General features: G+C 41.0%; 4 protein-coding genes across 7 annotated transcripts; all 4 read left to right on the forward strand.

Annotated features, from left to right (window-relative positions):
• The first annotated feature begins 35,559 nt into the window (after positions 1-35,559).
• smg1 (SMG1 nonsense mediated mRNA decay associated PI3K related kinase) lies at positions 35,560-100,661 on the forward strand. Of its 2 annotated transcripts, none has more exons than XM_041956291.1 (64): positions 35,560-35,786; positions 37,738-37,886; positions 39,812-39,964; positions 42,771-42,907; positions 49,891-49,949; positions 50,992-51,205; positions 51,667-51,792; positions 53,400-53,472; positions 53,987-54,084; positions 54,349-54,522; positions 55,540-55,761; positions 57,237-57,338; positions 58,141-58,431; positions 59,838-59,968; positions 61,538-61,699; positions 62,103-62,221; positions 63,260-63,347; positions 63,577-63,678; positions 63,919-64,059; positions 64,769-64,995; positions 65,304-65,503; positions 65,705-65,866; positions 66,111-66,265; positions 66,384-66,517; positions 68,628-68,939; positions 69,345-69,486; positions 71,358-71,508; positions 72,284-72,404; positions 74,039-74,284; positions 75,109-75,260; positions 75,506-75,641; positions 75,880-76,024; positions 76,221-76,359; positions 76,717-76,935; positions 77,411-77,591; positions 78,293-78,454; positions 78,756-78,973; positions 79,823-79,977; positions 81,514-81,736; positions 81,876-82,122; positions 83,292-83,521; positions 83,684-83,929; positions 84,124-84,262; positions 84,437-84,546; positions 84,628-84,846; positions 86,158-86,351; positions 86,679-86,851; positions 87,177-87,456; positions 87,802-88,074; positions 89,151-89,385; positions 89,590-89,801; positions 89,925-90,081; positions 90,625-90,814; positions 91,192-91,472; positions 92,359-92,568; positions 93,578-93,715; positions 93,995-94,147; positions 95,659-95,838; positions 95,991-96,218; positions 96,521-96,732; positions 96,820-96,920; positions 97,231-97,407; positions 97,794-97,900; positions 99,360-100,661. In XM_041956291.1, the coding sequence occupies exons 1-64, from the start codon at positions 35,710-35,712 to the stop codon at positions 99,435-99,437; spliced, it is 10,968 nt and encodes a 3,655-aa protein (XP_041812225.1). In that variant the 5' UTR covers positions 35,560-35,709; the 3' UTR covers positions 99,438-100,661. The 2 variants fall into 2 exon arrangements, with proteins under 2 accessions (XP_041812225.1, XP_041812226.1); XM_041956292.1 differs by having other exon boundaries at positions 50,995-51,205.
• On the forward strand, positions 96,350-111,707 carry hao1 (hydroxyacid oxidase (glycolate oxidase) 1). The gene is made up of 9 exons (XM_041956293.1): positions 96,350-96,371; positions 104,834-104,972; positions 106,292-106,443; positions 108,006-108,276; positions 108,442-108,614; positions 108,811-108,902; positions 110,839-110,997; positions 111,420-111,489; positions 111,640-111,707. Exons 2-9 carry the CDS (start codon positions 104,836-104,838, stop codon positions 111,705-111,707), a joined length of 1,122 nt encoding a protein of 373 aa, XP_041812227.1. The 5' UTR covers positions 96,350-96,371; positions 104,834-104,835.
• Positions 111,708-116,007: 4,300 nt separating this feature from the next.
• Positions 116,008-147,309, forward strand: mettl22 (methyltransferase like 22). Of its 3 annotated transcripts, none has more exons than XM_041957159.1 (12): positions 116,008-116,041; positions 116,572-116,738; positions 117,740-117,953; positions 121,492-121,634; positions 123,745-123,785; positions 125,654-125,798; positions 127,817-127,888; positions 131,750-131,803; positions 136,239-136,319; positions 137,930-138,032; positions 143,127-143,295; positions 145,612-147,309. In XM_041957159.1, the coding sequence occupies exons 2-12, from the start codon at positions 116,633-116,635 to the stop codon at positions 145,660-145,662; spliced, it is 1,179 nt and encodes a 392-aa protein (XP_041813093.1). In that variant the 5' UTR covers positions 116,008-116,041; positions 116,572-116,632; the 3' UTR covers positions 145,663-147,309. The 3 variants fall into 3 exon arrangements, with proteins under 3 accessions (XP_041813093.1, XP_041813096.1, XP_041813094.1); XM_041957160.1 differs by lacking the exon at positions 116,008-116,041 and adding an exon at positions 116,183-116,203; XM_041957162.1 differs by lacking the exons at positions 143,127-143,295; positions 145,612-147,309 and adding an exon at positions 140,836-143,093.
• A 4,948-nt stretch (positions 147,310-152,257) lies between these two features.
• On the forward strand, positions 152,258-206,677 carry abat (4-aminobutyrate aminotransferase). The gene is made up of 17 exons (XM_041956334.1): positions 152,258-152,354; positions 153,193-153,261; positions 170,386-170,531; positions 175,463-175,560; positions 175,667-175,696; positions 176,532-176,649; positions 186,301-186,350; positions 186,601-186,681; positions 186,810-186,902; positions 193,089-193,151; positions 193,273-193,336; positions 193,748-193,896; positions 194,271-194,408; positions 198,216-198,383; positions 198,718-198,864; positions 200,323-200,434; positions 203,545-206,677. Exons 3-17 carry the CDS (start codon positions 170,462-170,464, stop codon positions 203,664-203,666), a joined length of 1,503 nt encoding a protein of 500 aa, XP_041812268.1. The 5' UTR covers positions 152,258-152,354; positions 153,193-153,261; positions 170,386-170,461; the 3' UTR covers positions 203,667-206,677.
• Positions 206,678-242,258: the final 35,581 nt, after the last annotated feature.

The following is a 242,258-nucleotide window of genomic DNA, read 5'->3' on the forward strand; positions in this document are numbered from 1 at the left end:
TGAACTTGGGAGTACCTGCCAAAAAGGTTCAAAGTTTGTGCAAGTATTTCAACAAATGGGAGGTGGCTTACCCGTACTTAATGAGGAGCAATGTCATTCAAAGTCATGCTTTTTGTAAAATATGCCACATGGATTTCTGTGCATCCCACAGAGGGAAAAGGGTCAAATCTGTGAAGCATAGGCCCACCCAATAGGTGAAAAAACATACTCCACCAATTCCACCATCTCTGCCATCCATTTTCACAGTCTCTCTCTCCTATCAACTGTCTCTCTTGGCAGTAGCCTCTCTCAAAATCACAACCGAAGCATAATGTCTAAGTGATGTGTGCAGGTCCTTCAAGTAATACATCAATAAACCAAGTGCTGAAGTTATGTTACATGTTTTCATGTATATAATGCAGGGATGTTCACAGCATTCACTTTCAACCGAGTATCTGATTCTGACCACCTGACTGTAGTCACTTAATGTGAGAAGTAGTTCATTCGATCTTTGTTTCTCTGATATTATAAAGAAAGTGGTTGCATAATGGTGATTTTAGGATTCCCTGTGTGTTCCCTGTCTAAATGGGGAATTTGGACAGTGGTAAAGGTGGTGAAACGGCCCAGGAGGGGGTGCCAGAAAATGTCCCTTATTTTCAAGTCCCAATGTTGACGGGTTTGTAATTAGAGACAACGGCTCTGAAAACTCTGAGCTAAAATTCTTATTTGACATGGAAGGTGCATGAATAGCAACACAAATCAAGTGAATATTTCCTCTAACAAAACTCAGCAGCTAAAAAGATATGTAATCACTAAAACAGACAGGAGGCGTGGTTTCGATCAGGGGAATGAAGTGACCTTCACTAAAAGCAATGTTTCAGTTAACAGTAAGAAGGCAATATTATTTGAACTAATGATGTCCCGACAAATAAAAGATGTGTTAGAGGGGACGCTAAAGAAGACCAAAGTTAGTCTCACTATCACAGTCCCCACCATGTGCATCAGAGTGATTCAAAAGTCACTTTCTGAATGCTCTGTTTAGACAGTGTGGACGCAAGCTGTTTTCACATTTTAAAAATTACAGTGTAATTGTAATAGATATAGTTTTAGGTGGCCCAGTGCAATAATGAGCTGTGATCAGATCCTTCACCCTTGGCTAGTGCACAATTGTGCTGCATAATTTGATTTAATGTAAATTTGGATCAGAGTGTGCACCATTTAAACATAATAGTAACTGTAATATTACAGGTATTAAAACTAGATTTTGATACAGTGCCTCTCTTCAAGACATGGTCTTAGAATTATGTAATGATGCAGGAGCCACCTTGAGACCCTTTATTTTAAGTCTGTGCTTTGGTGGTGCATATGACCAAACAAATGTGCAATCCATCAAATTACGGACAAGCAGTTTAGCTCCATTCTGCCTCCCTCCAGCAACATTCTGTCTTCCCACAGGCTAATGATGCGGTCAAGCGATCAAGATCTGTGCCTTCAGTTATACATAAAACAGAACTACATGCATAGGATGGGGACTTGATATTACTGGTTCATGTAAAAAAAAAAAAACCTCAATAATGAGACCATATAGGTACATGTTTGTAAAATGTAAATTTAAAATGTGAAAAATGTAGTAATGAATGGAGATGAGGAATAACATGCGCTAAACTGATAAACCATATACAAAGTCACCATGGTCACAGACACCTGAGTCAAACAGCAGCCATCATGTGTCATTGTGCATTCACATGAGAAAATAAAACAAAATGTGTATGTGGAAAATGCAACATACACATTAATGTAGCAGTAATAATTATTCAAAAAGCTAATATAATACTAAAATGCTGACAGTATTTTTACAGCATGGTATTAGTACTTTTACTTTAATAAAGGATCTGAATACTTTTTCAAGCCCTGTTGGCAATGAACATACTATTCTTTGTAATATCCTTTTGATATTGATCAAATGTTTTGGACCCCAGTGTCAAAATTCTTTACCTCACCATTATCAAGTATCATCTGGAAAGTGCTTCCTAGCCCCACCTGTTTTAATCCCTTAATTTCATCACACTCTTTGTCATTGTGAAATGTCTACATTCTGATCAAGTACAAATATATTTGCATACTGTCAGATTTATTGCCTTGCTTTCTCAGGCCCAGTCTGTCTGTAAGCACACCGCTAAGGACAGAGAAATAGAGAGGGGGTGTTTAAAAAAAAAAAGACAAAAAAGAATCTCAAACCTTTATAATTCAAATCAAAATCATAAGCTTTAGTGTTACATGACTAGGCTTTTGATGATGTTTGTCACTACACATACATGTGTCTGTCTACAACACCTATTCCAGAAAGTACCGAGGGACGTTGTGTAAATATAGCAGAGTGTGATAATTTGTTCATCTTTTTTCACACATACTCAATTGAACAGTACAAAGACAATATATTTATTGTTTGACCTCATCAGCTTCAAGGATTTTTGTAAATATCTGCTTATTCTGAATTTGATGTGAGCAACACATTTCAGACAAGTTGGGACAGGAGCAACAAAGGAATGCTGGAGTGCTCCACTAACACCTGTTTGGGACATTTCCACAGGTGAACAGGTTGATTTGTAACAGGTGATGGTTAGTGACTGGGTATGAAAGGAGTATCCTCGAAAGGCTCAGTCATTTCACTCTGTGAAACACGTGACTGTAGAAAGTAGAGTGTCATAGCAAAAGCAATGCCTGCAATGCAATGCTTCTGTCTGAGACAGGGTGATAGTGAAGGCATGGCAACAGCATGGCATCTGTCTGATGCAACAATTGATCATTCAACAGACTGAGATACTGTCTGTGTCAGCAAAGCAATCACATGTCATGATAGCCTGAAATGATACTAGTAAGGATTAAGCAGTAAAATCCAGTAGCCATTTCTGCTCTGTTCACTGCAGCTGACCTTGCTTTGTCAGCAGGTTACACTGCTTCTAACATGTTAACCCATAAACAATCAACGTACACAATATAAAGGCCTGGTGATGACATGACGCTGCTGGTAACTGATTCCACATATATCTCTCTACTCAGTAATTACTGTTGTTATTTCCATCCATGTTATGTCCATCATGTCATGATGAAACTCTTCCCACACAGTATTATCTTAACAAGCCAGTTTGTCTCTGCTTTCACATGACCAAATAATCTGTGTGTTTTGACTCACATCATAATGTGGTTACACATATTGATCTGATTTAGCTATTGGTTCTGTTATTCTGAAAAAAAAAAAAAAAAAAAAAAAATTTCTACCAACTAAAAGAAAACATTTGTCAAGTGAATTTATGCACCAGAATCAATCAATCATGGATTATGACAAATTGGTTGTTTATTGACCAGAGGTCAGAAAGGATGACAGATGGAAGGAGAAGCCTTGTAGACCTCTGCCGCTGCTCCTTTCTCATTCTCAGTATCATTTCCTGTTACTCTGGATAATCCAACAATATTGCCAAGAAAAGAAGATTGATGGTTGCGAAATTCTGTAAAACCCCAAACCAAAAAAACACCCAACACACCCATCCACCACCCAGACCTCCACAACCTAATTTGTGGTTTGCCAAAGGGCACTGAAAGTTACTGAACTGGAGTTACATCATGCACTGCAGATTCATTCAATATGAATGTCATTCTTAGAGATATTAGGCTAGAGTTAAAAAGAACATGCTGGGTACAGAGAAGGAACCCTTTAAGATCAGAACCATATTGTCTCATGGAACCCAGGGGCCCTTGAATCTCCAGATTGTCCTTACCAAAGAAGCATGCCACTCCTTTCTCTTCTGTCCCAATAACAAATGAATTCCCTTGACCTCAGAAACCCAGCCACTGATGTTTCTGGCCTTATCCAGGATGATAGGTCACATGTTTGGTGGCATTTCCTCATCCTTAACAACAGTGTTCACTGCCAAGTCCCTTTTGACCTCTGGGTCATCTGCAGGAACCATATCAAGATTCAGATCCAATATTGCCCATTCCTCCTTCAATTTATAGAGAAACTCCATTTATCCATCTTCTGCATTTCAACAAATGTTCAGCCCTCATTCCTCTTTGTGCTTCATCTGAAGAATTCTCCTTAGAATCTGCATATCTCCACGGATCAGCATCTGTTGCTTCTCTGATGACAGATGTTCTGCTTGCAACAAAGGCATTGAACCACCTGGTTTTATTACAGATGTATTTTAAGACCGTTGTGCGGTCAGTCAAGAAAACTGAGATCTCCATCTTAACTTGCTCCTCCTTCGGAAGCATTTTATCAACTCAAACACAGAGTGCTGCAGCTGTGAGCTCCAGTGTGGGAATTGTAGTCTACTTAAATGCAGCAACTCTGGCCTTTTTCACGAGAAATCCAACATGTACTTCATCTTCTTTTTCTAGTCTCAACTAAACCATAAGTTCTATATCCAACTAAACTGCCATTGGAAAAGTGGAGAATGTGTGTTGTGACAAGGTAAAAGTTTCAGGGTTTAATACAGCAATCCACTTTGTACTCAGCCACCTTTTGGAGGTCCCCCAGCCAAACAAACCGCTGCTTAGAGAAGGAATGGGAAATAGCTCCATCCAACCCGAAGTTTCTCCTACAAATCTAATTTGTAAGACTGAATCCTCTTTTATGAAAAAATGTAGTCTTTTGTCATTTGATTTCAGACAGCCATCCAAATAAAATATTGATAACTTCAAGACAGAAATGTTAGGGATCATCAGTTGGAGTCTCAAGACATAATTTTCACAATTTGGTGACAATACAACTCCAAACAGATTTGCTTTCATGCGATAATCCAGTGGAGATTTTACAGCGTCACCATCACGTGACCAGTAGAAGTGGAGAAAGCTGATGTGCTTATCTGAGGCATGGACTTCATGAAATCTATATTGCATGCTGGATATTACTGCTACATCCTCTTGCTTAAATCAAATGAGGACTCCGGTAAGAGAGTTGGTAAGATCAGGGTCCTGCAAGACTTGGCAATTCAGTGATGTCCCTTTATACATTGCTACAAAGTCAAAAACAACACTCATTAACCCCTTTCTGAGATTATAAACCCTATGATGAGGGATGTACCACACTTTTCCATCAAATGTTTTGGTTGGTCAGGAGGAACCAACTCAACATATCTTTGAGTTATCATTTATAAATGTGATGTATTCCTCCTTGTCAAGTTTTCTTTCAGGCTCTGGAGGCGCTGTTCTTCAATACAGTGATTGTTTGACAAGGCAGAATTTTCCTGTCTTAAAAAAAAAGTCAACACAGCAATGATCTCCAGGGGTGTATTCAGCCCAAACTTCCATGACCAGACATCATATTAGATGGAGAGAAACAGTGACTGCTTTAACCCCTTGAAGCCTGAATTTATTTACAATTATATTAAAAAAATAATTCTTTATGTTTTTGCTTTCAAATTGATCCTAAATTAAGAGGAGTTTGTTATTTTTTGTAGCGCATACAATAGATGCAATGTGGATTAAAGCGGTATGATGCGAATTCGCGACAATTGGCTTTAATGCACATATTGAAAGGATGTCAAATGGGGTGGCTCTGGAGGTGGAGCGGTTGTCCGCTTATTGGAATGTCAGTGGTTCAATCCCTGGCCTCAGCAGTCTACATGTCCAAATATCCTTGGGCAAGATACTGAACCAAGTTGCTCCCAATGCTGTGCATTGTGTGCGAGTGTGTTTGTGATCACAATGAGCAGGCCTAGCTACAATATGTGAATGGGTGAATGCAGACTCGTGTTGTAAAGCCCTTTGCGTGGTTTGGTCAGCAGACTAGAAAAGCGCTATATAAAATACAGTCCATTTACCAAATGTAAAAGTTTGTTGCATCAAGCCATTTTTGACACGTCTGTCTCTAACACTGAACATTTTTACATCTTAGAAATGATTAAGTGTGTTGATTCTATGAAATGCTTGTAGGGGGACTTTCCACACCTGCTAACAGCACTAATGGAAGAGGGCCTGTTTCTAAAGATAACAATTCGTGGGTGCAGGATGGTAAGAGAGTTTGTCACATAGCTCACATGCATTATCGCCTATGTGCTATAAATTTGATATATTTATCATGTAACCAATGAAAGTGTTTTGAATTTGAAATGTATAACTTGTCGATCACTGATAGGATGACATCCATGAGCCCTCCCTCTACCTTATTAAGAGAGATGTAACACAGAGGGAAGGAAGAGTTTGCCTGGGACTTCTTCTGGGACTTTCTGAGAGGCTCAGCAGAGACCTGTCACCTGTCATTTATTTATTCCCCTTCCCCTACTGTATGGGATCCCTTCTCTTCTTACTTCCACATTTACCTTCATATTTTAGAGTGGATTCAGGAAAATATAGTAATGTAGTATATTACATTAATACAGAATATCATTTTATCTGATATTTCTGGATTTGGAATAGCTTGCTATGCTGAGTAAAACTGAGTCATTCCTTTTTATCTATTGAAAGACAGGTCTCTTTTCTCTTTTTGGTCCTGTCTAGTCACTCATCCTAGGCTTTTCATTAAATTTCAGGTAAGGCCCCTTTTATTACTAACAGCTTTCTTTAATATTAGATATGCTAATCTAGAGAGAGGGTGTTGTGTTGGTATAGTTAGGAAAGGGATCACTGTGACCTACTTTCTCTCAAGGGAGGGATATGCTTGCTTTGGTGCAGTGATCCTCTGTCTGATACAAGCAAAACAGAAGGAGATAAAACCTCTACAAAACACATACTGATCTCTTCACTAATAATAAGATACCATGTTCTTGTTATTGCTCGCTCCAGTGATTAGAGACATGTGGCAAAGCTATATAAGATATAATAACTAAATACATTAAATTAGTTGATCGACTGACAGGTCAAAAGTCAAAAAACGTTACCAAAAGGTATAAAATATAATTTAAAGGGGATAGGTATGTTGTAGTAACCAATAGACAGACAGGTGAAAAGTTGTTCGAATAAAGTTACCAAATGGAACTCTGAATAAATCCAAAATTATTGTATCCAGCAGATACAGCCCAAACTCTGGAGGGATGGCATTTCATTATACCCTAAAGATTCAGAAAGTAGTGAGATGGAGAGATAACCTTCACTAAGACGACGACAGAGACAGCATAAGTACAAATGTAGACAGAAATGTAGACATTAATTACTCTGGGGAAATAGTTAGTACCTGAAAGTGACCTCAGAACTAGACCACATAGTCCCAATTTAGGGGGACAGATGCCTCATCCAAACATTCCAACAGCATCCCTGCAAAGTGTTGAACAACCAGAGTTTCCACTGGATAGTGTAAACCAAGTAGGTAATTGGGTAATGTATGTCACAGAAGTGAACATAACAAATTTTACACGTTATTATTATTATTATTATTATTGTTATTATTATTATTATTATCACTATAAACTCTGACTATAAATTGCCTTGCACTACCAGTCTGAGAGAAGGATATTAAAATTTCTAACATTTCCCCCTTTCGGGCAGGGACCCCTTGGACAATATAATAAAATTAAATGTGGCAAACTTGTACAATAAACCCTGTATGGAGAAATTAATAAGGAAAAATAATGAAACAGTGAGCACTCCTGAAATACCCCATACCCCACCTACATCCTTTGATGCATACAGCCATACAATGCCAGAAGGAGAAGTTTTCTCCAGCTCCCCCTCGTGGAGCCATGCAGAGAATCTCTCTCCCACAAGACACCTACAAGTTATCTTCCCAAACTATGAAGCAGTCAACTGCTTCTATGGGATCCACTTCCAAACCCACATGGTCATCTCCTTGAACTCCTGACAAGAGATTCACTTTTAGAATAAGACCCCTCACCTCCCCTGCCCCTCCAAGATCACAGACCTCTGCCCCAACCACTTACTCCGCTAATGCCTCTGCTACTGTATTGGAGACAGACAGATGCAAAAACTACCTGAGCCAGGTGCTCAAGATCAGAGGGACAACCAACCCAAAAGAAGCATGGTGAATGGCCCTTTGAGGTTGAGGCACCACTGACAGCCCCCACTGTTGTATTCCCCTAGCAAGTCTCATTAGGAGTTCCTCCAATCATGGAGAATTACTAAATTCCCAGATTTAAAGATCTTCACTTCAGAGAAGCCAGAGTAACAGCCAACCTTCATATGGGGAAACAATCAGTCCATAGCAGAATCAGTGCCAACATAAATGTTGTAGGAGAAGTCATGTATTTACAAAAAGAAGGAAAAGGAAAAATCACTTTCAATCAAGAGGCCTCAATGGTCAGTACCCCAGGTGAGGATACAATTAGAACCGTGGACAAAAGAGCTAAGAGAAATCTGAGAGCAGGATTGACCACGCTGGCCTTGACATGACAAGAAGTCCAAGTTATAATACATATTGCTGGCTAGATAGTAAATTTCTCCAGTGTGAGATGAATAAAGTCTATCTAATCCAATGACCAGAAAAGAATATGTCTAGCCCTTTTAGATGGAAGGAATTTAGTTGCTTAACCTCTCTCCTTTACTAAGGAAAAAATAGAGAAGATGATACTGTTTTATGATGCCCTAACAAACTTCCTCGAAGAGACAAAATGAGCCTAAAGGCAACCCTGAAAAGGTCACAGCTTCACAAAACTTAAGGCCACAAGGACCACCCCAGCAAGATGTTCAGGTGACCTGTGCTCATTAACAGTCTAGCCCACCTCGACTTATTGGATGAAAAATATCCATAGCCAGGTCTGGGTAGCCAGCAGAAAGACTCAAGTCAGGAGTCAAATCTAAAGTAGCAAGAACTGACATTGTAGATGAAGTCCAAGACAACAACCTAGTCAAACTTAAAACAATTACGGGTCTCCTTCAATAAGCACAAGGGGCCCAAAGTTCCCACTGTTTGAGTAGAGCCATGGAAAATCTCACCCAAGCAGTGGGGGGACAGGACAGGACTAATCAGATGGGAACCTTACACTCCAGGACACTGTGTTTCTTGCAGTCACAGCTATTGTCCACTGGAGAGGCAGAGAAAACTCAGTAGAATTCTGCTGTGCTGAGACTGCTTTGTAAGCAGGGGACCAAGACTTATGCCAGGTCTCACCATGCCACATAAACCCAAAACCAAGTGCGTGTGTAATTGGGAAATTACTGCCCTCCTGACATCATCAAACTGATCAAATCCTTTTTGAACTGAGGCACAGGTCTTCTGACAAATGGCCATGGCCTAATGGAACACACCCAACCACAGTAAGGCACATCCAAGGCAACCTGGACAAACCTGGATGCTGGACTTACTGCTGTTACCCCTGCTGAGGGATGTACTGTTTCTTTCCCCAAGTACAAGGAAACCCAAATGGTCTGGCTGTCACCAGTCAGAGCCTGATCAGAGCTCTGTACAGCTCCACTGTATCGGACCATAAGTGGGTGCAGTCTGACCTGACTCCTCCCACTCTATAAAGGAAAGACTGGCTCCCAGAAACATTAGGAGTAGGCAATAAAACCTCCATTCACATTAAAAAAAGTCACTCTGACCAAACACTCACCACTGTGACCACTACATTTGGTAACTTTTACCCTGAGGACCCTATAGGGCCTGTCGACTTTGATGTGGCTCCTAATCCCATGCCTGTTGCTAGGAGGGGCTGGTTCATTCAACACTCAAAACCTGCGCCCACCAAAACCCCAGAAACGAGAGTCAAAGACACAAAACCAAGACCTGGCTGGCTTAGCAAAGTTAGAAAACCACGAGACATCAAAAGCTTAAACCTTATGATCTTCTCTGCAGGGTAAAAGAAGGGTAAATTAAACCTCTCTCAAATGTAACCACGGAGGTGCCAATGCACACAGAGAAGCATGCTGCAATAGTATTGAAAAGATCATTTGCTATATTCTCCTATTTTTAGCTTCATATTGTGGAGTAGTTCTTATTGTCACCACGTGAAATATAACCCAAAAATGGGAAACAGCAAATTGGCAAGTAGACATAAAAATGTGGATGGATAGCTGACTTTTGTCAGACTGTAATATTATTCTGTATGTTTTGGAAAGGACTTTTTTTGCTGAAGGGTTGTTTATTAACTCTGGGCTCGAGAGACGTGGCTTGAGTGTGGGCTGCAACATCTCAGATGTTGCTGTGTATTGGAAGGATAGAAGATTTAATCCAGTTAATGGAGTAGTCACAAATATCGGAGTATGTTTCAATAGGCTTAACTCCTTCTTGTCAAGATTAGTGAGGGTTTTGTAGGAACAATAATATATCATCTGCATAGAGACTTATGTTATGCATTCAGTGGATTTGGATTTCTTTTGTGTAGGTTTTCTGATGAATGGCTGCAGCTAACTGTTGAAAAGGGATGTGTACATCCCTTTTACTTTTGTTTACTTGACATGATGTAAAAAGTGAAATACTCTCAAGATTTTTTTCCTTTTTTTATTTTGATTTCAGGGCAAAAAACAATGTTGTATTTTGAATAACTACAACTTATTTATAGTATAGAGGAGGTCTTACAAGAGGAAACAGTCTCCAGAGACATGCAATATCTGAATGTGATAGAGTTTTGTCCAGGACAATGTTTCAAAGCACAGGCTAACAAACAGCAGAGATGGACATCCCAGATGCACAAAATAAACTTTGCAGTTGGAGATAAAGTGTAGCACTAAAACATATGGAGCCAACAGCGCAAAGTTGGAAAGCTGGAAGCCAGCTTTCTTGGCCCCTTTACTGTAACATCACTGATAGCCAAAAGTGCTGATCTCAGTCAACATTAGCCATCTCAGACAGAAGCCAAGGATCCTCACAGGTTTGCCTCTCCACAAGTAGCCACAGTGCTAGCTGTCACTGTCCTATCCACCGCTGCATCTGTAGCTACAGCCCAGCAGCCCACAGTCACACACCTGTGTCCAAGGAGGTCATGGCATCAAAAGTCAGGACACAAGCAAGCACAGGACCTATAGCCATACAACCTGCAGCTTTAGAACCTGGAGCTGCAGGCCTGGTCACCACAGTACTTGTATCCTTGGCAGTGTCGAGTGATGTTCCATTTTTAAATCCATAATTAGTGTATGAATCTTAATCAATAAGGTTGAGCTTTGACGTTCTCTTTATAATTGCCAATAGGTAGGCTTGAGCAGAATCTATTGTATATTGACGTAATATCAAATTCATAGTTTTTGTGTATAACTGTGCATAATTTTACACAAATTTCTGAAATCAGCATGCCTATCTTTGTGTCTTTGGAGACCTTATCTGCATCATCATCTGTAAATCAATGAAATCTGAAGTTTTGACAGATGCTGGTACACATGAAGAGTGTTTGTATGGAAAGGTTAACTGGTAGGCCCAGCAGTGCTGAAGAAGTTACAGTAAATAGACTGTAGTACAGCACATTAATGCTCTGTAACGGTTGCAAATGTGAAAAACATGCTGTTGGACCACATCAGGAAATAATTGGGTTACTTTAATCTTTGACTGGCAATCAGTGCTTACCTACAGTAAAAATGTGGGTCAACCTGCTATTGATCTCTACGACATGGCAAAGAAAGCCTCCAACTCACGGTTTGTAGAGAAATGTTTAAAATTTACAGTTGTGATGTCATTGTCATTTAAATAAAAATAGAGGAACAGCAGTAACATAGACATTGCTATTTGCTTGAACCCTATTGTCAAATGCCGCTGGTTTTCTTTGATGTTGCTTTTCAAATGTACTATATGATCTCAACATTTGGCATGCCCGTATATAAGGGACCTGAGCAGTAGTACTTTCCAGTTAACCACGCAGATTAATCATGACTACAGGTTGGGCAACTTTTAAAAAGTGAATTTTCCACGAGCCTCCTGTTTTGGGTTGGAATGTTTAAGTGTTCCGCTTCAAAAGAGCCTGAAACTTTTTTTTATGAAGGTCATTTGTCCTCATTGAAAGAAGTGTCTTTTCCTGAATCACCTGGAAGTGTCACAGGTAACATAAAAGGGTACCTTGAAATAACAATTTGACATACAAGGAAAGAAAACAAAGTTGAAAGTTGTGAAATAGAAGAAGTTAATGGTATTCAAACCTATATAAATCTTAAATAGATTGTTCCTTCAGGACATTCGTGTGGAAGACAGGATGCAATGTGTCAAGAAGGGCATGTAGCAGTCTCCTGCATGGACTTCAGCCAGATGGCACATCATGCACTGTCCTTGGCTTGAAAGTGAGTGTAATTGGCTGTTGTTACAGCCAGTTTTTTAATCCTGAATTAATTAAGAAAGTCTACAGGAACTTCATACATTACAACTAGTTTCAAAATACATCTCCTGTGATGACTCTTTCATTTTGTGTGTTATTTAATGGGTCCACTTGTTGTTTGTTATGGATTTCTTTTGTGAGTAATCAAACTCATCATAAAATATGCTTATCTATTTTTTGATTGATCTATTTTCAACAGTTTGCTGAGTGTGTATTAGAGGGAAAGGCCTGTACCTTTGTGCCGAAAACAACAGCTTTGACCAAAATGAGAGTGGGTACAGCCACCACTCTCCTGCGTGAATCTAGTGTGTTTCCCTTTTGGTTTACATCATGTTTGAGTGTTTTAATATGGTGTTGTTCTTTGAACAACAGCAACAAAAATACTTATACTGTAAAGATTTAGGATTAGCACTCAGCAGTGTCACCTTCTTTATACGACACACCTTTGTTGTACACTGTAAGTATGAATATCAAAGAGCATTTTTTATAGTATGTGTTTTTACACTGTCCAGCACTTCTGCCACCACCATGGATCTAAGGATAGTGAATTTGGATACACCATAAATTTGAGAGATACTTTACAACTTACAAAAGAGATTTAATTGTCAGTGAGATATTAATCACATGGGTATCTATCTCATGGTTAAGTCAGACATTACTTGTACCAGGTTTGCAACATAGCATTCTAGTACTATGATAATAGGAATGCCAACAGCGTAACAAAAGCCATTTCAGAATAATAAAAAAATACACGAAATGTTTCACCTTCGTGTGCAGTTTTCAGATGTGAAGCCTGTGGTAGGTGGTGCCACCATGGCTGCACGACGACTCCAGCACTGGATGAGGAGTAACTCTGTCCCCGATGCACCTACATACAGTCATATGTGATGGTTGTATCACATTTAATCATTTATTTCCACTGTCTTTTATTTATTATTATCTTGTTGATTTCACTTTTTGTTAAATCAACAATTTTCATGTGCATTTTTGTTTATTGCCCTAGTGTGCCCATCCATCAAAGTTCATGTCAAGTTTTTTAGTCCTGATGGGTCTTTATGCTATTTTAATTCTTAATAAATATGACATTTTTCATATCCTAAATACACTTTGAGTGACTTTTGTTTTAAACACTTCGATGAGGTTATTTATATTTTTGATTGGATTAAGTATTATCATCCAGCAAGTGAACATTTGGTGTGTCTCTTACCAAGGCCTGGGCAGACAAAAAAACTCTCAAGCTGTGAATACTACATCCTCTCCATAACTTTGTTTCTAGATTCCTAGAGTTGGTTTAAACAGCTCCTATTCTGGGCTATTTGAATTGACAGAATTTCACACATCTAACACTTACCTGGTCTGAGAAAGGAGGGGATGCAATTCTTGGTAGGTAATAAAATACACATCCATTGAATAATGCATCCACACTACATATTTATGTGCAATTTTGACTCGACAGTGTGAATGTTAGGTCAATAATGACGTGAGCTGAAATAGCAAGGGATGCATTACTTGGCAGCCACAATCAGTTCTGCCAAATAATGCATTCAGCCCTTAACACTTAAGAGCATAAGGATACTTCAAATGAAACTGTGATAGGAATAAGAGTTTGTTATCTGCACATGCTGTGTCTGATATTCGACAGTCATTTTTCCACATTTAAAAATGGTAAGTTCATCCTCAGAAATAAAACCAGTTTGCCCTCAGAATTATTGACTGATAAATTTCAGACCTGTCATATCAAGAAAATGCTACTCCTACTGAGTCTAATAAAACATTGATGACTATAAACATTCAAAACCTATAGATGTCAGATCATTTCTCATTATTGATGAATCCCTGCAAAGAAAATTAGATTGTTTCTAACACCATGTTTGGTTGTTTAGTTTAGCCATGTGCACTCCTGCAAGGTGCATGGAGTACTCGGCGGCCAGGCAGAACACGTGAAATATACAGCATGGTGGTTTCAGAGATATGGGCGGTGTTGTCCCTGAGGTGGAGAGGGAACCTGGATGAAATCTCGCGCTGTTTGGAGTGAAGTTGGCTTTGCCTGTTTTTGTGTTGTCTGTATGGTCCTTGTTCAGTCTTGAACATTTTCAGAACTATATAACAGTGGAGCACGTCTAAAATCCACAGTGTCCTACACGTTCACTCACATGATCTGCTCCTTAAGCCATCCACACACAAGTTCCTTTGTTGTGCAGATACACTATTAACGTTTCCAGGACACAAAGACACAGGAAGAGGCCTCGACTCCCTGCGTCCTCTACAATGATGACATGACATGGTTAGATCATGTAGACACCTATTCATGCACTCATAAGAGCAGGACAACAGCAGCAGGATCATCAACAAATATTTTAAATGGATTTCTTGTTCTTTTTAACTTAAAAATACTTTATGTCTAAGTTTGCTAGATAATTTGTATTAGCAAAAAGGTCATTCAGTAGCAGTGTGGTACGCTGTCTGAATTTGAATTTCCATAATAAAAAAGAAATAATTACATGTTCTAAAACAACAAGATATGTAGATTCACACACTTTAGACAATTCTGACCAGACACTCATGGTGAATGAAAGGAGTGGAAGAGAGAGGGACACAATCAGAGAGAAATGTGTCTTTTCCAGTTGGTGTTGTCTGTATTTGAAGAGGAAAACAAGGCTGTTTGTTCAAAACTTGTTCCTGTATGGCTGTTGGGAAGAGGCTGGGTTTTTAAATCAGATCCATGTCTTTCGTGAAATCCTTCTTGTCTTTAGGTCAAAGGCCACCGAGTCTGTGTGTGTGTGTGTGTGTGTCTGTGTGCGTGTGTGCACCTACACAGATAGACTGTTAGATCAAAACATTATAATGTTTCTGAAAGAGTTTAGTCACTTATTTTATTCCTGGGTTTATTCTCCTACAGAGTAATAAAAGCCTCAATATCGTGCACAAACAGTGTTATCTGTCTTTCATTTTTAAGTCTCCTTTCGGCATCTTGCTAGTTGGCGAGCTAAGCTGAGCTGAATGCACACGTTCGCCTGGTAGCTATTACAGAAACTTAACTTTCCAACAAAGCTGTGTTGGTTTGCTGTTTCATTTACTCATAATTGGTTCAATCACCACTTTCCAACTCAGTACAACTTACAGTCTCGGAGCTCACTAACTACGACACTGGCAGTGGTGGTTAGAATACTGAAAACCTTTACTCAAGTCAAAGTACAATTACTGTCATAAAAAAACTAATCAAGCAAAATTTGGCAAGCCTTCTCAAGTAAAAGTATGGATGTGATTTCTTTACAAGAAAAAAACAATTCTTTAGTGTTTTGTATTTCTTTACAAGAAAGAAATCATATTCACCAAGTGAGACAGAATGGACATCAAGACAGAGAAAAAAGAATGTAAAATAATGGAGGATAAAATCCACTTGATGATAATAAAGAGGGAAGAAAAAAGAGAAATATGAGGATGAAAATAAACCTTTAAAAAGTGTGAGTAAGAGTAACTGGTCAATAAACTACAAAAAGTACAAGTTAGTTTGTGTTTTAATCCTGTTTAGTGTATGAGGGCCAGACATCTTCACAAGTACTTTCAAAGGTCTTTCAAAACAGAGTTAATTTAAACACAAGATACTTGTGCTCAAAAAGAGGATTCATTCTCAGTGAAGAACCTTGGAGCTCTAATCTGCCTCTATACATGCCAAAGAGCTGAGACAAACACGGGAGCAGCCCATTGCTGAATGACATATGGATGCCTATATATTGAGGGAGACCTGTGTGTCACACATAAAGCCCAACAGAACTGTTTTATCAACTCTACTTGCTCTCTCCCAATGCTACTCAAAAATAATTGTTTCCTGAATAAACAACTTCTAGCCAACTGAGTGACAGCAAAGATCAGTTTCACCGGTTCCATTCTATTTCATGAATCCCCCATCATGCATTGCTATAAAACAAACAGCTACCACTGCAAATTAAGGAAAATAAATAGGCTAATTTCTAATGTTGTGTCGTTCAAATATCAAATCGTTCAAAATAATGAATCAGCTGAATCACTTCATGAATCCTTCCATTCATTTCTCATTGCAGTTGTTTCAAAATTCAAGCCCCTCATTCACACTACACTGGCTGAGTGAGTGATTCAAGTCATTTGTTAGTAGTAGTTGTATATGTAAAAAGAAACTGTCCTGCCAGCAGAATGAGCCACTTGTTACGAGTAATCCATTCACAGGATTGGTAATCCATCAAGGAAACATTATTATTTTTGGACACTTTGGAAAAAAAATATAAGCAATAATACTCTACAAACAATTCTTGACTGTTTTGGTGAATGAGATGGCTGGCAGACAACATAACTCTCCCCCCTTCAGTCCCAAGGTAAATTGTGTTATTAGGTGGTAAACTGTGCACAAAGCACTGAAGGTGTCATGAAAACACACGTGCTGTACATAATAGGACAGTACTTCATCTTTCCTTTTGAAGGAATCTTTTTAATGAATGTATTTTAGCGATTCAGTACACTGAACTGCTTTACTGGTCAAAACTTATCTCGATCAAAAGAAAGCCATGCTCTGCACAATGAGATGATTAGTTAATCTATCAGAATCAATCCAGTGATCAGATGACTTAGATGTTCATACAGTGTGTAGCCTACTACTGTTCTGCATAGACTAAATACATTTTTAATATGCCCTTAGTAGTAAATGAAAGTATTTCTGCCCACTAGCGAAAGGGCCAACATGGCCACCAGTGGCATAGTGTGCAGTTACTGGATTTGAGTTACATTTGTAGAACAACCAAACCTTAAAATGAAAAGGTATTTGTCTGATTTTTACATTTATGGCATTTGCCCAGCTCATTAATATCTGGCACATGTGTCTTTGTACTGTAAGGGAGACCAGTTAAAGCTACCTGTGTAGCACAGTTTGGATGAGAGCTCATTTCAGTTAATGTAGCAAAATGCATAGTCTATAAAAGATCAGTTATAACAAAGGTATCAATGGCAAATATGGCAAAGTTAAACATAGATTACTGCCCCACACACATACACACACACAAATCTCATAAAAAGTAGTTTTTAAAAGGAACGTAAAATGTTTTATGTCTTACAGAAACTTTTACTAATTTGCTTTACTTGTCATGAGTTACTACCCACCCTTGCACACCAGTCGCCATTTTAAATCGACCACCCTCCTGAAGGAGCTTTGTCAAGTTTGAGAAAAGAATCCTGATCTTAAAATGACTTAGAGGGGTGGAGTTTAAAGACGTGGGCATTTGCAGCGTGATCTCACAATGGACAGCACTGGCTTACATTATGGGAAGTGTAGCCTTCACAAGGCCCACCAACACCACCACCATCAGTGGACCAGTCATTACAGCTGCATGCTTTGCAGACAAATCGCTGCAAATCCACAATCAATTCTATTCTAGAGGAAATACAAAAGTTATCAAACACACTAAGATAGCTTTACTAACCTCAAAGCCACTTAAAGGAAGGGAGGGGGTGACTGTTAAGGGGTTAAGTGATCATTAAGTCCTTCATGTTTAACATTAGAAAGTAAAGAGATGCCATGGAGCCCACAGAGACTGAAAAGGAGCTAACAGAGCATCGGGGTGGAATCACGACAATTACACACCTGGTTCAAAAAAAAGAGGACGAAAAAGAAGAAATCACGTTGCTGGACAAATGAGAACGAAAGAGATTGCGTCACTGACAGACGCTGACGTCATTGTGTTTGTTAATAATACGCAGCTCGATGCGGCTGATCAGCTCCGTCTCCCAAAAGGCCCCACCAAGCACACAAAGAGCTGGAAAACCCAGCGCCATTCACCCACATCACCCCTGATCTCTCTGCAGTCTCCTCCGCCTCATCTGACCGGAGGAGCCGCAGTGTGGGCACCGCTGCCATAACCCACCGCCTCATCATCCATCACAAGTATCGACATTCTGCACGCACATTCTGCGCCCGTGGACACATCTTCCTTGTTCGCCTTTTTTCGCAGCGTTCCTTACCTCTCTGATGAAAATTCACTGGGGCATTAATCCATAATCTGCACGCTGATATCGTTGCCTCTCGATCACGTTTTCCCAACGTTGCGGTGCAGAGAAGGGGAAATAAATAATTATTAGGAGGGAGCCCTGCCCGTAATGTCCTATCGGGAGGTGAGAGATGCGCCGAGCGAGCCCATAGATACAAGAAGAACACCCAGGTCCAAAATCCGAAACATTTAAACGGTGGAGAGAACCACTACACAGCCCTCTCTGCAAAACCGCGCAAATCTATACAAAATTATTTCTCTATTTGGTTTTCGATCGCCTAGTCCTCCTCCACAACAGAGTGGCCCTCTCTGTCTCGTAATTTCTCCTCCACTCACGCACACACGCACGCACGCACAGCAGAGCCGCGCTGTCTTATTTAAAGAGATAGGATAGGGCAGCTGGAGCCGCGCTGTGCACAGAGCCACACTGTCTGCTTCTTATGTAACAGCAGTAGCTTCTGATTGTTCAGCAGCCCAGACACACTCATACCGTAAACGAAGCACAGGTACAGGAACTGCTTTACCACCATGTATGTGTGTGTAGGATATGTCCGTGTCTGTGACACCAGTGGCGTGCACAGATTATTTTAAATACAGGCCTTAAATGCACAAAGGGCCCCTCTTTTGAATGCTGATGTGGCTGAGAGCAGACGCTGGGGGGAATCAGGTACCCACCCCCCAGTATACAATACATACGAAAATGCCCCCCCATATTTGTAGCTGACATGGCAGGAGATTCACCCAAGAAACTGAAAGAAAGGCCACTTGTAAATTAGTTAAGTGGACTCGAAAACACACTGTATGTGCATCATTCACAGAAAACCTCCTGCATCTCATGTGAGTTAGTGTCAGCAGCAACAGCAAAGACAGCAGCTGTGAGCATGGTGCCAAAGTCTTCCCATTAGTCCTGCGGGCTGCCGCTGTTCAGCCCTGAATGTTTTGAGCCCAGCCCCACATCTTTCCGGTCATCAGAACTGGTATTTTGACGTAACAGAGCAGAATTTAACATGGAGCTTCAGAGAAAGGGGAAGAATTTAATGCTGTACATCACAAAAAAACACGACAGGGCATGGATGTAGCTATTATAAGTCCAGTAATTTATTTTTGCAGTGAGAGGAGTTGTCTCCATGGTTTTTTTTCCACCTTTCAGCACAGAGATTGCTCCATAGCAAAAACTGTAGAGAGCACAAAAGCCTCAGTTTGCATGGCTTTAGCCAGCAGAGGTGTGCACTGTTGAAGAGGGGCAAAAGGATGGGAATATGAACTTTTAGCTATCAGCTCTCCAATCATCTCAGCTAATCTTCGAAGTTGCTTTTTGACAATTGATTTGTTGATTGCTTGATTCAGTTCAAAGTCATATTTTACTTTTTACTTCAAATATTTAACATAACATTTAAGCGAAGCGCCGCCCTGCTGGCTGCAGTGTGGTTCTCCTGTCCCTGTTGGGACGGGTTGTAACCAAACATGCATTGCACATGTGTAATGACAATAAATGATTCCTGATTCCTGATATTTTACATTATATTTTTCCCTCTTATCTTATATATTCATGTTATAATTTCTTATTCTTACATAGTCAAATCATGATTTTGTTAGGATTATGACAGTCTCATGTACTCAAGTTAAGTCTTGTTTTATTATCATGTTTTATCATTTAAGACAGTTTTGATCTTTATGGTAATCCCTAAATTTACTGGTCGAATTTTTATTGCATGATGTTTTACTTTGATTTCCACATACTCCTTTAGTTTATCTTGATTTTATTTATTATGTATTTTACATGTATTTGATGTACTCTGATAACCATAAATACTGATATTTACATTACATTACAACATTCTTTACTTGGGGTTTTCAAGCAACTCTGTTTTTAACTTATTTTTGGGCTTTGTCCCTAAGATGTAACTTGGCTTCTTTTGATTTGTATTTAAATCTTTGACTTATTTTTAGACTCTTACTCCTATTAACATTTTGTTAAATTAAAAAGATCCGGCGTAACTGAAAGAAGTTTTTTTTTGTGCTTTTTAATCACTCACCAACCAGGCTTGATCCTCCTCACCGCTTTAAGGTATGGCCCCCTCCCTGTGGCAGCTTCCCCATTTAGCCCTAGATTTGGAATACTTGAAGCTTTGGGTTCCGTTAGGAACAAGACAGAATGTTATTTCAGGGTGTCTAACCATAGACCCGGTCCCTGACATTGGGGCCGGTCTGTGGCGTATTTATAAGGCAGAAAAGTATAGGTACAAGAGGGAAGTCTCAAACTTTCAGTTATATGCACGGTTTAGCTAGGGGAGGTAAGGCAATGCCATTCTAAGCTCAGCTCCAGCGCTGCTTACACTTAGAAGGGATCGTAACATCTGTGTTGTTAGGCCAGTCCAGTTTTTGGTTGAGGTGAACACCCCGGTATTGGTCTCCCCCACCAAACCTTGAATGTTCACCTGCGTAGTGATATTGATTGTAGTGGGAATCTTATTGTACTTAGTAAGGAGATGCGTTATCAAGTGTTGCACCAGACCTGTTAGGGTAATATCTCACTGTTCATGCCACAGTGAAGACTGGAGGTAACAGAAATTATGTTGTATTATGTTGGATATTAAACCCCAATTAAAAGTTCAAAACTACAGCAAAGGTTTTCCTGATAACTGATAACAACAATGTTGCATGTGTCCGCTGACTTTGAAACAAACAAAACTGGGTGCTCTTCCACCTGTAGGAATTAGTGTAATAATTGATTGATTGATTGATTGATTGATTCCTTTATTTCGAACATGTAAAAAAACAAAGAAAGACAGAGCAAACAGACAAAAGTGATAATAATAAAGAAGAAAAGAAAGAAAGATAATTAATTAATTAATTAACAACCAGCAACTTTATATCACTTACAGCAGCACTGTTGGGCTGTTATCACCTGTGGCAACATCTTACCAGCAAATTGGCACCGTCTATGTTAGCCTATGACGTGAATAGAACAGAGGGGATGGGAAGTATGTCTACATGGAAATTAGTTCAGCTAAAAGACTGGGAGATAGTCAAAGAGGGGGGCAACTAACCATTGATAGAAGGCTTTGTATCATTAGGCTAATCAAGTAAATTTATAAGTAACCCAATTAGTCTAAATACACTTTGAATGAACTGTCCAAAAACCATACACACACACACACACACACACACACACACACACACACACATATATATATATATAACACCAAAATATTTTATTTTTTAGAATTTTCTCTATTTTTGGCCTTATATTTACAAAATATATATGGGAATTTCACCTGTGTGGAAAAGTCACTCCTTGCTTGAACTGCTCACAACTCATGCCCACTCTAAGGCCATAACCTGTGATGTGAAGTCAAAAGTAGACATCACTTATTTTAAGCGTCTCCGTTTCAAAACACTGCAATAGACCTCCCTCTGGGGGTTTGTCCCGTTATGGGCATCACGTCAATCAGGAAGTGACGCCATGGCTCACTGCCTCTCCTCCTGTTTGTTCTGTATCTTCTAGGACAGCATAGCGCATCTGCCTCTGACTCTCTCCATGTCTTTCTCTTTGTATGTGTCTCTCTCTCTCCAAAGAGGCCGGGAGCTGGAGAGCTTTCTATTTATAGAATCTTACCAGCCTGTTCAGCCTCCCACCCCCTTCGGCACAAAGAGTTACACCCACAGACACACGCGAAGCATCCATGGACAACACTCATGCAAGCACAACACATGGGGTGTTGCGTGATAATGTACAAGGTGCACACACACACACACACACGTATGCTGTATATAATGAAACAGAAAGTGTATTCATGCATTTGCACTGTAAACACAGAAACACAGTATGCACACATTAAGAAATGCAGGCACGAAAATGTCAATTGCAAAGCCAGGACTAATCAAAACCCAGAGACACACAATATAGTGAGCATACTATAGCATTAATAATGCAAGGATTCCCTATTTGTGTTTGTTTGTGGTTGCTGAGGAATCAACCTGACGGTAGCAGAGTGTGTGTGTTTGTTTGTGTGTGTGTGTGTGTGTGTGTGTGTGTGTGTGTGTGTGTGTGTGGTAATAATAATAAACTGTCTCATCCATTTAGCCTATCACTGTCACACACATCTACCACACACATTCTGAAAATACTGCCTTGTTGCAGCTACAACAGTCTGCAGTCTAACCTGAAATTGTTTTTCATGTCAGCATGTGAAGCACAGTTGGATTCATGCTTGTAGGTCATTGTGTAGATTTCCATTAAACTAGTGTTCTACATATAAAGGTGTGGTTTAACTGAGCATAGCAGGCTTATGTATGTTTTAGCCCACCGTAGGTACCCTAAAAGTTGTTGCTACAATTGTTTCCTGTAAACAATCACAGCTGTGTTTACGTTCAGTGTTTCTCACCAAAGCCTCAGGCCTGCAGTTTCATGGTAGTGTGGTGTGGTGGTATGTGCAAAGCCACCAGTAACAAGACTGAAAAGGTGGAGCTACCTAAAAATAAAAGCTGTGTGGGTTGTCCCTCTACCACCAGTCTCAGCTACTGATATCATGAACCTTATCAGTTTATCTATCAAATTTCAGTTCACCACTGAGATCCATCAGCCTCTATACAAACTAACATTTAGGAGAAGAGTGACACGTGTGGTATTGGAGTGTTTGATTAAGTGGATTACTGAACTAAGTCAATAAAAAAATATGCGCACTTAGTTTATAGTTTCAAGCAATGAATATTATTTCTAAAATATTCTTATAAGGATATAAACATAACTGGTAAATGCTTTGGTTTTAGCATACAAAAACATGCAATGATCAGTGTTTCTGGCTTCTCACTGACATATCATCACATTTTAAGTTGATGCAGTGCACTTGTTCATAAACTGTTGCTTATTTATGCATCTAGCAGTTACAAAGCAACATTATCATTCATTTGGAGTCATGTGTGTGTACACCTGGTGAAGGTAAGTCCAGTATTCACTCTCTTTTAGTTGCGGGCCAGAGAGCTAAAGAATGAGCTGAAGCTCACTATGCAGCTCTGTAAAACTGAGGGGCGCTGCAGATTCAGGTCATAATCCTCTGTAGGTTTATCACTACCCGAGACCCCTTGCACATTTTCACACTGTTTTCACCTTGCCATTTCATACATTGTTATTATATAATCTCAACTATATATGCTTTAACGTTCTTGTAGATTCTAACATCAAAATAACATTTTTGGCCGCAACTAACGTAACTCATAATATGACATGTTTTTCCAGAGCTGCTGACAATCTATAACTGATTTTTCTTTATTTTTTGGTTAGTGTATTTGTTTGGTTTTTAGTTGTTCTTTGCCTTTTCATTGGAAAATAATGCAACGTGAGGAGGACTACAACTTTTCCTAAAAACAGATTACTTTGGGGTGAGTATCTCTTTAAGACAAAGGTACCAGACCTCCAGTGGTAGAGCAGTTATGGACAAGACACTCAAGCAAAATACAACGCTAGATTCACGGAAAATGATAGACTGCTTCACTGCTTTTACACCAAAGGAAGTTTGACACAGCAGTCATCAGCCTCACTCTATCAGACCTGACATCGCTGTGGTATCACCTGAGACTAATGTTCCATCAGAGATTTTAGTTATTATTTGGGTTATTCATATTAAAAACTATGTGATGAATAAATGAACGCTACTCCACAAATAGACAAACACATTGTGCGCTTGTAAGAGCATGCACTGCAGTGAAGATGACTCAGCCACTAGCGCTGATGCCATGGAAACACTGCCTCTTTGCAATCAGTCTCTTAGTAACTGTGCGGTTGCTGAGGAAGGAACCTGGGTGTAGGGGTATGTGTGTGTGTGTGTGTGTGTGTGTGTGTGTGTGTGTGTGTAATATGACACTGGCTTGTTCATTGAGTGGATACTAAAATTAGATCAATTAAGAACAATTAAGGTTTGAAATGCAGTAAGTTTGAGGGTTTTTTAAAGATGATTTGCATTCATTTATTAGAAAATACCATAAGAAGATAACAAATCTGGAGAGAGAATAAACGGAAACCTCTGAGACACAATTCCATGTTAAACTTGCCAGAGCCACTTCTTTTGATTCACCAGTTGTTTTTTGATAGATAGACGCAGTGCAATTGAACACAACACAACATATTTTCAGTGCCAGGGGCTGAATTAGTCCTATGAAGCATCCCTAACAGGAATCATACACTGTATTATCATGTCATGTTATCATTACTTTCATGTTACAGCAGGGTCAGCCACACTAAAGTTATTCACCAAATTGCTTATTGCTTACCTTACATTAATCTGCTTTATTGTTATTGTGTAAAACTCTGCAAATCATACTCTATCATGACTCTACCAGTAAGTAGCATACTGGTGTGATCCTTGCAGATAGAGGAAACTTGAACATTGCGTCTGAGGGCTCTCCGGTACAATGAAATTAAACACTCTGAATGAGCCATGAACATCCATTCTTACAGGATGACATTAGTCCAGTGGTTACCAACCACAGGGCCATGGGAAAGTACAAGGGCATGAAACATTTTCGCAAAGCAACAATTTGATTTGGAAGAAAAAAATGGGTTAATATTCTAGATTCAATACTTTATTGCCATTTTAACATTGCTGATAGGAATTTGGTTTGTTCAGCCTGCGTAAAAAGGAAAAAAAAACATCATCAAGAATAAGAACACTGGGACAGCAAGGGGTAAGAAAATATAAAACGACCATAGTCAACAATAAAACATTTATGTTTCAGAAACAAGAGTTCTGATTTGATGGTTTTGGGAACATTCAACTCCAAGCGTCTGCTATTCACCTGTCCACCAAGGATTAAACCTCATTTCAGAAACCTGCTTTATTATGAAACATTAAAACAGACATATCAAAATAAAAACCGCTGGAATGCAATAAGAAATATTTAAAGAAAGAGGGTGAAAAAGCATTTCATAACAATGTACTGACTTTTAAAAACAGATTAGATTATTCATGGATATGGCTATTTCTTATAGTTCTTTGTGGCAATATATATTTTTTACATATTTTTTCTTTTATATAGTCCTTTGGATAAAATGTACATACAGTATATGTGGTCAGCTTTTATTTTGCATTTTGTATTTCTCTATTCTGCTGCTATTTTTTTTTTCCTACTGCTATTACCTGCTGCCTATTACATGTTAGTTGATCCACCTAGCCGTTTTTTGCATTTCTTGAATGTTGCAAAAAAAAAAAAAAAAAAAAAACATATTTAAAAGTACCACTATCATTTCCATCATCCCTGTCTAAAGATGGCACAGGATGATTTGTGTTTTGCCTCTGGGATATCCAAATTAATGCTGAGACAATATCCATAAACATAAACAACACTATCTTGCTTATTATCATGACAAAGACCATGACAGCCTGGGCAGGAGTCATGATACCATTACTATTAAAAGAAAAGTCAACAAAGAACATGGGCAAAATTCACAACCAAATTCTCCAATTCCAGCCCTTTCTAGGAGACATGGTTGGTATTTTGATGTCATTAACCTTGCAGAAAATTCACAATAAGCACAGGACTTTGTGCTCAAGAGGTATTAATTAAAACTTTTCTAGTTAAGTTAGGTAAATTTTTTAACCTTTGTCCTCCTGCCTTTTTGCTGGGTCCCTGACAAGAGCTTAGCAAAACGTTTGGGGGGGGGGGCTGTGGAGCAATGGCGATTGGCCAGGTTTTGGATTTTGCGCAACGCCTTCAGCAGAGCAGCACGTGCCTGTCGCCAGGTCCGGGCGCAGCGACCACGGAGGGGACCGCAATCTCCTCTTCTAGCTCAGGGAAGAGCGGGGGCTGGTAACCGTGAGAACACTGAAACAGTGATAGGCCGGAGGAGGCGTTGGGGAGCGTGTTGTGTGCGTATTCCACCTACGGAAGTTGAGTACTCCAGGACGAGGGGTTGTCCGATGTAATACAACGCAGGGCGTTCTCCATCTCCTGGTTCAGCCGCTCAGTCTGGCCGTTACTCTGGGGATGGTATTCGGAGGAAAGGCTGGCCGTGGCTCCCATCGCTGTGCAGAAAGCCCTCCACACTTGTGAGGTGAATTGTGGCCCACGGTCCGACACGATGTCCACTGGTAGCCCATGGGGGCGGAACACGTGGGCCACCAGCAAATCTGCAGTCTCCCTTTGGCAGAGCCAGGAAGGGGGCTATCTTGGAGAAATGATCCACGACAGTCAGGATGACAGTGTTACCATTGGAAGATGGGAGACCGGAAACAAAATCCAGGGCAATGTGAGACCACGGCTGTCTGGGAATCGGCAGGGGGTGGAGTAGTCCTGAGCTGGGCTGGTGGACAGGTTTACTGCGGGCACAGACAGAGCAGGCTGCAACAAACTTCCGTGTATCCTGGGCCACGGAGGGCCACCAGAATCTGCGACGGAGTCCGGAGTTAGGTGGCTGGACTGGGACCACTGCAGGACAGCCGAGCGGATGGAACAAATAGTGTCCCTGGTGGTCAGGTTGCTGCTCCCGAGCCAGGCGGACCTGGGACTCAATCTCCCAGGTTAGGCCAGCCAGAAACCGGGTGGCAGGCAGGATGGGCTCAGGCTGCTGGACAACATCCTCCCTTGTGTAAAGACGTGACAAAGCATCGGGTTTCACGTTCTGGGAGCCGGGGCGATAGGACAACGTGAAGTTAAACCGGCCGAAGAAGAGAGCCCACCTGGCCTGTCTGGAATTTAACTGTTTTGCTGTCTCGATGTAAGACAGATTTTTGTGGTCAGTCCAGACCACAAATGGCTGTTTGGCCCCCTCCAGCCAGTGTCGCCACTCCTCCAGCGCCAGTTTAACAGCCAGCAGTTCATGGTTTCCGATGTCATAGTTCCTCTCGGCGGGTGACAGTTTCTTGGAGAAGAATGCACATGGGTGTAGCTTGTTGTCAGAGGAGGAGAGCTGGGAAAGAAATGCTCCAGCGCCCATATCTGACAAACCACCACAAACTGCCGACTGGGATCTGGCTGAATCAGGATGGGCGCAGACACGAAGCAGACCTTGAGCTCCTGGAAGGCTGCCGCAGCCTCAGGATTCCAGGCAAACCTTGTCGCTGTGGAGGTGAGTGCCGTAAGGGGGGGCGTGATGTTGCTGTAGCCCTTTATGAAAGGCCGAAGGGCATTACGAGGTACTCCTTGGCGGAGGGTGGTAAGCCACCGGCTGGCATCCTGGCCCCGGACAGGATGATCAAAAACGTCCTTGTTGAGCCTAGTATAATCTTGAGAGCCTTTTTGATTTCCTAGTTATTGAGAATATTCTAACCTTAACGTCTTTTGTTTGTGTTTTGAGCCTTGCGCCTTTTGTTCTTTTTTTTTCTGGAAAATCATTTTTGTTATTATTAAACCAGCCTTGATCCTCTGCCTGTTTTGAGTCGTGCATTTGAGTCCAGTACCTCGTGCCTGAGCGCTGGCGTCATCTTGGGGGCAATTTTTGCACTCAATTATGGTTTTTAGGGGCATTTTGAGATTTCTGTTGTATCAGTACATCATATGAACAGAATAGTCAAAAATTGATTTGCCATATACATGGTGTCAAATTGGTTACCTGTGTGGTATTGTAAAACAATGTTTTAAACTTGTGAATTCTAATACACACTCTTGTTTCAGAGATCCACTCCTTTTACTGAAATGCACTTATGTGCTAAATTTAACCAGACTGCTATTATATCATGTAAAACCAGTGACCTGAAAATAAATTAATCATAGAGCATGAACAAATATTCTATGGGTGTCACATGGGTAACTGTACAGCTTTTCTTTGATGCATCTAGATATAAATATATCTGATGATTAATACATAATGAAGACCTACATCTGACAGACAGGGTCATCTACTGAAACTGAATCTTAAATTAAATTAATTAATTCTGAGTATTGTGATACAGCAGCAGTTGTATATCAGAAGAACAGACAGATTTGTGCAGTATGGAAACAGCAATGACAATCTATAACAACCCTCCCTCTCCCACATGCTCCTCCTTCTTTGTCCCTACTGCTCCCCCTCCCTCCCTCCTTTCTTCCCAGTATGCTCCATTCATGCATTTTTTTTTTTGTTGTTGTGTTTTGTTTCTATGCCATTCACTGTGCTATGCAACCAAGCAAAGCTACAGGCGGAGATTCAGCAGGTAACAGACCCAGATAACCCACCCACAGCAGGCTTCTCCTCCACACAGAGCTCTGTGTGTTTGGATACATTGACGTCATGGCTGACGCACGGCAGCCTGGAGTAGCGGACTCTATCAAGGGCCTGTATGCTCAGGAACAGCAGTATTATTAGCCAGCAGAGCTGGCTACATGGAGAAAATGGAAGGAGAGGAGACGGAGGGAGGGATGAGAATGGAGGGGTTGTGTGTGGGGGTTGTGTGTGCGTGTGTGTGTGTGTGTGTGTGTGTGTTCAGGGGGTGTTGAATGAACAGCAGAATAACATGCAGTCACAGTTTACTCTCCGAGGCTCACAGGATGAAAAGCATAAAAGTGATAGAGGACTCCAGTGCAGAGGATGCAGGTGGTTTATTAATATGGTAGTTTGGTTTTTCATTAGCAGCAATGCAGGTGAAAATTTTACATAGACAAAGCTGCAACAGATTATAAACAGTGTCACACTGGAGCTCATTTACAGCCTCATCACAGCCCCAACCTTTTAATTAGGCTTTTGAAATCAGGATAAAACAAACACTTCTGATCTTGACATTGATAGCACTCAAAACTCTTCCCTCAAAGTCTGTTAGTAGCTGCTCTGGAGCATGATCTTCCCCAGCAGATGGGGTTGCTCAGTCGGTATGGAATTGAAGCTGTTCACATTTCTCTTTGTTCTGAGCACTTAGACACTTATTGTCTCGTCATTCTTGACCTTGGAAATGGCATTTGGCAACATCAAGATTCATCATTATTCAATTTATTCATATTCATTTACACAGCTGTCATTCTAATCTCATATCAAGGTTTAGTTCATTTACTTTATCAAGGTAGGATTATATCAAAATCAGATATTAGATTATAAAATAGATTATAGGATTTGATCACTTTCAGACATTAGAGGAGATTAGATTCTTTTTCTCAGATACTACAACCAAGGTTAATGTGCAACAACAAACAAACAAATAATAATAATAATAATAATAGGAGAAGCTCCCATAGTTTATTTATTTTATGTGCACAAGATATACTGCTGCGCAAAAACAAGTATTCCCAAGTATGAAAACATATTCATATGCATATAAAAAGTTCATACAGATCATAATCATGGAGTATGAGATTACATTACAACATGAGAGCTGTAGTCATCTTGGACTATACAACAGATTATATATATAAATATACTGTAACAGCTTCACAGTAAAAACTATTAAGTGTCCACTCAAAGTGATCCCATTCACGACATTGTACATGCTGTTACCCAGACCCAGTTGTCTGAGTTGTCTGATCTTAGTCCTTTCTGACTTCCCCAGTACTTCAACAGCACAACTGATAGCTATGGCCATAAATGCCAAAAATCATTTCTTGTCCATGCAGATATTTTTATCAGCTCAGTTCCTTTTCCTTCTCTGGTTCCTTTTGCACTGCCACCAGCTTGTAATTTCTCTCCGTTATCTTACATGCTTCCGCATGTGATAAACCCTTTTCTGCTCTGATCTTACTCACTTTTCTTCCTTACGTCTTTTTGGACACTTTGCTGCTGCTGCATGATGATTTCCTTCACTGTGCAGGTATTTTAGTTGCTCTTCATCTTCTTTGCATTCCCCGTAGCAAATGTCCTTTCCACATCCCCCACATCTTCTGACTCCTCTACAAACTGCTGCAACATGTCCATATTCCTGGCAAGAGAAACATCTGAGAGGACCTCACTCACATGGCCTCAACCTGTAGCACTCATAGTCAAGACACACTCTCTCTGGCAATTCCTCTTCATAAGTCAGCCATGCTGATGTACTGTCCTCCTTCTCTCCCTCTTGAAATCTTCACAAACACCTGCAAAATCCCTAGATGACTCGGCTTCACTGACCTTCTCATCCTTCCTTCTTATTTCTGCTCCGAGGAGCGAGGGGGGGATCTCAGAGGAGCCATGAGCAAGGATACATGAGTGCATCCTTCCCAGAAGTCTTTTAACTGAGCAGTACAAAGACTCCGCCTCCACATCTGGCACATTTGAAAGAAATGGTGGAGAAACTGTTTAAGTGTAAGTGTCCTGCAATGAATGGCTGTTGTTCAGACGTGCCTGACTTAACGATACTTTCTCCAAAGAGCAAAAATACAAGAATATGGGGATCTGTCATGTTTTTGTTGAATTTATTTAATCCACAACCTGTTTAGTTATGTTATAAATCTCACTAACAGCAGCCTCCGAGCATGTGTGGAACATATTTGATCATATAGACGACAGCACTCTGTTATTTATTAAACTTCACATGTCTGAAACTTTGACTTTATGATTACAAGCCTTCATGTGGCCACGTTATGTTTCCAGAACTGTCGCTGATTTACAAACCAAACACATCGGCCTCTTGTCACTTATTCTACGTGTTATCTGAGTGAAATAATGTGTTTTATGTGTCAAATAATGTCTTGTGAATTTCAACAAGGTTGTGTTCACCATAAACCTTTAGGGGGTTCGAAAACACTGAACAGTATGACAGCATGTAACATCACAGTCTTTCACTCACTGTCAGTCACTTATGTGTGCTAATGTCTCAGCAGAACTGTATTTTGTAGTAACATAAAAGTGCCACAGCAGCTACATTTGAAATACAGTAATGGAGCAGGGTAAGTCACTGGATAGTACACGTCTTCCTGCAAATATTTCACAATAAAAGCCTGGTTTGTCAGCATAATGCAGTAACAAGAATTTAGAGGAGCAAATAGGAGCAGATCAGAAAACAGGGAGCCTTTGTACTAAAATATGACCAACTGTGCTTATGAAACAGATGGAATTAGAAATAAAGCATAGCAGTCACTTTACATCTTTGTCATTTCCTCTTTGCAGGTGAACCAGACTTCTGCAGTGCTGCCATTTGTTGAAATTTTAAGTGCTTAGTTCATGCTATGATTACTGAGTGTCTGTATTTAATACTAATGTCTTATAATAAGTATCCTGGACCTGACAGAGAGCCATCAGATTATCCGTCAAGTAATTTTGGCCTCTTCTCTCACCCTTGTTCCACAGAATGGCAATTAAAATCCTCTGAAATCTCACCATACCCTTCCATATGAATACTGCCATAGAACACTAAAGCAAAGTAACAACCCTAATCGATCATCCTATATCATTAATAAACTCCAACAGCCTTACTTAATATGTTAATATAATAAGTAAGGCGCTAAGACTGGAATCTGTATCACTTCTTTATTCTGATCGAAAAGGCTTCATAAAAGGGAGACATTCCTCAGAGAACATGCAAAGACTATTCAACCTGACAAACCCCTGAGAGAGCACCACTGATCCATAGCAACCTGCTCTTAAACTGTCAGTGGATGCTGAGAAGGCTTTTGATGGGGTCAGATGGTCCTTTTTTCTTTCTTTTTTTATTACCACCAAATTTTGGATTTGGTGCCTATTTCACTAATTGCCCATTAAATATTGAAACTTACTGTAACTTCACTCCACTGTCAGGCTATTAAAGAGGACTTGGAACAATGGAATAAACTACCATTCTTGCTACAATACCATATGTGCACAAAATGAACATGTTTCAAGAATAAACTACCTCTTTGACATGACTCCTGTTAACCTGCCCCAGAGTTGGCTCTCCTCTCTGAACTCAGAAAGGCGAAAGGCCTCGATAAATCTACCCTCCAAAAACCGTAAAATTTTGGCTAACTCAGAGCACCAAATTGCTACCATTTGTTCTTTTACCATTAGAAGTGATTTTTGTTGCATTGAACATATCTCACAAAGTCATCCTGGCCAAAAATAGAACAGACAATAACAAAAAAACCCTGCTTTCCATTTGTTGAAAATTCCATTAAAAAGTTACAACTGATTCAAATGCTCGTCCATCAAAACCACCCTGAAATCTATCACAGCCTTTTGCCTTAAGCCCTCACCCAAATCTGACTGAAATCCATGTTGCAAAATACTGTAAATAAGAAGCCCTTTGTCTTTCCAGCATGGAAGAAGAAGGGAGTTGCAAGCCTGGAAGACCTACTCAAAGGTGACCTGTTCATAACCTTTGACCTTGCATAACAAAAGTACAATATATACTGATTAGTAAATAGCTGAAAGAAGCAATCAAAGATAAATTAAATATCAGCAACTTCCACAATGACACATCATCTCTATAACATTTTATCAGTACAATAGATACCAGATCTTAATGCACAAGGATCCAGTATAAATACATGCAGCAACACATTTTCCAAAACCTACAATTCAACAACCCAATTAATTAAATACAATGTTCTTATAGACCTCTTATAGTATAAAGTCTACCATATGGGATACGCTGATTAAATGCCAGATGCAATAGATTTTTTTCTCTCTTCAACTTACTGTACATTGGATACCTTAGTTTTTTGTTTTTTTTTATTTTTGAATTCTTTTTGTGGGTTGCACAGTTGTAATTTATTGTTCTTATTTGCACCGCCATTTGCTTTTTGCACCCCACCCTGTTGCGTGTTCTGAAGAGCTTCTGTAAGAGTACATTACTCCATTGTGAGATTGATAAAGTCTTATCTAATGATCCTTTCCAGGCCTTCTGGCTGTGATTTGACCTGTTGTCAGCATTTGTCACCTGTCCTCCTTGTGCTCACAGATGACGATGACGTGACACAGAACAGAAAGTGAGTGAAGCAGAAATGGTCCTGCTCTGATTCAGCGATTTGTTTCGTAGATGGCTGTGGATGTGCTCTCCACAGCTGTGGCCTGCAGTGAACATTATCTGCTGAAGTTGGATTCCCTCTGGTGGTGGCAGGCTGACACACAGCCCAAATCCTTTCACCTTTGCTGACAGTGCAGTCATGCAATAGCCACTTCATTGGCTTTACATGACATTTATTCAGCTGGTGCTTTTATCCAACACCACACACAATGAGTGTTGGTGGTTTTGGGTTTTAGAATAGTTATTTCCAGTTTTATTTTGTACAGTGTTGCCTCATATGTCAGCCCTTTGCTGTACTTCCTATCTTTGTGTTTTCCTGCCTTTGTGATGGTTGATAAATTTTCACTTGTCTCGAGTTAGCCTTCCCTCCCTAGTGTATTTAAGTCTGTGCTTTCCCTTAATCACTGCCAGTTTGCTTTTGTGCCTTGTGTGTCTGGTGCTCTAGTGGTCCTAGCAGTTCTTGTTTCCTGGTATGCATAAGTGTGACAGTGCAAACAGGCCAGAAAAAGACACAGCAGACATTATTTCTCACTCAGAGGAGGTTAAGGAGATGGGATCTGCTTTGGATTACGCTTCCTTTTGTTTGAGGTGTGCAAAGGACATTAAGGATAAAATGAGGGCCATAACCTCCTTTGAACAAGATATCTACTCAAAGCCATGGTAGCTCCAGGTACAGCTGAGTTGTTAAATGGGATTGAAATTTTTAAAAAGACCATGATAGCTAATCTTGATTCCTCCAGTTGCTCCCTTGCTAGATTTAGCATGGAGCCTGTTAGCTCCTGTCAGCCCCAGGATCAGAAGATCGTAAAGGTAATATTTCAGATGTTAACCTCTCTGGATGTTAAAGTCACCAAGAAGTACAAGTGGCGGGCCATCTTCAGCAATGTTTGATAGGAGGGTGTCCAATTTGTCTAAGAATTTTCTGAGAGGAACAGAGATGTTTAATTTAATCAGACATGTAGAAGCATGAAGATTGAAAGAAGGATTGAATACCTACCAATCTGAACAAAGGTTAAACAATTTTACAAATGAATGCATCCCAACATGAATGAATATCTGTATGTTACTCATTTCCAACTTCAGGTTCATAGATCTAATAATACTTGCACATGCAGTATGTCTAAAAACATTTGTCCAGGTTATTTCCCCATTTATTCACATATTGTTAAATGTACTGTATGTCCATGGATTGCATTAAACACACACACATTTTTTCCTGGGGTTTTGATATTGCTGACTTCTGGTGGTGCAACTTCTGAGCTTGCTGCAGTGGTTTACAGGTGCACTCCGTGACACATCACAGTAAAGTGTTGGTTATTACTTGTGCAACAAAGCATGCTTCTGACTACACACAGAGATGAAACAGGCTTGAAACTTTGAGTCGGAGAGACTTTCAACCAACTTTCAACTCCTGTAATCTCCTGCATGCAGATGGTGTGCTATTTCTGCCCATTTAGAATCATAAGAACAGCACCTCATTCATTTATTTTCAAAACTTTCTATTCTAGTCTATTCCATTGACTGTGCCTCTGCCAGTCTGCCATTAGATACAACCGAGTGGATTGGGCAGTCACAACACCTTCTTCTCCTTATTGGTGTAAGGCCTCAGTTAACAACAAGATTTGAACCCAGATGCACAACTCAAAGACAAGCAGTGTAGGTAAAAGCTCACATTTACATGTGGTCAAAAATAGGCAAAGGTCAAAACCAGGTAGACAGAACAAAACAAGCAAGCTTATCCAAAGAGAGGCAGAAGCCCAAGGGTCAGGCAGGGGCGAAGTAAGAGTTATGCATGTTAGATTGAAGAAAGCCGACCAAACACAACCATACCAAGCATGGTAATAAAAACAGTGAATTGATTAGTGAATACTACAGTTATAAGGACAATTTACTAAATTTTACAGATCGATCAAATCCACAAACAGCAGGGCCTGCAGTTGTGATTCCGAGCTGTCAGTTGAAAATTAGCAGAACCCCATTCTTTGAATGCATATATGTGTTGAACTGTGAAAAACTGCACAAAAAAGAGTCAAAAATTAAACTTTCAAAATTAGAGGAGAAAGCCATACTGTGAAGGAAAATAAATGCACAATGGCAACTGTGGTAGAGCAACAAAAGGATGACATCTACACTAAATGAAGCAGAGGTATAAACAGAAAAGAACAAGTTTCATGTGTTGTTATTATTGTTGTTGTTGTTGTTTTCAGAGCAACATGACTGATTACAGGACTTTTTTATAAAATGGAAATTAAAGAAGACTAAACCCACTCAGTCTCTGTTCTTCCCAGTCTTTAACATCCAGGAATCACAAGGACTTCCTGTTTGAAATAATGCCAACATATCAAAGAGTAATAGGACACTGAAGAAAAAAAAAGTGGAGTCTTTTTTTCAATCAATTTATTTCAAATCATTTTTTTGTGAACAAACCGCTTCCAAACCAACGAAGAAGACGACGGCCGGAAACAGGAGTTTGCTATCGCCAGAAGATGGCAGTACTGCAACGTCAAGGATGCCAACTGCCGTAAAAACTCAAAGAAAAAGAAGAAGAAGACGACAACGACAGCGACGAAGAAGAAGAAGAAACCCTACCGTAAGCTAGCTATAACGACGAGTTGCTAACCGATTCATGAGACTTGACAAAATATAGCAGTAAAAAGTAACCCTTGAGGAGAGATACGGTTACCGCTGCTAGCGGGTCATGCAGCTCTCTAAAAGGTAATGAGCCGTAAAGCCTCGGGGTCTCGGCTCAGCGGCGCCCACAAACTGCAGCCACACTGGAATGACTGGCAGCCCAGGTTGGTGTTCTGCTCCGGAGGAGGCTGGTTGCATTAAATCGGTGACTCTTTGGGCCTATGCTGTGCTGCTCTAAGTTGCAGACACATAGGGGGGGGGGGGGTACTTTGTGTGTCTTTACCCTAACAGTACGTGTTCATAAGCGTCCAAATGTATTGTCGTCCAAACCGTAATCTTATCATAGCTGGTCACACAGTAAACACAAAGACAAATCGTTTTACCCACTCTTCATAGTCCCGCCTCGCAGATTGGTGAGCCCAGTGAAAATGTTAGCTTAGCGTTAGTAGTAACGTTGTCTAGCCTTTTGCTAACTCAGTTAGCACCAATGACTAATTGACAGCGAACGACACAAGACACGTTAGAAGAAACTATAAAGACGTCAATTGAGCCACAATGATAAATCGGTGATTTTGGTGTTAACCACAATTTGATGCAAATTATCAAACAGTTAGCTGGTTAGCATTACCACGATACTACTCGCGGTGGCTAACGATAGCTAGCTAGCAGGGGGAGACGCCACCCTACTGTAACGGTATCAACTTCCCAAATAACTTCCGCATATATTTTTAAAAAATGTGTAACGTTACATAAAAGTGTGTGACAGTGCTGATCTTGCATTTATTTGAGCTGAGTAAATAACTGCCAAAGCACTTACTGAAGCATTAAACTCCCGAGCTCTCATGCATTAATGTGTCTCAGTTCACGACTTGTAACATCTGGTGTGGCGGGGCACCTGCCGGGCATGGTTCGTGTTAGGATTCATTCAACAGTTGCGATTGTCATCTTTAAAGCGATTTTCATATTCCAAATATATACTCTAGTAGTATGTTTTCTTCTGGTAAAGTGCTAAATCCAACCGGTGTACAGCGCACACACACAAGCCATCGAGTTTGTCTTCAGTTTGTCTTTACACCTTCATGTTTTTCCCTGGTGCATGCTGCTACTTATGCTGCTCTTGATGAATGTACCAGCATTATTTTGCTTTGGTTTCTAATTAAAATTCACATAAAATGGTTAATTCGTACAATACATTTTTTTAAGTATTTCATAGCTTGGTATGTACCAGCTATGTTCTGTCTTATGGTTGATGAGGCTGTGTCTATCAGATGCAACTTGCATTAAAAAACACGAACAGGAGAGTAGAGCAAGTAGTGCCCAAACCGCTTTAAAACCAGTGAGAAGAAAGTTTTGGGTGCATTTAAAATTTTAGAATCTCTGGGGAAGACCATACAATATGCAGGCTATGATTGAGGTGGGTTTTTTTTGTGTGAATGCTTCAAACACATCATTTAGGGACTAATTTTTGTGGAGTGGCACACCAAATTGCAACACTAATAAAGAAGCTGGCCAACCAAGGCATTCTGCACTATTTTACCAAACTACCAGCCAACTTTGATTGGCTGAAGAAAATCACTGTTTCATTGATAAAGCCATGCACCACACAGTGTTTTGGTTAACAGTAGTGTTTTTGTTGTGCTAGTGTTACAGGGTATTTCCCACTGCTGGGAACAGAATGTTAGTTAAAGCAGGCCATGATTCCTTGACAAAAGTACCTTTCCGGTGGTGGTGGTCAGTAAAGTATGCTCTCAGTCGATAATGCAGGCAGAAGATTGTAACATGCTTGCAAATTATTGCAGTTACATTTTTCAAATTAGAAAGCTGCACACTGCACCACACCTTTCTCTGCTTTATTTACTTGCTCAGACATCCAGACCATTTAGCTTAACTGCCTCATATATTTTATATTTAGTGGGCTATTGTATCATTCTTGAATTGAGAATTGATTCTGAATTAAGTCATGAATAATCAAGAGTCAACATTAACTTGTGGGATTATCAGACATTCCCACCTCTTTTAGTTGTGCGGTAAAAGATGCCAAAAGCAATGTGAAACCATGCAGTTACTTCAGTTATAGGATTTGTCTTTGTCTTGTGTGTGTGTCCATATATTCAGAGTTGACAGTGTGTCATTCAGCCAGGACGGAGTGAAGTCCACAGAGCTTCGTTCAGCAGCGTTGTATGACCTGTTGCCCCCCAGCTGCCCTGACCAGCCAGTGGTGTCCAGCGATGCCTACACTGCTGCAGATACACGCCAGGAAGAGGGTGAGGCCTTTGCTAGCACTGTTTGGTCATCTTTCTGCAGGTCTTGAAAAGTATTAAACCTAGACGTACGTAGACACCAAGTTAGTTTTTTACTTTGTACACATATCATATATTTTTGTATGCAGTGTTAATATAAGTGATTTTTTTCCCCCAACAAAACATATTATGAGCATGAACAGCCTTTTCCGATCAAAATTAGACTGTATCTGTCTGCTTGGATTTGAAAGTTTGGCTCAGACTCAGCTCAAAATTCTGGCAACAATACAGTGTTTTGAAAAGAAATTAGGGATATAATTTTTGGGTAATTTTGCTTTCAGTAACCTGACACCTATTCATCTAGAACTAACTGGTTAATTTTGAGCACAGGAGCACATTGAACCAGTCTCCCAGTCAGGGTTTCAGTAAGAAAAAGTTATTACTGTTCCATGTTTCTTGGAAGATTTCTATGTCTTGGACAAATGGGAGAAGTTCGGTTCAAATACTATGTCTTTATAGACCTTATTTTGATATGTTTTTGTGTCTAAGTGACTAGTGGTGGATGAAAGTGTTTGAAATTAGACTGACATGAGTGACTGGTCAAATATATTATTGGTATTTAATCGACAAACAGTTAACCATTGATTTCCCTACTCTGCATATGAGCCCAAAAATACCATACTTTCAGTGAAGTTCGGATGTGAAAACTTCATGGTATGGGGCTGTTTCTGTTCTCGTGGTACTGGCAGAATCCAATTTATTGAAGGGAAGATGAATGTAAGGCAGTGAAGAAGACATCCATTACTGTAATCACCCTCTCCTACTAGCTGTCTCACAGAGACACAGATTTGTCTCACATTTCACTTTCAACCAGGTATCTGATTCTGACCAACTAATTATAGTAATTCATTTAATATAAGAACTAATTAACCCAATCCTCGTTGGTCTGATATTTTAAAGCAAGTGGTTGGCTAGTAGTGAATTTAGGATTCACTGCGCTTACCTTTGTCAAATGTAAGGGGTATATTAAAATAGTCCCATATCCATAGCATGAACACGCTACAACTTACATTTCATTGTGTAACTCTTGTTGGAAAATGACAAATTAATAAACCTCAATACCTATAACTGCTACTACTGAAACCCCCACAGGAGTGGTTGTTCACTTCTTTTTTGTACAGTTTAAGTCAGCAAAGTGTAAGCAAACTGTGTTACTCCTGCTAACTCCAGTAGTTGTACAGTAATACCCCCTGGGTGCTCATTAGCAAATAATGAGAAAGTGTCAGTTTTAGCAAAAACTTGGAGGAACTAATATCTTTATTTAAAAGTATTGTGAATGAAAAACGGCAATGTACCTTGCTTGCTTATGCCTTGCCTTTATTATCCCCAATTCTCAAAGTGAATCTACTATTAATTTCTCATCAGTTTCATTATTTATTTGATTAGCTAACAGACTCATACAGCTCATAAGTTGTGTCTACCTTGCTGGTTAATCATTCATAATATTAAAAATATGGATAGGTTGTCAGAATACTGTTAGGGTTGCACAAGGGGTTTATTTGACCTCTTTTGCCTTGAACCTCAAGGCAAAACAAAACATCCAACCTAGTACAATAGCCATCGTGACTTGCATCCTTAAAAGTGACTTGGGTGTTTTTTTCTTTCCAGACTTAAAAACAGGCATGTCAAACTGCCATCATATTTAAGTACTGTTAAAGCAATATAACAGGGTAAATAAAATAAGTTGAATCAGTAGATGCAGAGGTTGAACAGTCATTGTCACCTGTGGAAAACTGTTATTGGTCAGGCAGTTTTTGTACTTGAAGTTAAAATTTCAAACATGACTCAAAATTTGCTCCTGTTTGCTTTGGGGGATCAGATATTCTTGTTTCTGTCTATTCTTTCTATGTAATAAGTTGGTTTAATCCAACATTGTGTGTGTCCCATAGGTGAATATGAAGCTGGTCAAGGTGTCTGTGATAATACGTTTGGTTGGAAGTCGATGGGGCAAGAGTTGAGGCCCAATGACGTGACAACAGATTTGACTCCTTTTCAGCATGGACACCGTGCTTTAGCATCAAAGGACATGAAGAAATCGCAGGGTAAGCTGTGACAAAGCAATGGCTGCATTATTCAGATGGCATTAGATATTTTCATAGGATTTAGTCAGATAAGATGAATCTAGCCCAACTTATATTATTACTAACAGAGTGTACATATTTGTTTCTCACTTTAAAAGACTGGTTTGGGATTTTTAAAGTGGGGTTTTATGAAATACTTGTTAATAGTCAGTATACTAACAGTAGATGGCGGTCAGCACGCCCCCATTTTGGAGAAGCAGCAAGAGTATTGGTGTATGTACTGAATGGGGGTCAGAAGCAAACCTTACTTTGGTCACCTAAGAAAGGCCACCTAAAAGAAAAATGTCAGTGTCATTGTGCTTTTACAATATTTTCACTCCTTTACATTGCCGTCAGACAGCCCATTCTGTTGCCACGATGTTTCTCTCAAGTGTAGAACTTCTGTTTTCCTACACATGCTACACAGTGTATTATGCCACAAATCAGGTGTTTGGATCAGTGTTTCAGAGGTTTATGGAAGTGACAACAAAGAAAATAAAGATGTGTGACAGTGGCAGCAATGATGAAATGCTGTTTACTGCTGAGACGAGAGGATATCTTTATGAACCAGAGTGTAGTGTCTTTATGGTTCCAGAGAGAAGAGCTTTTGCAGATGGAGACAGAAACCGAAAGTGATGATTTGCAAATCAGTAACACCCCATATTTGATTGAAAATAGCACGAAGACAACATATCAAATGTTGAAACTGACAGCAATACGTTTCAAAAAAGCTGGGACAGGGTCAAGTTTACCACACTCTGGTGCATCTTCTCTTTTTTTAACAACACTCTGTAGGCTTTTTTAAACTGAGGAGACCAACTGCTGTTATTTTGAATGTTAAGGTTTTCTCATTGTTGCTTGATGTACAATTTCACAATGCATCAGACATTTTCAATGAGTGACAAGTTGGGGCTGCAGACAGGCAGCCAGGCCATGTTGCCTCAGTCCATCTTAAGTGAGCTCTGGACCAGAGAAGGCGGCTGTGTTTCTGGATCTGAAATATACACAGAATAGAATTTCAGGTTGCTTTTGTGTTTGCAGTGATAAACTGTGTTCACAGATAATGTTCTTTGGAAGTGTGCCTGAGCTCATGCAGTGATGTCCACTACAGAATATAAATACTCTTACTAGTAATGTTTGGCATGTAGTAGCTTGAGTCGTCCTAGTTTCAGTGTAGGGTAGGTGGACATGCTACACCTGTATATGTAGTGGTAGACGTTACCATGTAGTGTTTTGTGTTGCTTCATGTGTTATTTTCAGAATGAAAGAATTGGGGGAAAGCAATGTGTTTTTTCTGTGTGCTGTGCCTCAACATTAACTACCATCTCTGAAAATGCAGTGTAAGACTGCAATAATAATAGATGATTAATTCACTACTTAAGGTGATTTTCCAACATATTTTGTTGTCTTGTTTGGTCTAGTAAAAGCTTGAGGCTAGTGGTAGACTGACTTTTGAGATGATTGTCATTGGCCGATTCCTGACAAAGTTGATTAAATTAAAATCTCTGCAGACATGTCAGAGGCAGTCCACATTTCAAGTGAGTAGTACATTAGTGTTAAATAAATGGTCATTGGGACCAAAAACAAAGGAATGCTGCTGGGTGCTACTGTGTGCATTAACATCCTTTATTTATCGTTTATTCATTTTTACTTTACAAGTAGAACTGGAACAAGGAGATGGCACTATCTGGTGATAAATGTCATTTTTTACTAAACCACTATATCGCTCTCACCAAAGCAATGGGACTACATTTACAGAAACAGTAATTCTATCATCATAAAATGTGTGCTGGAAGATTTTAGTGTCCCAGACAAATGGAAGAAATTCCAGTCAAATGTTACCTGGGTTTATGGACCCTATTTTCACATGATTCTATGTCTGAGTGACCAATGGGGACAACAGTTTTTGGAATTGGTCCATTATTCAACGAGAGTGCTGCAGCTGGCAGCCGCTAAACGAGCTGCAGTGTAATCCCGCTGGGAGTTTGTGAACCCATCATCAACTAAAAGTGCTTGTTTTTGCCACTGGCAGGCTCAGATTGGTTTTCTAAGTATCAGAAAACATCATGGTAAGGATCCCTGTCTTTTGAACCAGAAACAGTTGCTATATCGCTCTCGCCAAAGTCACCAGACTCCACTTACAGTAAACCAAAACCTTCATGGTCATCTTTTGTTTGAAATAAACTCTTCATTTCCAAAATTAGGGGAGGAGTGAGGGAGAGTACGGCAACCAGAGAAGCAAAAAAAAAAAACTCATCTGTTGACCACTGCTTTAGAGAGGAGGTGATCTTTTGTGCCATTAATGTTTGCCTATCTGCTGGTGCAATGTGTAGGTAAATCCTAAAGAGTGCTGTTCATGGTTGAGAAAATGTCATGCCAAAGGGAAGGCTGTCTGATGGCAAGGTACAGTGGTGAAAATATTCTAAATACAGTGTGCACTCAAACTGATTTTTTTTATTTATTTAAGTACATTGCTTAACTCGCTACACCAGTACTCCTGCTGCTTCCACAAACTGGGAGCATGCTGACCGCCAGTTGCCATAGGTAGTACATTGACTAAGGATAAGTACCTCATACAACCCCACTTCAGAAATCCCAAACTACCCCCTTAATCAGCCACATCTCTCAATCAAGGTAACAAAAAATTGTGTGACATAGTAGAAGTTTAAATACAAGCTGACAACTGGGAAATAACCACTGCAAATATCAACAAGCAATATGTTAATATCAACTGTGGTTCATGGAGTAAGAGTATTGGTGTGTTACTAATGTTGTGGTGGTTTTGCAGACAGAGGGATGGCTCACTCAGAGGAGTCTCGGCTGGCCAACCTCCTGCGCCGAGTCTCCAGGGAAGATGACCGCGACCGCAGGCTGGCCACCCTCAAACAGCTGAAGGAATTCATCAGCCACGGCGAGAGCAAAGTGGTTAGTCAGATTCGTCAACATTATCCTAAAGTTTGCTTCTTGCAAACCGTCTTCCTTATGTCTCTGCATCTCAGGATTTAGTGGCATCAAGCGGTGAGGTAGCATATTGTAACCAACTGAATACCCCTCATCTTCCCCTTCCAAGTGTGTAGGAGAACGTACGGTGACTGCAAAACTCCCTCTAAAGCCACTGTTTGGTTTGTAGGCTCTAGGCTACTGAGCGACATGGCGGACTCTGTGGAAGAGGATCCGCTCCCTCTGTAGATAGAAAGGGCTCATTCGAGATAATGAAAGCAATAGGATTTTGATTTTGTGATGATTATACACAAATGAAAACATAATTATGATTGTATTCCATTTCTGTCAATAGATCCCCCTAAACCATACACACTGGACCTTGTAAAAGACACATGCCAGTGATTCTGAAACAGTGCAATTCAGCTACAGTATTGGAATTATGAGATGGGTATTTCTTTTTTGTAAGTCTCAGTAGTTCTGAATTAAAACTGAAATTAAAGTAACATTCACTCTCACAACCATGGCTTTATCCTGGGTCACTATTTCAAGGACGCATTCTGCTACTGTTACCTTAATTATTGCCTTTGGTTGTGTGTTCCTCATCGAAAGATTCTCAGTTGTACGCGATAATTACATGGTTAGTATTATAATAGAATTCCTCTAGTTCAGGCATGTCCAAACTATTCCATAAAGGGCCGTGTGGCTGCAGGTTTTCGTTCCAACCAAGGAGGAGCACACCAGCTTAATTAGCTGAGCTCAGTCTTCAGCTGATAACTCAGTGATCCCTTGATGTTGATTGGCTGGCCTGGTGTGCTCCTCCTTGGTTGGAACGAAAACCTGCAGCCACACGGCCCTTTATGGAATAGTTTGGACATGCCTGCTCTAGTTTCATTTCACTCCGAGACTACCGCAGAGGTTTTGTTTTGTCTTGTTGTCTTGACTGTGTGCTTGGGCACGCTGGATTTAAAATTTAACAGTTGTTAGGTATGAATGGTTAAATAAACATGGTGACTATGCTGCATGCAGATGTGGCAGCCGACAGCTCCCAGAAACTTTGCTACCATTTTGTTTTTGAATTTGTTGTCTTTTCACCTTTATTACTTCAGTATGTGTTACCTATGACACAAATACTCATCAATATGCCAACAACATCTTCTGACCACCGAAGCAGATCAATAGCTGCCTCTAAAGGCAGCGCACAGAGTGCTGTGATAAGAGCTAAATAACCCATTTTGAACCCAAGGCTATTCACAGCCCATTCCTGGCTAATGTCTGGTTGCAGGAAAATAAAATGGGTGAAATAAGACAAAAAAATCACACAGCAGTAATGAATACAGCAACAATCATTCTGCAGTGTTTGGCTTGTATGTCAGAGTACACGCCCATTTCCGACCACACAGCATTGTTTTGAGCTCCTGGTAGAGAAAGCCGATGTGAACGTGGATGTCCTCTGGAAAAGAGAAAAAATGACGAGAACCAAAGGGCACAAAAGCGACTTTGGCCTCTCTGCCTCTTCTCTCTCTGTCACTGTCTGTCTGCATGAGGGCGGAGCTTAGCTCCTCACACAGTGGACAGCAGAGGTGCTTCAGAACAGAGTCCACACCAGAGGGAGTAAAACAGACCTATGTGTTACTGCTTTTTACTGGTTCAGTTTTAATCCTTACCTGGCTTGTTATACACAGCCGTACTCTTTGCTAAGTGCCCAAAGTGAACTGGCATATTCCTACACACTATTTCAAAAGTGACGTTCAAAGCACTAAGACGGTCAGCAAAATATGCTGTCGGTTCATGCCAAGCAAGACAGACAATACAACAAATCCCAGTGACCAAATCATTATTTTATTAAGTTACAAGACAAGCTAACTTTTATTGATTGTATTGATTTGTTAAGGCAGATAAAGCATGTTTACAAAGTTAAGTGTTGTTAAATGTTATTCAGTCAATTCTTTTAATCACAAAATATTTTCTAAACTGAGGAATGTTTGCATTGTTAAATGTTGACTTTTTTTTATGTTAAACTATATTCTAAAGCAGGGGTCACCAACCTTTTTGAAACTAAGAGCTACTTCAAGGGCACTGAGTAATGCAAAGGGCTACCACTTTGATAATAATGTACTGAAGTGTCTCTCCACGTTGTGCCGCTTAGCCGTCGCCACAGTCGCACCGCAAATGAGACACTCACAGTTTTCTTTCACGTTAGTAAAAAAGAACTCTTCCTCCCATTCACTGTGAAAATGATAAGTTTTCTTCCTTTTTCCTGCCTTGTTTTTGTGGGTAGAAAACGCGTTCGTCTCCTCATCTTTGCAGCACTCACGAGCTCATCTCAGCAAAGCTGGTTTGTCATGCGCACTAGACTGACCTCTGACCCAGACTACGTCAGAGTTCGTATATCAAACTTTTTTTATGATATACATTTTTTTTACGTTTTTATGTATTCGTTTTTAAATTTACATCACTGTAAATGTAATTCAAAAAGAATAGCAACACAATTAAATAAAATTTTAGACAGAGCTAATTCGTGATTAGTGCTATTTTTAGAACTGGCTTACGGGCGACTGATGACCCCTGTTCTAAAGTTTAGGCTTCAGTGATTGTCAGGATACTCTTCAAACTCAAAATTAAATTGTGATAAATGTCAATTGGATATTTATGATCAATATGGAAAAACAGGTGGTTATCATAATTTTTGCCATATCTCCCACCTCTGCTTGGTGGAAGGGTGTAGTATGGGCCAAAGGAGAACCCATGCAGTTCAAATCAAGTTTCAGTCTTATTAACATGTCCATATTATGTTTTTTTTCTTTATGCTACGAGAACTGTCTTGATTGAAATAAGTAGTTGACTGCATGGCCAAGTATCTGCCAGTATACCAGTGACCATCTCAAAAACACAGAATCAGACAGCCAGGCTTTCATAAAATAAGATAAAACTTAAATTGTCCCCAGCTAGGGAAATTTTGGCATTACAGCAGCATGTAATAGCAGTTGGAAAGAAAAATAGCAACAGAGATAAAGAAATTCAAAAAACAAAATAGAAAATAAAAAGTTGACTACATGTACAAATTATACAAGCGACAAAGAAAAAGAAAAAATCTGCATTGCTGCAATAACTGTTAAAAAATGTATGCTGCCTTCAGATTAATAATGATAGTAGATAGTGTTAATACTATTGCACAGAAAAAGAAAATATACACAACAGTAAAAAAAATATGTAATATTGCACTAAATGTAAGGATATGAGTGTATGTTGGCATAAATGACAAAAAAACAACAGATTATTTGGCAACAACATAAACACAGGTTTATGTTAAATGATGCTGGAGTTAAATAATCTGACAGCTGTTGGAATGAAGGACCTGCGGTAGCGTTCCTTCTTACACACTGTTGCAGCAGTCTGTTACTATAGGAGCTGCTGAGGGCCCCCACTGTGTCATGCAGGGGGTGGGAATGGTTGTTAATCATGGATGTCAGCTTGGCTAACATCCTCCTCTCACCTACATCCTCAGTGTTGTCCAGAGGGCAGTCCAGGACAGAGCCAGCTCTCCTGACCAGTTTCTTAAGTCTCTCTCTGTCCCTCTCAGAGCTTCCCCAGCAGACCACTGCGTAAAAGACTGCAGATGCAACCACAGAGTCATAGAAAGTCCTCAGTAATGTTCTACATACTCTGAAGGTCCTCAGTCTTCTCAGCAGATGGAGACGACTTACGTCCTTCCTGTACAGGGCATCAGTGTTAGTGGACCAGCCCAGTTCATTGTTGAGGTGTACACCCAGGTATTTGTACTCCTCCACGATCAATGTCCAAACCCTGGATGCACACCGGTGTAGTCTGTGGTGCTTTCCTGCAGAACTCTTATCACCTCCTTGGTCTTGCTGGTGTTGATGTGCAGGTGGTTTAGTCCACAGCAGTCGACAAAATTAGTGACTTCCCTGTGTTCCAATCGTTCCCCTGTGATACACATCCAACGATGGCTGTATCATCAGAGAACTTCTGGAGGTGGCAGCTGGTTGTGTTGTGTCTTTGTGTCTGGTGTTTAGAGGGTGAAGAGGAAAGGAGGAAGTACAGTACCCTGCAGAGCCCTGTCCAGAGATAGGTGTGCCAAGCTTGTGGCATCATATTCAAAAAGACTTGAGGCTGCAATTGCTTCCAAAGGTGCATCAACAAAGTATTGAGCAAAGGCTGTGAATACTTATGTACATGTGATTTCTTGTTTGTTTTGTTGTGTGTAAAATTTTGATTGAAAAAAAAAGAATTTATTCTATTTTGGAATCAGGCTGTACCATAAAAAATGCAGAAAAAGTGCTGGGAATGCTTTTCAGATGTGACTCTGTATATAACGTAAATAAGAACAGAATGCAATCCGTTGCAGTGTCAACAGTTTTACTAAGTGTTCCCAAATCGATGTAGTTATATCCTTTATACCAGGGCTTCTCAAACTTATAATTCAACTGTTCATATTTGATTTTCTTCAAGGTCTAGAAAAATTGGCGATGACATTATGTTTAATTAGTTAATTAATGTCTATCTTTTGTGATTGGGCCAGTAAGAAACTGAGGCAGACAGTTAGTCCATATTTATTTCTGATGCAGACGTATTCTTACAATTTAGATTCCCCGACCTAACGTTCATGTGTGAACAGAGCAGCAACAACACAGTCAACGTGACCCTGTCAATGATATCAACCACATGGTTATTTCCATTCAAACCACATTCATCTGGGGGGAGGATGGCTGTGAATGATCTCCAGTATACTGTATATTCAAGTCAATGTATTAATCAATGGAAAATGTATTTGACAATCAAACAGTCCACGTGATAACGTATTGTAGGCTATTCATAACCCGAGGTGTGGCAGGGGTCCTCCGCTACTTTTGTTCATGGGTAAGAATATTTCCAAGCGGACACTGTTGGGGCCAGACTTTCAAATAAAAACATATATTATTTAGTCCTCATCAGCCATTTTGATATTTTCACTTTCTTACTGAATGAATATTGTTTTTATGAGTCCATGTGTGTGAACAGACAGACAGAAGAAACATGGAATATTGTGTGCAGTGTGTGCAGTGTTCTAGTCTAAACCATGGCCACCCTGAGGCACTCACCTTCATTCTGAAGAAGTACTTAGAGAAACTGGTTCTCAGCACATTAGAAACAACATCGCAACCAGTCTGGACCCTCACCAGTTTGAATTCAGAATCAACAGATGACGGGCAAACTTTGCAATCTCCAATATCTTTGTAAATGGATATTGGATTTCCTCATTAACAGACCCCAGACAATTCAGATTGGCAGTCACACCTCCTCGACTCCTTGAACATTGTAGTCCCCCGGGGCTGTGTGCTCATCCCCTTCCTGTTCACGCTGTACACCTATGACTGCAACTCCTGTCATCGAGAGAACTGTGTTGTGAAGTTGCTTTTTCTGTTCATTCTGGGCCCAAAACACAAGTTTAATTTAGGCCAGGTGACTGGTTTGCCGTTTAGGACCATAATTTGCTGCTCTTCTCCATAATGTTAGTGGCCCACAGGGCAGTGAGGCCGAGGCTAATTACTGATCATATTCATGCTCGAGCAAGGGAAGTGCAGCTTTCAGCTTTTCATGCCAAAATGCTGCATCTTCTGTAAACGTCAATAGTTCTATACTAGTTTTGACCCTATGTAATTCATTTCTGAGTATATTCTGTTTTCTTGTTCCATGTAAACTGGCTGCATGACATAAATCTGTTTATAATTTGAGAATAAATGAAGACTTAATTCAATAACAAAGACAAACACTGAAGTTAAAAGATTAAGTACCTTTCTGGCAGGCTTACCAATTTTTTAATTACATTTAAAGTGAAATATTCACATTTTTATATTCACCTTTTTTTATGCACATTATGTACAAAGACTATGTATCCACTGTATCAACAGAGTTGTGCAGAGCTGCAGTGTAATAGTTGCGTATTCTGGTAGTAAATGTTTAGCTACGTACCTGTCTAATTCTGACCTCAGGTCAGTTTAGCTTGTTTTGTGATATGTGAATTGCTGCCCATGATTTCCTTTACGGAATCAATTAGGTACTCTAAACAAGTCGTATAGTTTTGTACAAGTGACAATATGTAAATAACTTTGGGTAACATGTCTGTACAAGAGAGATGAAAGACAAATTTAGCTCTGTTTTTTTATGGAAGTGTAAAAAGATGATATCATTTTCAGCATCACAGTCATATATGACTTTAATAAACATGTTCATCTTCTTGTTCTTTACTTGATATGAGTCAGCTTACCTTTGTATCAGGACAGTCAGATTACTTTCTATTAGCTTAAAATAAGGATCACTTATTGTGATGAGAGACGAATGAAACACTGCCAAGGGAAAGTACCGGGGAAACGAATGAAAATTCATCGCTACATAGCATTTGACTAGGACCAGCAGCTCAGTTCTGTTGTTGGTACCCAGAGGCTCCAGAAAAGATTCAAGGAAATTGCTTTAAAATAATAAGTGTGTTTATGAAGTAATGTCTGTCCACAGACTCTAGCTGTGGCCAGTGACTTAAATGTGTTGAGTTCTGTTGAAGAACAAAGAAACCTTTTGGATTTGAGTTCTTACTGGCAAACTGCTTGCCCTGTTTGTTTGTGTTAAATAACAAAACAGTTTACAGATTTACACTGTATGATCAGTATGAATGTAATATAAGTATTATTGTGTGGATGATATGAAATTTGTATTGCTCATTTGATGTCTAATACACGGATGTTTTGAGCCTGATGTGTGAATGTCCCTGCAATTTACCATTTTTAGCAAATAAATGTTAAGGTTAGGATTGTGCCATGTATGCAACATTAATGTTCTTTGCCAAACAAATGTCTGTTTAAGTGATGAACACCTTTAAATCTCTCTGATTTCATTTCTAATGAAATGCATTGAAATAGAAAGTTCTGACAAGCACGTCCCTGTCCTAATACTTTGCATTGTCTCTCACGCAGACCCTGGTCAAACAGTTGGACACCATCCTCAGCACCTTGAATGACATTCTGAATGAGAGGTAAGAGGAAGCTGTGTGCTCAAAGTTAACTGCATTCAGGACTTGCTCCATACCAAATTGTGGACATGCTGGAAGAAGGTGTTGTCAGTATAGGTGGAAAACATTTCAGGTAGTCCAGGAGTCAACAGTCTAGGACTGTGAGAATGGAAATAATAAAACAACAAAAAATACCGTATTTTCCGCACTGTAAGGCGCACCGGATTATAACGCGCACCTTCAATGAATGGCCTATTTTAAAACGTGCGCTCACAGATGACAGTTTATCCTGCGTAAAGATGCAGGTGACGGCGCACAGTGCTGATGTGCAGACACTGTGCACTGAGGTTCAGGAGCAGAAATCACATTAACCACGTTTGATTAATATTTTAATTGGCTATTATTTAGCATATATTCATGTTTTTTTTATTGTTCAGTGAAACAGTCATTTTATTATTCAGGCTGACAGCTGACCGCACGCGCCAGTAAAAGGATGACTGCACGCAGAGAGTGGATATATATATATATATGCATTATATTGATCCATATAAAAAGCGCATCGGATTATAAGGTGCACTGTCAGTTTTTGAGAAAATTAAAGGATTTTAGGTGCACCTTATAGTCCGGAAAATACGGTGTGTGTATGTGTGTGTTTATTTATATATATATATATATATATATATATATTCAAAATATTCCAACGAATGAAAATAGGCAAATGCTCTCAAGAAATAATAGAGATGCATCTTTCCAAGACATGAGAAAATGGTCTTGAGACCAGTCTCAAGTTGTGCAGTCTTGACTGTATGTGTCAGATCCATATGACTCCCACCTATAATGCACATGCTGTGATTGTAAAAATGAGCCTCTGCTTGTTCCAAATGCCAGAGCTTTCCATAAGCACTGCTGCCACCCAAACAGCTGGCAACTCATTTCAGTCCTGCTGGCTTTGTTGTTATATTAATTTTTGATTGTAATAAAATACTTTGATTAACAAATTCACTATGTATGTACGTTTTACACATGCTATGCGTTCTCTAACATGTGGTCTCTTTGCCGTGTGCAGCAGCAAGCTGCTGTGGGAGTTGCGTCAGGATGCAGCAGCCTGCCTGGGTCTCCTCTGCTCAGTGCTCAGCTACGAGGCTGAGCGCATCTTCAAGTGGCTCTTTCTGAAGTTAACTTCGAGTGGCCGTGACGAGGTGAAGCTGTTGTACCTAGTGGCTGCACAGCGTGCTTTGGAGGCTGCTGGAGAGAGGAAGGCCTTCTCTCATGTCATGCAGGTAACCACACATAGAGGCTTCAGTTGATTTGTGTACAGATCAGGACTGTGCTTTGTTCCCAAAACATTCAGTCTTCACCCTGGAATTATAAGGTTCTGTCTGCGTTTGAGCAGTTTTTGATACTGAGCTTTTTTGTGTTTTTGCATTCTAAATCACAAGAATGATATGTGGAACAAGTCTCTTTCATATCTAAAAATGACAGACACCCTAAATGTATACTAGATGTACAATATCAGAATCCTATCAAATTTGTAAAAGGGGTTTCTTGGAACAGGTCAAATACAGATATAAACTTCTGATCCTAAGAACACACTTTCTTTGGATCAAGGTGAAAGCAGTACCTCCATTGTAAAAACACACATATCATACCAGTATAGATGTGGAAAGTGCATACTGGCTGGTGCCATGTAACAGCCTGGAAGGAAGATGGTTTTGTGGACTGAGTGTTGTGTGTGTTTCAGCTGGTGATGAGCAACCTGCAGTCCATCCTGGAGAATGTGGACACACCAGAGCTGCTTTGTCAAAGTGTGAAGTGTATCCTTCAGGTGGCACACTGCTACCCTCATGTCTTCAGCACCAACTTCAGGGTGAGTGATTGGTCCAAGTGGTGTCATTTCTGCTGCATGGAACAGCTTGACTCGACTGCAATGTGCTTTTAATACCAGGTGCTTTTCTCTCGGTTTTCCACTGCTTATGGTACTAGATAAATATCAAGATTCACAGGACTCTTAACTGATTGTCAGTGTGACGCTGCACTACTTTCTTCTTCTTCTTCTGAGAAGCTGCAGGCTTTATCCACTGACAAACTGTACTGCCTAAACTATACATTTACTGCTAAACTTACAATGCATTGTTAACCTTTTCCTATGTTCCCCTCACATTCACCATCACTCTCTGCAACTCTCCTTACACTTGCTCAGCCACACACACACACACACACACACACTGAGCCGTACCATGCAGTGGAAATGCGGCTTTAGTTAAACCCACTGATCCCACCTGTGAGGAAATTTCTGAATACAGAAAAGCAACTCAGCAATACAAAAAAAATCTCTAGACAGCAATTACTCCTTTTTAGTGGTAAAGAAAACAATAGACTGCAGACTAACACGTCCTTCCAGGTGGTCCCTGAACATAGCACGCACATAGCAGCTGATATCACAGCAATACACCATGGCGACTGTCAAGTGAACAAAAGTAGGTACAGAGTGTGAGGAGGAATGAACAAACAATTATTTTTTTGTTGGAGTAGAAGGCAAGCCAGTGCACCTAAATAAGTTTGTGGGGACGTGCTCACAGATGGGTGGGAGGTGATGGAAAAGGCCAATCTTGAGTGTCATTACAGCATGAAACATGCTAAACTGGATGAGCCGCAAGGACAAATGCACATTGATAAAGCTGACGCTCTTGAGTCCAGCTGGGTGTCCAATAAGCAGTTTCCACATGCCACACTCTGACATAGACAGTGTTATGCAGACAAGTTTTGTGGTGATTGAGCCAGTAGCCAAAAAAACGAAACCTCATTCGGAAAAAGAATTTGTGAACTAGTGCCTTGTTGCTGCTGCAGAGTTGCAATCACCAGACAAAGTAAACTCGTTCCAAAATGATTTGTGTAGAAAAGTTCATAGAGATTAAGGGTAAACATCTGAATATGCTGGTGAGTATGCAAACTCCTTCAGGCATTTGGTGAAAGGTAGAGGAACTCAACATATTTGACGCCTTTTAATATGGAACCGGCTGATGTTTGTAACAACTTACAACATGTAATCATTAAACTACTAAGTAACAACGTACCAGCAGTTGTTTCCAAAATTGGCTCTTGAAAAGACTTGGTTCTGCTCAGACTGACAAACCTGGAAAACCAGCTGCGAGTAGCAGACACATGACTACTCACCAAAGTTAGTTTAAGAAAAAAATAGAAAGTGTCTTTTGCTCAGCAATAGTGGATTTGGAGTAGTAGTGGATTTGGATGTTTGTAATCACAGAGGAACAGAGGTTATTGCACATAATAACTGCACATTGGAGTTGTACAGTCAGGCAGCGGTGGGATGAATGACCTGTGGTAGCGCTCCTTCCTGAACTGATTTCAGACCCACTGACTGGCCTCTGCACCACTGTGCCGTAATTGGTATCTTTGTAGATATATTGACTAATGCCAGCTCCATGACCTTTGATGTTTGCTGTTTTTCCACAGGACACAGTGGACATCTTGGTAGGCTGGCACATTGACCACACGCAGAAGCAGTCAGTCACTCAGCAAGTTTCAGGTCAGCTGGATTTCTCATGAGTCCCCAAAGATTTTCAAAGTTGTATCTGATGTTCAGATTGCAAGCACTTTCCGATGTTAATAAACTTGGATTAACGTTTTATGTTTACTACATACTGTATATAATATATATAAAAATCAGCAAACCTGTTCTATATTTCTGTTGACCTGTCCCTTGATTATTGTATTAAATTAATTGACAGTCTAATGGTTCACATGCACGTCTATATTAATCAATAGAGCTCTCTGCACGGGCTGCGTAGTTACTTGTCACGTGTAACTGTGACCCCCAAGTGTGTTTTCAGGCTTCAAATGTATCTTTTTCTGTTTGATGCACATAACTAGTGATCATGTTGGGCTGTGTAACTGCTGCCAGCACTATGCCTAAACAGATCAGGCTGCTGCTCTGCAGACATGCTGCTTTCACTACACTGCCTGTGTAGACAAGCCCTGAAAGCCTTATGGCAACCCATTGCTTTTTCACCTGCCACTCTGCTCTCCCTGTCTGTGTTTAGGCTGGTTGCAGAGTCTGGAGCAGTTCTGGGTTGCAGACCTGACCTTCTCCACCACCCTGCTGGGACAGTTCTTGGAGGATATGGAGGCATATGCAGAGGTAAAGTTTATCTGTTGTCATAAAGCATGCGGCCAAGGCCACTCTGAGCCTCTCTACAGGCATGCCTTCATGCCATGTTATGCCAATGTTAGACTCATCAAGTGCCATGTTGCAGCGTATAGTAAATATGCAGTTTCCGTTATTGCCAGAGCAGGACAAGTACTTATTTGTGATTAAGACTGTAAATACTAGAAGATCTTAATTATATTCCCTTTCCAAAATGATGAGAGTTCTTTTGTCTCTGTCTCTTTTTGCTCTGTTTAGGATCTGAACCATGTGGTGTCGGGTGAAGTGCTGGATGAAGACATCCCCCCTCCCTCAGTGTCACTGCCCAAGCTTGCAGCTCTGCTGAGGGTTTTCAGTACAGTGGTCCGCAGCATCGGAGAGCGATTCAACCCTTTCAGAGGACCACCCATTACCGAGGTCTACGTCACTGATGTAAGAGCCACACCTAGGAGACCCTGACTGAGGGCTGAGTAGCGTTAATATTGTCAAAGATACAATTATTACTAGGTCCAGTCAACTCATTGAGGAAAATGAGCATGAGAATATGTCATTGTAGAGATGTGGTGGGAAGACGTGGTTGCTAAGCTTATACTAGGCTTCGGCAGTGTGAGCTAAACAAATAAAGAAGGGATCTTACAAAGTTACAGTCTTGTTAGTTCCAGATTATTTCTTTCTTTGTGTTGCAGTACCTTCACTGCAGTTCAGCAAGGAAATAATCCCAGGAAATACAAAGTGGGAATTTTGTACTCAAAAGGCTGTGGGAGATGACCACAGGCCATGCATTAAGACTGACTTCAGAAAATATGTACCTGTGTTTCAAAGTAGGAAATGTATAGACATGTCTTTTGACATGATACTTTAAGATCACTGTATCAATCATCAAAAAATATGACGGTCTCTCAGAGGAGAGAAGGAGCCCTGAGTCGAGTATGAATTCAGAAATATACCCCCAAGTAGGGAGCCAAGATCGCTGGCTTTTTTTTTTGTCTATTCTGAATAGTGAGTCAGGCAGTGAGAGTGACAGCTGGTGGCGATAATGCACCTGTGTTGTTTCGCTGTTCTCATTTGAAACCTTCCAATTTCATTTGACTGGAGTCTTTTTTGTTGTCTTATGTGAGACAGTTATTTTTGTTTGTATGGCGGATCCAAATAAAAGAACAAACTGTGATGAAGTATGGTATGCTTATTTTAAACCATTTCTTAGTTGAATTTATATAACAATCGTGATATATGCTGTTACCATACCACAAGTTTTTTTTTTCCCTGAATACATTTTATTTCTCACATTTGCTGCAGCAAAATGAAAAATGGGAAAACAATGGTTACACGAGAGGCACAATCATGAGCCAGAGCCAGTTAAACTTTATAAGACTTTATAAGGACATGTTTCACATTCAGTTGATTGTAAATCGGGTGCAAGAGGAATAATTTTTTTTCTGTTTTCCTCAGGTTCTGAATCGAGTTCTGGCCTGTGTGACCACGGCAAAGCAGGTTCAGTTCTCTGAGGCAGTTCTCACAGCAGGGAATGAGTGTGTGGGTGTGTTGCTGGCCAGTGTGGAGCCTTGTGGTCAGCTAATGGAGGCTGTCCTAACCTATGGCCTGGACCAGCTGGACTGCTGCCGGACATGCAGCTCGGACTATAATCTGGCAGTGCTCAGCCTTCTCACTCTGGTACTCTCACTTTTATCACACTGTAGTTTGTTTAACTTTAACTAAAGCACAGTGTTCATCTTTGTCATTTACTTGTGTTGTTTTGAATGTTATTATTCCATATACCAAACAGTTCTTTTGGATGAGGCCTAATTTTTAACTTCAGACATGTGAATGAGGTGACTGTACCTTACTCATGTGTATCTAATGCTGGGATCAGACTAGCTCCTCGGTGGCAAGGCACCAGGGATGGATGAGATCTGTCCTGAGTACTTCAAGTCTCTGGATGTTGTAGGGCTGTCTTGGCTGACACGCCTCTGCAACATCATGTGGGAGTTGGGGACAGTGCCCCTGGACTGGCAGACCGGGGTGGTGGTCCCTCTATTTAAGAAAGGGGAGCGGAGGGTGTGCTCCAACTACAGGGGGATCACACTCCTCAGCCTCCCTGGTAAAGTATACTCCAGGGTACTGGAGAGGAGAATTTGGCCGATAGTCGAACCTCGGATTCAGGAGGAACAATGTGGTTTTCGTCCTGGTCGTGGAACACTGGACCAGCTCTAGGACCTCCGCAGGGTGCTCGAGGGTTTGTGGGAGTTTGCCCAACCAGTCCACATGTGTTTTGTGGACTTGGAGAAGGCATTGGACCGTGTCCCTCATGGCATTCTGTGGGAGGTGCTTCGGGAGTATGGAGTCCGGGGCCCTCTATTACAGGCAGAGCAGGAGCTTAGTCCGCATTGCTGGCAGTAAGTCAGACCTGTTCCCAGTGCATGTTGGACTCCGGCAGTACTGCCCTTTGTCACTGGTTCTGTTCATTAATTTTATGGACAGAATTTCTAGGCGCAGCAAATGGCCGGAGGGAGTCTGGTTTGGGGACCACAAATTACCACGACCTGTCGTGCAGCATCTGGGAAGCCCCATGACACCCCAACGAAAAGTCTACCAAGTATAACAACCTTGCTGTCCACTACAGCAAGTTGTTTCAGAATTTTGAAACGCCTTGTGTGAGGTCTCACACGATGTGTTTCATAGCTTTCACCAGTCAGATGAGGAGGAGGGATGCTTAGGTTGCGCAACGAAACAGAAGAAAAGTTCATTGCTAATACTCTCTTCTCTGTGCCCCCCAGGAGCGATACCAGCATCACACATGTACACATTTCTGTTACCGTCCTCCCCGATGATATCCGAACTGGTGCACAATCATGAAATAAGACGTGCCGTGATTGGTCTGGGTCATACGTGTTGTCTTGCCAGTCACCTGACCAAGACACAGCAAGACTTATGGCACTATGACCATCCCTGAAGACAAAAATATTATGTAGTCTGATCCCAGCATAAGAGGGTCATTGTCAAGTAGGACTGTCCTTCCTGAGAATTCTAGCAAAACCATAGAATTTAAGAGGGCTTTCAGAAATATACCAGTAGAGCTTCGCTGCTCTGGTAGACTTTTTCTCTCTGACACTTTTTGAAGTCATTGTTGACACTGCATTTGCTTTCAGATAGTGGACCAGATCAACACAAAGCTGCCTGCATCCTTTGTTGAGAAGTTGTTGGCACCTGACTCCCAGCTGCTGAAGCTGCGCTTCCATCGTGAGAAAGAGGTTTGTGAGTGTGTGTTGCTTTATTGTTGACTTTTATTTTGTATCTTATTTTATTTGTCTATTTTGTTTTACTTGATTGTTCTCGTTTTTACTGTGCTTCTGTAACGATTGAATTTGACCTGCATGGGATAAATAAGACTTATCTTTATGAAGTATAAGAAGGTGACATATAGGTTCAAGGCTTGGTTCATATTTTATGTATAGCAAATACATTATGTGGCCAAAAGTATGTCGGCACCCAAACATTCAAACTATATGTCATAATTGAAGGTGTATTTCTAAAACCATGAGCATTATTCTACTGCAATAATAACCTCTACCGTTCAGTGGTGGTCAGCCACTGAGGTTGGAAGATAAAACCTAGCTTGCGGTCATTGTTCTTGTTTATCCCAAAAGTGTTGGATGGCTTTGACATCAGGACTGTGTGCAGGCCAGCCAAGTTTCACACCAAACTGAGAAAACCATTTCTTTATGGAACTGTCTTTGTACACAGGGGTATTGTCATGTTGAAACAGTAAAGAGCCAAACATTACTACCCAAAGCTGCAACCTCATGGTTGGGTCACATATTATTGTATACAGTAGCATTGAGATTTCCCTTCATTGGGGGAAAAATGATCCCAGACCAAAAGTACATTGAAGTACAACGAGAAAGATAGTAACTTAAACTGGTGTTTGGTCAGGGTGGGGGCTGCTACTGGTTACAGTTGAGATTACGTTAGTTGAATTGAAAATAAAACATAATGTCCTCAAAATTTGAGGACTAAATAAGAGTGTTTATATTTGTCTGTGTTTGTCCACAGGTGATGGCAGCTGTTCATGGTGTGTACCAGGCACTGCTAGGCCTGAAAAACATTCCAACACTGGAGGCAGCTTATAAAATGGTATTGGGTGAGATGGCATGTGCCCTGTCCAGCCTGACAGTAACCCTGGAACCCAGTGGTACGGCCCCGGCACCCAGCAGCCCCTGCCCCACCATCCAGCACCCTGCTTTTGCCTCCCTGACCCTACCTGTGGAGAAGGCGCAGTTCATCCTCATCTTCAACCTCAGCACCCTCACCACCATTGGCAACACCAAGAACTCTCTCATTGGGGTGAGTGCCACAGTGCATGTCTGTACTCCTGATCATGAAATAGCACTAATACTCAATATTACTCATCAAGGCATACTTAGCATTGGTAAAATGATTTGTTTTTGGTCTTAGCGATTAAGTTACCAATGGCTGTACCAGCAGCTAACCACTCACAACATATCTAAATTGCTTGGATGCCTCTTAGGAAGGGAGTGTAGGCCTGACCTGCTGCTGGTGAGCTCCGCTGGCTTTCTGCTATTGTTTCACTCATTCCCTGCTGTTGTCAGCTCAATTGTGTGGATAGCACTGCACAGCCTAGCACTCACAATATGACCAGAATTAAACTTGTCTTCCTTCACCACTTTAGGTGCCACTTTTCGACTACAATCTAATCACCTTCATACATATTTATTGCACTGACAAAGCACGGTAACATAAACACCAGGCGTCCTGGATCAAATGTACTGTATGCTGCACTGTGTTCTTATTGCGCATCACTTTAATATGAGTGAGTGTAAAGAGAAGGATATGCCCACATTGTCGGCAGAATCACATCGTTGATTTGAGTGTGCCGAACTTTACAACAGTGCTCTGAACCGCAGATGGTAAGGAGACAAATACTTCTGCACGGAACTACACCGACTTAAGGTTCTCCTACTGGTCTGTGTTCAGCCTTATCTTGAACAACCTCCGTGCCAGCTACATAATTTCCCATAACTAGGTCTATGCTGCAGAAAGAGAGGTCTTTCGCCTCTGCTGTATCAACATCACCTGAAACTAGTTGTGATGTTTAGTTGATTTTGTAGATTGGTGTGGCTCCATAATCTCCACCTTTTTCCCTGCACAGTAAAAAACTGTAAGTGGGCAGGTCCACCAGACCACTCTGGATCAAGGTCTACCTGTCCTCTCATATGGTAACTGGAACATGCACGCCATCTTACACTGGAACAGTAGTGCCGTGTGAAAGGAAACATTAATAACCTTGATGATCATCATTAATGTTTTAATCCACAGCGGCTGTTATTTACATCAACATTGCATTATTGAAACCTAGTGAGAGTCCATCATTTCCCCCATCATCTTTCCAACTTGCTGTGTCTGCTGCCTGTTTTACAGCTGGAGGAAATGGGTTTTAAAACAGGCCCAAGTTACCAGGACATGAAGGGGAAAAAAAAACAAGCAGACAAACATCTCAACAAAAAATGTCACCTTCTTGATATAGAATTGTTTTGATAAACAGAGGAGATGGTGGGTCAGCGGCCCATCGTCATCGACTTAAAGCTACCAGAAGCTCCTACTGCTTTACAGTGGTTGACTGGTGAAAAGCTTTTATTCTGAAGCAGCATCAGGATGTTTAAATGTTTGCACTGACAGAAGATGAGCTGCTGTTGTAGTTGTTCATGTTGAAATGTGTTTTCTGTGTTTAGATGTGGGCATTGTCTCCTACGGTCTTTGCTCTGCTCAGTCACAATCTGATGCTGGTCCACTCTGAGTTAGCAGTCTACTACCCTGCCATCCAGTATGCTGTACTGTACACCCTGTACTCCCACTGCACGAGGTAATACACACCCTGTATTGTGAATAACAACCTTGCTGTCCACTACAGCATTCAGAATTTTACACACCTACAGTTGTGCTCATAAATGTATGTATTCCTGGCAAATTTGTGTAATATTGGTAATTTAAAAAAAATCGGATTATGCAGAAGATGTTTCTTTTATTTAGGGATAGTGGTCACATGAAGGCGTTTGTCATCACACAATTGTGTGTAACAAGTGACAGGGTCAGGTAGACCAACAAAGATTTCAGCCTCAGCTGCCAGGAAGATTGGTTTGGATGCAGAGAAAAGCCTGTAAGCAACTTCAGCTGAAATATAGACTTCTCTGCAAAAGATTGGTCTGGCTGTTTAAGATGCACAATCAGCAGGTACTTGAACAAAAGTGGGCTTCACGGTTAAGTTGCCAGAAAAAAAAAAAAAAGATGTACTAATGATGTACTATTCTGTGATGCCTTATAATTGAATTTGAATTTATGAGCACAACTGTAAGTGGCCTCAATCTGTTTTTATCCATTTACACTTACTTTCATGTCAAGTTCAACATTCACTCATTCGAAATTGCTAACCAAAAGAAATGCTAGCTGAATAACACGGACCTTGTTTAAAGTGTTAAATATATTAAATAAATTACATCGCTGACTTCATCTATCTGTTAAAGTGATGACTCATAATGTCATTCAAACATATCTTTGTTATATTTTGCAGCTTTATTCAAACGTCACAAGGCATTTATGGAGTGAACTGCATGTGTGTGCAATATTTGGCAGATAGAAGGCGAGGAAGCGAGGTGGAGAGGGAGAGATAGATGTCTCTGTCATAGCATGTCTTGTACTGCTCCAAAGTTCACATTTACTCACTAAGAAAATAAAAATCAGTTTGACACACCATGACCCCAGACAGGTCCAATCTGGTAAGCTTACCATCCTGACTTTGACATAAAAGTGACCAGGGTGCTTCCTCTGACATCACATCAACATGTGAAATTGCCATCAGATTAACTTAACTAACTGAACATTATTTCACTTCCATGACATTGGGGCACTTGTGAGAAAAATATACGTGACTGAGAAAATATGTAGTTTATGTGTTTCCTGAGGAATTCGTCAAGAAAGACATTTTATCCCATATAACATGTCCATTTTTCCATCGTTTTAATGGTTCACATTCAAGGTCAAGATTTTAAGTCCACTGTGTAAGACTAAGTGGGATCTAGCAGAACTGAATACCCCTTGCCTCACTCTCCTCTACATTGGCCACTGAAAACACGAAAAATATGAAGGGCCCTCTAGAGAGCCAGTGTTTTATGTCTGTTCTGGGCTACCAGAACTCTGGTGGGACAGGACCTGCTCCGTCTTTGGATGTAAAGGGCTACTTCTAAGATTTCCCAACACAATGATTCTCATTTTCAGGTGATAATACATTAATGAAAACTTAATTATGAATATTAGGTCAAGAGATCCCCCTAAGTCTGGTCCTGAAAAGGAATGCACAACAGTGATAAAGCTGTTTTTACTGGTTTGTGGTTACTCTTCTTAAATGGCCTTGCATCTCTTCTGTGTGTTTATCCAGACATGATCATTTCATCTCATCCAGCCTGTCATCATCTTCTCCCTCCTTGTTTGATGGCGCTGTCATCAGCACTGTGACCACAGCAACAAAGAAACATTTCAGCACACTTTTAAACCTTCTGGGAGGTCTGCTGGTGAAGGAGCAACTCTACCCTGAGGCCAGGTTCCGTCTCTCTCTGTCTTTGACAAACAGACACACACACATGCACACACCTGTTCTACACATGTAGGCCTTCACAAAAAGCTTTTTGTATTTTCTCTAGTTGGTGAATTGTCTATGACTTGCAAAAAGTATTCGAGTAGTCAAGGTAACGTTGGCATTGTTAAACATAGACTTACAGAAATGAGACATGGCAAATGAATGTATGACAAAGTGTCTGACATTAGCACCTTTTAAGATGTATTAATTTGAGTCAGCCAGCCAACCAGCTTACAAGATGCAGCTAATGTTTGTACTAGTGGAATAGTAAATTGTAATAGTACAATGGGAAGAGTGAAAACTGCATTTGACCAGGCCACAGATGTTACTGACATAATTTTTATGACACTTTGTGTTGGTGTTTTAGGAGGCTGCTGCTGACCTGGGCTCAGGAAATCTCTGTGTTGCTGAAGAAGTCAGACACCTACAGCCCTCTCTTCTCCCTGCCCTCCTTCAACAAGTTCTGCAGGGGCCTGCTTGCTAATGGTGAGCCCAACATTGCCAACAAGAATTTTAACCTTGTGTTTTCTGCATTCTTGTTCTTTTGAATCCAAAATCAACATTCAAATGATTGTTTTCCTTATGTATTAGGGCTGTCAATAAATATTCTAAATTCGAAAATATACTCTAATTGTAAAAAAATACAGGACACATGGGCTGGCACCAATAGGAAATTCTGCACAGAACGTCACTTTAATCGATTGAAAATGAGATTCAAATCAAACTGATCCAAGGGAATAATTCACCAACACGGGATAGGACATTATTTGTTTATTTTGTAATGTTTACTTAAGTAAATCTTTTAAAAGACATTTATGTTGAAATAATGTACAAGTAGTATGCCTCATATAGGTTTTGCTCTTATGGGCTTAATGCCTAAAAATTAACATTCAAAATATAAAGAAAATATAAGAATAATAATTGAACATCATTTTCATCAAGTGTTGACAGCCCTAACATGTATTCATTCTGTTTAAATCTCTTATCTCTGCGCAGTTGAAGATAAAGATTAGGCTTTACTAGTATTATACTATTTGCAGAATTAGATCCTTTCAGGTTCTGACTGGTCTGATTCAATTTTTTCCTGTAACTCCAGAGCATTGGAGTTACTGCTCTCTTGCACACTCACACAATGGGATGTACGGACCTGTATTAACAGGGTGATCTAGCAGCAATAAGCCTGTTATTAGCCAATTATTATTTCATTATTTTATGCCTTTATTGGACTAGCCTGCTATCTACATGAATTTATGCTGACGAAGCAGACAAGTTATATTTTTCTAAAGTTAATTTACTGAAAAAAAAAGACTAACTCATTTTAATTGCGTGAATCACGTTTATTCAAATGGAGATTTTTGTTAGAGAATTTATATAATTTTAGGATGATGGCATTGCATAATGACCACAGATATTCAAGCGCTGATTTGAAAACCTCAGTAGCTCAGAATGTCAAAAAATTAGATTAAGTACAGCCCTACATAGTGAGGTTATTGAATATTTTTCCTCCTTCTTTCCTCTGTATAGGTCTGAATGAAGATCAGAGTATCTGCCTTCAGACCTGCCACAGCTTACAGGTCCTCTCTTCATCACTGTCCACTGAGCTGTTGCAGAGGTGAACATCACACTTGCACACACAAACTTTGTTCTGTAAAGTATTCCTATTTCCTGCTGTTTACTTTGCTGTAGACATCGGGGAAAAAACTAGGATGACGGCTGCCTGCCCTGTTAAGTTTAGGTGTGTGTGTGTCTGTGTGTGTCTGTGTGTGTCTGTGTGTGTGTGTGTGTGTGTGTGTGTGTGTGTGTGTGTGTGTGTGTGTGTGTGTGTGTGTACATGCGTATAGGTGTGTGGATGTGTGCAGAGTGCAGTTGGTCCACTCAGCTGTGAGAGTGAGGCAGGCCTATGGCAAGCTGCTCAGGACCATTCCCCTTGACGTGGCTTTGAGGTAAGACATATTGTACTACTGGACATACTCTAGTAAAATGGGCCCGTTCTCCACAAACCAAATCTGTTTGATATCTTGTGTATATGTGTAATATTCATATTGGAAATCTCATGATCGAATACTAATGAAATCTTTAAAATTCTGTCAAACTGAGGGAAATACTCATCTTCTGAGTAATTTCATTCACACAGTTGGGTTTATATTCTATTAATGATACGTGTATGAATTGTTTATCCACAGTAACCACAGCCACCCTGAGATGAGGGAGATCTCACTGGCCGTCCGCCACCACATGAGCCGAGCACCAAGCAGCACCTTCCACCCCCAGGACTTCAGCGACCTCATCAGCTTCATCTTATATGGAGTCTTACACCGTGGAGGGTACCTATTACAGAGCAATCAACTGCACAGATTTTAGACACACTGTCAGTGCGCCCTTGCTCTCACAGTCCCAGGGATAGAGATAGATACAGCAAGGGTCAGACCATGTTTCTATCATAGAGTTTACCCAATTAAAAGGCTGTAATAAATCTTATTTTAAAGGTCCAGTGTGTAGATTTTAAGGGGATCTGTTAGCAGAAATGTATTCATAGTTATGTTTTCATTAGTGATTAGATAGTTGTATTTTCATTTCTTTAGAATCAGTTCTTCATATCTACACAGAGAGCCACAGAGTCTGCCATGCTGCACCACCATGTTTCTACCGTAGCCCAGAATGGACAAACCAAACACTGGCTCTAGAGAGGGCCTTTCACATGTTTCTCAGCCACCGTTGGGAAGGGTGAGGCTGGGGGTTCAGTTGGTTGCAGTCAGCAATCTCATCAACCCCATAGCTGAAAAAGGTCTACTGATCTTGGTTAATGCTGATTCTTTGCTTCTGAGTAAAGGCTCATTCTCAGTCAGGGTCATGGATTCCCTCTTTGTCCTTCTTAGATAGATGACCTGCTCCATGGCGCTGGTTTGTGTGTTTGTCTACTGTATCAATGTTAGTCATGCTGTCAATTTGTCCCACTATGTTTACCTCATGATAACTACATGACAGGTGTCACTGTAAGAAAATTTTCTGAGCCTTTGAGTTCTGTGCCCACAGCAAGGATCCCTGGCTGGAGCGTCTGTACTACAGTTGCCAGCGGCTGGAGAAAAGGGATGGTCGGGGAGGTGCAGATGGCAGCAGGTCACGTGTAGTGCCACGGGCTCTGTTGAAAACTGAGGCGGTGCTGTGGCAGTGGGCAGTGTGGGAGGCCGCACAGTTTACTGTGCTGTCCAAACTCCGAACACCGCTGGGTCGAGCTCAGGACACCTTCCAAACTATTGAAGGTAAAGAGACTAGATCGTTTTGTGTTCACAGTTTTTTTGTAAATTGTAAATTATGGACATTTAATGGAGACTTAAACTTCCAAAAAACTAAATTATTATCATTATTTTAAATATTTTTTGATATTGATTTGATGGGCAGTAGAGAGATGACAAGAAACAACGAAAGTGAGAGATGGCATGGTATTCAACAAAGGTCCCCAGTTAGACATGAACCAGGGACATGGCGGTTCAAGGCCAACGCCTTAGCCTCTATGCTACCACTGCACTCAAGCCTGCCATTATTTTTCTTCTGTATCCCTGTGTTACAGGTATGATCCGGAGCCTGGCTGCCCACAGTCTGAACCCAGAGCAGGATGTTGGGGCATGGGCCGGTGCTGGAGGTGATGGAGATGGTCATCACTCAAATCAGCTCCGCCTTGCTCTGCTGCTGCAGTACCTGGAAAACCTGGAGAAGCTCATGTACAATGCCTATGAAGGCTGTGCCAATGCTCTCACGGCCCCCCCAAAGGTGTGCAAAGAAAAACTCCACCACTGATGAATGATTTCAATGTCTATAATTGTGATAATCCAGAAGGAGTGTTGAGACCAGGGAGCACAATCTGAATATCTGTCACCAAGATGTCTTCAGAATGGCAACAACAACCCTTACCTAATAGTCATTGACCTGTGTATATATAATATGATGAATCCCTCTGTCTTTGTGTCTCAGGGCATCAGGACATTCTTCTACACCAACCGTCAGACATGCCAAGACTGGCTGACGAGGATCCGCCTGGCATTGATGAGGGTCGGTCTTCTTTCTGGCCAACCAGCAGTAACCATTCGCCACGGCTTTGACCTGCTTACAGAGATTAAGAACAGCGGAACCCAGGTCAGTGCAAATATACATATGTTTTGTGAATCTTTCAGGTGAATAGCCTACATTGACAATGTGAGATGACATTTTGGTGAGCTGCAGCTGTATTTGTGGAGGTAGGACTAGACACATGCTTGGAACATCTGTTGCTTCCATGAGTGCACGTCCTTGGTGGTGTGTAAAGGCAGCAATATACAAGTATGTGATCATTTGATAATAGTGTCACCTGGTGAGAGGAATGTTTTGGTGTGCTAATCAGGGTCCAGAGCTGGAGGTCCCACTGACATTGCTGGTGGAGGCTCTGTGTGAGCTACGTTGTCCCGAGGCCATCCAGGGCCTGGCAGCCTGGAGCCTCATCACCACTGGCAGGAGTCTTGGCTGGCTGTCGTCAGTCGCCCTGCAGGCTGAGGGACGGTAAGAAATGCTACCATAAACAAACATCCTCACAACTCAGCCAAATACTCAATGAAATCCCTCCAAGTTACTTTATTTTGGTTGTCCTCAACTAAATGGTGTGTGGGTGTGTCTGTAGGTTTGAGAAGGCAGCTCTGGAGTATCAAGATCAGATGTCTGCAGTTACAGGGATGGACTGCAGCATCAAAGGCTCTGAATGCTGTCTGCTGAAAATCTCCAGCAACACAAGCAGCCCCAAACACACCAGCAACGGTAACCAGCAAACATGCACGTTTAATGTAGTCTAGCTACCATAAAATAAAATTTCCCTTTATGTTTGCACTTCAGTTGTTACTTCTAAATTGATCTGCTAAGGTCAGCGAATTTATTAGAAAGCTGAGGCCCCTCCAGCCTTGGGTTGGCGGCACCGCTGGACATCACAAGGATTAAACCTAAATCAGATTTTAGCCCATGAAGCTGCATATCAAAACACATAATGACAAAGTGAAGGCATGTTTATCCATCTAAATAACCTAATTATATAATAAAGAGTCATGTGAAAAAAGGACACTCCAATACATATTCAGTTATTCATTAAGAAATGTTCACATATCGAAGTCTAATCTTGTTTTATTAATCTCTGGAAAAGAAAGTGATCTAATTACAGGTAAACAACAGAAAATAACCCTGTTTCTCTCATTAAGCAAAAGACATCACCATAATCACCATAAATGCATATTTTCACTGAGGAAAACGTTAGGACACCCTATCTCCTAGTACCTAGTGCTACCCCCTTTGACTGAAATAACTTCAGTGAGACGCTTCTCTCTCCCTCTACCAGTCTCTGAAATCTGTCTGAGGAAAATTTTCCCCACTCCTCAATGCAGAATGCTTTAACATGTGTGATGTTTAAGATAAGATAAAACTTTATTAATCCCCAGCTGGGGAAATGTGGGTATTATAGCAGCATGTAATAGCAGTTGGAAAGAAAAATAGCAGAGAAATTTAAACGACAAAATACAAAATAAAAGTTGACTGTATATATGTACATATTATACAAGCGACTATACAAAAGAAAAAATATGCAGAAAAAATATATAAAAGATATGTATTGCCGCAGCAACTGTGGAGGGGGTTGAGGGGTTTCTTGAATGCACAGCCCGTTTCAGGTCATCCCACAGCATCTCAATGGGATTAAGATCTGGGCTTTGACTGGGCCATTCCAGGACTCTCCAATTCTTAGTTTCCAGCCAGTACTTGGTGAATTTACTATGTTTAGGGTCATTGTCATGTTGCAGGGTCCAGTTCCGCTTCAGTTTCAGTTCTCTTACTGATGGTCTCACATGTTCTTCATGCACCCTCTGATACACTGTAGAGTTCATGGATTCTAGCCCTCTTTCTGTTTGCAGAGGTTTGCCCTTTCACATCAACAGCTGCCAGTGCCTGCTGTAGGTCCTGTGATGAGATTTTAGGGTTTTTGGAGACTTCTTTAAGCATCCTGCGGTCTGCTCTATGGGTAAACTTGCTTGGATGGCCAGACCTGGTTATTGAATGTCCTCCACTTGTACACTATTTTCCAGACAGTGGAATGGCTGATTTCAAGATCTTTTGACATCTTTTTCAATCCCATACCAGACTCATACGCTGCAACAATCTTCTTTCTGAAGGCCTCAGACAGGTGTTTTGATCTCACCATGGTGTTCACTCTCACGTCAACAGTCAGGAGTACAAATAAAAACTGAATGACTGAGGGTTAAATAGGGCAAGTCTCTTTCAAAATGCTGAGTGACAATGTCCCTAACCTGACCCTAACCTGAGTGTCCTCAGGTTAAGCAGTGTCCTAATTTATTCCTCAACAGAAATTGCATTTTTATTTTACATTTACATTTACATTTTACAGAAGGTTTTAAAAATATTTTCTTCAGTTTTACTTGTATAGTTATATTACTTGAATCTCTCAGTATTTTTAAAGTAGGTAAGAAATATCCATATGTTTAAATTTGTAAAAAAAAAAAAAAAAAACACGTTTTCATAGGATGTCCTCATTTTTCACATGACTGTAGCATTTGGTTGAAAGTCACTAATAGACATTTAACAATACATCTTCAGTCACTGCAACAGTGCTACTGCTCTTGCAGTAGTTAATGTGGAGTCCTTAATGCAGTTTAAATGGCTTTAAAACAATGCTCATTTTCAGTAATCATAATACTGACTGAACTTTTTAGCTTTAGATATCTTTGAGTTGATGTGACAAAGTAATGTTCCTAATGATTATATGTTTTACAATTTGCTTTGGTGTCTTGTCTCTGATAAATAGTACTGTGAAGACTGTAACATCTACAACATGAGTTGATTGTGTGTGTGTGTGGGTTACTCTGAAAAGGTGACAGCAAGAAGACAGTGCTGTTAAAGTCTACTGAGTGCCCTCCTGAGGTGATCAACTTCCTGGCCAACAAGGCCTGTCAGTGTTATGTGGCACTCTGTGATTGGGCTTCTGTAAAGGAGTGGCAGGCCACCATCCATGCCCTTAAACAGAACTCCACCAATCCAGTCAGCATCAACCTGAGGACTGATTTCAACTACATTCAGGCTCTGAGCCGCTTTGAAGAGGGAGATCTGGCTGAGTGTGGAGCTCAGCTGGAGCTCTTGCCCGGAGAGGACTATAGCTCGTTCTCCAGCAGTAAGGATAAGCTGGGTAAGTGCATTACAGATTTGAAAATGATAATAAATTTCCCAATACTGAGATTTTTTTAAAATGAAGAGTAAATCCTCTAAGTGCTTTGTGTTTTGATTGCAATAACAACTTTATTATATTGTGTTGAAGGATACCACCAAGGCAGTATGGTAATCACCATATTTTTAGTGCAATGTAATAGAAACCATCACCAGCTTCAGCAACAGCTGGTCATCATGGTGACCAAATCTCGTTCTTGATGAAGCAAAGCATCATGTCTGTAGTTCTCGTTAGGGTCAGGGGAAAAGTGTGAATTGAGGTTAGCTTAAGGTTAGCGTTTGGTTTAGGCTGTCAGCCATGAATGGAAGTCAATGCAATGTTCTAACAAGGAAAGGTGTGCAAACTTTGTGTGTATGTGTGTTTCAGATCTGAAGCGGCTCCTGCCCTCCATGAGTCCAGATCCAGCTGAGCTGCAGAGAGCCATCGAGGTGCAGCTCCTTCGCAGCGCTGTTAGTGCCATGACCAAGGCCATCCAACAACAGGAGCAGAGGACCACAGCCAATCCAGAGTGAGTGTTCACACTAATGTGTGCTTTAGTTCCTGTGTGTTTCACTTCTAGAGGTGTACTGGAAACAGAGACCAGTATCAGGTTCTGAAGGGTTCAGAGTTCCCCTAACATAACCCCTATGAGTCAGTTTATGTTATAACAAAACTAGTTCGTAAGACGTGCTTGCCTCTCACAATATTGTGTAAATATTTGGGCATACATGTCAAACTCTTTCTCTCCTGGACGGTCGTGTTGTGCTTGATTGTAAATATTAGAAGTGCCACAAAAAGTTCTATAACAAATGGAAAAAGAGAACCAGTGAGAAGTTCACATCCTAGCTCCTTCTTTATCTTTGCACAGCTGGCAGACTACTGCATGAAGTGAGTGTGAATGTCAGTTTCGTTAAGTCGCAGAAATGGTTGGACCAGTCTGACATGGGAAATTTGTCAGGGAGGAGGTTTCTGAAAGTTTTTGGCGGCTTGACAGACAGTTCTGACACAGCAGATAAAGTGGTCTAAAAACACTTTTTACTGCTTTGGCTTACTGGTCCTTACTCACTCATGTTGCCTTTTTAGGTCTCCGTGCTGGCCATGGCCAGAGGCATTATGTTTTTGCCATGTCCATCTGTCCATACATACGTCTGTCTCTATTTCCGTCTGTTAAGCAATGACATTTTACATCCGAAAAGTCAAAGGTCAGCTTGACTGTGACATCATCATGTTCTGCAGAAACATTTTCAACACTATAACTCGGGATCAGAAGGGGAAGTTGTGACCATAATTCAAATTTGGCCAGATACTGAATTGGTGACCGTAATCTTGGTTGTCCACCTTGAAACTCTGGTGATTGTACAGATCTTATGTGCTGCCAGATTGAAGATGTGTGCGTAGCATCCTCATATTAGACTTTGTAGCTTCTTTGCAGCAACATCCATAGCAGCAAACACTTCAGGTGATTATTGTTGCACCATGTGATGAAGTCACCATAGTGAAGACAGCATGTTTCTCACTGGAAATATGTCAGTGTAGTGATAACTTCCATTTCTTCAGAAAATACACTTAATATATTTTGTTATGTTCCTTCAAAGTCTTCACTACATATATGAGTCTGGATAGACATGGAACTGCAGCTTTGCTGTTCCAAGACTGTGGTTCTAGTTTTTAATGAAAAAACTGTCAATGTTCAGAAGCATTCCTCAATAAAACCAAGACATTTTCTCATTGTTGGACTTGATTTACAAATTTTGATGTGAACATTCTTTGCTTTTGTTTTTAGTGTAGTTCAGGCGGCAGCGTCCCGGGCTGAAAAATTAAGCAAACACGTAACTGCCAAAAACTGCAGTTCTTTGAAAGGTCACTTAGGCTGGCTTCAGAAGCTCCACAAGCCTCCATAGATCCCTATATTAAAACTCCCAAATTACGTTAATAGCAATAAAAAATGTTTATAGCATAGTACAAAACCGGTTTCATCTCTATAGCTAATTTCTCCATTCATGACAGCTGTACAGAGGGTGAATTTTTATAGAACTTTTAAATGTTATTATTTCTTAAAGTTATGCATAATTATGGGCATGTCAACTTTGAGTGACAGCCAGCCACTAGGTTTCATAAACCAGACCTCATTCAGCCCACCTCAGCTCCACCCACGCTCCTCCTCTTTGCCCCTCTTTTGAATGAGCTGGGAATCAGGCTGAGTCAGGCGGAGTCAGGCGGAGTCAGGCACTGCCACAGTGCGACAGTCATAGCTGCTGTCACTGAGCTTTACAATGACTCTTCAGAAACCTGTGGGTGAAACAGAAACCACATCCATGTTTTATACAGTCTATGGTACATTTCCAATCACATGGCAGAGTTATGCAGTCTTTTCGTAAATCATGTGATGTGATGTTGCAGTACATTGGTGCGCTGCCTGAAACAGACTGGACGGATCTGCTTGGGTCCTCTTCGCCTGTCCACCCTCACTCTGTCTGATGCCCTGCCCACCCTGCCCACCCTGCAGCTCCACTGCACTGCCACACTGGAGAACACACTGACTGGACACGAAGTATGTACACCCACACTTTCTATTTGAATGTAATATAAATGGAATATATTTATGTTAGGAATCTTTATTGTTTATTTATGTCTGAAGTGTTTACTGTTTTGGACACCAAGTAATGTAAATGTAAATTATGTAAACAGCAAATATGAAGACTTTCATTCTTTAAAAACACCAAAATACTAATACCGTTGAATGATGGAGCAGCTGAGAAATCGGTGTAGTATGTTGCTTCCTAAGGCCAGGATCATACTACATAATATTTTGGCTTTAACGATGATCACCGTGTCAGATCTAACAATCACAGTGCCATAGACTCTTGCTGTGTCTTGGTCGAGTGACTGGCAAGACTATGCGTTTGACCCCAACCAATCACAGCAGGTCTTATTCCATGATCACGCACAAGTTCAGATGTCATCGGGGAAGCGGGTGAAGCAACTGTCAATCAAACTGACAGAAGTCTGACATGCTCGACTTTTTGTTGAGATGTTGTGGGATATTGTGGGGTGTCCCAAATCAGGTCATTCAGCATGTCCTGCTGCACAGGTATAGACACCTGATTGTCATTCACGATTGGCCATGGCGCTGGTAATTGGTCAGCCATTACAGATTCGTCTTAAAACCAGGCTAGATTCATGTAGTCTGATCCTGACATAAGCCCTGTTTGGGCTGCTCAGAGGCAATGTTAACTGAAGTAAACAGATACGTAAAAACACTACAAAGTAAACTTCACTGTTGTTCTGACTGAAGATAGCGAGCTGTTTGTTTGTATTCTTTGCAGGACTGTGTGATTCCTATATACAGTGAGGCTCTGAGCTCTTGTAAGCAACAGGATGTGCAGCCTTTCCTTCAAGCTCTCAGATACACCATGTTCCAGAGACAGCTCCTCCACAAAGTTAAAGGTAATTATTGATTACTAGAAAAGATGCATTAGCAGTATTAATGGCCTCAACTCAGGACAGTGTTCTGTTGATCAGATTACAGTTGTGCTCCTTCCTAATTGCAGTTATTGGCATTATCTTTTCAAGATTGCACACTGAAAAGTTTCTTTTGCACAAGTTTTGTCATCCACATTTTTTTTTACATTTTCATATTGCCACAGTGGAAATCAGAAGCAGAGAACATCACAGAACATGGCACAAAAGTATAGTTCGGGTTTCTTGAAGTGGGGTTACATGACAGTAATGGTAGTTGCATTGCTGTTTCCTGAATCATATAAATTATAGAACTTTTCAGTAGCTTAGCTCTTTAATTGATCAAGTAACATTCACAAAAACTTTGTTTTCCTCTGCTTTTTTGAGTCAGTGCAGCAGTCTGTAATAAAGCTGCTAAGGATCAGTAAGTTACACTACCACCATACTTGAAAGTACCTCTGTCTAACGATGACATCAGATACAACTTCTTGGTCTGATGCCTAGCCTATGACGTCTCTGCTGCAGGGGAATAGAGAGACAAGCAAGCCTGAGTTTCCTTGATGGAAATGGGGATGAGGATGAGCACGGAGAGAAGAGATTTTTAGTTGAGTTATTGAATATTGACAAAACTTAGTTTCTCCTACAAATGTGCAGTCTGAATTATAAAGTCAAATCAAGCATACCTATGAAGCACAGCTATGCCCGCACACACAAACACACACACACATTTCCAAACATAGATGAACATACACACACTCGTGACATCTGCTTTGCATTATTATATGGAGCAAATGTTTTTGTTGTCAGACCACACAGTTTATTGTTTAATTATCAATTGAACTTAATATTTTTATCCTGTGTATCTGTTTGACTGGCAGTTTTATTGATCACTGAGATAGTATTGACTTGGAAAAAAATTGGTTCTTGTTTTTCCATGTTGCTGTAGCTGAGTTTGCTACATTACACTGTGGGGCTAGCTTTGGTGTAGTGAAGCGTCATTTAATGGAAAGTAGCTGGTAGTTTAGCTGCAGTGTGCTGTGGATAGGGTCAGCAGCAAAATGTATTTTATCCACCCAACTAAAAAAAAATTAATATCACTTTAAGTGCACTCTCTTTTATGATATTTTCAGTGCTGTACTTTACAGTCAGAGGGCCCCTTGCTTTGGCACTATATTTTCTCAGCTGTAGAACTTCAGTACGCCTATGCATGCTGTGGACTGTGTTATTCCATAAAATGTTTGGGTCAGAGTTTCAGTGGTTTATGGAAGACATGACAAATACAAGAAAATAAAAAATGAATCATTATGACAGCAACGATTAAAACCTGGTCTCTTTGGAGACTAAAGGATGCTTTCTATGAACCCAGGTATACAGAAGAACTTTTGCAGAGGGGGACTGAACGTGTCTAAAGAGAGAGAGGGAAAACTGCATTTCTTTCAATGTGAAGCAGCAACAGGAATTGTTGGGTTTGCTTCAGCAGTAATTTACCATAGCTCTGATATGCTCATTGCTAAACAGTAAAATAAGGCTGATATAGAATGTGTACTGACCTCGGCCCCTGGAAATACTCTGTACTTGTCCACATGAAGGTGTGAGATTTCACCATCTCCATTCTTGTCCAGGTTACTCCTCCTCCATAGATGGTCACTTGATGGAGCTATGTCTGACTGCTGTCAAATTTGCCCGGAAAAAAGGCAACATTGCCCTGGCGTCCCACCTGTTGAGCCAATGCAGCGATGGGACACAAGAGGAGGAGCAGCAGGACGAGCTGAGCCAGGCCTTCAGGCGTCTCACCCTGGAGGGCACTCTTGGGGAGAAATGGGGACCAGAGCTGCAGATAGAAAAAGCTAAAGTCCTGAGAACTGCAGGTGAGAAACAGGAGACATTCAAAACCTGTGCACTACTACTGCTGGAATAGAATGGGGATTTAGGCAGCTACAAAGCTGGGGATTTCTATCACATCTGGCCAGAGCAGCTGTAAAGGGAACAATGTGTAAGAGATCTATTGGCAGAATATAGCAGAAATGGAATATAATATTCATAAGTATGTTTATTAGTGTATAAGCACTTGAAGATAAGAATAGCTGTTTTCGTCATCTTAGAATGAGCTCTTTATATCTAAGGAGAGAAGACGTCCACCGTGTTCTACCATCATGTTTCTACAATAGAACAAACATACACTGGCTCTTGAAAGTGCCTTTCACCTTTGTTGTGAGTTTCACCATCACTGTAGGTTCTCCTGCATGCTTGAAAACGTAGGGGTGAGGCCAGGGATATTGATGTGGTTGCAAGCTGCAGCCTCACCACTAGATGCCACTAAATCCTACACACTTTGTGCTTTAACATACAGCCACAAGAACAGTACACTCTACAATGTTTAGAAAGACTATTTTCTAACATTTCATGGTTAATATGTCACAAAGGAGCTCACAGAGAATGGCCCTTTATGCTTTAGCACACACAAAACATAATGATGCAGAACAGTGACAAAAAACATATTTGAACTTTGGAAGAGGCACATGGGACACAAATGTTAGCTGACAAAAACTTTAAGGCTCATCCTAGCTGACACATTTGTTGCCAGGTGTTCTCTGTTTCTCAGCTGTTCAAACTACTGTATTTCTGCAGTGTGTTTATGATGTAGCTCAGCACACAGTCTTCAGTTTCCTCTAAGTAGTGTCTCTGTCCCAAGGCCAGTCCATGACAGCCATGGAGATGCTGAGCAGGGCTGCTCTGTCCTACTGCCATGTGGGGAAGAATGAAGGAGCTGCCTGCCGCTCACTGCTGACACTCTGCAAATGGCTGTTGGCTGACTGGAAGGACATGACACCCCAGCTTAAACAGGCATGCTCGCCTATCAATACAGCTCTACCTTTTAATTTAGTTTAAATGTTATTGTTTTGGAATGTAAGCCTGACATTTACATGGTGTTACTGAATTGTTTTGGTACAATATGCTTAGAAGCATGTGTTTGCTGTGATTGACTTATTTTCTTTTCTTTACACAACACTATTCACTCATTTACACCAAGTATGCTCTGAGGGGCATTATTGAGAAAATATTTAAGGGTTGTTGGTGTTTTGGTCTAGGTGGTAAAGAGGTCTGCAGCAGGAAACTTATCCAGTGCTGTTGGCAGCATGACACCTCTAAGCCGGAATATCTCTGCTTTGCTGGATCTTCCCCTTGAGGACCAGGGCATTCCCCACATTATTGCTGAGACCTCGGGTAATATTTGCAGTCCAAGCTCACCTGCATTAATCAGACAAACTTATGGTAAAGTATCTGCACTCAATGCAAATGTAGACGTCTCCAATTATGCCGATATGCATTCATAAACATCTAAGCTACCAGTGTCTTGTACCATTGTTAAAACATTTGTTTTTTTCCTACTTAATAAAAAGATATAGTACAGTTGTCAATTTAATTCTAGCTACTTTTTAAGCTTGGTGGTCTCCCTGTACAGTGAGTGTCGGTGTTGGGGAGCCAGACTTTGTGTTGGGCCAACTCTACCAGCTCTCCACCAGCCTGGCTCCAGAGATGGCAAAGTCTTGGGCAGCCCTGGCCAGCTGGGCTTACCGCTGGGGTAGGAAGGTGGTGGATAACGCCAGGTTAGTGGACCCAGTGGAATAGATTTACCTGTTAGAGGTTCGACTTTGATTTAATGCAATTAATGTGATAATGTTCTGTTGTTGTTGTTGTCAGAGGGGTGTTTAACTCAATGCTAATGTATTTCCAGGCCCGTTAACCCTATAAACAGTGTTCAGTAGGAATATGTCTGCTGATTTTTTTTTTTTTCCTGTCCAGCCAAGGGGAAGGTTTGCCTCTTCTTCCTGGAGAGAAGAGGGAGATAGAGGAGCTGCTGCCAGCAACCACCAGCGAAGAAGACAAGGACACCATCTTCAGCATTCTCGGACAGGCCATGTGTCGACCTACCGGCATACAGGTAGAGTCTACCTTTTGTAGTTGAGACTGTTTCTTTTTGGACAGTTTTTCTAGTTTTACCTTACAGCAGACAGACACAGAAGACATTGAACATCTCAATAGCACTAACCACAGATCCCACCAGCTTTCATCCTCCCACCCATTTTTATGCTGTGATATTAATGATTCCATGAAATTTGATTAAAAAAGGGAAAGACACAAATCACACCTGCCTGCTAGTGATTTTTGCTGCACGTTTCAGCGCACACATGTGCATGTGCCTTAAGTGGGCCTTTGTTATATCTGAGAATATTTGATGTAAAAGGTCATTGCCAAGCACGACAGACTGTTTTGATCCAACTATTCTGTTATGTGTCAGGATGAGGACATGGCTCTACAGCAGGAAGACGATGAGGACGACATGGTAGACGTGATCTGGCGGCAGCTCACTGTCTCGTGTCCCTGGCTGGGGGATGCAGACCAGTCTGTCACAGATGGTCTGATCCGAGTTTGGAGACGGGTAGTGGACCGCATCTTTGGCCTCTACAGGGTCTCGTGCCAGGCCTATTTTACCTTCCTCAAGCTCAATGCTGGACAGGTGAGACCTAATGACTGTGAAGCAGTGTGTTGCTTTTGAGGGCAACCTTCTGTTTCCGTCTGTGGAAGCGCTAAAAATTGCAGTTCATTGGATGGCCACATGTGGCTGGCTCCAAAAGCGACTCAATTTCCAAAGACCCATGTGAAAATGACCAACCTCAAAACTAAATGTTTACAGCCTGGTACACAAATGGTTATGGTCTCTATAGTTAATTTCTCCATTTGTACTTTACAAGGGGGGATTTTTTTTATGTAATTCACTCATTTAGATTAAAGCTTAAATCTATATATTGTTATGGGTATGGCTGCTTTGTTTGATGGCTGTTTGCTAGGCTTCATTCAACCTGCCTCAGCTCCACCCACGCTCCACCTCTTTGCCTATTTGGATTAGGCAGGAGTTTGGCACTCAGTCAGTCACTGCCAAGATGGCGAGTGTGTGGTTCAGTCCTTCAGGCTGTGTCTGTTGTGTGTTTTAGGTCCCTATTGATGAGGATGACCCTAAACTCCTGCTGTCCTGTCACAACAGCAAACAGAGCAATGATGATGTGATCGTCATGGCAACACTGCGTCTCCTCCGTCTACTGGTGAAGCACGCTGGTGAACTGAGAGAGGGGCTTGAGCTGGGCTTAGCTTCCACCCCTACGGCACCCTGGAGGGGTATGTCATACTGCAAAATAAGCATCCACACACAATATGAATTCTTTACATGGCTGTTGTGCCAGAAAGTTTGGTTGTGGTACTTTCCCAGAGGTATTCTTCTGGTCACGTGTGACCTGTATGTGTCCTGTGTGCAAAGGAATAAGTTCAGATTCAGCAAATTTTACCAGCTTTTCCATTTGATAACTTCTCATGAAAAACCTGCAAGCATACTTCATCAGGAGTGCTTGTTAAATGATCAGCTTCGGAATGCCTGTCCCCCCACACCTTTCCAATGTTGGAACTGTGGAGGCTGTGTCATCAATTTCTAAATTTTCCCAAAATAGACAATCAAACAGTTACACCAACTTCATGCAGTGTGGCCAGGTGTGTGGAAGTGAGAAAGTACGCAGGGTTTAAGATTCTCTCACTCTGAAGGGAATCACTTTTTTGCATTTCTGACACAATTAGTTCTGTTAATAATGGAGTGGAACAGCATAAATGTGTGCTGCTATTCCTGTGTGTAAACGATTATCACAAGCTGCCCCTTTCTATGATGACCAGCTTTTCACCCTGCCTTCAGTTGTAAAGGAAGGATGCAACTGTTTCAAACACCTTTGCCTTCTGTTGTAGTCAGACAGCATGTCATACGAACTCATTCTTTCTAGGATAACCCAGCCCTTGCTGCTGCCGTTTACATTGTCAAATGATTTCCTCCTCAGGTATCATCCCCCAGCTTTTTTCCCGTCTCAACCATCCAGAGGCATACATCCGCCAGAGCATATGCAGCTTGCTGTGTCGAGTGGCCCAGGACTCCCCACATCTCATCCTCTACCCCGCCATTGTGGGCTCCCTCTCCCTGGGAGGAGAGGCTCAGAATCCAGGTATGCTTTAATGCTGTTGACCTTGCTGTGTTCAGCTTTCTAAAGAATTCTTCTTTAATATGTCTCATTCATTTGATTTGAAGTTATTTATTATTATCTTCACTGCAACTGGACACTCAAAAACTGATGTTAAGTTTTGATACCAGCAGAACAGTTTTGACCACTGGTCTAAACTAAATATGAAGTGGTAATGTTTGTAAGTGAGAATATCAATTAAGTGGCCTCAACAATAAAAATAGTCAATCATACCAGTGAAAAATCTAAATACTGTAAATGTTAATTAATGATGATGTGTTGACAGGGAGTAAACTGCCATCAGCTCTGCCCACCTTCTTGGGCGGCATGCAGGGAGAGGGCCTGGTGGAGGAAGAGGAGGAGCAGCCAGACAGCAGTGGACAAGACGGGGCTCCAGAAGAGCTGGCAGCCTTCTGCTCCAGTCAAGATCAGGCCATGATGCAGGACTGTTACAGCAAGATTGTGGAGAAACTGTCCTGTGCAAACCCTACCATGGTTCTACAGGTTTGCACCAGTCTCATGCTCGCAACATTCTTGTTCTTAAAGATTTTAGCAAGCACCATGTTAGAGACTTAAGCTGTAAAAAAATCATATGGAGTATCAGACACTGCAAAATAATAGCATTGCACTATGTGCTTATGTTACTTGTTATACAAGCTTTAGCCAAAAAGACAAGCCATTTTACAAGATAGATATATCTAAAAAAAAAACACCCTTTAACTGCCCCAAAGGGATGGAATATCAAGGTCATGGTTAAAATAAGTCAACCTAAGAACCAGCTGGCTACATATAGGCATACTGTAAGATGCCCTGCCATAACATGCTAAAGCTAACAGAGTGAGGGAGCTGTCACCCAGGCACCATGTGTAGACACCCACAGAGTCCTGAGAAGAGGTCTCAGAGAATCTATCTTCATTATATCACATTTAAATAGCCTAAACTACGAAGTTACGCTGCTGAACCTTGTGTGTAAATGTGCACAGAGTCTCTCTTAATTAGAATTCTTTTTAATCACAATGTTTATCTTTGTGACCCAGTCGTCTGATCCGTGGATCCATGCATCACTTCCCTGAATGCATTTCAGGTGTCGGGCGGGGGTGACCAACCCAGAGCCCTTTGATGCATGTCATCTCCACTCTCTTCCCCATTCTTGTTTCTCTCCATCTGCACTATCAGATAAAGAGGGCAAAAAATCCTTTCCCTTCATGCCTCCCTCCAAAGCCACTCCCCAAAACAGAGTAGTTGATTTATTGAGTGATGTTGGGATCGAAAGAGAATTCCAACCACAGCAAAAACAAACACATTCATGCTGTAGTCTTGAAAAGCTACTAACCAGTTCTGTGTGCTGACCAGGTCCAGCAGCTGGTGGGTGAGCTGCGCAGAGTGACCTTATTGTGGGATGAACTGTGGCTGGGTGTGTTACAACAGCAACACATGCATGTCCTGCGTAGGATCCAACAGCTGGAAGATGAGGTCAAGAGGGTGCAGAACAACAACACACTGCGCAGGTGAGGGTTACCTACGTCCTATATACTCTAGAGGCTAAGCTCCTTCCATGACATCTAGTCCGTTCTGCACTAACAGCTGCATTTAACCTGTGAGTCTATGATCTTGTTAGAGCTGAATGAAAGTGAAGAGATAAGATCATGAACAGTTTTGATTCCTGTCAGCCTCTTTGTGCCCTCACATTTTTTTGCCCTTTTTTTTAACTATACTGTATGTGATATTTTGTGGTCATGGACTTATTTAGGCATCGATAGGAAAAGCACAATGTCCTTTTTCTTTTTTCTTTTTTTTACACCATAGGAAAATAGATACAGCTCTTCGCAGGAGAAAAATGTTTTCAAAATGCTCTCTGTGTACTTTTTTCCCTTTTATCTGTGGGGGGTATTCAAACCTCTACTGGGCATTATTGTAAATATACATTCTTTATATAAATTTTTTTTACATTTTTAATTTCTGATATAATGATGTGCTTTTCTGTTGCAATCATATAACATTGTTCAGTCATTCAATAGTTTTTAATTTCCACACTCACTCAACATTTTGTGCTTCTTTCAGTTCAGAAGCTGTAGTGGCACAATGGTAGCCTCTTCTTTCTGACTGTAAACTCTGTTTTTATGCCTCTGCACCAGTGAGGTCAAGGTCACTGTGACCACATGTTCATGAATATGAATTTGAACAGTCACTGTAACCTCACAAAGCACATTTTTGGCCCTAACTTAAAAATTAATTTGCTAATATGACACAAAATTTCACACAAATGTTTAAGTGCGATATGGTTTTGTTTTGTCCTCCTCAAGGCTCCCCACGTCCACGTGGGGTATGATGCCTGCCTGATTTTGTTGACTTACTCAGATTTTGCTGATTTGGTCATTATTCCTTGTTGTTTGTGCTTCTAGCAGTAGTAGGCTGAGTACGCTACCAAGTGAAGTGATATTCTCTGCAGAGCAGGGCCTGAAAGGCCGCCATGCAAAGAAGCCACTGTTTCAAAGCTGCCATATAAAAGCCAGTCTACAGTTTGCATTTGCCCATGGAGAGGGAGAGCTCACTTTTTGGAGAAGTGAAAACAAAAGTTGAACTGCTTTAAAGACCATTGTTATATTTGGAAAAGGGGGGAGGCTCGTGAGCCAAAGAGCCCTGTCCCAGCCACATAGCACAAGGGTGGCAGCATCATGTTGCGGGGTACTTTGCTGCAGGCGGGTCTGGTGCACTTACAAAATAGATGTCATGAGGAACAAGAAAAGTTGTAACAAAATGGCTCAAGGTGTTGAAAGCCCTTAATGTAAAGTGGTGATCCAAAGTGAAGAAGTTTAAATACTTTTGCCTCAAGTGTACATAAACTTCCGACTTCAACAGAGACTTTTTGTGGCTGATGTACAGCATAGAAACCTTTGAATAACCACCCGTGAAAGCCATATTTAGTGATGCTCTTGACTTCACAATTGCCTTGGATCAGTGAGCCTCTAAGTACAAATTGTTCTAGGTGCTTGGACGTGTCATCCTTGCTTGCAAGTCTAGTAACACTCTTTGTTGTGCTGCAGGGATGAAAAGATCGCCATTATGCGTGAGAAGCACTCTGCTCTGATGCGACCCGTGGTTTTCGCCCTGGACCACGTGTGCAGCATCACAGCCGCTCCAGCAGAGACGCCACATGAAACCTGGTTCCAGCAGACGTACGGTAATGCCGTCATCTCTGCCCTGGAGCGACTGAGGAACCCTGCCAACCCCGCCAACCCCGCCAGCAGCTGGCTCCCCTTCAGACAGGTGTGTGTGTGGGTGCATGGATGTAGGCTTGTTGATAGTTAGATACATGTATATGTTCTATACATCATTACAATCATTATTAATTACACGAAACAAAATCTTTTTGCAAACTTGACCAAGTGGTGTGTGTGTTTGTTAGATCATGATGAGCCTGCAGCAGCGTGCTCAGAAGCGAGCTAGCTATCTGCTTCATCTGGATGAAATCAGTCCTCGCCTGGTGTCTATGACCACAACAGAGATGGCCCTGCCAGGTGAGGTGTCAGCATCAGATGCTGTCACCATACAGAGTGTTGGCAACACCATCACCATCCTGCCCACCAAGACCAAGCCAAAGAAGCTTTTCTTCCTGGGTTCAGATGGACGCAACTACCCTTACCTTTTTAAAGGTAGGAGACCAGCTCCCAGCAGTGAATATCGGTGGGAAACAAAGAATGAAAATACTGTGTTCTTAAAGAAGTTTCAGCAAGAAACAGTTGGTTAAAGAATAGCATTCAACCCTGAGTATTGACAGTTAATACTGTGTACAGTTTAAAGGAGACTGTTTAATTACTTTAAGCTGTATTTATACTTGGTTGTTAGGGGGTTACATTGTACCTATGGCAGCTATGTGCGCAGGCTCCGAAGCTACTTTTCGACATTCACATACACTCTACTGAAACTGATGTGTGCCTCCCCAAAAATATAGTTTCACAGTTTCAGTAGCCATGGAGATACTACGTGGAGGCCGCAAGCACTATGATTAGTCTGCCTTGGTTCCATGTATTTTTTTTTTCAAGTTGCTGATGCAAGTAGAGACTGTTCATTGTGAGGAAAGCGTGAATGTGAAAAAAGTGGCACACCTCTTGCCAAGCCATTTTTACTGCATTTCATCTACTTGCTGTGATCAGTCCTCTCTATTCTAGTGAATGATGCGCATGTAAGTTCGGACAGTCCCATGCATAGTTCCATGTGCAGTAATGAAACGTTGAACTTCCCGCCGTAGCTTGTATCACAGAGTAAATGAAGAGTGTGAACACATTTACTGTGGAGAAGTAAATAAAGCCAATCACACATGATACGCCCGTTTAGTGTTGCCGCAATGATATTTAACAGATCCAATCTGATATTAATCTATAAATCTTCAGTGTATTTATGGCTCAGATATTATAATCCCTTTCAAATCAGACAGTACAGCTGTACTTTAATAATAGAATGTATAATAAAAATTTATTGTTATAATATAGCACTTACCTGATCATTTCTGTGCACTCTTTTATGAATTAGATACACTGAATCAAAGGAAAGAATAATGCAAAAAACACTCAGGTTATAATAGAATTTGTTTTCCTTATAAGAAAAATCTCCAGTAGTGTCTGAATTTGCAGACAGGTTTGGATTTACTTGTTCGGGTTTTGAGACCTCTTTCCAAAACATAGGTGCTATGGGTACTCCATGGACCTCACTGTCAACAGTTTTTGTCAACAGTCGAAAGTAGTAAAAACTGTTCAGTGACATCTGTCAAGAAGAGTCAAGAATGTCAGTAGTTATGTGGTGAATAAAATCTTGTCTCTCTCAGGTCTGGAGGATTTGCACTTGGATGAGCGCATCATGCAGTTTTTGTCAATTGTCAACACCATGTTCACCAAGATCAACCAGCAGGAGCAGCCGCACTTCCACGCCCGCCACTACTCTGTCACGCCCCTCGGAACCCGATCGGGACTCATCCAGTGGGTGGACGGAGCCACGCCACTGTTTGGCCTCTACAAGCGTTGGCAGCAGAGGGAGGCTGTGCTGCAGACTCAAAAGGTAACTCCTCAGTGCTATGCTGCACTGAAAAGAAGTCAGTAGACATACATTTGATCACATGAACAGCAAGAATTTGTTTACCAAAACTGCACTAGGCCATTTTCTGACTACCTTTCTGATTGAATCCCCATTGTCTGGGCCATGTTCTTTTGTCCTGACCAGACCCAAGACTCATACCAGCAGCAGCCAGTACCTCCAGTACCCCGCCCGAGTGAGCTCTACTACAGCCGCATCGGGCCAGCTCTGAAGGCAGTGGGGCTCAGTCTAGATGTGACACGACGAGACTGGCCGCTCAGCGTCATGAAGGAGGTGCTGAAAGAGTTAATGGAGGCTACGCCTTCCAATCTGCTGGCCAAGGAGCTATGGTGTTCCTGCACCACACCAAATGAGTGGTGGAGGGTCACTCAGGTAACCACAGCTGTTCGCAATTTAAAAACGATGAATGGATAGATGATGTGTGTGATATGGCTAAAACATTTTCCTTAACTGTTGTTTTTTAAACATGACAGTATCTTTTCATTTAATTCATCACTTTAAAAAGAGGAGTGGTATAGGATGTTCAAAAAAGTCCAGTTTGTTATTCTTTGTCTTTTCTTCTGCAGTCGTATGCCAGATCCACTGCTGTCATGTCGATGGTGGGATACATCATCGGCCTTGGCGACCGTCACCTTGATAATGTGTTGATTGACATGACCACTGGAGAAGTGGTGCACATTGACTACAATGTATGCTTTGAAAAAGGTCAGTTTCAGGTTTTTTTACTTAACTGTGTGTTGAGTCATTTAAATCAGAATGACATTAAGAACCTCTTCATGCCCAGCATCTGTGATTATATGTCTAACATTAAAATGATTTGTGCAGCACGTCATAACAAGGCACTCAGTTATGAATAACTGTGTGTGTGTTTGTGTCTAGGGAAGAGCCTGCGGGTGCCAGAGAAAGTCCCATTCAGGATGACCCACAACATTGAGACTGCTCTCGGAGTCACTGGGGTTGAGGGCATCTTCAGGCTTTCCTGTGAACAGGTTCCTGTCATATCATATGTTTGCTGTGTCTTGCAGATAGTTGCTGTTGAATAAGGGTTGTAATCAGATGTGTCATTTCAGGTGGTTCAGATGATGCGCCGGGGCCGAGAGACCCTACTGACCCTGCTGGAGGCCTTTGTCTATGATCCCCTGGTTGACTGGACTGCTGGGGGGGAGGTGGGCTTTGCTGGAGCAGTATATGGAGGAGGAGGCCAACAGGCTGACAACAAGCAGAGCAAGAGGGAGATGGAAAGAGACATCACACGCTCTCTCTTCTCCTCCAGGGTGGCTGAGATTAAGGTGAGGTCATAACAGGAATAGACTGCTACATAGGCTCAATGTTCCCATCTCAGTTCGTTATTAAATATGTAAGGGCTCATGTATAGTGAGCAGGTTCCTATGGAGAAACAAACCCCAACAGGATGACATAGAAGCCTGACGCAAAACGGCGAACGCGGCTTACTACTAAAGTACTCAATAGTGACACAAAATAGTGATTAAAACATATTTTATTGATTTAAAATGAGCCTATTCTCGTCTGTCACTGCTCTCACTGCGCAGCGGCTCTGAAAGTAAACACGAATGTTGCGTGCCGGCAGGCAGGATAATGTTTTTTTTTACGGTTATTTAGCGTAATGTTAGTCAAATTTGGAGAAGTGATGGGATATTCCAGACCTGAGAGAGACGTAGCTGGCGACAGTTTGGTTTACCGCAATTATTTTACACTGATGGATAAAAGTCCTGCAGCCGCTGATTTAGGCGTTTAGTGTCATACATCTGTTTCCAGTTTTGTCTCCACTAACTAGTCTTTTAACATGTTGATTGCCCATGCTGTGTTTTTGTAGGTGTTTTTTTTTTTTTTTTTTTCATGTCTGTTCACTTCAACCTGGTCAATCTCTTGTCCTCAAGTCGCTTGTGCCTTAATATTACTTCCTTCTACTTGTCTTCTCTAAACAAATTAAAAGTAATGTTTGGGCAATGCTCCATATTTTGGCACTTAAATCAGCTGGCCATTTGTTATTGAGCTTGGTACATTAACAGATTGCCCCTTTAGCCAATGACTGTTAGAAATACCTGAGCAGGCAGTCGTCTATCAAGAAACAAACACAGCTGAATTTTGGTGTGTGTTATGCAAGTCTGTTGTGAAAGACATTCTTTCCTGAGCTTCTTAAACATGTAATCTTTTTCATATTTTCTGAATTTCTAAATCACAGCTGCCCAAAGTGGGGCATGTGGGCATTACATCATGGATTTGCTTTTGGCCTCGGGTTCACCATTAAGTTTGAGTTTTGGACCTTTAATGGAAAAAGTTAGAGGATCCTTGGTGTAAATGATGATGCAGAGGTTTCATCAGTCTCACTAAAATAAAATTGCAGAGGAGACGATGAATGTTTACTTTTTTGATAAAGAGCACTAGTGGAGGCAAGAAGGCCGCAAGGTGTAGACTGCTAGGTCAAGGTTAGGGTAAGGTTCAACTCTGGGAAATGAAACTTCCAGTTACTAAATCTCAGGGAGCCCAAGATTGATTAAAGTACCGCACAAGAATGATCCAGAAGCAAAGCATTTTGAGGATTGCGAGTGATTGGTGTACGGCATGTGGACTTTGTGCAGGTGAACTGGTTTAAGAATCGTGACGAGATGCTAGCAGTCCTGCCACAAGTGGAAGAGTCCGTGGAGGAGTACTTGGTCCTGCAGGAGCTGCTCTGCCAGGGGGAGAAACTACAAGCCAAACTTGAGGAGGAGATGGCCTTCCTGGAGGGAGCAGAGAACCATCCGGACCATCTCATCCTCACCCTGGAGCAAAGGTCTGTGATAGTGAAGTACTCGTTTGCTCCAAATCCATGTTATAATGAATATTTGGTACTGACAAGTAATTTTACACCAAGGATAATTTATCTGCCATAACAAATCAATTAGAGTCATCATGAAATGCTCAGTTAAACTTTAAAATACTCAAGAATTTAGATGTTGCTGAGAATCTGAACAGTTATGTCACTGCTGAAGTTAAAATATATTTAAAGATACATGTACACACACATATACATATATAGGCATTTGTATGTGTGTGTATATTTAGTCGCACAGATTTTCTCTCTCATTTTGAAAGCTTACTCTAGCCCTCCTCATCACAGGTACTCTGAACACACCCAGCTGCAGTCGCGGCAGCGGACGGTGCAGGAGGCCATTCAGAGCAAACTGGCTGACCTGGACCAGTGGATCTCTCAGTACCAGGCAGCATTCTCCAACCTAGAGGCCACCCAACTGGCAAGCCTCCTGCAGGACATCAGCAGCCCAATAGATCTTGGTTAGTCCCACTGGAAATCATGCAAGCAGGATGAATTGAGTTCATTATTGTAGCATTTCTTAGGTTTTAAGTAAAATACTGTTCCCCATTTCAGAGGGTCAACTGGCCTTTTTCTTTGACCAAAAAGTAGTCCTGCTTTATGCCAGAAAACAATCAAGCAAATTCCCTCAAGATCAACCTGCCAGCATGCACTTTAGAATGCGATCTCAAGGCTGCTAGGTTTTCAGGCGTAATACCTATGAGTGAGTGTGTACTTGGAGCCCTTTATTCCGGTTTCCTTGAGCTGTGTTACATGTTTGTCTTGGTTTTTCTTTAATTCTTCCAGGTCCTCCCAGCTATGTACCAGCTACAGCCTTCTTGCAGAATGCAGGCCAGGCCCACCTGATAGGCCAGTGTGAGAGCCTGGAGGCAGAGATGAACTCCTTGCTGCAGCAGCGCCGTGGGGCCCTTCGTGGCTGCCTGGAGCAGCTGCACAGCTATGCTACAGTGGCTTTGTTGTACCCACGGGCTACACTGCTGCTCCATCGTGCCCACCAGTGGAAGGCCTGGTTTGAGGAACTGCTGAGAGACATGACAGTGGATCATTGCCAACACATCTGCAGACAGTAAGGGATTACAGCAGGCTTTCCTTTATGGCACCACACAAACAATTAAGAGCCTGTAAGCCCAGAGCACCACCCTTGCTCTAACTTAGTTTTCCATATCCTCTCATGGCTGAAACATTGTTGTCTTTAACTTTTACAAAGATTTTCCTCCTTGTTGAAGTTGTTGCAAGGTTGCCACCCCCTAGTCACAAAAAGACATGTCTGTCCAGAAATACTGGTTACCCAGGATTATTCACAGACTGGACAATGAATATATTTGATTCAGCATTTTTATCAGTAAGATTTTGTCATTTTTATTATGTTATCATGCCAACAGTTGAGCTTTGTTTCCCCTTCCCTTTACAGATATGAGCTGCTCTTTGCTCCCCAACCTCCTGCAGCCTCCTGCCAGTTCCTGTCCAGTGTGGAGTTAACTTTGCAGCACCAAGTGGCTGACGCTAATGATCGTGTGATGCACCAAGCAGAGCGACTGAAAGCTGAGGGCACAACTGCAGCAGCCTGCGAGGAGCAGCTACAGGAGATTGACCACTGCATTACAGTCTTCCTTCAGGAGAATGGAGAGCCAGGCTCCCTTAGCCTGGCTGGAATCATTACCACTGCCCTCTGCACACTCTGCAGGTTTGACACATATCTTTCATTCCATGTTTCATCGGGCTGTTTTTCCACTCAGACTAGTGGAAAGTAGTTAGTGGTACAAGATCATCAGTGGCCACATTGCTTAAATAAGCTATTTTTAAAACAGATGTATTTCTGAAACCTTCAGATATCACAAGCACATCAAACATATTTTGGTTGGACTGCAGCAAAGCAGGGCCTAGCCCTATAAATGTTACAGTCTGTTCCAGAGTGACTGAGTGATCAAGTTAACCCAGTGATCAGCTGAGTTTTGGAGTTTCCTCATTGGGCATTCCTCTTTCAAGATGAGAAGGCACAAACGTTAATTAGTCCAGACTCTGAAAACTCCAGGTGAAGCAGGATGTGGTCCATGCCCCACTGGGCACAGCGCAGTGGCCCTTCACAGTATATCATAAGCACACAGATGGCAGAGAAACACCACAGTATGTGATATTCACCAAGAAAGACTGACACTGGAAGACAAAATACAACCTACTGCTGTAAGAAGTGGAGGTGATGGTTATGCATTGTAACAGAGAGCAGAGTTGGAAAGAAAACAGCTCGTCATGCACGAGAGGCTCAAAGGAGTTAAAATACCCCAAACAGCAATCACTGACAAAGCAATCAATACAAAGTGAGAAATAGAATAACGAGAGGCATCAGTGGACCAAAATGAATGCAAGAGCTGTGTGAGTTAGTAGATCATCAGTTAGAATCACTTTCTAATTGAAACATTAAGATGTAAGTGGAAAAACATCTTAAGATATCAGTGGAATGTATTGTTCTTCAAACTGCATTTGTACCATTTTTTGAATCCAATGTTTCTGAACCATGTCATGTAATATGCTCCTCTACACTTTAAGAACAAAAAATACTGGGACCACTACAGAAAATTGCAGATGAACATCTAATATTCAGGAATTAACATTACAGACACTACCACTAACTAATTGTGTAACTATTTGGCCACAATATAGCCCATTGACTATACACACTCCAGCCATATGTTAGGTTTCAACCTGGTCTTGTTTAGAAATTCAGTGCTTCTGGAAAGTGAAACTGTGTTTTTTGTTCTCCAGACGGAACCTGGTGATGGAGGGTGCAGCCGCCAGTGCTGGAGAGCAGCTGGTAGACCTGACATCTCGGGATGGGGCATGGTTCTTGGAGGAGCTCTGCAGTATGATTGGAAATGTCACTGCCCTGGCAACACTGCTACAACGCTGCCCACTCCTGCCCCATGATCTGGAGCTGCCTGCACCCTCAGCTACAACCCAGGCTGTGTACCTGGCCAATGCTGTGTACACCTGCTTGCAGGTAGGTGCATCCCCAAAACATGGTGAAATCAACCAGATACAACTGGCAGTAGTTTGTTCTCTGGATGGAAATGAGAGGATTCTTACAATTTTGTGTAATGTTTTTGTTTTGAAGTGCTTGTTAATGTGGTGTTAATGTGGTACAATCCAGTGGAAAAAAGATACAGTCATTTCTGAGACTGGTGTGTCTCCTTGTTCACTCAAGGAACTGAACACCAACTTCCGTCAGATCATCTTTCCAGAGGCTCTACGCTGTATGGTAAAGGGAGAGCCCACCCTGGAGTCCATGTTGGCAGAGTTAGAGCAGCTGGTGGAGCAGAGTTCTGATGGTCTTGGCCTGCAGGGTCTGGTCGACAATCTGCAGGCCACCACAGGCCTTGACCACGATGGGCACAACCACTGCCTCCACATCACCAGGTGACAGCTGATGTAGAATTGTAGTCATGAATTTCACCAGACGTAGCATTGGCTTAACTGATAGCAAACTTACAAATGCTTAAAATCCAATGTCTGATGAATGACAACATTTTTTTTGCTCAGGATGCTGCATGCTCAGTACTCTGAGCTGATCCAGCCTCGCAGCATGGATGGACCGGGCCAGGACACACCAAAGATGTCTGCAGGTCAAATGTTGTTGGTGGCCTTTGATGGCATGTTCACACAGCTCGAGACTGCCTTTGGGCAGCTCACAGAGAAGGTAGAATCCTTGTTTTCTTTTAGATGTAATAAGTGTAATAATGGACTGACATGCAGTATGTTCTCTCCTGCATAAGGTGTTTCATTTAATATTTTTTGCAACTCTTGTGCCTTTTTATAGTGAGATTTTAGATCCTCTTGAATCTATTCAAAATTTTTATTTAAGCCTTTATCTTATGTAAAAAGCACAAAGTAGAGGTCTGCGTGAAGTCGGACTACAGGTGCCATGAGATCGTCAGCACATGACGCAGATTCATTAAACTGCTGTTTGACGGCTTTTAGTAACTTAAAGCCAATGTCTTTGTCGCACTCAAAAGCCTTTATCATCTTTGTACTGTAGAGTTTTTAAAAAATGTTGGACTCATTTTGTGAAATGAGATTTTCAGATTGTGGGCCTTCACTTTGTACAGTGGACTGTGGGAGTGGGTGGGTACGGTATTAAACAGGCCAATGGTAAACATTGAATGATCACCAGTCATAATTTTCATCGGCATAATTTCCTCTCCCTCTCACCCCATTTTCCTCTGCACCTCATCACCCACAGCTGAGTTCTCTGGAGATACCATCAGCCTGGAGGAAAGTGGATGTTCTGAAGGAGGCTCGGGCCACACAACTCCACTTCTTTGACAGCCTGAACCAGCGGCAGCTGATGGAAGAGGTATTCTTCCTGAAGAGACTGCAAACCATCAGGGATTTTTTCAGGCTGTGTGCCTCCTTTGCACAGACTCTGTCTGGTAAGAGCTCCTCACTGCAACATAAGGACTTGGGATGAGTTTTTTCAGATCATCCAATTATAAACAATCTACCCATATTGATGGGCTGATCACCAGTCACCTGTTACATGAGACCTTTCAGTTGAACTTTACACAAACCCTGTGGAGGACATGTCTAAAACAATGTTGATCCATCTCATGGTGTAAAATGTTTATTACTATATTTCTGCTCTTTTTAGACTAAATCAAACTGTACAAGAGTGTTTCCCAGGCAGAGAAAATTATTTTTGGGCGATTATGTCAATCATATTTATAGTCCATAACCATCAATGTAACAAGTGCATTGGTCAGTTTTTCAGCCTGCTGTCTGACAAATGTGTCAAATCTTGTGTGTTCAGGTACCTGTCCCCCAGCTGAGGACCTGTTACCTACAAATGGACCAGTTGGTTTGGGGAAGGCGCTGTACCGGCGGCCCAGTGCAACAGGGTCAGGCGTGATAGTAGTGAGCGAGGACAAGATGACCCGCCCTATCAAGGCCTTCACAGCTGAGTTTGTTCGACAGATGCTTATGGGTTTGCCCAGCCAAGCCCTCGGTCTGGCCCTCTGCAGCAGCATGTCTGCCCTCGGCCTGGACATTGTCGCCCAGGTTGAGGCGAAAGACTTTGGCGCAGAGAGCAAGGTACTGTACGCTGTTTGTGTGTGAGAGTGAGTTAGATTTTTGGTAAGCAGTTAGTGATGCAGAAGGATGTGGCCATAAGGTATCACTGCATTAATCTTTCATACATAACAATAGAAGATATCAAATGTTCATTAAATATGTAATTTAACATTAAAAAAACAGGACACTGCTGACTGTGGCATATGTTAATTTCTCAAAAGCTACAGTTGTACTCGCTCCAAGTAGTGAAGTCTTAGCCAGTTCTCCAATTTAGTTTTAGATGGTTCATAGTAATTTGCTATTCGTCTAACAATCACACTATGTCTGAAACATAGTGCTGTTGAATGGGAGACCGTGGGCAAAGCTGCTGAAAGTCACTTTTCTGCAAGTTTGTTTTTTTTAATGAATGACTCTTATTGGTCTTTTAATTATGAAGGTTTAATTTTGCAGGAATGAGCATAGTGTTAACTCGAGTAATATCTTTGCCTTCAGCTGTGTTCATTCTTGACACAGCCACCCCTCTGCTCTGCTGTGTGCGTGTGGGTGGGTGTGCCTGCAGAGGGGTTCACTGCCCTTATACAACACAGAGAGCAGAAGAGAGAAAGACAGAATAAAATGCTCCAGGTTCATACAAATTTAGACCCAGTTCCAATTTAGAACCTTTTGGGGGCACCCCAAGAACCTCAGTCATTCACATCTGTGTGGCCAATTCATTTTTCACATTTGCTCGCACTGTAGACCTCTGTGCCTCAGTCACTGCATTTATCACTACTATACTGAAAATATGATAAATTAACTAATATAAGGACATCTTATTTTGGGTAGTACACATATATCCTTTCACTGTTTCAGTGTTCAAATAGTGTGCAAAAGCTCACTGCATGCACTGTCTGCTTTGGCTCTGAAGGTGTCTCTGGATGAGCTTTGTAAGAAGGCAGTGGAGCAGAGCCTGGCATCAGGCCGAGTCTCCCAGCTGCTGCTGAACAGAGCCACCGTGCTGGCCTCCTCCTACGACACAGCCTGGAAGAAGGTAGACCTGCTGAGGAGGTTGGACGCCAACCTGGAGGCCGTCAAGGCCAGCTTGCAGAGGAGCCAGCTGCACATTGCTGTGTTTCAGGTACAGACTGAAGTGTGTGTGCACGTTTCTGATAGGCTGCACTCATATCCTATTCAAAGACTGCGATGGTATTCAAGTGATTGAAATGTTGCTTGCTTGTAACATGCAGAGTTGGTACTGACTGGATTAGTGTTTAAGGTTAAGGTTAGTGTTTGATGCATTATGTTTTCTTGTTGTCTGTTCCTTTTCGTGAAGTCCCAGTATCTCAGGAAGACCTTGAGGGAAACACGTTGCACAGGACACCGTAACACGGGAGATCGTTGCCAAAAATCACATTTGGTCAGATACTGAATTGGTGACACAAGTCTTAAGTGTCCAGCTTGGAACTGATTGTGGAGATCTTCTGTGTTGCCAGGTTGAGGATATGCAGCAACACCCATATTTGAATTGTAGTTGACCACAAGCTCATTGGTTTGCTGATTGAGTTTCAGGTGGTTGTTGTTGCATCATGTGATGAAGCTCTCTATCAGTCCTCTGTTCTCCTCTGTTAAAGTAGTCTCTTAAGTGAAAGCAGTTTAATTTGTTTCGTGCATGTGTCTCACTGGAAATGATTTGATGGAGTCATACATGTCATAATGGTGATAGCTTCCATTTCTTCAAAAAATGCACAAATATATTTTGTTAGATTCCTTCAAAGTCTTCACTACATATGAGTGCATGGGTTTACATGGATGTCAACTGCTACTTGACTGGCTGGTGCAGGCATACAGCCATGAGGCGCTGACTGTAGTTGTATCTATTGGATGACAAACCTTGGTCGAATTTCTGTTTTCCGCTGGTCACACCTACAAAATCTGTGAGTCAGATGGTTCTGTAGATAACCTGCTTCCACAAAAAAGTCCCACCTTTTAAACATGTACCCCTTAAATGCTAAGGATTTTCTTTTTTTTTTTCATACTGACACTACAACATGACATAGCTGTACTATTCACAATAAAGCCAACAAATGTTTTCAGTGCTTGCTCTTTCAGATATAACACTCCGTGTTTTTGAATCTGTTCACTTACAGTGGCAGCATGAGGATGTTCTGGGCCCCAGTAACCAACCTCTAAGTGTCAGCATTCCTCCTCGCTCTGTCATCCTCAGCAACATGAAGAAGAAGTTGTACAAGCTGAGCCAGGATGAGGGAGCCATAGTCGCCATTCAGGTTAATATCACACCACAGACGCATGCTGTTAATTGTTTTGATTTTTCATATGTTATGTCATTAACTGTATATACATTTTGGTCATTTTATTTCACAATGTGAAGGTGTGCACACTGTTTGAAGCCTTCACCTCTCTGCCACCAAACTTTTGCTGTGGGGAAAATGGAATCTTTTTGTTTGTTTTGTTGGCTTGAAAGTAGTTACAATTTGACTAAAAAATACAATATTCATAGAACAGAAGTCCATATCCTTGTGTTGTTTGACTGCTGGTGTCCTCAGGAGAAGCTGGCATCACTAGAGGCTAGCATCGAGCAGCGCCTCAAGTGGGCTGGTGGAGCCAATCCGGCACTGGCCCCTGTCCTGCAGGACTTTGAGATGACCATCAGGGAGCGACGAGCCATGGTGGCGAGAGAGAACCAGCGCACCAGCCAGGTAACACCACCGCCTTGTAAAACTAAAGTGACTGGGCTCTTCTGTTTCTTACCAGCCACAGCAGTTTCAGACTGAGATTTTTTTTTCCAGATCAAGGTATGAGTACTCAGTGTGTGCACAGACCATTTGAAGTGCCGTGCCGTGAAACAAATCACAAGTTCACTTTTTACTCACCGAGTACAGAAAAAAAACCTGACAAAAAAAGAACAAATGGCACAGACCCTGATGTAAGAAGTGTAGACAAGAATGATGAAGGAAAATATTTTTCCAATGTGGCTGGTAAACAAATAAAATAGTAAAATAGAAGACGCACTAAAGTCCAATTTAAAACAAAAAAAACCATATGCCCTGTTTGTTCGGTATAGTAGTACAATTCAGTACTGATTTCAAGTCACAGGGTCACAATACATTGATACTATTAAAAAAAACAGTTATGCATTTTCCACAATACAGAATAGAGGAAGCAATAAAATCAAATAACAGCAGATGTGTCCTATTTGTCCTGTGTGGTAAAACAGTTCAGTGTTGATTGAGTCACTGGGTCATAGGACATGCAATTATTTTTACCAACCATGATTCCAAAAAAGTTGATGTTGTGTAAAACATCAATAAAAACAGAACACAATCATTTGGGAACAGTTTTATGATGTGTTCCTGAGCCACTGTAGTAATATCCTTTCTACAATTATGTTTCACAAAGTGTTGAACCTCGCCAAATCCTTGTGAATGACTGAGCCCCATGAGGTTGACACCCAGTCAGTATACTATCACCTGTTACCATTTAAAGCAGGTGTTTTTGAGCATTCCACAGCTTTATCAGTCTTCCCTGTCTCAACTTGTTTGATATGTGTTGCTGGCCAAAACTCAGAATAAGCATATATTTACAAAAATGATGATGTTGACGAGGTAAAACATTAAATGCATTGTCTTTGTATTGTTTTCGATTGAGAATTGAGAAACTTGGACATTTAGTTTTATTTCTGTTTTACACAGCAACCCAACCTTTTTTTGGAATAGTGGTTATATTCAGATATTTCTGTAGAATAAATTCATAACACCTTAGCAATCAACATAGGTGTGCCACATGAGTTTTGTATAATTTCTCTATCCTAATTTTCATTAATACAGGCAAGTTAGCATAAAGGTTTTCAAAACATCATTGTTTTTGTGTCATTCAAACAGTAGTTTATTGATGGTCCCTCAGTGAAACCCCTGTGGTTAAGAGCAGGGGCCCAGAGGTGCGCTAACCATCCTCTTACTGCCAGCACTTGTTCAAACTGAGTAAGAAGATGCCACTAGATGCTGAGCTAAATGTTTGTCAAATATCTACTGAAAACTAAACTGTTGGAAATTCATGCTCTAAATGATCTGTTAAGTACTGGTGCTCAAAACTACAAAGGCAGCGGCCAATAAAACAAAGGAGGCCCACCTTTTAGTTAGATAGGCAGTGAAAACCCTGTCTTCATAGATGACCAGTGTTAAAAAAGTGATCCCTGTCATCTTTCTTACAGGTCACCTTCCTGTGCTCCACCATCCTAAACTTTGAAGGCCTTCGAACCCGATCCCCCGAGGCCCTCAACATGGACGCAGCACTCTTTGAGCTGCTGAAGCGCAGCCAGCAAACCTGTTCCTATGCTGCACAGTTCAGCAGCACTGTGTCTCCATTGGAGCTCCAACTGTTGCACAGACTGGTGGGTTTGATCTCTGATCTCTGCAGTCTATATTCCTGTCAGAAATATGAGATGTTACTTTTGCATTAGAAGTTTTGGAACATGTCTATAGGTTAAAGGTATACTATGCAGGATTTGAAAACAAACCATTCAAAGTCGGCACCTCCTGACAGAGTCCAGTGCTGGACCTGCCCATCGGCACTCCTGATTGGCTGAGCTGTGCCCAGAGGCAGCTGGAGGAGGAGCTGAGTGTTGAGCGGAGGACTCAGGAGGAGCGGGAACAGCAGCTGGAGTCCTGTGGAGAAACACTGCAACTCCTAGTTGACTCCATTAAGACCATTCTGTCCAGCCACAACCGCCAACTGGCTGATGTCAAGCACCTGCTGAGAGCCATGGCTAAGGTACAGTCAAGACTCAAGCTACTTCACAGATGCACATGATTTTTAATACATTTGCAGAAAAAATTGTTACTATTTTTTTTATTATTTGTTTGAATAGGTGTGTGTGTGTGTGTGTGTGTGTGTGTGTGTGTGTGTGTGTGTGTGTGTGTGTGTGTGGAAAAAGTGCTAACAAAATTATTATATTTTTGAATTGTCAGCACAGTGAAGTGTGCAAAAAGTGGAAAAACAGTATGTATTAGTATTTTACAGTCTGTTTCAGCTGTGACCGAGTTGTCATCCTCTGGGTTAAATCTGTCATACAGGATGAGGAGGCAGCGTTGGCAGATGGTGAAGAGGTGGCATATGAGGGCAGTGTGCGTCACTTCCTGTTGGAGTACAAAGCGTGGCAGGACAACATCCAGCTGGTCCTATTCACTGTGGTCCAAGCCAGTGGGCAGCCTCGCAACCAGGAGCAGCTTGAACTGCTGGAGGAGATTCCTGCTACCCTGAAGGAACTGCATTCCCAGAGTCAGAGGTGCTCACATAAGTGTATACTCTCATACACACATTTGATTTCCATGTGTAAATCCGGTGTTAATATACTGTGTTTGCATCACTATAGTGTGTATAATGGCCTGGTTGGCTTTGCCTCCCCGCTGGTGACAGACAGAGACAGTGAATGTGCCAGTCCTGTTTCTGCAACCCAGACCAGCTTTGCAGCAGGTACATAGCTACAGGAGTAAACACATTCTTGAGAGGTGGCTGTAAAAACACTGCAGCTTCCTTCTCAGCATAGAACAGCAACTGTCATCTGCCACAAATTATTAAAAAAATGGCTCAACTGACTGAGTTCAAGCTTATCACAACAGCTGCTCTCTGCCGTTGACTAAACTACAAACTTTACAGCCACGCTTCAAGGGTATAGGACAATGATGAACTGCAGGACATTATCAGTATTTCATTTATGTTATACTAATCCAGGTGTGGTGCTAACTGATTTTTCTCACACCATGTCATGGTGGTTTGACTTCAGCCGTTAGATGCAGCGGAGTGAAGACCCAGCCAGACTCCATGTCTCAGAATGCACGCAAGGCTCTGCCACGTAACCTGGGAACTCCCACTGATACCCCACCCAGCACTCTGCTGATGAACAGCAAAGGCCTTAACCCCAGCCCCAAGAGGGCTGTACGAGACCCTAAAACAGGACGAGGTAATGTTCTTCACTCTCCTCACAATCTCAGGATATACCAGAGTGTGACTTTAAACATCACATGACCTGAAAATGATATTTAAAATATGTATTAAAAGAACTGTTGAGAAAAATGTTGAAGAAGTGGATTTTCAGACGTTTTCAGACACATCATGAGTAAAAAGATCCCCAAACAGATGAATAACTTCTCAGTGACTTAGCCCAGACTCCTAAGCAGCAAGGTTAGGTGTGGCTGGGGTGGAGCAAAGGTTTGGTGGACTTGTGCCTTTGCCTGTTACACTTATTTGAACCTTCTGAAGATTTCAGACTTGTGAGTGAATAAAGAGCAGGGTGAATGAACACGTAATATTGACACCGCTCTGAACTTCCTGCTTGCTATATTGCAGCCGTCCAGGAGAGGAACTCGTATGCGGTCAGTGTGTGGAAACGAGTGAAAGCCAAGCTGGAGGGCAGAGACATTGATCCCAACAGGAGGATGAGCGTCACAGAGCAGGTAACACTTCAGGCACACTGGCTCTCAGGGGAGATTCAAGTATGATCAGTTTTCATGTTTGAAAACAACCACCCCATCAGTCTAAAATAGAATAAATGGACTAGCAGTGTCCATTGTGTCTACTGACAATCTGCACTTAACATCTTAATACTCTCTGTATGGAAACACCTTCTCATTCAATGTTTTTTCTGTATTTGCATTATTTTCTACATTATATTTAATACTGAACACATCACAACTATGAAATAGCACATGGAATTATGGGGTTAACAAAACATAACACAAATTTTAGATTCTTTGTAGCACATTTTGCTTTGGTGGCAGCTTTGCCCATTATTGGCACTCTGTCAACCAGCTTCAGGAGGAAGTCACCTGGAATGGTTTTCATTTAACAGGCGAGCTTTGTAAAGAGTTTATTAGTGGAATTTATTGTCTTGAGTGCATTGAGACCGTCACATGTGTTGTGCAGAGGTAGTGTTGCCCCAGAAAAAGAAGACCAAGACTTATCTCTGCTGCAGACGATAAATCAATTACATTTGCCAGCCTCAGACATCACCAATTTACAGCACCTCAGATTAGAGCCCATATAAATGATTCACATAGCGAACACATCTCAACATCAACTGTTTGGAGTAGACTTGGTATGGGTGGTGAAGAAAAGAAGAACAAAGAGAGCAACATGATCATTTCATACCTGTCTGTTGTATCAGAGAAATTGAGGATTTTCAACAAACACTGCGTCCCTGTCCCTTTTCAGACCCAACAGCTCATTAAGACAGAAACTGTTCCACCCAAACACAAGAAAAGCAGTCTTCTGTATGTGACCCAAAGCAGTGAGCGATGCACAGTGTAGCAGGCAGTAATCCACCATTGGCTCACTTATCAAAGTTGCCCTCATGTGACAACCTTAACAGCTGTCAGCCAGCCACACTCAAGTGTTTAAAACAACCATACCAACAGTCCCACAGAGGTTAAACAGCTGGGACACCCCACCAGCAAGTTGAAACTGAAGAAGCCCCTTTGGGTGAGAGGCAAAACATTGTCAAGTTTCTACAAGCAAGTCCAGTAGCCCTTACTTCACCGTGCTAACAGTCCCACGGTCCAGTGGCCCTTATTTCAACCATGCTTGGATAAGTGGTGAAAATGAAAAATGAGAAGCTGCTATCTGAAACATTTGCTCACACTTTTTCCTCGTGCTATTTTTATATCGTATGTGTCTGAACCCAGCGTGCAAATGTGAAAAATTCTTTGGGTGAGGTGATGAGTGTTGAGTTTTTTTCATTATCAATATATTCCCAACTACGAGCGTGGGTCACATTGAATTTTACTTTTTTTCTTATTTCTACTGTATTACCAGTGACAGTGAAACAGGGGTGGACGCTCCATTCACAGAACAGTGGCTTTGTATTTGTGACTGTTGGGTTTTTCCCTAAACTGATGTCCTGCTGCTTTGTTGCAGGTGGACTTTGTCATCAAGGAGGCCACCAACATGGACAACCTGGCCCAGCTGTATGAGGGCTGGACTGCCTGGGTGTGAACACTATGCTGCTTCATGTCTTTGGTCCAGCGAAGGCTGGGAGATCCACCAGAGTCCAGCGGGTCTGGGGTGTCGGAACAGCAGCACCAGGCCACACTGGGGGGAGGAAATGGGAAGTGGATGCTTAGTCCATCCTCCCAAACTCCTGGGCACTCAAAATGGGGCAGTGACCTCGTAGCGCCGCTGCAACCACACTCCCCCAACCATCGGCGATTGGGCTAACACACCGCTTAGTGGGCCTGCGGTCCCACCTTCCTTTCTGGGGTTTGACCGGGCAGAGCAGCGCCGAATGGGGGAGGGGGGAAGGAGGGCAAAGGCCTCCTCACCCTCAACCTGGAAATACCTTCCCCCCTCACCTGCATAGCTCACTATCAAGTTGTACCCATAAACACCACTTCATCCTATTGAGCCAATCAAACGCCACCCGAGGGCAGGATGAAGCAGAAAGAGAGCCGTTTCCCCCTGAAGCACACAGATAACACGCTGTGGGTGGCACTTCACTGGGGCTAAGGCTCAGATGGATGGGGCATTTACATGGCCATGCTTGTTTTTCTCTAATCTTTTCCTCAGTGGTGTTGTGATTCTGATTGGCTAGTTGGGTACACGGTTGGGCAGGAATTGAGACAAAGGTTCACCAGGATTCTTCCGGCTACATGGAAACCCACCTGAAACCTGAATTGAAAAGAAATGAAAGTGGAAAACAATCAAACTGTACTTGGATCAACAGTAAAGACTTTGACACGTCTCTGAAGTGTTGTCACATTTCCTAGAATATAAGATTAAGTGGAGTTGTTTTCTCAGGAAGGTTCTGTGTGCTTTTGTTGATAAAACGAAAATGTCCTTTCATGTGAAATAGTTTTGGATGGCTTATTTGTGAGCTTAGATCAGACATGTAAAGGTGGAGTCAGTTAGACGAGAGAGAACCTCTGATTCTTTTTCTTCGGTGTGCATCTTAAGTCTGTGTTGTGCTTTGTAACTATCTTCAGTCCTTCTTTAGATAGAACTGTAAAAGTTAGATTTCAGCCTTTTTTGACTTGCCTGTCAGAAGCAGGTGCTTGCCTCATGCATATTCATTCCCCATCCCAAATGCTTGCATTTTAGAAATCTTGACCTTCTAGTTTTACATTTTTAGTGGGAGAAATTATGTTTTTGGTGATGGTGCAAAATGTTAATTCTTAAAGCTTTTAATCGATTTTGTTGAATGCCAAATAAACATGGAACTGAGAAGTGGTGAGTGTTTTATTTAACAGTTAAAATCTTAGGATTGACTTACGGATATAAAGTCAGTGCATACCAGAAAACCCATAAACATGCAGTAACTGCATATACAAGCAGCCTGTCCATATTGTTTCAGTTATTTTTTGCCAGTTATCCGGTATTATTACCAGATTACTCAACTGGTTTACATGTCAGGGGGAGGTTGCAATGGGCACAGGGCCTTAAACCTTTTCAGCTGTTAAAGGGGGCTGCTCTGGTTTAAAATGAAATGTCTTGTAATAGTTAGGAACTGTCAGAGTAGATCACAGATTAAGGCCTTAGTGGACATATTTTCCTTCCTGTTTCAGTTGTAGGATTTTTATCAAGCCCAAAGAGGTAAAGGCATCCAGTATTTCAACAGAAAAAGGTAAAATTCTGAAAAAAAAAACACCCTGTGGACCTGACCCCTCCAGGTTGGAAATCACTGCTCTTGACTGTTGGACTGACATTGTCAGGCAACATTTAGGGTATACATAAGATAGAATCTGACAAATGTACATATATGCACAGTTAGGGTAGTATATAGCTACATTTATGATTCTTTGCAAAAGATACAAATGAATGTTGTCAAAGTTGCAATGGGAGCAGCTGCACTGTGACACCTAAAGCATGTAGACCCTTTATAAGACAAGAACTACAAGCTGGAGCTATGACATTAACAAAAAGATGATTGCGTGTATGAAATATTGGAGAATTAATGTCTCAGTACTGACAGATTACAATCAGAGAAGAAATAAGGTTGGCTATATTTGAATATTTTGCTTTGAATGATAATGGAACGGTCTCGCACTCCATCTTGTGGGACGTAGGAAAAGCCACAATCAGGGGAAAAATAATATCTGTAGGATCAAGGTTGAAAAAAAGACAGACTTGGAATGGAATTAGAAACTGAGATTAAGAAATTAGAAAGGGAACATAAACAACACAGGAAATAAGAAGTGCTTGATAAACTTGACAATAGAACCAAATTAGATGAGATATGAACATATAAGGCAGAGGGAGCCCTCAGGTTTATTGATAGAAAATACTATGAACTGGGTGAGCAGGTTATTATCATTTCAATTACAGAAGGCACAAGCGAGTCGTATAGTTCCTAAAATTAAACAACTTCATTCTAATGATATTGAAACAATCCCAAAAACGATATCAGATGTTTATGCTAAATACTATGAACAATTATATAAGGGTCAATTACAAGAATCAAAAGAAGAAAAAATGAAAGATTTCTTTAAAAATCTCAAGCTGGCCAGACTGACTGTTGATGAAGCCTCTGCATTAGTAGAACCAATCAGAGAAGAAGAGATTAAACAGTAGTTAAATTAAAAAATAATAAGTCACCTGGGATAGATGGCTTTTCTGGAGAATACTACAAAGAATTTGTTAATGTTCTCACTCCTGTATTATGCAAGTTACATAACTATGAACTATAACCATAGACCCTCCAGAATCACGGTCAGAGGCTATCATTACAGTCTTGCATAAAGAGGGGAAAGATCCATCACAATGCTCTAGCTATCGCCCTATAAGTCTTTTGTGTGTGGTCTACAAAATATTAACATTTATTTTGGCAACTACAACACAAAAATACATTAAGAAATTCATAAATCCGGATCAGACAGCATTAATTTCAGGTCGCCATGGGATAAATAATATAAGGAGAGTACTGAATCTGCAGTCACTTAAGGCAAAGGATACACAAACGTCAGTGCTTCTCAGCTTAGACGCTGAGAAAGCATTTGACCGGGTAGATTGGCAATTCCTAGAAGGGGGGGTTTATAAAATTTCCCTCTTTGCAGACAATATCTTGCTTTTTATAAAACATCCCATTATTACAATACCTCGACTCATGCAGTGTCTGAGAGATTATGGAAATATGGATATAAAATTAATCCAAATAAATCAGAGGCAATGATGATATCAGGGATGTGGCCAAATCACCTTAACGAGACAGTATCATTTCACTGGTCTAAACTAGGGTTTAGATATCTAGGAATCATTATAACATCTCAAACTACAAAACTTTTTGAAGCAAACTATAATAAGCCAATAATGCCTCCCTGTCTCCTGTTTTTATTTCAGTCGCTGCCCATAAGAGTTCCAATTTCCATTTTTAATATGTTAAATAAATGAATCTCTCTATTTATATGGCAACACAAGAGACTCAGAATTAGACTTAAAATACTTAATTTGGCTAAAAACAGAGGAGGTCTGGCATTGCCGAATTTGAAATTTTACTACTGGGCAGCTCAGCTAGCAGCGATTGTGGGTTGGATCAGCAGAGAAGAGGAGGCAAAGTGGACTCAAATAGAACAGGGTGAAGTTAAGGGTGCACCGTTATCTGTCCTAGCCTTTGTGGATTTGAAACATGTCAATGAAATGAAGCTTGGAAATAGATGGATAAAACATACTTTAAAGATTAGGGCGGAAGTTAAAAAGATGTTTAAAGATAGTGGATCTATTTCTCGAGCTATGGCCATAGTGGGCAATATTGATTTTCCACCTTCGGTCTCAGGTCATGGTTTTAGGAGATGGGCTGCTAAAGGTCTCATTATTTTTCATCAATTATTTGAAGAAACACACTTAAAGTCCTTTACCCAGCTTCAGGAACAATTCGACCTCCCCTCTAATGATTTTTATAGATATTTGCAAATTAGGCACTATATTACAAATCATAAAGACAAAGAGCGAATTGGCAAAATCACAAATATTATAGAACAGTATTTTATTAAAATCATTACGTAAACATGTCTCCCACCTCTATAAAAGACTCTCATCAGACTTAGATGAAAATACCTATAATATTAAGGAAAGATGGGAATTGGAATCTAACACAATAATAGAAGACGGACTTTGGGATCAACTTTCTAGCAGCAGTCATAAAGGAATCAGCAGTGGAAAGAATTCGACTGGAAACTCAAAATCAGATTTTTTCGCACCCCTTTGGCTGTTTCAAATGTTGTTAAAGCCCCCTCAGCAGCTCTATGCTGGAGACAACGCAGTAAAGTAGGTGATCATACGCACATATTCTGGGACTGTCCAGTTATTTTTGAATATTGGAAGAATATTAAAGACGAAATTGAGAAAATTATGAAAAGAGAAATTCCATCAAACGTGCTGCTCTACCTGCTGGGTGCTATACCGGTCGACCTTCTCACTGCTGACCAAAGATATATTTTGCATATTTTATTACTGGTTGCCAAGAAAAATATAACAGCAAACTGGAAGAATGTTAAATCACCGACTGTGGCTGAATGGAAGCAGAGGTTGAGACAGGTTTATCTCATGGAAAGAATGACCGCATCATTACAGCTGAAAATTGACCTTTTTGATCGAAGGTGGAGCATAGTCGGAAAATATCTAATAATGTGAACAATTTGGGTTGTTGATGCTGTTCTTTAAGTACTGGAAATGGACCCTGACACGATGTGAATCTTTTTTTTTTAATCTCATCATTTATTCATTCATTTATCTGTTTAGCTAATTATTTATATATTTTTGTCTGTCTGTTTGTTTATCCTGTTTGCTTATCTTCATTATTATAATATGTAATATATATTTGATATACATTTTCACCACCATTTGCACCTTTTTATATCACTGACCTTGTCTCAGACACTGTTTAATGTTTAACTGAAAAAATCTAAATAAAAAGTTTAAAAAAAAAAGATGATTGCGAATAATTAACATTTGGTGCTGCTTCTGAATTTGGGCATAGCCTCATCACAATTGTAACATTAGACAGCATTTTATACTGCAGGTGGATAGTTTTCTCAGTGAATACATCAGCGGTTACCAACACACACACTTAAACATGAGGATTCAAAGTTCACTGTCAACCAGCACTATCTCATGACCTGGTAACAGAGTAAATACACACAGGATATAAAGGTCCAGGTGCTTCATAGTCATAACCACGGTGCCCACAGTCCTGATGGTCTGTTCTGGCCTTCATCCCATGTCTTTATCTTGTGTAAACTGGCCAGAGCAGAAGTAATGATTAAGAAGAAGCCGTTTTGGGCCGATGAAGCCTCCAGCAAGTTAATGATTACTGTAGGTCTGCATATCCCAGCTTGCCTTGCTCTGTCCGTCAGAGTCACCGTCAGTGAGCCGCCTCAGTGCCTCTGTGTTTGAGTGGACAGCGATGTCGGGGCAGCGTGTGTGTGTGTCGGACTTTGAGGAGGAAGCCAGGAAAGTTCTTCCTAAAGCTGTGTACGACTACTACCGCTCAGGAGCTGATGAGCAAATCAGTCTGGCTGACAATGTCTCTGCCTTTAACAGGTACAGCACTCACACACAGACACACATGCTGAGCAATCAAATTACAATCATGAATGACCACAAAGACAAGATGACAGAAAAGTGTTTTCAGGTTGCTGTTTCCTCAGTTTGGAATGTAATTATGAAATGGCAGAAATATGAATAGATACAAAGGTCATCTTAAAATATTAAAGACATGGGTCATCTGAAATTTGGTGTTTGAAAATCATGGCACAGTATTTTACAATGCTTAGTATCATCAGCTGTGCATTAAGTCTCCGGCCCCTCTGTATCTCAGGCTTTGTATACTGTATAAACAAGACAATGTGCTACTGTGAGGTCACAGTGAGATAAAATGTTCAATCAAACGTTTAATGACAGTTATCTTCCTGTGGAAGATAAGTCTGTGGAAGCTGCTGTCGATGGTTCAGCTAACATGCAGTATTAATGTTGGTATACTCATCCACATGATAATGTCTCGTGATAAGACACAATATGTGTTATTATCAGTGAAAAGTATTTTCTTTTCTTGATGTTACATCTGTCATGGAACCGAGTGGCCACTTCACTGATCATCCTTTTTCGCAGACACTGACCGTCTGTTTTGGGCTGCTGTTGTTAGACAGTGTTCCCTCAGTGTCACTACAGATGTAAGGTTGGAGGTGGGTGTGGGCTGTGTGTCTATGTGTCAGACAAAAGTACGTTTGAATTATGAATTGGAAGTTGTGAAAGCTGAAAACTACTAACAGTTAAAAATAAATGTCTAACTCTCAAATCTATTTACATTTTTTAACAGTTCAATACAACAGAGATCTCAATTGCCAAAAATAGCTTAACATCAATCCACCAATCACAACAGAGGAACAAACTGATGGAGGTTAAATCAGGTAATCAACATCAGCTTTGTGTGAAAGTAAGTAATTGTGAAAAGTACCAGAACTATCTCTTGAAACCTACGTAGCATTGAAACATTTGGTTACAATCACATCTGCCAAATTTGATTTATGAACATTTATGTAAAATTGAACAGAATGAACCTGAAAAGCATCATCATCAGGGTAGAAGCTCAGCTAAAATGGGAATCAGCTGTGTTTTGCCTTTCTTGTCTTTTCTTTTTCCTTTCTCTGTTACATATACAGAGTAAAGGTGGGGGGTGGTTTGAGGGAGAAAACGACTCATAAAATTTGAACGATATGGTCACTGAATACTTTTTGTTTCAAAGCAATGAAACATGATCCACAGTTTTGTGCCTATTGTGCTGGCTATTATTGAGAAATGTGTGGAGAAAACAACTGTAAATTCCGTGCATGGTGTGTATGTGTGTGTGTGCATGAGTGCAGGTGGTGTCTTGTCCCTCGGGTGTTGAGGGACGTGTCCACAGTGGATCTGTCCGTCTCTGTGCTGGGTCAGAAGCTCAGCATGCCTCTCTGTGTTTCAGCTACAGCCATGCAGAGGATGGCTCATCCCGAGGGAGAGACAGCTACAGCGAGAGGTAAACAGACACATGCACACACAAACACACATAATGTGTGAATTTGGGAACACAGAATAATATAGAAGGGAACTTAAGAGTACAGAAAACATTTACACACAATTTAGAATGGAAGTTGGAAATATTAGATTAGACTTTATTGATCTCAAAATAGGGGAAATTCACTAAACTCACATATGGATCACATGTTTGGAATATTATAATTTGGGAATAAATCAAGTTTTTTGTTATGTGCACAATCATACACACTGCTACCTATAGTGAAACACTTCACTGCACATATCACAGCTGACATACGCACCAGTGCCATCTTCTGTTGTATAAAATGGAATCATGGAAATAAAAGATGCCCAGCATTTGAACTATACGTAGATGGAAAAGGATTCTTTGGCTTTACTTCTATGTCATGTAGGTCCTGATGTACAGGATGTTTTTTCAACTCTGCCCTACACTGGGGGACCAGTGGACTATTGATGTGGCACTGGCAAATGTTGATGATTTGGAGAGATGCAGTGGGTTTCTACTGCAGTGTTTCATAGTTTCAATCATTAACCTTTAGCCATTAGCCATTAACCTTTGCTTCCAGTCCAAGATACAATATATTATCAGGTGATGAAGAGGAAGAGTGCTGGTATGGGCTAAAGCCAACTATAGATTGAAACTAAGAATTAAAGATTATAGAGCAAAACTTTGAAATCCTGGAGTGGAACATGTGAATTAAGAATGTAACTAACTATAAACTGGGTCTCAGGAACATAGGATGGATAAGGGAATATAGGATGGATCAAGATCATTTATTTGTCACAACACAGGTTTGCAAAATGAATTCTAAGTTGTAGTCCCCTCATGTTACACACTCAGAACATATGTACAAACATTCAAATCTGAAATATGATGATGATGAAATACACAGTTATTTATACACATATACACCCAGAAAGTAATATTGTCCGCAGTGCATATTTTGGCTTTCATCGTGGGGAATGTAAACAACAGCAACAAGACAGTTTTGATGATATATTTGGCATGTTAACATTAAAAACTCACATAGAGGAAACAATATCCATCAACTATGTTTGATAGAACAGAAATGAAAATACAGAAAGGAACTTGAGAATATGGAATGGACACTGAGAATGTATAATACAACTAAATGTTGGCAAAATATATCAGAACTTGAGAATATAGAACAGAACCTGAGAGTATAAAATTGAAACTTGGAAACTTGTATGTGGTTTCAGTAATATTGTGCTTCTCTTCATACAATTTATGAAGATATAACAATGATATATACCTTATACATCAGCTGCTCTTTTTAAAGGCCAATTCCAGGAATATTTGCTTACATAGCTGAAAGGTTTGACTTGACAATGACAGAAAAGAAAAACATTTTTGTAAGGTAGCTGTTCATATTCAGTGAATGTTTCTGACACTCATTGCAGTAAGTTCTAGAACACTAGAGGATGTTTGACAAGCTTCTGAGTAAAATCTTTTTGTAAGTCATTGTTTACCCTCTTTTAAACCACCCTTGAAAAGACCAGTAATATCATGTGTCTATCCAGCATGCCAGTCAGTGGGAACAGGAATGATGCTGAGCTCCTGGGCCACCTCCACTGTAGAGGAAGTGATGTCTGCGATGACAGTCTCAGGCAGCAGCAGGGGTGTCCTGTGGCTGCAGCTTTACATCTATAAAGACCGAGATCTCACACTATCATTGGTCCGCCGGGCAGAGGAAGTGGGCTATCAGGCTATCTTTGTTACTGTGGATACGCCATACCTGGGGAAGAGACGGGACGACATGCGCAACCGCTTTAAACTGCCCCCACATCTGAGGTAGGAACCAATGGCAACAGTACAGGAAAGTACAATCACTTCCCAAATTCCACCATGGAGACTATAGAGCACATGGTGGCATCACCGTAAGTGATGTGTGTTTGTGTGTGTGTGTGCGTGTGTGTGTGCGTTTGTGCGTATATGTGTGTGTGTATATGTTCCCAGTATGTCTAACTTCTCCACAGCATCCCTGGCTTTCTCTGAGGGAAACTATGGCAATGACAGTGGTTTGGCTGTTTATGTTGCAAAAGCAATAGACCCGTCTCTTTGCTGGGATGACATCACATGGCTGAAAAAACATACACGTCTGCCTGTGATTGTGAAAGGAATAATGAATGGTACACACACACACACAGAAAGTATTTTATACCTTAAACTTAAATTATCACTGACAATATTACAGTCAAGATCACAATCAACAACTTGTCGTTAAACTGTGTGTGTGTGTGTGTGTGTGTGTGTGTGTGTGTGTGTGTGTGTGAGTGTGCGTGTGTGTGTGCGTGTGCGTGTGTGCGTGTGCGTGTGTGTGTTCAGGTGAAGATGCTCTCCAGGCTGTGAACTATGGTGTTGATGGCATAATGGTGTCCAATCACGGAGCTCGACAACTGGATGGAGTTCCTGCCACGGTCTGTGTGTGTGTGGTTCTTTTATAACATATCAGCTATCAGATGGTGTCATCCATCTCTCATATGATGTATGTTATCTTTTTATACTACTCACAACATAAGTTTGTTTCATTGTTCTAGTGTGATTTGGATAACCTAGCTGTAGTGAGGTATGGCCCATGTAAAATCTTGTACTGTCTAATTCTGTATCTAACATTTAGATAAGCTGATCCATTGAGATACAGATAAAGATGTGCTCATGCTGTGTTCCCATTCAAGTTGCACAAAATAGTATTGATTAGAGAAGGTCTTAGACAATAAAACCATATGTCTTGGGCACCGCTCCTCAGATCACTGCAACTCTCTTAAAAGTGTTTTCCCATTGAGTATCCTGTTTATAATAGATGCAGTCTGTGGATGCAGTGGGCGCCCTTAAAAATGGGCCAACCTAGAGTGAGAATGGCACATCTTTGCTACAGTTGAAACACATTTGTGCCACAGCATAGTATGTACATAATGTCAGTGGAGGGTAATTAGCAGGTTAAGTATGTTCTGAGACTTGAATCTGAAACTGATTACAATTATTTATCCAGCCCAGCCCCCACATGATATGATACAGTAACACATAATCATTGATTTGGTTTTATGACAGTAGAGTGTTTAAATGGCTCCACCTTGCAGCTCCTGGTGGCACAAAGGAGAACAGCATGTTAGATTTTATGAGGCTGAAGCAGGGTTGGAAGATACTGCATGCTTACTATGGCAACTGCTCTGGGGAGCTGCAACCAAAATGTGTTTGAAAAGCTGGACACCTTTAAGTTCTACCAGACAGGAATCTGGGGGACCATATTTAATTGGAACAAGTTGAAAAGACACATTTTGTCTGTTGAAAAACTGTCCAACTGTCTGGGTTGTCAGGGTTCATTATTTCGAGTTTTCCATCCCATGAGAATAGGGTTACACCAAATGGAAGAAAATGGGAGAGCGAGCCCATTGATATCAAATCCTCCTCCACAGGGGAACAATTATCAAATATATAGATCGTTTAGGAGGGTGCCACATAATTTAAAGAGATATTTTTTACAAGATAAAATGTCCTCCAACCATTCAAAGGTACTTAAATTTGGGTTTGTATGGCCAGTATAGAAGGTTGCTGGCATTACAGGAAAAATTGTGTCGCTTCACTTTATATTTAGACATAATGCTGTTTGTAGTGCTCTAACAGCACTACAAACAGCAGGGTTATAACTATGGACTAGCTACTAACTACAATTGAACCCACACAGAAATTCTTACAGCGCCATAAACATGGTCCAGTGACTGTCAAAGCTCTGCCAGCCTCCCTGTCTTTCTGTTTCTGACTGTTTCCAGCAGAGTAAGTGAGAGCATGGCAGTACTTGCTCACAGCTGGTTAGCTCTGATTACCAGCACCGTGACCACTCATGTTGCTATCCATGCTACACTGAGTACTGGCCAGTCAGTGTTCCCGTGTCCTCACACCCTCGTATGGTGCCACACACTACAAGGCCACAGCTCACGCAGACTTTTACAAACTGCTCCTCTGTTGCATTTTCTCCATTTCTGGAAAGGAGGGACTTCGCAAAGTTTGAGGGTGAACTTACTCTTTAACAAAACAACATCCCAAATGCCAAAAAGTCAGTTTCACTCTCAGCAGCTCTCGTCCATTTTGTTCTCTATTAATATGTTTTAATGGTAAAAGTTTGTTCTGTTGGCTCTAGAGGATTTATTATCAAGCTATGTGGTCATACCAGCTACTAACAGGTCACAATGTAATCTAAATGCTTTGATTGCCAATAATGTGAACTAATCTTTCTGCTGCTGTTCCACTGCTGACAATAAGATAATATAATATCATCTATATCACCAGACAACTTTTAAATGTACTTTATATGACAATTTAAATATAAAGAAAAATCTGTTTGTTTTGTGTATGTAGATAGATGTCTTGGAGGAGGTAGTGAGGGCAGCACAGGGTCGCTGTGATGTCTACATGGATGGAGGAGTGAGGCGTGGGACAGATGTCTTGAAAGCCTTGGCTCTGGGAGCAAAGGCTGTCTTCATTGGCCGACCAGTGCTATGGGCCCTCGCCTGTCAGGTGAGTCACCACACTCAGCTACAGTCTTAGTCTGAATCAGGAGGGGTGCTGAGAGTCCCTACTGCACTCATTATAATGTCATATCAGTGTGACATGTTGGGTTTCGTGGCTAGCCCATGAATAGCTCAAAAAATGTTAATTGTTTCCTGAACTTTAGTGTGCAGGAGTGAAACTGAACACTTTCTCTCTTGAAATTCAGTTCAATCATATATTATTACATCATATATTAAAATTTTTTTTTTGTTTTTGATTCTGTTGTGGTACAAATTTTGGTCATTTGCACGTGACAAAACAATTACCATGGCTGGCTCAAAAAGAAAGATGGTTATTATTAAAAACCTCAGACCATCCTATACTATCATTGAAAAAAGTACTAACACTCTACTCTGACACATAACCAAACAAACATGCCCTGTGTCCAGGGAGAAAAGGGGGTTACTGAGCTTCTACAAATTCTAAAACAGGAGCTGCAACTGGCTATGGCCTTGTCAGGTACTGCACACACACACACACACACACACACACACACACACACAGAAATGGAAATAGACATCTATCAACTTTTTCCTCATACCTGTGTGTGTGTGTGTGTGTGTGTGTGTGTGTGTGTGTGTGTGTGTGCGTGTGCGTGTGTGTGTGTAGGTTGTCGTTCTATATCCGAGGTAAGCAGGTCCCTGGTCAGGAGAGTGGAGTTGACCTTCAGGATGTGAGAGAAGAAGACAATACATCCTTGATCACTGGGCACGTTCATTTGTCACATTAGTTCTGGTTTTAAGACTTGTCTGTGAAAATGTAATGCTACAGCTACTAAAAATAGCATACCATCAACCCTGATGTAAAACCGAGTTGTAATACTAGCCAGAGTCTTGAAGTAAGTGAAATGGCTCTAATTAAAGAGGCAATCCACCAATATTACACTGGAAGATCAGTTTACTTGTCACGATTACTTATCATGTGAAAACTGCTGTTTAATGTCTTCTGTGGCTCTGGAGGGGCTTTGTCTTTGCCAAGAGAAAATGTCTAAAGAGGCATTACTGTGAACTGGTGACGTCAAGTTTGAGAGGCATACGCCGTACCAGTAAGGCAGGTGTAATGAAAGATCTGTTGAGTTGCATTATGGGAAATGTAAGATCTGCATATATTGTGATTAGTGTTTTTCCTCAATTTGTGTTTAATCAAATGGTCAAAAACTTATTATTAATCACTAATACATACACAAGTTAAATAAAAGGGGGGTTCAGTAGGGGCCGACAGCTTATTTTTTCGCCCTGGGGCCCTAGTGGTTTAAACACCTGCTACTTTCCTCTGCTACTGAGGTCCAACTACAGATGCCTCTGGAAGACAGGCAGGAGCTGTGGAAGGTGGAACCTGTCTGGAGGACGGCCAGGAAGCCCACTGCACAGCGATTCCACTGAGAATGGGCTGGAGGCCGACGACATAGGCGGGTTCTCTCTAGAAGCCGATGAAGTGACTCAGCACCAACGACGAGAAGCAGTAAACCTAAGCAGGAAGCCGGCGAGGGGAAAGGACTGGACACAAGTGAAAGGGTGGCAAGACTAGAGGCTTGCGACAGGCCGGCAGAACAGGAGGCCAGTAATAGGGCAGCAGGAGGTTTCTGCAGTACAGGCTTAAGTATCGGTTGCACCACCGAAGGGGAATCAGGACTAGATATCAGTCGGACCACTGACTGGGAATCAAGAGCAGATGTCGGCTGGGCCCTGACTGGGGACCAGAAGCAAGTGTCGGCCAGGTCGCCGACTCGGGATCAGGAGCAGACTTGGTAGTGATCAACCCAGGACCTCTGGGACACTGGGCAGTGGGACCTCCGGGGGGTGCTCGCGAACAGTGAGGATGAGGAGACGGGTAGCGGTGTGGTACGATATCGTCGGGAACCCTGTTTCTTTCTTGTGGGGGCCCCATCGGGAACTGGACATGGCTGGAGGCAAGGAAGCTGTTGGCTGGAGCCCCTCAAGGGCTCTAGCTAGCAGAATGCTAGCAGGCCCGTGGCTAGCCGACTCAGAGGCCGGAGCTAGCAGGATGCCTGGAGCTTAAAATAAATAGTTGGCTCTAAGCAGGTTATGGCTTTCAGCATATCCAGGGTCCAATACAACTGTTGGCCAATGAAAATAAACACCTCTTGCATCTAATAGACAACTTAGTGATTCTCTGTGAGTATCCGTTTCTGTAGAATGGGCCAGCTATGAATTCTGTATCTTTTTCAATATAAAACTCACAGTTATCATAACTGTGGTTCTGTTAGTTAACTGAACCACAGTTTTCAGTACTCCAACATGATGCCAATGATTAGACCTTGAACTCAGGCTTGAACTCCTTTTTATGTCCCTGATATATTGATATGCTCCCTGATATATTGATGGTGCAACCAACATGCAGCAGGATTGGCTTTAAGTGGTGGTCGTTTATAAGGAAGCTTGCTCCCAGTTATTCATGGAGATGCCCAACGTTTTCGACAGAGGAACCTAAAAATTGATTCACAGCCATGCAATCTCACTTGTCGTCCAGGTCTCAGCTCTGTGCCCTGTTCTGCAAGGTCTTCCTGCCTCAGAATAACCAGGAATTAATATGGAGAGGTATTCTGGAAAGTGTTCAGTAACCCCTTCTAACTTTTATGGATTGGATGCCTGCCCCCGGGAGTGACCACGTGTAGTTGCATGAATTGCAGAAAAGAGTGGGAAATGAGTGAAGTGGCCCCCACTCTTCATTAGTCTGAGATGACTCCTGTATGAGACATTGATGATGACAGGACAGCATCCACTCAGAGGCCCATCCACACAGTTACAAAAAACACAGTCACAGCAATTTGCAAAGTGTCTAATGTGAACTTTGGCAGAAACTTTTCTGTCTCTAATCCCTTAGTCAACCTCATAGAGCACAAGTCTGGCAATCTGGGTCAGCCTCAAAACACAGGTTCTGGCTAATGACATCCCCCAGGAAGCCAAGTAGCACTGCACAACTCCACCCTGGTGGAGTGTGGAATATCAGAAGACATAGTGAGACCTTGGGACTTGTCCCTGTGGAGCTATCTGTCTCAAAACACTGCTAACCATCTGGTCTGGTCTGGCTCCAGATAGGACAGCTGTCTAGCCACTGACTGTCAGTTAACCCTGACCTGTCCTTCCCTTCCCCCCATCTTTTTGGGGACTGACTTCATGCTACTGATAGCCGATGTGCATATGCACCCAACTATGGGGCAGAGTATGGCTCAGCGAAAACGGTGTGTCTGCTTCACAGCTAACTCATCAGGAGCTGAGAGACCTAGGTGGTCATTTTGTCTTCCTAAGCCATGATGAACGTATGGTGTACATTCACAACAAAGTGGAGGATGCAGCCCTGTCTGAGACAGAGAAAGCAGAGCTCTCACAATCTCTGAAAGAGTTCTCTGGCCTGTTCAACAATAGACTGAACTGCGATGCTCAGGTCAAACACACCATAGGTATGGTCTGCTTACACAATTGCGTTTTTGCTTCTTAAAGGAGCTCAAGGGCCCGTCATAATACTCTGCACCTGGGCCCGTCATTACTCACTTACGCCACTGTGCCTGACTCCACTGTGTCAGCGCCACATTGTATCTGTGGCCTCCTGGTTCTCTGTGCACTTGGTATGTTAACCTGCGTACTCAACAAATTTCAGAGTGTTCGCGTCGCTCCTGCACACAACATACCTGTGCATGTGCAATTTTGTTAGGCATTTAATGGTGAGATACATGACAAAACATAACAATTTCATAGGATGAAATCTTTACCTTGATATATAGGCTAATGGTGGCCATATTGTTTCGATAAAAATTCTGAAAAACTAGGACCTTTATTTCCCTGTTATACAGTGGATCCATATTTGGGAGACATTGAACTTTATAGAAATGCAGTATAACAACTTTTCCACAGAAATACCTACAGGGTCCCAGTGGTTTGAATTCACTGACTAATTCTACATTAGTGTTGTGACGTTCACGAACGAACTGGTTCTTTTGAACGGCTGTTAACAAGAACGATGGGAACCGAGTCGCAGCTGGGAACCGTTCTGACCAGCTGCGTGGTGCTTATTAGATATGCAAGAAGCATCACGCCACGTTGTGCACGCTGCCTTCACCTGAGTGCGGCAGTAACAAAAAAAAAAAAACAAAACCCAAAGCACTGTCAAAGCAGAGTGATATGGCGCCACCCTGTGGAATATTTACAATTAATCCAGATCAGACTTTAAAATCTAATCCACACATGTCAAATGACGTCATCATCAATATTTCAGAATAATTCAAACTCATATTGGTGGGATATCTAAATTCATTCCTCCCAGTGATTATTTCCAAGATAAAACGAGTTAAAGCCAGACTGTCTTCTTAAAACTTAATAAATCTAAAAATGAGCCAAATGAGCCAGTTTTTTGAACGACTCTTTAAAAGGAACGGCTCACCAAGATCCGGCTCCCCTCAAAGAGCCATAAATCCCATCTCTATTCTACATACTTTTACATTTTCTAAATTCATATTTCAGAGTTAATCAAATCACAGGGCAGATACAAAAATTATTTTTCATGCAAACAAATCTCTTGAAATCCAATGGCTGGTAGGAAAGTTCAGAATTGACAAAACATGACCAGTTGTAGAGATCTGATAACTCAGTATCATAATCCACAATAACAGGTACCAGTATTCCTCTAGAAGAGCGTACAGATATAGTCAATCAATCTTCATACAGAAAGCAGTCCTTATCGAGCACTCCGGGTCAATAGTGTCATGGGACAACCAGTGGCTTATCATTAAAAAAGTGCATTCTGTTGTTTACAAATGTACTGTATGTTGAGTAGCCGATGTGAAATATTTCCAATTTAGAACAACACAACACGGCTGAGGTAAGTCTAACTCTGTGACATCTAGGCCCGCCTTACCTCGGGCCGCAGCCAGTCCTGGCGGAACTGAAGCCATACCATACTTTTTCAGCCCGGACGAATTACGAACGTGCACCACTATGAGCTTTAGTGACCAATGACTGATGGGAGTGTGCTCTCTACAGTTGTTACCGGAAAGGTAGAGTATGTTGTCCTTTAAAACGTCCTGTAGCTGCTTTTTAGATTTTAAACACGTTTAATACGAGTGTTAGGAGTTAACAGTTAATGCGCGGCGTAATCCGCTGGGCCCTGCTGCAGCTGTTTGATATGAAAGCGTAACGGGAAAGTTTAAGTTCGATATGTAAGCGAGGTTAACTATTATGACCAGGAGTGTTCAGCAGATTTGTTGCAGTGTAACTTAAAGCAATGCTTGTAAAGTTTACATCTAACATTTAGAAGAGGTTTTCAAATGTGTTCCACTTTGCTATGTTTGCAGCCATCGAGTTCATATCGTCAGTTAATTTTTTGTGTGTTTTCGCCTTGTAATAAAACAACAGTACGTGTGATCTGTCAGTGAATGCTGAAAACATAAAACTGTTCCGTTAAGTTTTTTGGTAGCTTGCTGCTTGTTCAGGGGGGTGGATTTAAATCAGCTGTCACTTAAAGGTGGATTAAAGATGTGTGTTCTGTCAGCCTGTGTGTGCCTAAACTGTATGCGCCCACTCTCAGCAGGTGCTGGGAAGCAGGTGAATGGAATGCTCCACTATTTAAAGACCATGAATGATCAGCCATGGACCAGATCACGTTTCATCATGATACTGTGCTGTCAGATGTTCATATGCTCCTGCCCAATGCGCGCCACCTTATGACACGCCTTAATAATGTTGGACAGCCTGGTGTGTATGATTCTATGTTTCGGTATAGATCTTGTATGAAGTGTTGACTAATGCATGTGCGGTAGGCAGGCACGTAGGAAAACGAAATCGTGAGAGAAAAACTTGAATCCCTGTGCACTGTGAGCACTGAGTTTATTAGAGATACTTTTTTGTCATGGTGAATGGTTTTGAGTCTGGTGTCAGCGTGTGTGGATTTTCTGCTTATCTCTGTGTTATATCACTCTAACCTAACTATGTATAACTTTGGGATTTTTACTGTTGGTTGGGCAAAACAAGACATTTTTCAGCTGGGTAACTGGGATTGACATTTTTCAAGATTTTGTAATAAATGATTAATGTCTTAATCAAGAAATTAATTGACAGAATTGACAGAGGCAATAAAGACAATAATTGTTAGTTCTTTTCCAACTTTTGAACCAGGACCTCCGTTATTTGGATCAAGAAGGTTGTGAAAAAAGATGTGCCAAATTGAGTAGACTACACCTGTTATTTCATTGTGTCAGATGCATATTTAATCAACATTTAGGTCAATTTAAGCATCAAATCAGACTCGGTATCAGTAGTGGCAGAGACCCAATATAGAAGAACTTTGATCAGGGACAGGCCACATAAAGTCTTGATTGGGACATCTATAACAACTCCTAAACAAACAATATTCATTGACTGACACTCCACCCCCTCTCTCAAACCAGCTGGACATCGGAGAGCCTCGTGATTTTATGTGCCAGAATTCAATTACATTGAATTTTGAGCAAAGTGAAGAAGGTGATTGGTAATGAGATAAAACAGAGAAAACCATCCTAATCAGACTTTTTTAAAAAGCTTTAAACTCTTATATTACTACTATACTTGGTGAATGATTAAGGCTGCTGAGATGAATGATAAAATTGGCATGTGTTGGAATAAATCTAATGTTTAATATCACATTTCCACCTTGCATGTTAAAATGTGTTGTATATATTTACACTCATGCTCTAACTTTGCTCTATTCATCCATCTAGTCTTCGTCTCCAAATTCAAGATCTTGTCAGATGGTGACTGGCACGACAAGAATGACCTAGGGAAAGCCTTAAAAGAGGCAAATGATCATGATGACCCAAGGGAGGATGGGCAGCAAGGCACAAAAACCACACAAGAAAAAGATGACAAGAATAGTGGAGAAGGAAATGTGGAACCATTTTTGGATGAAGACGGAGACCTTAACATCACACATCGGTATGGAAAAACTCTTCTTCAGTTAAAACATGATGGGCTGTTCTATGAACGTGTGTTAAATAACGGTCAGGGTTTGAAACCAGACCAGGACCATTATTACATCTGAGAGAGAGACAGAGAGAGAGACAGAGAGAGAGACAGAGAGAGAGACAGAGACACAGAGACACAGAGAGAGAGAGACAGAGAGAGAGACAGAGACACAGAGAGAGAGAGAGACAGAGAGAGAGACAGAGACACAGAGAGAGAGACAGAGACACAGAGAGAGAGAGAGACAGAGAGAGAGAGAGAGAGAACTAATAATAGATTAGTATGTAAGGGATAATGTAGAGTGAGACAGGATGAGATAGATACATATACATACGTATTAGTAACAGATTGTACATAATACAACACTATGACTCTAATAATAATGCAAGTATGACTAATAGTAATAGCAGTGGATTGCAGGCAGGGCCATGGAAGGCGATGTAGCTATAATCCACATTCCAGGTTCAACCACTCTCCATGGGAACCTGCAAGACAAGAAAGCACAAGGACTCACGCCTCAGTAGGACATGAATACATACAGATGAAGAGGGAGAGAAGAACAGAGAAGCTCTGTGTGTCTAGTCCTACAGCAGAACAACTAGGGGTCAGTCCAAGGCAAGCCTGAGCCAGCCCTAACTGGAAGTTTTATCCAAAAGGAAAGTTTTAAGCCGACCCCTAAATGTAGAGGGGGTGTCTGCCTCCTGGACAAAGACTGGAAGATGGTTCCACAGGAGAGGAGCTTGGTAGCTAAAGGTTCTGGTCTGCTTTTAGAGACTTTAGGAACCACTAGTAAGCCTGCATTCTGGGATCACAGTGTTCTAGTGGGGTAATAGGGTCTATGAACTCTTAAAGATAGATGGTGCCTGACCATTTAATGTTTTGTAGGTAAGGAGAAGGATTTTAAATTCTGTTCTGGACTTTACAGGCAGCCAGTGCAGAGCAGCTAACATCAGAGACATATGATCTCTTTTCCTCGTTTTTGTCAGAACATGTGCCGTGAATGATTTTTTTCCTGCATCGTTTTGAGACTAGATGTGCCTGATTTTTACAAAAAAGGCAGTCCTGAAATTAGCTTGATGTTGAGTTAAATCCTGATCAAAGATAACGCCTGTACTAATCGATTGTTCAGTACAGCATTTATTCAGATAAATATCTGTTTTTAACTCAAAGTGCTTCTGCTTTCCTTCTTTCATAAAATACAATAAAAGCAGTCAGCCGTGAACTAAGTATGTGCAAAAAAATGGCATAATTTGTATTTGGCAACAAATTAGTGAGCTATGTACAATTTCAAAGCAAAAACAAAGCAGCAGTCAGTAGCAGTCATTTTATAAAATAATCAAACAGCTGTTCCACCAGGTGACCACATCCTGAACAGTTTATGTACTGGCAGGTTTAACACTCTGTTTGGTGGTCAGCCCAGCTGTGGCAGAACGCTGCTACACACCTCATTTGACCAAGCAGGTGACTGGAGTGACTTAGGTTCAAACCTGCTTGTGAAGCAAATGTGTGCAAAACACTTTATGTGTGAGGACAATCTGGCCTCTGTCACCACTACATTTATATTTCCTGCACTGTCTGTGGCGACAGCAATACAGCGATGATTGTCGTTATTCTTCATGTTGAGCTCTCACTCCAAAACAGCAGATTCCAAAACCTCAGCTATGTTGAGTCCAGCGTGTGACATGACAAGAGGCTGAGTCTGTCGGACAAAACTTTTCATTTCCCGTTCCCCTCTCATAACATGACTGTGACTGTGATAGCTCTGAGTAGCTTGTGAAGTCCACCCAGCTGTGGTTATTGAGATGCTGCTTCTTTGAGGCTCTGTGTCACTTTGGCTTTTGTTTCTTGGTACAGAGCTGCTTTCACTGTGTGACTTAAGTGTGGCCTTGATGGAACTGTATACATAGGCTTCAGCGTGTTTACTAACCTCCAAACTCCATAGTTGTTGACCACATTTCTTGAAGTGTTTGGCGCTATATTCACAGATGCATCTTGTTGTTTCTTCACCTCTTGTTATGTCTCGTCGTGTCTGTTATGCTGTTAGTTCACTAGCGTCAAGTGTTGTCTCACTTCCTGTTTTATTGTGAAACCCTGACTCTCCTCTCGTTTCAGAGCCCTGGCTTCCTGGTGTGTTTCCCGCCTGTCTGGTTGTCTGCCCCGCCCTGATTGTCTCCACCTGTTCCTTGTTACCTCATGTATATATAGTCTGTGTCTCCCCTTGTCCTGTGCCAGAGTGTCTTGTGACCTTGTGGTTTTCATGTCAGTCCAGCGTTTCTACCTTGTCAGCCTAATTTTTATTCACTTTATTGATCCCAAACTTGGAAATTCTTCTCTACTATTACTTCCTAGTGTTTGAGAAAACCCTATCCTTAGTGTCTTTTGTTTGTTTTGTCAACGTGTGCCTTTTGTTCTCCATTCTTGTATTGAGAATCTTTTTGTCATCATTAAACCAGCCTTGAGCCTTTTCCACCCTGCCTGTTTTGAGTCCTGTGTGTCGTGCCTGAGTGCTTGTGTCAGTTATGAGGATGCAGGGCTCCACACGCTTCTTTCAGGCTCCTTTGGTCTGGCTGGAGCTTTGTTCAGCTTTTCTGGCTTCTCATGTTTGATGTGTTTTCCATAGTGTGGTTGACCGTCGTTAGGCAGTATTTGCAAGTTGTTTTGCATTTGTCATTTTCCTTTTTTGCCATTGTCAGTTTTGGAAACTGGAAAACCAAAATGTTGGATCTTTAATCTTTTTTTCGTTATTGGCACGTTCATCCATACATTTCCTGTTGGGTTTATTTTCTAGCAGCGCCTGGCTGGCATGCAAAGGATGACAGGAGTCTGCTTTCTTGACTTCTATGATTGCACCCTCTGCCGTTCAAACAAAAACAATACAATTTTCAACCAGGAGAGATGTAAATAACCATTAACATCACGGTAGATAACATCACAGTCTCACGACAGCATCAAGCCATATTTCTATTGCGGTATCGCAAGAGTTGATATATTGTTATATCCCTATTAATAACCATCCATTATCCGCCTGAAATTTGTTGACTGATTTTATATATTTGTATTTTCAATGGTGTAATCTCAGCATCATAATAAATGAGGGTCACCCTCAGTGATTTCCCTGTGAATTTCAGATTAAATATATTCTTACAACCAAACTGTATTATATGGCCTGAATTCCATCAATATGCATTTGCATTACCCCAATTTCCCAGCAGGCGATTAACACAGTTATATCATAACAAAGGTTCTCCTTTTCAGTGTAAATAAAATCCTTCTTCATCATACAGAATATTTGTATTGAATATATCTCTGAGAATAATCTACATTTTTCAGTTGATTCCTTCATTAACTATTGATGAACCAAAGATGGCCGTCCTACTTGCTATCAGATGTTACTTGAAACATGAAGAATGCTGTTGTTCCTCCACCTGCACGGAGGTTAGGCTGAATAAAAATGTTAATCACAGTTTTGTCTTGCATAGATGTACTTCATACTATTGTTATGATTCCCCAGACCGAGGAAAAACTCTCCGGAGGGTAGCAGCAGAGACGTGGTCTGTCCCATCGTTCTCAGACAGTCAAACCCTGTATTGGAACAAGAACAGGAGAACGTGGACGATGAAGTTGATATGTGCTTCAAAGATATTATACGGATTGGTAAGAACCTAGATTTTATCATGTTTTCATCATTTTATCATCATCTTGGGTATCATGAATGCCATGCAAAATTGAAAATGTGTTTGACTCTGATGCAGACATGTCTTTCAACATAAGATTACATTTCCATAAAGGTACAGGAAACTCAGTAGTGCATTTGGAATTAAACACATGTTAATTGTGTTGGTTGCCTACTATTAATTCTTAGAAATTACATCAGTTGCTAATGATCGCTCCCATGTTTGTTTTGTTTTTATTTAATTTATGTCAGCTTTGGACACAGAAAAAAGGTTAAAATAACTGCTTATCTTGGTCAGTGCCTTTGATGTGTGATGCAGGGCTGTTTCAGGCAAAGACGAGCTAAAGGTTACATTAAACATTGATTTCTGATGCCCAATCTACTTGAGTGTGCATTTAATTGTTAAATGTTTAATGTTTCATTGAATTGTCCGCTGCTCATACTCACTACATGCACACACAGGCCAGTGGGAAGCGGCACTAACACACAGAGTCTGGTGATGGGAGACAATCAGTGAATGTTTGCGCTGGCCCACACAGCTGGCCTGCTTGTAGTGATAATGGTGTAGGTGTGTTCTGCCTACTTAGTTCAGCAGCTGCATCTGTGACAGACAGCTGTCAGACAGATCTTTCACCTGTTACCTGGAGAGACTCTGGGCAGGCTCACAGAGTGGCTGTCACTATTCCACTGACTAAATGCATGTGTGCATATGTAAAACATAAATCATTGTCAGATCGCAGCAGACAGTGAAATATATTGTAGCCTGGAGCTACACAGGAAAACCAGACCAGAATTTATCAAAGAGATGTGGTTTTCTGTGGTTTGAATATAATTTTTTATGATGCCATGTATGAAGAAATGTCTTTAAGCCACATGGAGACAGAGGAGGATCTGCACTTTTCCATCACCAAACCATACATTTATTACCAGTTTGATAAACAACACCATACTTCTTTTGCCAGTCTCTTCAATAATAATCTCTTTCAGAATGTCCAATAGTGAACCACACCTATGTTTTAATTTATTACATTTCCAGGACATAAGAATAATAATTTCACACCAGACCAATAAGATAAATGACTCCATAAGGTTAATTTATTTCCTATGGAGTCTTTCTGCTGTAAAGCAGGCTCTGTTGATAATGTTGAACTGCAGAAGAGGATGACTGTCATATAAGAAAGCTGTGCCTCCTCTTAGTTACTGTTTTCAAAAGTACAGACCAGGTCTTGCTCACATGTAGTCCTAGCATGTAGGTTTAGTTTCGTTGAAGGCCAAAATTCTGCTAGATGTTAAAGACAAAATCCCCCTACGATGTTTGTTAGAATGTCCTCAATTAGGAAGCACTGCTCCCTGAAATGTACTTATTCTTGTAAAGGTCCCCAAATGCTACATCTTGATTATGTCATCTCTAAGTGCCTTCAGCAAAGCAGGGTGGGTGTAGACAGGAGTATTACTGTACAGTAACACGATACAAACCAGATTCTGGACCTATGTTTAATCAGTGCCAGTTTCCAGTATATGTTATGATGATGTTGGATTACAGGAATGCTGCCAGCCACACAACTGATGCTCTATTTGTGTCCAAGCAAGGAAGTTAACCAGAGCTGTCTGCCAGAGCCATATCGCCCTTGACTGAGCAGCCCAGTAATACAAATGAAAATCAGGGAGCTTCAGTCCTCCACATGGGGGAGTACTGTCAAGGGTTTTGATTTTAATTCTCAGAACGTTCCTCCTTTAGATGAATGACGATATCAACCATTATCATTTCTGGAAGAAATTCTTACGTACCGATGAGGGGAGGGGTTGAAACAAGTACATGATGATTACAACTGGGGTGTATGACATCTGTGCACCAAGTTTTGTCTATGAACACAGCTCAAAGTGTCATATTTTAATAACGTGTTTTATATTAATTCACACATTAGTAGAAGTTGTCCATAAGCTGAAATTGAACTATATCATAGGCTAACTTAATATGATGTTTTACATTATGCTTGCTGTTATGAAAAATGATTTGAGTCCACCAAATAAATAAGGAATGATTTTAAGACACAGCCTGTGGGCTTATTTTCTGAATCTATCTATTTACAGAGCACACTATGGCCACACCCCTGGAGGACGTTGGCAAACAGGTCAGTAAAAATAAATCAACTAAACTCTGTTTTCTCTCACCATTGCCCCAAACCTATCCTTTTCTGATTCCTCAATCACATGAAATGTAGTGGTGGACCAAACAAAACCTCTCTTTGTCACTGGAATACACATCTTGTGTGTTTTAGGACCACAAAAGGATAAATAACCATCAAGTAGGCATTAAGTCTACTTGGCAAGTCACAGTTTATGCTGTAATTATGATCTTAAGTGTTTGATGGCAGCACTCAATGGCACTCTGTGACAGTGGATGAGAGGCGAGTACATAATCTGTTTGATCCCTAGGTCTGCAGAATTTCCTGAAATAATATTTATCTTAATACTTATTTTGACCCATGGTCGTGAAAACCACTGTAGAAAAGAAAGAGCACAGCTTCTGCTTTCACCTTACCTTTAATATGGAAGTGTATAACTTCAGGGAATGTAGTGGCCCCAGCCATATATTGGACAAATATTTATTACACCTTTACAGTTTTAGGCAAGAGCCCCACACAGTCAATTAGGACAGAGGAAGAAGGCTTCTCCATTATTGGAAGAACAAGAACCAAGCAATACGTGTCGACCTGGGATTTGAAAATAAGCAACATTTTCTGGCGTCTCTCCCTGGGCTGTCCTGCCGCCCTGACTACTGTCCACACACCCCTTACATTTAGACAAGGGTGCACGCAGTAAATCCTAAATTCACCACTTGGCAACCACTTTCTTCTAAATATCAGAGCAACAAGGGTTGGGTTAACTAGTTCCTACGTTACAGGAGGGGAATATAGCAACACATCAAACCAACCCGGACCCACTTTTGCTCATGTTTCACTCTCTGTTCCTAACTCCTAACCTGACTTCATAACTTAATAAAGATAATCATGTACAGTTTTTGTTTAGTTTGTCATGGAGGTGTATACGTTGGATTGTATGGTTACTTTTCTCTGTAATCACTGTGTTAATAAGTCGTGCCTTATTTTCTTACATGATAAGTTTAGCCGCACAGTTCTCAAAATGTGATAACCTCAAAATTCTAGTGGGTATGTCTATCATTCAGTAGATGTATATTGGAATTAATGTTTTAGCTGATGAAATTTAATGTTTCATGTAAAACCCTGATTCCAAAAAATTTGGGACGCTGTGTACGCTGTGTTTTACAAAGCCAATGTAGTAATATCCTTTAGACCAGTGGTCCCCAACCTTTTCTGTACCATGGCCCAGTTTAATGTCTGACAATTTTTTCATGGCCCAGTCTAAAGGTGTAGTAGATAAAAACAAAAAAAATGATAAGATTGGCATTAAAAACTGTGGTATTTTCTCTTTAATAATAATAATAACAATAATAATTAACGTAAATCCACTTTTTAATCATGTCAAAAGGACCTGGCTGCAGACTGCCACTGTCAGGCACCACCTGTTTTTCAAATTATGTGAAAAAACAAAATAATGGAAATTATTTTTTCTTTCTGTGCGGCCCAGTACCAAATGACCCACGGCCCACTAGTGGGCCGCGGCCCAGGGGTTGGGGATCAATGCTTTAGACAGTCATGTGTTTCACATAGTGATGAACATGGCCCCATCTGTGGTTGTGAAGGACTGAGCCTTTCCAGGACGCCCCTTTAGTAGCCATGATATGAGCATTTCACAAGGTTTTGTTTGTCTTTTGTTGCGCCTGTTCCAGCTTGTTGGAAACATATTGCTGGCATCAAATTCAGAATAAACATGTATTTACAAAAATCTATAAGGTTGGTAAAACTGTCGGTAAATGTATTTTCATTGTACTGGTAATGGAAAACGGAATGTTGAACTGTCCCATGAATTGTTTGTGTAAGTAGTGGTTTTATTTTTATGTCTTTTTCGCTCACATCAGGTGTGGCGAGGGGCATTATTCTTGGCTGATTTCATCCTTTCTAAGCCCGTCATGTTCAGAGGTGCTACAGTCCTAGAGCTGGGAGCTGGAACAGGCTTAACCAGCATCATCATGGCAACCATAGCCAAAAAAGTGTACTGCACAGGTATAGTGCCATCAAGAAGATGTCCTAATTAAATTGTAGATTGATATTGCTTTGTGTCTTAATCTTAATCTGAATTAACTTCTAAGTCTTCAAAAGCCGCTGATATTTTGATCTTGATGCTGCAGACATTGAGGATTAGCCATCAAAAAGGACAGGGCTACAACAGACAGTCCTGACTGCAGAAAAGATTACCTCTCACACCCTGATCTGAATGTGTTCCAGTGCCGCTACAGAGCACTGTACACCAAAACAGCCAGACACAAGGACACTGATGAACAGTTAAATCAGACCTTTAATGTCAAACATGATCCCTGTGCAATAACCTTGTAAAAGTAAAACATGTACTTAACCTACAAATTGTATATATTAGAGTTTAGTAGAGAGATTGTGAAATAAAATGTACATATCATACATCATTGTCAAATATAAAACTAAGCAGGCTGAATTTACTCTCCATGGATGTGTATACATGCATATACTGTACAGAAATGATCTATGACATTGTGTACATGTATGACATGTATGTTGCTGATATTTCTTTATATATACACTCCAAAAAAGTTTGGAATTGCCCGTCACAAAAGCTTGATTTTGTACAGTCAGATGGCTGAGAGGACTATTCTAGTTTTGAATTGACTTTCATGCTTTTAGGTTGTAGAAATTCCTCTTTACACGTAGATGTTATTTTGTATGAAGAAATGAAGGAGTTGTAAAATTAATGTTTTATACACTGAGAATAAACTACTGTACAGTGGTTCAGCAAGAAAGACAATTGCAAGGGCAGAAAGAGACTAAGATAACTCTGAGCAACAGAAGAAGAATGTGAGAAGTTGTCAGTCAGTGAATAAATTGGAAGCTTAGCATCAAAGTCTGTGCAACTTTAAATAGGAACAATTCCTGTTTCAGTGTTCACTGTACGGTAATACCAATTGTAGTGACGATTTTCAAGGAAGATAAAATTAAAAGTTGCCACTTGGGTGATAGGAGCAGTCTATTGGTTTTGACGCGTATCCACAGTCCAAAATATAAAACGATTGAAAGTACTCACAGATCTGATGTTAGTGTCCTTTTATTGTTCCACAATGTCCATAATTTAAGCAAATCCAAGATAACAAAACTCAAAGGGCATGATTCAAAATCCGAGATCATACGGTCAAAAAACATCTGCCGTGATGCTCCTGCTCACCCTCTCAGAACAAAGGGCTCAAAACCACACACCTGTGCGTCAGGCCAGATACAGGTACTCCACCCATATCCAAACGTCACTAAGATAAATTAATGGTTTTCTTTTCTTAATATTTATAACATAATGTATTCATAATTTACTGTTTGCTTAAATTAAGTGTAACTAAAATTCACTGTAAAAACTGAACTTAATAAAGGCCACTATAGAATGGCTTCTACACCAATAACAATCTGGAATTAACAGATGTTGCTGGTTTTAACAAAGTAATTCTTAAAGCTTTAGAATAGGAACAAAGGTTAGCCTTGGGTTAGTGCTATTGGAACTGGATCACAGAGTATCAGATGAGAAGACGATGGACAGACAAACCGCAGTTTCAAATAATTCTGTCTGGACTGCAAAGGGCCTAAAGAAAATCAATTTCCCAAATTATTTAGAGCTCAATTTCAAGCACCAATGTTGTTCAGTAATGATCTTGGGTCACTTGTGATTTTCTGGACTGGAAAACAAATAAAGAAAATTGAAGGTTAATGGGGGCAGGGAAACACAGCTCAGCTAAAGATAATGATGTTCAGTTTTTGTTAACGCTGTCAGAGAGGAATTCATTCTGCTATGTTTGTTATTGAGGATGGGTTAAAATATTTGAACTAATATATGCTACACACTATACTGTCATAGCAAAGTGAGAGGGCCAAGCTTCATCAAAACTGCATGTGGAAAGGAAACAACAAATAAAGACAATTGCTGTGAACAGTGGAGACATGAGGAGCTGTATTACAGTCCTTTGGAATTGGTTTTGTTTTTCATTGCTGAAATGCATTATTTTGTTTTACAGATGTGGGAGAAGACCTTCTGAGCATGTGCAAGAGAAATGTTGCGTTAAATAGACACATGATAGAGCACTCAGGTGAGATAACATTGTCAGATTACCAGTTGTTTTTTTTCTCTTCAGTTATTTCCAGTTCCAGCTGATACCATGGCCACTGCTGCATTACACTTCATTTGACCTAGGCTACCGATCATGTTCTTCCTTCAGTACACTGGAAATTGCACTTCGTCCTTTTCATCCAGCTGCAAAGCGTTTCACTAGGAGAGTGTAATATATTGTCAGGTAAATACACCAAACCAACCAAATGTCTTCATATTTTTGTTAGAGGACAAAAACTAAACATTAATGAGAGCAGTTAAACGCTTGCACACACCTAGTAAATGAGCAGAAATCTTTGCATGTTGGCATTTTGTGATAATATATCAATGAGAATTATTGTTGTCATTATTACTTAAATCATATTTCCCTTGCTTACATACAGCAAATAACTATGCTGTCACTAAATACAGAATAAACCTCAGATCAGCCCTACAATAATGTTCACACTCATCACCAATTGTTGCCGGTTCGATTCCCCCACTGGACGCCGACTGATGTGCCCTTGAGCAAGGCACTCAACCTCCCCAATAAGCTCCCTGGGCGCTTGATTGCAGCCCACTGCTCCTATGTGTGGTTCACTGCATGTTGTCACGGATCAGGTTCAGAGGCCCAAACGCGGACAAAGACACAGCAGACCGTTGCGTCCAAATGAAAATATTTATTTACAATCACAAATGTAACACAGGGAGTGGTGGTCAAAACTACAAAACAAAGCTACCTGTGCTCACTAGCAACTAGGCGAAAAAACTACCAGAACACAAAACTAGAATGGAGAACTGAACAGGTTAACAAGGCTAATAAACTAAGGATCCTATAAAGGCTGAACTGAAACAATCAACAAGAGATCAGAGCTTACTGACAGACAGATACGGGGAATGAGAGGGAGTACACCCAGGGCTGGGTGGCGTGGCAGTGTGGCTGTTGCTGGCTTGTAATAGAAGGTGGGTGAAGGCAGTTTCCAGGCAGGTCAACCAGAGGCAGATGAGTGTGGCAGGTGGGATCTTCAGGCGGCAGAGAGGGTCGGAACTAGGCAGAGAGAAAGCAGGGTTAACAAACAGGATTTTCGGGATGCGAGTCAAAGTTACCAACAGAGCCAGGGTGCACTGACTGGAGGTTGTTTACGGACTGGCGTCGAGTAGTGGTCTGCAGGAATCCTTATACAGGCTGGAGAATGCTTCAATGAGGTGACCACTCCCCGCCGCAGCTGGAAACAATCTGGTGATTGGGATGAGCTGCACCTGCCCTCCACCAGCGTGGCAGTCATGCTCACACTGCCAGGGAAAGAAGGGAGGGAGAGGTACTGCCACTAGATGGTGCCAGAGGTAGAGGGCATGACACATGTTGCATGTGTGTGTGTTTCTTCAGACAGAGATGGGTGAAATGCAGAGAATAATTTCCCAGTCTTGGGCTCAATAAAGTAAAAAAAAATTAAAAAATTAAAATAAAAAAAATGCTATCACAGCATGGGGAGCAATTTGGGGTTCAGTATCTTGCCCAAGTATACTTCGACATGTAGACTGCAGCAACCTATAATGTGTCCTATATTGTTTTACTCTGGTAAAACATTATAGGACACAATAATGTGATAATAATGTGGTAAAACATTGTAGGTGGCAAAACCTAGAGTGTTTTACTTTGGTAAAACTTGGAATTTCACAGTGTGGTCACGTACTTTGCACATTTCCAGGTTCATATTTACATTTTGGTGGTCAACTAGTAAATGTTTACATGCTTTTATGTTCAAGCAGCAGTTTTCTCAGATACTGTCCATCACTGAAGGAGCACTCACCCAGTCTGAACAGTAACTCCTGCCTCTTTAAGGTCTCATTCTGGAAAAGCCCAGTCTGCTCTGATCGGTCAGCGCCCCCAAGCCTGAGCAGGCACTACCCATAAGCTAAATCAACCATGTCTAAACAAGCTGTGGGCTTCTGGCTGCTGTATAACCAGGAAAACACTGTAACCAACTTTAGCTGTGCTTCCCCTGTGAATATTATCACAATGGCCTTACAACTACATGTTTGAGCAGGGAATTTGATTTTTTTTTTTTTTTTTTTTTCAATCTATGAAGTGAACAACAGTGGTAACTACAATTAGACTTTTTCTTGACATTTCCATCAAGTAAAATGTGCTATTTTTGACTCATGTAACTTTAGGTGCACGCATGCTCTTAACTGTAAGCATACACTTAATTTCACATTTATCTTCACATTTGTTGGGAATATGCCACAAAGGTCTCTGAAGTAGATTTTCTTTTGTTAGGATGCCAGACGCAATGTGTCATTATTAATGTATTGATGATACCATCCCCAATATATAGTATATAAACCCTTAATAGCCAGGCTGGAAACATTATATTCTGTGCTGGAAGATGTGAAATATTAGTCAAGTTAGAAATTAAAATTTAATTGCATCAGACTATTGATGTTATGACGAGTGACACTTAGCGTCACAAGGCTGTGTTGTCTACAGCTGCTTTCACCCCTGAGGACTGCACTGTGTCCATGTTTCACATTGTGAACTGGATCTGTTTTTTCTTCTCAGACAGCCACATGTGTTCTTCAAAATGTTTTCCAAAGTGTTGGATTATTTATCTAAACTAAATATATTATTGTAATGGAAAGGCAAGCAAGTATCACTGGGTTCATGCGCCCTGAATAGGGCTTTAACAAGTGGTTTAACATGTTAGTGTAACTCAGACAGTTCACTCTGTCAGGCTTATAGCCCCATTACTGGTACAAATTTTCTATATTTTGTTTGCATATATAGGTGCTTTTGACTGTCATTATTGTGTTTGAATCCAGTTCCAAACTGCTAACTGTTTGCAGCATCGGTTGTGTTAAATACCAGCTTTCAAATACTGTGGGAAACCTATGCATACTGGATGAAGAAAAATTCACTACTTGTTTCACTACTTGATGCTGTTTCCCACTTTAAATACAGCATTGGTCTTTTGTGCAGTCCTCCTGAAGATATGAATATAGAGCGTCTTTTGCTGTCATAGAAACATAGAATGAAAAATCAATAACAAATTTTAGTGGACACATTTTCTTACTTTTAATGTTGTGACCTTTAATAAAGGAGATGTTAAAACTGAAAGTGCCAGAAAAAAGTGGAGCAGAAAAGTTGAGCAGAAGTGAAAAATATAACAAATAACTTAATGCATATTTTAGGATATTATTATTATTATTGTTATTATTATTATTATTATTATTATTATTATTGTTATTATTATTATTATTATTGTTATTATTATTATTATTATTATTGTTATTATTGTTATTATTATTATCATACAGGTCTTAAAATGGTAGGACTAAACTTGGTGAACTCTGAATTTTTGTTTTAATGTTTAATTCTTGTTTATTCCACAAAAGAGTGAGAGAATCATCATCATCAACTAGTTTTTACTTGTATAAGCTGTTTGTCACACTGCACACATGATGTTCTATTGTCTTTGTAGAAAATAGTGTTGAGCTGGAATCAAACCTATTTTTCGTATATATTAAGAAACCTGTCCAGGAATCATGTGCCTGTGTGCGCACACGTGTACTTTTAGTACATGGACAAATCTATATGCGTTTGGTAGTGAGCTGAGTCTTGTCACCACCAGTATAACACACACAAACACACACACATTTGCATTTATTTATTTCACAGTGTAGTAATGCATTTAATTTGTTGATTGCTCATTGGTATATTTTGTGTATATAGATTTTTTCTCTTACTATTAAAAGAGATTTGGTTAATGAGACAAAAAGAAATGTTACATTGTGACTTTATCAGTAGAGGAAAGCTAGCGACAGTTTATTTTGTTTAATACTATATCCTCTGATTCATCAGGTGGTGAGGTTAAAGTGAGACATCTAGATTGGCTCCAGCACGACCTCTGTACAGGTAACACACACACTTATTTTTGCTTTTCAAACCATCCTGCTACAGTATAAGCTTAGAGCCACATCATGATTCCACCATTTACCGGTATTTATAAAATGATGCAGTGAAAATGCGTGCCGCAGTTTTCAGTGAATTTTCAGCTGCATTCTGAATTACACAAAAACTAACATTCAGACATCTTGATATTTCAATAAAGTACAAGAAAAAATAGGAATTACATGTATTCTATAATGATTCTACAAAGTTGTGGTTGTCACAGTCAACAAACTAGAATTCTTGTGGTGCAGACATTTTTATAGTAGTTCAGTAATGGTTGTTAAATGTTGTATAGTGTATCTTAGCTTTTTCCAACTTCAGATAAAAAAAAAAATCATCTTATCCACCCAGCTGCTATGTGTAAGAGATGTCTCATATGGAATGAGACATCTTGCTAAAGTGATGAGAACACCACAGACCTTGGCCCAGAGCTGATTTATACCTGGACATGAATATGGGTCTCTGGGGCTTGATCACACCAGTGATAGGTTGGATTACATTTCAGATAAATGAGCAAGCCTAATAGAAAGATGAAGAGATATTTGACATTGGATTAAATTGTCTCTCACACATTTGGAAGTTGTATGGATCATCTCAACTGATGATCTCAAGATCATGATAATCTTTTAGTAGGTAATTCTCTGTGAATATTCTTTCCACCAGCCTGACATATCTGTCAACCAGGCATGCTTTGGTAACACTTTATGGTAAGGGTACACAATGGCTTATCATGAATGCATGCTTGACTTCATGCATGAAAGAGCATGAATTCATTCATGTAATACTTCCTGAACAATCAGGAATGTGCAAGACTTAACAGTGTCTAATACAAGTCTTAATGTAAGTATGTTAATATGTTAATAACCATGGTATTTCAATCATCAAGATTTCTGAGTCATTAGTGATGGTCATATCTTCACTCGTGAACAAGACCCCAAGATACTTGAACTCCTCCACTTGAGGCAGGAGCTCTCCTCCAACCCAGAGGGGGCAAGCCACCTTTTTGTTGATTTTAATCCCAGCCGCTTCGCACGTGGCTGCAAACCGAATGCCTTCTCCAAGTCCACGAAACACATGTGGACTGGTTGGGCAAACTCCCACAAACCCTCGACCCCCAGGACGAAAACCGCATTGTTCCTCCTGGATCCAAGATTCGACTATCGGCCAAATTCTCCTCTCCAGTACCCTGGAGTAGACTTTACCAGGGAGGCTGAGGAGTGTGATCCCCCTGTAGTTGGAGCACACCCTCCAGTCCGCCTTCTTAAACAGAGGGGCCACCACCCTGGTCTATTGCAGAGACGTGTCAGCCAAGACAGCCCTACAACATCCAGAGACTTGAGGTACTCATCCATCCCCGGTGACTTGCCACCGAGGAGCTTCCCATCTACCTCGGTGACTTCAGCCTGAGTGATGGATGAGCCAACCTTTGGGTCCCCAGCCCCTGCTTCCTCTATGGAAGGCATGACAATGGATTGAGGAGATCCTCAAAGTATTCTTTCCACGCCTGACAATATCCCCAGTCGAAGTCAACAGCTCCCCACCTCCACTGTAAACAGCATTGGCAGGGCACTGCTTCCCCCTTGTGAGGTGCCGGCCGGTTTGCCAGAATCCTTTTGAGGCTGACCGGTAATCCTCCTCCATGGCCTCCCCTCCACGAGTTTTTGCTTCCACAACCACCAATCAGTTGACAGCTCAACCCCTTTCTTTACCCGAGTGTCCAAGACACACTTTTTTTTCTTTGAGATTAAACCGAATATATCAAAATTAAAAAAAAAAAAATCTACAACCATAAACTTGAGATTTAAAGAGGTCACTCCCACTGAGCAAAAAGTGGTCCAGAAATGCTAGAAAGATGTCTTTTCTGTACCTCCAGAAAACATCTTCAGTCTTCACATCTTTTGTGGAAGTCATATATTTCTTTGAAATACTTTTCTTTCAGATTTTGGGTCTTATTGGCTTGACTTGATTTGGTAACTGTTCAAGGACTAGAACAAGTCAGTAATTATTGTGAGGGAAAATAAGGGTCATCCTTTTTTGTTAAAATGGAGGGCTTCTTTCTCAACTATACGGTCAGTAGACTTTCAGATAGAAAGATAGACAGATCTGTCTGTTAGGCTGGTTTACTTCAGTTTTTTTTTCTCTGTCCTACCATCCTTCTTCTTCCGAAGGGTTGCGGGGGGCAGCAGCCTCAGCAAGGAAACTCAGACAGCCCTCTCCCCAGCCACTTCCGCCATGCTCTTCTGGGGGAATGCCAAGGCCCAGGTTTTTGTCCGTGATATTTAATTATTCACCAACTGATTCTGGTTCTAACTTTGTTTGACACTGGACTTCCAGATTGCAGCCTGTTGAAATGCCTATTTTCCACTAGTTCTGGTTGTCTATAGACATCCAGAATTGGGCCAGGCTTAACAACGTCACTTAATGTCATGTTTCAACTAAATCTGGATGTCATATTTTGGACATCCATGGACGTTGCTTGCTCAGTGTACAAGCATGTTTAAAAAGCTTGTCATGAGCAGGTGGCCTAGCCATGTATGAATGTAAGCAAATGAAGAAATAAGTGAAGTGAAATGAAGAAGCAAAAAACAAGATGGATCCTTAATGGATATTTAGAGGCACTAAAAACTTTTTTTTTTAGGAAAGTTTTTTAATTTAGCTTTTAACAACGTGCACCAACATATCTCATTGATTATTTTGTGAATTTGGCAAGAAATTTCCTGTGGACAGACACATAAAAGTCAAGACCAGGTCACCACTTTGAAGGGCCAGAAACATAGTGAAACCATGAAAAAAGCAATTCTGTGTTTCCTGTGTCTACAGGTAACACATTTCGTGTGGTGGGTAGCTGAGGAAAGTGCCCTATAAAAGCAGTCCATTTACATTTATCATATATTATTTACCTGCGTTAAAGAAGGACCAGGTCACCACTTCATTTCAAGAACAACAGAGTCATGAAAAAGTCATGCTTAGTTAGTCCTGATTACAACACTTTGGATTCAAAACATTTGCAGGTATGCAGTTGTGTGATTGGTCACTTTTTTAGCCTGTTCCTTTAATTGCAGACTTAAGAATGAAGAGAACTTGAACAGCATTAATAACTCTGATGACTGAACTACATTGTTACCTACCTGTTTTATATAGTCTGTTTTATATAGTCCTTTGTATAAAATGTAACTATACACTATAAAGTCAGCTTTTATTTTGTATTTTGTATTTCTCTCTTCTGTTGCTATTTTTTCCAGCTCCCTATAACACCTGAATTTCTCCCGGCTGTGATTACTGAAGTCTAATCTTATCTCATCTACCTTCATTTTTGCTTTAATGAGCATATTGTTCTTGTATGAAGTCGAACATGAGAGATACTGTTGATTTTTGTGCTTTCCTAATCATTTAGGAAATATGAGGAATGTATTCCATTTACCATTTACCATGGTTTCTGTTCATTGTGGTTGAAAAGACAAAATCCTCAGACAAGAAAGACCTGTTGTTGGTCAAAATGTTGTCAATAAAATTAAAGGGAGCTGTGATTCCAATGTGTGGGCACTTCTTTTGCAATTTCAGAGATTTTTTTTGTGAGCATCTCACTGAGGTTTGAATGTACACACGATTACTCAAAAACTTGTCCTACAAATAACCAATGTGACTCTACCCACCTAAGATCCTTAAGACTTTGCTATTTACCAGAGAACTCTCTAAATTGCCAGTACATGTGAATGTGAGGGTGAATGGTTGTCCACCTCTGTGTGACAGGCGAGATTGACTTGTGCTTGACTGGCAACCTGTGCAGGGTGGACCCTGCCTCACGCATGTCATCTGGCATCTGTAAATGAAACTACTATTTATTTTCCTTTAATATCCCTGTATTTTGTTCTGAAAGTTATAATCTTTAGGATTTCCTGAGTGTTTTTGGCCAAAAATGTGTAATAAATTTTGGTGATTTTCTGATCTGAGTCCTTACTGACATTGCATATCCTCTGCAGCAGAAGATATGCAATGTGTAGTATTGTACACTGAAATAACAGGTATAGCTCACTGATTTTGGCTCACCCCATTTTTCAAGAGCTACTAAAGCTCTCCTTTACCATTTGGCATTTACCATCCTAAACTCTATGTAAATGAACAGAAGTGTAATGTAAAGTGAAATACAACCTCACCTACCTAAGCTAAGCTGCAGCAGTGCACAGCTGTGTAAGCCAATAGCTACAGCTTTGAGTAATGTAAGTAAAGTGAGAGTACCAAGGATGACAAAGTCAAAGACATTCTGTGTCAAGTAGGTTTGGAAGACCTTCTTCTAAGACCTCCTTCTTCAACTTGGGTGTATGAGTTGCTGCTATAGCAAGAACCAACCACCCTCTGACCATAGAACACGTCTGTCTTTTCATTTGTCTAATCTTTGTAGATGCTAATGTGGAACTGAGCTGGACAGAGGAGGAAGTTGCGGATATGTATAACAACACCCGCTTCATCGTTGCAGCTGATGGTAGGTCATGGCGCTGATCAAAACTAAACTAAATTCACTTAGAAGGTTATTGCATTTGAGGCCCTCTAGTCAGAAGGCAGTTTGTTGGAAATCCAGTCAGTGAAGTCCATGATGTAGCAGCCACGGTGCAACAAATTGGGTCTTGTTAGAGTGTAGCAAGATGTGCCGAGTACACCTTCCTCTCTGCAAACCTGACCATTCATCCGATTCCATTAGTATCTCCAGACAGAGTGCCATATTAGCCACATTGTCACATACAATGGAAACTCTCTTTAATCCAAAGGCACTGGCAACTTCACTGAGTTGTGTAGCAATGCTGCAATGCCCAGTGTGCCTCTTCAAGGCACCTGTCTCAAGAACAAGACTCTGTAATTTACATTCTTTGTCAATAAAGTAGGCAGTCACAGTTGTTTACATATCTTTGGCTCGGTGCTGTGCTGCGTTGTATTAACTCCAGAACCTTCTCTTTTGCTTTATCATATTTAGTGGATAGTGTGTCAAGGTTCTTAGACTTCATCAGTTTCATTTAAAAAAAAAAAAGAATTAGGCTATTTATCAGACCAAATATATTGAAATCAAATTTTTTGCAGTCCACACCTAGTGGTAGCTTATTTAAACCTTATACAAACATTTAAGGCTACTGTATAGAGTTTATAGTTGGTAAATGTATGTGTTTTACCTTATCCATGAATATCAGGCAATGAGTGCACACATTATGATTTATTTCTAAATAAATACAAAAGAATGTCTCAAATATATAGAAGTTCGTATACACAGGAAGCCTTTCAAAAGTGAAAATCTGTGAAGTAGACGTTAAACATCTGTATGTAAGATATTAATATTTGTCCAGGTTGTGATCTGTGCACTTGTAAACCTGATTTACTGTTTTAAGGGCTAAAAAACTTTGTGAGTACCCAGAATTATGCACAAATCATTGTACACGTCTGTAAATCTTATTTTTCATTTGTCGATCATGTAACACACATTTGTGACAGTTTTGGGTCTAGATACATTCATTGTTTATTTGTTGACTTAGCTAAAATGAATGCAGTCTTAATACGGCCCTGCAGTAAATCCTACCTGTGTGAATATTAAGTTTTTGTCCAAACTGTTTTAGAGAGATGTTGTGTCAACTTTATGCTCATTGGAAGCTGTGGTTCGTGGTGCTGTTCAATTATGTTGTGTTATGAAAATACAGTATTAGTTATGGGTCACTGTGAATAGTGCTTTGTCATTGTTTTTCTGTTACAGTTTAGGTTTAAACTTTTTATATACTTGTGAAGATATATATACAACCCCAACTGAAAACTTGGCCAAGACTCTTCTCACAATTTAGTCAACTATTAGAGGACAACCCGAGCTAGAGGAGTATATTTCATTCTGAAGGCACCAAAAGATTATTCTGATGAATGACAATATAACAGAACAGTTCATAGACATAAACATTGAGAAAGAGAATAATTTGCCCAGTTAAAAGTAATGCATATTGCTGCTCTGACTTTAGCCATTGCAGCTGCAAAATGAATAACAGAACTATAAAGTACTGTACATGTACACAGACTAACAATTAAAAAGTCGAAAAAAAATCCATTTGTTTTTTGCGTCACCAGTGTGCTATGATGATGATCTGACGGATGGCCTTTTCCGAACACTGTACCAACTCTGCAGTAACTTTCCTCACACCTGCACCATCTTCATCTCCATAGAGAAAAGGTAAGATGAAAATCTTTGAATACAATCCTACAGTCCAATGTGTTTCTCTCAGTTCAGTCAAGACTGCTTAAGTCAAGTATATTTATTAATACTGGATAAACTGGACTGACAATACAAATGTACAATATAAGAAAGACCAGAGTAGACTGTATCTACTGAAAAAAAGATTCTCTAGAGTGTCAGACTCTATCTGGCACCAGATATCTGCTCTGGGGCAATCTACTGAAGCAGCGGCATTTCAACTGCTGACAGGAAGCGACTTAACGGACTGGTTCAGAAGGCCAGGTCTGTACTGGGATGCCCCCCCTCAACTTGGGTGGTGGGAAAGGAGAATGATAACTGTATTATCATCCCAGATGGAGACCATGTCTCATCCCATGCAGGCCACAGTACTGGGCAGCTCCTTCAGGGATGGGCTGCTCTGCCCATGAGAAGGAGAGATGCTGCAGGTCCCTCCTTCCTGCTGCTGTCAGACTACAATCAACACTGCTTCCAGTAGAGCACACACACCAAAACTGACAAATTCATTCATGCGCAATGATCAGTGTATACTCTGGTCCAGGAGACACTCGCTGTACACATGCATTTTGCTCTTACACACACACACACACACACACAACATCACTATTTGCTCTTATCATTACACAAGGCAGCAAAACATTGGGCCACTGCAGCCAGTCTGTGTCAATGGCTGCAGGACACATTAGCAGACTGGCACAACTGTGGCTCTCTTCACTATTTTAGCTAAACTGGTCATACTTAAGAATTGTGGCAGATGTGCCATATTCTCTTTTATCCTCTTGCTGTCTCTCCAACTCCAGAGGGTCCATTTCAAATATAAGATTGTACTGTTAACAAAATGAGAGCCATAGTCTGATGATTTTTGGATTTCTGGAATGCCCCACCTTGGAATGATGTCCTGTAATAAAATATTTAGCAGTTGATTTTGTATGTGTGTGCTTTCAGGGAAAAGTTCCACCCACTTAGAGAGCACATCTACTATGAGTACTTACACCCTCCAGCTGGAGTTACCTCAGTGAAATCCATCTTGCCATGCTGGAATGGGGTGGAGGGAATGCTGATGTTAAGTTATGTTGAGCACACACCAAACCAATCTGGATCAATGGGACCAATCTTTTCTTCCACTGTGCTAAACCCAATTTAATCCCAATTTTGAGCAATGAGATCAATCATTCCTCCCTTTGAAACATGGTCCAGTTCATCTGAGAACTTTGCCATGTAGGGAAAAGGTTGCTTACATAAGCATGGATTATCTTTAGGGCCCCCTCATACCGCCTTTGCTAGCATCACGTTGCATCTGAAGGGAGTGCGACTCAGCAGACGCAGCAGCAGATTTAGCAGTCGTCACTCATTTGAGCTCTCAGTTTTAGAGTGTCATAATTGTGTCCATGTTTGACCTGATGTCATTGACAATTTTCACTAATGCTGTCTCTGTGCTGTGATATTTTTTAAACTAGATTGATATACTTCAGCAGTGTTTGTTGAGGTCAGAAAGTCATTTAGTTAAAAACAAGTTTTTCTAAAATCTTACTTTAAAATGGCCAGTTGGAAACAGCTCAGTCGTTCTCTGGTAATGACACATCCAAACTGTTCTTCTTCAAGAGTGGTTTAACTATGGCAGTCTTAAAAGCAGTGGGGACAACACCAGTCTGTAGTGACTGATTAATGATGGTGAGCAGATCAATACATGTCTCTAAAAAGTGATGTTGGAATGGGGTCAGAGGCAGGTCGCTGAAGTTAAATGGGAGACAACTTTGTCAAGCATTTCAGCATCCACCAGGACGAACCTCTCCTGTGTTTCCTCATTAAAAGCGAAGATTCAGAAATTAAAATGCGCAGACTGACGATGTAAAAGATTAGATCTAACAGTGTCTATTTTGCTTGTGAAGTGGCCTGCAAGATGTTCACATGAAATGTTTGGTTCAAGAGGTTGGTTAAAAACAGGGTTGATTAAATGGTCAGTGGTTGAAAAAAGGACTCTTGGATTTTGTGATTATTACTGATTTGTATTTTTTTTTTTTGTATTTTGAACTGCCTTGTTGTAGCTGGTCAGCTGTTCCTGAAGCATTTGAAAATGAACTATAAAACTTGCAGCCACTTCAGATGTAAGACATCATTTCCTTACAGTACATTCTGTTCCTGTTGCTTAAAACTGTTCACCTTAAAACAGACACAGAAATGATCTGATAAGCCCACATCCACAGCAGAGGAAACCTGGACTGACAGGCCATGGGTTATGACCAGGTCTAACACATGTCCTCTGTTGTGGGTGGGCTGTGTAACATGAAATTCATGCAGTTAATTAAGTTTAAAAAATCGTTTGTTTGGGTGGTCTGCAGATTGTCAAACAGTGTTGGGGGGGGGTGCTAAAAAGAAAAGAGTGATATTCAAAAGACACATATTCACCAAATAAAATGTTTTAAAACCATCTGCTGCTAGAAGGATTGTGGCTGCCCCCCTCCTCTTCTACTATTTCTGATTTTTTTTTCGAATATGAAAAGTGAGGCTTCAGTGAGGGATGCAGGTCCGTCACTGCCCAGCCACGTTTCTGTTAAAAACATACAGTCAAGATGCTTCTATAAGTCAGGTCATTTATAAGAAAGGTCTTATTTGAAAGAGGTCTCACATTTCAAAGTGCCATGTTCAGTGACCTATGCGATGTTTGGGCAGGAACAGCAGGGGGGTCATGTATGTTTAGGTTCAAGTTTCAAGTTATTGAGATTAGGGCCAGAGATATTTCTTTGTTGTGGTGTTTCATGTGTTCTCTGTGTAATAATGACAGGGATAGATGAATTGTTGAAGTCTGAGGGTCCCAGTCCTGTAATGCAGCTCTCACTGTTAACACTGTGACTTGGACCTGGGGGACATCAATCACTGACGGGCTTGCAGCGGGGAGAGGTGATGTCACTTGCATCATCCACACACAAGGAAACAAATGTTTTCATGCTTTCAAACATTTTTTTCAGTCTGTTCTTAACTATCTGCTTCTTTGATTTGATTTCCCTTGCTGTTAACTGTTACAAATATCTAATGTTCAGCGTCTTTGATTTTACACTCAAACTGTTTTGCCATTCTTTTCATCAATGAGCACAGAGAGGCATGATTAAATTAAATGTCATTAATTAAATGCCATTAGGGGAAATAAGTGTATGTTGACATTGACATATTTTTCATGCATAATTTTTGCTGGACCTTATTTTATTTATAAAGCTACAATACAAGGCAAAGCTCACCAGAGTAAGAAAGGGAGAAAAAAGGAAAAGAAAGAAAATAATGTATGTTTTATTTGTGTAAAATGTTATCCAAAAAAATCCCTGAATAGATGAATAAACAAAATCGATATCGATATCCCTCATTTTATTTTTTCTTGATGAAATTCCAAGGGGCAACAAAGGAAAAACAATTCAAATCAGATGGAGTTCATCAAAACAGCCAGTGATGGCGCTATAGTGTGTAGCTGAAAAACAAGCAATAAAACAAACCATATACAACTGGTCTTAAACACAAGATTTCTTAATAGAGATAACAACCCACTTCTGCGAAGCCCAATGTGCTCACACAGTATTTTTCCCAGTACAAAAAAATACACACACCCATAAAACACATACATACACACACACTCTGACGATTTAAACAGCAGAGATACAGAACCCAGGTGCAGGCAGAGAGAAAAAGCAGTAGACAGAGAGAGGCGGGATTTCACACAGAGCCACACATTTCAAAGTGATTAAGGAGGACTTGCTGCCTCACAGCACTTTTATGGGATTATTCTGAATGGAACTGGTGACAAGACTATTCTCCCACTTTTTCATTGCGCACCTTTTAGGCAAGCGAGTATCTTCCTCCTTTTCCTTTAACCAAAGGATACTTCTGGAATTTCCTGTCTAAGATTGAAGGAACCCGAACAACAAAAAACTAAACAAAGAAACTTCAGCCATTAGTGTGCTTTAACATTTAATGCAACACAATTGTAGAATTTGCTAAAATAAGCAAATACAATGATCAAACGCTGCAGTGCAGTCTGCGTCACTGAGATCCAGAGCTATTTTTAAATGTCCACCTTACAGATGTAAAGGAGGAAAGTAAAGCAAACATCACCCTCCATGCAGCAGCAGCACATGCAGCAGTCTGTCACTCATAAAGGGATCCAGTCCCAGGTGAGCAGAGTGCAGGAGCCGGTCGGTCCACCATAGTCTGCTATTAGCTTAACAGTCCTTCAGGACTGCTACAACATCTAACTGTTGCATTGGCTGATGCAAATAGCTGCTAATACTCAATTAAAAAAGCAAATGTGGCCTAATTGAAATGTCATTTTTTATTGCTGTACTTATAAGTAGTTTGCAATTTGCATATTATGATTGCTTCTCTAGTATGCTGCTGTATGAATCTACTGCTTTACCAGTCCTGTCACACTTATGTACAATACAGTGGTAGAGAATTGAAGATGAAATTTGGAAATTTGGACCAACGCAATGTCAATATTCTCCTCTGGTTGTTGATTGGTTAGGGAGGACATCCTTCATTGGAGCAGAAGATAGAAATAACTTAATGTCACTTACTGCATTTGCTGATTTTTCGAGAGCTACAGCAAAATCACACATTCATTCCCACACTCTAGCAGTAAATGGTTGGATTGAACTCTCTGGGTTTGTGTGACCAGACAGGGTGAAAATCTTTGATGGTGGGGGAGGGGGCAAGACAGGAGAGGCGTTAGCCAGTCGGAGCAGAGGTGGTTTACTCTGCTCCTTTCAGCTGTATTGTCAAATATTTTGTGAAATGTGTTTTGAATTAATTTTAGATTTAAGAGAGAAACAAAGAACAGTCACCTGATAATTCACCACTACACTTCCAATGAGCTTATAACCATAACCTGATTTAGTGCAGGAGTGGGTGTTGAGTTTTTTCTGAATTCATTATGAAATGATAGCAAACATAATTGTTACCTGCACATGTAACAATAAACAGTTTCTGCACTTTGTTAACATGTCCTCTTTGTCTGTCTTCATCGAATAATAATTTACAAAATCAAACAGTAATCATGTTTCCTGCTGTTCCTCCTGGATTTTTTTCAAGGATGAACTTCACCCTGCGACACATGGATGCTTCCTGCGAAGCTTATGACCATTTCATCCACTGTCTGTCCCAGCTCCAACAGCTGGTGGATGGACGATGCAGCTTCAGTGTGGAGCAGCTCCCTTCTAACTTCTCACAGTTTCTTCTGTATGAACGCATAGAGCAACTGGTAAGGGAAACACTCACACACACCGTTATATTCTAATGGGGACATGATTTATTGCTTAACAAACCTTAAACAAACCTTAATCTTAAAGCCTAATTTCATTTTAATCGAAACCCTGAATCCAGCTCCTATATGGACCTTATCAGAGGGACATTGTGTCTGAACACATTCTGTGACACACAGAGGATGAATGAGCCTGAAGCCAATCACACGTTGAGAGCAGCACAGAGATTGGGAAGATATAACTTTGTGTTTTGTCACTTTATGTACAGGAAGATACTGCTTTACAACTTTTCCATTTTCTGTCAATTTGGGGCAATTTTGATGATAATAAGATTGAATGTTGCCCCAGTAGGTGCTGGTAAGGATAAAGTGACAAACAGTGGTGGAGTTATATGTCAACTTTCATTACATTTAGCCTGAGCTTTCATAATACAAGTGTAAGACTAAAGCCACTGCCATGTATTAAATATATATATATATATATATATATATATATATATATATATATATATATATATATATATATATATATATATATATACATATATATATATATATATATTTATCTACTGGAAATATAAAATATGTTCTGAGGCTTCATTAGCAAGAACAGAATCTTCTCTGAAAGTCTGTTCCATAACATTAAAGGTTTTGACGGCATATAACAGTCCTGAAATATGATCACAGGATACTGGATGCTGACATCATCTGTAGTACAGAACATGCGATACAATGCACCATAGAATCATATTGCAATGTCAGGAGGACATTTCACCATGAAGAAAGCTCTCAATCATACAGCAACACAGCAACGTTCCCAGACGATTACTTTTACAAGAGAGAAACAATAAAAAGAAATTCTATTCATTTTACATTTGTTATGAGAGTAGACTTTCAACTTTTAAAACACAAGAGTTTGAGTTTTTATTGTTCTGGAAACTGTAGGAATGAACAGACTGCTGTCATGTGATTGTACAACTTTGCGTGTTGTTGCTTGATATCACAATACTTTTTCAAAATCTATATTTTTGTTTAACACTGATATATTTATGTTATTCTTTTCATTAGCTAACGTAAGATATTGATTAATTATCTATTTAACACGTGAGCAAGCTGAAAGAGTAACAGTGAGCGATTAAACCTTCTTCTCTTTGCCTGGAAAGTTCCAGGAGTTATTTCACCTATTTCCCAGCAGTGCACAGAAATAACTTTATGGCGAGTGTCCCCCTGCAGTTGTCTCTGTAGCTGACATTTATGTACACATTAAGTACCATGGACCATGTCTTTTACAGAAAGATAGAAAAAACTCAATGCAACTTATTACATTTACTGATTTTACAAGAGTTATAACAAAATCACTCATCCCATCATACAAATGTACAATGGCAGCAATGAACCTATAGTTACCCCATGTATTCTGGCAGTACCTGAACTCTCTGGGCTTGTCTGACCAGACGGGGTGAAAGCACTGAAAATGTAACAAAAGTTTCTTGCTGAGAAACAATAAATGTCAGTTGGGTGTTGTGAATGATAAATGGTAGGCAGTAACACAGCCCAGGTGATAATTAGAGCAGCACAGTTTCATATCAAATGTCAAGTTTATCAATACAATTCACATATTTATTGCTCTACTTTTCATTTCACATACATTTCATCACTTCTACTATTAATTTGTAAGCACTTTCATCACTTCCAGTTTTGTTTGAGGCCACTGTACTTAGATGATAAATGTCCCTTTTGTGCAATGATGTATGAAGAACATAAGTCATCATATCATGACTATTTTTTATCAAATTGGCTTTAAATCAGTCAAATCACTTGGTGATTTACCACTCAATTTATCATTTTACATCCATTTTACCTGCTCCATTTATTCACATGCATTTTCTTCAACACCTTCATTTTCATCACTTAGATTTTCCACCGCTCATAGGTCAAAATGTACTTTTGTCCTGATTTTGGATTGGGGACTGTGTGTGTGTGTGTGTGTGTTCACAGCTCAGCTCTGGAATTGGAATTGGTTGCAGCATGAACAGAGGGAGTAACCTGGTTTGGTTTACAACTAAGTACTTGGTCACATCAGCTTTTAACTTGGCCAAAAAAAGTAACCCAAGATGGGGTTACTTCCCAAGATCTTCTAGCCTGGCTAGATTCTCCACCACAGTTTTTCTTTCAAATGTTAAAGATTTTTTGCATTTGCAAGGAGGAATCTGAAATCTTGAGTGAAGAGTCTTATTGCACATGTTTGGCTCTAACGACAGGTCAGAAGGAGTCGGTACAGTTTTTATTAATATACTTCTTTGTCACTTTCTGCAGGAGCTGTGGAAGGTGACCGCCACTCAGCTTCCATTTGACCAAGCTCAGTAGGATTCTGAGCTGTTTTTATCTTGACCTGGACTCATCTGAGCAGTGTGAATGTTGCACCCAATCCCCAAATTTTTGCATACAAAGTTCTAGTTAACAGTTGACAGTTTGAAATATAACATAAACTTAAGGCAACATTGCCTGTTCCAACATAAGTTAAATTATACAATGTAGTAGATTCAACTTGGAAGCAGTCAATCTGACAGACCATTAGGGAGTTTTAAAAATGGGTGTTTGATTCATTGCATGAATGTAGCATAATTATTTATAATCTATAATTTAATTTTCAACTTGGTTCATACATTCATGCATGACCAACTGCAGTTGAAGTCATTTTGAGGTAGTAGAAGTTCCATAGCCCAACTTTGTTAATGGAAAATAGAGTTGCGTGTCTCCCTAGATGATTGTGAAGTATGTCTGATTAAAGACAAGGTTGAGTAAAATTTTACTATAAACTGAATACATCAATGTGTTAGAATTTTTTTTTGTCTGCGTGCTAATTTAATGCTGTCGATTTCTTTTTGTGGCCACACAGAATGGATACGGTGGTATTTAAACACACTTGACAAAGTAACTGCATCTCAGTGAACATTAAAACAAATTCTATTTTTTCTAAGTGACATTGTCCCTGCATAGCAATACAGCTGAAAGGTGGAATAGTTTTAAAGACACTCCGTTGTTGGTGCATTCAGATGTTTACCTATGTCATCATCTGGATTTTGAGCTAGATGCCTGACAGCAACCCTGTTGGCAAGAATATAGTGATTTAATCTATAAATATTCAAAATAATGATAAAGCCCAATAGTACCAGAACTTCTGTTTTAGAACTGAAACTTACATTGGCCCTCAGAGGTCATGTACTGCAACTTAAGGAAACATGCAAATAGACAAAACACAAGAACATTATGAAAGCATTAACATGAATTTGACATCAACACATACCCAGCCTTTAGAAAACACACTACAAATACAGACATGTGTTGCAAATACACAAAACAGCAAAGCAAATTCTGGGCAACTACAGAAAACAGCATCAGATACAGATATGCTGGGTTCTGGGTAGTGAAGATTAATACCTGTCATTGGCACCAAATCTCCTCTGAAACCATTCAAATGAATATTTTGCACTGCTGGGCCCTGGAAGATGCTTACTACAAGGTGGCCACTTTCAGTGCATACACTCAGTGATGAAATGTCAGAAACTCACAACATACATGGATGAGACACAGACTTCAGTCACTTGAGTTACAAACCATGGCAACAGCAAGCATACCAGAGCCAAGCCATCACTTTTCAGTGTCCGTTGTCATCTGTGCTACTTGCTGCGCATTTCTGTATTTATATCATATTTCTGTATTTGCCATGTGTTTTCTCAAAGCTGTGCATGTGTTGTCAAATTGATGAAGATGTTTTCTTAATTTGCTTGTGTTTTCTTGAGTTGCAGTGCGTTACCATAGAAATTGTTTGTGATACAAAACCAAAAATCTGTAAACCCTCACATTTGTGAAATTGTAATTATTTTGACTTTGTAAATGGGGTTTAATTAAAATTGTTACAAATTTTACAGTTTTGATTACTGGATAGATTTATTAACAAATCAAGTAAGTAGGTTTTGAACATGCTTTGGCAGCTGGTTCAGAGCTGGTTTTTAGAGGTCCACACACCAGCAGTGTTGGAACCCTATTGTATTTGCTTGTTTATGTTTTTTATATAATTAAGGGCCATAACTTAATTGTGTACTACCACAGCATAAAGTAAAAGCTCCTTTGCAATAAAAAAAAGTATTCAAGTAGAATTAGTCCTCAGTATATGACTGACATCTTTCACTACAGATGGTCTTCCTCAGGTAAAGATGACAAAGTGACATCTGTATTTATGGTCAGTGTTTGATGAAATGTCATGTCATCATCTGATTAGATCTGCTACATACACATTTTCTAGTCTTATGACCACTGAAAGCGCATTTAAAACATGTCTGCCTTTACCTATGCACACACACACATTGGTACAAAGTCTAATCCACCTACTCATTACGAGTGTTAACCCTTCAGACACACTCACACCGGTGGCACAGCATTGGGAGCAGTTTGAGGTTCAGTATCTTGCCCAAAGATGTAGGACGACATGTAGACTGCTGATGCCAGGGGTTGACTTTCTGATAGGTGGACAATCACTGTACCCCCTCTGCTCAAGCAGTCCAAGTTCCCAGCACAAATGCCCACAGATCAGAATTGAGCCAGGTCTCTCCAGTCACATGGTGACATTACGATTACGATTGCACTTGTCATATAAATGAAGGTGCAAAAAAATTGTAGTAAATATGTATTTTTTTTATATATTTGTATTGGTGAAAAGGTGATTATGAAAACAGATGGTAGGGATAGTATAAATGCAGTCATTGGTGGAATATGTTCTATCTGCACTTAGGCAAGCTTATGCTTGTCGTGCTGGTTCACATCACTTTTCTCTCTATGTGACACTAAAATCCATGTGCCTTATTTTACAAAAAACATGACAATGACTGACATTGCTCTTGCAGAGACTTTTAGACTTTTTTGGAAGGTAGGCTACTCTATCCCTCTCGTGTTCATCCATCTTGTTCTTCTTCCTGTTCTTCTATTATCAGTTGTCATTTGAGTGGATAGTTAAAATTCTCAGAGATTTATGGAAAAATATTTAAATGGGAGGACAGCACGAGAGACGCCAGTAAAAAAACCCAGTAAAACAACAAAATTGTTTACTGATGCCAAATACATCCATAGATGTCTGTTCCCATGGTCCCACCACCAGGTTGAAAGGTTTGGACCAAGTGGGCCTCCCAACACCCAATGACACAGCTATGTTGACCACAGTCCTGCTCCTCAACTATGTTTTCAGCAGTTGGGGACTACTCCTCTCCATCAACTCGGACAGAAGCACCTGTTTCACCTCCATTGTCATCACTAGCCTGTACAACATCCTGGGAGTATAAAATGTTATATCCTGCATTATCTGACCAGGTTGAACGTACTAACTGCAGCAAAAGGTATGGCAATGAGCACTGGCATGGAATGGGATTTGAAACTCTCATTGGAGTTGATGACCACCAGATCCACCCTGCATCTCTCCACAGGAGTCACGCCCTTTAAATGATGATTGGAAGAGAGATGACCCTTTCACTGCACCTCCTGAACCGTCTTACGGACATCAGTGTTGTAACCGATAGCAGCTACCGCTCTCCTTGTGTTGGAGAAGTGTAGCAGGTGGCTTGGAAATGAAATAGAAAGAAGCTGTGGAGTATTTGCTCTGTTGAAAATAGAATATAAAGATAAAAGGTATTTAGGCTGTCTGAGAAGGCGTCATCATACTACAAATGCCTGAAAGGGAGGAAGAAGTAAAGATAAAACAACACAGGTAGAGGGAAAAGATAGAGCTTGGAGCTCAAGAATTACCATAGGGAAAAGAAGACATAGTGGTCACGTCGAAGTAGTATACAGATGCAGGAAAGATTTTGGTCACTATAATGAATAATTAAACTGTTTGCACTACGTGTCATGACCCGTGCCATGCACGTTGGTTTTTTGTTAAGTTTCCCATTGTGTGTTGTCTTTGCCTGGTTTTTGTTACATCCTGTTTTATTTTGAAGGTTCATGTTATGTGTCTTTGTGTTGCTTTACTTCCTGTGTTTTCCCTCCAGTGTGATTGTCTGATGTGTTTCACCTGTGTGTCATTAGTGTTCCTGCCTTGTGTAGAGGAGAGGAGGGGGCAAGTGATGTGATACCACACAACAGCAAGATGAAGCCACCACACTAGTTGTCATCAGTCAACAAGAACATCCATATATGGTGGACACAGGTGCAACATACTCATGCATTGGGAAGAAAGGGTATATCTCCCCCTCTCCTGCTCATCTGTTAAAACTGTTGGCTTCTCTGGGAAGCCAACAGTTTAGATGATGTAGATGATACCACTTACACAGCCAGTCCCAATGCCGACTGCAGAAAAACTGCTACTTCTAAGGTTAGCCGCTCTACACTGGCTCCCTGTAAAATACAGAATAAAATGTAAAATCCTTTCCTTACCTTAGCATTAAATGGTCAAGCAGACACCCTCTCTACATTTAAGAGCAGGCTTAAAACTTTCCTCTTTGATAAAGCCTACATTTAGGGCTGGCTCAGGCTTGCCTTGGACCAGCTCCTAGCAATGCTGCCATCAGATTAGGCTGCAGAGGGACTTCCAGTGACACCCAAAACTCTGTTCTTCTCTCCCTCTCCACCTGTTCCTGTCTTATCAAGGCATGTTACTGACTGAGCTTCTTCCCCGGAGTCTTTGTGCTTTCTCGTCTTGCAGGTCCGAATGGAGAGCGGCTGAACCCGACCTATTGATTAGAGCTGCATCTCCTGCCGTGGCCCTGCCAGACATCCACTGCATCCATCCACTTTTATTGCTATTAGCTATACTACCATTATTATTAGATCATTAGTGCTGTACTATGTTCATATACCATCTGCTATTAATACCATACATTGCATGAGTATCAGAAAAACTCAAACACCACATCTCTGTGCATTTCAAGCCCAGTAGCACCCTGGGGCAGAAACTTGTCCACCCTAAGGACAAAACACCCATGCACAATCAAAAGCGAGGAATGCACAGACTTATACATTGGGGAAACAGAACAGCCACTCTACAACACAGGAGAGCCAACACCTGAGGACAAGACTCAGGAGTCCACCTACATCTGATGGACAAGGTACACTGTTTTGAGGACAATAATGTATGTATTCTGGCCAGGGAAGTTTAAAAGAGGAGTGAAAGAAGCCATCCATGTCAAACTGGAAAGAGCATCACTGAACCGAGAGGGTGGCCTAAGACACCACTTATCAGCCACTTACAATGCTGTACTCAGACCCCTCTCCAGTCAGCTCAACAACCATTCAAACCAAGAGCCAGGAGACCCTGATGACTCACATGATGGTCGTGTGGAAAAACCCCACCCCTTCACATCAGGACCCACCCATTGTTACTCTATTGACCTATTAACAACCTGGCCCATATGACCTTAATGACTCACATGGTAGCCAGACAGGTCCATGGCCCCGCAAGAGGATAAATACCTGAGACTTCCCACCAGTCAGTTAGAACTGAAGAAGCCTTTTGAGAATCTACGCAGACAAAAACTGCTACATTCAGCTCAAACTCCTATCAACCTGCTGGGAAGACATATTGTGCCTACTGTAAGCCAACATCATGTCTACACAGAATGGTATCTATGTTCATATCTGTGATGATCCACGTAACAAGATGATGCACATGCTCTCACACCAACAACAAAGTGTGCCAGTGCAGCCTGTTGGTCTGGTCAATGCTAAAGCAACACTGGCAGTACTCAGAGTCATGGGTGCGAGCCCAATGAAATAAAGTTGCAGAGCCCTGCCATTGCATTACACCCCGATGTTCAATGAACATCAAGCACACAAAGACAACAAAGCCTGCAGGTATGAATTGATCAACATGCATCAATACTAGGTCATAAGTCAAGACGTTGCCATAGGACCTCAAGGAGCAGCCTCTGCCATAACATTACCACTGTCACTGCAGCAATCATTTACGGTCCAAAACACCGCTATCCATATGACACTGCTAGTAGCATTAACTGGAACCAATAGTGTTTCTATTCAAATTGTATTTTCCCTTTCATGCCTTAATATTTTTGAATTTCTCTTTCACTCTGTCCCCCTCCCTCTCTCTCGTTCTCTCTCTTTTTGGCAGTTGGACCTCTCAATAAATTCAAACCTTGTGCTATTTGAGGTTTAATTCACAATTCAACAAACACTCACTCACACACACACAAACACACATCACATACCTGAGGACCTTCAGCAGGGAAAAAACACGAAATGCCCGTCAACACTGCACCGCATCACCATCCTCAACAACACATTCATCATCGTCTGGTTTGGGTTTGCCACCAAACAGGACAAGGACAGAATTCAATAAACAATAAGGACTGCTGAGAAAATCACAGGGACCAACCTGCCCCCCATTCAGGATGTATACACCCCCAGCTTGAGGAAACAGGCAGGAACATCCCTGCAGACCCCTCACATCCTGGGCACAACCTGTTCCATCTTCTCCTCTCTGGTGTGCGCTGTAGATGACTGAACACCAAAACAACCAGACACAGAAACCGTTTCCTCCAGCAAGCCCTCACCCTGATGAAGTTAGCAAGTCAATGCTGTCACTAACCATCTGACTGGCCATTTATAATCCATTATACATTCATCATTTACTGTCACAATCAACATAAATACCTGCACATTGTAGATTTCATTTTAAATATTGTATATTGCCATATATGTCACACATTGCCACGTAATATGGATGCCAATTTGTTTTTTCTAGACTTAATCACAGCTGTCCACCCAGCTGGGGAGAGCTCAGTGATTTATTCACTACCCAAAAAACTACAGGATGAAACCGAAACATGTCCATGACGTGGTTATAATAACATGCAAATAAAGATTCGTGTTTGAAAAAAGAAAAGAGAGAGAGAGAGAGAGGGGGGGGGGGGGGTAGAGTAAGCACCTCCTCTTCCAGAACCAGGCCTGGCTGGCGGAGACCAGAGACAGCCACAGAGATCGTTTGGTCGCCGGTCTGTGATCTTGCTGTGAGGAATCGACGCCCGGATCCTTCTGCTGTTGCTCGATCCTCGGTAAGTGTTGTCGAAGACTCGGTGTTTCAGACATGTTTCTGCTCTGCTGCGGTCATGTCGCATCGACTGTCACTCACTTCGCTGGCGACTGTTTGCGCTGATGGTCGGATGCGCATTGACCAGCGTCCATGTCAGGAAAGCATTGACGAAGCATCTCTCGCCTAACGTAAGGTGTTACTATGGGTGGCAACCAGCCTACAGCCTAATGTAAGGCGTCATGTTGGTTGTTATTGAGAGAGAGAGACAGCGTGTGCAGGTCTGCAGGTCTGCCTGCGCAGCGAGCAGCAGTTTGTGAGGGGAGATGAGTGAAACTGAGAGGACTTATTATTGCTCGTTAATCTGGAGAATAGCAAACATGCAAATACGTTTATTGAACACAGAATCGATTTTTGTTGGCGCAAGCGAAATCATTTTTTGCTTGCGTATAATTACTCTTCAAAATGTAATTTATGTGCTTGCAAAATCAATTTTTCTGTGCTCCAAATCTACCATTGCTTGCTCAGGAATGAGGCACAAATATATCGCCATAATAAAGATCCGTAACCTCGTGTCTGTGTACCAGTCACATCTAGTCGGAACCAGATTTTTCAGTCGACTCGAAACGTGAAAAGCATTTGAACAGACATCTCTTTGAACGAGTTTGAAATGCCATGATGATGTGAATGCACACACTGTGTTTAACGTCAGTTAGTGTTTGTAATGTGAGCATGGACCACAGGCTTGGTGTTGTCTGATCAGAGGAACGTAAGGGAAGTGCAGTCTTTGCCTTTCCATCCAAATCAGTGACGTTACTCCTGACAAACACTTTCAAAAGTCATTATTGCTCATTTGGTTTTAGGGCCCTGTGCTGCTCAATTAAGGACTTCTGGAGGTCCCTGGATCCACGTTGGAAAACAGAAATCAGCAAGTAAGTCATCTAATAATTTCATGTCACAGGTTACAAGCCAAGAGGCTCCAGAATCCTGTCTTATCTTACAGGTTTGTTAGGACTTCCTCTGACCCAGTGTACTTAAACCTAGCTAAGGACCACAATGCTGAACAGATTAGATCAGATTAGACTTCATTGATCTCACAGTGGAGAAGTTCACTCATACAGATGCTCTTCAGAACACACTTTCTTTATTGTGTGTGTGTTTCTCACTCTCTCTCTCTGTCTGTATGTATTTTAAATTAATGTGAGTCACACTGCCTGAATAACAAAAAGCCATCACTTTAACTGACAGATGAATTCAGCAGTGTTACATATTTGTGTCTGGAAAGGTTCGATGGAGATCCCTCAGTTTTTGGGGAGAAGGTTGTATTTGCTGCACAGAGGTTTTAATTTAATACTAAGACAGCAAACAAACCCGACAACAGTAAAGTTTTATTTTGGTCTGTTGCCAAATTACTCGTAGAATAAATAACTACAGTTTGTTAAAATGAGAAGGTGCTAGCTGATTGTTTTGTATGCTGAGCTTTGATAATAAGAGAGTAGAGGTAACTTTGTTTGTTAGTTGAAAGAATCTGTAGAAAGAAGCCAACCTGGGTTAGAACAGTGTCAATCACTGGTGTGAACTAGAATCACTAGTTTTCACTTGCATATGTAGCATACTGCGCTGGAACACCCGCAACACCAACACAACGCTTTGGTGATGCACCACGCCCCGTGCAAATCGAGGAGGCTGAGGTGGACAAAACAATCGACTGCAGTTAACAAAGAATCGCATTTGATTAGCTTCATTTTAGCGGACACTGATCCTTTAAAATATGCCCAGTTCTGCTCGGGGAATCTCTAAATAGTTCTGCCTAACTGAAAGGTCTGAGTACTTCTGCTACTACCAACAGAAATGCAAAAGTAAGGCATGACGAACGCTCAGTGCCTGGATTTGCCTGGGGCCCCCAAAACACTCTGTTCATACCTGGCATCACATTCATCTTGGGTGATCCAACCACAAGTGTACACAGAAAGGATTGACAGAGTGATAGCTCTTTCTCGATTCTGTGAGTGGTGGTGCGTGGCCGTTGTTAGTTGGTGGAGCAATTTGTCTGGTTAATTCTGATAATGAATCGAGACTCCGGCATACTAACTAGTTCTGCTGCCCTGTGCGGTTGGCCCTTAGAGGGCTGCACGTGCACCACACTGAGTGGATCCGTGTCTACCCTTCACCGAGAGGCCACTGAATCCCACTCATGATAGGAATGGGGGATTGCAAGGGTTGGCTGTACCTCATGGGGCTAGAGCGGATGTCCACTTATCAGAAGTTCACTGGTTCGATTGATAAGGAGTGAGTGTGCATGTGAATGAACAGGTGGCATCCAGGAAGCAGTATACGAATGTGTGTGTGAATGGGTGAATGTGATCGTTCAGACTAGAAAAGTGCCATATAAATACAGTTAATATGCTATTTCATTGTAAGTGTAAACAACCATCAAGACACATTTTGATGCAATTACTCGACACCGACGTAATTGGAACATACCTCATCAATTAAGGACACAATTGTTTTTTGGTGACAGCATGCCAACCTTGAAAAAATGGAGAGGAGCACTGATGTACGAGGTTGGAGTTCGAGTTACTTTTTCATCTTGTCCTGCACTCATTAGCAAGTCGCAAATGACTTTGTTCTGCCAGTCTCTACATTTGAAGTAACCCCTACATGCACGTTAGTTCTTGAAACATCTTTTCTTACCTTCTCCAGAGTGAGCTAACCTAAGCTTTGTTTGGCACAACAACAGTGTCAACCTCCAGATAGGACTGCATTCATCCCAATTTATTATATCTGCCAAGTGTAAGCCCGAGATCATGACGATGATCACGTGTGAGACTGTGATCTGACTGAGATCTGTCTGTCTGCAGCTAATCGGGTCTACGACTGCACCAACCAGCCTCGTGTGGTTGCAGTGATTCCTGTTTTATTGACTGTCTGTTTTGCTGTATATCGCCACTGACTGTTGAACTCTCTTCAAGCATTTATCATTTCTGTGTCCTGGTTTTGATGCCGGGTTTTTAACAGTTCTGAGTGCTTTGGTAAAAACAGGAAAAGTTTAATTTAGTTTCAGTGCAGGAGTGTTTGATATATGATACTACATTTGTTTCTTACTCACTCTCATGCATATTCCTTCTGTTATAGCTGTCGCTCCGTTGGCCAGACAAATACAGGCATGTATATATAGTTTTTTTTTTTTTCAGGTGTACTTGTAGCTCCATCATTATTTAGCCAACTTTCCAGTTGGTTTCTTGTAAAGTTGAACATGGTAAAACTGATTTTTAGCATTTTTGATTGACTTTTGATTGACTTTGTTAAAATCTCATCACGCTCAAATATGCACTTTATGGATGTGAGTTTTGCCCTTGTGGGGCCTATAAACAATGCGTACGCACATAAACCATGGATCCACTTACACTTCCCACACATAAACTGATATTTCTACAGAGTGTGCAGTGAGAATATGCTTACCTCACAGGTACTTCAAACCCATGTAAACAGGGTTTTCCAGAGCAATCATATGGTGATATGATAAGGTGGTGATAAAAAAAATAAGTGGAGAAACAGAATCTAAACAATAGAACAAACATTTATTGAAGTTGATGCCTATTTCACTAATCTATCCCGCAATTTCCAGAATATCCATTTTATTTCAAGAACAGGTTGGTTTCCATCCTATCTCACTGATAGAAGTTGATAGTAGTCATATAATGGAGACTTTGTGTTTGTTCAGAGTCTGTGCACTTTGACTTTAGCTTTCCTGCTGAAGTCTATTTCTGATGTAACTCTCAAACATGAACTCAGGTCTTGTCCTGCACCCTAGCTTGTTGAACAAGCCACCAAACATTCACCGGAGAAAAGTGCACTTTGCTCTGTTCAGATGCAGGGGTGGTCCTCTTCAATGCCACTGCTAACAACACACTGTCTGCCCAGGACTTGCTACAGTGCCGCTTTGTGGACTTCACGTTGTTCTCCTTCCAGAGTGGGTCAGTGCTCAACATGACTCTGTGTGTGTGTGTGTGTGTGTGTGTGTCACTAAAACATAGTAGTTTAGTTTTTGTCTCTGTCTCTTTCTCATTCGGCTTAGGTGCTGTGAAAAACCCTTATAATTGTAGGGAAAAATTCACATTCATATTTTGTATTTAATCTGTATTTAATGTTGCGTCCCTTATGTAAAGCCCTGCATTACTGTATGGATATGCATGAATGTTGTTGTGCTTTCTTTCAGAAACGAGAAAATTAGCACCGCTATGTTGTTCCCTTTGCATTCCTTTGTATATACTATTCCCGTTGTAAGTAAAGAGCTAAAGCCCCCCCCAACCCCAGGCATCTGTACTTAGGACCACTGAAACTCTCAACACAGCATCAGAAATCCACCTTGATTTCAGACTCCCAGCTCAAGTATTTCATTAGGCATTATTGCTGTTGCAGTCCCTTTGTGTTCACATTCCAGTTTAACCCAGTTCCATCTCACTGTGTTCTTTCAGCCGTTCTCCATCACCTTATAATACACACCCCTTACAAAACCCACCCCACCCCTCATGGGCATATGAAGATGCAGTCTTGTGTAACTCTCACACTCTAAACCAGTTTCATCCAGTTCACGAGGTGTTGCCAAGAAACGGGGTCTGTGCTTTTGTGTGTGTGTGTGTGTGTGTGTGTGTGTGTGTGTGTGTGTGTGTGTGTGTGTGTGTGTGTGCGCGTGTGCGCGTGTGCATGTGCATGTGTGCGCGCACCCATGCATGGGTGCACACGCATGCCTGTGTGTGTACGCGTGCTCGTGTGTGAAGGGCCCGGGTTTCCTTTGCTGTGTGAAAGCAGATAGCTGGAATTTTCCTGTTCCTGCAGCCAGTATTACATAAGAGCTTGGAAGATGAGAAAGCAGACCACCATGCCTTTCTTTGCCCTACTCTGTCCATTTTCTGACATTCACCCTTTGATCATAAACTAATATTGCCATAGCTGTCACCAGGAAGGGTTTGAACATTTTTATAACCCACAATCAGTAGTTGGAGTTTCAGTTGTTGATTTTCTGATGTTGGAAAGGTATGGAGGGAAAGGCTTTTGGATGGTGTTTGAGCGCTTCTGTTGGAGATAAGGTAAGCCTTTATTGATCCCCCGATGGGAAATTTGATTGTTGTGGCAGCACTATGACAGAATAAGTAAAAATAAATGAAGAAGTAACAAAAGACAAAAAGTACATGAATAACAAGAGGCAGACAAAGAATACAAGGTGATGTGATCAATAGCAGCAGAGTCATCAAGACTAGTTAACAGTGTACACCAGAGCAATATTTATGACGAGGTAGGATGCTTATTGTTTATATGTATGTACGTATGTATCTTTTTGTGTGTGTGTGTATTTGTATGTATACATACGTATATATGTACACGTGTGTATGTACATACATGTGTGTGTATACGTATGTATGTATGTATGTATGTAAGTAAGTATATATATATATATATATGTACACACACTACCATATATAGTGTAGATAACCAGAATGAATAAAGATTTGATGCTCAGAGGAGTACAGTGACACTAAACATGCCATGTTTATCTGTAATGGTTACCCGTATATGATTGATCATACATTTAACTTGCAAACTTCTAACATGGTCAAGAAAGCAAAAGTATATGTTAAAACCCTCCGAATAGTAATAAAGTAATAGCATTGCAAAAATCTTAAGAGTATAAATGCTTTAATAACAATACATCCATGGTGCCTGGAGGGCTTTTAACTTCTTAGGCATGGCACATTGGACAATCTCTGGGTTCTGCTGAAGAATATCCTACAAGAATGAGGGAAAAGAAACTGAGTGGTACCATGTCTGGTGCAAAAAGCAAGTTGTCCTGTCCAGAGTGGGCCCCTCTGCACAGCACATTATAAAGCTTGGTCAACAAAGAAGCTGCTCTGGTTTCCGCTCAGGCATGAGCTCTCAAACGCTGCCTGCAGAGGGAACAGATTTTTATTTTTATTTTTTTAATAAGGAAGGCCAAGGAGAGCAAGCTCTGATAACGTCCTGATAACAACACATATAAAATACCTCTAAAAATTACAATACATATAAAACAATAAAACTTGATTAACACACATATAAAGCAATAGAGGTACATGAAAGAGACATCAACAGGTTTCACAACAAACAGACCAAGGACAACAACTTGAGAGATAACGTCGATTCAAATAAAACACCCACGTTCACACTACTTGATAGCTATCAATAGAGATTTGAACTGATTAAAAAGGGTCAGCTTGTCTAGTTGTAAGAGTTTGTGCAGGTTGTTCCATTTTTATGGTGCACATTTTTTTGGAGTCACTTTCCAGGTCTCAGTATTGACATGGTGATCGTTGAGGACCAAATATTCGTGCACTAGGTGAGTGCAGTGTGAACTTGATTTGCAGCTAAGAAGATGTGTGAGATATTCAAGTAATTTGCCAAAAAGTGCCTTATAGATAAACTGGATGCAGTGCCATTGTGACTGCAAACGATTGCCACTCAAGTTTGTCAACTAGTAAACATCAATGTGTTCCAAAACCATCCCCAGTTATGAACCGAAGGGCAGAATGCTAGACTGCATTGAGAGGCTTGAGAGCGTGGAGGCAGATCATCATCAGTAATGGAGAAAAAGGTTGACTGGAAAAATTTGCTATACATGTCGTGTGTCTGTTTTCCATTTAACCCTTAAATGGGCAAGCACATATAGAAAATTTGGAAAAATAATAAATTGCTATTTTCTAATGTTTCTAGGCTAAAATAACACAACTTCATGATTTTTTTTCAAAATATGACCATTATTTTTCATTTTACAGTTTGTATCTCCCAGGATACATTGTCCGATTAGGGTATAAATTAACCATTTTCCAATTTTTCAGAAATTTCATTTGTAAACTTTTAAAACATATTGTGAGCAATTAATTGGCTACTCTCTTTCATGTCTTGTATACAAACAAACTGAACACAAGTTACTGGAAACAATTCTAGCTTTGAATCAAGAACGAGCTACTAAAATTACACAAAACATTTTTATTATTCTTTTTTATTTATTCCTGTTCTCGTGCACACATCTCCCCTGTAAAGCTACTACACTAGAAATAGCCTATTTGCAGTGGAAGCTTTCTAAACAGTTGCAAGGGTTTTGGCCAGTGACAATGCAAAGCCTCACTTTGCACTTCTGACATACGATGGAGGTCTGTCCATCTTGTCACATCCTGCATCGCCCTTTCACTGACACAGTAGGGCAGTGGTGAATCCCATCATATCTCATATCATCCACAGGCCAGGGGACTTTTGGCTGTTTGGTTACTCTTGGTGGTGTGTTGTCTTCATTCCGACCCCTTTTTTGAGTCCTTTAGCAACATCCAACCTGAAGTCATTTAGGCAATGATGTTTCTGACCCAGAGGGGCTGCATCACGACGATGGAGAAGCCAGGCATTATTGACAGCAATGTCAACCATCTGCCAAAATATGGCCAGGTACCATCGATAGGACTTGGCTGGAGTGCGATACAGGGCAATCATCATATCAGCCAAATCTAGTCCTCTCATGAGAGTGTTGTACTCAGATACAATCTTCGGGCATGGCACACTTATCTTCCTATTTTCCTCTTTGGAGTAGTGTCTCACTTGGCCAACAGGGTTGACAGAAGTGCAGGAGCTCACCAGGGTAACAGTTTTGTTGTCTCATTTGAGTTGTCCTATCTAGTCTGGTATGCATGAACTGATGAAGCCTGCTCGGATGAGAGGCGAAACGTCTTCTAAGACAAACTGACGAGGTCCAGTTGCGAACGATTGAATGCCCTAAAGCTTACAATGACCTGGATGAATGAGAATATTCACAGGCATGACCACAGCAAGCTTTGCATCGTTGTCTACATGAAAGTCAAAGCTGCCTCTTCCTCTTTGTAGGAGGTCCTGATCTTCTTCCAGTGTACAACTCTGGTGCAACCTGGAGTAGCACCATCAAATGTAGACTTCCCTGTGTAAACCATGAAGTCATACACAAAGCCAGACACACCAGCTTGCACAAAGATCTTGAAACCCCATTTCTTGGGTTTGCTGGGATAATTGGTTTCAAAACACAAGTATATCTGAGAGTGATTATGCCTGTTTTTATACCCCTATCTGGACAATGTATCCCCCAGGATACAGACATTCAATGCCTGTTTATCAAAGCTGTGTAAATGTAATTCATTATTTTTCAACAAAAACACAAAAAATTATCCTTAAAGAACAATATTTTCAAAATTAGATCCCCCCAAAACATAATTAACAAGAAAAATAACAACACTTACCTCATGGCCAGTGTCTCTGTCCACGTAGGCTGCCATTTTGGATTTTGACATAAATGTATCAATTTAGTTTAGAATGCTGCAACCAAGTCACATGACCTGGGTAATTGACCCAACCCCCCTTAAGACTTTCTCATGATATTGAGTGCAGATACTTAATGCCCCTCCCCCCTACAGCCTGTCAAATGTCTGTATCCCCCAGGATACAGAGAGCGTGGAGGCAGATCATCATCAGTAATGGAGGAAAAGGTTGACTGGAAAAATTTGCTATACATGTTGTGTTTCTGTTTTCCATTTAAGGACTTCAGCTTGGCGTCCAGCCTGAAACAAAGGTATTTATAATACGGTGCTCTTTCAATTGGAGTCCCATTAAGAGTAGTAATATTCATTTCAGTGGAACCATTGCTCATTTCTAGAGAACATACTTTTTGTTTTATCTGGACAGTAATTTAAGATCAATCAAAGTTAGCTGTACAGTACAGAAATCAAAATGCAATGTTTGAGCTGCCCGGGCGCTGTTTTATATAAAATGGTGTCATCCATGAAGAGATGAATTGTGCTGTTTCTAACTTTTCCACTCAATTGATGAATGGAAATTGTGAATAAATGTGATCCTCTAATAGACTGATATCCATCGTCCACAACAGCTTGTGTTCTACTGCTGAACCAGTGACATGAATTTTTATCAAATCCAATAGATTCAAAAGAATTTGATGATCAACAGTATTAAAAGTCACAACTGTTAATAAAAATCAAAGTTAAGCATTCAACTACAAATGGACCTGTTAATAATAAGAGCCTTGGCCCTAACTGATCAGCCCTGGCGGACTAAAGTGAATCAGTAGACTAAGAGCATTAAACACTTAAAGATTTGTAAAATGATTCAATGAAAACATCTGGCTGAGAAGATCCAACATTAGTAAATATGTAACCTGAATAAAGAAAGTGCTCATTGAGTGCATCATATATACTTTTCCAAATGGAGACAGTGGTAGAATCCAAGGGTTTTTAGAGTGCATGGACTGGTCAGACACTTTTATTCCTACCACAGAAATACATATTTTTCCTAATAACAGCTGGCTTTCCAAAGACACCAAGGGTCTGATATATAAATATATATATATGTATTTAAAGAAGGGGATATTAATTCAGAGAGGGAACTGAAGAAAGGCATGAGTGCTGAAATATAAAAAGCTAAACTCAAGTTCAAGGATAGGATTGAGACAGAGCTCAGCATTAATAACTTAAAGAGAGTCTAGAGCTGAATGAAAACCAGGAGAAGTCTTCTTTTAATTCAGATAAACATGGCTGATTAACTAAATAATTTTACCGAAGGTTTGACAATCATGATTTTACTGCGCACATCAAAGTGACAGAGCTCTACTTCTCCAGCTTTTGATATAGATAGACAGTTGGGCTCTGAGCCCAGGACCTGACAACATCTGTGGCCAACTCCTAAAAACTTGTAGAACTTGTAAAACTTGTTTGGAGGTCGAGGAATGATTATCTGTTACAACTTGAAATGTACCGGCCTTTTAGAGGTCAGGAAGATACTGTCATCACACTGTTATACTTCCTGTTTCACTGTTTACTCATTTATTTATTTCTCTTTGACATTCAGTACGAGCCAGTTGTTACTGCTCACTGAGAGGCTGATGTGTCACTTCCTCATCTTTTTACTGATAGGCCACAATGTGTTAAAGGATAACTTTCGTTTTTTACAACCTGGACTTTATTTGTAGCATTAAATACGACCGTTTACTCACCCAGACAACTTTGGTGGCATTTGGAGTCGTTTTGAAGAAATTAGCCCCAGAGGAGCGGCGCGTATATCCGTATAATGCGAGTACTCTGAGCATCCATAAACGCCTCTATAAACGCATAATCTGCGGCGAAACTCTTCATATTCCAATATTTTGTTATGATATGCTGGTGCTATTCCCCTCTGAGCCCGTGGTGGCATGTTATCAACATCCAGCGTCTCTAGACAACTACCTCTGACGCGGTTCCGTGTACTCTGGCTCAAAACGGTAAGGACGTCCATCGTAAACAAAGTCATCGTCCACCACCTCAGAATCGGAAAAATATTCATCCATTTTGTGAAAAAAAACAGTAGCTAAACTAGCCGACCACCGCAGAGTTAGCCGCGTTGTGGCGCGGCGCTTGAAAATGACGTCATCCACGTCAGAAGTAGTTGTCTAGAGACACTGGATGTTGATAACATGCCACCAGCCAATATTGGAATATGAACGAGTTTCGCCGCAGATTATGCGTTTATAGAGGCTGCGCATGGATGCCCCAATTACTCCCATTATACGGATATACACGCCGCTCTTCTGGGGCTAATTTCTTCAAAACGACTCCAAATGCCACCAAAGTTGTCTGGGTGAGTAAATGGTCGTATTTAATGCTACAAATAAGGTCCAGGTTGTAAAAAAACGAAAGTTATCCTTTAACTGTGAGTGAACATTGTTCTTCCCACCCAGCTCTGCTCATCCACCATTTCCCCTCAAAGTTTGCTGAAAAGCCATGTTGGAGGGGTGGGACAGGACCATGGACCAATGTTGGATGACTTTGTGGCTTGGTGTGATGAGTCTTTCCTTCATCTAAATATTTCAAAAATGAAGAACATGATTGTTTGACTTCATGAAGTCACCTCCAAGCCCGCTGCCAACAGTTAGAAAAATTCTTTATACTGTCTGGTTGAGAGCTACAAACACGGGTATTGCTTGATAACAAATTGTGTTTTAAATTCCACGCTGATGCTGCCTCGAAAAAGGTCCAGCAAAGACTTTCCTGAGAAGAATGAAGTTCCCTTTCCCTTTTAAGGCCAATAACCACGTGTAGTGCTTTGTTGCATATTGCGTGGTCATTGCTAGAGAGCATCTGTCGCCCTTTCTCTAGAGCAGAGCCCTAATGCTTCACATACCACGCAGACTGACACAAGCCTCATAAAACTCATTGTAAGTGTATAGAAATAATGTTGAGCAAAAATGTAATGTGCCACCTGTAGCTCCTTGGTGTTGTGGTCCCAGGTCTCCAGGCATCTTGGTTAATTCAACTTTCTGCTTCCTCCTAAAACGGGACTTCTCCTACATTCACCTCTTTTTTTTCTGTACCCCTTTCAGACTGCCCCACCCTCACAATCTGTGGCCTCTCCTTTAAAAAACTGGAAATGATTGGAATTGTTAACACTGATTATCTTTTCTATACATCAGTTTGAGGAATGTGTGACCTGTCCTTTCCCTTTGTCATTTAGTGTAACAGACTTTAAACATTTTTATCTCCACACTGGCTTCATCATGATCCGCCTCCTGTGATACTATGATCAAAGTCTTCTTATCTGTTCTGGTGTCCTTATCAAGGAGGAATGTGACGCAGTAGCTAACAGCTGTATCAGATAGCTCGTTCCTGTGCTACTTCTCAAAGGACACATCTTGTAACAAGCCCACAAAGGTCTTTCACGCCAAAAGACATGATCCCAAAGGCTGACAAAAGTTTAACTTCAGAATGAATGATTCTGAAAACAATATATTGGTTTTAGCTGAGCCTGTTGCCTGGCTGGTTCTAGCTCGTCAAATGCATCAGGTGACAAAGATCCCCAAAGATGACCGAGAGACATTGGAATTGTGGTCACAAATTAACGTTACCTTTCACAGAACGACATTTTTACATCAACCAACCAAGAAGCTATTAGCTCAGCAACATAGCCAGCTGTTATGCTAATGATCAGTTTGCTAACTTTACTTTGTAGCAGGTCGGGTTGCAGACTGTGAACCACAAACTGCAGCCTCAAATGCTTTTCATCTTTCATTGAGAAGGAAGATTTCTGAAGCACACGTGACTGACGTAAGGACAAGGTTAGCTGGACATTAAACTGGATGTCTGTGCCATCTCTGGTCCAAGCACTTGGCTTCAGCTCAAAGCACCGCCTGCTCTGAAGGCGGAGCTCACATGCTGTTTACTTGTCACTGCATTTATTTGTGCATTGTGTTTTATTAGACTCAAGTCACGCTGCATTGTTCAAGTCACATGCTCCCTGCTTTTGTGGAGGGGTCAAGGTGAAGAAGAAGAAAGGTGAGGGAGAGGTCATTAAGGTGAAGAAGAAAGACGAGGGAGAGTGCACCGCAGAGTGGGATGAGATTAACGCATCAGAATTAAAAAAGAAAATGCGTAGCAGTTTCTAATTTTGAGCAATTTAATTATAATGATGTGATGAACTAAACTCTGGTCAAAATATAAGACAGCATTATGTGTTTCATTTGAATGTCAAGGACTTTTTATGCACTTTGCTCAATATGGGATGGCATTGGCATGAACTCCAGCTTTCTTCATCTTAACTAGGACTCACACAGCCATAACAGGAAGACCTGAAACCTGAAATCCACAGAGAAGAAACAACATTAAACCTGAATGTTTATCTGGGATTTAAACATTAATAGTTCATTAAAAAGTACCACAAAGCCTGCGCATTAAAATGGAAATATACCTCATATTTTTTTGGGATAAATAATGTGACTAGCACCTCTACCTCAGTGGCCAGACTTGAAAGAAAAAAAAGGACTGCAGGACAGGTGGTTTAACATGTCACACAACTACTTCTGACGTCATCCACGTCAGAAGTAGTTGTCTAGAGACACTGGATGTTGATAACATGGCACCAGCCAATATTGGAATATGAACGAGTTTCGCCGCAGATTATGCGTTTATAGAGGCTGCGCATGGATGCCCCAATTACTCCCATTATACGGATATACACGCCGCTCTTCTGGGGCTAATTTCTTCAAAACGACTCCAAATGCCACCAAAGTTGTCTGGGTGAGTAAATGGTCGTATTTAATGCTACAAATAAGGTCCAGGTTGTAAAAAAACGAAAGTTATCCTTTAACTGTGAGTGAACATTGTTCTTCCCACCCAGCTCTGCTCATCCACCATTTCCCCTCAAAGTTTGCTGAAAAGCCATGTTGGAGGGGTGGGACAGGACCATGGACCAATGTTGGATGACTTTGTGGCTTGGTGTGATGAGTCTTTCCTTCATCTAAATATTTCAAAAATGAAGAACATGATTGTTTGACTTCATGAAGTCACCTCCAAGCCCGCTGCCAACAGTTAGAAAAATTCTTTATACTGTCTGGTTGAGAGCTACAAACACGGGTATTGCTTGATAACAAATTGTGTTTTAAATTCCACGCTGATGCTGCCTCGAAAAAGGTCCAGCAAAGACTTTCCTGAGAAGAATGAAGTTCCCTTTCCCTTTTAAGGCCAATAACCACGTGTAGTGCTTTGTTGCATATTGCGTGGTCATTGCTAGAGAGCATCTGTCGCCCTTTCTCTAGAGCAGAGCCCTAATGCTTCACATACCACGCAGACTGACACAAGCCTCATAAAACTCATTGTAAGTGTATAGAAATAATGTTGAGCAAAAATGTAATGTGCCACCTGTAGCTCCTTGGTGTTGTGGTCCCAGGTCTCCAGGCATCTTGGTTAATTCAACTTTCTGCTTCCTCCTAAAACGGGACTTCTCCTACATTCACCTCTTTTTTTTCTGTACCCCTTTCAGACTGCCCCACCCTCACAATCTGTGGCCTCTCCTTTAAAAAACTGGAAATGATTGGAATTGTTAACACTGATTATCTTTTCTATACATCAGTTTGAGGAATGTGTGACCTGTCCTTTCCCTTTGTCATTTAGTGTAACAGACTTTAAACATTTTTATCTCCACACTGGCTTCATCATGATCCGCCTCCTGTGATACTATGATCAAAGTCTTCTTATCTGTTCTGGTGTCCTTATCAAGGAGGAATGTGACGCAGTAGCTAACAGCTGTATCAGATAGCTCGTTCCTGTGCTACTTCTCAAAGGACACATCTTGTAACAAGCCCACAAAGGTCTTTCACGCCAAAAGACATGATCCCAAAGGCTGACAAAAGTTTAACTTCAGAATGAATGATTCTGAAAACAATATATTGGTTTTAGCTGAGCCTGTTGCCTGGCTGGTTCTAGCTCGTCAAATGCATCAGGTGACAAAGATCCCCAAAGATGACCGAGAGACATTGGAATTGTGGTCACAAATTAACGTTACCTTTCACAGAACGACATTTTTACATCAACCAACCAAGAAGCTATTAGCTCAGCAACATAGCCAGCTGTTATGCTAATGATCAGTTTGCTAACTTTACTTTGTAGCAGGTCGGGTTGCAGACTGTGAACCACAAACTGCAGCCTCAAATGCTTTTCATCTTTCATTGAGAAGGAAGATTTCTGAAGCACACGTGACTGACGTAAGGACAAGGTTAGCTGGACATTAAACTGGATGTCTGTGCCATCTCTGGTCCAAGCACTTGGCTTCAGCTCAAAGCACCGCCTGCTCTGAAGGCGGAGCTCACATGCTGTTTACTTGTCACTGCATTTATTTGTGCATTGTGTTTTATTAGACTCAAGTCACGCTGCATTGTTCAAGTCACATGCTCCCTGCTTTTGTGGAGGGGTCAAGGTGAAGAAGAAGAAAGGTGAGGGAGAGGTCATTAAGGTGAAGAAGAAAGACGAGGGAGAGTGCACCGCAGAGTGGGATGAGATTAACGCATCAGAATTAAAAAAGAAAATGCGTAGCAGTTTCTAATTTTGAGCAATTTAATTATAATGATGTGATGAACTAAACTCTGGTCAAAATATAAGACAGCATTATGTGTTTCATTTGAATGTCAAGGACTTTTTATGCACTTTGCTCAATATGGGATGGCATTGGCATGAACTCCAGCTTTCTTCATCTTAACTAGGACTCACACAGCCATAACAGGAAGACCTGAAACCTGAAATCCACAGAGAAGAAACAACATTAAACCTGAATGTTTATCTGGGATTTAAACATTAATAGTTCATTAAAAAGTACCACAAAGCCTGCGCATTAAAATGGAAATATACCTCATATTTTTTTGGGATAAATAATGTGACTAGCACCTCTACCTCAGTGGCCAGACTTGAAAGAAAAAAAAGGACTGCAGGACAGGTGGTTTAACATGTCACACAACTACTTCTGACGTCATCCACGTCAGAAGTAGTTGTCTAGAGACACTGGATGTTGATAACATGGCACCAGCCAATATTGGAATATGAACGAGTTTCGCCGCAGATTATGCGTTTATAGAGGCTGCGCATGGATGCCCCAATTACTCCCATTATACGGATATACACGCCGCTCTTCTGGGGCTAATTTCTTCAAAACGACTCCAAATGCCACCAAAGTTGTCTGGGTGAGTAAATGGTCGTATTTAATGCTACAAATAAGGTCCAGGTTGTAAAAAAACGAAAGTTATCCTTTAACTGTGAGTGAACATTGTTCTTCCCACCCAGCTCTGCTCATCCACCATTTCCCCTCAAAGTTTGCTGAAAAGCCATGTTGGAGGGGTGGGACAGGACCATGGACCAATGTTGGATGACTTTGTGGCTTGGTGTGATGAGTCTTTCCTTCATCTAAATATTTCAAAAATGAAGAACATGATTGTTTGACTTCATGAAGTCACCTCCAAGCCCGCTGCCAACAGTTAGAAAAATTCTTTATACTGTCTGGTTGAGAGCTACAAACACGGGTATTGCTTGATAACAAATTGTGTTTTAAATTCCACGCTGATGCTGCCTCGAAAAAGGTCCAGCAAAGACTTTCCTGAGAAGAATGAAGTTCCCTTTCCCTTTTAAGGCCAATAACCACGTGTAGTGCTTTGTTGCATATTGCGTGGTCATTGCTAGAGAGCATCTGTCGCCCTTTCTCTAGAGCAGAGCCCTAATGCTTCACATACCACGCAGACTGACACAAGCCTCATAAAACTCATTGTAAGTGTATAGAAATAATGTTGAGCAAAAATGTAATGTGCCACCTGTAGCTCCTTGGTGTTGTGGTCCCAGGTCTCCAGGCATCTTGGTTAATTCAACTTTCTGCTTCCTCCTAAAACGGGACTTCTCCTACATTCACCTCTTTTTTTTCTGTACCCCTTTCAGACTGCCCCACCCTCACAATCTGTGGCCTCTCCTTTAAAAAACTGGAAATGATTGGAATTGTTAACACTGATTATCTTTTCTATACATCAGTTTGAGGAATGTGTGACCTGTCCTTTCCCTTTGTCATTTAGTGTAACAGACTTTAAACATTTTTATCTCCACACTGGCTTCATCATGATCCGCCTCCTGTGATACTATGATCAAAGTCTTCTTATCTGTTCTGGTGTCCTTATCAAGGAGGAATGTGACGCAGTAGCTAACAGCTGTATCAGATAGCTCGTTCCTGTGCTACTTCTCAAAGGACACATCTTGTAACAAGCCCACAAAGGTCTTTCACGCCAAAAGACATGATCCCAAAGGCTGACAAAAGTTTAACTTCAGAATGAATGATTCTGAAAACAATATATTGGTTTTAGCTGAGCCTGTTGCCTGGCTGGTTCTAGCTCGTCAAATGCATCAGGTGACAAAGATCCCCAAAGATGACCGAGAGACATTGGAATTGTGGTCACAAATTAACGTTACCTTTCACAGAACGACATTTTTACATCAACCAACCAAGAAGCTATTAGCTCAGCAACATAGCCAGCTGTTATGCTAATGATCAGTTTGCTAACTTTACTTTGTAGCAGGTCGGGTTGCAGACTGTGAACCACAAACTGCAGCCTCAAATGCTTTTCATCTTTCATTGAGAAGGAAGATTTCTGAAGCACACGTGACTGACGTAAGGACAAGGTTAGCTGGACATTAAACTGGATGTCTGTGCCATCTCTGGTCCAAGCACTTGGCTTCAGCTCAAAGCACCGCCTGCTCTGAAGGCGGAGCTCACATGCTGTTTACTTGTCACTGCATTTATTTGTGCATTGTGTTTTATTAGACTCAAGTCACGCTGCATTGTTCAAGTCACATGCTCCCTGCTTTTGTGGAGGGGTCAAGGTGAAGAAGAAGAAAGGTGAGGGAGAGGTCATTAAGGTGAAGAAGAAAGACGAGGGAGAGTGCACCGCAGAGTGGGATGAGATTAACGCATCAGAATTAAAAAAGAAAATGCGTAGCAGTTTCTAATTTTGAGCAATTTAATTATAATGATGTGATGAACTAAACTCTGGTCAAAATATAAGACAGCATTATGTGTTTCATTTGAATGTCAAGGACTTTTTATGCACTTTGCTCAATATGGGATGGCATTGGCATGAACTCCAGCTTTCTTCATCTTAACCAGGACTCACACAGCCATAACAGGAAGACCTGAAACCTGAAATCCACAGAGAAGAAACAACATTAAACCTGAATGTTTATCTGGGATTTAAACATTAATAGTTCATTAAAAAGTACCACAAAGCCTGCGCATTAAAATGGAAATATACCTCATATTTTTTTTGGGATAAATAATGTGACTAGCACCTCTACCTCAGTGGCCAGACTTGAAAGAAAAAAAAGGACTGCAGGACAGGTGGTTTAACATGTCACACTATGCAGGTATAGATGCCTGATTCACCATCGACCATGATGCTGGTAATTGGTCGGCCAAGACAAAATCGTCTTAAACTCAGGCTAGATTTGTGTATTCTGATCCCGGCATTAGACCAACTGCAGGATTTCAGTTGAGCCCGTTAGAAATATAGAGTATATAGAATGTCCTGGTAATTCCAGTGTTTGAATTTTGTGATTTTCCTGGTTTCACAATGATGAAAGAAACTCATGAATAGTCTGATTACAAGTGATGCTAATATCTTGTTGATCATTAATCCCCACTCCCTGTTTCTTTCTGTCTTTCTATAGGTGACCTGGTGAAGCTACCCTGAGGGCAGTTACTGCCTCTCTCTTGCACTCCTTCCCATTTGTTGATCGTTTTGTCATGGCGTCCTGCCTGATCAGCCGTCAGTTTGCTCTCTCCCTGCAGAAATGCTCATGGCTCAGTGGTCCAGGTAAATCCAACACTCTTCCATTGAAATCACCTCCTTTTAAATCCAATATGTAGCCACCGGGTAATGACATGTTACTTTGGCACAAATGTCCCCTTGTAGATTAACCTTGAAATGACCTAAAGACATCTTCAGTGCCCTTCTTTTTAGTCATTGAATTGGTCTTAAATGCTCTGTGGTAAAGGCCAACAGGTAACAGCAGAGTGTGAGAAATCACCATATAAGCAGTAAATTTGACCAAACCAGACTCTGAATGACAAAAAAAACCCCAAACCGTGCCTATGGCTCCCTTTACTATAACTCCTAGGCCTTCTACGTCTGAATTTTAAACTTTTTTTCAAGTAAATGGCAAATATATAGCACTTTTCTAATCAACTTTGATCACTCAAAGCACTTTACCACACATGCCACATTCACTCATTCACACATACTATTCATTCTCAGGGATATAAACGATGTTTCAGTGAAAAGAGAGCAGCATTATGTAGTCAGTGTAAATGTTTGGCTGACCTAATCAGAATGTGGTTATCATACGTGTGCGTTCTCCTCAGAGGCTGGTGTCTCAAAGGTCGTCTCTCCTGTCAATCATCAATAGACTGTAGATCACTGTAGACCAGTGATCATCAACTGGCGGCCCAAGGGCTGAATCCGGCCCACCGAGACGTCCACTCCAGCCCGCGATCAGAGAGAGAATATAGTGTGGTCCCCAGTATTTAAGCAACTGATCTATCAGTAATCCCACCATTTATGACTCTATTTACATTCCAGAATGAGGACAAACTCGCTGCACTGTTTAACATTTATTGTTTCACGTTTTATTTGTTCACATAACTTTTCCTCATGCCCTTGCTTAACATTTGGATTTTATTTCCAACTAGTAGACTTGCCAGTATAAAAAAAGGAGAAAACTAACTGACATAACTTAAAATAGCAGGTAAATACTGACCTGGTATCAGAACAAAACACAGGTCATAAATAATGTTCAGCACATCAAATAAAACATTAAGCCGGCTGTAGTGATCTCAGATCACAAGGCTGAAACAGGCTGCTCACACTGCTTAATGGCTGAAACTACATTTCCCCTCTGACAGCAGCTCCTTCACAGCAGGCTGGCATCTGTCAGACTGCTCTGACGGTTGCCTCCTCTCGTGTGTTTTTATCGAGTTCATCTTGGAGAAGCAGCTTCGCAGGTGGAGGTTTAGCACAGACACAGTCAGCATCTTTAATGTGCCACAGTCCTCGGGATGAGACCCCTGACATGTGCTCAGGCTTTCAGGCTTTCAGCACCGCGGAGAGCAGCGATTTGTCTGCTTAATGTTGTGGTGACGACACAGATTATATTCTTTTGCAACAGCAACAGTTTAGTTGCAGATGAGGCAAGCAGGTGACGCATTTCAGAAGGTTGGAGTGATAAATGCGTACTTTTTAGTCCATTCATCATAATTACAGAGTCGGTTTTCTGTTGATAAGAATGATACAAGGTTAGTTTAATGTCTGTGAACATTTCTCAGTTCTGAACAGCATGACAGGGCAATGGGATAATGTAGGGATTAAAGCAACTCAGGATCCATATTTATTAAGAGTCTCAGATTACTCTCCTCCAACGCTGTAAATAAACTAATTACTAAAAAACTAAAATAAAAATATTGAAAATGTTGTCCACAAGCAGCTAATTGATCTCCTAGTGAGATCCCAACCAGCCTGGCTTTCACTCCAACCACACTGCAGAAACAGTCTTGGTCAAGGTACTAATGACTTTAGAATAAATAGGGACAATGATAGAGTTTCTGTCTTAATATTGCTGGATCTGTGGCATTTGACATTATCGATCATGATATTTTAATGGGGAGACTTCAGAGGTGGGCTGGCCTATCTGGGTCAGCACTGGACTGGTTATTCTCATCATTCAAAGGATGGGATTTTAGTGTCTGGGGAATTGAATTTGTGGTGGATCAATTTTAGACAGATTATTGTTTAATTTGTACTTGTTGGTTCTGGGCAAACTTACTAATTACAGTAAGGCAGGATTTTTAAACAAATTTAACAGAAATATTTCACAATACATCTGAAATCAGCAGAATAATGTGAAATTTATTTCAGTTTCTTATCATCAGCCGTTGTTTTGTTGTCACCTTCTGTTTGAGAAATTGAAATGACGGGGGAGAGATCTGATGCCTCTCATAGAGTTGACATCAAAAACTGGTCATTTGATCAGCAAACCTGATGAAGGCTACCTCTGGAAAATTCTCTGGTTAGCGAGTGAAGTGTGTAAACTGCACTGCAGGCTGGCGTCACAGACTGACAGCTATCTTATATAAAGCTCTGCTGGCTGAATCTGTGTGGATAGATCTACATATACTCTCATGTTTCTGTGTGACACAGGAAGTTGTTGTTGAGGGACTAGAGATGGGTCTCAGGATGGGGTGTTGCCAAATGGCTTGATAGCACTCCCTACAAAATTTCATTTCTTACACACAGTTTACATACCTACATTTACAAATGTTACATTGTTATTTATGGTTGATTGATATTGTTGTATATCTTACATATTTTACATATTCTCAAAATATTTCTTATTTCCTTTTTCTGTTTTATTACTGTTACTTCTACCTATTACTGTACAACAGGAGCAGCTGCGACTGACCCAATTACCCGTCAGGGATCAATAAAGTATTCTGATTCTGATTCTGATATACACGCAAACATTGCATCCTGGTTTACCACTGAGTCTAATTTCACTCACCATGTAACTAGCAGGCCCTGCACACATCAGAGGACATTCTTTGGACCTTGTTTTTAGTCTTGGTGTAGTGTTGATTCTGTTTTTTCTGAGGATTTTTCTACTTTTCATCATAATTGTTTTCTACTTGTCTTGGTCATCGTGGAATTGAGTCTTGCATCTAAAACCATCTCTCTGCAGCAGAGTTTTCAGTTGCCTTTTTTCTTTATAACAGGCAACACCATGTCTAATAGTGAGCTTTTAGTGAGCACTGCCTTTCATTCCTGGATAAAGTTGCTCCCACAAAGACTCCATTGGCTCTTCTGATCATTTCCAGAGCCTGGATGAACAACTGTATCCGCTCTGTTAAACAAACCTTTTAGACCTTTACGTTTGTGGAAATCCACCCATATACAAGCCCACTGTCATCATTTAAAAGAATGTTTCATGGATTGTTATAAAATGCCAGAATACCAGAGGTATACACTAGCCTCAGAAGAAATTAAAATTACAAATGACATTTATCTAGCAAATACACATACAAACCCAGTGTACACCCACCAAGCAACTGAATCACAGAAAAGAATGATCAAGAAATAATTCTGAATACCAAGTATTTCGTTTGGTTCTGTGAAAGAAAGTAATTTCTAGAAAAGTATTTTCATTTTCCAGAAATTATTAAATAAATATAAATCTGATACACCACACACAAGGAAAGAAACCAGAATTCACTCTGCCAGGTATGTCTTTTCTTTCTATGTTATATCAGTCTTCATAGATAATAAACATTTTGACCAATACTCACAGGAGGGAATTTAGCACATAATTAGAAATGTGATAATACTTGTAAAACACATAATTGTGTTAAGGGAAGAAATAAACAAAGCAAATTTACAATACCAAGTATTTATTTTCTTTGTAATATCCATATCATATCAGTATAAATCTTAAAGGAAAGGTCAGTTTCTCCATATCATATATTTCCTTTACAGTCACTATCCACTCTTGTTTTGTTGGTTGGTCCTTGGCCATTTCCTAGTTATTGCTTTTTTACAAACTACAAGTAATCTTTTAAGAAGGTACTTTTCCTAAAGGTGAATATATTACGTAAATATAAAGTGTCAAAAACCATCATTGATTTTATTTCTGTCACTATCTCTAGGATATTGATTTTATATACTGTATATTGTATGTATATCATATTGTCTTCAGCATTGCCTAGATTCTGGTCATATTTTCTTCTTGGATTAAAAACTGGAGGTGGTGGATTGTATTTTACAATTTTTGACCGCTCTTCCTCTGTTAGGGTTATGTTTGCTTCCTTCTACCATTTAGCTTCAACATATTAAGTAGAATGGTTCTTGCAAGATTGTATACATCAGCATATTCTTGATACCAGTTTCTTGTGGCTTTGTCCTTAATATGTATCAATAAAAATGTTGATGAGACTCATTTCAGTTTGCTCATTACAGGCCAATTTCTAAGTTAACTTGTATTGCTCAGGTCTCGAAACTGTTGCCAAGCATCTTACAGCTGTTTTAGATGAACACAAGTTTTTGCCAAATTTCATTCTGGTTTCCGTCAGTTGGATTCAACAGAAACAGTCTTCTGAGTTTTAAGTGATCTGTTAATGCACAGTGATGCTCTGTCTGTTCAGTCTCTCTCTTTCTCTCTGGATTATCTGTCCGATTACAGTTACAATGAGACAACTCATTTACAATGAGAACAACTTTCTCACTTATGGGACAGACTGTACTTAGCTGAACGTATTTAATATTGAACATACATACAGTTATCTGTCTGTCTAGCTTGCTAACAAGCTGCGTGTGTGTGTGTGTGTATTTGGGAAACTGTTTATTGACATATTTCATGCTGGGTGACAGCTGTTCCGTCCGTCCATCCCATTTGGTGAACGAGATATCTGAGGAACCCCTTTCCTCAAACTCTGTTTCCTTGAATTTGCCACTGTTCAGTTGGAGTCAAGGATGAACTGATTACATTTTGGTGGTCTAAGATCAAAGGTCAAAGTCACTGTTAGCTCAACTGCTGACGACTCGTTGGCTGAGGCATACTACTGCGTGGTGGTAATTTTAGTTTATACTTGCACCTTCTTTGCTCTACAGCTGCCACATAACAGTTTCCCTCAGGATAAATAAAATTCTGTCTTATATTACCTTAGATGATTTATTATTTTTTCCTTTGTTTTGTCCGCCAGCTTGCAGATATGTCAGCAAGGCAGCACCAAAGACTCAGGTGGAGTTTGACTACGATGGACCCTCCATGAAAACTTCAGTCCCCGGACCAAGATCACAAGTAACACACACACACACACACACACACACACACACACACACAGTCAGTGTACTGTATCCCTTCCTCAGGTATTACCAACTATAACTAACTTTTTTTCAATGTTTAGGAGCTGACAAAGCAGCTGGCAGACATCCAGGTGAGCTGTAATTGTGTGTGTTTGTGTGTGTGCGTGCACGCTCTGTGACGTGTACACGATGAGGCGTATAGTTACACATCAAGAGTATCAAAATGCTGCTCCAGTCGATTTTAAACCAACTTTTGGTTTCAAATTGGAGTCAATTTTCTCTCTCCCTAGCTGGAATTGTGTTAAGTGTAAGAAAGACTATAACAATCCCTCTGTGTGTGTGTGGTCAGATGGGAACTCAGTGAACTAGTTAAAGAAACCTTTGAGTGCTAATAATGGTGTTCCACATACAGTAGCACTGTTCACTCTTATTCTGTGTGCAGCAGTTATGTAGAAATCTGCAGACTTCCAGCTTGTTTTTATGCAAGTAAACACACAGTCTCTCACACACGCACATACACACACACTCAGAGCGAGATATTATTTTATTATATGATAAGTATGTCAAAAAGGATTAGCAAATGATCAGATTCTGTTTTCTTTATGTTTTACACAGCATTACAACTTTTTTGGAATCAGGGTTATATTAGCCAGCCCCGTCATTGCACTTCTTGTTTTGAACACTGGGCGTTACTGCTGTTTTGAACAAGTACAATTTTTAAACCGCAGTCAAGTTCCTTCTATGTGTAACTGATTAGTAGTGTGGTTATTTTCATAGAAGGTGAATTTTCTATGACACATGAGGTTTTCTGGTTTAGGAACACTGATTTTTGCAGTATAACTGGTTGAGAACTCATTTAGCCTGTGACAATGACAAATTAAACTTTCCTTTCTCTGGGGAAAGTGAATACAGGCAGATTCAGTTCTACTGTATGCTGTTCTTAATACAGAACATGTCTCTTTCCAGAATGTTGGTGCGGTCAACTTCTTCTGTAACTATGAGGAGAGCCGGGGAAACTACTTGGTGGATGTGGACAGCAACCGCATGCTGGATATCTACACTCAGATCTCCTCCATCCCAATTGGTTAGTAGCAAAACATCCAAACACGCCTTGTAGGAGTGGGCAGTAGAGACAAAATCCTCCATCACAATATATGTAATATTGTATTATAATGCAGTATTGATACATATCATGAATTGGTAATCTGGAAAATGAATTTAGAAACCGTTCATAGATCAAATAAACTAGACAGGAATGTCTGTTTTTGGCTTTTGGAATTGAATACCTGTAAAAATACGGGACTTTGATGCAAAAATCCTAAAAATCCAAAATTAACATAAATTAGTCCTGCAGTATTATTATATAGTTCTTATATTTAACATATTACTACTTGCTGTCATTTAAAAGGAGTATTGCTTTGCAATATCGCTGCCTGTGTGGAGTAACGTGTTGTCGATTACACTACTTTTGCTTTACTTTCACCAGAATAACTGTAGACGTATGAATACACTTATATCTTGTAGTTATATAATGTTTCGTAATAATTTTGCTATTTACTATAGACTCAGCATAGCCTGGTCTGTACGGCCATGTTATCTTACCTTATGACTCCTTTTCACTGGGATTTTGCTCACAAGTTAGATCAGACCTGTTTTTCCTACCAGCATGTCTCGTGCAACAGATGCTGTCATTTCATCTGTGCAGCTGCTCCATGTAGGCTTGCAGCTCTGCAGTCTGCAGCTGTCTCTGGGGCGTAGCTTCGCCCGGAAGAGCCGGGCTCATTGAGATTGAGAGTCTGAGCACACAGTGGCAGGACTCACACTGTTAGAAGTGGATGTGATCATGAGAGACACAAAGGTCTGGATCAAGTCTTGTCATGGTGCATAATTGAATTAGTTAAAAGCTATCACCTGAAAAAAAGGACTACTCAGCTGTTTTGTTCCTTTCTGCTCAATGCAGGCTTCAATTATTGAAAAAGTAAGATCCTGTTTTTTCACCAGCGGTGAAGACTGAAGAGTCGAACAAGAGGTTCAGAGGTTTAAGAAAGAGTTTGAACGGTGCTACATGTAAGACATCAGTTGGGTAGCAATGGGACTCAACATCTGTGTGTTTCCTGGAATTTCTAGCCAATGCCGGATGACCTCATAGGCGATAGCAACGACAGAATCACATTCTGTCAGAATTTTCATTTCATTTCATTGCTGCTTACCCCACAGCTGTTGTGGGTGGCAAGTGTCAATGGAAGCTGGCACACAGTGCTAACCAGGCAGAGTGGCAGGAGCACCATTGTTTTCCTCCAGTGATGAAGGACTTACACAAGTGCCCTTGTGTAAGATAGAGAAGTGGCTCTGGAGCTAGAGTTGCTTGATGGAGATCTGTGCCTTTAGGAAACAACGTTAGATGAAACCACTCAGCAGCGGTGAGGGCAATGTTGGTCGACAGCCAAAGGAGAAAAGAAATTGCACAGTTTGTATCATCCTGTGAAGCATAGAGTAAAAGGGAGTGCCTCTTCTTGCCCTTGACCACTGAAGCCCAGGTGGGACAGCCAGGAGATGGGTCGGCTGTATGAGGGTGTATTATGTTTGCGGGTAGATTGATGGACTCGGGCAGTCCAGCGAGGGTAGCCGGGGTCCGAGGTCAGTCTGCTGCTGGATGAGGTCTGAGATGAGCTGCTTACTGGAGGCTAGCATGCCATTGATCTCAGAGATAAACGAGGAAGTGAACTGGTGTTGGCATTAAAAAGGTTTTATTCCAGAGTATTTGAAAACAGCAACAGTGACTGTTTCATTACTGTTGTGAAAAAAGTCAGCTGTGCATTGTGCACATGTGTATAACAAATGCCTTAAAAGCATTTGTCCAGCACCGCTGCCTGTGTGGTTGAAGATGCTACAGTGTTATGTGCCAAAAACTGACCTGTCAAAAAAGACTTTTAACGATCTACTTTTTCTTCGCATCGTATAGCACCTTGTAATTCTGGTTGTGAAAGGTGCTTTATAAACGTATGGACTGCCATTAATGGGTCCCTATTTTGAGTAAGGCTGTGAATGAATATTCTTAATTTGTTAAATAAATCCAGAAATTTGAATGTGAAAATATTGGATTGTGAAACAAAGTTTGAATGTGAGTGTGTTTTACAGTAATCTTTAAATGGAGTATTTTTCTTAAAGAATCTCTTTAAGAAAAATATCCCTCACCATAGTGATTCTTTCCATAATGTTGTCAGACACTTAGAATAATAATCTGAGCCTGAGTCAGTGGCAAGAACAAACACTTGTGTGGACGTACGCTGATGCTTGGAGGGATTACATTGCAACCCGTTTGTGACTGCAGCGCTCTTGTTCGATACGATTCAAAAATTTTCTTCATTAGTCACATGGATACAAAGACATGGGAAAAAAGGGTCCATGATCAGATAATATTTTGACCAGAATTTGTCTCCCATTTGTAATTTGAGATTTTGGCATGTTTTACAGAGACAACTGAAGCACTCTCCAATAGAAAATTGAACTCCTACTGCATCCAGTGTTTTTACTGCAGAAATACGATCCTTCATGACAAACTAATTTGAAGACAAATGTGACATTTTGGATCAATGGGTTTCTGAATATCTATTTTAAAGCTTGCATTAGCATAATTTTCTAAAGACTAGCCACTATTTCAGCTTGGCTGCAGTACTTCCAGCTTGATTAACATACTTTTCAATGGTTTCCGCTCAAGGCCCCAGGGTCTCCCTGACAGAAGGGTTTTTGTTCTAGCTAGGAACTCACCCACTTAATTAATTCATTCGGTGAAAGGGTCTGGCAAATGGAGTTTGTAACAATCCTTTACTCTCTCATTGTTTACTTTATATTCACCGTTTTTACTCTTCACTTTTACTAGGATTTCGAAAATGGTATTTCTTTACCCCAGCCTTTCTTCAATATGCCTGTGCTCATGTGCACTTTTTTAGCCAGAGAGTTGTCCACGCAAAGCTTCATCACTTGCATGGATTTTAGTAAATCTGTAAACCACACTTTTTGCATCCTTTTCGAGTATTTCTGTTATATTAGCTTCAGTCCATATGCACAATGGAGAAGAGTGCAAGACATGCAGATGCCACAGATGAATGCACCCAAACTAAAGTACGAAAGGTTTCCTAAATCTGACCCTGATTTAACTACTGAATATTATTTCGCAGCCCCAACCTTTTTACAGGTGAAGCAACAGTATTTCAACAATACATAGCTAAGTTGACATGAAAGTTGGGATATTGAGAAAGAATGTATGTTTTGTGTGCATCTTGTTAGTCAATAATGGAAGTCCCCAGGGTCTGTGTACTACATTGTATAAAATGTACATATATATATATATATATATATATATATATATATATATATATATATATATATATATATATAGTCAGCTTTTATTTTGTATTTTGTATTTCTCTACAAACACCTGAATTTCCCCAGCTGGGGATTAATAAAGTATATCTTATCTTATCTTATCTTATCTACTCTCCAGCATTCATATGGTTTACATGGAAAACATGAGATCATTTTCTGCTCTCTCTCATTTTCTGTTTTTCTAGCTCAGTAAACTAATGTACGGAGCCCCTAAAGTGTCATGAAGAAAAAAAAAACTATATCGTGTGCAGTGAAACAGTCATTTTATTATTCAGGCTGACAGCTGACCGCACGCGCCAGTAAAAGGATGACGGCACGCAGAGAGTAGAATACCGCTGTTACTTCGGCCACGCCCCCTGACTACGATAGCCATAATTAACCAATATTGATCCTTAAAAAAGGCGCATCGGATTATAAGGCGCACTGTCGGTTTTTGAGAAAAGGCTAAAGGCTTTTAGGTGCACCTTATAGTCCGGAAAATACGGTAAATATTAAAATCAGATTCAGTTGAGAACGGAGCCCGCTGTCTACTGTTGTTGCTACCTGTCTGTATAAATGAACGAGTGCATTAAATTGAGCGCACGTTTTAGTATCTCGTGCACATGTTTTAGTATCTCGTGCACACGATTTAGCTAAAACGTGCGCACGTTTTAGTATCTCGTGCGTACGTTTTAGTATCTCGTGCACACGATATAGTTTTTTTTTTCTTCATGACACTTCAGGGGCTCCGTACTAATGACTAAGACAAGCTATGAAAAAGAATCTCTTAATAGTTGTTTGCTGTGACAGCATTTTGAATCTTAAGTCAGCCCCTCTCATAGCCGAGGAGCTGTAGTAGGAGCTGATTTCTGTCCAGCATGATTTTATTTTTCAAGGTAAACTCCTTTAAGAGGCCTGAGCTTGTTCTGCTCTGAGGTGCATCAACTTCAGTTCAATTCAATTTTATTTATATAGCACCAAATCACAACCAGAGTCGTCTCAGGACACTTTACATTTAGAGCAGGTACAGACCAAACTCTGTCTACAGAGACCCAATAATTCCCTCATGAGCAAGCACTTGGCGACAGTGGCGAGGAAAAACTTCCTTTTAGGAGGCAGAAACCTGGAGCAGAACCAGGCTCTGGGTGGGCGGCCATCTGCTTCCTCTGGTTATGACACGTCTCTGTCTGGAATTGAGCTGGATGTAAGTGGATTGAATTTTTTGAAATTGCACAAATCTGGAAAAGTATTGGAAATATTGTTTGTCGACTCTAATATCTGTGCAGTGTGTAGCTGTAAACCTGCCATCATAACTTATATTATATTGTTTATCATCTCCAGTCTAAACAATTCATTCAGCCCTAGATGATTAATTCAAGTTATAGAAAGAAAGTGTCCTCAAACAAGTGCAGAGCTTCATTGTACGTCACTGCACTCTGCTGGTTGGAAGTGCTGCAATTTGTCACAAATCTGTGATATTACACAGTCATAATATGTTGAGACTTTAACACAGTCATGGATTTATCAGCAGATAAAATCACCAACTCAGGTGACATACATACTTGGAAATCCTCTGAACCCCATTAAAATAGGTCCTGGATGATTTTGGTCTTGGTGATAGATGCTAAAGAGTTGTTCTTTTTCTCACTGATATTCCAAGATATTCACACATTGATTTTTTTCGCAACCAAACAGTGGTCTGCACCTGCAGTGTATGGAAAGTGTCAAAAGGAAACTTTTGATTTGATTTGGTGCTATATAAATAAATTGAATTGAACGGAATTGTACAGTGATGGGGAGCGGCACTTCCTGCTGGCCAAACAAGAGAGATCAGAGTCTTATTGTTATTAAACTTGTTAGGATTTTTTTTTAAAGGAGAAGTCTCCCCTTAATAATCAAAATTATTATGCATGTTTCCATCAACAGATTTTTACGTGCATTTTAAAGTATTGCATCGAAAAAGGTTGATGGAAATAACTAAATTTGAAAAAAACTCCTAAGTTCTGACAACATTTCTTTACACTCATTTGAGGTGGTTTTTACCTTTTCTGAAAAGAGTTAATGCACAAAATGAGAGATGAAGACACCTTTTTCCAAATAAGTTCTGACGTAGCCAACATTTAACTCACGCGACTGATGAGTGAGTGATGCAGAGATTAAAACATCTGCCTTTTGCTGCACACCGATCTGATGTAATCCTCCTTGCATCAGTGCTCGAATGTCATATTTCCATCAGGTTTATCTTTTTTTTTCCTCTGTTCAAGTTCGACTGGCACTCATGTCATCTTCTTACACACTCTTCATGGGAAAGTTTTCGACTGTAATGGTTTTCTGATTGAAGAGTTGGCATCACCTACTGTATACCTCAATGAACCAATATGATATGGTAATATGATAATTGGCATAATAGCAGTAGATGGGGACGAAATGTGGTTAACATTTATGATACATTTGGATAGAAACCCAGCTATTGTTTTACATTCCAAGGTTAACACTACTGTTACAGTTACTAATCACTACAACTACAAATTCAAACAAAGACTGAAAAGGGGAAGGGGAAGATGGACTTTAAAGCTGTGGCTAGTGAATGATTGAACAGCAGAGTTATGGTTGTAACTTGGAAATTAACCTCGTAGACAGATAAAATATCCTGAGAATTACCTGAGAATGAGAGAGTCAAATCAGTGGCATGACATCTTATTCGTGGACTGACAATTAAACATTGAATTCACCAGGGTTAAAGCAAGTTGCCTGAACCCGAGGGAGTCCTGTTGCCCTGGAGTCTTGGAGTTGGATTCAAATGAGACAGGGTCCGACTGAGTTTGCGTTGCACCACTGGATTATGTTTGGAATGCTGGAATATGGATCTGGAAGGTGGTGAAGGAGTGTGCCAGAATCTGTATTTGGATAGCCAGTCCCCTGCAGTCCATGGACAGGCAGTCCCCGACAGGCAGTCCCCGGCTGTCCATGGACAGGCAGTCCCCGATAGGCAGTCCCCGGCTGTCCAGGGACAGGCAGTCCCCGATAGGCAGTCCCCGGCTGTCCAGGGACAGGCAGCCCCCGATAGGCAGTCCCCGGCTGTCCATGGACAGGCAGCCCCCGATAGGCAGTCCCCGGCTGTCCAGGGACAGGCAGTCCCCGGCTGTCTAGGGACAGGCAGTCCCCGATAGGCAGTCCCCGGCTGTCCATGTACAGGCAGTCCCCGGCTGTCCAGGGAGCTCTTTCCTTTTTTATTTATTCTCAATAACATTCATTTGACTTCTGATTTGATAAAAAAAAGAGAGTATTTTGGGACTGAAACAAGCACAGCAATAAACATGATGTTAGTGTTATCAAGACTGGTGAAGATGTGTTATTGATACGTATTTTTACACATGCTGACATGCTCTACTGAGCTTGATTCAGTGGAGCGTGTCAGTTCACTGTAAAGTTAAACGTTGCTGCCAGCTAGGCTCTGTGGATGATGGTGATGATTTACTGATTTGAGCTACAACAGTAAGTGATGTGTTGATGGTTACCAGGGTGGAAGTGTCATTGCTGTGTTGTTGCCAGCACTCTTAGGGCTGCTGGAACGCAGTCGATCTTAAACTTACAGATTGGCCACACACAAGACAGACATTTCCAAATAAAAGCCTCCAGATGCTAACAGGATCTCACTGGTTGGCCACAGACAAGGCTGTTATTTCAAAATAAGTAGTTAATTTATGATTTCTGTATTTTTCAGTGTTTAACAGTTGATTGCACCTGTGTGATATTAATACAAAGGATTTTGTCTTTCAGCTTTTTCGAGCAATTATTTCCAGCATCCTTGCTGTTAAGAGTAGTTTAACTTAAAGGATAACTTTCGTTTTTTACAACCTGGACTTTATTTGTAGCATTAAATACGACCATTTAAACACCCAGACAACTTTGGTGGCATTTGGAGTCATTTTGAAGAAATTAGCCCCAGAAGAGCGGCGCGTATATCCGTATAATGCGAGTAATTGGGGCACCCGTGCGTAGCCTCTATAAACGCATAATCTGCGGCGAAACTCGTTCATATTCCAATATTTTGTTATGATATGCTGGTGCTATTCCCCTCTGAGCCCGTGGTGGCATGTTATCAACATCCAGTGTCTCTGGACAACTACTTCTGACGTGGATGACGTCATTTTCGAGCGCCGCTCGCTGCGAGCAACCAGCCACAACACGGCTAACTCTGCGGCGGTCGGCTAGTTTAGCTGTAGTTTGCGACTGTTATTTTTCACAAAATGGATGAATATTTTTCCGACTCTGAGGTGGTGGACGATTATGCGTTTATATAGGCTACGCACAGGTGCCCCAATTACTCGCATTATACGGATATACGCGCCGCTCTTCTGGGGCTAATTTCTTCAAAACGACTCCAAATGCCACCAAAGTTGTCTGGGGGAGTAAATGGTCGTATTTAATGCTACAAATAGAGCCCAGGTTGTAAAAAACGAAAGTTATCTTTTAACTGTTTCAAACATATTTAGCTTTCAGCTTTTCTCCAAATGTATTTCAACTCTTCGCTTCTTCAGGTTATGCAATTAAGCTTACTACCAGGTTTTCAACAGTGCAGTTCAATGCATCTGACTGAATTTAACTATCGAGCTCCATCTCTCTGCCTCTGTCTCTCTCTCTCTCTCTCTCTATTTCTCTGTTCTCATTAATCCATTGATTTTAAGCTATTTTTGGCAGTTGGACCTCTGTCCTTTTTAACTGATGATAGCCTTCAGCTGTTTCAGGTTTAATTCACATTTCAAACCTATCTATACCTAGCGGCATACACACATACACACAGACAAACTGGTATTTCTGTTTTTGTGGGAAGGAAAACTTTTCAAAATAAAAGCCCCCCACAGTTTAGAAATCAAAGACCCTGAATGCTAATAGGAACCAGGGCCACAGACAAGGCTGGAATGAAAAAAAAATTAGTGATTTATTTTGTAATTATGCATTTTCAACAATTTATTATTTTTCTGTATGTTTTTTGGTAGACTACCCCTTCTGCATACTTTAACGCTAAATGCGTTAAAGGACATTTATGCTTCTATTCAATGTCTATCTACTTCGGTACTGTTTGTCGGAGAAACTTCCTTTAGGTATCTTCTTTGGGAGATGTATACTGTTGCTGTTTTAAAAATTGATTGATTAAAAGTTGAAATGTCAACAACTACCAGTTGTTACTGGAAATGCTTAACATATGGTACCAATAGCACCATGTTTTATGTTTTGACTAGTAACTCATGAACTGTGATGCATAGCAGAACAGTATTTTCACAGGTGTGTTTTTCACATTTTTTTTGCTTGTTTGGCACTTATCTCTTATATTCACCAGAAGTGGTACATACGATATTTAGATGGCCCCGAATGAAATGTATGAATTCATTTTTGGGTATCACTTTGTAATTGGTTACCAGACTTATACATATACATACATATAGCCACATTGCACAAGTTTGTAACATATCATGCAATTCTACCCACAGGGGCATGATATGGTTGAAACATGATATTTATACAATTCTGTTGACTTTGATAAAAAAGGCACTTGGGAAACAAGTTCTCCATGAGCATATGTCCAGTATACTGAAGCATGGCACCAATAGCCTCACCTTGCGACCTTTAGGGAAACACCACCGTGCTACCTGTTAGTTGCTGTATCTCAATAATGTTATGTTGTATGGCAACCAAATTCAGCAAAGTGGTACAGGTGGAAATGCTTAACATGTCTGTAGCACAATAGTACAATTTCACCGGTAGAAGGTGCTAAATGATGTGAAAAGTTGCTGCTGTAGCAGCAGGTTGCAGCTGGCAGCGGCCACAGCAGGGAGCAGCAATGGTTAACAGCTTCCAGCTCTCACATGCATTTTCTTCAGGATATGCACGTTCAAGTTTTTATAGTTGCGCAAGATTAGATGCACCATGGTATTTAATAAGTCAGTTTGACAGTTATCCAATAATATGTTGAGGTCATATGTAGTACATAAAAACCTAATTATTTTTAATAGGATATGTATTTTGTTACTAATATGTACATATATCACAAACATAAATATCTCATGTATATACTATGCTATATATACCACACGTAGTTAAAATGTAGCTGTCACTGTTACTTTGATTGCATTTCTGTCCACCCCCTGTCCCCTCCCTGTCTTGCCTTCTCACTCTTTCTATATCTTCCTCACCACTGTCACAAAGTGCTTGCTCATGAGGGGATTGTTGGGTCTTTGTAGATAAAGAGTGTGGTCTGTACCTGCTCTATATGGAAACGAGAGCCTGGTGACTGCTCACAATCCATTGATGCAGTTGAAATCTTTAATTTTCTTCCATCTATCCCCACCCCCATTCTATTCCCCCTCAGGCTACAACCACCCTGCTCTTCTCAAGCTGATGGCCAATCCCAACAATCTGGTAGGTTGGCTTCACATGCAAGATAATTTATGTCATGGAATGGTATTGTTTGGTCTTCATTGAAATATGGTGTATGCTCGTCCAGCAAACTTCATCAAAGTGTAGTAGTGTAGTAGTGTCAGTAGGAGCATTTCAGAGGTTGATGAAAGTCAAATTGAATAGAATTTTATGAATACAAAAAAAGTGTGTGTGTGTGTGTGTGTGTGTGTGTGTGTGTGTGTGTGTGTGTGTGTGTGTTTTTTTTTTGAAGAGTGCAATTGTGAACCGACCTGCCCTGGGAATCCTGCCGCCTGAGAACTTTCCAGACAAGCTCACTGAGAGTCTTCTTTCAGTTAGTATCAGAATGCTATTGCTAAGCACTATTATTGTTGCTTTCATTATTGCGGGTATGAAACTGTGAACAATGTGTCAAGCTTTTTTGAACAACAGTACCACAACTCTCTGTCGTCCCCCTGTCAGGTGGCTCCCAGTGGAATGACTCGTGTTCAGACGATGGCTTGTGGCTCTTGCTCCAATGAAAATGCTTACAAAGCAATGTTTATCTGGTACAGGGTGAGTACACACTACAATGTGTTAACTGTTACAGTTAGCATTGTCTAAAATATGTTAGAACACAGCACTCTTAAATACTCAGTTCTGATTGGTCAATCGCCAAAATTCAGTGGTGTTTATTTCTTGGTAGACGACCGTCTGCTCAGGAATTCCTGAAACTCATAGACTAAAGGGGCAATCCATTAATGTCCAAAAAAACACTATAACACATTACCAGCTGATTTGAGTTGTAAAATATGGAGCATTGTCCAGACATTACTTTAAATTTGTTCAGAAAGGACAAAACACTTGACGTGTGGCTGGAGAATGACATGTCCACAGCAAAAAAGTGCTTTAGTATTAAGCCGTGTTCTAAGCGGTATGATGTATAGTGAGCAGGTTCCTATGGAGAAATAAACCCTCATCCTGTCATCCTGTCAGGGTTTATTTCTCCATGTATCAAAGGACAAGACATTCTGACTTTAAGGCACACAAATACATATAGTTCATACATAGTGTTTATGCATACAATACATATTTACTGTACATATAGTAGATACATACGCCATATACCTGGGGTGGCCAAACTATGGCCCCTGGGACATATGTGCTCCGCTGCACGTTTTGAATGGCCTGCAGTGAATTTTTAAAAGTAGAATGTAATATTGCTTGACCGTATTTCTAATAAATTGCAGTCTGTGTAGTGCACATCCTAGTTTAAACACTAGATGTCGCTGTCATCTTGAACAACTACTATCAAGCCCTGCCATTGCACTTTTTAATTTGAACACTGGAGGTTGCTTCCATTTTAAACAACTACTTGATCTAGAATGATTATCAGTGGATAAAAACATTTACCTCAGTTGTTTTCAGAAATGTTGGGAAAATTAGTACTTTTTCATAGTTACTAAAGGAAAATGTGTTTTATTTGCAAGGATTGCGGTGATGAAAGAGTATGTTAGATTTACATCTAGCATCCTAATATTTGGTGGACGCTTAGGCCATGCATTGTGTTTGAGTTTAAAAGTATAGCATTAATTAAATCAAATTTACAAGCAGTAGATACAGATGTATTTTTTGTCATATAGCCCCATTTCCCAAAAGGTTGAGACACTGTTAAATGTAAAGACAGACAGTGATGATTTGCAAAACAATGAAACCCCATAGTTAATCGAAAACAGACAACATATTAAATGCTGAAACTGAGAACTTTCGTTGTTCATTGAAGAATGAAAATACTCTCCTCATGTAGAATCTGAAGCCAGCAACATGTTTCAAAGAAGTCATGTTTTCAGGGTCATGTTTACATAAGCGTTTGGCAACTGAGGAGACCAACTGCTGGTTTTGAAAGTGGAGTGTTTTCCTATTTTTGCTTGTACATTTTCAGCTGCTCAACAGTTCGTGGTCTCCTGTGTTGTGTTTTATGTTTCATAATGTGCCAGACATTTTCAATGGGTGACAAGCCAGGAGTGCAGGCACTTCAGCACCCAGTCTGTTTTACTACGCAGCCGTGCTGTTGGTACGTGCAGAATGTGGTTTGGCATTGTCTTGCTGAAATTAGCAAGGCCTTCCCTCAAAAACGCATCACTAATCGGCAGTCGCTCCAAAACCTGTAAATATCGTTCAGCATTAATGGTGTTATCCATGGCATGTGCACTAATGCACCAACATACCATCATGGATGCTGGCTTTTGTGTGCTGATAACAAGCTGGAAGGTCCCTCTCCTCTTTAGAGGAGGACCAGAGGACATAACCCGTCCATGATTTTCGAAAAGAATTTCAAATCTTGACTCATCAGACTACAGGACAGCTTTCCACTTCGCCTCAGTACATCTTAAATGACCTGGGGACCAGAGAGGAAGGCTATGTTTCTGTGTCTGGTTTCAGCTTGCATTTGTGGGTGCAGTGAACTGTGCACAAAGACAATGTTTTTTGGAAGTGTTCCTGAACCCATGCAGTGATGTCCACTACAGAATTGTGTCCGTTTTAAATGCAGTGTCCTCTGAGGGACCGACGATAACTGGCATCACGTGTTGGTTTTCTGCTTCTACTGTAAATTCTTTGCAATTTTATGTTGAGAAGCATTATTCATAAAATGTTGCACTGTGTGCTACCACAGTCTGTCAGAGAGTGGTGAACCCCTCCCCATTGTTACTTCAGAAAGACTCAGCTGTCTCTGGGAGGCTCTTTTTATACCCAATCATGTCACTAACCTGTTGACAGTTAACCCAAATTATTGTGAGATCTTCCACCAACTGTTTTTTTTAACATTTCACAACTTTTCCAGTCTTGTGTTGCTGCTGTGCCAACCTTTTTGAAATGTGTTGCTGCTATCAAATTCTAAATGAGGATATAATTTGCAAAAACATACATTTCTCAGTTTCAACATTTGATTTGTTGTATTTGTGCTATTTTTAATCAAAAAGGGGTTTCATGCGTTTTGCAAGTTATCAAATTCTGTTTCCATTTACATTTTTCACAGCATCACAACATACACACACTGTGTCATTTATGGTTTTCAAAATAAAAGCCCAAGCTGGTGACGTTATAACAGGGAACATAGGGTGAGGCTATTTTTGGTGTGGATGCTGGAAGCATTAACAACATACTCTATTACACATTCAATTCTGTATCATTTTTATTGGTGGGAATGCTCGTAGTCAAAAACACATACATTAGGACTTTTGTTCAACTTTTAAATGCTATTTGTACTAGTTACACTCTTTCCTACTTTTCCATCTCTTTATACTCCTTCAACTGCATCTTCGTACAAATTAAAGCCAGCAGTTCAGTTTAGATTCAGCTTTTCAACATGCAGCATTCACACTTTAATTTCTTCAGAAATTGCTGTCTCTAGTTTCAAAATAAAAGCCCCATAGAATAACTGTCTAACCAGGAAGCTCAAGATGAGGTTTGTTTAAGTAAAAGTCCCCAGCAGTCAATGTACGTTAATAGGAAACAAGGCTGTACCTGGTGTTTCACTCTAAAAGCCACAGACAGTAGCTGTATCTTAACAGGGGCTACCAGAAGAGGCTGGGGGCTTTTAAATTTGAAATTCCCTGAGAAGTGAATAATCTTAATAGGGCTCTAGTGAGTTTTAGATCTGATATTAATACAAATAATTTATTTCACAGTTTTCATGCATTTTATTTCTACCTCCGTCCTTTGGGGGGGGCACTGTGGCCCAGGAGGTAGAGTGGCTGGTGGTTAAATATCTGGCCTCGGCAGTCTACATGTCGAAGTATCCTTGGGCAAGATACTGACCCTAAGTTGCTCCCGATGCTGTGCACACGTGTGTGAACGGGTGAATGCAGGCTTGTGTTGTAAAGTGCTTTGAGTGGTCAGCAGACTAGAGACATAGTCCATTTACCATTTACCATTTTGGCAGTAAATCATTGGTCAGCTGTCTCAGCAACATGTTTAAGCTCTCAGCTTCAACTTTTAGATTTGAGCTTCAAAGTTTTCAAAGCAATGCAATTCAGTTTATATCAGCTGGATTTTCAACTATTTCAGTATTCCTTCAGCAATTTAAAGAGTACTACAGATTTTTTGAAACATTATACTTTTGAAGATATTACATTTTTTATTGTTTTATTTTATTGTTTCTTTTTAGGAGAAACAGAACACAGAAAAAATGTACATTACAGGTGAAAGATTCCATGTTATCTAAATAACATTTTAGCTTTGAACATCCCATCTCATTTTCCCAGGTCCCTCTCCCCTCCCTCCTCCCCAACCCCATCCTGCAGACCCTTTAAATATGCATGGTCACATAAAAAAAAAAAAATCAAAACAAGCAATTGAATCAATAAATAAATAAAAACAGTAAAAAGAAAGAAAGTGAGTAAGTAAATAAAGTTGCTAAAGCAGCTTCTATTTACTTGCGTCTGAGCCAGTGGAACAAATAACACATACAGACACACATAGACACACTACATACTTTACATACATACAGAACATTAATTCATTTCAAAAATGAGTGCATCTCAGATGGAGGAGGCCCACACAGCGAACACCAACCCTCCAATAGCATTCCAGCAAGGATCCATGCAGGTTTCTGTTTAGTAAGTTTACCACAATTCTAAGAATGATATGCAAATGTTTTTGCTCAATGTAACATTCTCATAAGCATAGGAAGAAATATTTTATGGGGGGTAATAACAACCTTCCCCTGAGGTTCCCTGCTGGTAGCCTTTTAGGTAACCCTCCCACAGTATTCTCAGGTTTTTGTTACGACACCTTTTTGGAAGAATTTCATTTCACCTGGCAAGACAGTCTTAAAACATACAAGAAAGCCCTCTGAAGCGGCCTCTTACTCTTCACTAATAGAGAAAAATGAAAACAATCCCAAGTTTCTCTTCAGCACTGTAGCCTGGCTGACAGACCATTGAACCATGTACTCCCCTAGCATTCAGTAGTCATGACTTCATGAGCTTCTTAAATGATAAAATCCTTACTTTTAGAGACAGAATTCCTCACCTCCTGCCCTAAATAGGCACTGATTTATCTTCAAATACAGAAACCTCAGAAATAGTTATTAAATGTGTTGTATTTTTAGACAGCTTTTCTCCTGCCAACCTTCACAACTAATTTCAACAATTTCTTACATACATCACATACATATGTATCTCACATATATATATACTATGCTTTATATACTTCATATAGCTACAAGTCTATTATTAGAGCTGTCACCGTTACTTTAATTACATTTATTTCCACCCCTGACACCTCTCTCTCTCTCTCTCTCTGTCTCTAGCTGCGTTTCCATTACAGTTGTTTGCAAAATAAAAGCAATATTTCTGAAATTTCGGCAAAGTTTGAATGCGACTTGCATTGAACAGTGTTTTGCGAACCAGCCGAAATTCTCGTAAGTTCTCGGACGTCCCGCGAGATGTGTGTGCGTGCTGTGCGTCGGTAAAATACAAAGCCTTATAATTAAAAAGCACATGCATGCTCCTGGCCTTGTAGGATTGCGCATACTCGAATGCACTAATGCTGAAGGTGAAATAAAGAAATGATCTGTTAACTTAGAGTGATCACTGATTTTAATGGCCTATTATTGATCACTTTGTTATTATGCGAGGCTCGCTCTGACAGCGTCAGCTCGCGCCGGCGGAGCAGCAGCAGAATACAGGACTGTGAATTACTGAAGTGTCCTTTGAACATATTTTCTATCAGCAATTATGTGTAAATATTAAAGTTAATGGTGTGCACGCGTGTCTCCCACATAGCTGAGGTGCACACACTCCACAAACACCGTGCTGTACATCTGTGCGCACGTGTGTCTTTAAAGTTCATCTCACGATTAATGAAAACGGAATGATTAGATTTTGCAAAGTGTGCACAGGACGAGATCACAGCAGTCAGATTGTCTTTAACAGATCAGCCAGCATGACAGCTGGAACAGCTGTAGTGTTTTTGTCTGCTACTTATTGAGATCCAGAAAACAATAATTAAACAATTGTAATTCAATACAAAATACACTACAAAATTGACGACGTTATATCTGACTGCATGCGGCCGACCTGAAACGGGGAGTCCACTGACATCGGAGACGTAAATGCGAAAAAAAGTGTTTCCATTACACTTTTGCGATACACCTAAATATCGACACGTCAGAAAAACCACGTCATGAGAGCATAAAAATGTTTTTGCGATATTTGAGAGGATTTTTGAAACTTAGGTGTTTCCATTACCGTTTTTTTATTGCGATATTTAGGATTTGCGCATTTCTAGGGGTAATGGAAACGCAGCTTCTGTCTCTCTCTCTCTCTCTCTCTCTCTCTCTCTCTCTCTCTGTCTCTCTCTCTCTCTCTCTCTCTCTCTGTCTCTCTCTCTCTCTGTCTGTCTCTCTCTCTCTCTCTGTCTCTCTCTCTCTCTCTCTCTCTCTGTCTCTCTCTCTCTCTGTCTGTCTCTCTCTCTCTCTCTGTCTCTCTCTCTCTCTCTGTCTCTCTCTCTCTCCCTCTCTCTCTCTCTCTCTCCCTCTCTTTCTCTTTTTAGAAAACAAAAAACCCTGAATAAAATAAGGGAATGCTCAACTGGCACCTTGAGTTACTGTGTCTTTTGTTATCTAATTGGTAACTGGTGTGGAGTATTTAGTTTCATAACTATGTCTAATTGAATGATGACTATTTGATGAAATAAGAACTCAGATATTATCTCAACAAAATAAATTTCCCCTCGGTGTGTCTGCTTTTTCTGTAGAACAAGGAGCGAGGCCACAACACACCATCTGAGGAAGACCTCAGCACCTGCATGATAAACCAAGTGGGTGAAAGAAATGTCACTTCTTGTCATAATATTTCAATATTGCCACCTACTTTGTACTCAGTACTTGTAACTTACCCTGTATTCTATTTGTCTGTAACTCTCTGTCTCTCTGTCTCAGGGCCCAGGTTGTCCAGACCTCAGTATTCTATCTTTTATGGGAGGTTTTCATGGAAGAACCATGGGTACATGAAATACTTACATAAACACAACTTATTGCTGTTCTCTAGTAGTGCTGTGTGGTGTGGTTGTTAAATGTTGCACTCAATGTACTTGCACAGGAACCACTCCACTTTGCTGCTCCGTAATTCTCAATTCTTTGCCGTATTTTCTATTTGTGTTAAACTACGGTCAATAAAACCGTTTTCTGTTTCATGGGTCACATTAAAAGAAGACCAGGAAAAAGAGCTATGATGCTCTTTGAGCTGGGTATAGACATAAAGATATGTTAGATCAAGATATATTATTGGTAGATATGGATGTTAATCTGAAGCACACCCTAAATACTGCACGGCGAACAACCATGAAAATGAAAAGGTAGTTATCATTGTGACATTGTCGATTTATGGCTAATACAATGTTTATGCCTTGTTAAGGTTGCTTGGCAACAACACACTCCAAAGCAATCCACAAGCTGGATGTGCCATCATTTGACTGGCCAATTGCACCATTCCCCAGACTGCAGTACCCACTGGAGGAATTTACCAGAGAGAATGCGCAGGAAGAGGCCCGCTGTCTGGAGGAGGTAGGCTGTTTGTTTACTGAGCGGACATGTGTATGTGCACAGTCCAGAAGAACAGCTGTCACTTTATATGAGCAGTTATAACTGCGCTATTGGTCTTTTTGCTTCCTCCTTCTAATTGAAAAAAATAAAAAACTGAATGAAAAAAGGCAACAAACATAGAATTAAATTATGCTTCTCAATTAATGCAATCTAGAGAACAATTGACCGGAAGTAACATTCATACTGTCATGTCATCTTATTTTGTATTTTGTATTTTTTTATTTTCCATTGCTTTTGCTGTTGCTATTGCTACGCATGTGTGCGTGTGTGTGCGTGTGTGCGTGCGTGCGTGCGTGCGTGCGTGTACATGTTACGACTCTCATGTGCATGTCCAGGTGGAGGACCTGATCGTAAAGTGGAGGCAGAAGGGGAAGCCTGTGGCAGGGATTGTAATTGAACCAATCCAGGCTGAAGGCGGGGATAACCATGCTTCCCCAGACTTCTTCAGAAGCCTCCGCAACATTGCACGCAAGGTAACAGTTATTGCTATGGCAAACTCCTTTAAGAGGCCTGAGCTTGTTCTGCTCTGAGGTGCATCAACTTCAGTTCAATTCAATTTTATTTATGTAGGGCCGAATCACAACCAAAGTTGTCTCAGGACACTTTACATTTAGAGCAGGTACAGACCAAACTCTTTATCTACAGAGACCCAACAATTCCCTCATGAGCAAGCACTTGGCGACAGTGGCGAGGAAAAACTTCCTTTAAGGAGGCAGAAACCTCGAGCAGAACCAGAGAGATAGAGAGAGACAAAATGTCTATGCCTATGTGATATGAAATGCATCAAATATTCCCAGTAGTAGCTTATGATGGATGTTCATTGGCTAAATAACATTTTACAACAGAGTAATAATTGGATAATAAATACTGGATTTTAGTGCATTATGCACATTGACGTCAGAGTGAGATTGTTATTCTCTAGTAAGTGCAAATCTTTACCACAGCATGTATATTCATCTATAACAGGGTCAGTGATGAATTCCACTGCAGAGATCTCGGGCATTAGGTCTCAACTTTCATCTATTTCATCCATACTGCTCCCAGGAGAAGGGTTTCTCTCCTTCTCTTCAACCCAAACATGAATGAGGAAGCTCCTTTGCACTGCTAGCCAGGTTAATGCTAGCTTATAACACAACCCTGCATGACCACACATCCTGCACATGATCTTGGAGTTTGTGCTTGGAGGGGTAAGAAAACACTCGGCTACAACTCTCTGACCTACTCTGCCCATATCTCTGGAGGGCAAGTGCGCATCAGTTACAGACCCCTGCCACTAAACCACCTGCCCACACTATAGACCAGGCATGGGCAAACTACGGCCCAAGGGCCATATGCGGCCCGTTACTTTTTAATCCAGCCCGCCAAACTTGAACAAATTATATCAATAAACCTTGTTAATGTTTTATTTTCCCTGCAATTCTGGCTTTTTCCCAATAGATGGCGCACTCTAGATACATTGAGCTTTGTTGAGGTGCGGCGTATTACTCCACGTTTGCGCTTTACTCTTCGACCTGTAAAGATGAGCGCAGCTAAGAAAAGAAAAGTGGACAGAGAATGTCCAGTTTTTAATAAGGAGTGGACAGCTAAATATTTTTGACTGAACACTGATCAGCTGCTGTATGCCTGATATGCCAAGAGACTGTGGCGGAGTTTAAAGACTATGATACAGCAAGAAAACTGACTACAGACTTTGATGCGCTGGATAAAAAGGGAGACCAACAACACTGTTCCCACTGAAATTTAAAGTATGTTTCTCCGTTTTGTTATGTAAAAAATGCATCTGAAAATAATTTCTTCAATAAGCCTTACATGCACATATGTAAGGGATGCACATATGTGGTGCGCAGGTGCACGTACGTTCTCAAAACCAAGTGCGCAAATGCAGTGCGATCAAATATAACGCGCTCCACATACTGGCGTGTTGTCACTGTTCCGTCCTCGCGCTGCTCGTTGAGTTTTGGCATTAGGGATGATTGAATAGAAGCAGAGGACAAGTAGACCTGCATCTCCTACCGTTTTTTAAATATAGACAGTCAGGAGAAGAGTGATGATGATGATATCCTGAAGGATAACACAACTTTCAGTGCTTTAAAATAATAAAAACATATTTTATTCATTTAATTTTCAGTGTTTTAAGAGTCATTTCAATAAATAGCTCAGTTCTGGGGGACTTCAAAGACAGATATTTAGTTGTAATGCTTTTGTTCATTTTCAATTGAAATTAAAGCTCATGTTTTCTACATATCTCGTGATATTTTATTTTCTCTTATGAGGTGGATTACCAAAACACTCCATCCATCTGCTCCTGGTCCGTCCCCCCAGTCAAATTTTAGAACCCTTTGTGGCCCACAAGTGAAAAAGTTTGCCCACCCCTGCTATAGACCATGTACTTACTCCTGCCTCCACTGCTCACAAAACCTGCATCTGATGTGGAGACTCCTGTGGACAGCACTGCTACTGCTCTTGGTTTTATCAAGATTCTAACTATTTCTGGACTAGGTGTAGTAGCATGGAATAAACTCCATCTTAACTGCAAAGGAACAAGACAGTAGAACACAAACATCACTGGCAGTTTGCAGGCACCATGGAAACAAGCGAGCACTGGGATGATAGGCCTTAATAGCTACACACACCATCTTCCATGTATATGTATATATATATATATATATATTGATCGGCTTGTAAATTCTACTCTTTCAACTGTTTCGTGTGGTTGGTCATGTAGGCAGTCGTTAACATATGCACAATTGAAATAACTCACTTACTGTTCCTCACCAACACCAAGTATTTCTAGCAAAAGACGGGAAAGGACAATACAAAACCTTCGAAAGTCTTCAGTGAAACTGTGGTAATGGAAAAAAATATTGAAATGATGCTCTGTGATCCTTTCTAACTCTTCTAGTTCAGTTTTGCAGTGACTTGGTTTGTAAAATAAAGAAACAATCATCTGTGATGCAGCTGAGATCCTGTCATAGAGCTTCTTATCTTACAACATCCAAAGCATTTGAGCGAGTAAATTAGTATCAGGCAGTGTGCACTTCACCCCCGGTTCCCCTGTTTGTCAACACTAACTCGACTGTTGGCCTGGGGAGGATGTAGATTGCTTGGCAGGTTCTCTCCATACCCACAACCAGCCAGTGGGTTCATAGCTATTAGGACCAGAGCTCTCATTGGTTTATGTCCTGTGAGTGTAGCCAGTTGTTTTTGTTTGCAAGGTTGTATCTTGCATGGTAGGCTCTGCCACCAGTACATGAATTTGTGTGGGTGGGTGGATGCTGACTTGTGTTGTAAAGTTGTTTGAGTTTTTGGTAAGATCAGAGGAGCACTATATAAATGCTGTCCATTCACCATTTACAGAAATGGGCTCGTGGTGTTTTTAAGGAGATGGGTGGGTATGTAGTGGGAAGCTTAAAGATGGTACAGAAGTGATTTTAAACTCTCATTTCAATTTGAATTCTCAGTTCAACAAGTTTGTTAAAACATGTTTTTTTCATCTTAGAAACATCGCAACTAATAAAGTCAGATGTCAGAGAGATGCTGAGGCTAAGGAAATATTCCTCATGCTTGTATTAATAGCCGTTTAGACTATTGATTTTCCCTTTTGACTGGATTACATAAAGTTTTAAGACACAGCACTAGCTACCTGCATCTTTTAGAAATGATTTTAAAGTTCTTTTACTTGTTTATAAAGATTTAAATGACCTTTGTCCTCTCTACATCAGAGATTTTCTTTCATTTATGTTCCAGCCAGGTCACTAAGGTCTTTGTTGCTGCTGTTTACATTTTTGCTGCTTTGAATCAAGTGATCTTGTTTTGTCTTCTTGTCTACTTTGTACTTTTAATACTAGCCTTTAGAAATCTTCATAAATCTTGTATTTGTACTGTAGTATAGTGGTAGTTTTATGCAGCTGTAGCCGACCAGTCGTGAAGACGTGAAGTGATACCCACTTGTGTATCATTTGGCATGTACTTGATACTTGGGGTGTACAAACCCTATAATGATGTCACTATGGTGTGTCGGCACTCGTCCAGCTGCTGTGATATCTGGTTCTGGTGAACGTCTACTGTCCATTGTTGTGGGCCTGATAATTGGCATGACACCATGGGTACTGTCTTCTACTGAACCGTTCCTATGAAGACTTTCCTGCGCAATTTCCAACTCTTTGATTTTCTGTCAATGACTGAATAGCTTTTCCTTCCTTTCCTCCCACTTGCATTCATGATATGTGTCCCTCTGGCACTTTCCCATACCTCAGTTTGTTAACCTTTTTTGTCCCCAGCATGGCTGTGCTTTCCACGTGGATGAAGTCCAGACTGGTGGAGGGAGCACAGGAAAGTTTTGGGCCCATGAGCACTGGGGCCTGGATGATCCTGCTGACATTGTCTCCTTCAGCAAGAAACTTCTGACTGGTGGCTACTACCACAAGGATGAATTACAGGCTGATAAGGTTTGTGATGTTTAAAAAGTTTTTTTACATTGAAATGCAGACCTCATACCTTGTGTTTCAGATTTGAACAAGACAAAAAGTCTAAATCCCTGATTTGTTCGACAGGCCAAACAACATACTGATGATCTAGCTATTCTTTGTTTCTTTACTCAGTATATCATGGATGTATTTCAAACCTTATCTTTTGACTGTGGTTCACACGTGGTCAAACTTACACAGTAGTGTCTTCACGTGTAAAGTCGACGAAATAGTGCTGGAGTGTTATGTTCCTGTCATTTGTCACCTCTTAGATCTCAAAAGATGTTAATAACTGTCTGTTGTCTACTTTTTTCAGCCATACCGTATCTTTAACACATGGATGGGCGACCCATCAAAGAACTTGCTCCTGGCTGAGGTTCTCAATGTGATTCGCAGAGAAAACCTTCTGGAGGAGGTGACCCGTTCTGGGAAAGCCTTGCTAAACGGCCTTTATGAGTTACAGGTATTTTGTTTGTGTGTGAAGGTGTGTGTATATGTAAATGTATGTATGTATGTGCAGTTTATCTATCAGGTCCAAACCTTTGCAAGTTTTTATTTGCCAGAAATGAAAGTGATCATGACACTACGATAGTTGGCAGCTGGAAAAATGCACAAACAAACAATTACAGCACTTTCACAGCCTCATATTGTGGTGCATATCATCTCATCACCACTGGATGTCCGATGGGCCTTGCAGGCTCCCAAAAGGGCATTCATGGACATAGCGGACTTCTCCAGTGGGGTTGCTGTAATTGATGGGAGAGTTATGTTCATGGTAGAGTTATGTCAATCAATGCAGCAACTTACATTAGCATTATAAGGCCTATCAAATAGATGACATACTAAAATTACCGGCCTGGTAGCAAATGTAAGCAAATAAATACAACAAATTTCAGCATGTGAACAGATTGCTGCGTAAGTAGGCCTGTGTTTTCAAATATTTTGTAACCTACTTTTAAGGTATGGCTTACAATATATTCAACAGAAATGTTTATTACATAAAATAATATCCATAATTACAATGTCTTAATAGAGACTTCTATGATCAGGTCTATCAATTTCACTGTCCATTATCTTTAAGAATGTTACGTCTTTTTATCAACCAATCACACCTTTTAAAAATGTGTGTCATACCTAGCAACGGGGTCAAGTCCCTTCCTGCTCAGAGTTACTCTGAGAGTTTTCCTAAATCACTTTGAAGCTAGGACTCCTTGCTAGATTTTTTTAAGTCAGGAGCTCTGGGAGTACTCTGAGATGTTTGTGTACAACATCCAATACAGCCTTTTTTCAACTTGCAACAGCTTTCAACGTCTGCAGTTTCCATCCATTGCTCATATATTTTACACAGCCATAGAGTGATTGTCAGAGCAAATTGTTCTGAGCAGGCTAAACCAAAGCCGTCTGTGTGAGGCCTAACATTTGACAAATTCTTATAGTCAGCCCCTCATCCCTCTACCTGCCAGGCAGTGAATCCACATCAGGAGCAGAGGATAGGATCATGACTGATTGCTATGTTATACATTTCTTTTAAACAGCCAGTGTTTTAATGAAGAATGTTGTTTATTTTATTTAGAATTTACATTTGTTTTCAGGAAGATAATATTGTTTTTAGAAAGCAAATTTGCTGCGTTGGTATATTTCAAATAAATTCTGATCCTGTTTTGAATTGATTTTGCTGGACAGCAATAAAAAAAGAACCGGTTAGAACATTGACAAGGTACCAGACTGACCAGAGATTTTATATCTCTGGGTGTATTAGACCATTGTGGGTTGTATTACAAGTTGTAAATCAAGACTCAAGGTGATGTGTGTAATATTGAATTTGTATGTTGTCAATCATAAACAGGCTAACTGTAGTTTACTTGGACCATGCTTTCCATGAATATGACCTTAATATGAACAATATGTTTCTGGTCCCCAGGCTCAGTATCCTGGTATACTGAGCCGAGCTCGAGGACAGGGGACCTTCTGTGCCATTGATGTCTGTGATGAAGCAACACGCAACAGCATCCTGCTTAAGGCCAGAGACAAAGGTATGAAGTACATCACCTTTCATTCTTTTCTTATGCAGGGGGTTTTCATTTATTCTTTGTGGCACCCTCTCATTTTGAATGATTTAACGTGTGGGCAGTCATGGATTGGCCCTCCAGGTTAGCCCCTGCTGTGGGTATCCACTGGTAACACAATGAGCATGGCATAACATACAAAATGCTGTACTATCCTATATTAACTTAACCCTCCAACAAACCTAGCTGGCAGCATTAAATATTAGATTCCGGTTTTGAGACCAAAGTTTATCTTCCATAAGAGATTATATTATATATTAAAAACACCAATGAGTCACCACTGGTTTGTGTTTGGAATACAATTCAATTCAGTTTTATTTATATAGCTCCAAATCACAACCAAAGTTGTCTCAGGACACTTTACATCTAGAGCAGGTACAGACCAAACTCTTTATCTACACAGAGAGAGAGAGAGAGAGAGGGGGAGAGAGGGAGAGAGAGAGAGAGAGGGAGGGAGATCACAGTTTTGACAGCTGTAATAGATTTATAGGTATATGAAATGCATATGGCATAGTATATGACTATGTGTTATATTTATTTATGTATGTGATGTATTAACATATTAATAGAAGATAGTATATGAACATAGTATGGCACTAATAATAATGGTAGCAAAGCTAATAACAATAAAAGTTGCAGTGGATGTCTGGCAGGGCCACGGCAGGAATTGCAGCTCTAATCAGTAGTCCAGTTTTAGCTGCTCTCCATTCTGACCTCCGAGACGAGAAAGAACAAAGACTCCGGGGAAGAAGCCGAGTTAGTAACGTGACTTGATAGGACAGGAACTCATACAGATGGAGAGGGAGAGAAGAACAGAGTTTTGGGTGTCATTGGAAGTCCCTCGGCAGCCTAATCCTATGGCAGCATAGCTAGGGGCTGGTCCAAGGCAAGCCTGAGCCAGATAAAAATATAAAATATAAGATTTATCAAAAAGGAACGTTTTAAGCCTCTTAAATGTAGAGAGGGTGTCTGTCTCTCGGAGAAATATGGTCTCTGTTCCTGTTTTTTGTCAGAACACGTGCCGCAGCATTCTGGATTAGTTGGAGAGTATTTAACAACGAATTGGCCTGATAGTAAGGAATTGCAATAATCCAGCCTGGAAGTAACAAATGCATGGACTAGTTTTTCTGCATCATTTTGAGACAGGAAGTGCCTGATTTTTACAATGTTACGTAGGTAGAAAAAGGCAGTCCTTGAGATTTGTTTTACGTGGGAGTTAAATGACATATCCTGATCAGACATGACTCCCAGATTCCTTACGGTGGTACTGGGGGCCACCGCAATGCCATCCATAGTTACTATCTGATTGGATAGTGGGTTTCTAAGGTATTTAGGCCCAAATACGATAACTTCAGTTTTGTTTGAATTCAATAACAAAAAATTGCAGGTCATCCAGGTCTTTATTTACTTAAGACACACTTGGAGTTTAGTCAACTGATTGGTTTCCTCTGGCTTCATTGATAAATATACCTGAGTATCATTTGCATAACAATGAAAATCTAATATATGTAATGTTTCCTGATTATGTTGCCTAAAGGAAGCAGGGTGAATAGGATCGGTCCAAACACAGAACCCTGCGGAACTCTGTGACTTGCTTTAGTGTACACAGAGGAGACATCATTAACCTGTACAAACTGAAGTCGTTCTGAAAAGTAGGATTTAAGCCAGCTGAGTGCAGTTCCCCTAAGGCCAATGAGGTATTCCAGTCTCTGTAATAGGTTACCATGGTCAATGGTGTCAAATGCGGCACTGACATCTAGTAATACCAGTACAGAGACAAGTCCTTTGTCTGATGCAATTACAAGGTCGTTTGTGACTTTAACCAATGCTGTCTCTGTGCTATGGTGCACTCTAAATCCTGACTGGAAATCCTCAAATAAACTATTGTTATGTAAAAAGTTGCACAGCTGACTAGCAACTGCTTTCTCAAGAATTTTAGAGAGAAAGAGTAGGTTAGATATAGGTCTGTAGTTGGCTAAGACCCCTGGATAGGCTTTTTGAGGAAAGGTTTTATTACAGCTACTTTAAAGAACTGTGGTACATAGCCTGTTGACAGAGACAGGTTGATCATGTCTAACACAGAAGATCCAATTAAGGGTAAAACATGTTTAAACAGCTTGGTCGGGATGGGATCTAAGATACAGGTTGATGATTTTGATGAGGAAATTGTTGAAATTAGTCCGTAAAGCTTGACAGGAGAGAAACTGTCTAAAAAGTACAACAGGTTTAACAGCTGCTGCTATGGTTTCTATATTTGAAGATAAATCAGTACCCACTGAGGGCAGTAGTTGCTGAATTCTGTCTCTAATAAGAAAGAAACTCATGAAGTCGTTACTAGAGGCTTAAGGGAATACGTGGATCGATGGAATTATGACTGTCAGCTCCCCTTGATAAAACAGGGAGGGCAAGAACACTAGAACTAGAACTGGGCATTTAGAGTGTTCTTGTTTGAATGTGGAATTGGGCCAAGGAAGTGCTGGGGCTGAGGTCACATTCTGTAGAGAATGAAATAAAAACGATATATTCTTTAGTCAGCTCAGAAGAGGATGACCCAGTGAATTTCATTTGGGATAAAAAAACACTTTTGTCTTTAGGAAATTCAATTGAATTTCAGTTGAGTTTTATTTATGTAGCACCAAATCACAACAAAGGTTATCTCATGACACTTTTCATATCGAGCAGGTCAAGACCATTCTCTTTAATTTACCAACAGAGACCCAACACTTCCCCCATGAGCAAGCACTTGGTGATGGTGGCGAGGAAAAATGTCTTTTTTTAATGGGCCGAAACCTCAAACAGAACCTGGCTTTTGGTCGGAACCATCTGCCTTGACCGGTTGTGTTGAGAGTTGAATAGTGGCAACATTGGTGGTACCTGGATACAGCACACCCCATTGTGTTAACTCCGGATAAATTGAACAAGTTACATCAGTACATTGTCTGAAAATGTTTTATTGACACTGTGTTAAATGAACCAAAATAAAATTTGATCTTTTCACAATTAACATTCATGTGAAGGTGCATGACAGATAATTGTCACTAATCTGTGTGGATACATAGTAACAGTGTCATCGACAGGTGTTCTCCTGGGAGGATGTGGGGACCGATCGATCCGCTTCCGTCCTGCCCTGGTTTTCAAAGAGTACCATGTTCACATCTTCCTCAACACCTTCAATGACGTGCTGGCCCTGCACAAATAAATCCTGACCCTAAAGGAACCGGACTGACACTACAAGAGCCTGAGTTAATCCAGAGTGGGGGGAGGACAGTCCATGTCACAATAAGAACAATCCATATAATAACTCACACAGATAACCCTTATATCCTCTGTGTCAACACCAATCTTCATCTCCTTAGCCACAAATGATAATGATGATGTACCTTTGCTTCCATTAAGATGTACTTGGAAAACCATCCAGGTTCCAGTCGATAGTAACTGAGAATTTCACAATGTTTCTCTAAAATAAATCAAAATGACAAAACTCCAGAATCTTTCCCATCTGCTTTCACGTTCTTCTTATGACAGATTGTCCATCATGTCAGCAAATCTAGCATGTTTTGTTTCTCACCCTTTATAGCCTGAGATTCAGAGGTCTGGAAACCAGGCTAAAAATGTGAGTCTATTCATCTAACAGGTAGCACAGCATTAGATAAATGTTAATAAGATGTTGAAGATCCCACCTCCGTATTAACCTCTCTTAATGGTTCAGAACAAGATCTTGTGTACAGCTTCTTCTCGTGCTCATATGCCAACAACACCCCACCGCCTAACTCACAGTCACTGAAGTGATTATTAGGTTAGCCTGTATGCTTGTTTTACGATGGCAGGCAGAATTCTGTGTCAGTGATGACTCTGTGAAGGAACAATAAAGCTAAAATGCCTGCCTGCATGTCACTAAATGCCAACCATTAGAAATATCTTTGTTTCTTGCTGTTGTGTTGCTCTTAATTGGAATGACTTTTCAGCTTGAAATGTTGTAGCCCAGAAAAATGTGAATAGACCTCAAAATGTAGTAGATTTTTCAATTCCTGCATGTCACTTCAATGTGCTAAGATTTTTTTCTTTTGTTTTGTTTTTGTTACTGCCTGAGAGCAGCTGTTGGTAACCTTAGTTGAACAAAGATTCTGAACACATTCACTTCAGTCTTGAATAAGAGCTTCATATCAGTTGCCACATTTATTTTTGAAAACTTATGTACTTTTGATTTTCACTTCTCACTTGGTTATGATTAAAAATGTAACACCTCCAAATACCCAAACAGGGGTACAATCCTCCAGACCTCATTTGTGAAAATACAGAAAGAGTGTCAGTAAATCGAGCATAGAGTGAAACCAATCATTTTCAGTTTGCATGAAGCTGTTTATGAGATTTAGAATATTTTTTTTCTCGTATAGACAAACACGGAGGCCCTACGAACACACATAAGCAAAGTACAAACATTACACTCCAAATTCAGAATTGCTACATATTGTAACGTGTTTAAAATTTATAACACAAACATCAGAGAAATTACCTTAAAATGTTTACAACGACTGAAACACATACAAATGTGAAAATGCAAACAGCATGGACTTGTGCTTATACTTCAAGCAGCTAACTGCTGTCCTCCTTTTTAGTTATTACAGTAGTTATCTTACAAGTGCATCTTACTTGCCAAAGTTTCTGCATTACGTCAGCTACAGTAAATTTTGTGTAATCTGAAAAGAATGTAATTGTAAATGTAATGCTTTTTTAAATTAGTTTTGAAAATAGTGATACTCTGATTTGTACTCAGGGATTATTGGAAGATGTGTTCAGAGACAGTAGCTTATGTAGTGCTAAGTCAAAGACAGCTGGACTTACTTTAGGTTCTTGAAATAGTTTTGCTGTCATCCAAAAGTCATGTTCACATGGTCACAGGCCTTCAGCCTCTGTAGGCCATTCACACAAATGTGATATACCATGAACAGGATGACTGAGAATCTTCATATAGGTAGTCAGTAGTTGTTAATAACAGGTAACCAATCAATGTCATTACTAGCCCTGTTTAGAACTATCTGATCTGCTGAAAACACTTTCTTCAGATTACACTTGAAAAAAACTTCCAATAAAGCATAAATCTCACCTTTGTGTTCCTTCTCTAAATGACCTTTTCGAGTGTGTGGTCTTCATGGTGGGCCATAGCTTGGCCCACCATGAAGACCACACACATGGGCTCATTACTGCCCTGAGACCAGAAAGCAGGTAACATCCACTGGTACCTGATGCAAAAAGCAACACTGATGTCAGATGTATGCTATCAGAAGTGTTTTCAAACAGTATTTTTTCGATTTTACAAGAGAAAATACTTCAAGAATGAAGACTAACTGGTTGGTGTAGCCAATGGTCGTCTAGTTAACTTCAGCACCTCTGATATAGAGCAGCATGTAGCCGCTTCCCTGAGCTTTTTTATGGGAACCATCCAAGATTGTCTCCCACACAGTGGACAAGACAGACCCAAACAGGACTAGCTTGTTAACAAACTATGGTCAAGTTGCTGAACTTGAACTTTAAGCACAGGTCAATCAAACTGGGTGGTCTATAAACACAATAGGTCATGGTTGATAAACACTGATGGAATTGCCATTTTTATTTGCAAATGTGCTCAAGCTGATGCTCTGCTGTAGAACACATCAGACCTTCATCAGTATCTGTGAATGTTGCTTGGAGCTTTTAGGCAAGTGTTGGGAATGTGTAGCAGTTCATAAAAAGTGTTACCATGTTAATTTCTTTCTGAATATTAACTCACTTCAGTCTAATATATGCATTTTTAAATTAAGATATTAATTTAATATAGTTATGATTATATGATATCCAGTAAGCCTAATGTGAAGTCATTGTTATACATAGTTCACAGGGTCAGTTTGTCCTGTTTGAATCACCCTTTCCTAAACATATATTTTAATGAAGTACGGTTCGGTTGTAGGGTGTGGAGGTTCAGCACGATGGTGATGATGACAACAGTGCCTGTCTCTTCGTTTTCATTCAGTATCATCTGAGATAAGTGATAATTGATGTAACTGTTGTTGATGGCTCTGTTGTTGTCTATAAAACATTCTGTCCATGTACTGCGCTAAATAATGCAGTTTTAAATAACTTTGTAGAGTTCTTATTTCTTGAACGTGAACGTTCATTTTTGATTGTGGGAGCAGTAATTTGACTAAATAAATTAATAGTCTTAATTAAGTTCCACTTGCTAGTTAGACTTTTCAATGACATAGCGTAAATAATATAGTTCAGTAATCAAGGCGTCTTTGTAATCTGTATATGTAATATGTGACCAATTATGTACAGTAGATTTTCAAAAGTATGCGACCTTGAGGAGAAGCGGCAGATGGTCTAAATCAGTGACAGTAAGGCTGTCCCGGCGGGCAGTGATCCAGACCTCAACTGTGTTGGAAACAGAGGGCAGCACGTTGAAAGTGAGGTCTGCAGCAGCACACAATTGGTATTAAGGTGTCAGGATCACTAATGCTACTGAATTTGACTTGGATGTGAATATTAATATATGTGTGATGTGAATATGATCATTAAAATATTTTTTGAGAATCCTGCTGTCTCTGGTTTGTTAGTAAGGAACTAATTGTGAAATCCCCGTAAAAACTCAGTGGCTACTTGTCATTATCATGAAATAATGAGGGACTACTGAGTAACTACTCAGTATGATGTATGACCTTACTTGAGAGGGCACAAAAAGTAACTGATGATGATAAAGTCATTAGTAATGAGTCATCATTACTTTGTGCAATTCAGCTGCTGGTTCAGAGTAAATCGGGAAACACTGATGAAGGAAGTGGTCAGTGAGTTGATTCACAGATATTTATGAACTAATCATTACCTAATTTATTAATACGGTATATCCCAGTCTGTTCGCTAGTACTCATCATCTTCTTTTCATTGAATCACAGTTTTCAGGAATTACTCATTGACATTTCATTAATTATTGTTCCCGATTCATTCCTCACTTGTTCCTTAGTAACTTCTTACATTTTTGTGGATCATACTATTATCATAAGTGCTACTGGAATTTCAGTGGAAAACCTCAATTTAGAACCACGTAAATATTCATGAAATAACTTTATTATTGGAAACTTTATTGTCATATGCATTAAATAGCACTAGTGCATTTCCATATAATGAAAAACTTGTGCCCTAGCTGCTTTCCAATCAGCATGCACAAAGAATACATAGTATATATAGTCAGTATCACAAAGGGTTACAAACACCATGTATATATTTGTTGAGGTGTGTGCTGCCCATGGACAAAGCTCACCTTTTAAAAGTATTTTGAAGTGTACCAATTGAATAGTGTCCCCATTAAAAAGTGCCAAAGAAAGTAGTTCTCCGCAGGGAACCTTGGAAAATTTATCAGAATTTACAGATCTGTAATTACCAGCACTTTCAATGACCCCCTGATTTGTCTACCACCACCATCAGCTCAGATTGTCTCCTTGACCACTGCCATACACAGTGGTTAAATATCTGACACTCCCCACCAAGTGGCAACCTCCAGGGCTGAAAAATGAAACCAACATGGAAATGTCCAAAAACTGCAGATCCTCGAATGGCCACTTGAGGCTGGCTCTGAAAGTGAGTCAATCCTCATAGACCCCCGTATTGAAATGCCCAGCTTTACAGCAGAAATAAACTTGGTACAAAAAAAAACGCTTTTGGTCTCTGCAGCTTATTTCCCCTTTCGTGACAGATGAACTTAGGGTGAACTTTTACTGAACTTGGTCATTTTAAATTATAATAAGGCTTAAAGTTATGCATAATTATGGGCATGGCTGCTTTGACTAACGGCTGGCTGCTATGTTTCAGCAATCAGGCTTAATTCGGCCCACCTCAGCTATACCCACACACAAATATGGGTGGTCAAAGACAATGTCATGTTTTATACAGCTATTCTCCGCATCATTCGGTTAGAACTGAAGAAGCCCCTTGGATGACAGGCAAAACATTTTCAAGTATCTACAACCAAGTCCAGAGGTCCGTTTCACAAAGCAGGTTTACTGAAAACTCTGATTATGTTAACCCTGAAATGAGGGAAACTGTTTTTCTGAGTTTTCTGTTTCACATAGGAAGGTAAGTCAAACCAGAGAAAGAGGGGTAACTCAAGCCTGTTTCACAGACAGAGGTAAGTTAAACTCTGAGTCAGTTACCGCAGTAACTGACTCTATGAACCTAACCTGGTCGGGACCAGGTTTTACTCAAGGAACCTCGAGTTTCTCTGTGTCTCCGCCCTCTTTCAACCACACACCGTATTTCACTTCCTCATTCATTCATTCAGTCGGTCGGCAGACGAGTTTTGGCATAGTTCTGCCGTCTGTTATTAAAAAAAATCATCAAAAATATCAGTCAGTGGGAAGTCCATTAGGCACAGTAGGTGGTGACTGTATTTCGCTAACATGGCATGTCCTTTTGATCATGAGCCCGTGGATGAAGGTGCAGCGATACTGCGCAAAGAATTTAATATTCGTCGGGAGATAGTTACCAGACCACGCATAGATGTTCTTACTTTTCCAGACAGTTATCTTTTTGAGCGGTACCGTTTCACGGCACAGTCCATCATCTACATACATAATCTAATCCGTCCTTACATTTGCAACTTTACCAGCGTAGTCATGCCCTGACATCTCAGCAGATATTGTGTGTTGCGCTGCGTTTTTTTTTTTTTTTTTTTTTTTTTTTTTGCAAATGGGAGTTTTCTGTACAATGTCGGAGATGCAGAGCACTTGAGCAAGGCGACTGTATGCCCTGAAACGACTTTTACCAATATTTGTCGTTTTCCCTGGACATAAACCCGTCAGAGTCATCAAGGAGGAGTTCCACAGGATTGCAGGGGAATGATGTAGAGATCCGTTAAATGAATTTTACACTATATTTGGTTAATGACGTGCTGCAACCTCAGACTGGGATTAGTCATTTTAATTTCTTTTAGGATTTCCCAGTGTGATTGTCTGCATAGATGGCACACATCCCCATCACAACTCCTTCACATAATGAAGCAGACTATGCGAATAGGAAGTCCATTCACAGCATAAATGTGCAGGTACATGTAGATTGACCACTGTTTCTAAATGTTAAAGACTGCATCATAGTTGAACATCGGTCATTCTCTGCACTGTCAAGATCATATGTGATGCCGGATACATTATTTCCAATGTGGAGGCCAAGTGGCCTGGGTCTGTTCATGACTCAAGGATTTATCGCGAGTCTAACCTGAGCAACAGACTGCAACGTGGTAAGCAGCCTAAAGATTTGCACAATTCACTTGTCTCCCTCCTTTAATATACTCTAACTATACATTACAGGAGAGTTTGACGGCCTTCTGGTGGGTGACAGGGGTTACCCGTGCCAACCCAGGCTGCTGACCCTTTACCCTGACTCTGAACCAGGCCCCCAACAGAACTTCAATCATGCTCACTGCAGGACGAGAGCCCGGCTGGAGATGACCATTGGCCTGCTGAAAGCCCGTTTCCAGTGCCTACGTCACCTGAGGGTGACCCCTGCGAGGGCCTGTGATATTATTGTGGCTTGTGTTCTTCATAATATTGCTTCTATTAGAGGAGAGCAACAACCTACCCTACAAATGGACGACCCTGATGATGACCCCTTCCACCTGCCAGCTATGCAGGATGGCAGAGCAGTCAGAGACACCATATGCCATAATCATTTCCGAGATTAAGTCACCATCACCACCACCACAGCAGTCAAATAAATCAATAATACACATTTCATTTGGTCTTCTTTATTTCCTACAAATACAAGAGCTTGTTTAGCTAATGTTCCAATAGTTAATATAATTGGCATAGTTCACCATGCACCCACCTCTAACTTGTGCTCCAGTATTGCAGTTTCTAGGTCTGCAATTTTTATCTTGCAGTCCAAGTACTGCATGTCTTTTTCAGTTTTTTGTATTTTTATCAGGAGATAGATTTTGTAGATTTCTTTTACAGGTAACTGGGAATACATAAGGAGGACATTAAATGATACAGTTGCACATGAATTCCACAGACTGAACCTCTGCTGTTTACTGGACATTCATCTCACTGTGTCAATCTGTGCAGTGGAAGTTGAGGGACCTTCTTGCTGCTGCCCAGCCATGCTCTGTTAAAAAGGATGAGAATGTATTAATACTTCAGTGTAGGCTAAATGTCACACTCTATATTCCACCAGAATGTTAATAAATGTAAATGGGAAGGCAACTATCAGTAACATATGAAGATGTTACCTCTATTGGCCTTTCTGGATCCCCCTCTGTGAAGGCAGCAGTCAGAGTTTCGTTGTAGTCTTCATCCTAGATGAGTGATATGTTTCAGTATACTTAAATGGACCATTTTGGAAAATGTTTTGAGTATTGCCTACATACAGGAAAATTTTCCTTACTTAAAGGAATATATATATACAGGCCAAGGCATATTACATTTAATGAAGCCACTTGTGTCTTGGGTGGTGGTCTCAGAGGATGAACTCCCTCCAGGGATTCCCTCAGCCACTGGCCTTCCTACTTTCTGGCTTAGGGCCAGCTCCTCTGCCTCAGTTAGAGGTAGTGGTGCTGGGCCACCACCCGTTCTTCGTGCATCTGCCTTTTTTCTGTTGGCTGAATAAAAGTCTGTGTTAGTTTGGCTTAATTATTTAACATAACATGATATAGATGAGAACACTTTTTTCATGTTTACATTTTATTCGTTAACAAAAAACAAAACATTATATGAACACAATATACCCAATTTTACAATGAAAGGGGGCAGAAAGAAGAAAAAACCTTATATTTATGTGTGTGAAAACAGCATTATGTTGGGGATAAAACAACTGCACAAACAGCCACTTAATATACTTTACAATGTACAACATGATCAAAATGAGGTAGCTACCTCCATGAGATCATGCAGAGTCAGTCTGACCTGTTTGAACCATGTTTTTATATTTCATTTTAAGCTGCTGCCAAGTGCGCTTCTCCCCCGCGGGATTGCACCTAAATGAAATAAATTAAAAGGCAACCATTCAAGCAGTTTTGACTTGTCATATTATTGTGATTTCAAGCAGCAATGTTCTCCCACGCCGTCTCCCTCTCCTTCGCAGCTGCAGCGGTGTTGGACTTCCGTCTAAAAACGTGTTCATATTCGCTGTATGAGCGCATTAAAATGTCTAATTCGAGTGGCGTGAAGTACGCAGCCTTCCGCTTCCGCGTTGCCATGGTGACTCCTCAAATCGGGGTTCCATTGATGCTGTCTTTTTATAGTTGCGGTGCACGCGCGTAACTCGAGGTGAACCTACTCTGAGTAAACAAACTAACTCAGATCTGCTGTTGTGGAATCGAAAACTCAGAGTTTCCTATCTCAGAGTAGATCAACTCAGAGTTCAGGGTTTCACTCAGAGTTTGTTGAACCTGCTTTGTGAAACGGACCTCAGTAGCCCTTGATTCAACTCTCCTTGGATAACACACACACACACACACAGCAACAACAACAACAACAACAACAACGACAAAAACAACGACGATCATCAGATTCAAAGAAAAAGTTGTAAAGCATATTTGAAATTGAAAATTAAGGTCATTTCTATTTCATACATTGTCCACCCTCTAACAGGCTTTGCTACTGGTTTAAGCTTTCAGGTGTTGCCTGGGCACCTGAGAACGAATTTTGTACTCACTGCCTGAACATTTGTGTGTTGCTTGTGAAACTGATTTTCCTATGAGTTTTCATCACGATCTGATGCCACACAAGATATTTTCTCCAGCTGTGGCACCCAAGTTTGTTGTTCCCTGTGCCTCACTGATGCATTCTGCAGACCCCCACAAATCCTGCTTCCTCTGCTTATGTTGCTATTGGCAGCACCAGACTCGAGTCCTGCACTGCCTGTCTCGCACTCCCCCTTTAGGAGCGTGAACGGCGGCTGCACTTTGGTGAGTCAGGTGGCCCCTGCAGTGCTGCCTTGGCACCAACAGCAGAAAGTGCAATGTCTCAGCCCAAACCGTCGGCTGACCATGGGTGCATCTCATTTCTCTTAATTGGGGATCTCGGAGGAGCCATTAGTGAGGATACATGAGTGCATCCTTCCCAGAAGTCTTTTAACTGAGCAGTACAAAGACTCCGCCCCCACATCTGGCACATTTGAAAGAAATGGTGGAGAAACTGTTTAAGTGTAAGTGTCCTGCAGTGAATGGCTGTAGTTCAGACGTGCCTGACTTAATGATACGTTCTCCAAAGAGCAAAAATACAAGAATATGGGGATCTGTCATGTTTTTGTTAAATTTATTTAATCCACAACCTGTTTAGTTATGTTATAAATCTCACTAACAGCAGCCTCCAAGCATGTGTGACCTCTGCGTGTATGTCCTCCTTTAAATAATTGTCTGGAGCTGATCTGGGTTGTCAGTTCAGGTTTATTTCCTTTCTGCAGTCAAAGCATAGACACAGAGCAAATCACCATCAACTGTGGACACAGCACATGCGCTCTCTCTACGGAGTTCCTTTATTGTTGTGAGGATTACCCATAATCAGTCGCCAACTAAAACTGCAGGTACCAATAAAAAACAGCAGATGGCACTGTCGTCCCATTCAGCAGGATTTAACCTATTATTCTATTCTGAACCTTTTTAACTATGTTACACATGTGTGGAACATATTTGATCATATAGACTCCAGCACTCTGTTATTTATCAAACTTCACATGTCTGAAACTTTGACTTTATGATTACAAGCCTTCACATGGCCACGTTATGTTTCCAGAACTGTCTCTGATATATAAACTAAACACATCAGCCTCTTGTCACTTGTTCTGCATGTTATCTGAGTAAAATAATGTGTTTCATGGCTTGTAGGTTTCTCTTCACTGACAGCTCTGAAATGTGTCTCATTGAACAGGACAGAAGACACAGCGAGGCTGATAAAGTTCAGGTCAGAAAATGACACCTGTTCACCGAAAAGGCGTCCGGCCAAGAATGAATTCATTAATTCTCATCTGCGTTAATAAAAGTGTTTCATACTTATTTGCTAGTGCTGGAGATTTTTTTAAATGTAAATATAAGTGAATGTGTGTAAATGGAGTATTGAGGGCGGGGGGTGATGGGGGTATGAATATATATGTAGATGCAGCAGATCATCAGAAACTGTCACTTCATGTGATGCTTCAGAGGAAAGGACGTCTCACTCCTCCTGAAACATATTTCCTCGTTTCTTCTCTCCTTGCGTGGTTTCTTTGCTTCTGTCCATGCATCCCAGGTGGGAGGGACTAAGTGAGGTTAATCATTTCAAAAACACATTTTTCTCCCCAATAATCTTCATTTGGAATAATAAAAATATCACATTTTAAAATAAAACATTTTCTTTTGATTGTTGGGTTAAAAATGACATATTATTGGTGACACAGTTACTAAAAGAAAATGGACTTTTACTTACCTATATGGATTTTTGTAAAGAAATGTGAAGAATTCTAGGTACTCCTAAAGAATCTAGTTATCTTCGATACTTGTTTAAAAGTAACCTGGTATATGCATCATGGAAAGAAAAAATGTTAATTTAAACACAGGATACTTGTGCTCAAAAAGAGGATTCATTCTCATTTTAGGAGACTTTACAATGTGTCCACACTTGCTCCTGCCAAACTATTTTGGAACTCCAAGTATGAAAATTTAAGGAGGAAATCAATTTGGATATTTTCACATTGGGGGCTGTCAGCCCCCCAAAGAAATGCCACCCCACACCATTACTGACCCACTGCCAAACCGGTCATGCTGGAGGATGTTGCAGGCAGCAGAACGTTCTCCACGGAGTCTCCAGACTCTGTCACGTCTGTCACATGTGCTCAGTGTGAACCTGCTTTCATCTGTGAAGAGCACAGGGCGCCAGTGGTGAATTTGCCAATCCTGGTGCTCTCTGGCAAATACCAAACGTCCTGCATGGTGTTGGGCTGTAAGCACCACCCCCACTTGTGGACGTCAGGCCACCCTCATGGAGTCTGTTTCTGACCGTTTGAGCAGACACATGCACATTTGTGGCCTGCTGGAGGTCATTTTGCAGGGCTGTGGCAGTGCTCCTCCTGTTCCTCCTCGCACAAAAGCGGAGGTAGCGGTCCTGCTGCTGGGTTGTTGCCCTCCTACGGCCTCCTCCACATCTCCTGATGTACTGGCCTGTCTCCTGGTAGCGCCTCTATGCTCTGGACACTACGCTGACAGACACAGCAAACCTTCTTGCCACAGCTCGGATTGATGTGCCATCCTGGAGGAGCTGCACTAACTGAGCCACTTGTGTGGGTTGTAGACTCCGTCTCATGCTACCACTAGAGTGAAAGCACCGCCAGCATTCAAAAGTGACCAAAACATCAGCCAGAAAGCACAGGAAGTGAGAAGTGGTCTGTGGTCACCACCTGCAGAACCACTCCTTTATTGGGGGTGTCTTGCTAATTGCCTATAATTTCTACCTGTTGTCTATTCCATTTGCACAACAGCATGTGAAACTGATTGCTTTCTAAGTCCTTCCTGACAGTTTGATTTCACAGAAGTGTGATATATATATATATATATATATATATATATATATATATATATATATATATATGTACGTGTGTGTGTGTGTGTGTGTGTGTGTGTTTGTATCCCATTTTATTGTCTGTTTGGTCCAAGAGGCAATGCACAAGCCCCCCGCCCCCCTCCACAAACAAAGGACTTACCCCCAAACAACACAACAATACATTATATTTTTTGGATTACTTTATCAAATATATTAATAAATACAAAAAACATAACTAGAACAAAGAAAAAACAGATGAATAAAATCCCTGAAGAAAGCAAAATAAGGCAACTCTATATATAATCTTAAATACAAAGAGCAGAGAAAAAAACAAGATCAATAAAAAAAATATGGACATGAATTGCTTGAGAAATCCCTGAAGAAAGAAAAAAAAAAAAAAGGCCAACTCTATGGGGCATAAAAAAATTCCGGTAGTAAACTATTTTTCACCCTGGGTTTTTCACCCTGTTTAGAACTGGCATTAACATTAACAACAGGTTGGACTTTTCTAGCCTTCACTGATGCAAATTCATCAATTACATCATCATATGAAATCTGTTGTGCAACTGTATGATTGATGCTGATGATGGCAGGTCCACATGTCACGCTCCTGTGACATAGTGGACCTGAGGTATGTTTTAATAAGCTTTAGCTTGGAAAAACTCCTCTCTGCTTCAGCTACTGTCACTGGGAGGGTCAAACCTATTCTGAGTGCAGTCCACAGATTAGATTTCTGCGAGCTCTTTCTCATGGATGAAAGTCAGCAGCTCAAGCAGAGTCATGGACTTTGATGGGAGGTCAGGTCCCAGGTCCCTTAAAGTGCAGTGTAGTTTGCAGGATCTGTTGTCGTGAGAGGTGAGCAAATAACTTTCATGTTTCTAGTCTGTGAGGCCCGAGCTTGTTAAATGAATTGTCCTCTAAGAAAAGGCTGTTGTTTTTCTCAGAATAGACTAACCAGCTTCTGGGAATCTTTTCACCACTAACCAATGTCTTTTTGAAATACTGGTGATGACAACTTCTTCCATCCAACTCATTCCTGGGGAAAGCAAAGTCAGCAGGTACCTTGGTCCTCTACCAACCAGCTGTCTCTGAATTCTGTCAGTCAGAACTGAAGGCCAGTTCGCAGTGTCAGCAGACAGAGACTCATCCTCAGGCACAGGATTTGGTGGGATTTCTAATTGAGGCATTTCTAACAAAGAGGAAATGGTATTGTCATTAGTATACATGTTATTCACAGCATTTATAGTGTTTATAAAAGTAAAAAAAAATATGCAAAAATGCACACACACACACACACACACACACCTGAGGACTCCTGCAATGAACATGTTGCTGAGAAGGTAGACGGCTCCTCATCAGACTCCAGGACCATGTCTGTGGCTGCTGTGCAGGTGTCTGACTCCTCATTTTGGCCAGTGGGTGCTCCAGCCCCAAAATAAAGAGAGATTTAAGACTGATATTGAGTATTCTTGTGCTTTCTGTGGAACTGGGGAAGAAACAATTTGCCATCTGTTTTATCACTGTGTGTACACTAGAATATTTTGGACAGATGTTCAAATTTACATCAACAGGAAAACCTAACAAACAACCCGTATAAAAGAAAAATACTTTGAAAATGAGGGGCGGGGGGTGGGGGGGGGGGGTACTTTATCTTTGTTGTACAACTACTTCTCCTTCTAGGAAAATTTAATATTCACAAGAAGAAATGGACTGACTCCAAACCATTATACTCTTGAGTACCCTGGATATCTTCTACTTTGTCTTCAGTTTGTGGGACTTTGTTTTGATTCTGTGCTCTGTTTTCAATCCCCCCGCCGGAAACAGTGCTGTGCTGTATTGTAAATGTTAATTGTAAAAAAAAAAAAAAAAGAAAAAAAGATGAGGCGTCTACGTTTATATGTCTACGCCTAAGACTTGCTCGCGGAAAAAAAGCTAAATTACAGCTTCTGGTTCACCTTTTTGTATTTTGATGTAGCATAGATTGGATACTTCGTGTTTATCTGGGAATATAAAAATCTATAACAGGAAAACAACACAAAATCCAAATTTAAGGCGATAGTTTTAATGGAAACCGGCTCTTGTGTGTTTGTTTTAAAATCAGCTACATATATTGGAAAACTAAAAATGCCTGTTTTTATTTCCTGTATTTTTTTTCGATTTGCGTTTCAGAATTGGAAATAGAATGATTGGAAGGTATGCGGACCCTGAAACCCACACAATGAATTGAAAAAAGCACAAAGACAACATGTTGTCATCATGTTGATTTTTTTTTATTTTTATGTTTTGTAAATCGTATCTTCATTTACAATGCAACGGAAAACCCGGCAGAGGCGTCCGTGCCTAGCAACGGTTGCTATGCTGAAGACGCGCTCGGGCTGACGTCGGGCTGTGATTCCTTCGATCCTCTGTTATCAAAGGGCTGAAATTTATGAATCAACCTGAACTTATACAGACTGCACATACCATTACTATTCAACGTATTTACTAATTTCATTTGACAAGTGCGAGAAAACATATGATGGAATCTATGACAGACAACGAATCTAAGACATTGAAAGGTGATACAGAACCAGTTCTGATGGATAAAACAGAATCATCAATGGAGAAGATACCAGTGATTAAAGGGGAGACAGTTCGCCAGCTGGTCGAATCCTTTTTGAAAGGGTTAACACCAAGTCAGTGCCAACTGTTGAAAGAAGGCTCCCCTGATCATGCCACTAAAATGATGATGGCCGAATTGATACTGGAAATCATTTCTGTGGTGTGCAAAACCTTCTCGGAGGCTATTCGAAGCCAGAAAGTAGCTGTGTCTGAGAAGCATGTTCGGTCCAGTCTGGACCGAACGCTCCCCCAGAGTTTTGCAGTGTCTGTGGTGGATGGAGATCGGTGTGACAGCCCGGGATGCTTGTCGTCCCTCATAAGTAAAGAGGTTGCAGCAAATGTCAACTCTGTCCTCTCCGCTGCTTCGCAGTCCGCATCGCCTTTATATCAGCGCGCCACTCCCCCAAGTAGACTCAATGCTATGGTCGAGCATGCCTGCAAAATGTTCCAGAGCTGCAAGATTAACATGGACACTCTCTGCTCATGTCGACCACGTAGGCAGAGGCAGGGAGACCTAGAGGATGTCTCATCAGAGGGGAGCCCTGCCAGATCATCGAGCAAAGCCACTGACGTTGACCTGCAGGCAACCAGCATGGCAGCAGAATCAGAACCCCCGGAGACCCCAGGGAAGGCCTCATCACAGCACAGCCGTGCCACAGCATCGAGTAAATCTGCCCAGGAAATAATTGAGGGGGAGCTAACTGATGTGGTAGAACCTCTTGTGAGTGACGTGCCATACACTGATTTTGATTTGATGAAATCTGAAGCCTCTCTGGAGACTGAAGTTGTTGCAGGTGACATTTCTCAGATCACGAATGACACCGTTAAGACTCCAGAGGAGACAAAGGCTGTTGAGCAAAGACGACGACAAAAGGAGAAACTCTGTAACAAGGTCAAGTCTTTTTTTACAAAGTGGATTGCTGTAGCGTTGACGATTCGCACGGCGGAAAAGCTGAAGACAGAATTTCGCGCGGACGCTAAAGTGGAACGCAGGGAGTCAGCCCAGGCTCTCACACATGGTGTCGTCTCTCTGCTCGAACAGGGCGGAAATCAACAGGATGTCCTTCAAGCCTTGGAGGCCGGCTCTTTCAAAAGGCTTCCCAGAAAGAAAGTCCTGGTATTCACACATGCGCTGAGTCAGCTCCTGCATAATTACATGACAGACGGGAAGCAGCCTGAGATAATCGCAGAATCGATTAGGCGAGAAACTGGCCAGGCTGCTGACATGAATACTGAGATACAGAACAGAGTGTGGATTTTCCTGTCACTGATGAGCTGGTGGATGAACAGTCAGGCTCCACGCTACAGTCAAAGGGTGGCGCTGGCTCTGATGGGCAGTGAGCCACTGGCACCACTAGAGACTGAAGGACTTGTGGAGATTGACACTGAGCCACAAACACCAACAGTGACCAACACAAACGTGGAAACAGCTGCAGCGACACCTGCCGACCAGACCACAACAGCACAGACAGACCTAAAGAAAATGTGTGTGCAGGTACTCATTGAGAAACTGTTTACGAAAATCTTCAGCGGAGCAGACGTGGACTTTCACACTGATGACCCACAGGACATCGCTAGGCATCTGCTTGAGTGCACATGGGAACAAGTCAAGGATGAAGACATGGATCTAGAAACCTTTAAAAAGCTTGACCAGGCCATTTTCATAAGCCTGCTCGACAAGTGGGGAGATATAGATATGTTGCTGATTTCTTTAAAGACAAGGGACCCAGCAGTTGAAAAATGTATCGTCTCCACTTTCAAACAATACATGAAAAAACGCAGCACCGTCCACAGGTTCTTTTCCTCTGTGTGCAAAGTCATCTCTGCGCCCTTCACTGCACTCTGCAGATCAAACAGAGTTGGTCATTTCGATGAACAGTTTTCATCTTGAAGGGAAAAATGTCTCCAATCTTCTTTTTTCCTTCAAATTGAATACATTAAGAGCTCAAGTCCTGCTTCATGTCCAAGATACCTTCTCCACCACCGGCCGCTGTCGACAGACACGGACCAGTGGAGCAGGAGGATACCTTGATCTGGGCCAGGACTTGAGCTCGTGCAGCCACCTCAGCAGTGTGACCACATTACCAGAAGCGAGGGTCCGTTCCCGATCCTGAGCCTTTCTGAGTTTGTGTGTTATCTGCCTGGTGGTGAGGTTTTCTCCGGGTGCTCCGGTTCACCAACTTTCCTGAAAACCATGCAGCAATTGGCCGCTCTCAGTAGTCCCCAAAGGCTGACTGTTTTTAGAAAAAAAACCCCTCTCTTATATATATATCCATCCATCAGTTTTTTATCCGGGGCTGGGTCGCCTCTCCCCAGACACTTCCTCCAGCTCTTCCGGGGGGACCCTGAGGCGCCCCCAGGCCAGCCAAGCGACATAGTCCCTCCCTCCCTTCTTCTTTATGGATATATAAAATGAAAATAAAAATAAAATAAATGCATCAACAAGTTCATTAACCTTCTAAGACTCCAATAACTATAAATAAAAATGTTAAGATAAAGATTTCAGAGTTTCAAACAGCAGTTTCAATGTCTATAAATCTACATCACAGGTTTCTCAGTGTCACTGTGCATCATTCCACTAAGTGTATGGTCACAGTGAGCACCTGATAGCAAAAGCAAAAGAAACTGAACATTTAAACAGCACTTTAGACTTTTTTTAAGACAAATATCTGAACAGAAAAATTTTAGGGAAATTAGGATGTATGGTGAAAATGTTCCTGCACTCAATTTTGAGGAAGAGCGTGTTTTTAATTGAATGAAGATTCACCTGTTACTGATTCTTTTGACGTCATGACATTATCAGTTTATTGAAATTCAATTCAAGTTTATTTCAGACTCATAGGTCCATATTAGTATAAAGAAAAAAAACAAAACAAGGACAATAACGCAATCACAATAAATGCTCCACTTTTTTCTAATGTTCTCATGTAGTTGTAAAATAAAATAATTATTGAATAGAATATTGCTTTAAACCTCCAGCCTTCCCCTCCCTCTCTTACAATATACTAATAGTCCTCTAGTCTTAAACACCCTCAAAATTTGGGTTCAACTTAGACATAACTTTGGTTTTAAAAACCTTCTCCATCTAAGTCCCATACATAATAATCACCTCTTCCCTCCAGCTAAGGTAGACTCTCAATTTACTCTCTGGCAGAGATGTGGCATTCATAAGTTTAAGGATATGTACATAAACTCTATTTTTGCAAGTTTTGGCGATCTATCACACAAATTTGGCCTCCCTCATTCTAGCTTATTCCGTTATTTCCAAGTCCGCCACTTCCTTCAACATCATGATCCCAACTTTTCCTTACATATCATCGCCCTCTGGTTTAGATGAATTGTTAAAAATTCCATATGATTCTAAAAGACTTATCTCAAGAATTGGTGAATGTATAGCCTCCTTTAAAAGCATAACACTGGCAAAGATCAGGGCAGGGTGGGCAGATGAGATGACATAACACAATTCATACAATTAGAAAAAATAAAATATACTATCAGGGGATCCAGGGATAAATTCTTCTCTGTCTGGGATCCAGTACTGAAGCATTTAGATAAACTTAAAACTGTGCCCACTTAATTAATGTGTGGTGGCCATGTCTCCCATATGCTTTTTTGATGGTGATTGTATTTATGTGAATTACTTCTTGCTTAGTGCATAGCTTGTATATTTGTTTTTGTGTAAGTGTATATGTATATATATACATGTGTGTATATGTGTGTATGCATATGTATCTATTCTTCTATTTTTATTGTAATCAGTTTTAATGGTTTGGTGTCCACCATGTTCTTTAGGGTGGGGGGTGGGGTTAAAATATAAATTTGAGCACAATGATTCCTTTTTATGTATTTTTATGTTCTATGTTGCTAATGCTCAATAAAAAGATATTTCAAAAAAAAAAAAAAAAGAATATCGCTTTAAGGTTGTTATTTGGAAAGCCTCCACGTGATGGTAGTGTTCATTCACTTTTTACTGACTGATATGATGGTGCAAGCAGATGACACCTCAGCCTCATAGGTTCTGCACTGCATTGCTGCAAATACTATGATCTACGATCCTCTCATGTCCCAGTTAATGGAGACAATGCTGTCCAGGGGAAACGATGAAATTCACTCAGACTGAATGTATTTGGAAAATAACATTTGCATGAATTTAGTGTAACTGAAACAAAATAAGATTGAAATTTACAAGAGTACAAGACATATTTTTCAAATCCTGATTACAGGCCTACATCTAAGGAACAATGGTATGTGCGTAATATGGACAATTAATGTTTTCACTGATGTGATATATTCCTTTAGCCCTGTACTGGGGCTTTCACTGAATTATAATTCATTGTCATTTGGCTATCAAAATAAAATATTTACATTTTGTCAATCTGAATAAATCATGTAAAAAGGAGTAATTATCCCCAACCACTTACACAACAATTTGTTCCATGTGTATTAATAATATTAAATGTCTGCTGTGGCTGATTAGCAGTCCAGACAGCTGGAATGTAAACACACAGAGAAAGAAACTCTTTTCAAGCCTCTTCAGTCTCCTCCAGTCTCTTTCATCAGTGATCTGCAGTGCTAATCAACTGGATGTGGAATAAAAAAGACAAAACATTATGATACAAAATGTCCCTGTAAACCATAAACGGAACAGGTCCCATCATTTAATATCAAATATTAGAACCATGAACGCACCAAGCTAAAACTTCTCATCCACCGAAAGTAAAACTTTTGAGAAAAATACAACCACATGCTACTGTATGTGGTGTGAGTATTTGCCTTTCGCATTTTCTCCTGTCAACTGCAGGTGACAACACCTGGTGCACTGAAGATCAGCCAATAGCAGATAGCACTGTCACATCCTGCTCTCACAAGCAGACTGTCTGCTGTGTCCAAATTCCAGACTACATACAAATTAGTATAGATATATACTAATTCTTATATAAAAGTCTTTTCGCTATCTGAATTGTAAACATCTTTTTAAAAAAAATAAAAAATTATTTTACCTCTGACAAAGATATTTGCCATGGTATTTGCAAAAAGGTTAAAGTCTGGACTGGATGAGATTATCGAAGAAGAATAATCTGGGTTCATGCCTGGATATGTAATAATGTAATGTATAAAGATTAGTATTAGATATTGTTAGAGCCATTTTTTGGGTTATGTGTATTTGTGTTTATTTTTTGTTTATTGCCTGGAAGCCACAGTAGGGGCGCTCTGCACTGTGGAGGCAGGAATTATTAAATAGAGTAAGAGGTAATTACTCAGCAGGTGTGCTGCTGAATGAGAGCGCAAACAGTTTTTTGACCGTCACGTCGGATCGTGGGGTGGATCTCATTTCTCAAAATTGTCGTTTCCTCGCTCCTCGATCCTCGCTCGAACCGGAAGTACTTCTGGTCCGCTATATTGCCGGCCGTCCCAAAGCGAAAATTGCGGCTCTAAGGAGCGAGGAGCGATGAGGGCCCTCGGAGGAGCCATGAGCGAGGATACATCAGTGCATCCTACCCGGAAGTCTGTCAACTGAGCGGTATGAAGACTCCGCCCCCACAGCTGGCACGTTTGAACGAGGTGGAGGAGAAAGTGCGCTAGTGTAAATATCCTGCAGTGAATGGCTGTAATTCAGATGAGCCTAACAACGCTAAGTTCTCCAAAGAGCGATAATACAAGGACATGAGGATCCGTCATGTTTCAATCACGTAAGAGATGATGTATAGTACACTATTATCCTGCTTTGAACTATGCTCACTACTAAAGCATTCAATATAAAGTGACACAAAATAGTGATTAAAACATATTTATTGATTTAAAATGAGCCTACTCTCGTCTGTCACATCTCTCACTGCGCAGCGGCTCTGAAAGTAAAACACGTACGTTGCCTAGCAACCACCTCTCACTGTGCGCAGGCCGGCAGGCAGGAAAACTTATTTCTTTACAGATATTCAGAGAAATCATGTCAAATGTGGAGAAGTGACGGGATATCCCAGACCTGAGAGAGACGTCGCTGGAGACAGAGTTTGGTTTACCGCTGTTATTTCTACTGATTTATAAAAGTCCCGCAGCAGCTGATTCCTGCGTTCAGCGTCAGACATTAAACATCTGTCTCCAGTTTTGTCTCCACTCAGCAGTCTTTAATCTACAACCTGTTCTAACACTAACACATCGGCCTCTCGTCACTCGTTCTGCGTGTTATCTGAGTGAAATCATGTGTTTCATGGCATTGTCGGTTTGCCTTCACTGACAGATCTGAAATGTGTCTCATTGAACAGGACAGAAGACACAGCGAGGCTGATAAAGTTCAGGTCAGAAAATGACACCTGTTCACCTGGAAGAGGCGTCCAGCCAAGAATGAACTCATTAATTCTCATGTGTGTTAATAAAAGCGTTTCATATTTATTTGCTAGTGCTGGAGACTTTTTAACAATGTAAATATAAGTATAAAATGTAAATATATCGAGGGCGGGGGGTGGTGGGGTGTGAATATAACGGTAAATGCAGCAGATCCAGCTGTGTCGCCTCATCAGAAACAGACGTTGCTTCACGTGACGCTTCAGAGGAAAGGACGTCTCAATTCTCCTGAAACATATTTCCTCGTTTCTTCTCTCCTTGCGTGGTTTCCTTGCGTCCTCTCATGCATCCCCGGTGGGAGGGACTAACACGCAAGGAAAAGATGCAAGTGAGGGAAACGAGGATGCAATTTTGAGAAATGGGATGTACCCTGCCGAGCAGCATGGAAGACGTCAACAACAGCCGTGTTTCCCGGAGTGACACCGATCATCAGCTGATTCATCTGGTACCACCGGACCATCTTATGGCGCCCACCGCTTGCATTAAGGTATGAGCAGTAGCCCTACCAGATTTATGGCCATAATAAAAAACAAATAAGTGTGCACACTACTTTGCGAGCGTAATTCCAATGCATTGGTCGCTAAAAATAACAATGATGATCGCGTCATAAAAACGAACTTTTCTCATTGAGTGTACATTGGATTTCATCATGGAACATTTAAAAAACGGATGGACGGTAAATTTGATGATCTGGTTGCGCAAAAGACTGCTGTCACTGCTTCTAGTGAAGTGGGAAATTCAAATGAAGCACACTTGGGTAAAGGTAAAAGAACTGTTCAACTGACCCACAAGGCTTATGTTGGAAAATGTGAAAGGTTGCAAAATGTAAGAAAAGATAAACTACACAAGGTAAAACAAATTAAGAAAGGTAACTGAAGAGCATATGCTTGAAATTAAGGTTGCAGAGGTTAAAGGTGCACTGGAAAAAATTACTTGTTTGTGTGAAGAAGCAAAAATCGCTCATGATTCTCTGGTGCCTTTGATGTCCACTGAAGAAAGTGAGAAACAAAATGTGGAAATGGGTTCATTGATGATGTTAAACAGTGGTTGAGAAATAATGAAAATGGTGGTGATGTGGTTGATGATGTTCATCCTGATGATAGTATATCAAATGTTGCCAGTAAACGTTCTCACCAAAAAAGCATATGCAGTGGTAAAAGCAGCAACAAAACTGGTCAAACAACAGCTTCTGCTCGCATTAAAATTGAGGCAGAAAAGGCTGCACTTCTTGCTCGATCAGCAGCGTTAAAGGAAAAAGATGCTTTGGAGAAGCAAGAAGCGGAACTAAGGAGACAAATAGAGCAGCTCGAGCTTGATGCTGAAATTGCTGCATCCACAGCAAAACTAGCAGTTCTGGAAACTGCTTCAGAATGTTCACGCAAAACTCAAGCATCTAATGGAATGAATTCATATCTACAAAGAAAAAAGGAACAAAGAACAACTTCCATAGAACTCATTCCTGCAGCAAAGTCATATGAACCTTGGACAGGGAGTGCAATGTTACAGACCAATTTCCCAGCACGTCATAACAACTCAAGTGCAGAGAACATACACACTGTGGGAAAAAAGGCAGCAGTGCATCACTGGATCAGGACAGGAGACACACAGGAAAACAACAGAAACATATGGAACAACACAATATGGAGATACACAGCATCAAGTTCTTCATTTGTAAATAGTGAGCAGACTGCATCAGCTGAGCAACCGCAGTTCTGCACAAATTAGGGTTGTATATCTCCACCACTGAGGCCGATTCGGTATGCATCTCGATGCGCTGACACCGATACGATATATATATATACGATACACTGAAGCTCCCATTGATACAATACGATACGATTCACTCCTGCTCACGATATGATGCGATTCAAAAATGATTTGACAACGATATGACTTAATTATAAAAGGATTTGTTTCGATTTGATGTGATCATTCAATACAGTTAGTTGCGGTATGAGAGAGTAATAGTAACATCAGGTTTTTTACCTCAATAGCATAATTAGTGACTCGGGGCGTACCCCCGAGTCACTTATTACTATCCCGCGCGTTTCTTCTTATTAGGGACACGGGGCATGCTCCGAGGCACTGGCTCCTGCAGCAGAGCTGCAGGAGCCAGTGTAATACTCGTTCTAATACAGCCGAGCGTTGCGTCAGGCTATGCCCCGAGTCACTTATTACTATCCCGCGCGTTTCTTCTTATTATTAGGGACACGGGGCAACGTCCCGAGTCACTGGCTCCTACAGCTATGAAATAGCTGCAGGAGCGTACTACTTATTACTATCCCGTGCGTTTCTTCTTCTTCTTCATATTAGGGACACGGGGCACGCTCCGAGTCACTGGCTCCTACAGCTATGAAATAGCTGTAGGAGCTCCTGAAATAGCTGCAGGAGCTACAGCTATGAAATAGCTGCAGGAGCCACTGACTCCCATAAGAAATGAATGGGACGGGTGAAAAAAACAAGATTGAAATTGGAGTTTTTCAAACATCTGTAGCTCAGGCATACATTCACCGAGAGACTTCATTTCAACTTTAAAATGTAGACCCAAGTCTGGTCTATTGGTGTGTTCATCCACATTTTGATTGGTCCTATAGTTTTTGATCAGTCACTGTTCAATGACAGTGATCGTTTGGAGGGAAATTTTGAGATTATAATGGGTGTGTATTGCGCGGAATGTTCGTGCTAGAGTGCGTGCTAGAGTGGCACAGAGTCTAAAAACGATCTGAAAATCTTCTCTTTTTCTCGTCGCTACGGCCACAAATTACACTCTACACGCATAATTTTGGGATCAGTTTGTAGACAAACTTGTCCTCTTTCGTGTGATGTCCTCGAAAAAGCCGAGAGACTTACTGAATTTAAATAGTGAGACTTTTTGTGCAGCCAGCTCCCTCCTGCTCTCCCATTAAGTCCCATGTTAAAATTCAGAGCTGTTTTGTGAGCAAAGCAGAAATGCCTCCTGTCTTTACATCGCCATAAAACGAAAAGTTGTTGTGTCAGGAATAAAACGAGGAGATGGTCGGACTCAGGAAGTTCTCGGGAGTCCGATGATCTATAGTACACTCTGATACGAGGTACGGTTCTCTCACCAGAGGATTTAGTTCAGGAGGTTCGCCGAACCCAAATCTCACTGCATACAATACAAACTCCTGTTCTCTGAGTCGCAGAGTCTTTTTAAGTCGACCATTTTGTCATTTTTCTAAAGAATATCTGGACATAAAACACACGTACATCTGGCCCAGACTTGTCCGCATCTCACAGTGTAATCGGTTTTTTGATAGCAGCTACGGTTTTGACACAATCGCAAGTTGTTCGGAAGAAACCGACAGCGAAAAAGCCGCTTTTCAAGGGAAGAGTTTAACAGGTGCAACTGTCATCTACACACACACCGGTCAATAACCCACGCACACACATCTGCAGGACAACAAGCCTGAGAGTGATTATCTTAACGAGCTCAGTCAAAACAAGGGCATTGTTTGAAAACAATCTCCGTCCAACAAACAGTTAAACTCAGCTTCAGAAAGCAGTTTCGCAAAAAGGTTGAGACAGTAGTCACACAAACACACACACAAAAAGGGCTAACCAACAGCTAAAAAGTGATTAAAAACAGCACGTCAAAACTGAACAGGAACAGGTAAACAGTGGGAGAGGTGCAGAGGTAATTATCAGCAGGTGGGGCAGAAGTTACACAGGCACACACGCACGCACACACACACACACACACACACACACATTCAGACACACATATACCAGACACATCTCCATGTAGGAGCTGGTTGGGCTGCTTGTGTAGTTCAAGCAGACACACACACACAAACAGACGAAGACACACACATACGCAGTCACACACAATGACAGATACATAAACACACACACACAGACAAATGCATAATGAAAACCCCATCCCCCCGCCCCCTTGTTAACGCCGTTAGCTCTATTAGCTCTGTTAGCACAGTTAGCTCTGTTAGTGTTAGCGCCGTTCGCTCTATTCGCACCGTTAGCTGTTAGCTCCGTTAGTGTTAGCTCTGTTAGCTCCGTTAGCATTAGCTCCATTCATGTTTATTGATTCAGTTCATTAATTCATGTTAACAGAGACATGAAGCAGAGGAGAGAAGCAGACACAGACAGCTGAGGTGATCAACAGAGACAGACAAGGAGAAAGCCACAGAAACACAGCTGAGAGCAATTCATTAATCAGGGACTGACTACCTCTGATATCTGCAGTTTTCTCACATTGCAGCCTTTTTCAATTGTCCGCTGCTTCGCCATAGTTTCTCCTAGAGACTTCATTCAAACTTTAAAACGTAGATAATTTTGTCGGCTCAAAATGACCCTTGGCACATTTTGATATCTCTTACGGTTTTCGAGCTATGACCATCGAAGGCCGACGTAAGACGCAAACAACTGCGATAAATTTCCCATAAGAAATGAATGGGGAAATTTCCTCAAATTTCAGCCTTTTTCAATTGTCCGCTGCTTCGCCATAGTTTCTCCTAGAGACTTCATTCAAACTTTAAAACGTAGATAATTTTGTCGGCTCGAACGCACCCCGTGTCCCTTTCAAAATTTCCCAGGGGGAATTTTCTAGTTATTTTTCATCTTCCTCCAAATTTTCGTCCCTTAACTCGTCCCGCAGCTTTGAGAAAACCCTCGCAAATTATATATCAAAACGTGCGGTTTGATCGGGATCGGTGTGCTATTACTTTTCTCAAATTTACGTCTTACGACGCGAAAAACTGCGATAAATTTCCCATAAGAAATGAATGGGGACGTCCTCAAATTTCAGCCTTTTTCAATTGTCCGCTGCTTCGCCATACTTTCTCCTAGAGACTTCGTTCAAACTTTAAAACGTAGATAATTTTGTCGGCTCGAAATGTCCTTTGGCACATTATGATATCTCTTACGGTTTTCGAGCTATGACCATCGAAGGCCGACGTAAGACGTGAACAACTGCGATAAATTTCCCATAAGAAATGAATGGGGAAATTTCCTCAAATTTCAGCCTTTTTCAATTGTCCGCAGCTCGGCCATACTTTCTCCTAGAGACTTCATTCAAAGTTTAAAACGTAGATAAATTTGTCAGCTCAAAATGAACACGGCACATTTTTTGATATCTCTTACGGTTTTCGAGCTATGACCATCTGAAGACCATCAAGTTTCTCACAAAAATGCTCAGAATTTCTCCCTCTACAGTGGGTGATGTCATAAGTTAGAGTGAGACAGCCGGTGAGAAATCGCCTGAAATGTGTTTCTAAAATTGCCGTAAAATCCAAACGGTGAATAGGAGACACATAATTTTGGGATCTTTTGTAGACAAACTTGTCCTCTTTCATGTGATGTCCTCAAAAAAGCCGAGAGACGTACTGAATTTAAATAGTGAGACTCTGTGTGCAGCCAACTCCCTCCTGCTCTCCCATTGACTCCAATGTAAAAATTCAGAGCTGTTTTGTGAGAAAAGCAGAAATGCCTCTTGTCTTTAGATCGCCATAAAAACAAAAGTTGTTGTCTCAGGAATAAAACGAGATGATATTCGGACTCAGGAAGGTCTCGGGAGTCCAGTGATCTATAGTACACTCTGATAGGAGGTACGGTTCTCTCACCAGAGGATTTAGTTCAGGAGGTTCGCCGAACCCAAATCTCACTGCATACAATACAAAATCCTGTTCTCTGAGTCGCAGCCTGCCGGACAGTGTCTTTTAAATCGACCATTTTGTCATTTTTCTAAAGAATATCTGGACATAAAACACACGTACATCTGGCCCAGACTTGTCCGCATCTCAGTGTAATCGGTTTTTTGATAGCAGCTACGGTTTTGTCACAATCGCAAGTTGTTCGGAAGAAACCGACAGCGAAAAAGCCGCTTTTCAAGGGAAGAGTTTAACAGGTGCAACTGTCATTTACACACACACCGGTCAATAACCCACGCACACACATCTGCAGGACAACCAGCCTGAGAATGATTATCTTAACGAGCTCAGTCAAAACAAGGGCATTGTTTGAAAACAATCTCCGTCCAACAAGCAGTTAAACTCAGCTTCAGAAAGCGCTTTGCCAAAGAGGTTGAGACAGTAGTCACACAAATGCACACACAAAAAGGGCTAACCAACAGCTAAAAAGTGATTAAAAACAGCACGTCAAAACTGAACAGGAACAGGTAAACAGTGGGAGAGGTGCAGAGGTAATTATCAGCAGGTGGGGCAGAAGCTACACAGGCACACACGCACACACACACACACACACACACACACACACACACACACACACATTCAGACACATATATACCATACACATCTCCATGTAGGAGCTGGTTGGGCTGCTTGTGTAGTTCAAGCAGACACACACACACAAACAGGCGAAGACACACACACAGGTAAACAGTGGGAGAGGTGCAGAGGTAATTATCAGGAGGTGGGGCAGAAGTTACACACGCACACACACACACACACACTCAGACACACATATACCAGACACATCTCCATGTAGGAGCTGGTTGGGCTGCTTGTGTAGTTCAAGCAGACACACACACACAAACAGACGAAGACACACACATACGCAGTCACACACAATGACAGATACACAAACACACACACACACAGACAAATGCATAATGAAAACCCCATCCCCCTGCCCCCTTGTTAACGCCGTTAGCTCTATTAGCTCTGTTAGCACAGTTAGCTCTGTTAGCGTTAGCACCGTTAGCTCTATTCGCACCGTTAGCTGTTAGCTCCGTTAGTGTTAGCTCTGTTAGCTCTGTTAGCATTAGCTCCATTCATGTTTATTGATTCAGTTCATTAATTCATGTTAACAGAGACATGAAGCAGAGGAGAAAGCCACAGAAACACAGCTGGGACCAGTTCATTAATCAGGGACTGACTACCTGATATCTGCTGTTTTCTCAAATTGCAGCCTTTTTCAATTGTCCGCTGCTTCGCCATAGTTTCTCCTAGAGACTTCATTCAAACTTTAAAACGTAGATAATTTTGTCGGCTTAAACACACCCCGTGTCCCTTTCAAAATTTCCCAGAGGGAATTTTCTAGTTTATAATTAGCACTCCTAACTCCCAATTATGTTCTTTGTCTCTATACTTATACAAAATGTATAAAACTTCACAGTTAAACAGTTTCAGAAAGCACAGTATTAACAATGTGCATAGTGCAAGCTGCATGTTTTACAGAATCAAGTGTAAAAAATGAACTATAACTGGCAGCCAGTAACAGCTGCTGCAAACAATACTCTCACCAAGGGGCTCAAATAGAGGTATTTCTTTCCAAAGTGCAATGTCCATAGTGCTCCTGTGTATTAGGAGGAAAACGTATTGGTGTAATTTCTATAAGAAATTGAACATGTAAATAAAATAACATTTCCTAACAAGTCTTTCTTAACTGCTCACAATATAAGCAAAAAACATCAACTACTGGCAATCAAACAATGCCATTGACTGCAAACACCTCACTGATTTACCTCATATGGCTTAGTTTCAGGTTTTTCTTTAGAAATATTAACTGGTCTACATGTTCTGGGAGTAGCAGACTGCGCTGAGCAGTCACTATGTCACCAGCGGTACTGAACATTTGTTCAGAGGGAACGCTTGTTGCCGGGATGGAAAGATAGTTTCGGGCCAATTTAGACAGAAGAGGGAGATCAACCTGCTCTTTCCACCACTGCAACACATCACCATGCAGATCCAAACAATCCCTCCCCCTGTACTTGGCAGTTTCCTCCTTCGCTCTTTCTCTTGAACTCTTCTTCTGTGCTCTTGGAGTGGAGAAACCACCAAACATTAGGTCCAATGCTGACTTCTTCATGGGAGGCTCTGGGTCATCATCTACAGAAGAGAAGAGAAGAATGTTCGACAATTCTGCAAGAATAACAACAAACTATTACAGATTGTAGTCCTAGGTTTCAGTCAGAACAAACCTTTTTCCTCTTCTTCTTTCTCCTCCTCTCTGTGGGAGCTCTGTTCATCCTCTGAGTTTGTTGCCTGTCTCTTATTCATCCTGGCATCCTCGTCTGCCTGAGAATAATGAGCAGATAATTTCTTTCAACTAAATCAGATAAAAAAAACATCAGTGTAAGGCAGAATAAACATAGGAGTGAGAATACTTAATGAACATAATTACCATATTCTCCACTTCGGCTGTTATCCACAGGTATACAGTGTCCCTACTATGGTCATCATTCAGGAATTCAAGTGCCTTGAAGCGGGGATTGAGCGCTGAGGCTTTCCAGAGGAAGTCTTGAATGTATGTGTAACGGGTGCTGAAGTCCTGTCGAAACCTATCCTTCATCTCCGAGATGACAAGTAGGTCACTGTCATCAGGGTCAAAATGCTCCTGTAGTTTTGCCAGGGTTGGCGCGATGATGGAAATAGTGGGTGTTTTTTCTTCACTGAGACACTTGGTTGCTGTTTTCAGTGGTGTTAGCAGCTTGATGACCTCTGGCATAAGGGCAATTTCCTCCTCAGTGAGGCTGGGCAGGCCCTCTCTTCGACCCCTTGACTTTAGCTTCCTTGCTGTCAAAGTCACAGCCGCCTGTTGCTCCCACAAACGCTCCATCATGTCCAAAGAACTATTCCACCTAGTGGAGACGTCATGAACCAATTTGTGTTTCAGTTTCAACTGGGATTGCACCTCATGCAGCGCCTCACAAGCTTTGGGGCTTTTGTGAAAAAATGTTACAAGTTTTCCTATTTTAACCAGGAGTGCAGAAAGAGTTTCAACCTTGAGAGCTTTTTGGGAGGATAGATTTAGAGTGTGCGCTATGCATCTGATGTGAGGCTCCATCTCTGCATTTGCCCCAGCGAGAAGCATGTTCCTTGCGTTGTCTGTGACCAAAGCAGGTTCCTTATCACTCAGTTTCCATTCATAGCAAACTTCACGCAGAAAAGCAGAAAGATTTTGTCAAGTGTGGATCTCATTAAATGCTCTAGTTTGCAGAACATGGTTTTTCATATTCCAATCTTTGTCAATATGATGTGCTGTGACTGTGATGTATGACTGAGTGGCACGGGACGTCCAGCCATCCATAGTGATAGCAACTCGTTGGGCATTACTCATGGATTCCACTACTTCTGTTTTCACTTTGTTGTACAGAGCAGGGATTTGTGTGTCGGTAAAGAACGCCCTTTGTGGTATTTTATACCTTGGGTCTAAAATGTGGACCAGTTGTTTGAATCCCTCATTCTCTACGACACTGTAGGGCTGAATATCCTTGCAGATAAAGTAGGATATGGCACCAGTTATGGCCTGGGAGCGGGCAGAGTTAGCTGCCAGAAATATGTTTTGTCCAAAGAAACTAGCGATAGACCTGCTGTTCGTGTCACCAGCTTTACTACCGCTCAGTGTGGCTCGTGCTTCGGTAGCATCCGAGGGAGAGGAGGGGGGAGCAGCCGCAGAGGTATCCACGCCGTGCCGTCTTTTCATGTGAGTCGCCAGGTTTGTCGTGCTGCCGACGTACTTGATAGCCGCACGGCATTGTTTGCAAATTGTGTGCGTCTTGTCTAGCTGACCTCCTCGCTTAAAAAAACCAAAATATTGCCACACGTTTGATTTATTATTATTATTGTTGGTCAAGATGGCGGCGTGTGCAGACGCAGCGGCTCGTAGCTCCCATGTTTACGTTTTTGTTTGTTTGTTTTTACTCGTTTCCACTTTTACTTCTCTTCTGGAAGCTCTGACACAGTACAGCAGGTCTGAACTGTGGAACTTTGGAGTACAGTTCGGACTTCACACACGCCCTAAACTGGACTATATTCCACCGGAGCTGCTACGGACCCCAGAACCCACCACCATCCCCCCACTGCTGCCAAGGAGACGGAGGAGACACCGTAAACAAAAGCGTGGCAAGAGAGCTGGCGTGCGTGCTAGGCTACAAGCTAACCCTCACAGACCGACTCTCCCCAGTCTCTTCCTCACCAATGCCAGGTCTCTCACCAACAAAATCGACGAGGTCCGTCTAAGGATAGTCTCTCGCCGGATGGACAGCTGTGTTACTGTTGTCACAGAGACCTGGCTGGATGACAACATCCCGGACGCAGCGGTGGAGATAGCGGGGCGCTCTCTGTTATGGGCAGACAGGACTGCAGCTTCAGGTAAGAGCAGAGGCGGAGGCTTGACGCTGTATGTACACAATGCCTGGTGTACAGCCACACGCACCGTCAGCACGTTCTGCTCTCCTGATTTGGAATACCTGGTGGTGAAATGCCGACCGTTCAAGCTGGTTAGAGAACTCTCGTCCATTGTTATTGTGGCCGCTTACATCCCACCGCGGGCTAATGCTAAGTTAGCATTAGAAGAGCTGTACTGCCTGATCAGCGGGCAGATGAACGACAACCCGGAGGCGGCCGTGATTGTGGCGGGGGACTTTAATCACGTTGAACTGAAGGCGGTGTTTCCCAAATTTCACAAGTACATAAAGTTTCCTACCAGAGACAGTAACATTTTGGATCAAGTTTACTGCAACATCCCTGCTGCTTACAAGGCTGTAGCAGCTCCACACCTGGGCATGTCAGACCACATCTCAGTTAAACTCATTCCTGCCTACAAGCCTCTGGCCTGCAGAACAAAGCCAACCACCAGGACAGATCAGATGTGGACTGAGGAGGCCTCCTCTGCACTTCAGGACTGCTTCGAGCTGACAGACTGGACTGTGTTCAGAGAAGAGGCAGACCTTGAGGAGTACACATCATCTGTATTGTCCTATGTTCAGTTCTGCACTGATGCTGTCCTCCCAGTCAAGACCATCACAGTGTTTCCCAACCAGAAACCATGGCTGGACAGCACAGTGCGGTCCCTGCTGAAAGCCTGGGATACTGCCTACAGATCTGGAGACAGGCTGGCTTATAGCAGGGCTCGAGCAGAGCTGAAGAAGGGAATTAAGCAGGCCAAGCTCCAGTACAAAAACAAAATTGAAGATCACTTCAATAACAACAACCCCCAGAACATGTGGAGAGGCATCAGAACCATAACAGACTACAAGCCTAACACTCAGCTCGCCAGCCACGACCCCACCCTGCCTGACACCTTAAACAGCTTCTTTGCCCGCTTCGACACATCAGGCAGCAGAGAAGTCACACACCTACCCCGGCTGGAGGAGCAGCACCAGCCCCTCGTCCTGCAGCAGCAACAGGTGACACCCACCCTGAGGAGGATCAACACCCGCATAGCTGCAGGACCAGATAAGGTGTCAGGCAAGACTTTGAGGACATGCGCTGACCAGCTAGCAGGAGTGTTCCTGGACATTTTCAACCTGTCCCTGCAGCTGTCTATGGTTCCTGAGTGCCTCAAGTCCTCCACCATCATTCCGGTACCGAAGAAGACATCCATCACCTGCCTGAATGATTACCGGCCTGTTGCTCTGACTCCGGTAATAATGAAGTGCTTTGAGCGGATTATTCTCAGGTACATCAGAGACTTCATCCCCTCGGACCTAGACAGCCTTCAGTTTGCCTACAGAGGGAATCGGTCCACAGAGGATGCTGTCTCCATCACCCTGCACACAGCCCTGACCCACCTGCAACAGCCCAACACCTACGTCAGGATGCTATTTGTAGATTTTAGCTCAGCTTTTAACACCGTTTTCCCAGACAAGCTGGCGCTGAAGCTACACGCAGTGGGTCTGCCAGCGTCTCTGTGCCACTGGATCAGAGACTTTCTCACCAGCAGGCCTCAGGTGGTGAGAATAGGGAACATCACATCATCCCCTCTGGTCCTCAGCACGGGCACACCACAGGGTTGTGTGCTCAGCCCAACCCTCTTCACCATGTTTACTCACGACTGTGCTGCCATACACCCCACCAACACAGTCGTGAAGTTTGCGAACGACACTACAGTAGTGGGTCTCATCTCAGATAACAACGAGACCCACTACAGAGAGGAGATACACCAGCTCACCCAGTGGTGTTCAGCCAACAACCTGGTGCTGAACACAGGGAAGACCAAGGAGGTCATTGTGGACTTCAGGAGGTCCAGGAAGACGGATCATGCCCCCCTCCTCATGGACGGAGAAGTGGTGGAGCGTGTGGACAACATCAGGTTCCTGGGCCTCCACATCACATCTGACCTCTCCTGGTCCATGAACACCTCCCGCCTGGTGAAGAAGGCACAACAAAGGCTCTTCTTCCTCAGGAAACTGAAACGAGCTGGACTCTCCTCTCGGTTGATCGTCAATTTCTACAGGGCCACAATTGAAAGCATCCTCTGCCTTAGTGTGACAGTGTGGTATGGTAGCTGCACGGCACAGGAGAGGAAACAACTGGCACGGGTGGTTAAAACTGCACAGGGCATCGTGGGCTGCCCCCTTCCTGACCTAGACTCTATATATGAAGGCCGGGTCAGGAAGAGAGCGAGATCCATCGCCACGGACCCCAGCCATCCGGGCCACAGACTGTTTGTACCGCTACCATCAGGAAAGCGGTACAGGAACATCCGCACCACCACCAACAGACTGAGGGGCAGCTTCTTCCCCAGAGCTGTTAGAGCTATCACCCCCAGCAGCCCCTCACTGCAGTGAGAGACTGTGAGAACTGTGAACCACTGCACACTGCACTTTACACCTACACCTCTACCTCCACCTGCACCTTCTGTGTACTCAACTTTTAGTTCACACATACACTTAACTAAATTATATACATTTTAGTATATTAGCACATTTCATTTTCATTGGCATATTTTATTTTCCCCTGGTACATTTTATTCCGTCGGTACATTTCACTGTGTATATTTTATTCTGCTTGTATATTTTATTCTGTTGCACATTTCACTTCCATATTCTATTGTTTATTGTTTAGTATATTTTATTGCCTTAGTATATTTTCATTCTGTTATATCTTTTAATTGCTTTACGAATATTTTTATTGCATGTTGGTTTATTTTATTTTATTGTAGTTATCTTAATTTTATTCTTTCTAGTCTTCTTATCTTTCTTACTATCTGTTCCTAACATGGGGGTTGCAATGAAAATTTCATTGACATGCTCAATGACAATAAAGACTCTTGAATAAATGTGTCATCTCATGACAGACGGGTCCATCATATAGTCGGAAGTTCATGACCGGCTACCTGTCTACACTGGGGCTGCATGTGGGAGAAGGTCGGGTTGGAAGAGCCCTAAGAGAGCTCCATCAGCCGTACCATGCATTCCGGCATCAGTACACCACAGTAGGTGGTGACTTTTTTTCGTTAACATGGCATGTCCTTTTGATCATGAACCCATGGATGAAGGTGCAGCAATACTGCGCAGAAAATTAAATATTCGTCAGGAGATAGATCACGCATAGATGTTCTTGCTTTTCCAGACAGTTATCTTTTTGAGCGGTACCACATCATCTACATACATAATCTAATCCGTCCTTACATTTGCAACTTTACCAGCCGACATCTCAGCAGATATTGTGTGTTGCGCTGCGTTTTTTTTTTTTTTTTTTTTTTTAAATGGGAGTTTTCTGTACAATGTCGGAGATGCAGAGCACTTGAGCAAGGCGACTGTATGCAGAACGGTGAGAAAAGTGTGCCTCGCCCTGAAACGGCTTTTACCAATATTTGTTGTTTTCCCTGGACAAGGGGGGGTTCCACAGGATTGCAGGTGAATGATGTAGAGATCAGTTAAATGAATTTTAAATTATACTTGGTTAATGACGTGCTGCAACCTCAGACTGGGATTAGTAATTTTAATTTCTTTTAGGATTTCCCAGTGTGATTGGCTGCATAGATGGCACACATATCCCCATCACAGCTCCTTCACATAATGAAGCAGACTGTGAATGTGAATAGGAAGTCCATTCACAGCATAAATGTGCAGGTACATGTGGATTGACCACTGTTTCTAAATGTTAAAGACAGCATCATAGTTGAACATCGGTCATTCTCTGCACTGTCAAGATCATATGTGATGCCGGATACATTATTTCCAATGTGGAGGCCAGGTGGCCTGGGTCTGTTCATGACTCAAGGATTTATTGCGAGTCTAACCTGAGCAACAGACTGCAACGTGGTAAGCAGCCTAAAGATTTGCACAATTCACTTGTCTCCCTCCTTTAATATACTCTAACTATACATTACAGGAGAGTTTGACGGCCTTCTGGTGGGTGACAGGGGTTACCCGTGCCAACCCAGGCTGCTGACCCCTTACCCTGACCCTGAACCAGGCCCCCAACAGAACTTCAATCAGGCTCACTGCAGGACGAGAGCCCGGGTGGAGATGACGATAGGCCTGCTGAAAGCCCGTTTCCAGTGCCTACGTCACCTGAGGGTGACCCCTGCGAGGGCCTGCGATATTATTGTGGCTTGTGTTGTTCTTCATAATATTGCTACTATTAGAGGAGAGCAACAACCTGCCCTACAAATGGACGACCCTGATGATGACCCCTTCCACCTGCCAGCTATGCAGGATGGCAGAGCAGTCAGAGACACCATATACCATAATCATTTCCGAGATTCAGTCACCATCATCACCACCACCACCACCACAGCAGTCAAATTAATCAATAATACACATTTCATTTGGTCTTCTTTATTTCCTACAAACACAAGAGCTTGTTTAGTTAATGTTCAGTTTTTTGTATTTTTATCAGGAGATAGATTTTGTAGATTTATTTTACAGGTAACGGAATACATAAGGAGGACATTAAATGATACGGTTGCACACAAATTCCACAGACTGAACCTCTGGTGTTTACTGAATATTCATCTCACTGTGTCAATCTGTGCAGTGGAAGTTGAGGGACCTTCCTGCTGCTGCCCAGCCATGCTCTGTTAAAAAGGATGAGAATGTGTTAATACTTCAGTGTAGGCTAAATGTCACACTCTATATTCCACCAGAATGTTAATAAATGTAAATGGGAAGGCAACTATCAGTAACATATGAAGATGTTACCTCTATTGGCCTTTCTGGATCCCCCTCTGTGAAGGCAGCAGTCAGAGTTTCGTTGTAGTCTTCATCCTAGATGAGTGATATGTTTCAGTATACTTAAATGGACCATTTTGCAAAATCTTTGGAGTATTGCCTACTTACAGTTACAAGGTCTGTTGTGGCTTGAGGTAGCTCCACCAGGCAGACAGTACCATCAGAATCTGTTGGGACAAACGGAGAAGAAAAAAGCCATGAAAGGAAAAATATTTTTATGAATAGGCTTTAAAAATATATATATATATATATATATATAGGCCAAGGCATATTACATTTTATGAGGGCACTTGTGTCTTGGGTGGTGGTTTCAGAGGATGAACTTCCTCCAGGGATTCCCTCAGCCACTGGCCTTCCTACATTCTGGCTGAGGGCCAGCTCCTCTGCCTCAGTTAGAGGTAGAGGTAAGATCGGGCCCAAAAAATCCAGCCCGACCCGACCCAGGCCCGCGAGTATTAAAGCCCGACCCAGCCCGAGCCCGACCAATTAACGTGATTTGCAGGCCCGAGCCCGAAGCAAACCCGAAATTTCATATTTTATTTGTGAGGACTCGGGAGGAGGGGAGATTTATGATAACAAATTAAAGCCTGTCTTTTGTAACGAAATCTAAGTTAAACAAGACTGTATAAACATTTACATCTTTTATATTTCTGTGTCTGCAGAGGTTACATAAACCGACAATTTTCCATCATTGACGGATTTTTTTAAGAGTTGACGGGAAAAATTTAAGGCCGTCCGTCATTTTGACGGGTTGAAAATTGGGCCATAAACAACAGCAGCAGTACGTCCTTAAGAATTTAGCGCTGCACTTTAAGAGAGAGAGAGGCAGAGAGACAAAGAAGAACAATGACGGATGGATAATAGACAGAGACGCAAGTTTTATCAGCGCAAGTTTCTGCAGCATTTTCAACAATCAATTTGAGGCTTTTCCACACCTCACTCTTACCGGTGGGTGTTTGCCTTTTCCATTCCCCTGTCTTTAGTTTATCCTTCACTTCTTGCTGCTCCATATCGGGGATACCAGCAGGTCAGATGCGGACTTGCGGAGGGGAAGAATTTTAAGAGGACGACGTTCACGTGCGCAGAGCATGCTCTGGCTCTGCGGCTCCTGTTTAGCCTTCTCTGTTTTATCCAAATTATTTATTTTATAACAAGTATTCCGTAGTTTAGTATCGTTTTAGTATACATTTTTATAAACATATATTTATTTAAAAAAAAAAAAAAGTCAGCGAGAGAGAAGCCCGACCCGACCCGAACGTAATGATTGACATTTTAGGCCCGACCCGGCCCGAAATTCGGGTCGGGTCGGGCTTGGGCTTGGGCTTGGGCTTAAGATCTTACCTCTAGTTAGAGGTGGTGCTGGGCCACCACCTGTTCTTCGTGCATCTGCCTTCTTTCTGTTGGCTGAGTAAAAGTTTGTGTTAGTTTAAATATAGGCTTAATTATTTAACATAACACGATATAGATGAGAACACTTCTTTTTTCATTCTTTTTTCACAATATACCCAATTTTACAATGAAAGGGAGCAGAAAGAAGAAAAAAACTTTATTTTATGTGTGTGAAAACAGCATTATGTTGGGGACAAAACATATAATATACTTTACAATGTAAAACATGATCAAAATGAGGTAGCTACCTCCATGAGATCATGCCGAGGTCTTACCTGTTTGAGCAATGTTTTTATATTTCATTTTAAGCTGCTGCCAAGTGCGCTTCTCCCCCGCGGGATTGCACCTAAATGAAATAAATTAATAGGCAACCATTCAAGCAGTTTTGCCCTGTAATATTATTGTGATTTCAAAGGACTACATTTATACTCATGCATTGACCCGAGCAGCAATGTTCTCCCACGCCGTCTCCCTCTCCTTCGCAGCTGCAGCGGTGTTGTACTTCCGTCTAAAAACATGTTCATACTCGACATGAGCGCATTAAAATGTCTAATTCCATTGCCGTGAAGTAGGCAGTCTTCCGCTTCCCCGTTGCCATGGTGACTCCTCAAATCGGGGTTCCATTGATGCTGTCTTTTTAAAGTTGTGGTGCACGCACTTAACTCCAGGTGAACCTACTCTGAGTTAACAAACTAACTCAAATCTGCTGTTGTGGAATCGAAAACTCAGAGTTTCCTATCTCAGAGTAGATCAACTCAGAGTTCAGGTTTCACTCAGAGTTTGGTCAACCTGCTTTGTGAAACGGACCCCAGATCGATAGATTGCTGTGACTAGCAAGCTAGCGTAGCTATGTTTGCTAACTCTCATTCCAAAACTTCCGGGTCACGTACATCCAACCAATTAAATATTAAAATCAAATTCATTCCTGTGGCCCGTTTTTCCATTTCGTATTTTTGATCTGATCCTAAAATTGAAATATTAAAAACCAGGCATTTTTTCGTTTTTTGTGTTAGATTAAAAAACGAAAAACAAAATAATCTGTCACTTTTTTATTTTTTCATTTTTGATTGCCAATTGAAAATAGAAAGAACGAATGATACACAGATTCTACTTGTTAATTAATTTTGTTTTTCTGTGTTTTAGAGGTCAACTATGGATACTCGGCTGCGAGAATTTTTGATTGAGCGCAAACTTGAAGATGTGATCCAATACCTTGAAGATGAGAATGTAAGCCACTGCATCTGCTGTCTTTGCTTGCTGTGTGTGTGTGCAGACACACTTCACAGACAGAATTTTCAGTTTTACAAATGGCCTTTCTGTTTTTACAAATGGAAAATTGTGTATTTACAAATGTGCAATCTATTTTCAAATACACATGTATTTGTAAAAAAAACAAATACAAGTTACAAATTAGAAATTTGTTTGTAGATACCAAACACGTGTGTAAATCAATGTCACACAGCTGACCAATTAGTAGCGTTAATAACGGAAATGGAGACAGAAGGGCAAAATGGAGAGAGTGAAGATTATAATGAGTTGTGCAGCACAATTTGTGCTTACAAACTGCGCTGCGCTGGATGGATGAAATCTGCTGCACTTATGTTTGCTGCAGCTTTTAGGATCTCCAGGTGAAGCTCGGAGCTTCCATATAAATACAGCAGCATTGGATTGAGTTGCTGGGAAGAACTAGGCCTATTTAAATCTCCTGCACACTAGGGGACCTATATGCCCATATATGACTCTCTAGTGGCTGGCCTGTCTGACTGCTGATTGACCACAGATGTGTGTTGTTACCAGGCGTTTAACCTACATATATATCTGCTACCTGCCACAAAATTTCTCTATGAGGAAGACCAGTTTGGTTGAAACCTTGCTTAACTTATTAAAGATTTCTGGAGCCTTAATTCACTGTGCGGATACTCTTCTCTTTTGGTTCTCTATTTAAATCTCCAGACACAGTAATGTAGCTTCCTATCAGTTCCAACAATTTCCCCAGCTGCCTCAGCAGCAGCTTCAACCCACGTCTTTC

The sequence above is a fragment of the Chelmon rostratus genome, chromosome 17, assembly GCF_017976325.1.
Source record: "Chelmon rostratus isolate fCheRos1 chromosome 17, fCheRos1.pri, whole genome shotgun sequence".
NCBI lineage: Eukaryota > Metazoa > Chordata > Actinopteri > Chaetodontiformes > Chaetodontidae > Chelmon > Chelmon rostratus.

What these genes read in the sequence shown, in the direction of transcription:
- smg1 (XM_041956291.1), top strand. Translation starts at nt 35,710, where the DNA reads ATGAGCCGTAAAGCCTCGGGGTCTCGGCTCAGCGGCGCCCACAAACTG. An exon ending in AGATACACGCCAGGAAGAGG is followed by an intron (nt 37,887 to 39,811) that starts GTGAGGCCTTTG and finishes TGTGTCCCATAG; the next exon opens with GTGAATATGAAGCTGGTCAA. An exon ending in TTAAGAACAGCGGAACCCAG is followed by an intron (nt 65,867 to 66,110) that starts GTCAGTGCAAAT and finishes TGTGCTAATCAG; the next exon opens with GGTCCAGAGCTGGAGGTCCC.
- hao1 (XM_041956293.1), top strand. Translation starts at nt 104,836, where the DNA reads ATGTCGGGGCAGCGTGTGTGTGTGTCGGACTTTGAGGAGGAAGCCAGG. An exon ending in AATGTCTCTGCCTTTAACAG is followed by an intron (nt 104,973 to 106,291) that starts GTACAGCACTCA and finishes GCATGAGTGCAG; the next exon opens with GTGGTGTCTTGTCCCTCGGG. An exon ending in AAACTGCCCCCACATCTGAG is followed by an intron (nt 108,277 to 108,441) that starts GTAGGAACCAAT and finishes ATATGTTCCCAG; the next exon opens with TATGTCTAACTTCTCCACAG.
- mettl22 (XM_041957159.1), top strand. Translation starts at nt 116,633, where the DNA reads ATGGACCAGATCACGTTTCATCATGATACTGTGCTGTCAGATGTTCAT. An exon ending in GACCTTAACATCACACATCG is followed by an intron (nt 117,954 to 121,491) that starts GTATGGAAAAAC and finishes ATGATTCCCCAG; the next exon opens with ACCGAGGAAAAACTCTCCGG. An exon ending in CAAAGATATTATACGGATTG is followed by an intron (nt 121,635 to 123,744) that starts GTAAGAACCTAG and finishes ATCTATTTACAG; the next exon opens with AGCACACTATGGCCACACCC.
- abat (XM_041956334.1), top strand. Translation starts at nt 170,462, where the DNA reads ATGGCGTCCTGCCTGATCAGCCGTCAGTTTGCTCTCTCCCTGCAGAAA. An exon ending in GCACCTGCATGATAAACCAA is followed by an intron (nt 193,152 to 193,272) that starts GTGGGTGAAAGA and finishes TCTCTGTCTCAG; the next exon opens with GGCCCAGGTTGTCCAGACCT. An exon ending in TCCGCAACATTGCACGCAAG is followed by an intron (nt 194,409 to 198,215) that starts GTAACAGTTATT and finishes TTTTGTCCCCAG; the next exon opens with CATGGCTGTGCTTTCCACGT.